The following is a 288,358-nucleotide window of genomic DNA, read 5'->3' as shown; positions in this document are numbered from 1 at the left end:
ATTTTGCCTGCTTCCCTCTCTCTCTGTCCTCCCATCCCCCCTCCAGACAAGAGCTGCCAACACAATCTCAAGTGTCCACCTGATATAATTAGCTCGCTCTTCATCAGCATCTCTCTCCCACCCGCTGACCAGTCCCTTTCATTTCTGATGCGTTGTCTTCGGGGATGGTTCCTGTCCTGTGTCAACAGAAGGTCTGGGGAGCATGGCCGCCGGGATTCCTCCAGTCTCAGTCAGACCATTAAGTTTGGTCTTTTTATGAGAATTTGGGGTCTGTATCCCACTGATCTCCTGCTCCCTCAGGGGTCCTCTGCTGTGCTCCCTGTCAGGGCAGTCATCGATTGTGGCCGGGCACCAACTAGTTCTTCTGGTCTCAGGATGATGTAGGTCTCTGGTTCATGTGGCCCTTTCTGTCTCTTGGGCTCTTAGTTGTCGTGTGGCCTTGGTGTTCTTCATTTTCCTTTGCTCCAGGTGGGTTGAGACCAATTGATGCATCTTAGATGGCCGCTTGTTAGCATTTAAGACCCCAGACGCCACATTTCAAAGTGGGATGCAGAATGATTTCATAATAGAATTATTTTGCCAATTGACTTAGAAGTCCCCGCAAACCATGTTCCCCAGACCCCCGCCCTTGCTCCGCTGACCTCTGAAGCATTCATTTTATCCCGGAAACTTCTTTGCTTTTGGTCCAGTCCAATTGAGCTGACCTTCCATGTATTGAGTGTTGTCTTTCCCTTCACCTAAAGCAGTTCTTATCTACTGATTAATCAATAAAAAAACCCTCTCCCACCCTCCCTCCCTCCCCTCCTCGTAACCACAAAAGTATGTGTTCTTCTCAGGTTTACTATTTCTCAAGATCTTATAATACTGGTCTTATACAATATTTGTCCTTTTGCCTCTGACTAATTTCGCTCAGCATAATGCCTTCCAGGTTCCTCCATGTTATGAAATGTTTCACAGATTCGTCACTGTTCTTTATCGATGCGTAGTATTCCATTGTGTGAATATACCACAATTTATTTACCCATTCATCTGTTGATGGACACCTTGGTTGCTTCCAACTTTTTGCTATTGTAAACAGAGCTGCAATAAACATGGGTGTGCATATATCTGTTTGTATGAAGGCTCTTGTATCTCTAGGGTATATTCCTAGGAGTGGGATTTCTGGGTTGTATGGTAGTTCTATTTCTAACTGTTTAAGATAACGCCAGATAGATTTCCAAAGTGGTTGTACCATTTTACATTCCCACCAGCAGTGTATGAGAATTCCAATCTCTCCGCAGCCTCTCCAACATTTATTATTTTGTGTTTTTTGGATTAATGCCAGCCTTGCTGGTGTGAGATGAAATCTCATCGTAGTTTTAATTTGCATTTCTCTAATGGCTAATGATCGAGAGCATTTTCTCATGTATCTGTTGGCTGCCTGAATATCTTCTTTAGTGAAGTGCGTGTTCATATCCTTTGCCCACTTCTTGATTGGGTTGTTTGTCTTTTTGTGGTTGAGTTTTGACAGAATCATGTAGATTTTAGAGATCAGGCGCTGGTCGGAGATGTCATAGCTGAAAATTCTTTCCCAGTCTGTAGGTGGTCTTTTTACTCTTTTGGAGAAGTCTTTAGATGAGCATAGGTGTTTGGTTTTTAGGAGCTCCCAGTTATCTGGTTTCTCTTCATCACTTTTGGTAATGTTTTGTATTCTGTTTATACCTTGTATTAGGGCTCCTAGGGTTGTCCCAATTTTTTCTTCCATGATCTTTATCGTTTTAGTCTTTATGTTTAGGTCTTTGATCCACTTGGAGTTAGTTTTTGTGCATGGTGTGAGGTATGGGTCCTGTTTCATTTTTTTGCAAATGGATATCCAGTTATGCCAGCACCATTTGTTAAAAAGGCTATCTTTTCCCCAGTTAATTGACACTGGTCCTTTGTCAAATATCAGCTGCTCATACGTGGATGGATCTGTGTCTGGGTTCTCAATTCAGTTCCATTGGTCTATGTGTCTGTTGTTGTACCAATACCAGGCTGTTTTGACTACTGTGGCTGTATAATAGGTTCTGAAGTCAGGTAAGGTGAGGCCTCCCACTTTCTTCTTCTTTTTCAGTAGTGCTTTGCTTATCCGGGGCTTCTTTCCCTTCCATATGAAATTGGTGATTTTGTTTCTCTATCCCCTTAAAATATGACATTGGAATTTGGATCGGAAGTGCGTTAAATGTATAAATGGCTTTTGGTAGAATAGACATTTTTACTATGTTAAGTCTTCCTATCCATGAGCAAGGTATGTTTTTCCACTTAAGTGTGTCCTTTTGAATTTCTTGTAGTAGAGCTTTGTAGTTTTCTTTGTATAGGTCTTTTACATCCTTGGTAAGATTTATTCCTAAGTATCTTATCTTCTTGGGGGCTACTGTGAATGGTATTGATTTGGTTATTTCCTCTTGGGTGTTCTTTTTGTTGATGTAGAGGAATCCAAGTGATTTTTGTATGTTTATTTTATAACCTGAGACTCTGCCAAACTCTTCTATTAGTTTCAGTAGTTTTCTAGAGGATTCCTTAGGGTTTTCTGTGTATATAATCATGTCATCTGCAAATAGTGATAACTTTACTTCTTCCTTGCCAATCCGGATACCTTTTATTTCTTTGTCTAGCCTAATTGCCCTGGCTAAGACTTCCAACACGATGTTGAATAAGAGCGGGGATAAAGGGCATCCTTGTCTGGTTCCCGTTCTCAAGGGAAATGCTTTCAGGTTCTCTCCATTTAGAGTGATATTGGCTGTTGGCTTTGCATAAAAAAAAAAAAAAAGAGGAATTTTCCTTCAATTCATATTTTGGTAAGAGTTTTTATCATGAATGGGTGTTGGACTTTGTCAAATGCCTTTTCTGCATCAATTGATAAGATCATGTGGTTTTTGTCTTTTGTTTTATTTATGTGATGGATTACATTAATGGTTTTTCTGATATTAAACCAGCCTTGCATACCTGGTATAAATCCCACTTGATCATGGTGAATTATTTTTTTGATGTGTTGTTGGATTCTATTGGCTAGAATTTTGTTGAGGATTTTTGCATCAATGTTCATGAGGGATATAGGTCTATAATTTTCTTTTTTTGTAATGTCTTTACCTGGTTTTGGTATCAGGGAGATGGTAGCTTCATAGAATGAGTTGGGTAGTATTCCGTCATTTTCTATGCTTTGGAATACCTTTAGTAGTAGTGGTGTTAACTCTTCTCTGAAAGTTTGGTAGAATTCTGCAGTGAAGCCGTCCGGGCCAGGGTTTTTTTTTTGTTGGGAGTTTTTTGATTACCGTTTCAATCTCTTTTTTTGTTATGGGTCTATTTAGTTGTTCTACTTCTGAATGTGTTAGTTTAGGTAGGTCGTGTTTTTCCGGGAATTCATCCATTTCTTCTAGGTTTTCAAATTTGTTAGAGTACAATTTTTCATAATAATCTGAAATGATTCTTTTAATTTCATTTGGTTCTGTTGTGATGTGGTCCTTCTCATTTCTTATTCAGGTTATTTGTTTCCTTTCGTGTATTTCTTTAGTCAGTCTAGCCAATGGTTTATCAATTTTGTTAATTTTTTCAAAGAACCAGCTTTTGGCTTTGTTAATTCTTTCAATTGTTTTTCTGTTCTCTAATTCATTCAGTTCAGCTCTAATTTTTATTATTTGTTTTCTTCTGGTGCCTGATGGATTCTTTTGTTGCTCACTTTCTATTTGTTCAAGTTGTAGGGACAGTTCTCTGATTTTGGCTCTTTCTTCTTTTTGTATGTGTGCATTTATTGATATAAATTGGCCTCTGAGCACTGCTTTTGCTGTGTCCCACAGGTTTTGATAGGAAGTATTTTCATTCTCGTTGCTTTCTATGAATTTCCTTATTCCCTCCTTGATGTCTTCTATAACCCAGTCTTTTTTCAGGAGGGTATTGTTCATTTTCCAAGTATTTGATTTCTTTTCCCTCGTTTTTCTGTTATTGATCTCTAGTTTTATTGCCTTGTGGTCTGAGAAGATGCTTTGTAATATTTCGATTGTTTGGACTCTGCAAAGGTTTGTTTTATGACCTAATATGTGGTCTATTCTAGAGAATGTTCCATGTGCGCTAGAAAAAAAAGTATATTTTGCAGCAGTTGGGTGGAGAGTTCTGTATAAGTCAATGAGGTCAAGTTGGTTGATTGTTGTAGTTAGATCTTCCGTATCTCTGTTGAGCTTCTTATTGGATGTCCTGTCCTTCTCCGAAAGTGGTGTGTTGAAGTCTCCTACTATAATTGTGGAGGTATCTATCTCGCTTTTCAATTCTGTTAAAATTTGATTTATGTATCTTGCAGCCCTGTCATTGGATGCGTAAATATTTAATATGGTTATGTCTTCCTGATCAATTGTCCCTTTTATCGTTATATAGTGTCCTTCTTTATCCTTTGTGGTGGATTTAAGTCTAAAGTCTATTTTGTCAGAAATTAATATTGCTACTCCTCTTCTTTTTTGCTTATTGTTTGCTTGATATACTTTTTTCCATCCTTTGAGTTTTAGTTTGTTTGAGTCTCTAAGTCTAAGGTGTGTCTCTTGTAGGCAGCATATAGATGGATCGTGTTTCTTTATCCAGTCTGTGACTCTCTGTCTCTTTATTGGTGCATTTAGTCCATTTACATTCAGGGTAATTATAGATAAATAAGTTTTTAGTGCTGTCATTTTGATGCCTTTTTATGTGTGTTGTTGACAATTTCATTTTTCCACATACTTTTTTGTGCTGAGGCGTTTTTCTTAGTAAATTGTGAGATCCTCATTTTCATAGTGCTTGACGTTATGTTTTTCTTGGTTTTTATCTTGAGTTATAGAGTTGTTATACCTTTTTGTGGTTACCTTATTATTTACCCCTATTTTTCTAAGTAAAAACCTAACTTGTATTGTTCTATATCGCCTTGTATCACTCTCCATATGGCAGTTCAATGCCTCCTGTATTTAGTCCCTCTTTTTGATTATTGTGATCTTTTACCTATTGACTTCCATGATTCCCTGTTATGTGTATTTTTTTTTTAATTAATCTTAATTTGTTTGTTTTTGTGATTTCCCTATTTGAGTTGATATCAGGACATTCTGTTTTGTGACCTTGTGTTGTGCTGATATCTGATATTATTGGTTCTCTGACCAAACAATATCCTTTAGTATTTCTTGTAGCTTTGGTTTGGTTTTTGCAAATTCTCTAAACTTGTGTTGTCTGTAAATATCTTAATTTCACCTTCATATTTTAGAGAGAGTTTTGCTGGATATATGATCCTTGGCTGGCAGTTTTTCTCCTTCAGTGTTCTGTATATGTCGTCCCATTCCCTTCTTGCCTGCATGGTTTCTGCTGAGTAGTCAGAACATATTTTTATTGGTTCTCCCTTGAAGGAAACCTTTCTTTTCTCCCTGGCTGCTTTTAAAATTTTCTGTTTATCTTTGGTTTTGGTGAGTTTGATGATAATATGTCTTGGTGTTTTTCTTTTTGGATCAATCTTAAGTGGGGTTCGATGAGCATCTTGGATAGATATCCTTTCGTCTTTCATGATGTCAGGGAAGTTTTGTGTCAGGAGTTCTTCAACTATTTTCTCTGTGTTTTCTGTCCCCCCTCCCTGTTCTGGGACTCCAATCACCCACAGGTTATCCTTCTTGATAGAGTCCCACATAATTCTTAGGGTTTCTTCATTTTTTTTAATTGTTTTATCTGATTTTTTTTCAGCTATGTTGGTGTTGATTCCCTGGTCCTCCAGATGTCCCAGTCTGCATTCTAATTGCTCGAGTCTGCTCCTCTGACTTCCCAGTGCGTTGTCTAATTCTGTTATTTTATTGTTAATCTTTTGGATTTCTACATGTTGTCTCTCTATGGATTCTTGCAACTTATTAATTTTTCCAATATGTTCTTGAATAATCTTTTTGAGTTCTTCAACAGTTTTATCAGTGTGTTCCTTGGCTTTTTCTGCAGTTATCCTAATTTCATTTGTGATATCATTAAGCATTCTGTAAATTAGTTTTTTATATTCTGTATCTGATAATTCCAAGATTGTATCTTCATTTGGGAAAGGTTTTGATTCTTTTGTTTGGGGGGTTGGAGAAGCTGTCATGGTCTGCTTCTTTAAGTGGTTTGATATGGATTGTTGTCTCCGAGCCATCACTGGGAAACTAGTTTTTCCAGAAAATCCGCTAAAAAAAAATGCAGTCAGATCCCTATCAGAGTTCTCCCTCTAGCTCAGGCTATTCAGATGTTAATGAAGCCGCCTGGGGGGGGGGGGAGGGAACAGAGAGATAGGAGAGTAGCACCTCAGAATATAGCCAGAGTTGCTTGTCTTGCTTGGAATGACTATTATATCTGAGATTCCCGTGGGCGCGTCACCTATGTGTGCTGGCTGTGTGGAGATTGCCCCCGGGGGGTCTGGCCCGCTGGATTCACGGTCAGATCCTCCGCTTCCAGCCCCACGCCCAGCTTCAAGGCTCCCCTACTGGGACGGTGCACTCTCGACTCCAAAATCAGTCGCTGCCTCCCGGGGACTTCTTGTCCCTCCAGCCGCATGGCCGTGCAGCCTCCGAAAACCAGTTGGGCCTCCTCCCGGGGTTAGTTCAGATGGGTGGAGGAGCTCCCCGTGCTTGTGCCGTGACTGAGTGTCCCGGCTGGGACGCTGTTCTCCCCGCTCCAATACCAGTCGCTGCCTCCCGGGGACTTCTCCTACCGGCTGCGTCCCACGCCGCCCGCGCGACCCGGCTGGTCCCCTTCCCGGGGTTAGTTCAGGGGGGTGGAGCAACTCTCCGTGTTTATGGCGTACCTGCGTCCAGTCCAAATCCCTGCGCGACGGTTCTCTTGCTCGGATGCTGCTCTTTCTGCTCCAAGACCAGTCACTGCCTCCCGGGGACTTCTCCTACCGGCTGCGTCCCACGCCGCCCGTGGAACCGGCTGGTTCCCCTCCCGGGGTTAGTTCAGGGGGGTGGAGCAGGTCTCTGTGTTTGTGCCGTACCTGACTGGTGCGCTGGCTCCAGGCTCTGGAAACAATCGCTGCTTCCCCGTATTAGTTCGTTCTCCGTCTCTAAATCTGTGTTTGTTGTTCAGGGTTCGTAGATTGTTATGTATGTGATCGATTCACTTGTTTTTCCGTGTCTTTGTTGTAAGAGAGATCCGAGGTAGCGTCTGCCTAGTCCGCCATCTTGGCTCCGCCCCTGATTACCTTTTAAGATGAAAACATCCAAAGTGATATTTTTAACTGTTAAAAAAAAACACTGAAAATATTAACCCAGCTCAAGAATAACTTGTATTTTGAATTAAAGTTAGACCCACTCCTAATGGCACCCTCGTATATATAGCTTGGCACAGTTGTTGGCTTATAATTCCATTTGCTCTGCAATCTAATGTATGTGGATTATTAGAACCAGACCTTGAGACAATAGTGATGTTGCACCAATAACAATGGATACCAGTGGTATGCTTATCATCCATTTTGTGTGGGATGTTTTTTCGTTGTGCCTCCAGATTCACACTCTATGCTATTCCAGTCTGTCCTCTGCCTTCTTGCCTCTAGTAGCGTTTAGCTAATGAGAAGCCTAGATTGGAGTGGAGTGCAGGAGGAGAGCGAGATCAGGAGGTTATTTCCCAGGCTCCCTCATTACACGCAGACTCAGATGGGTCGCATCTCTCAAAGACCATAGATTTTTATTAAGCACCACTCTCCTGTAGCTATTCTTTCTGCATCCCTGTTAACCTTCAGTCCTAAGGGTGGTAACAGTTCATCCCCTTCTTGCTAGCCCCTGAAAACTGCATCATCCTCCTTTTTTTAATTTTTATTTTTAACCCTACCCAATCTTTGGGAAGAGCCACTTTATTAAACTCTCCTCAGTTACCCTACTTGAATATGCCATATGTTTCCTGCCAAAACCTTGACTGATAAAATTATGTTTTAAAAATTAGATGTCTTAAAAATGAAATGCATTCATTACTTGGTCATACACTTATTAAATATTCATTGGCCATATGCTCATTAAATGTGCTTAGACTTCAAAAGGAAAGAAAAATCTGGGTGTTAGAGTAAGAAAAGAAAAAAAAAAACCATTGCCATTGAGTCGATTCCAACTCATTGTGACATTATAGGACAGGGCAGAACTGCCCCATAGGGTTTCTAAGGAGCAGCTGGTGGATTCAAACTACACACCTTTTTAGTTAGCAGCCGAACTCTTAACCACTATGCCAGAGTCTAAATGATAAAATGCAGATGGCAATAAAAGAAATTTTAAAGTAAACTTGAAAAACAGAAAACAGTAATTTAGTAATGATCACATGCAGTTATATAAAGCTTCCTCTATGCCAAACACTATTCTAAGCAATTTACATGTATTAACCCATTTGTTTTTCATAGCAACTCCATGAGGAGACACTATTCCTGATTTATAGAGGAGGAAACTGAGGCACAGAGCATTTAAGTAACCCAGTTAGTCTGGTTGTATAGTCTGTTCTTAGCTATGATGCCATGCTATTGTTTCAATGGTTTTGCTGATAAAACTGCTAAAATTTAATAAGGACTAGATATTATATTAATGAATAAGTTTATAATAGTAATGTAACAGAAGAATGTGAGTTTCAGAAGTAAAGTTGAGTTTGAATCCCAAGTCTGACAGTTTAAACTCTTCCTTAATAGTTCTTCAGGTCTTATATTTTTCTTTCTTGCTACTCTTCCCTTCATAAATCATGAATCTGCATGAAATTTGCTACTGTTAGTGCATTCACATTTTAACATAGTTTAATGTTTCTCTCTAGGTTTATGATCTGCAAATATGTCTTCTAACAAACAACCTGTTATTAATAAATTTGGAGTAATATCTTCTTCTTACTATGAAAAACTCTTCAAATGTAATGGTCAAAATTTATATAAATCAAGGAGTGGCAAATCAAAGTAAGTTTGAAAAAAAGTTCATATTGTTAAAGTAAGGGACCCATACATATTGTAGAGAATTTAGAAAGTACATAAACTTGTGTACAATAAAAAAAGCGTCCATAGCTCTATAATCAAGAATAAAAATGTTAAATTTTACTACTTTAAAAACATAATTTCTTCTTTTGTAATTATCATGTACTTTCCAAAATTTTGAACACTCTTTTTTATTTGAAATAAGTATTTTTCTATATTCATATATGTCTTTTAAAGTTCCGTAATAATCCATAAAATGTATAAAAAGTATTTGATAACAACTGTATTGTGAAGCATTTTAATTATTTATAAGTCACAATGGAATGTTTTTCTGTATTTCAAATTGTTTCCTTGGGATACAGTTTCTAAAATGAAATTACTGTATTAACATTTATAGGTAATTTTTAAATTTTGGATGATTTTTAAATTTTAAGAAAATTTTAAAAATGCAAAAAATTGTTGCTGCTGTTAGGTGACATTCAGTGGCTTCCCCACTCATAGTGACCTTATGTACAGAATAATCGAACACTGCCCAGTCCTGCACCATCCTCACAATTGTTGCCATGTTTGAATCCACTGTTGCAGTCAATGTGTCAATCCATCTCATCGAGGGCCTTGCTCTTTTTTGCTGACCCTCTACTTTACCAAGCCTTATGTCCTTCTTCAGGGACTGGTCCCTCTTGATAACATGTCCAGAGTACCTGAGATGAAGTCTCACCATCCTTGTTTCCAAGGAGCATTCCAGCTGTATTTCTTCCAAGACAGACCTGTTCATTCTTCTGTCAGTCCACAGTATGTTCAATATATTTCACCAACACCATAATTCAAAGACATCAGTTCTTTGGTCTTCTTATTCATTGACCAGCTTTTGCATGCATAAGAGACGATTGAAAATATCATGGCTTGAGTCAGGCACACCTTAGCCCTCAAAGTCACATCTTTGTTTTTAACACTTTAAAGAGCTCTTTTGTAGCAGGTTTGCCCAAATGCAATACATCTTTTGATTTCCTGACTGCTGCTTCCATGGATGTTGATTGTGGATCCAAGTAAAATCAAATCCTTGACAACTTCAATCTTTTCTCCATTTATCATGATGTTGCTTATTGGTGCAGTTGTGATAATTTTTGGTTTCTTTATGTTGACATGTAAATCATATTAAAATCTTTGATCTTCATCAGTAAGTGCTTCAAGTCCTCTTCATTTTCAGCAAGCAAAGCAGTGTCCTCTGCGTATCACAGGTTGTTAATGAGTCTTACACCTATCCTCATGCTACATTCTACTTGATATAATACAGTTTCTCAGATTCATTTGCTCAGCGTACAGATTGCATAAGTAGGTTGAAAGGATACAACCCTGACACACATTTTTCTTGACTTTAAACCACCAAGTATCTCCTTGTTCTGTTGGAACAACTGCCTCTTGATCTATGTACAGATTCCTCATAAGCACAATTAAGTGTTCTGGAATTCCCGTTCTTTGAAACGTTATCCATAATTTATGATCCACACAATCAAACGCCTTCGCATAGTCAGTAAAACGTAGGGAACCATCTTTCTGGTATTCTCTACTTTCAGTGAAAATCCATCTGATACATCAGCAATGATACCCCTCTTTCCATATGCTCTTCTAAACCCACCTTGAATTTCTGGCAGTTCCCTGTCGATATACTGCTGAAACCTCTTTTGAATGATCTTCAGCAAAATTTTACTTATGTGTGATATTAATGATATTGTTCAATATTTTCTACATTCTATTGGATCTCCTTTATTTGGAATGAGCACAAATAAGGATCTCTTTCAGTCAGCTGGCCAAGTAGCTGTTTTCTAAACTTCCTGGTATAGACAAGTAAGCACCTCCAGGGCTGCATCCCTTTGTTGAAACATCTCAGTTGTTATTCTGTCAATTTCTGGAGCCTTGTTGTTGTTTTTTTTTTAACCAGTGCTTTCAGCGCAGCTTTGACTTCTTCCTTGAATAGCATTGATTCTTGATCATATACCACCTCCTGAAATTGTTGAATGTCGACCTGTTCTTTTTGGTACAGTGATGCTACGTATTCTTCCATCTGGTTTTGATGCTTTCTGTGTCATTCAGTATTTTGCACATAGAATGCTTCAGTATTACAACTCGAGGCTTGAATTTTTTCTTCAGTTCTCTCAGCTTGAGAAATGCTGAACATATTTTTCCCTTTTGGTTTTCTTACTCCAGGTCTTTGCACATTTCATTATAATACTTTACTTTGTCTTCTTGGGTCACCCTTTGAAATCCTCTGTTCGGCTCTTTTACTTCATCATTTTTTCCATTCACTTTAGCTACTTGATGTTTAAGAGCATGTTCAGAGTCTCTTCTGATATCCATTTTGCTCTTTTCTTTCTGTAGACCTTTTGCTTTCTTCATGTATGATATCCTTGACATCATCCCACATCCTGTCTGGTCTTCAGTCATTAGTGTTCAGTGCATCAAATCTATTCTTGAGATGGTTTCTAAATTCAGGTAGAATATACTCAAGGTTGTATTTTGGTTGTATTTAAATTTTCTTCAGCTTCAACTTGAGCTTGCATGTGAGCAATTGATGGTCTGTTTCAAAGTCAGCCCCTGACCTTGTTATTACAGATGATATCGAACTTTTCCATCATCTCTTTCCACAGATGTTGATTTGATTCCTGTGTTTTCCATCTGGTGAGGTCCACATGTATAGTCGCTGTTTATATTGTTGAAAAAAGGTATTTGCAATGACGAAGTCATTGGTTTTGCAAAATTCTATCATGAAATCTCTGGCTTTGTTTCTATCACCGAGGCCATATTTTCCAAGTACTGATCCTTCGTTTCCAACTTTCACATTCCAATCACCAGTAATCATCAGCGCATCTTGATTGCATGTTTGATCAATTTCAGACTGCAGAAGTTGGTAAAAATATTAAATTTCTTCATCTTTGGCATTAGTGGTTGGTACATAAATTTGAATAATAGTCTTATTAAATGGTCTTCCTTGTAAGCACATGGATATTATCACTGACAGCGTCGTACTTCAGGGTAAACGCTGAAATGTTCTTTTTGACAATGAATGCGACGCCATTCCTCTTCAATTTCTCATTCCCAACATAGCATACCATATGATTATCTTTTTCAAAATGGCCAATACCAGTCCAATTTAGCTCACTAATACCTAGGATATCAACATTTATGCATTCCATTTCATTTTTGATGACTTCTAGTTTTTCTAGGTTCACACTTTGTATGTTCCATGTTCTGATTATTAATGAATGTTTGCAAATGTTTCTTCTCATTTTGAGTCATGTTGCATCAGTAAGTGAAGGTCCTGAAAGGTTGACTGCATCCCCAACCATTCAGGTTGATTCTTCTTTGAGAAGACATCTCTTCCCCAGTCATATGGTGAGTGTCTTCCAACCCGAGGGGCTCATCTTCTGGCACTCTATCAGACAACGGTCCACTGCTATTCATAAGGTTGTCACTGGCCAGTTTTTTCAGAAGTAGACTGCCGGGTCCTTCTCCTTAGCCTGCCTTGGTCTGGAAGCTCCACTGAAACCTTTCTGCTGAGGGTGACCCTGATGGTATTTGAAATACCGGTGGCAAAGCTTCCAGAATCACAGCAATACACAAGTCACCACAGTATGACAAAGTGACAGATACTTGGCAGATGTAAAAAATAGAGTATGATACACAATAGAACTTACATGTGGGCGTATTATATTTGTCTCAGATATGTTTGTTTAACAAAAAATACTTCAACCAATAAAGTTGAAGCTCTTTGACCACATGCCCTCCCAACTACAGTGATTGTGGCATATATCATTGCAGTTCATTTTTTACGTTAATATACATGAAGATAAAAATTATATTTTGCGTGTGTATATAAATGGCACAGTGACTTCAACGAGTTCAAACCTAGCAATCAATAATTGTGAGGATGGCACAGGACCAGGCAGTGTTTCGTTCTGTTGTACGTAGGGTCACTATGAGTCCCACCCAACTGGATGGCACGTAACAACAATATAAATGTAATTATACTTAACACATTTATCTGTTGCTTGCTTTTTAAAAAACCACCATTATGTTTTTAATTCAGTTAATATTGATGATTATGTATTTCTTTCATTTGTTGTAATGACTACATAATGTTCATTTCCCTCTACATCAACACCCGATACTGTCACACTTCTTAATTTTTGGCAATATGTCAAAGCTGGTAATTGCCTGATAAGTAATTAAATACATTTTCATGACACTTAATGAAACGGAGCATCTTTTTTATGTTTGTTTCCATTACAATAATTTCTCTGAATTATCTGTTTGTGTAACTGACCTCTTTCCTTTTGTGTTGCCTTTTTCCTATTGACATGTTGATATTCTTAAATATTATTACAGATTATCCCAGCTTGTGGTTTACCTTTTAACTTTGTTTTTATGGTGTCTTTCATCATGAAACAAACCAAACAAAGAAAACCAAACAAGCATGTTGCCTATGAGTTGATTGTGACTCATAGCCACCTTATAGGACAGAGTAGAACTGCCCCATTTTACCAACTTCTGCAGTCTGTAATTGATCAAACATGCAATCAAGATGAATTCATAATTACTGGTGATTGGAATGCAAAAGTTGGAAACAAAGGTTTCCAAGGTTGTAATCTTTACGGAAGCGACTGCCACAGCTTTCTCCCTTGGAGTGGTTGGTGGGTTTGACCCACCAACTTTTCGGTTAGCAGCCAAGCACTTAACTGTTGCAACACAAGGGTTCCTTATGTTTTATTGTATAGAAGTTTAAAAATTGGTATAGTCATTACATTTTTAAGATTCATCCAAGTTGTTGAGTGTAGCTATATTGTTTTTATTGCTGATTGGTTCATTTCCTTGGTCTGTTTCATTAATATACACAAATGATCCATTCATTCTACCGTTGTTGGGGTCTTCAATTATTTCCAATTCATGGATACTATGAATGATGTGAGAAACTCTGGTGGCGTTAAGAGCTATGGCTGCTAACCAAAAAGGTCGCAGTTTGAATCCACCAGGTGCTCCTTGGAAACCCTATGGGGCATCTCTGCTCTGTCCTATAGGGTCGCTATGAATCAGAATCGACTAGATGGCAGTGGGTTTGGATTTTTTTGTGAACAATGTTGTGATGAACATTCTTGTACAAGCATACTCATGCCCATTCTAAGATACATACCTAGGAGAGAAATTGCTGGGTCTTAGGATATATTCCATTTAGTGAATAGAATTTATTAACTTTCATGACTTCAAATATTATCTGAGAGGCCGGGCCAAGATGGCAGACTAGGTAGACGCTACCTCGGATCCCTCTTGCAACAAAGACTCGGAAAAACAAGTGAATCGATCACATACATAACAATCTATGAACCCTGAACAACAAACACAGATTTAGAGACGGAGAACGAACAAATACGGGGAAGAAGCGACTGTTTTCAGAGCCTGGAGCCAGCGTCCCAGTCAGGTAACCTTGGCGCCGGGCTCAGGACTGGGCCCAGGGGAGCTGAACACAAAATCTTGTGAGGGCACAAACAGGGGGCGCATCCCTACCCCCCTGAACTGACCCCGGGAGGGGGCCCAGCCGGTCCGCGCGGGAGGCGTGGCGACGCGGCTGGTGGGAAAAGTCCCCAGGAGGCAGTGACTGCTTTTGGAGCCGGGAGTGCAGCATCCCAGCTGGGGAACCTTGGCGCTGGGCTTTTGACTGGGCACTGTCATGACGCAAGCACGGGGTGCAGCCCTACTCCCCTGAACTAACCCCGGGAGGGGGCCCAGCCGGTCCGCGGGGCCGGCGCGGTGACGCAGCTGGCGGGACGAGAAGGCCCCGGGAGGCAGTGACTGATTTTGGAGCCGGGAGTGCAGCATCCCAACAGGGGAACCTTGATGATGGGCTTTGCACTGGCAGCGGAGGATCTGACTGCAGCTTCAGCGGGCCAGACCCTCGGGGGCAATCTCCACACAGCCAGCACACATAGGCGACACGCCCCTCGGGAATCTCAGATAAAATAGTCATTCCAAGCAAGATAAGCAACTTTGGCTATATTCTGGGGTGCCACTCTCCTGTTTCTCTGAACCCTCCCCCACCCTTCCCAGGCGGCTTCATTGACATTGGAATTTCCTGAGCCAGAGGGAGAATGGTTCTGGCTCTGCGGCGGCTTTGCTTTTCCCTTTTTTTTTTGGTCTTTTCCTAACCCATTCTTCCGGCCTGAGAGAAGGAACCACAAAAAACCCAGGGACCAAAAATCCATCCCTAATTGGACTAAAAACACAGAACCAGCTACAGCCAAGCATATATGATTCAAATCTCGGACTTTCATCCTTACAGGGAACAAGGTGGCGGTTATAATCCAAAGGCAGTTCTGATACGGATCTGACCGCATTTTTTTTAGCAGATTTTCTGGAAAAACAAGTTTCCCAGGCCTGATATCTCTGCTTATTCAACAGAGCCCTAAGTAACTCACAACAGGGAACTGAGGGCTGAAGCTCCCCCCAGACCACCTAGCCTCTTGCCTTAGGGGTCTAAGGAGGGTTCTTTATGTGGTTTGATATTGACTGCTGTCTCCAAGCCATCATGGCTTGGAGACAGCAGTCAATATCAAACCACATAAAGAAGCAGACCATGACAGCTTCTACAACCCCCCAAACAAAAGAATCAAAATCTTTCCCAAATGAAGATACAATCCTGGAATTATCAGATACAGAATATAAAAAACTAATTTACAGAATGCTTCAAGACATCAGGGATGACCTCAGAAACGAAATAAGGCAAACTGCAGAAAAAGCCAAGGAACACACTGATAAAACAGTTGAAGAACTCAAAAAGATTATTCAAGAACATAGTGGAAAAATTAATAAGTTGCAAGAATCCATAGAGAGACAGCATGCAGAAATCCAAAAGATTAACAATGAAATTACAGAATTAGACAATGCAATAAGAAGTCAGAGGAGCAGACTCGAGCAATTAGAATGCAGACTGGGGAATCTGGAGGACCAGGGAATTAACACCAACATAGCTGGAAAAAAATCAGATAAAAGAATTAAAAAAAATGAAGAAACCCTAAGAATCATGTGGGACTCTATCAAGAAGGATAACTTGCGTGTGATTGGAGTCCCAGAACAGGGAGGGAGGACAGAAAACACAGAGAAAATAGTTGAAGAACTCCTGACAGAAAACTTCCCTGACATCATGAAAGACGAAAGGATATCTATCCAAGATGCTCATCGAACCCCATTTAAGATTGATCCAAAAAGAAAAACACCAAGACATATTATCATCAAACTTGCCAAAACCAAAGATAAACAGAAAATTTGAAAAGCAGCCAGGGAGAAAAGAAAGGTCTCCTTCAAGGGAGAATCAATAAGAATAAGTTCAGACTACTCAGCAGAAACCATGCAGGCAAGAAGGGAATGGGACGACATATACAGAGCACTGAAGGAGAAAAACTGCCAGCCAAGGATCATATATCCAGCAAAACTCTCTCTGAAATATGAAGGTGAAATTAAGATCTTTACAGATAAACACAAGTTTAGAGAATTTGCAAAAACCAAACCAAAGCTACAAGAAATACTAAAGGATATTGTTTGGTCAGAAAACCAATAATATCAGATACCAGCACAACACAAGGTCACAAAACAGAACATCCTGATATCAACTCAAATAGGGAAATCACAAAAACAAATCAAGATTAATTAAAAAAAAAAAAAAGAAGCTCATAACAGGGAATCACTGAAGTCAGTATGTAAAAGATCACAATAATCAAAAAGAGGGACTAAATACAGGTGGCATAGAACTGCCATATGGAGAGTGATGCAAAGCGATATACAACAATACAAGTTAGGTTTTTACTTAGAAAATAGGGGTAAATATTAAGGTAACCACAAAGAGGTATAACAACTTCATAACCCAAGATAAAACCCAACAAAAACATAACGACTCAACAAACATAAAGTCAAACACTACGAAAATGAGGATCTCACAATTTACTAAGAAAAACGTCACAGCACAAAAAAATATGTGGAAAAATGAAATTGTCAACAACACACATAAAAAGGCATCAAAATGACAACACTAAACACTTATTTATCTATAATTACGCTGAACGTAAATGGACTAAATGCACCAATAAAGAGACAGAGAGTCTCGGACTGGACAAAGAAACACGATCCGTCTATACGCTGCCTACAAGAGACACGCCTTAGACTTAGAGACACAAACTAAAACTCAAAGGATGGAAAAAAAATATATCAAGCAAACAATAAGCAAAAAAGAAGAGGAGTAGCAATATTAATTTCTGACAAAATAGACTTTAGACTTATATCCACCACAAAGGATAAAGAAGGACACTACATAAGGATAAAAGGGACAATTGATCAGGAAGACATAACCATATTAAATATTTATGCACCCAATGACAGGGCTGCAAGATACATAAATCAAATCTTAACAGAATTGAAAAGTGAGATAGACACCTCCACAATTATAGTAGGAGACTTCAACACACCACTTTTGGAGAAGGACAGGACATCCAGTAAGAAGCTCAATAGAGAACGGAAGACCTAATTACAACGATCAACCAACTTGACCTCATTGACTTATACAGAACTCTCCATCCAACTGCTTCAAAGTATACATTTTTCTAGTGCACATGGAACATTCTCTAGAACAGACCACGTATTAGGTCATAAAACAAACCATTGCAGAATCTAAAACATCGAAATATTACAAAGCGTCTTCTCAGACCACAAGGCAATAAAACTGGAAATCAATAACAGAAAAACTAGGGAAAAGAAATCAAATACTTGGAAACTGAACAATACCCTCCTGAAAAAAGACTGGGTTATAGAAGACATCAAGGAGGGAATAAGGAAATTCATAGAATGCAACGAAAATGAAAACACTTCCTATCAAAACCTCTGGGACACAGCAAAAGCAGTGCTCAGAGGCCAATTTATATCGATAAATGCACGCATACAAAAAGAAGAAAGAGCCAAAATCAGAGAACTGTCCCTACAACTTGAACAAATAGAAACTGAGCAACAAAAGAATCCATCAGGCACCAGAAGAAAACAAATAATAAAAATTAGAGCTGAAGTAAATGAATTAGAGAACAGAAAAGCAATTGAAAGAATTAACAAAGCCAAAAGCTGGTTCTTTGAAAAAATTAACAAAATTGATAAAGCTTTGGCTAGACTGACTAAAGAAATACAGGAAAGGAAACAAATAACCCAATGAGAAATGAGAAGGACCACATCACAACAGACCCAACTGAAGTTAAAAGAATCATATTAGATTACTACGAAAAATTGTACTCTAACAAATTTGCAAACCTAGAAGAAATGGATGAATTCCTGGAAAAACACTACCTACCTAAACTAACACATTCAGAAGTAGAACAACTAAATAGACCCATAACAAAAAAAGAGATTGAAACAGTAATCAAAAAACTGCCAACAAAAAAAAGCCCTGGCCTGGATGGTGTCACAGCAGATTTCTACCAAACTTTCAGAGAAGAGTTAACACCACTACTACTAAAGGTATTTGAAAGCATAGAAAATGATGGAATACTACCCAGCTCATTCTATGAAGCCACCATCTCCCTGATACCAAAACCAGGTAAAGACATTACAAAAAAAGAAAATTACAGACCTACATCCCTCATGAACATAGATGCAAAAATCCTCAACAAAATTCTAGCCAATAGAATTCAACAACATATCAAAAAAATAATCCACCATGATCAAGTGGGATTTATACCAGGTATGCAAGGCTGGTTTAATATCAGAAAAACCATTAATGTAATCCACCACATAAATAAAACAAAAGACAAAAACCACATGATCTTATTAATTGATGCAGAAAAGGCATTCAACAAAGTCCAAAACGCTTTTATGATAAAAACTCTCACCAAAATAGGAATTGAAGGAAAATTCCTCAACACAATAAAGGGCATCTATGCAAAGCCAACAGCCAACATCACTCTAAATGGAGAGAACCTGAAAGCATTTCCCTTGAGAACGGGAACCAGACAAGGATGCCCTTTATCCCCGCTCTTATTCAACATCGTGCTAGAAGTCCTAGCCAGGGCAATTAGGCTAGACAAAGAAATAAAGGGCATCCGGATCGGCAAGGAGGAAGTAAAACTATCTCTATTTGCAGATGACATGATCTTATACACAGAAAACCCTAAGGAATCCTCCAGAAAACTACTGAAACTAATAGAAGAGTTTGGCAGAGTCTCAGATTGTAAGATAAACATACAAAAATCACTTGGATTCCTCTACATCAACAAAAAACATCGAAGAGGAAATAACCAAATCAATACCATTCACAGTAGCCCCCGAGAAGATAAAATACTTAGGAATAAATCTTACCAAGGATGTAAAAGACTTATACAAAGAAAACTACAAAGCTCTACTACAAGAAATTAAAAAGGACATACTTAAGTAGAAAAACATACCTTGCTCATGGATAGAAGACTTAACAGTAAGAATGTCTATTCTACCAAGAGCCATCTACACATACAATGCACTTCTGATCCAAATTCCAGTGTCATTTTTTCAGGTGATAGAGAAACAAATCACCAACTTCATATGGAAGGGAAAGAAGCCTCGGATAAGCAAAGTATTACTGAAAAAGAAGAAGAAAGTGGGAGGCCTCACTCTACCTGATTTCAGAACCTATTATACAGCCACAGTAGTCAAAACAGCCTGGTATTGGTACAACAACAGGCACATAGACCAGTGGAACAGAATTGAGAACCCAGATATAAATCCATCCACATATGAGCAGCTGATATTTGACAAAGGCCCAGTGTCAGTTAATTGGGGAAAAGATAGTCTTTTTAACAAATGGTGCTGGCATAACTGGATATCCATTTGCGAAAGAATGAAACAGGACCCATACCTCACACGAAGCACAAAAACTAACTCCAAGTGGATCAAAGACCTAAACATAAAGACTAAAACGATAAAGATCATGGAAGAAAAAATTGGGACAACCCTAGGAGCCCTAATACAAGGCATAAACAGAATACAAAACATTACCAAAAATGACGAAGAGAAACCCGATAACTGGGAGCTCCTAAAAATCAAACACCTATGCTCATCTAAAGACTTCACCAAAAGAGTAAAAAGACCACCTACAGACTGGGAAAGAATTTTCAGCTATGACATCTCCGACCAGCGCCTGATCTCTAAAATCTATATGATTCTGTCAAAAGTCAACCACAAAAAGACAAACAACCCAATGAAGAAGTGGGCAAAGGATATGAACACACACTTCACTAAAGAAGATATTCAGGCAGCCAACAGATACATGAGAAAATGCTCTCGATCATTAGCCATTAGAGAAATGTAAATTAAAACTACGATGAGATTCCACCTCACACCAACTAGGCTGGCATTAATCCAAAAAACACAAAATAATAAATGTTGGAGAGGCTGCGGAGAGATTGGAACTCTTATACAGTGCTGGTGGGAATGTAAAATGGTACAACCACTTTGGAAATCTATCTGGCTTATTTTAAACAGTTAGAAATAGAACTACCATACAGCCCAGAAATCCCACTCCTCGGAATATACCCTAGAGAAATAAGAGCCTTCACACAAACAGATATATGCACACCCATGTTTATTGCAGCTCTGTTTACAATAGCAAAAAGCTGGAAGCAACCAAGGTGTCCATCAACAGATGAATGGGTAAATAAATTGTGGTATATTCACACAATGGAATACTATGCATCGATAAAGAACAGTGACGAATCTGTGAAACATTTCATAGCATGGAAGAACCTGGAAGGCATTATGCTAAGCGAAGTTAGTCAGAGGCAAAAGGACAAATATTGTATAAGACCACTATTATAAGATGTTGAGAAATAGTATAAACTGAGAAGAACACATACTTTTGTTGTTACGAGGCGGGGAGGGAGGGAGGGTGGCAGAAGGTTTTTTACTGATTAATTAGTAGATAAGAACTGCTTTAGGTGAAGGGAAGGACAATACTCAAGACATGGAAGGTCAGCTCAACTGGACTGGACCAAAAGCAAAGAAGTTTCCGGGATAAAATTAATGCTTCTAAGTTCAGCGGAGCAAGGGCAGGGGTTTGTGGACCATGGTTTAAGGGGACTTCTAAGTCAATTGGCAAAATAATTCTATTATGAAAACATTCTGCATCCCACTTTGAAATGTGGCGTTTGGGGTCTTAAATGCTAACAAGCTGCCATCTAAGATGCATCAATTGGTCTCAACCCACCTGGAGCAAAGGAGAATGAAGAATACCAAGGTCACACGACAACTAAGAGCCCAAGAGAGAGAAAGGGCCACAGGAACCAGAGACCTACATCATCCTGAGACCAGAAGAACTAGTTGGTGCCCGGCCACAATCGATGACTGCCCTGACAGGGAGCACAACAGAGAACCCCTGAGGGAGCAGGAGATCAGTGGGATGCAGACCCCAAATTCTCATAAAAAGACCATAGTCTGACTGAGACTAGAGGAATCCCGGCGGTCATGGTCCCCAAACCTTCTGTTGGCACAGGACAGGAACCATCCCCGAAGACAACTCATCAGACATGAAAGGGACTGGACAGTGGGTAGGTGAGAGATGCTGATGAAGAGTGAGCTAATTATATCGAGTGATCACTTGAGACCGTGTTGGCATCTCCTGTGTGGAGGGGGGATGGGAGGATAGAGAGAGCTGGAAGCTGGCAAAATTGTCACGAAAGGAGAGACTGGAATGGCTGACTCATTAGGGGGAGAGCAAGTGGGAGTAGGGAGTAAGGTGTATATAAACTTAAATGTGACAGTCTGACTTGTAAACGTTCACTTGAAGCTCAATAAAAGTTAATAAAAAAATATTATATGAATCTTTATCATTACTGATTTTTGTATCTTTGTTAAGAAATCTTTCCCTACCACAAGATCATGAAGATATTATTATATGTTATTTTCTGAAAACCTTATCATTTTGTCTTTCATGTCTGTAATCCATCTGGAAATGACATTTGTGAATGGCGTTAGGTATAGATCCAATTTCCCTTTTTAAAATATATATATCAAATTGATCCAAGACCCTGTTTGAAAAGAACATCCTTTCCCCATTGTTTCTCTAATACATCTATTGCATAAATCAAGTGTTTACGTATAATGGGTATGTTTCTAGGCTCTCTGTTCTGTTTCATTCGTCTATTCGTCTATTTCTATACAAATATCACACTGCCTTAACTACTGTGATTTAGTAATAACATTTAATAATCAATATGACAGATTTTTCAAACTTGTTCTTCAGTTCCAACTTGACTATTAATTTTAGAATCAGCTTTTCATATTTTTTTTCAAAACTTGCAAAAACTTCTTTACTGGACTTTTTTACATTTAAATCAATTTGGGAAGAAATGACATCTTTATCATGCATATGCCAATCAATGAACACGTTCTATCTCTCTATTTAGTTTTTTAAAATTTTCTCAACAAAATTTTATTTTTTAATTGCAGTATTGTCCATTTTAGAGTTATTCCTAGGTATTTGATATTTTTGGTGTTGTTAAAGATTTTATGTATATATATATTTTTAATTGTATTTTCTAGCTGCTGCTAGTAGAGAGAAACACAATTGATTTTTCAAACAGAAATATTGCAAAACTCTCTTATTAATGCCAAACTTCTTGTCTTAGTTCAGATTTAAAAGGAAAACTTTAAAAGGTAACGATTAAGTATGATGTCTTCAGCAAGCCTAATCTGGTATTTTAATTCTCTTGTGTGTGTTTTGAAACTCTACCAGACATTATTACTGTTTTAAATAGCCAATATTCCTTTATATTTCAGTTTTTATTTACCATTGTTTTGCTTTTCATTGCTTCCTAAACCTGCCATTGGGCTTATTTTTCTTTAACCTAATGTACAACTTTTAGCATTTCCCTTAGTAAGATTTTGTTGTTGACGAGAATATCAATTTTTGTTTGTGTGAATATGTCTTTATTTTATACTTATCCTTGAATGATGTTTAAAACTGAATATAGAATTGTATTTGGACCTTTACCATTTTTTTTTTTTTTGTCCAGCACATTGGTGATACCATTCCACTGTTCTAAGCTTCCACTATTGCTGTTGAGAATTTGGCTGAAATTTTAATGCCACTTTTTAAAAAGATTAATCTGTTTTTTCCTCTGGCTGCTTTAAAAATTTATTATTGAATTCTGTGTTCTGCAGTTTTACTATGGTATGTCAGAATGTAAAATTGTTTTTTTAAATTATCTTACTTAAATTTGCTGGACCTTTTAAATCTGTGGACTCTGTCTTTCACCATTCCTGAACAACTTGTTGTTGTTATTGTGTGCTGTTGAGTTGAAACCGACTCATAGCGACCCTATAAGACAGAGGGTTTCCTAGGCTGTAATCTTTACAGGAGCAGATTGCCAGGTCTTTTTTTCCCCATGGAGCTGCTTTTGGTTACAAACCCCTGACCTTTCAGATAGCAACTGAGTGCTTATCCATGGTGCCACTAGGGCTCGCTACTGAAAAATGATTAAATATTATTTCTCCAAATATTGCTTTGGCCCATTTTCTCTTCTGGGACTCTTGATTAAGTGGATTTCTCACATACTTTATTCTTTCCTTTCTATTTTCCATATTTTTTTCTCATTCTACTGTATCTAGAATAATTTATTGTGATCTGTTGTTCAAGTGAGTAATTTTTTAAAAAATTGTGCTTTGAGTGAAAGTTTACAAATCAAGTCAGTTTCTTATACAAAAATTTATATACACTTTGCTACATACTCCTAGTTGCTCTCCTCCTAATGAGACAGCAAGCACATTCCTTCCCTCCACTCTCTATTTTCATGTCCATTAACCAGCTTCTGACCCGCTCTGCCCTCTCATCTCCCCTCCAGACAGGAGATGCCCACATAGTCTTGTGTGTGTCTACTTGATCCAAGAAGCTCACTCTACACCAGTATCATTTTCTATCCCATAGTCCAGTCCAATCCCTGTCTGAAGAGTTGCCTTTGTGAATGGTTCCTGTCTTGGGGTAACAGAAGGCCTGGGGACCATGCCCCCTGGGTCCTTCTAGTCTCTCAGTCAGATCATTAAGTCTGGTCTTTTTACGAGAATTTGAGGTCTACGTCCCACTGCTCTCCTGCTCCCTCAGGGGTTCTCTGTTGTGTTCCCTGTCACGGCAGTCATTGGTTGTAGCTGGGCATCATCTAGTTCTTCTGGTCTCAGGCTGATGTAGTCTGTGGTTTATGTGGTTCTAATTCTTTCTCTTATTGTCAAATTTGTCCATTGAGTTTTTTAAATCATATTTTATGTTTCTAGTAGTTCACCTTCTTTGTTTTGAACCTGCTATGTAGACTTCTAGTTTGTGGTTCCCTGTAGATAATTTTAAGGGTATTGTTGGATAAGCGTGATGGATTTGTAATTTCTGTCTGATTATCCCAATACTGGAGTCTTGGTAAGTTTTTTATTTCTGCTGTTCTTATGTCATCTTTTTCCTTGAATCTTATCATTGCTCAGTTGCCTGTAAAAAGAGATGTTTCTGTGTGTTCTTTGATGTCTAGGAGAAGTACGCTATCTTCCAAGAATCTTTGCATTTAATTCTCTAGCACTACCTGTAAATACTACCAGTCTGGGACAACTGAAACTAAATTCGCTGCCTAAGTTTTCTATGAGTCAAGGAAAATTGGAAGTTGTCAGAAATGAAATGGAACATTTGAAAATTGATATCATAGGCATTAGTGAGCTGAAGTGGACTGGTATTGGCCATTTTGAATCGAACAATCACATGGCCTACTATGCTGGGAATGACAATTGAAGAGAAACAGCACCACATTCATGATCAAAAAGAACATTTCAAGATCCATTCTGAAATACAATGCTGTCAGTGATAGGATAATATATGCCTCCAAGGAAGACCAGTTAATACGACTGTTACTCAGTTTTACATACCGACCACTAATGCTAATGATGTAGAAATTGAAGATTTTTACCAACTTCTGCAGTCTGTAATTGATCAAACATGCAATCAGGATGAATTGATAATTACTGGTGATTGGAATGTGAGAGTTGGAAACAAAGAAGAAGGATTGGTAGTCGGGAAATATGCCTTGGTGATAGAAACGACTCCAGAGATAACGTGATAGAATTTTGCAAGACCCACTTCTTCATCGCAAATACCTTTTTTCAGTAACATAAATGGAGACTGTACAGGTGGACATTGCCAGATGGAATACGTTAGAATCAAGTCAACTACATCTGTGGAAAGAGATGATGTAGAAGCTCGATATCATCAGTCAGAACAAGGCCAGAGACCGACTGTGGAACAGAACATTAAGTGCTCATATGCAAGTTCAAGTTGAAGCTGAAGAAAATGAAAACAAGTCTATGAGAGCCAAAGTACAACCTTGATGGTGTGATGAGAAGGAAGAGGAGGACAGGAGCTGGTGGAACGGACATGGCAAACACAGGGTGGAGAGGAGAAATGTGATGTTTCGTTAAGGAGAGAGCAGCTGGGAGTGCACAGCGGGGTGTGTATGGCTTTTTGTATGAGAGGCTGACTTGATTTGTAAACTTTCACCTAAAGCACAGTAAGTAAATTTAAAAAAAAGTACAACCTTGATTATATCCCACCTGAACTTAGAGACCATTTCAAGAATAGATTTGACACATTGAACACTAATGACCAAAGACCAGATGAGTTGTGGGATGACTTCAAGGACATCATACATGAAGAAAGCAAAACGTTATTCAAAAGACAAAAAAGAAAGAAAAGACCAAAATGGTTGTCAGCAGAGACTCTGAAACTTACCCTTGAACCTAGAGTAGCTAAAGCGAAAGGAAGAAATGATGAAATAAAAGAGCTAAACAGAAGATTTCAAAGGGTGGCTTGAGAAGACAAAGTATTATAATGAAATGTGCAAAGACCTGGATTTGGAAAACCAAAAGGGAAGAATACGCTGGGCATTTCTCAAGCTGAAGAAACTGAGGAAAAAATTCAAGCCTTGAGTTGCAATATTGAAGGATTCTATGGGCAAAATATCGAACGACCCAGGAAACATCAAAAGAAGATTAAAGGAATACACAGATAACTGTACCAAAAAGAATTGGTCGGCATTCAACTATTTCAGGAGGTACATATAATCAAGAACTGATGGTGCTAAAGGAAGAGGTCAAACAGCACTGAAGGCGTTGGTGAACAAGACTCCAGCATTAGAATACCATTTGAGATGTTTCAAAAACACAGATGCAACTCTGGAAATGCTCACTCATCTATGCCAAAAAATTTTCAAAGAGAGTTCCCTGGCCAACCAACTGGAAGAGATCCATATTGGTGTCCATTCCAAAGATAGGTAATCCAAAGGAATGCCCAAATCATCAAATAATATCATTACTATCACGTGCAAATAAGATTTTGCTGAAGATAATTAAAAAACTGTTGTAGCAGTACATCGACAGGAAACTGCCAGAGAGTCTGGGTGGATTCAGAAGAGAACATGTAACGAGAAATATCATTGGTGATGTCAGATGGATCTTGGCTAAAAGCAGAGAATACCAGAAAGATGTTTACCTCTGTTTTGTTGATTCTGCAAAGGAATTTGACTATGTGGATCATAACAAATTATGGATAACATTGTTAAGAATGGTAATTCCCAAACATTTAATGTGCTCATGTGGAACCTGTACATAGACCCAGAGGCAGTTGTTTAAACAGAACAAAGGGATATTTCATGGTTTAAAATCAAGAAATTTGGGTGTCAGGTTGTATCCTTTCCCCGTATATATTCAATCTGTGTGCTGAGCCAGTATTCCAAGAAGCTGGACTATATGAAGAAGCATGCAGCATCAGGATTGGAGGAAGATTCATTGACAACCTGTGATATGCACATGACATAAACTTGCTTGCTGAAAGCAACACGACTTGAAGTACTTACTGATGAAGATCAAAGACTATAAAAATCATAAAGGAATAAAAATCTTCACAATTGGACCAATAAGCAACATCATGATAAATGGAGAAAAGATTGAAGTTGTCAAGAATTTCATTTTACTTGGATCCACAATCAACGCCCATGGAAGTAAAAATGACGTATTGCATTGGGCAAATCTGCTGCAAAAGACTTCTTAAAAGTGTTAAAAAGCAAAGATGTCACTTTGAACACTAAGATGCACCTGACCCAAGCCATGGTATTTTCAGCCACCTTATATGCATGTGAAAGCTGAACAATGAATAAGGAAGACCGAAGAAGAATCGATGCCTGTAAATTATGGTGTTGGTAAAGAATATTGAATATACCAGAACGAACAATTCTGTCTTGGAAGAAGTACAGCCAGGATGCTCCTTAGAATCAAGGATAGTGAGACTTCATCTCACATACTTTGGACATATTATCAGGAGGAACCAGTCCCTGGAGAAGGACATCATGCTTGGTAAAGTAGATCGTCAGTGAAAAAGAGGAAGACCCTCAATGAAATTTGAGTGACACAGTGACTGCAGTAATGGACTCAAACATAGCAACAGTTATGAGGTTGGCACAGGACCGGACAGTGTTTCCTTCTGTTGTCCATAGGGTCTCTATGAGTTGGAACCTAATCAAAGGCACCTAACAACAACAGCAAGTTTTCTTGGCCAACCAAATCTACGTTTGCTGGGGCTGTAAATCTTAAGTTGAACTTATTTCAGCAACAGATTTTTTTTTCTTTTTCTTTCTTTGTTCATCACCAGTGCAGACTTTTCTATAGCTCCGTCATTTAATTTTGATTGCCTTTACCTCAGAAGTGTCTGGGAGGCACAAATTTTTAAGCCTTTGACTACTAACCTGAAAGGTATGTGGTTAGAACTCACCGGTAGGGCCCTTAGTGGTTTGCTTTTGAAAGGTCACAATGAATTTCTACTCTGAAGCACATGAACTCACTCCATGGGTTGGAATCCACTTAATTGCAACTAATTTTTTTGAACCTTACCTCAGACATTTAGTCTTTTGGGGTCAGGCAAGGTGGACAGAGTCTCCTATGAGTTTCCCACAATTGAAAATTCTGGCTTTTTTTAAGCTGTATGATTACTTGGAAAACATACTTGCTCTCGTCCCTGCAACTTTCTGTATCAAGGGAAACCAGACTCGGTCCCTGGCAGCAGACGTCTGAGTTGAAGCAGGGACCAACTTTGCACCAAGAAACACCGCCTTTGTTTCTTTGTTATGTGTTGCGTAGATATTTTCATAGACCTCATACTGTATTTTCATCATTTATTTTTCTTTAGACAGATGTGTTTTTGCAGGCTCAGTGTGGGCTATATGAGCCCTATAGGGGTCCATGTACATTCTTCAAATGAGGCACTAAAGCCCACACATTTCTAGGCTAAAGAGAAAAAATCTTGCAATGAATTACTGGTGTAGAGCATACTCTTTTGTCACTATTTTCTTTTATATGTAAGATTATTGTGTATAGTCTTTTTTGTTTGTTTTTGCTTTTGCTACTGCATCTCAGAGATGGAAAAGGCCAAATGATTTCAAAGTCTTAGATCAATTGCACACATTTATTTTACCTGACTGGAAAAAGTATTAAAGGGAATGTAAGTCTTGCATTAGGAAGATTTAGCCAAGCAATTATGTCATTTTTTAAGATCTTTTTCACAGTTGCTACTTGATATTTTTTATATCTGTGAGGCTGTAGTCTTCAAAGCTTCCTGAAATGTTCCTGACACTTTGTATTTAGTATAGTGTTCTTTGCAAATACATGCTCTAAATATTTGGATATATTATTTGTACATGTCTTATTATTGATTTTGATATGTATAATAATATAGTATAGCTTTTTGAATATAATATAGCTCTGTAAGGTAGTCTCTAAATATATGCTGTCAGCAGTGAGAAGAAATTTTCTAGACTCATTTATAGTGTGATCATTTGTTTGTTTGATTTATAGTCTTTGGCTTTCATTTGTCTGAATTACTGTAATCCTGTAAGTGAATTCTAGTGGTTAAGACCTTGCCATAGGTCTGTTAATTTTAGCCTGAGACATCTATACTTGTAACACTTGGGGTTAGTTAAAAATGATTTAGACAAAATTATGATGACAGAAGCTGAAAGGCAATAAAGAGCATGAGCATATTCAATATATTGCAGTGTAGCTTCCTTTAGGATACATTGCCCCAAATAGGAGATCAGCAACTATTGATAAAGTACAGTTTTGGGCCTTGATCTTGCTGGGTCAGCAGAGAAAGTTTGGATGTGATGGCCAACACTCTGGGAGCTTGCATCTTCAAAAGCATAGTTAAAGGATTATCACTTTCTGCTTGTATACATTATTAACGTTGTTAGGTGCCATTGAGTCGGTATAGTGATCCTATATACAACGAACGAAACAGAATGAAATATTATTATTATTCCTCCTTTGGTATTTACTTTGTTTACTCAGACTTGTTGACCCCACTCTCTAACACCTGTATCTCTCCTTGAACTGGTTGATTTTTGTGACTCTCTGACAGAAACTCGTATTATGAAGGGAAAACAAATGTTATCAGGGTTCTACTGCATTGTTTTAGGTCTTTTTCACAGATGCTACTTGATATTTTTTATATCTGTAAGGCTGTAGTCTTCAAAGCTTCCTGAAGTGTTAGTAAGCCTTTTTATTAATGTTTCGACACTTTTGTGTTTAGTAAAGTGTTCTTTGCAAATACATGCTCTATTTTTGGATATATTATTTGTACATATGTCTTGTTATTGAGTTTGATGTGTGTAACACAATATAACTTTTTGAATATAATATAGCTGTGTCAGGTAGGCTCTAAATATGTGCTGTCAGCAGTAAGAAGAAACTTTTCTAGCTTCTTCATGGCTTGGAGGTATTGTTACCCTTATATTTGATAAGACTTTTCCCAAGAATAATTGTTCTTGATTTTATCAAACCTTTCTTCGTAGCATCAGGGGAAGATTAGCCCACCGTCAAAAGAAATATATATGCACAGTTTTAAGGTGAAATCTATCAGAGTCATTGATTTTTACTTTTCTATTAGCTAAAGGGAAAAATGGCAGAGATAAAGTTCGAAGTTCTTTTCTTAAGCAAAAGAATACAGGTAGAGTTTATCAGTCTTTAGTAATCAAATACATCAATTTGAGTACTGTTATTCTTGCCAAACAATTAACTCTCCTTTTGGGTTTAATAATCACACTTCTTGAAAGATGAAGTTAAAAGTTTTAGAAGTCTAGATGTTTGTAAGTGGGCTTCTTACGGGCAGCCTTGAAAGGACCACTGACTGTTGCCATTTTAAGAATAGAAGTTCCTACAAATATGAGCATACGTTTAGAAAAGGAAGTAGGGGTTTAGTCTTGTAAATATTTTCAGCTTTAAATTTCATCTAAGTTTCTTCATGATTTTACTGATTTTAGTCTGTATCAATAGCATCTCCCTTATCTGTTTAGTTTCCTTTATTACTGACTACTGAGTGGGAGGCTTAAGAGAGTATTACATTTGCTAAAACTGCATCAGAAATTTATTATCTACAGAAATACAAAGACCTCATAAAAGAACATATTTAACTGTAGGTTAAAAAAATGAATATGAAGCCTGTATTTCTGATTTCATGCCATAAAGCCTGTTGGGTATCCACATGTGATGACGGTGTAATCAATAACGCAGGAATCAGAGATAGCAGATGATATTTCCAGTGCCTGACCTCAGAATCCCAGGCCCAAGATCAGTGAGTCAGGAATGATAAATGTAAGGGAGGAATTCATAAAGGAAAATATCTATGTCCATATCACTGATTATTTATGTCCTTTGGGTTAACAAATCAGTCCCTGGATTCCTCACACATTCAAAGATGTCATATACACACCCGACAAGGCCAAACCATTCTTTCATTCTGCTGGTACCTGTGATTTTTAGGAGAAGCTGTGTTATTTGTTATTTCAATTTTCGTTCTGTTTCAATTCCATTTTTTTACCTTCCTATCACACAAAACTCAGTAAGAGAGTAGTCAATATTCAGTGTCTTTGTTTCTTTTCTCATCATGTACTTATTGTCTCCCTGAAATCTGAGTTTTGTTTTTCTTCTCTAGTGAAACTGCTCTCTTAAAGATTTGCACCGACTGTATAAACATGAACATTAATGATTTTTTTCTCTGTCCTTAGTTTTGCTAAATATCTCTGTAGCATCTGCACTTTTTATCATCTTCAATCTATTTTTTTGTGTCTCAGTCTAGGATTGTTTGCATGGAAAAGTCACCATTCAAATTAACTCAAGCAAAGAAAAAAAAAAAACTTAATGAACAGACATAGGGCTAGCTCATGAAATCTATGAGCAGAAGGTATAGCCAGACCTCATTTGTTGATTGAGTACTCACTTTGTGTTCTCTACCAGATGCTAGAGATAAAATGGTCAACATGACAGACATTTCCACTAGACTACAGATTTAAAGAGTAGGGACTCTTACATTAGTAAATCACCCAACAAGCTTTAACTGGGGTCTACAATGGTGAATAAGACAGAAAGCAGTTTTCTGAGATTTGGAGTGCTTTGTTGTCTTGAACAAACTCTCACTAAAACTCACCTCTTGAGTCTTCATGACCTTTCAGCGCCAACATCAACTAATTAAAGTCTCAGGCAAGTATTTAAAATCCCTGGAGGGAGGATTGTATTGGTCCAGCCGGAGTCAGATGTCTACTATGACCCAATCAGCTATGGTGACTGGAGATGGAGTCATATGGAACTAACATAGAAGGCTGATCTACCTGAATTTATACTCAAAATTGTATGTATTTGAATTTCATGGTGTATGTCTTTCCTGAATCCCCTTAAATCATATTGACTGTTTCTTCTTTCCATCTTTTCTCCTAACTAGGATTTGTCCAAAGATCTCCCTTTGACTCTTTTTTCCCCCTCAATATTCTTCCTCTTATGATTTCATGGTTTTTACTATCACTGATATGTAGATGAAGCTGAAATCTCTATTTCCAGATCTTCTCCATTTCCTAATATCTGCCTCACAAACCCGTATGGATTATATACCTCTCCACTTGGATGTCTCACAGGTAAATCATACTCTGTATGTCCAGAATGGCACAGATTATCTGCCCAAATTCCTCACATCCAGCTCTCTTGATGGCATCCCCTACTTCTTACCACTTAGGCTCAAAATCTTGAAGACATCTGTATACCCACTCTCATGGTTTCTTTTCTCACATCCCATTGGTTGTCAAGCCCTTTTGGCCAATCCACCTAATCTCTCACATCCATTTACTTTTCCTCATTAAATTACCCAAACTGAAATTCATACATTTACTACTGCTTGCCTGAACTGTTGAAGCAATTGCCCTACTGTTTAACAATGGCCAACCCTTACTCCATTTAACATAAGGCTTTCAGTTTTGTTATTTTAAGGCTTCTGGGTGTTGTCCTCATCTGCCTAATCAAAGCTGAATCACGATTATATTTCTGTTCTAATCATATCACTCCTTTGCTCAGTAACTCCCTATTATTTATCAAATAACAACCATGTCTATGAATAAAATAGAAGTAGGGTCTACTACAACTAAGAAAATCTGAAATAGCAAGACATGCAAAATAGTTTATTTCTCTGGATATAATCAGTCCAGAGCTGGTATGATGATCCAGGACCTAGGTTCCTTTTCTTTATTTATGTGTGTGTGTGTGTGTGTGTGTGTGTGTGTTTAATTGTACTTTAGATAAGGTTTACAGAACAAATTAGTTTCTCATTAAACAGTACACACATTGTGTTATGACAGTGGTTAACAACCCCACGACATATCAACACTCCTTTCTCGACCTTGGGTTCCCTATTACCAGCTTTCCTGTCCCCTCCTGTCTTCTAGTCCTTGCTCCGAGGCTACTGTGCCTGTTTAGTCTCATTTTGTTTTATGGGCCTGTCTAATCTTTGGCTGAAGAGTGAGCCTCAGGAGTGACTTCATTACTGAGCCAAAAGGGTGTTCAAGGGCCATACTCACAGGGTTTCTCCAGTCTCTGTCAGGTCTGGTCTTTTTTTGTGAGTAGAATTTTGTTCTACATTTTTCTCCAGCTCTGTCTAGGACCCTCCATTGTGATTCCTGTCAGAGCAGTCAGTGGCAGTAGCTGGCCACCATCTAGCTGTACTGGACTCAGTCTGGTGGAGGCTGTGTGTAGATGTAGCCCATTAGTCCTTTGGACTAATCTTTCCCTTGTATGTTTAGTTTTCTTCATTCTTCCTTGCTCCCAAAGGGTGAAACCAGTTAAGTGTCTTAGATGGCTGCTCGCAGGCTTTTAAGACCCCAAATGCTACTTATCAAAGAAAAATGTAGAACGTTTTCTTTATAAAGTATGTTATGTCAATTGAGCTAGATGTTCCTGGGGACCATGGTCCCCACCGCCCTCAGCCCAGGAGCTCGGTCCCTCAGGGAGTTTAGATATGTCTATGGAGCTTCCATGACCTTGCTTTGTACAAGTTGTGCTGATTTCCTCAGTAGTGTGTACTGTTTTGCCCTTCATCAAAGTTACCACTTATCTATTGTCTATTTAGCGTTTTTCCAGCCTCACCCCGCTGCTCTGTTGTAACCTTCAAAGATTGTTTCTTTTTGTGTGTAAAACTTTTCAGGAGTTTTTACGATAGTGGTCTCATACAATATTTGTTCTTCTGTGATTGAATTATTTCACTCAGCATAATGCCTTCCAGATTTATCCATGTTATGAGGTGCCTTGCAGATTCATCATTGTTCTTTATCATTGCATAATACTCCATTGTGTATATGTACCATAGTTTATCCATTCATCTGTTGGGCATCTAGGTTGTTTCTTTTTGCTATTGTGAACAATGCTGCAGTGAACATGGGTGTTCATATATCTATTCATGTGACAACTCTTATTTCTCTAGACTATATTCCTGGGAGTGGGATTGGTAGATCATATGGTATTTCTATTTCTAGCTTCCTCAGGAAGTGCCCTATCGTTCCCCAAAATGGTTGTACCATTTTGCATTCCCACCAGCAGTGCATAAGAGTTCCAATCTCCCTGCAGCCTCTCTGACATTTGTTATTTCCTCTTTTTTTGATTCGTGCTAGTAATGCCAGGGTAAGATGGTATCTCACTGTAGTTTTGATTTGCATTTCTCTAATGTGATCGCAAGCATTTCCTCATGTGTCTGTTGGCTTCTTTAATGTCTTCTTTGGTTAAGTGTCTATTCATATCCTTTGCCCATTTTTTAATTGGATTATTTGTCTTTTTCTTGTAGAGGTGTTGGACTTCCCTGTAGATTTTAGAGATTAGACCTTTGTCTGATTTGTAATAGACAAAATTTTTTTCCCGGTCTGTAGGTTCTCTTTTCACTCTTTTGGTGAGATCCTTTGATGAACATAAGGGTTTAATTTTTAGAAGATCCCAGTTATCTAGCTTATTTTCTGGAGGTTGTGTGTTATTGGTTATGGTTTGTATCCTGTTAATGCTGTGTATTAGGGTCTCTAGCGTTGATTGCATTTTTTCTTCTATGAACTTTATACATTTTGGCTTTATATTTAGGTTTTTGATCCATTTGTATTAGCTTTTGCATGTGGTGTGAGGTATGGGTCCTGTTTCATTTTTTTGCAGATGGACATCCAGTTTCACCAGCAACATTTGTTAAAAAGGCTGTCTTTTCCCCATTTGATGGACTTTAGGCCCTTGTCGAAGATCGGGTGACTGTAGGTGGATAGTTTTGTATTTGGGTTCTCAATTCCGTTCCGTTGGTCAATGTATCTATTGTTGTACCAGTACCAGGCTGTGCTGGCTACCGTAGCTGTATAGTAGGTTCTGAAGTCAGGTAGTGTGAGTCTTCCTACTTTATTCTTCTTCTTCAGTAGCGCTTTACTTATCTGGGGCTTCTTCCCTTTCCATATAAAGTTAATGATAATTTTTCCCATCTCTTTAAAGAATGTTGTTGGTGCTTAGAGCAGGATTCCATTGTATTTGTAAATTGCTTTGGGTAGAATTGTCATTTTCACAGTGTTGAGTCTACCTATCTATGAATGTGGTTATGTTTTTCCATTTATGTAGCTCTCTTTTGGTTTCTTGCAGTAGTGTATTGTAGCTTTCCTTGTATATAGGTCTTTTACGTACCTGGTTAGATATATTCCTAAGTGGCTGTTATAAAGGATATTGTTATGAAGGATATTGTTTTTCTGATTTCCTTTTCATCACCCTCTTTATCGGTGTATAGGAATCCAACTGATTTTTGTACCTTTATCTTGTATCTTGCTACTCTGCTGAATCTTTCTATTAGTTCCAGTAGTTTTCTCATGGAGTCTTTTGGGTTTTCTATGTATAGTACCATCTTATCCACAAATAGGGAGAGTTTAGTTTCTTCGTTATCAATTTGGGTGCCTTTTATTTCTTTTTCTTGCCTTATTGATCTAGTTAGAACTTGCAGCACAATGTGAAATAGAAGTGGTGATAAAGGGCATTCCTTGGCTTGTTCTTCTCAGGGGGAATGCTTTCAGCCTCTCTCCATTAAGAACGATGTTGAGTGTTGGTTTCGTATAGATGCCCTTTATTATTATGTTGAGAAATTTCCCTCCAATACCTATTTTATTGAGAGCTTTTATCAGCAATGGGTGTTGAACTTTGTTGAATGCCTTTTCTGAGTCTACTGAGATGATCATGTGATTGTTTTCTTTCCTTTTATTTATGTGGTGGATTACATTGATTGATTTTCTAATGTTGCACCATCCTTGCATACCTAGTATAAATCCCACTTGGTCGTTATGTATTATTATTTTTTATATTGATGCTGAATTCTATTGGCTAGAATTTTGTTGAGAATTTTTGCATCTATATTCATGAGAGATATCGGTCTGTAATTTTCATTTTTTGTGGTGTGTTTACCTGGTTTTGGTATCAGGGTTATGCTGGCTTTATAGAATGAATTCGGAAGTTTCGCTTCCTTTTCTATGATCTGAAATAGTTTGAGTAGTACTAGTGTAAGTTGTTCTCTGAATGTTTGGCAGAATTCTCTGGTGAAACCATCTGGGAAAGGGATTTTTTTTGTTGTTGGGAGTTTTTTTTTTTTTAATTGTGGTAAATGTATTTTTTTTTTAAATGTATAGGTAACAAAACATTTGCCATTTCCACAGTATTCACATGTACAGGTCAGTGACATTAATCGTGTTCATCATGTTGTTCAGCCATCACCATTAACCGCTCCCAAATTTTTCCATCACCCTTAGTAACTTTTTTTTTAAAGTAGTTCTAGATTTTATTTACTTTTGGTAGCATATATTTAACAATATATTTATTTATTTCTAAATTTTTCTTGTGCTTTAGGTGAAAGTTTACAAATCAAGTCAGTATCTCATATAAAACCTTATCTATACCTTGCTATATACTCCTAGTTGCTCTCCCCCTAATGAAACAACACTTTCCTTCTCTCCAGCCTGTGTTTCCGTGTCCATTCAGTGGCCTTCTGTCCCCCTCGGCCTTCATATCTGCCCTCCAGACAGGAGCTATCCAGATAATCTCATGTGTCTACTTGATCCAAGAAGCCCACTCCTCACCAGTATCATTTTCTGTGTTGTCGTCCAGTCCAATCCCTGTCTGAAGAGTTGGCTTTGAGAATGGTTCCTGTCTTGGGCTAACAGAAAGTCTGGGGACCATGACCTCTGGGATCCCTCTGGTCTCAGTCAGACCATTAAGTCTGGTCTTTTTATTAGAATTTGGGGTCTGCATCCCACTGCTCTCCTGCTCCTTCAGGGATTCTCTGTTGTGCTTCTTGTCATGGCAGTCATCGGTTGTGGATGAGCACCATCTAGTTCTTCTGGTCTCAGGCTGATGTAGTCCTTGCTTTATGTGGCCCATCCTGACTCTTGGGCTTATACTTACCTTGTGTCTGTGGTGTTCCTCATTCTCCTTTGCTCCATGTGGGTTGAAACCAATTGTTGCGCCTTAGATGGCCACTGGCTAGTGTTTAAGACCCCAGATACCACTCTCCAAAATGGGATGCAGAATGTTTTCTTAATAGTTTTTATTATGCCACTTGACCTAGATGTCCCCTGAAACCATGGTCCCCAAACCTGTTGGGAGTTTTTTTTAATTACATTTCAGACTCTCCTCTTGTTATGAACCTGTTCAGATTGTCAACATCATTTTGTGTTAGTTTGGGTAGGTGTGTTTCTAGAAATTTGTCCATTTTCTCTAGGTTTTCAAATTTGTTGGAGTATATTTTTTCACAATACTCTGTTATGATCCTTTTTATTTCAGTTGGGTCTGTTGTGATGTCCCCCATTTCACCTCTTATTTGGGTTATATGCATCCTTTCCTGTTTTTCTTTTGTCAGTTTGGCTGGTGGTTTGTTGATTTTGTTGATCCTTTCCCAAAGAACTAACTTTTGGTTTTGTTGATTCTTTCTGTTTTTCTACTCTCTATTTCATTTATTTCTGCTCTGATCTTTATTATTTCCTTTCTTCTGGTGCCTGTGGGCCTTTTTTTTTTTTTTTTTTTTGGTGTTCTCTTTCTATTTGTTCGAGTTGTGTAGCTAAGGCTTTGATTTTGTCTCTTTCTTCTTTTTTTGATATGTGTAGCTATTGCTATAAATTGACCTCTGAGGACTGCCTTTGCTGTGTCCCAAAGGTTTTGGTATGATGTTTTTTCATTCTTGTTTGATTCTAGGAATTTTTTGATTCCATCTCTGATTTCTTCTATTACCCAGTGGTTTTTAAGCAGGCTGTTACTCGGTTTCCATGTAATTGATTTTTTTTTCCTTGCTGTTCCTTTTGTTAATTTCTACCTTGATGGCATTCTGGTCAGAGAAGATACTTTGTGTTATCTCAGTGTTTTGAATTTTGTTAGGGGTTGCTCTGTACCTAAAATGTGGTCTATTCTGGAGAACATCCCATGTGCTTTGGAAAAGAATATGTACTTTTTAGCTGTTGAGTGTTCTATGTATGTCTATGAGGTTAAGTTGACTGATTGTGCCCTTTAGCTCTTCTGTATCTTTGTTGAGTTTCTTTCTAGATGTTCTGTCCTTTACTGAGAGTGGTGTGTTGAAGTCTCCTATTATTATTGTGGAACTGTCAGTTTCTCTTTTCAGTGCTGTTAGAGTTTGTTGTATGTATTTCAGACCCTGTCATTGGGTGTGTAGATGTCTGTTATGGTTATGTCTTCATGCTGGATTGTCCCTTTAATTATTATATAGTGCCCTTCTTTGTCTTTTATGGTGGATTTTGTGATGCTGACGTTTTCTTTGTTCCTCTTACTTTCCTGTGCTGAATTCCTTTTGTTTGTGTGTGTGTGTATGTGTGTGTGTGTGTTTTGATGAGTAGGTTTGTTAACTTTCTTTGTGGTTACCTTGAAATTTACCCTTATCTTCCTAGGTTTGAACCAGTCTATTACTTGGTATCACCTTGCCTTCCTCTCCATTAGAAAGTTCTATACCTATACTGTTTATTCCCTCTTATATATTTTTGGGTTTGTTGTCATTTACAAATTAACCTCTCTGGTTCCCTTCTGTAATTCCTTTAGTTTTGGAGAGTCCTTGAGAGTTCATTTTCTAGGTTGGTATCTGGTTGGTGCAGTCTCGTGTCCTAGACTCAGGCTGTGGTTTGATGTTGTTTATTCCCAAACCAAAGGACCCCCTTTAATAATCCTTATAAGTTTGATTTGGATTTTACATATTCCCTTAATTTCTGTTTACCTGGGAGCATCCTAACTTCACCATCGTATTTGAATGAATGTTTTGTAGGATATATTATTCTTGGTTGGCAGTTTTTTTATTTCAAGATTTTATATATGTTATCCTGTTGCCTTCTTGCCTGCATGGTTTCTGTCAAATAATCAGAGCTTAGTCTTATTGTTTCCTCTCTGTATGGGACTTTTTGTTTTTCTCAAGTTGCTCTCGATGTTCAATCAGTTTTTCAGTGACCCTCTCTGTGTTTTCCGTTTTCTCCTCCTGTTCTGGAACTCTTTTCACTCACAAGTTATTGCTTTTGATTGTATCCCACATGATTCTTAGGGTTTATTCTTTTTTTTTTTTTTTTTGGATTTTTTCTTCAAACAAGGTTGTATCCAAGAATTTGTCTACGGTTACGCTGATCCTGTCTTCCATTGTTTCAAACCTGCTCCTCAGCCTTTCTGTGACACTGTCCATGGCTGAAATCTTGTTGTTTATCTTTTGGATTTCTAATTGTTGTTTTTGTATGAATTCTATTTGTGAATTTATTTTGGCATTTTGTTCCTGTATTATTTTCCTGAATTCTTTAATTTTTTGGTCTGTATTTTCCATGAATTTGTTTACCTTTTCCATGAATTTGCCTATTTTTTCCTCATTTTTGTTTGCTTCGACTCTTGTATAGCTCTGAATGTTGGAGATTTGAATTCTCTGTCAGGTAGTTGTAGTGCCTTTTCTTCTATTGGAAAGTCATCTGGTGTTTTATTTTGGACGGCTTCTGGAACCATCTTGCCCTCTTTATATGTTTTGATATTGTCTGCTGTCTTTGGGACATTCAGTAGTTATTTTCTTCATTTATTAATTGTAGATTGTTTGTTTCATCCCGATTTTTTGTTTTATTTGGCTATGTCTGAGCAGGCAGGGTCTATGTTCTTTTTTGTTTGCTCATCTGTGGGCACAGTACTTTTCACCTCCTTGTCCAATGGGCAGGGCCAGTCACTCAGCTATGGTGAAGCAGGGCAGGTCCAGCTGAAGGGAGGGGGCTGGTATGGGTTTTTTGTGGCACGTACTGGGGCTGACAGAGTGGATCGGGTATCAGTGCAGGGCAGGTTCTGGTAGGCCACGCCTGTGTTGCTCGGGGGTGTGATGTTCAGGACACGGTACAGGGAAGCAGGAAGGAGTGGGGAGGTTGTGATGTGTGGAACTAAGATGGATGTGGCAAATGAGAGTGAGGAGAGGGAAGCAGGAGTCAAAAAACAAACAAAGAAACCAAAAAATGAGGAAAAAAAAGAAAAAGTATGAAGGGAGCTTGCCTTTGAAGTGGAGAGATAAGAAACTTAGAAATGGAGAAAAACAAAAAGAAAAAAAAAAAGAAAAAAGTTTGGAAAAAAAGAAAAGAAAAGTGCCCAGGGATCCCACCAGTGCAACTGTGAAGAATGGGGAAGTGGCTCCCAGGCTGTGCAGTACAGCCTGGCTAGAAGGAGCTCCCAAGCCACGCAAAGAAAAAGAAGAGCAAACAAACAAAACAAAAAAAAGGAATACCCCCAGGGCTCCCACCAACACGGCTGCACAGACCAGGGAAGTGGCTCCCAATCTGGGCAGTACAGCCCGGTTAGAAGGGGCTCTCAAGTCTTGAAAATAGAAAGAAATCAAACAAAACAAGACAAAATAAAAAAGGCCCAGGGGATCCCACCAGTGTGGTGGCGTGGTCTGGGGAGCAGTTCCCCAGCTGAGTGGTGCTTCACAGCCTTTCAAGAAGAAGCAAAGCTGGCACACAGAGCCAGGTGTTCTAGAGGAAGGAGGGGGAGGTGGTGATAGGCAGAGAGGAAACCGAGAGAAGCCTAATAAAGCAACACCAGCAACAAACAATTGGCACTGATGGAGCTGGTCAGTATGGGTGAGGCAAATCCAAGCCCTGGCCAAGAGACTGCGGCTGGCAGGAAGTGGCGGAGACAGAGCAGGGGGAAGAAAGCTGCGGGGTGGGAAAGCGTATATTGCTGGTTTCCAGGTGCTCTGTCTCCTGCTGGGAGTTCCGTGAAGCTATTTTCCCTTACTCCCTGTCTGCTGATTTCTGACAGGAGTCCAAGATGGCAGATCCATGCTGTGTTAGCTGATAGGGGACCTTCCCACCTATCTCTCCTCACTCTCTGTTCTCTGTTAGTTTCTTCTTCCATTTGGTGCTTGGCTGAGCTCTTTATCGCTTCATTTGATGCTTAGGGTTCCAGGATTGACATTTGTCTGTGTTTTACTTAGTTTTTTGGATCTTTGCTGTGGAGGGACGTCGTGGTTCTTCTGTCTATAGTGCCTTGTTGGCTCCACCCCAGGTTCCTTCTATTTAACTGCTCTGCTGCACATGTCTTGCTCTTAAAGCCATCTCATGGTCCAAATGACTGCTGGATCTCCAGCTACGGCAGTTTTATTACATGCAGCAGGATAGAGGAAAGGAAGAAGAAGGGATTTTACCCTTTTCAGGGAACATCCTAAAAGTACTTCCTGAGTATTACTTACATCCTACTGGTTGGACCTTAGGCATATATGTCATAGGTAATTGCAAAGAGAAATCTTTTAGTAAGAAAAGGGGGAGAGTAGACACTGGTGTAGGCAGCTTCAAGTCTCTGCTGCAGCTTGCCTGGGGGATTTACAATTAACTTCATCCAAAGAATTTGGTCTTTGTCCTTGGTTCCTGAGAGATAAACTCTGAAACCTTAGAATTTCCCTAGTACTTGAAGCATCTTTGATGAGGGCTTCAGTCCACACCTACCTAACAGGTTATGCTAATAAATTGACTCTTGGGTGAGTGCTAACCAGGCCAGAAAGACCCACCATGTGATATCAGTTGACCTCAGCGTAGTGTTGAGTTCAGTTAATCATACCTACATAATGAGGTTCCAATAAAGGCTCTGGACATGCGCTTCCTAGTTCATGGTAGACACCTGTACACATATCAAACAATATCAAACAATATTCTGTTGTGAGTCACAGGGTTTTTATTGGCTAATTTTCAGAAGTCAATTGCCAGGCCTTTTGTCTGTCTTAGTCTGGAAATTCCACTGAAACCACCTGTCCACCCTGCTGTTATTTGAAAGACTGGTGACATAGCTTCTGACATCATAGCAACGTGCAAGCCACCATGGTATGACAAACTGACAGGTGGGTGGTGGTCTCGGGTATTTATCATTTATGTCCTGTCCTTCTAGTCCAGATATAATGTACCAATCAGAGGTCATTTTTACCATATGCAGTGGTTCCAGTAACACAGCTGACATTCCATTTTTATTAGGTTTTCAGGGGAACTAGAAAGTTAACCCAAATTTGCTCACTGAAAGCAGAGAATGTATTTTTCACTCTTTATTCACAGATGTTCCACACTTGTTGGTCCATGTAGATGGACATTTGGTTTGCTTCCAGATTTTTGCTCTTATGAAAAATGCTGCTTTAAACATTCTTGTACTTGTTCCCATAACACATAGGTGCACATATTTCTATTGGCTATGTATCAAGGGTATCATAGGGTCACTATGAGTCAGAATCGACTCGATGACAACAGGTTATATATCAAGGAATGCGATTGCTGAGTAAGTGGTTATGTCTCTCTTCAGCCTTGGTAGATGAAAGCCAACTGATGCCCAAGGCGGTTGTACCAATTTATACTACCAGAAGCAGTTTATAAATATTCTTGTTACTGCACATGGAAAAAAACAAAAAACAAAACCCTGTTGCCATCGAGTCAGTTCCAACACATAGCAACCCTACAGGGAGTAGAACTGCCCCACAGAGTTTCCAAGGAGCACCTGGTGGATTCAAACTGCCGACCTTTTGGTTAGCAGGTGTAGCACTTAACCACTATGCCACCAGGGTTTCCACATGGAAATAGAGGAATGGTATAATTAATTCACAAAAGGAGAAATCCAAGTGGCCAATAAACATGTGAAATGATGGTCAACCTCAAATAGGGAAATTCTAATCAAAACTGCAATTATAATTAAATTTATCAAAAGTAAATGGTTAACGGGACTACATTCTTGGGACTCCTGCAGCACTTTGTACAGATAGGGAGATTAGAGTTATTTTAGACTCTTTATCTGGAGCAGGCCCATGTAGATCAAAGAAATCTGATCCTAGATAGGTACTGTCAAGGAGGATTTTTTTCCAACCCTCTATCAGGCAATTATCTCCAAGAGTAAGAGTTGAATGGAGAACAGGAACCCAGGGACGGAGTTACTCATTTCAAAACACTCAATTCTAGCAAATTTTGTGAGTCTAATTTCTCAACTCTTCCGCTCTTCTGTTGTAAGCTCCCATAAGGGTAGAATTGTCTGTCTTTTTTTATTCACCATTTTCTCTCCAGTGCAAAGCTCAATGCCTAATGTATAGTAGACATTCAACAAATGTTTACTGAATGAATGTGTGGATAACTGCCCATTTTAGGATGGCAGTTAAATAATCGTTTATTTCATAAATTTTCCTTTTCTGGGATGGCTATATTTGGCTCCAGCTTACAGAACATTTCACCTTTGCTTCTGCTCAGCATTGTCATTACTTTTGGGTACATCTGTCTCCTCAGTAGGGCTGTGGGCTACTCAGAAGTAAAATCTGATTTTTATTCACATTTTCACTCTGTACCTCACAGAACAGCTGATTTAGTAAGTTATAAATATAGTTGTTGTTGTTGTTAGGTGCTGTCAAGTCAATTCTGACTCATAGCAACCCTATGAACAACAGAATGAAACACTGTCTGGTCCTGTGCCATCCTCACAATTGTTATGCTTCAGCCCATTGTTGCAGTCCATGTGGTTGAGGGTCTTCCTCTTCTTCGCTGACCATCTACTTAACCAAGCATCATGTCCTTCTCCAGAGGCTGATCCCTCCCGATAACATGTCCAAAGTATGTGAGATGTAGACTTGTCATTCTTACTTATAAGGAGCATTCTGGTTGTACTTCTTCAAGACAGATTTGTTTGTTCTTTTTGTAGTCCATGATATATTCAGTATTCTTTGCCAATATCACAATTCAAATGCGTCAATTCTTCTTCAGTTTTCCTTATTCATTGTCTAATTTTCATATGCTTATGAGGCAATTGAAAACACCTTGGCTTGGGTTGGGCACACATTAGTCCTCAAGGTGACATCTTTCCTTTTCAACACTTTAAAGAGGTCTTTTGCAACAGGTTTCCCCAATGCAATGCGGCTTTTGATTTCTTGGCTGCTGTTTCCATGGCTGTTGATTGTGGATCCAGGTAAAATAAAATCCTTGACAACGTCAATATTTTCTCCATTTATTATGATGTTGCTTATTGGTCCAGTTGTGAGGATTTTTGTTTTCTTTATGTTGAGGCGTAATCCATGCTAAAGACTGTGGTCTTTGATCTTCATCAGTAGGTGCTTCAAGTCCTCTTCACCTTCAGTAGGCAAGGTTGTGTCATCTATATAACGCAGGTTGTTAATGAGTCTTCCGCCAGTTCTGATCCCCCATTCTTCTTCATGTAGTCCAGCTTCTCCGATTATTTGCTCAGCATACGGATTGAATAAGTATGGTGAAAGGATACAACTCTGACACACACCTTTCCTGACTTTAAACCACACAGTATCCCCTTGTTTTGTTCAAATGACTGCCTCTTGATCGATGTACAGGTTCCTTGGGAGCACAATTAAGTGCTCTGGAATTTCCATTCTTTGAAATGTTATCCATAATTTGTTATGATTCACACGGCCAAATGCATTTGAGTAGTCAATAAAACAGGCAAATATCTTTCTGGTATTCTCTGCTTTCAGCCAAAATCCATCTTACATCAGCAATGATATACCTGGTGTCATGTCCTTTTCTAAATCTGGTTGAATTTCTGGCAGTTCCCTGTTGATGTACTGCTGCAGCCACTTTTGAATGATCTTCAGCAAAATTTTACTTGCTTGTGATATTAACTATATTGTTCAATAATTTCTGCATTCAGTTGGATCACCTTTTTATTTTATTTTCCATTGTATTTTAGGTGAAAGTTTATACTTCAAGTTAATTTCTCATACAAACATACATACACATATTGTTATATGACACTAGTTGCAATCCCTATAATGTGACAGCACCCTCACCCTTGCCACCCTGGGTTTCCTGTGTCCCTCCAACCAACTCCTGTCCCTTCCTGGCTTCTCATCATGCCTCCAGACAGGAGTTGGTCTCATGTATCTGCCTGAACTAGGATGCACACTCTTCATGAGTATTTTATGTTTTATAGTCTAGTCTAACCTTTGCCTGAAGAGTAGGGTTCAGGAATGGTTTTAGTTCTGGGTTATCAGAGCATCCAGGGGCCATGGTTTCAATGGAGGATCACCTTGCTTGGTAATAGGCATAAATATTGATCTCTTCCAGTCGGTTGGCCGAGTAGCTATCTTCCAAACTTCTTGGCATACACGAGTGAGCACTTCCAGCAGTGCAACCATTTGTTGAAACATCGCAGTTGGTGTTCCGTCAACTGGATCCTTGTTTTCACCAGTGCCTTCAGTGTGACTTGAACTTCTTCCTTCAGTACCATCAGTTCCTGATCATATGCTTTTGAAATGGCTGAACTTCGACCAATTCTTTTTGGTATAGTGACTCTGAATATTCCTTCCATCTTCTTTTGATGCTTCCTGTGTCGTTTAATATTTTCCCTGTAGAATCCTTCAGTATTGCAACTCGAGGCTTGAATTTTTTCTTCAGTTCTTTCAGCTTGAGAAATGCCAAGCGTGTTCTTCCCTTTTGGTTGTCTATCTCCAGGTCTTTGCTCATGTTGTTATAATACTTTGTCTTCTCGAGCTGCCCTTTGAAATCTTCCTTTCAGTTCTTTTACTTCATCAATTTTTCCTTTTGCTCTAGCTATTTGACATTCAAGAGCAAGTTTCAGAGTCTCTTCTGACATCCATTTAGGTCTTTTCTTTCTTTCCTGTCTTTTTAATGACCTTTTGCTTTCTTCATATATGATGTCTTTGATGTCATTCCACACCTCATCTGGTCTTTGGTCATTAGTGTTCAACGTGTCAAATCTATTTTTGAGTTGTTCTCTAAATTCAACTGGGATATACTCAAGGTCGTACTTTGGCTCTCGTGGGTTTGTTCTCATTTTCTTCAGTTTCAGCTTGAATGTGCGTATGAGCAATTGATGGTCTGTTCCACAGTCGGCCCCTGGCCTTGTTCTGACTGATGATATTTAGCTTTTCCATCGTCTCTTTCCACAGATTTGATTTCTGTGCATTTCATCTAGCGAGGTATGCAAGTATAGTCGCTGTTTATGTTGGTGAAAAAAGGTATTTGCAATGAAGAAGTTGTTGGCTTTGCAAAATTCTGTCATGCAATCTCCAGCATCATTTCTATCACCAAGGCCATATTTTCCAACCACCAATCCTTCTCTTTTTCCAACTTTCGGTTCCAATCACCAGTAATTATCAATGCGTCCTGATTGCATGTTCAACCAATTTCAGACTGGAAGGTTGGTATAACTTCAATTTCTTCATCTTTGGCCTTAGTGGTTGTTGCGTAAATTCAAATAATAGTCGTGTTAACTGGTCTTCCTTGTAGGCATATGGATATTATCCTGACAGTGTTGTACCTCAGGATAGGTCTTGAAATGTTCTTTTTGACAATAAATGCAGCACCATTTCTCTTCAAGCTGTCATTCTGGCATAGATTGTCTGATTCAGAATGGCCAATACCAGTCCATTTCAGCTCAGCTGCCTAGAATATCGATGTTTATGCATTCCATTTCATTTGTAATGCTTTCCAGTTTTTCTAGATTCATATTTTATATATTCTATGTTCCAATTATTAATGGTTGTTTGCAGCTGTTTCTTCTCATTTTGAGTCATGTCACATCAACAAATGAAGGTCCCAAAAACTTAACTTCACTCATGTCATTAAGGTCAACTCCATGAGTTGGGTCCTTCTTCCTAGTCTGTCTTAGTCTGGAAGATCAGCTGAAACCTGTCCACCTGGGTGCCCCTGCTGGTATTTGAATACTGGTGGCGTAGCTTCCAGTATCACGGCAACACGCAAGCCCCCACAGTACAACATAACTGACAGACGCGTGGGGGTCAATATAGTAGGTTCTTGAAAAAGTATTTTATGTTTACAGACCACAGCTTCTAATGGCATGACTCCAGTAATCATTTGATCACATAAAAAATACAATTAATTGATTCTACTACCTACTCACTATTCCTCTCACACCACTTTTGAACCTTTGCCAATCTTAAATTATGTGATCCATCACTGTGATCACTGTATACTTTCTCCTGCCTACACCCTCAACTTATTTTTCCCACCTCTCTTTGAAATCCTTGTTAACTCTGTCTACATTTACCTGGTAGAATCCTATATATTCACAAGGCTTTGAAGAAAATATGTGTGCTTTGTTGTTGTTAGGTGTTGTCGAGTTGGTTCCTACTCATAGCGATGCTATGTTCAACAGAACCAAACACTGCCCGCTCCTGCGGCATCCTTACAATCGTTGTTATGCTTAAGCTTATTGTTTCAGTCACTGTGTGAGTCCACCTCATTGAGGGTCTTCCTCTTTTCTGCTGACATTGCACTTTGCGAAGCATAATGTCCTTCTCCAGGGATTGATCCCTCCTGACAACATGTCCAAAGTATGTAAGACACAGTCTTGCCATTCTTGCTTCTAGGGAGCATTCTGGTTGTACTTCTACTAAAACAGATTTGTTTGTTCTTTTGGCAGTTCATGTTATATTCAATATTCTTGGCCAACACCACAATTCAAAGGCGTCAATTCATCTTCGGTCTTCCTTATTCATTGCTTAGCTTCCACATGCATATGATGCAATTGAAAATACCATGGCTTGGGCCAGGCACACCTTAGTCTTCAAGGTGACATCTTTACTCGTCAACACTTTAAAAAGGTGCTTTCCAGCAGATTTACCCAATGCAGTGTGTCTTTTGATTTCTTGACTGCTGCTTCCATGGCTGTTGATTGTGGAAATCCTTGAGAATTTCAATCGTTTCTCCGTTTATCGTCATGTTGCTCATTGGTCCAGTTGTGAGGATTTTTGTTTTCTTTATGTTGAAGTGCGATCCATACTGAAGGCTATAGTCTTTGATCTTCATTAGTAAGTGCTTCAAGTCCTTTTCACTTTCAGCAAGGAAGGTTGTGTCATTTGCATAACACAGATTGTTAATGAGTCTTCCTCCAATCCTGATGCCCCGTTCTTCTTCATGTAGTCCAGCTTCATGGATTATTTGCTCAGCATACAGATTGAATAGGTACGGTGAAAGAATACAACTGTGACTCACATCTTTCCTGACTTTAAACCAATCAGTATCCCCTTGTTCTGTCCAAACAACTGCCTCTTGATCTATGTAAAGGTTCCTCATGAGCACAATTAAGTGTTCCGGAATTCCCATTCTTCGCAACGTTATCCATAATTTGTTTTGATCCACACAGTCGAATGCCTTTGCATAGTCAGTAAAACACAGGTAAACATCCTTCTGGTATTCTCTGCTTTCAGCCAGGATCCATCTGACATCAGCAATGATATTCCTGGTCCCACGCCCTCTCCTGAAACCGACCTGAATTTCTGGCAGTTTTCTGTCGATATACTGCTACAGCTGTTTTTGAATGCTCTTCAGCAAAATTTTGCTTTCGTGTGATATTAATGATATTGTTCTATAATTTGCAGATTCTGTTGGATCACCTTTCTTGGGAATAGGCATAAATATAGATAACTTCCAGTCAGTTAGCCAGGAAGCTGTCTTCCATATTTCTTGGCATAGATGAGTGAGCACCCCCAGTGCTGCATCTGTTTGTTGAAACATCTTAATTGGTATTCCATCAGTTCCTGGAGGTTTATTTTTTGCCAATGCCTTCAGAGCACCTTGGACTTATTTCTTCAGTACCATTGGTTCCTGACTATATGGTATCTCTTGAAATGTTTGAACATCGACTAATTGTTTTTGATATAATGACTGTGTGTATTCCTTTCATCTTCTTTTGATGCTTCCTGCGTCGTTTAATATTTTCCCCATAAAATCCTTCACTATTGCAACTCGAGGCTTAAATTTTTTCTTCAGTTGTTTCAGCTTGAGAAATGCTGAGCGTGTTCTTCCCTTTTGGTTTTCCATCTCCAGCTCTTTGCACATGTCATTATAATACTTTACTTTGTCTTCTCGAGCTGCAATTTGAAATCTTCTGTTCCGTTATTTTACCTTCTTTCACCAACATAGACGGCGACTTTACACATGGACCTTGCCAGATGGAACACACGAAAATCAAATTGACTACATCTGTGGAAAGAGACTGTGGAAAAGCTCAATATCATTAGTCAGAACAAGGCCAGGGGCTGACTGTGGAACAGACCATCAATTGCTCATATGCAAGTTCAAGCTGAAACTGCAGAAAACGAGAGCAAGTCCATGAGAGCCAAAATATGACCTGGACTATATCCCACCTGAATTTAGAGACCATCTGAATAATAGATTTGACGCCTTGAACACTAGTGACCGAATACCAGATGAGCTGTGGACATCATACATGAAGAAAGCAAAAGGTCATTGAAAAGGCAGGAAAGAAAGAAAAGGCCAAGATAGAGGTCAGAGGAGATTCTGAAACTTGCTGTCGAACATCAAGCAGCTAAAGCAAAAGGAAGAATTGATAAAAGAATATGTGTGCTAGTGACTCCAAAATTGATAGATCTAGCCTGAAACTTTTCCCTGAAATTTAGACTCATATATCCAACTGCCTATTCTATGTCTCCTCTTGAATGGCAATGGTCATGTCAAATATAATGTGTCCAATACCGAACTTACACTCTGCCTTCACCCCAAACCTGCTCATCCAGCAGTCTTCCCCATCTAATTCCATCTTCCCAGTTACTCAGGTCAATCATGACTCCTTTCTTTCTGTCACACCTCATTTCTAATTCATTCATCTGGTTGATCAAAGCTAGTATCAAATTTCAAAATATATCCATTATCCAAATTCTTCTGCTTAGTTACATTGCCATCATCCAGATCGGAGACACCATTGCCTCTCACTGAACTGCTTGTGTGCTCCCTTTCTTGCCACATCCCATTCCCCACTCCCCACTTCCCAATATTCCCCATCCCCCTGTTCTCAACACAGCAACTGGGGTAATTCTGTTAAAACTTATGTCCAGTCATGCCACACCTCTTCTCACAGCTCTGCAATAGCTTCTTGTCTCACCCAGAGTCAATCTGGCTACTCGTTACCTCCTTTCTGATGTTCCCCCCCTTGCCCCACCTTGCTCGTTGACGACATCCACAGTTGGACTGATACTGCTTGCATGAAGGGAGTAAAAATTTTGCTGAACTTTAACCAACACTGATTTATGTGAGAGAACTTATCAGTCTTCAACATAATAGAAACTGTTCTGGATTTTGCCTATGAAGAAGGCATATACAAACAAGACTTCTGGCAACCATCACAGTTTCCCCCACCCACCCCCAGAGGCCAAAAATATCTTCGTCCTCTTAAAAACTATGTTCCTCAATCCAAGAGAATGACAAGATAAATCTAGGAGGCCTGCATATATGTATTTTTGTTTTTCTGATTTTTCTGTCTGAAATATTCTTTTTAAAAAGTCAGAGTACCTTTTCTAGAAAATAGTTATACTTAGCTGCTGTAAGTTGATAAATTAAATACTGGAACTGATAGCTATAATTACTTATTTATTTTTATTTAGACCATCATATTCAGTCACAAGAGAATGCATCTTGAAATTTAACCATACAGAGAACCTAAGAGAGAAGGAACGGTTAAAGGAACAACTTACAAAAAATATTCTTAGATGTAAGGTAATGGTATACTATTTGATTGCATTTGTATGTGAAATTTTTCTTCTAGCGGGTGGATGATTACACATTCTAAAATATTGGAAGAAAATATAAGTATGCATATTTTCTTTAGTTACAAATAGTCAGTTTAGAATATCAGTGCAAATTAAAGTTAAAGATTGTAACCAAATCAATGTCAGGTGGCTTTTTAGCTGAAGATTTCCCAGAAATTATTGGAGAATATAGCTATTGACCACAGTCCAAGAGTCCACAGCAAAATATCAAAGACTGGCAAATAAATCATCATGAAAAATTTTCCTGAAAAAATTTAACTACGATATGTTGTTGTTGTTAAGTGCTGTTGATTGGTTCTGGCTCATAGCGACCCTATGTATAACAGAATGAAATATTGCCTGGTCCTGTGCCATCCTCATGATCTTTGTTATGGTTGAGCCCACTGTTGCAGCCACTGGGTCAATCCATCTGGTTGAGGGTCTTCTTCTTTTCCACTCACGCTCTACTTTACCAAGCATGATGTCATTCTCCAGGGACTGATCCCTCCTGATAACATCCAGAGTATGTGAGACAAAGTCTCGCCATCCTTGCTTCCAAAGAGCATTCTGGCTAAGATATGATATGACCCAAAATGGAAACAAAGCCTTTCTAAACATTCACTAAACACACACAAAATACTCTTGTTCTTTGTGATGAACTGTTCTTCACCTACCTTACAAAAAATAATCTTTAAAGCATTAGTTCCCAAATTTTGAAATAAGTATCCAAAGAGAACAGGAAGTGAAATAAGTCCTTGCCTTTTCTTTCCTACATTAGACTCAGTTTAATTGGGCAGAGAAATAATATATATGTGATTTTACTTTTGATACCAAATACTTAATGAAGTAAAAGCTGCATAAAAGTAGTGCATAAATTAAATCACCTGTTTTCCTCCCAGTATTTTGATGCATAATTTCATGTATATTTAAACTTTTGAAAAACTTATTTTTAAAAATTTGATTAGAAAAAAGAATATACTTGGGAGCCCTGGTGGTGCAGTGGTTAAGAGTTACGGCTGCTAACCAAAGGTTGCTCGTTGGAATCCATCAGCCGCTTCTTGGAAACCCTATGGGGTGGTTCTACTCTGTTCTGTAGGGTCGCTATAAGTCAGAATTGACTTGGTTTGGTTTTTGGTTTTTCATGAGTATGCATGCAGTCAAGTGCCAGGAAGAACACTTACTAGTGAGCTTGTGGCTGATTGCCCCTGGGAAATGGGCAGAATAGGGAAGAGAGGCGGGTGTACCCTGGACAATCTTGATTATCTCTTTCACATTCATCACTGTTGGCTCATTGACACCAAAGTAGCCGGAGTTTTTCCAGAAATTGACATCAAACTAGTTTCTGTTTAATCACATTTCCTTGTTACTTTCCCTTATAAAGTCAGGGATGCACTCTCTTAGGGGGTAAATGAGATAAAAGTAATTACTAGAAAGTAAAGTGAGAGAATTATTTTCAGCAAATGATTAATGATACTACTCAGGATATTAGGAACTCTGGTGGCTCAGTGGTTAAGAGCTTACCTGCTAACCAAAAGGTTGGAAGTTCAAATCCACCAGCCGCTCCTTGAAAATCCTGTGGGACAGTTCTACTCTGTCCTATAGGGTCACTATGAATCGGCATTGACTTGATGGCAGCGAGTTTGGTTTTGACTCAGAATATTAAACATTTTCTACATTTTAACCCTAAGTCAACTTCAGTAAAATGTCAAAAATAAAAACTAAAAAATATAAAGTTTTATACAACTCTGGCCACAGAGCATCAGCATCATAGAATGACTTTTAGAATATAATTAAGGGATAATCAAATTTAAAAAAATCAAATAAATAAGTAAATAATAAAAAGCTGTATGCTTTGGTTTGCCTCTATCTTGCTTTCCCATAACAGAGAAGATTGGGTCTCAAAACCTTAGGCTCTGGAAAGCATGTGAATATCCCTGGTGGGTGGATTGAAGCAACGTATCTGGCTCAGTGCAAGGGAGACATCCAAGAAGGTATGTGCTCTAACTAAGCTCCTCTTAATTACTCTACTTTCTAGGTTAGCAGTGAAGGCATAATTTGAGAACTTTAACTTCTAGACATTGTACAGGGGCCAAGAAAAGTTTGCCTTTCTCTATTGGAACTTCTTATGTTTCATTATGAAAGTTCCTTTTATGATTTTGAATTTGTGAATTTGACTACTCAACTTTTTAATTACAAAATTGTTTTAAAAGCTTTTGCTCAACAAGTCTTTATTACTTTTTTCTAAAATTAGTAACTAATTAAAAAAGCAATATAAAATATCATTTAGTGATTTTGAAATAAAATAGGCATTATACTTTAAAGAAACCTGTTTAAGCATTTTATAATAATTCTTGCTCATAAAACATTAATCAATGGCCATTTATTTTTTACTTATGTTAAACAGCAAGCTTTATTCATTTCCTTTTCATTTATCACTTCCCATTCACATGTTTCCTTTCAAACCACGCTCCAACAAATCTAAAAAAGAAATTTAAAAACATTATTTTTAAGGGAATAAAATTCCTTCTATCATTATCCTAAATTTTATGAGTACACCTTTTTAAATGAGTTTTAGAGTGTTAACCACATGAAGTCAGAGAGTATTTGCTGTGTAAATTGTGTTTTTTAGTGCTGTCTGGGAGCTCTCAAGCAATAGGAAAAGAGCTATTTTGTGTTTAATTTGCATTTCTGGCACTTAATCACAGTGCCATCCACAGCCTGACCTCTATTAAATATTTAATGACATTGGGGTAAGCACTCTTGGTTGCCCAACCAGCAGGTGATTCCTCTTCTTTATCAATTAATCCTCAGTTATGTTCAGATCCCTAGTGGTAAAAATGGTTTGCACTCAATTGCTAACCTAAAGGTTAGCAGTTCAAACCCACTCAATGGTACCATGGAAGAAAAGGCTTCTGTTAATATGACAGCCAAGAAAACTTTATGGAGCAGTTCTAATCTGGGGGGTTGCCGTGAGTTGGAATTGACTCCAGGGCAGTGGGTTCTTTATGTTCAGATATCCTGCAGTGATGTGATTGAGAAAAAGACTGGCCATTGCCCAGCCCCAGGGGGTGAATTGTGGTTGATCTAAGCCAATCATGGCAGTTCCCTTTCACTTACCAGTGACAGGATTATGGATGGCAACATGAGGTTGTCTGGACCAAAGAAGTGTAAGCATAGATTTGTTTTGGCTACTTTTTGTTGACATGGTTTTGAGAAAGAAATGCCTGGGTAGAAAGCATCCCCTTCTCTCCCCACCCCCTTCTTTATTCCTACCTAAATTATTTCGTTTTTTAAGAACATGATGCCTGAGGCTTGTGTGGTTTCACAGTCCATCACAGTACCATCAAGGGGAGCTAGAAGATGAAAAAAATAAGCACGTAGAAAGTAGTTATATAAGCCAACCCTGGAACCTTTCTAACTCTGATCTCGTGAAGAGTAAACATCCTTATTTTGAAGATAGTTATGGTTGAGTTTTCTGTTGCACATAGCCAAAAGCATTTTAACTCATTCAGATGGTGAGCTCTAAATAGCACCTTAAATATGATTTCTTCTCACCAGCTCCAGCACTAAAATAATCTCCTAATTAGTCACCTGCCTGTACTTTTGCCCACTTCTTGTTCTGCAGTTCACCGCTACTCAAAGTGACCATTCTAAAGCTAAAATCAGTTCCATTGGCTTCTCGTTACAGTTAAAATGAGCCCAAACTGTATATTGTGGCCTGCAAGGCTCTGAATGGTCTGGTTCCTGGCTGCCTTGCCTACTTATTCGTTATGCTCCAGCCAGACTGGACTCCTTTCTGTTCCTTGAACATGCCAGGGTTTTTCATTCCTCAAATTCTTGCATTTGCTGTCCTTTCCCAGATTATTAATGGCAGCTCCTCAAATCCTTTGTAATGACCTGAGGTACTATTCTCTCTGGATTCTTAACTCCTTGTTCTTCCTCTTCCAGCTATGCCTGGTCCTCTTTCCTTTGCGTCAGTTTTCTAGTCTTCCACTCTTTTATACCATTTATCTTTAGCCCTGCCTTTCATCGTCCAGTTCTGTCATATTTCCCTACCATTATATGTGTGTGGTGTCCTGATCAATTTAGTGTTGACTGGGACAGCTGGGGATCCTCAGACCTTTCTCTTCTTCTCTATATAACCTCTTCAGCTTGGTGATTTCTGAGTAGTTGGACTTCCTACACTGCACCTTAGGCTTCCAAAGCTAGTATCTTGAGAGCAAAAGACCCAGGAAGAAGCTTGTCTTTTCTTATCTAGCCTCCGTGTATGTCATGCTGTGTCAGTTCTACCACATTCTATTGGTTGAAGCAGTCACAAGGCCTGCTCAGGCTCAAGGGGAGGGTCCACAGACTTCGCCTCTTAATGAAAATGAAAGGAGTGTCAGAAAACTTGTACATATGTTTTTAATTTACAACCTGGTCCTGGTGACTGAACACATAGTTGATTGCAAGAATTAATTGTACCATGTAGAAAAATTGCGGGATGTTTAAATGATAGAGTCTACTTTTTAATATTTCAGAAGCTTTAAATGTGCTTTATGACTCCCTGGACCATGCTTCCTTTGATTACTGTCAGCTGCCTGCCTTATTTTTTGTTGCGGAATCAGTTTTATATAGGCTCTGTTGTGATGCATTCCAAAAGACGTACTTATATTCGGTTGAAATGAAGCTGGCGAAGGTATGTTTAAAAATTTTTTTTATTTGCTGCGTCTACTATATGTAGCCACATGACATCAGTTTTAGAGTCTAGACAGGCTATTTGATTTTATTATGGCATATCCTCTTTTTTTGTAGTTTATTTTTTATAAACGTGAGTAATACATTAATATTTGGTAGGCAAATGGAGATAGTTTGAAGAAATACACTATCATGAACTATGTAAGAAAATAATATCTAATTAAAAACTAAGTTTATACTTACTGTTTGGATATGTTTGTGTGTGTGTGTGTGTGTGTATGTTTTAAGGCTTTTTCCTATGCCACTTTCTTTTCCATTTAAAAATGCTGACAGATAACTTTTAAGTGGTCATCCAATTTGGAAAGATGAGTTGTTCTCTCAATGATTTGTCACTTTAGAGCTATAAGGTAGGGAACTGCCTTTAGTAGCATTTACTGTCCTTGTTTTATAACGTTTTGGAAGTCATATGGTTCCACTACCGGTAATGATCATGGCTGATTGCTGCAAAATTTATTATTAGTCAAATAAATTTAGCTTAACTACTGATTTTAATGTAAAAAAAGAAAAGAAAAAACAGACGGTTTTCCTTAATATCAGATAGATATTAAGAGACAATTGGAATTAATTATGATGTTTCTTACAAAAATGTGTTTTTTAATTTCATTTTGACTATGAACTGTTAAAAGCCAAGCATGAGAGACTATTCATCAGTCAGTAGGGCCTTTTTGGGAGGTGGTGTATTTCAGTCCTTAGAAATCCAGCCTACACACCCTCTGACAGGTCTGGGGGCAAGACTTACAGGTACCAAGCAAGAGAAGATACAGAAAGCACAAAATAGAAATTGAACATGCAAAGAACTGAGGTTTGCATAGAGGAGGGATTGGAGAAAAAGAGACCAGATATTATTTGCCGATAGCCTTCTTGGGATAATGAGGTTGTGGTGATTTTTTTTTTTCCTTTCTTTTTTGTGTGTTTCTCAAACTTTCGGTTATGGATGTATATTGCTTTTATAATGGGGGAAAAAAAAGAATGGAAAAACTGAGAACAAGTCTGGCTTTGCTTCCTTTTTCTTATCTCCTTTAGTGACCTTTCTCCCTTTCCTGTCTTTTCTATTTCTGATATCAATAAAAATAGCATAAAATTAAGTTTAAACCATTGAACCCATTGCTTGTACTTTATACTCACCATGCCATTTGACTTGTAAGGGATTTCTGTATCTTCCCATTTGAAAGGTTAATCCACTCACACAGGTTCATACAGCAGCTGAAACACTTAAATAGCACTTCGCTATGCACCAGGCACAATTCCAGGTCCTTTAGATATATGAATTTATTTACTCCTCACAACAATCTTAGGTGGTAGGTGCTTTTGTTATACGCTGTTTTACAGAGGAGGAAACTGTGGCATAGAAAGTTTAAGTGACTTTCTCAAGGTTTCAGCCAATAGGTGGCAGAGATGTTTTTGAAAGCCAGGCATTGAGTTCCAGGATACAATAGGCTCTTTTGTTGTTGTTGTTAGGTGCTATCGAGTCTGTTCCGACCCACAGTGGCCCTGTGCACAATAGAATGAAACACTGCCTGTGTTGCGCCATCCTTACAATTGTTATACTTGGGCCCATTGCTGCAGCTGCTGTGTCAGTCCACCTCCTTGAGGGTCTTCTTCTTTTCCACTGACCCTGCACTTTGCCAAGCATGATGTCCTTCTCCAGGGACTGATCCCTCCTGACAACATATCCAAAGTATGTAAGATGCAGTCTCACCATCCTTGCTTCTAAGGAACATTCTGGTTGTACTTCTTCCAAAACAGATTTGTTTGTTCTTTTGGCAGTCCGTGGTATATTCAATATTCTTCACCAACACCACAATTCAAAGGCGTCAGTTCTTCTTGGGTCTTCCTTATTCACTGTCCAGCTTTCACATGTATATGATGTGATTGAAAATACCATGGCTTGGGTCAGGTGCACCTTAGTCTTCAAGGTGACATCTTTGGTTTTCAACATGTTAAAGAGGTCCTTTGTAGCAGATTTACCCGATGCAACGTGTGTTTTGATTTCTTGACTGCTGCTTTCATGGGTGTTGATTGTGGATCCAAGTAAAATGAAATCCTTGACAACCTCAATCTTTTCTCCATTTATCATGATGTTCCTTATTGTCCAGTTGTGAGCATTTTTGTTTTCTCTATGTTGAGGTGAAATCCATACTGAAGGTGGTGGTCTTTGATCTTCATCAGTAAGTGGTTCAAGTCCTTTTCACTTTCAGCAAGCAAAGTTGTGTCATCTGCATAACACAGGTTGTTAATGAGTCTTCCTCCAATCCTGACGCCCCATTCTTCTTCATATAGCCCAGCTTTTGTAGGCTCTTAGCCACGATGTAACAGAACTACCTTGGTTCTCTGATTTAGTAAATTTTGGAGCTAATTCTTTATTGTTCTAGGTAATGTAAACTCATTGGTGAAAATAAGCATGTTCTGTATCATAAGTACCTTTTATTTCAGGCAAAAAATCATTTCAGTTGTACTCTTTGCCCTTGTAGAGTTTTTATTATTTATCTAGAAGTCAGTTGGAAACTTCCCTTTTGCTCTTCTCTTTTTGACAGAATAGTATATTGAAAGATATTGTCATGGAGGTCACCTAACTCTATGCACACCATTTTGTTCCTGCTTTTTTGATAAAGTAGTAAAGCTTGGGGTTGGGTAGAGCTGGGAACATCTGGTTCATTATTATTTCCTTTCATATTTTGTGTGCATTCTTTCCCCCTTATCTACTGCATATAGTAGAATCTTCCCAACTATTGAAGTCTGCTCACTACAGTGTAGAGAATAGCATATAATTGGCCATAGTTGAATATATTTTAGATAGAGATATAGTCAGTATTCCTCAAGCTTCTATGGAAGGAAATGGAACATATAATCAACGTAAAATACAACACATAAAAAATATTACCCAGCGTTTTTGTTTCACAGTGAGCTAAAGGTGTCAGAAGAAATAAAGAGAAGAAGAGATGGAAATAGAAGTAGAGAAAGGAGAAGACACAACAGAAAGAAAAGATGAGAGAACAGAGAAAGAGAAGTTGACATGCAGGCAAAGCCTGAGTGATCAAGCTACAGAGAAATGTTGTTGTTAGTTGCTGTCCAGTTGATTCCTACCCATGGCAACCACACTTGTTACAGAGGAGAACTGCTCCATAGGGTTTTCTTGGCTACAGTCTTAGTGGAAGTAGATTGCCAGGCCTTTCCTTCTGTGGTACCACTGGCAGGTTTGAATTGCCAACCCTTTGGTTAGCAGTTGAGTGCAGCTGTTTGTGCCACCTAAGATCATTATAGAGAGAACATGTACATAAATGACAGAGGAAGAGAGATGCACAGAAAGTCCCAGAATTCCTTAGAGGTATGAAAAGGTGAACTCTTCAGTAGCAATCTCGCCTCTCAGAATATTACAGAGGGAAGCTTTTAAAACCATTTTTCTAATCGTAGTTGTAACTAGGGATAGCCTATGAGTTGTATGAAACTCATGACCATGTTGTTGTTGTTGTTAGATGCCATCAAGGCAGTTATGACTCTTTGTGACCCTATGTACAACAGAATGAAACACTGCCCCATCCTGTGTCATCCTCAGAATCATTGCTGTGTTTGAGCCCATTGTTGCAGCCACTGTATCAATCCATCTTGTTGAGGGTCTTCCTCTTTTGCACTGACCTTCTACTTTACCAAGCATGATGTCCTTCTCCAGGGACTGGTCCCTTCTGATAACATGTCCAAAGTATGTGAGGTGAAGGTTCATCCTCTTCGCTTCTAAGAAGCATTCTGGCTGTACTTCTTCTAAGACAGGTTTGTTCATTCTTTTGGCACTCCATGGTATATTCAATATTCTTCACCAGGACTGTAATTCAAAGGCATCAGTTCTTCTTCGGTTATCTTTAATATTTGTCCAGTTTTCATATGCATATGAGGCGATTGAAAATACCATGGCTTAGGTCAGGCACACCCAGTTGCTCAAGGTGCATCTTTGCTTTTCAACACTTTAAAGAGGTCTTTTGCAGCATGTTTTCCCAATGTAATACGTTGTTTGACTTCTTGACTGCTACTTCCATGGGCGTTGATTGTGGATCCAAGTAAAATGCAATCCTTGACAACTTCAATTTTTTCTCCATTTATCATGATGTTACTTCTTGGTCCAGTTGCGAGAATTTTATTTTCTTTATGTTGAGGTATAATCCATGCTGAAGGCTGTAGTCTTTGATCTTCATTAGTAAGTACTTAAGTCCTCTTCACTTTCAGCACTCAAGGTTGTGTCATGTCCATATTGCAGGTTGTTAATGAGTCTTCCTCCAATCCTGATGTGGCCTTCTTCTTCATTTAATCCAGTTTCTTGGATTATTTGCTCACACACAGATTGAATAAGTATGATAAATGGATACAACCTTGACACACATCTTTCCTGACTTTAAGCTACACAGCATCCCCTTGTTCTGTTCAAACAGCTGCCTTTGGTCTATGTACAGGTTCCTCATGAGCACAATTAGGTGTTTTGGAATTCCCATTTTTTTGCAGTGTTATCCATAATTTGTACATGTTTATAATTTATGGATACATTTACAAATATTAATGATGTATTGTCAAAATTTATTTTACTTTAACAGTGGTTTGTGATAAAAAATATTTGGAAATCACTGCTATAATAGGAAGTGAATGACTTTTGGAGCAATCTGCATGTCCTCGGTGCATAGTCCAGTAATGCTACTTACTAACTTAATAGAATCATCAGTGTTTTTTGTTTTTTATATGTAGGTCTAATAATACCCTGAACTGTTGTTAAGAGGATTGGTGAGTTTGGGATATATATGTGTGTGTGTGTGTGTATATATATACACACAAATACATACATACATACATACACACATGTAAAATCCAAAATAAATAAATATATATATAATATGTACATGTATATACACATACACACATATATATAGACAGAGAGATATTTATTTATTTATTTCCTGGTATGTTTTTGATAGTTATAACTATTGTTATTGTTTTGTTCTTCTCCATAATGTTATGGTATAGCAACTAGGCAATTAGTACTCCATTTATTTCTGTATTTTATGTGTTTTTTTCTCATTTTCTGTGTAATCTTGCATATCATATACTTTTGAAGATATGATTTTCTGTAGTCTATCTAAATAGAACTGTTTTAGCTGTGCATTTTTTCAAACTGCATAGAAGTAAAGCATTTTATAGTGCTTATTTAGTAATTACATTTTTTTCCATGCGGGGATGGGGAGCTTAGTACAGCATACTAGCACAAGCAGACTATTTCTCAACACCATTTGAAATGATGTTTTTCAAACTCCTTTGACTGATTGCCCGTAGGAAGGAGTATTTTACATTGCAGCCCTGACCACACAAAATGCACACTCACTTATATACTGAAACAAGGGACAGTACAATGTATTATGATCTTTTCTGCTTTATTTAATTAAAAAAAAAAAAAAAAACCCTCTCAGTTGATATCATGACCCATGTAAGGGGCATAACCTGTAGTTTGAAAAATACTGTTCTTAAGGGTCTAGAACAAAACAACATTCATCGTTGGGCATTTTATGTAATGTAGGGATGATATATGAAAGTCTTTTGGCTGAACCAGCATTTCAACTTTGATATAAATATTTTAAAGTTATTTTAAAAGCACGTAATTTCAAGTGAGTTTGAAATTGTTTTGTGAAAAGTAAATGTGATAATAAAATAGTTTATTTTTTCTCATGGTTTTTAAACATTTATTGATGCAACACAAAAATGCTTTCTTCTTTCTCTTTTGACAGATTGGCTATTTGGTTTTCTTACGACTTTTTGTGTTTTTCCTGCATGGTCACCTAGGAGGTTTTAAAGCACATTTACTTAGGCTTCAACAATATTTAAACGGTAGGCTATCTTTTATTTTCTAAACTTATAAATGTTTTATGTTATATTCTGGGAAGCTCAAGCTGTCACTATAAAGAGCGTGAGCTGTAGTTTATTTTTGATGAAAGATAATAGCTAAAGAGTTGAAGAGCACAGCTTCTAGGTCAAATGTATGTATTCACCTTTTGTGCTACTTAACTAGCTGTGTGACCTTGTCTGTGACTCAGTTTCTTCATCTGTAATAGTATCTACCTCACTGTTGCTACCCACCAAAACCCAGAAAGTTAAATTCATATTGCAATAAGATAATACTAGTGGCTATGAAGATGTGGGACTACAGTAAGGAGGAGCTGATGCAGAGGGCCAGTTAGCTATGGCAGTATATAGGCAAGAGATGTTAAAGGTGTGAGCTATCACAATGGAAATGGGATAGAGTAAAATACTTTTGAAAAATATTTAGGAGATAAAAGAGACTGGACTTAGTGAACAATTGGATCTAGAGTATATATAAGGGAAAGTGAGAGAGTAAGGAGGAGCATTAAGTCTTATATATATTGACTAATAGGATAGATACTATGATGCTCTAAGCTGGGAAATGTTGAAAAGACATTGGAAATTTTGAATCTGAAGGTTACTCAGGTATGTATAATTAGCGGGCAGTTGAAAATGTGAGTTTGGAGTTAGGGAAATAAGTGAAGCTTGGGATATAGATTTGAGAGTCATCTATGTTAATGTGGCTGAGATAATTAGGGAGTGAGAAGAAAGAAATTAATTTTAGGAATAGAATCTTGAGGAACACAAACCTTTAATGGATTATTGGAGGAACCAAACAAAACCAAAACCAAACTTGTTGCTGTCTAGTAGAGTTGCCCCATAGGGAGTCCAAGGCTATAAATCTTTATGGAAGCAGACTGCCACATCTTTCTCCCTTGAAGCATCTGGTAGTTTCAAACCATAGTCCTTTCTGTTAGCAGCTGAGCACTTAACCACTGCACTGCCTGGGCTCCTAGTGGCGGAACAGACACCCATAAAAGAGAATTAAGTTATGGCATAGAGATCCAAGGAGGGGAAGTTCAAGAAGATCAACATTATCAATAGCTGTGCAAGTGTTGAACAGTTGTGTTGTTAGCTGTTGTGGAGACAGGCCCTGACTCATGGTGACCCCATGCACAGAAGAAGGAAATCCTGCCTGGTCATGCACCATCCCTATGATCTGTTGTGAATTGGACCTTTGTGATCCATAGGGTTTTCATTGACTGATTCTCAGAAGTAGTTTGGTTGGTCTTTTTTCCTAGTTTCCTGGACTTGAAGCGCCACTGCAACCTGTTCAGCCTCATAGCAATACATAAGCATCCACTCACAGAAGGTGGTTGCTGTACATGAGGCACGTTGACTGGAAACCGAACCTGAGTATCTCACATGTAAGGCAGGGATTATACCACAGAACCACCAGTGCCTTACTGAAAAATCCAGTTGCTTTCAATTGGACTCTGAGTTGTGATGACCCCATGTGTATGAAAGTAGAACTGTGCTCCATAGTGTTTTTTTCAATGGTTGGTTTTTTAGAAGTGGATCGTTAGGACTTTCTTCTGTGGAATCTCTGGGTAGATTTGAACTTCTAACCTTTCAGTTAACAGCTGAGCACATTACCTGTTTGTATCACCCAGGAACTCCTTCATTAAATCGTAGGATATCTGAAAATTGGTAATGGGTCTCTGCAATGAGAAAGTCGTTATCTTAAGGGAGCATCCTCAGTCGAGTGGTGGAAGCAAAATTCAGACTGGAGTTCAATGAAAAGTGAAGGGAGAGTTTAGACATAAGATAGAGATTGTGAACTATTTCAAAAACATAGCTTCAAAGGGAAGGAGAAATATTGGTCAATCATTTAGATCAAAAAACAAGGTAAAACACGACCCATACCTCACACCATACGTAAAAACTAATTCAAAATGGTTAAAAGAACTAAATATAAAGCCCCAAACTATGAAAATCATAGGAGAAAAAATAGGATCAACACTAGAGGCCCTAATATATGGAATTAACAGGATACAAACTATAACGAACAACATACAAACACCAGAAGATAAGCTAGATAACTGGGGTCTTCTAAAAATTAGACACTTATGCTCATCAAACGACTGCACCAAAAGAGTAAAAAGAGAACCTACAGACTGGGAAAACATTTTTGGCTATGACAAATCCAGCAAAGGCCTAATCTCTAAAATCTACAGTAAAACCCAACACCTCTACAGCAAAAACACAAATAATCCAATTAAAAAAATGGGCAAAGAATATGAACAGACGCTTCACCAAAGAAGATATTCAGGTAGGTAACAGATACATGAGGAAATGCTCGTGATCACTAGCCATTAAAAAAAAAAGAGAAGTGCAAATCAAAACCACAATGAGATACCATCTCACCCCAACATTACTGGCACTAATCAAAAAAAAAAAAAAACAAAAAACTGAGAAAGTAACAATTGTTGGAGAGGCTGTGGGGAGATTGGAACTCTTATGCACTGCTGGTGGGAATGCAAAATGGTAACAACTTTGGAAAACAATATGCTTCCTTAAAAAGCTAGAAATAGAAAAACCATATGATCCATCAGTCCCACTCCTAGGAATGTATCCTAGGGAAATAAGAGCCATGACATGAATAGACATTTGCACACCCATGTTCACTGCAACATTATTCACAATAGCAAAAAGATGGAAGCAACCTAAGTGCCCATCAACAGATGAATGAATAAACAAACTATGGTACATACACACAATTTAATGCTATGAAATGATAAAGAACAATGATGAATCTGCAAAACAATTAACAACATGGACGAATCTGGAGAGTATTATGCTGAGTGAAATAAGTCAATCACAAAAGGACAAATGCCGTATGAGACCACTACTGTAAAAATTTGTGAAAAGGGTTTGCAGACAAAAAGAAATAATCTTTGATGAAATGAGGGAGGGGAAGGGTGGAGAGGGAAAATCACTAAATAGACAATAAATAAGTGGTAACTTTGGTGAAGGGTAAGACAATACAGGATACTGGGGAAGCCAGCGCTACTTGACCAAGGCAAGGTCACGGAAGCTCCATAGACACATCCAAAGTCCTTGAGAGAGCAAATTACTGGGCTGAGGGCTGGTTACCATGGTCATAGGGACCATCTACCTCAACTGGCATAACATAGTTTATAGGGAAAATGTTCTACATCCTACTTTGGTAAGTAGCATCTGGGGTCTTAAAAGCTTGTGAGCAGCCATCTAAGATACTGCAGTAGTCTCACCCTCTCTGGAGCAAGGGAGAATGAAGAAAACCAAAGACAGAAGGAAAAGATTAGCCAAGAGGACTAATGGACCACAAGTACCACAGCCTCCTCGAGACAGAGTTCAGCTCAACTAGGTGCTGCCTGGCTACCACCACTGACTGTTCTGACAGGGATTACAATAAAGGGCCCTGGACAGAAATGGAGAAAAATGTAGAACAAAATTCTAACTGACAAAAAAAGAAAGACCAGACTCACTGGTCTGACAGAGACTGGGGAAACCCTGAGAGTATGGCCCCCAAACTCCCTTTTAACTTGGTACTGAAGTCACTCCTGAGTTTCACCGTTCAGCCAAAGAAGTCAGGAGGGGACAGGAAAGCTGGTAATGGGGAACCCAGGGTTCAGAAGGGGAGACTGTTGACATGTTGTGGTGTTGGCAACCAGTATCACAAAACAATATATGTATTAATTGTTTTGAGAAACTAATTTGCTCTGTAAACCCTTATCTGAAGTACAATTAAAAAAGAGTATAAAGAAAAAAAAATAAGGTGAAGAGAAGATTAGTATGTCATAGGCTAAAGGAAGCAAAGACAATATATAAGAAAGGGAAGAATAGTTGATGGGAAGAGTTGTAGAGGAGGGAATAGGAGGTGATAGAAGCGTTTTGGAGAATGACCAGTCTTAACAAGGTATGAAACTGAGAGGAAACTGTAGACTGGCAGAATAAGAATCTGGGCCTATCATGTAACTCCTTGCAGTGTTAGATATATTGGCTTACTAAATATTCTGATGATGGTGGTAAATCGTTTTTCAAAAATTATTTGAATAAAGTCTCAAGTTCTCAGATTAGCTTGTTATTGTGGATTTGCTCTAAGAGTACCAATGTCTTTGTTTTAGGTAAGAATAAAATTCCTAGATTTGGCCCTCTCACCAAGTACTGTTAAGTAGAGCCTTAGGCTAAATCTCTTTCTTCAGCAACTGTCTATTCCTTACCTGAGGCCATTAGCAGCTGTTCTCTATCCACAGGGCCCCATCAGAAGAATGGTCATTATTAGTTTTTCCACTGTGTGGATAGACTGAAACTCAGACTGCCTGAATGTTTATAGAAAGAACAGCACAGAGACGGTTCTGCTAAATATCACGTAGTCTAATGTTAATGACATAATATTGCCCATATTTAAGTAAATGCTTTTAAAAATCAATATTAACACCTTGGAAAGATAAAACTAGAGAAGGGGGTTAAAAACAATGACATTGATTTGTTTGTGGAATTATAATTTCCAAGTATCCATTATGAATAAAGTATCTATTATAACTTGATTTATTTTCAGCTGGGAGCTTCCAAGCATCGTTGAGCAGTAACTATATTTAATTGGCCATTCAACCATTATGCAGTTGCTTCCTGAATTACATACACTTATGAATTATTTACCTTGCAGTTTTCTATTACACCACCAGGGGTCACACGTAACATTATAAATCTTATATATTGAGGGAAATGTACCGCAGTTTCAGCATCCAAGTACTGAATTTAATTATAGCTTTATAACTAAAAGACAAATGAAACACAGTACAAAATATCAGTGAAATCTTTCTCGGAAATTATTTTTTTCTTAAAACAGTGCTTTCTTTATCTGAAGAAACGTATTATAAGTATCCAAACATCTTTTCAAATGTGGCATTCATCCTGAAAACCTCGGAAATTATATATGAAAGAGTACTACTTTCTGAATCAACTTTTAGCCCTAATGGAAACACAGAAGGATATGAGAATGTGTATTCGGATATGGAGGTAATATATCCTGGTGCATGACGCTGTTATTGAATAATTGTGCTTGCCAATTCAGCAGGCATTGCTTAAGATGAGCTTAGCTGTGGGCTGAACAGCAAAGACACTAATTCACGCAACATGTGTACCGTTTTTGGGTTGTAATGTAATAGGGTTAGTAGTGGGGCACCAGTATGCACCACTACTGCTTTAAATGAAATAATGCCATAATACATTCTCTCTTTTAGATTCCCCCTCAGCCATTTAATTTAAAATTTCAACATAATTTGAATGGACTTAACATTTTAAGATACCGTGTTTCTATTCAAGGGAACTGAAACCAACCAAACCAAACCCACCGCTGTTGAGTCAAGTCCGACTCATAGTGACCATATAGGACAGAGTAGAGCTGCACCATAGGGTTTCCAAGGAGTGGTTGGTGAATTCGAACTGCCGACCTTTTGGTTAGCAGCCAAGCTCTTAACCACGGTGCCACCAGGGCTCCGTTAAAGTGATATGGAAAGTGCAGGTTGTTCTCAAGAGTAAGTTTAATGTTTTTTGTGCTTTTGCAATTCACATATAATATGCTGTTAAAATCAACAGGATTTTTTTTCATGGCTCAAAATTGAGGAATTAAAATAATCTTGTTCGCTGCCATCGAGCTGTACCCCAACTCATAGCAACCCTTGCATAACAGGGTTGGACATTGTGATCCATAGGGTTTTCATTGGCTGATTTCCAGAAGTAGGTCACCGGGTCTTTCTTCTTAGTCTTTAGTCTTAGTCTGGAAGCTCTGCTGAAACTTGTTCAGCATCACAGCGACACACAAGCTCCACTGACAGACGGGTGGCGGCTGCACTTGAGGTACACTGGCTGCAATCATACCCACGTGTCCTTCATGGAAGGCCAGAATTCTACCACCGAACCACCGCTGCCCTCACAAAATAACGCTGGCGTATGGAAAAACTTCTCTTATTTTCTGTCAGGTATTAATGACCAACTTTAGAGAAAACTACCTGTCCTAATTATATAATCCTTGATATGTATTGTATTGCATATTATAGAAACTCAACTAAAATGAGCCGTATAGTTGTGTGTACACCTTATGGGCTGATAAAATTCAAAAGAGATACTTTGAACTTTTAACAGCGTAAGAATTGAAACACCTCACAAAATTTAAGGAAGATTCTGTTTTTAAATAGCTTTGTATGTTTTTTTTTTTTTTTTTTTTATGAGTTGCCTCACAATTTTCCCATGTTTTGCTTGGCCCTTTAATAAAATTAGCTATAATTTAGACATATAAGGGGAAAAAAATTAACCACATCTGTTTTTATTCTTTCTAGGCCTCAGTGTTTTCTCTTTGGTTCATTAATTGGTGAGCCATTTATGTAGATAATAATATACACTAGTAACTTGAACCCTTGCTTTTAATTACAAATGAATAAAAATTATGAAAAACAGTGATCTTGTTCTTTAAGTTTCAAAAGATGTTTTAATGGTAAATATAATGTTTTCAGCAACAGAAAGAACACAAATCATGAACAGAGAAGACCTGGTCACCAACTGGCTGTGTGATCTTGAGGAAGTCCATTAAGCTCACCAAGCTTCCATTTGCTTATCTTTAAAAAAAAAGTCATCATCATTATCATATTTTCCCTGGAAGGAGCCCTGGTGGCACACTCCCAAATTATTTCAACCACATTTAAAATAGATGATTCTCAAATCTATATTCCAAGCTTCACTTATTTCCCTGGATCCCTGATGGCTTAGTGGTTAAAAGCTGGGTTGCTAACCAAAAGGTCGGTAGTTCGAATCCACCAGTGGCTCCTTGGAAACCCTCTGGGGCAGTTCTACTCTGTCCTGTAGGGTTGCTATGAGTCGAGTTTGACTCGATGGCAATGGGTTTGATTTTAGGTTGGTCACTTATTTCCCTAATTCCAAACGTACTTTTTCAACTGCCCACTGATTATACATACCTGAGTAACCGTCAAATTCAATATTTCCAATGTCTTCACAAAGTTTCTCAGTGTAGAGCATCATCTGCTAACTGAAAGGTTGATGGTTTGAACTCACTAGACAGCCTGCAGACCTTTTGGTTAGCAACCCAGCTTTTAACCACTAAGCCTTCAGGGCTCCAGGGAAATAAGTGAAGCTTGGAATATAGATTTGAGAGTCATCTATTTTAATGTGGTTGAAATAATTTGGGAGTGTGCCACCAGGGCTCCTTCCAGGAGAAAGATGTGACAGTGTGCTTCTGTAAAGATTTAGACTCTTGAAACCTTATGGGGCAGTTCTACTCTGTCCTATGGGGTTGCTATTGGGTCGGAATCAACTCAACAGCAATGGCTTTGGTTTGGTTTTTTTAATCTACAGGGTTGTTGTGAAGATTGCAAGAAATCATGTGCTTTATAAATTATAAAGTGCTATAAAAATATAAATAATGATTAATGAAAAATATGTTTAGCAACTCACTTTAACAAAGGCATATAATAATTTTCATCTAAGGACGTGGTTATGCTGACTTGGTGTAGTGATTTTAATGTTTTCTTTTGAACAGATAAGATACTGTAAAATTTTGGTGAAAAGAATGTTCTGGTTATTGAGTCAGGCACATACATAGCAATGAGATGGAAACGTATTGCTGTACAGCTTGGCCTGGATTATAAGGGGCAAAAAATTGTTAATATTTGTCACACTTTGCTTAGAATGGGACAAGTTGCTAAGTCTCTATGCACCTTTCTCCCCACCTTTTCTGAGTTCTAGTTCAGCCCTAAGCATGTAGTTCTGTAAGGGAATTATAACAAATTTTGACCTATCAGCTATATTACACTTGTTTTCTCTCCCTAAGTCTCCTGTTGGTGCAGAGGGTTAATGTGCATGGCTGCTAACTGAGATGTTGGGGGTCTGAATCCATGCAGAGACACCTTGGAAACAAAGTCTGGTGATCTACTTTGAAAAAATCAGCCGTTGAAAACCCTGTGGAGCACAGTTCACATGGGGTTGCCATGAGTAGGAATCGACTCGATGGCACTGGTACTAGTTTCTCCTCCTATAGCCTCATAATATAAAGAATATAAAAGTGTAGTCACAGTGTGGAAACCCTGGTGGCGTAGTGGTTAAGTGCTACGGCTGCTAACCAAGAGGTCAGCAGTTTGAATCTACCAGGTGCTCCTTGGAAACTCTATGGGGCATCTCTACTCTGTTCTGTAGGGTCACTATGAGTCGGAATGGACTCCTTGGGCAGTGGGTTTAGTCACAGTGGCGCTAAAATTGCTAATTAATTTAATTAGCACTTGAACGCATGTCTTAACTTTCCCCAGTTTCAGCCCAGTTTCTTCAGAAAGATTGCTATAAATTAGCCTCTCAAGTTCATTTGCCATTCATCTCTCTCTTCTTTTGGTAAAAGAAAGGGAAAAGATATGGACAAGAAAGGAAATATAAAAGATACATTTGCATTCATGTTTTCTTCCTTCTTTATCAATAGATGATATAGTAGATCATTTGTGAATTTCTTCCTAGAGTCTTTATGCCCTGAGAATGCTAAAGATCCATGGCATTGTATTTTGGCCACTCTAAAAAAAAAAACATTTTTTTTTTTTATTTGCCATATACTTACTTGTATGGGAGTAAAGCCTACTTATTTAATTTGCTGGCAAGGTTCTGAGAAAATGTCAAAAAAAAAAAAAAAAAGCAACACAAAACAGCAGCAACAACAACAAAAAACCCCACATCAATTCTGTAGGATATACACATTATAACATGGATGTTCATCCTATTTAAGAATGGGGAATTTCCTTTCATTTGCTGCTGGAACCCATTTCTCCTTTTAATGTTCTTTTAAGCGGATCTAGACACAGGATTGCCTTTGACTTTGACAAATTGTACACTTTAATTAGCTCTGTGGATTGCAGAGTCAGAATGCTGGATTGAGTTTTCCATTCTGTCTTTTCCTTAAGCTAAATTTGCTAAGCACAGTTGTCACATGGTAATAATAACTCAGCTCTTTGGAGAAGGTAGGTACAAAATGCAAAAGATCCTTTACTAAATAGTTTTTTTTCTTCTAAAGTCTAAATAGTTCTCAGAAAACTAGCAACCATACAACTGCACTTTCTAATGGGCCTACCAGTTTTGTCCTTTAACTCTTTAAGTACTTGGTAAGCCAAACAAAAAGGTTGGTGGTTCAAGTCCACCCAGAGATGCCTTGGAAGAAAGCCCTGGTTGTCTGCTTCCAAAAGGTCAGCCATGTGGTTGCCATGAGTTGGGATCAACTCAACGCACTTGGCTTAAGCCAGAGGCATTATCTATGTTTGGGACATATTGTGTTGTACTATAATCATAAATGGTTAGTAGGAATTGGATTAGTCTGAGACATAGGTTCTTTAAAATTAGGAGTATCATCCTATGATTCATGCCCTATTATCCTGGTAATATATTTGTACTGAGAGGGTCCTTACATGGCAATGTCAACCAGTTGCTCTGAAGTTGATTCTGGTGCATGACGACCCCCTGTGTGTCAGAGTAGAATTGTGCTCCATAGGGTTTTCCAAATGGCTGGAGACAGGATGTAACCTAAAAAGCTCTCTTTGAGCAAGCAAAATGGAGCCTAGCCTTCAAAGCTCATTTCTGCTATAAAAGAGAGCCTGCCTAGACACTCAGAGCCTGGGAACTTTAAGTCTGCTTAAAATTCAAGCTGATATGGTTATCTGAATTCTCAACCAAGAGCTGATTAGTTAGCACTTTTATAGGTGGGCTACTCAAAGTAGGCATTGTAAAAGCTGTAACAATTGACAGCCCAAAGTAAGGGGACGGAAGGGTAAGAGAACTGTAAGTGGTTGTAGAAGCCAGGAAACAAAAACAAAAACAACCCTTGGGAAGTCATTCAATGCAGTGCTCAGTGCTTCTCAAACTATCTATGATAAAGAAAACTGTGATTGTTAAGGTTGTGTGTCGGCTTGGCTGGGCCATGATTCTTAGTGGTTTGATAGTCGTATAATGTTGGGATCACTTCCATGATGAGATTTGATACGATGTGATACCTCCATGATGGAATCTACTGTGAGTGGCCAATCAAATAAAAGGGAGTTTCCTTGGGCGTGTGGCCTGCATTGAATATAAGTGGATATTCTGGCAATGCTTGTGGGCTTTTGCTCCTTCTGGATCCTGCAGCTGGCTCCTATTATCTGCCCTCCAGTTCTTGGGACTTGAGCTAGCAGCTTCCCTGTGATCTTACCTGCCGATCTTGGGATTTGTCAATCTTCACAGCCTGTGAGCAAGCCCTGCTCTCCAACCTTCCGATCTTGGGTTCACCAGCCCCTGTGGCTACGTATCTGGAGAAGCTTCTATCCTAACCCACAGACTTGGGACATTCCAGCTCCTGCAATTACATGAGTCATTTCCTTGACATAAATCTCTCTCTATATATATATTTATACACTTTACTTGTTTTGCTTCTCTGGAGAACCCAGCCTAAGACAGAACCCTCTCAACTTTTTTTTTTTTTTAATTTCCAGTTCATCACAGACTGATACTCTTGTAAAATACAATAATAATGAATTATTAGAAAAATAAAATTAAAAAGACATGCAAAATGTAAGCCCCAAATTCTATTATTAGTTTGAATTATTCTGTCAAATTGTCATAAAAGTTTCTAAATATTCTTAATTTCTGTACTCGTTAATAGTTTGCAAATGGCACTTAGCATCCATCCACACCTTTAGTAGGACTGATTTACTGTAAAGGCAAAGAACTGTCTACCACCTAATAGCTCTGGGAGCATTTTTCCTCTGGTCTTCAACACTGATAATGAATGTGATGGTTGTATTAAATCACATCATCACCATTATTGTATTATCAAAAATGGTATATTTATTCTTGGTTTTGAAGAATGTAAGGAAGAAAATTTAGCAAGATGTCCATGAACATTCTTGAAATACATAAAGTTCATGCAAATTTGTGATAAACTTCAATTATCTGGAAAATTTGCAAGTGTGGTGTAACTCATTTGGTCTGTGAGGATGCCAACACCCACCAGACCAGGAACATACCTGTAGTTAAACAAGTTGGGTTTCTTTCTTGTTGCAGAGAGAGAGAGAACACACATCACTGGGAAACCATGGAGTGTCTCCATAACAAGCTATTATAGGAGTGGAGCTTTGGTTGGGTGAATTAGGGAAGGGTGTAAAAAGTGAGTGTTCTTTCTAGGTTGATGGCTTAGTTATCTAGTGCTGCTGTAACAGAAATACCACAAGTGGATGGCTTTAACAAACAGATTTATTCTCTCACAGCCTAGGAGGCTAGAAGTCCAAATTCAGAGCCTCACCTCCAAGGGAATGTTTTCTCTCCCTCTTGACTCTGGGGAAAGGTCCTTGTTATCAGTCTTCCCTAGTCTAGGAGCTTCTCAGTGTAGGGACCCCTGGTCCAAAGGACACATTCCGATCCTGGCACTTTCTTGGTGGATTGACTCCCTATCCTCTTTGCTCCATTCTCTCTTTTATATCTCAGAAGAGATTGACTCAAGATACAACTTAATCATGTAGATTGAGTCCTACCTCATTAACATAACTGCCTCTAATCCTGCCTCATTAACATTATTATAGAGGTAGGATTTACATCGCATAGAATAATCACCTTGGATAACTGAATGGTGGACAATTGCACAATACTGGAAATCATCGCCTAGCCAAGTTGACCCACATTATGGGGGGACAAAATTCAAGCCATAATAGTTGGCTATCAGAAAGGAGGACTAATTCTATAATTGGGTAATGTATGGGTGGCACAGTGACTTTGTTTTTCTCTGTGCTTAGAAACAAATTTGAAGTAGGCTTGTTTTGTTTCATGGTTTCCTGGTGTCAGAACAGTATTGCCTAAGGCTGATATTCTGTGAGTCGGGTTATGTCCAACAGGAGAACAAAATAACCTGGCTGTGGGCATCAGACTGTGGTAGCTTGTAATAATACTGATGTCAAATCAGATACAGACATCAGGAACTGTTTTTCTTCTTTCTTAATGATGATTAAAAGTGGTATCATATAAAATTGAAAATAAAACTTAAATCTTGTTCAGTGTCTAAATCTTGATTTTTTTTTTTTTTTTAACTAGCTACTTTCAGGGAAATTTCTCTAGGGACAAAGCACAAGTGTATTAACACAGGAATTTTTGATCTAACTGAACGGTCTATGTAGTCATGTAATAGCCATGATTTAAAAAAAAAAAAGATTGATTAAACTGAATTTAACTAGTCAAGCCATTCAAAAGTTTCATAACATACCTACTTAATTATTTATTCAGAATAAATTTGTTATATGTGGACTGTCAGGCATTCAGGCTGTGACATCTAGAGCAATTTGAGAAAAGAACTTCATTTATATGAGTTCAATTTTTTTGGGTGGGCTCTACCCCAAAGCAGACAATTGAGTTATTTGGATAAAATGTGTGCATTTGCAGAAGTCAACATGTTTCAGTCTGATGTCTTACATTATTTTCGGATAGAGCTTTCTACGGAATATTCTAACATTTTAAACACCGACTTGATTTTCTGAATTATTGTTCCCAAGAGTCGGTAGCTTAGTATAGAGACTTTTGCTCCTGCCTTTATCTCCAGCTTCCAGCAGAGTTCCTGACATAAAGTAGGTGAATACACATTTGTGGGACTTAGCTAAATAGTTTATTAGAAACTGTTACTATGTCTTCATTTAGAATTTATAAGCGAACTTCTGGACTTCTATCTTAAGAGTAATCAACATTGAATTATCTTTAAATTGTGCTCCTGATGTTTTACATAATAAGCAAGAACTGGAAAGCCCTTTAGAGTTTGTTTAAGTTTCTTTAGAGCATAAAGGCATATAATATCAAGTTGGAGTTAGCAATTGAGTTAGTAGTTGTATACATATCACAGGATGTATATTTGCATTTTTACTGTGACAAAAATTTAGTGAGAGTGCTTTATCATCATTATCTAATAATAAAATCAGGTCCTTTTATACCAATTACTTCAATAGAGACCAATGAAATCAGTGAAACTATAGGAAGCACTATCGTGGGGGGGGGTACAGTAACAGTTCATTTGTGATCTGAATTTGTAGACTTTTAAAATAGACACTTAAAAGACATTGGCCACATCCAGGTAGGCATATATTTTGGTCCTCAAAGTGAAAATCCACATTTTTAAGCCTAATTTCTTGTTAGATCATTATTTAACCTTTCTCCTACCCTCTCTTCCTCAGATGTCAAGGAGAACTAAGAGTCTAGGAAGCACAATTGTGTCTTTCTAATATAATAGTTGTTCCTTAGAGCATGTAAATTTTTTGTCATGTTGTCCTTAGATGATGTAGATGTTGTGTCATGTTAACTATATATACTTACAGGAATATACTTGTGTAAATTGCTTCACTTCTTGGTACATGAAATGGAAGGAAGGATGCATTTTCATTTGCATATGTAAAACTTATTTTCCTGTTTATTGAAATCAAAGAACTATATCCCAGAAATGTTTTCCTGTTTTAGTTCCAGAGCCGTTTGCGATTTAATCAGGGAGGGTATGAAGTTAACCACCTGCTCTGGCACTGTGTTGCTGCTTGGTCTTGCGTTCAGAACAACAGTCCTAAGCTGAACAATGTGCTTGAACATCTCAACTTCCATAAAACACAGCTTCAAAATAAATGCTGGTAAGGGTAAGCCTATAAATCCACAGTAACTCATGGAGCAACCTTTGTGCTTAAATGTTAAATAACCTTTGTACTTAAATGTTAATCACACCTTAGTTGACTATGAAAAAAATTTATAATCTCAGTTCCAAAGGCAAGGGCAGTTTATATATTTTGTGTTAGTTCATTTCATCAATAAATTGTTCTTACCTTTTTTGTAAAAATGCATTTATGTATTGTACAGTTTGCCTTTATTAAATGAAATTTATTAATGGTATGAAGTTCTATTCCTACATTTAAAAATGTCCTCTATTTTCCAAGTTGTTGAACAATAACAATGAAATGCAGTTTACTATCCTTGAAAGAAATTTGCTAAGATTTTATTTTTCTATGCCTTACTTGTATAACAAAAATGAACCTTGACTGATAATCATTATTTCCTTCCTGTACGTATGTTAATTTGAGAAGGGAAAAGGAAGTCTAAGTTATGTATAAAAAAGGTCATGAGTTCAATGAAAGGAAGAATTTTAAAGGAACATTTCTAAGAAAATTGATTAGAGGGTATCCCTTTTCAATCTTTGAAAAGGAGCAGAGCTTCAAATTCCTTTTTTCAATGCAAACAGTAATAATCTATCATTCTGTGTTGTTTGGTGCTGTCAAGTCAGCTCCTGCTCATAACAACCCTATGAACAACAGAACAAAACACTGCTGGATCCTGCACCATCCTCACAATTGTTGCTATGTTTGAGCCTATTGTTGCAGTCACTGTGTCAGTCCAACTTGTTGAAGATCTTTCTCTTTTTCACTGACCCTCTACTTTACCAGGCGTAATGTTCTTCTCCAGGGCCTGGTTGCTCCTGATAAGATGTCCAAAGTGGGTGAGGCAAAGTCTCTCTGTTATCTTTTCTAAGGAGCATTCTGGCTGTACTTCCTCTGAGAGGGATTTGTTCATTCTTCTGTCAGTCCATGGTATATTCAGTATTCTTCACCAATACCGTAATGCATCAATTCTTCTTCAGTCTTCATTTTTCATTGTTCAGCTTTCACAGGCATGTGAGGTGCTTGAAAATACCAGGCGCATCTTCGTCATCAAAGTTGACACCTTTGCTTTTTAGCACTTTAAAGAGGTCTTTTGCATCAGATTTGCCCAATGAAATGCATCATTTGATTTCTGGACTGCTGCTTCCATGGCCTTTGATTGGTGATTCAAAAAGAATGAAATCCTTGACAACTTCAATTTCTTTGTCATTTATCATGATGATGTTTATTGGTCCATTTGTAAGGTTTTCTGTTTTCTTTATATTGAGGTATAATCCATACTGAAAGCTGTGGTCTTTGATCTTCATCAGTAATTATTTCATTGTCTTCACTTTCAACAAGCAAGTTTGTGCCATTTGCATATCACACAGAGGATTCTAGGGGATTCATATATATGACTTAGGTTCCAAAAAAACAAACGACTAGAACTACTTTATTAGAAGACTCTTACTTGATTAAAAAAATTACATAAATTACATGTTGTCATATAAAATGAATGTTACATGATTTTGTCAAATTTATTTTCAAAGTACTTTAATAAATACCAAATAAGTTTAACTAAATACTGAGATAGTAAAAGTGGCTGATTACAAATACTTAATTCTGTAATCAATTATTTTTTTAACCAATTTTCAGTTTTACTATATTGTCTCAACATTTAATTATGTGCTAATAATACATGCTTGAGATTGTCTATAAATATTTATGTACTAATTTTTTCATTCTTAGTATTTTATAGATTTGGGGAGATTGGAGATAATATAAAACTGTTCTTATGAGATGAGGCAAAAATGGCTTGTGCCCATTTAATGAGTGGGTCTCATTTTCCCATTTCTAATGCTGACAGTCAGTAGATGGTTCATCGTGTATATCCCTGTCTGACTTACTGTAACCTCCATTATCAAGATCCTACCATACAGCAAGAAACAAGTGGAAGAGATATTTTCCAATGAGCCTGCAAAAGGGAAGGCCCAGGATCCATGAACAGACTTAAGTCAGGCAACCACAGAATTTGAGCTGCCTTGCTGGGGAAGTCGGAATCGACTCGATGGCACTGGGTTTGCTGGGGAAGAAGCAAAAAGACAAGGAAAGGGCATGCACTAAAGACAATAAATTACAAAACAGGGAGAGAGAAGCAGAGAAAAAGAGAATGCGGGAGCCCACTCCTTGCAGTCATGCTACTGGCCTTTATCTGGGAAGTTTAGCTGCCTTGGGCTGCAGATGAGCAGCTTGCTCTAAGGCAGATTTCCATTTACTAGTGTTGAATTTTATATGACATATCATCATCTCTCAAAGCTCCACCCTGTGGTTTGGCATTTTATAAACTGCCCAATTTGCTCTGGGGAGACGGTTCAGCCCAGTGTAAAAGGCTTCCTAATCTAACATGAAAATAATGAATTGTGTTTATAATTGAATTATTAGTCAATAAAGACTGCTGAGAAATGCAGTATGGCATTTCAGTAGAGCAGTATAACATATAAAATTATATCTCCCAAAGCAAAATAGCTGATTTAATGTCCTCCATCAGTGTATTCCAAAAAAAGCTTGGCAATTTAAAACTATAACTACGTGGCAAATGTTTTGCAAACATACAGCATTTGTGTTTGGATCAACATGAATCAAACAAAGAATTCACTGTTTTGCATAGGCAACAAGACCTTTGCTTTTCACCTAGATTGTGTCCCTGAACCTTATTAGTTACAATGATCATGAGATAGTCTAAGAAAAGCCATTCAAATAAAGCTTGCCTCAATAATTTTCTTGCATGCCTCATGAGCTCCTTTGATTCATTTCCTAAGTTTCTTATTGATCCTTTGATTCTCTGAGCTAATTATAACCATTTAGTCTGTACCAGTAGTAAACTTAAAATTTGTGCTTTATTACTTTATCATGTAAAAAAATTCAACCTCAAATTAGAAGACCTGAATTTTAGTCCTATCTTTTGCTACCTGTCTGTTTTTGAACAAGTCACTTAACCTCTATGAAGCAAAGCTTGTTTAGCAGTTAGGTAATAATAGCCAGCTCAAAGAGTTGTTAAGAAGTTCATATAAGTAATTTGACAGCACTGTTTACACTCTGATTTCACACCCCCCCCCCCCGCCACCTCATTACAGCTGCTAACGAAGAGGTCGGCAGTTCGAATCCGCCAGGCGCTCCTTGGAAACTCTATGGGGCAGTTCTACTCTGTCCTATAAGGTCGCTATGAGTCGGAATCGACTTGACGGCAGTGGGTTTGGTTTTTGGTTTGGACACCTCGTGTCCTGCATTATTCAGATTTGAACTATTTTCCTCCCAAAACAGGCTCCTGCCTACTGAGTTTCTACTCCTTACATGATACATGTCCTGTCCTCAAGCTAACCCAGTTCAACACCTTCCTCTTCCACCTCACTTTCCCCATCCAATCAAGTTAAATACAGTAACTTCATTTCAGAACAGTTCTCCTGATCCCTATTCCCACTGCCACAATCTGGGTTCAGGCCCTTATTGTCCCCTGACTATTACGGTTTCTTGTTTCTTTGCCTTAAACCTCCAGCCCACCCGCCCCAGTAATCTATCCTACATCCTGCTGCCAGAGTTACAGTGCAGCTATGATTACATCACCCTCCAGCTTTAAATTATTCAATAAGAACTGTTATAAAACAGCGCAGGGGTTACAGCCCAGTGCAGCCTCTCATAATGTCAAACAGTGCAAAAACGAAGACTAAAGGATCCTGCCACTGGGATTAACTACAAAACAACCAACCGAACAGCCAGATGAAGTGCCTGATGAGGTTGGATGGAGGAAAACAATCAGGGACCTTCTTATACCTCCACCCTATGAAAAAGCAGTCATTGCTTCTCTGACGTACCATTCCTACCCCCAATCTTGCCTGGAGCTCCCAGACCCAGGATCTATTCCAATCTGCTGTTCTACACTGGCTGGAATGCTGCTTCCGAAGATGGGCAAGGAATCTACATTCATTTTTTGTCCAATTTCCATTTTTCTGCATACATTTTAATATTGTGTCTTAGTTATCTAGTGCTGCTGTGACAGAAATACCACAAACAGAAATTTGTTTTCTCACAGTTTAGGAGGCTAGAGGTCCAGATCCAAGGTGCTGGCTTCTAGCAGAGCTCTCTCTGCTGGCTCTGGAGGAAGGTCCTTGTTTCTCCTGAGTTTCTGCTCCTGTGCAGTCTTTACGTCGTTTGGCATCTCTCTTCCGCCATCTCTGCTTTTCTTGCTGCCTGTTTAATCTCTTTTATATCTCGAAAGAGATTTTACTTAACACACCCTGCATTAATCCTCCCTCATTAACATAACAAAGACAACCCATTCCCAAATAAGATTATAACCACAGGCATAGACATTAGGATTTATAACATGTATTTTAGGGGAATACAATTCAGTCTGCAACATATTGTAAATTCCAGAAAGTAAATGGTATGGGCAGTAGATACTGGAAATGCAAGGATTATGGAGAAGTAGTTGCCAAGATCAAAGCGTCATAAACAGGCGTAGAGAAAGAACCCTTGTAGCAGTCATACTAGAGACTAGATTTGCATGCTCTCCCATTTTTTTTCTACTGGTAACTACCCAAAAGAAGGAAGTAACAAACAAAAATTCTTTAATTTTCTTAAGTGGTGAAAATCAAGAACGAGATCCTGACCACCCTCTTCTTTATACAATGAAGATTGATACTATTTTCTTTCCTTTTTTTTTTTTTTTTTTTAATACTTTTCCTCTCCTGCAATGTCTATGACTATAATCTTGAGTTTCTGATCAGATTTTGGTTAAATTATTGTATAGTGCTGTGTTTTCTCCTTAAAGGATTATTACATATTTATATTTAATTTTGTGGTCATATTTATAAAATTATTTTGACATAATAAAATTTGCCTGTTTTCCCCACTCCCTGACAGCCATTTCATACTATGATCTGCCATTCATTAGCAGTATTTAATTACTATTCCTCCCTTGATTAACTTGAGTAAATTTCTAAGTGTGGACATGGGTGTTCTATTTTCTGAGTGCTTAACCATTACCTAAGAATAACTTATTGTTGCCTTTATTAGCTGGGAATGATGTTATGTCACAATTTTTTTTCTTTTCTTAACCTAATATGCATAGTGTGTATTTTTGTGTGGCAATGGACTTCTGTATTCACTTAAAAAAAAATGCCCTTTTCAAATCTCTAAATGTTGCTATAGTGTTTTCTAACTTACACAGTTATGATGAGATGCTCAAAGCCATTCCCCTTCTCTTTCAGCTTTTATTTTCAGTCCAGAACTTTTAAGATTATCTTTGTTACTTGGTAGCCAAAAATTAGCTGATGTCCTCTCTTATGTGCACTGATCGTAGAAGTATATTGAGGCTATTCTTCTGCTTTCCTTAGAAAGCTAACCTGTTACTGTTGATTCTAACAGTATAGGACAGAGAACTGCCCCACAGGGGTTCCAAGGCTGTAAATCTTAACGGAAGCAGACTGCCACATCTTTCTCCCATGGAGCAACGGGCGAGTTCAAACTGCTGACTTTTAAATTAGCAGCTGAACCCTTCACTACCGTACCACCAGGGCTTCTTCCTTAGTGAACAGCCCCCACTAAATGAGGCTTGTTTACAAATGCTGTGTCTACTGGTCCACATTTCCTGAAAACCTTATATTTGCCTGCCATTCACGTGTTGCCAACTCCTGCCTCTCTGTGCTTAGAGTTTTCTTACATTATGGTGGGAAAACCCATATATTTCTCATGGATACCTGAATTAAGTTTTGAGCTTCTTGTCACTGAAAACATTTTCTTCAGTTGAATCCCATTTTCTTCATAACTTTAAATACTTCAAAGTTTCTTCTTCTTCTTTCTTTGGTTGTTTCAAATGAAATTTGACGGTAAGATTAAGAAAACACTAGTTTCAGTTTGCCACCATTAGAGGCAGTTTTCCTGTACATTATGAAAGAATTTCTCAAGTCCCTTTCCAAGTACCACTTCTGCTGTTAACTTCCTCAACTATTTTAATTTTAAGTCTATTTCTGTAATTTTAATTTTCTTGCTGTATCTGCATATCTTGTTATCCTCCCGAGTCACGGCTTTTTATTTTAGTCTCTTCTTTCTGTTCTTTTCTAAGATGACAAGAGTATTATTGTAGAAATATCTTCTAGTTCCTGTAAGAAATCATTTTCAGAAGTGTGGTTCTCTCTGAGTTTTGATTGATATTCTGTTTAGCCCTTGCATGTCACATGCAGGACTTTTCCCCTTTTTTCCATTTTACTCATTGTAGAACTAAGAAAAATTTATTTAAAAAAAAAAAAACTTGGTATTTTTAAATAACAGATTTGTGTTCACAGCACATGTTAAAGAGTTGTTAGAAACTGCAACCCTCAGCATGCATTATTCTCGGGGAGCTTGCTGTAATCTTCTGTCCCTTCGATGTTGTATCTGTGAGGAGAAAGTACACTGTGGCCAGAACTCCAACGGCAACACTTGTCTTCCCCCAGTCCCTTACACACATATCCCCACAAGCACTGTTTCCAGCCCTCTTTGTCATCTGGAAATTGTCATCTCTGAATAAGTATGGAGAGATGAGAATGAAGCACAGAAATAGTACTCTGATTACTTCAAAAATCAGTACTACATACTAAAGAATTGGCTGCGTGTTCCCTGATTCTGTGAAAAACAAGGTGGATAGTAGAGGCTTGTGTTTGTTTTCCTTTTAACTCTTTGGGGAAAACAAGGCTACTGTGTTTCTGAAGTGCTACGTAGGTACTCCTTATTGCTTTTCTTCATCTAGCTTGCTCTTAGTGACCTCTTTTTCATTCTTAGTTTTCAGGGTCATAGTGGACATTATCAGTGTCTTTTGAAATATTTTTTGGAAGGTTGGCGTCTTAGTTATCTAGCACTGCTATAACAAATACCACAAGTGGATGACTTTAACAAAGAGAAATTTATTCTCTCACAGTCTAGTAGGCTAAAAGTCCAAATTCAGGGTGTCAGCTCCAGGGGAAGGCTTTCTGTCTCTGTCAGCTCTGGAGGAAGATTCCTTGTCATCAGTCTTCCCATGGTTGAAGAGCTCTCAGGTGCAGGGACCCCAGGTCCAAAGGACGCGCTCTGCTCCGGGTGGTGCTTTCTTGGTGGTAATAAGGTCCCCCTGTCTCTCTTGCTTCTATCTTTTATGTCTCAGGAGATTGCCTCAAGGCACAATCCAGTCTTGTAGACTGAGTCCTGCCTCACTAACACAACTGCGGCCCATCCTCCCTCCTTAACATCATAGAGTCAGGATTTACAACATATGGGAAAATCATACAATACTGTGAATCCTGGCCCAGGCCAATTGATACACACATTTTTGGGGGGACATAATTCAATCCATGACAGTTGTAATAAGCTGTGTAAGAATTTGCTACTTACAGACATTTTAATTCCATCTTTTAAAGTAACAATCTGGTCATTGAGGAAATAGTTGTAGAGGTTTAAGGAGAACCTAGGAAAACTGTCTTTCGTGGTTATTACCTTGAATACTGATGTTCTTAATCTGTTTATAAGCATTAATATGTCTAATGCTCTTTATGTAGTCCCTGGTTATAATAATTTAGTTAATTTGTGTTGGACTGCAAGTCAAACTAGCTTATGTCCAGTCCAGGATCTGGTACTCTTCAGTTATGTGCAGTGTTACAAAATTAATTTTGGAAGTTAAAAAAATTAACTATGTTATTTTAGACTAACTAAACCTCTGCCTTAGATTCTTATTTACAAAATCAGGGGATAATCTCTAATAGCTATAAATTACTTTGTATGTGTTTGATTTCTTGGCATTGTAAAATCAAATCAATATTCTGGCAATTGTGACTTTGTGTACTATAATGAGGTCACAGAGAAGCTAGTGCTGTGTTATAATTTGGCCTTCAATTTGCCTGTCATTGACTATCTAATTTGAATTCTTCATATTCAAATTCAGTTTGAATTTTTCTCTCAACATGCTTTGATTTTCAGTTTTGACTTCTAACAAATTCTAGCTGATAAGGATTAATGCTTCTATTCTGTTTTAGAAAAGCATTTTCACTTACAGAAAATTTTGCAGTCAGTAGCATTGATTAAAATTGTGTTTCTGGCAACAGCATTCTTCTACCATAGGTGGCTGACACTGATGGATCTTTTTCAATCCATATTTCAATGAGGGTGCCCTAGGTTAGATACAATTTTTCAGACTTATAAGAGAACAGGAGAACTAAAACATTATGACCATGAGCTATATTCAGGGGAAAAGAAGTTTTACAATCCATAAGATTGTCCTCTCCTGTACTTGACCTGATTGTGAAGTATGAATGATGAGTACTCTAGGAAATGCCTCATTGCTCATTTTGGAGGAATATCTGGACCTCTCCCTTCTGCCACTCTAGGACATTATAGAAAGAGAAAATTATCAAACTCATATCATTTAATTTTGAAGAAATAGGAAAAGGATGAGTAAAGGAGAGAAAGTACTAAATTTAATCTTTTCTTAATCAAAAATATAATATTACCTTTCATAATATACTTCCATTAATACGTCACTAACCAAAGCTACATTATGTGGCTACTCCCAGCTTCAAGGGAACCTGAGGAGGTATTTTTTAAAAATCAAATTTATTGAGGTATAATTTACATACAATAAACTTCACCCTTTTTATGTATACAGATCTATGACCTTTGACAACTGTATATACTCATGTAATCACTACCCCAATCAAGATAAAGAATGCCCATCTTGAGGAGCCAGCTTTAAGCATTTTACCATCTTGAACAAAACTGAGGTCCTGAAATGATGTCAAGTAGGCAGTAGGCAATGTCTGTCACACGAATGTTAAATATAGAAAATTACAAAAAGGAAATTCCCATAGGTGGGAGAAGACTTCGGGTACAGTTAACCTAGCTTAAAACATGACCTTATGTCAGTCTCCCAGATCTACTTATGTCTCAATTTCCCAATTAAAAAAAAAAAAAGTTTTAAGAAAGCTCTTGAATGTGTCAGAAATTGTTGTGAGGATCAAATGAATTAATTTATATGAATGCATATTGAGATTTTTAAGGCCCTACTCAGATATAAAGAATTATCCTTATTTTTCCTATGACCAAAGATGTTTCCTTTTGAAAATGATGATGAACTTGATTTATTAGCCAAAAGTACTGAAATTATGCAATTAAAATATACTTATAAAATATACCATCTATTTAATTTATTAATGGCCTGTAAATCATGGCAATAAGCAGCTCAAGGCAGGGGTAATTTTAAACTTGCATTCTTAGCAGTTCTCTTTCCAACCATATCTCTTTCAATTGAGTAAAAATAGCATTAAGTGCATAATTTATTGAAACATCAGAATATCATGTACATGTATGACTAATAAATTCTGCGTAATTTCTGGTTTATTGTATAATACTTTGAAAACAAATCTTGACAGTCTTTTATTCAATGTGAAATATTTTGAGAAACTGTACTTTTTGTAAAATCAAGTAACATTGACTTTTTGGAGTATTTTAGAAGAATACTATTGTTCTCTACTTTGCAATTTACCACTTGGAGTCAGTTATAAAAAGTTAAATCAAAACCTATTGTGAGATTTTCGGGGCATTTTTTCTTTTTTGTGTAGAACCAGAGCCCTTGATTGCTAGCCATACAGGATCTGTGGAGAAATGTGATTGTTTGTAGTATTTATTACTCTGAGAGGTTTGTCAGAGCACTACTCCAAAATCAAACATCTTGCCAAAATGTGGCCCTTTCCTGTAGACTTTTATTATAATCCGTGTCAACCAATACTGGTCTTAATTAGAAACAAATATATCTGGTAATCCAGAACACTCATTTCCTCTGGCCTATACTTTTTTTTTTTTAATTTAAAAATTAGTTATTATTATTTTCCATTAAAGCCTGTCATTTTGTTCATAAAATTTCCAGGTTGGATTCAGCACTGGCTTTGTTGGTCCTTGCGGAGGCTGCCAAATTAAACATGGTCTGCCTGAAAGCTTTAATGGATCTAGTAAGAGATTTTATTTTAAGCATTATGTCTGCTCAGAATCAGGTAAGAGAATTGCTAACACATAGCCATGAAAAGAGGCCTGGATAGAAATAAAATTTATTTCTGCCGTTATTTAAATTGCATATCATATTAGGGCATATGATGAGCAAAACTTTATAATAATATTTTAACTGAATATAAATTAAGTGCACATTATGAAAATTAAAAATAGATATTTTTAAAAGATAATTACCTTTCAGTCTTCGTTTGTATGTATATATAGATGGATTAAATTTTATTTACAAATTTGAGATCATATCGTCATATATAGCTTTTTTCTTCTTTTTAAAAATATATATTGCAAACATTTTTCATTGCCATTAAATATTATTAAAATATATTTTAATGGGGTTGAGATAACTTATTTCACCATTTCTATGTTGTTGAATATTGAGTTTGTTTCTAATTTTCATAGTTTAATTAGAAATAATGCTCAACTGGTATCTTCATATATAAAATTTTTAACTATATTTCTGATTATCCATTTAGAATAGATTCATGAAAACAAATTATTAAATGGAAGACTAAAGTTTCCTTTAAGGTCCTTAGGACAGATATCTAAATTACTCTTCAGAAGATTTTCATTTTCTTACATTCCTATGAAAAATGTGTGAAACTGCCATATTTTAGAATTCAGCTTTATCAAACAGATTCTTTTTCAATATAATATAGGAAATAGTATCTCATTGTATTAATTTACATTCCATTAATTACTAGGGAAGTAGAAAAGTTGTTATATACTTACTAGCTATTTATGTCTTTATTCTTTGAACTGAATTTTTATTCAAAATACTCATGGAAAACCTCTTTTTTAATAAGTACCTTTTAGGAATATTAGTTTATTACAATTGAGTAACTCCATAAAATTTAAATATATTTAGTACAAGTACACAATATAATTCTTAATTATGACAGAATATACTTCGATGTCTAAGAGCTATTTTCTCATTTCAGGAAGAAAGCTACAAGGTCAACGATTTTTCCTGGGCTTGGAATATAGTCTACACATACGTAACAATTCTTGCAGAAATCTGCTTATATGCAGCCACTTCTGATTTGCGAAAAACTGTTTTTATTGGTTTCTGTGGCTGTAAAAGTTCACAAAAAAACATTTCACTCAAAGACACCGTATCAGAAGATGAACCCGTATTAAGGGAAGCAAGCGTTTTAGGCCTTTTGAAATATTTTTCTTCAAAAATATCAGAAAATTGTAAGTGAGGTTTTTTTCTAACTTGATGAGTAATATTTTTTAAATGTCCCTATTTACCTATAGTAATAAGCCTTTTTTTAAAGTTAAATTTTCAGAGTGGGAACTAATTTTAAATTTAATAGGATTTCCTAAAAATTTAAAAACGAATATAACATAGATTTTCAAAAATAATTTTAAAACCTCTGAGATATATAAACTAGATTTGGTTGATGTATGATTCAAATTATCTTCCTCGAAAGGAAGAAATGACTTTAGGAAAACTTGTGAAAAATAAAATTTGTTTTTTCTTACTTTTTATTCTTTTCCCCATAAGGGCTTCTTCTATTCTCTCTTCCTTTTACTCTAATCATCTGCTGTTTCCCTCTTGTTTTCTTCCTGCCTAGAGGATATTTTGGAAATTGTTCGCTCAAATGTTGTGTTGCATTCTGTACACTTGCCATAATAGCGTGGAAAATAGATAGTTTGAAAATGAGTATCACCTGCAGACTTTCTCAACATTGACTACTAGGGCAGATGGGCCTGCATTTTAGGAAGATGATATAAAGAACCTGGAGGTGCTGCTTTGTTTAACTGAAAATTTTTTCTCATTATTTTGCTCTTCAAGTAAGTAATGACTTTGTACAGAGTGAAAGAACCAGCTCTGGAGTCACACAGACCTGTATTTTCATTTAAATTCACCAGTATCTCGGAATCTTAGGTGAAAGTTTTTAATCTTGCATGACTTGCTTTCTTTACCTAATAATTACGATGTGAATATTATCCACATCATAGAGCTTTATATATGGAAACATAAACACTTAGCATAGTACCCGGTGCATACTAAAGTTCCAATAAATAGGTGTTATGGCAGTTAAGGTAGTTGTTAATGTTATTATTTCAATAAGAAAGCATCAGTTAGTTGGTAAGGATACATTTACCTAATACTTATTTTTATGACTAGCTAACATGAAAATCCCTGGTTTTTAACATGGAAATCCGTGGTTTATTTATAAATAAAGATATAAAATAGTACTGAAAACATTTAAAAAATGGTTGAAGGATGAAGAAGCAATTTAAACCATAGTTTTGTGAAAGTATTGTTATGGGAAATTAATGACTTCTGTAAAGATAATTTCTTGGTGATCTTATCTAATATCGGAGCAGAACTTGCAGAATCTAGAAGAATGATTGGCTGCTTAGCATGTTCCTTTTTCACTCTGAGATTTTATGTTAGACAAGCTTTCCTTAGAATCAGATGTTTATTAAAGAGCGAGGTCTCTGACCAGTAAATGAAGTGTTCAGTTTTTATGGTTTTGATTGAATATAAATTTCTATGTATGCTTATAAAAACAAAATATCCATTCAATAGTTGGGTCAACTTAAAGAGCCTGACTTGTATTATTCCTTTTATGATGACCATCCTACACCCTTCCCAATGGAGTTGAACTGTAAGTGGGTTTGCATATTTTTTTAAATGTCTTTTCTCATTTTTCTTCAAGGATTTGATAATCTTTAACAGTTTAGGACCTGAAATAGAGTGAAATATATATATTTTTTAATTTATTTATTGTGCTTTAGGTGAAAGTTTACAAATCAAGTTAGGCTCTCAGACAAAAAGCCATACACATCCTGCTGTGCACTCACAGCTGCTCTCCCCTTAATGAGACAACTCATTCCTCCTCGCCACCCTGTATTCCCCATGTCCATTCAACCAGCTCCTGTCCCTGTCTTCCTTCTCATCTTGCCAGCAGCCAGGAGTCGCTCACATAGTCTCATGTGTCTACTTGAGCCACAAAGTTCACTCCTCACCAGCATCATTGTCTATCTTATAGTCCAGGCCAATCCCTTACTGTAGAGTTGGTTTTGGGAATGGTTCCAATCTTGGGCTATCAAAGGGTCTGGGGACCACGACTGTTGGGGTTCCTGCAGTCTCAGTCAGACCATTAAGCCTGGTGTTTTTTGAGAATTTAAGATCTGCATCACAGTGATCTCCTGCTCCATCTGGGATTCTCTGTTGTGTTCCCTGTCAGGGCAGTGATCAGTGGTAGCTGAACACCATCTAGTTCTTCCGGTCTCAGGTTGATGGAGCCTCTGGTTTATGTGGCCCTTTGAAATATATTTTTGAATTCTTTCAAAATTGAAAAGACTAACATTTTTCATTAAAGTGATTTTAATGAAAATCAATTTATGAATCCTATTTTGATATAACTAACAGTGGGAGTAGTTGTCCTGGACCCATAAAAATATCAGAATAGTAATGACATAGTTTAGGTTTGAATATTTTCATGTGCCTGAAACACAGAATTTTGCCCCTAGAAGAGTTGATTTTGAGCTATAAATACACAAGAAAAAGTGATAAAAAATAATTTTCTTAGACACACAGAATTTTTGCTTTGTTGCTGTTAGTTGCTGTAGAATTGATTCTGACTCATGGTAACCCTATGTGTTACAGAGTAGAATTCCATTTCTTGGCAGTAATCTTATTAGAAGCAGATAGCCAAGCCTTTTCTTCTATGATAGTACTGGGTGGGTTCAAACCACAAACCTTTAGGTTAACAGTCCATTGCAAACCAATCCCTGTTGAAATTCTGGTTTTGAGAAACACTTTGCCTTGGTGGTTTATAGAGGCTAATAATAGTCAATATTTTTTGTGTACATACTATGCACTTAACATATATTAACTAACTCATTAGGTATTATAACAAGACTACATCATAGATGTTCATATTACCCCCATTTTATATATCAGAAAACTGAGGGACTAAGAGTTTATTTGCCCAAGGAAATATAGTTAGATAAGGGTAGATCAGAGACTTAACCCAGGCAGCTTAGCTTCAGAATCCAAATTGGTAACCACCTTGCTATACTGAGCTTACTAGATTAGTTGACCCATTGGATGGAAGTTTTCTTGAATTATGCATCTACATATTGAAGAATGTGAAAAAGTTCACTTTTAAAAGTTCTTTCTGACGGTCATTAACCTATGGCAGTGTTTTTGAAACCCTGGTCACAGACTGGAACATCTGGGGTCCTTGTTTACAGTGTAAATTCCTGGGCCCTATTCTACAACTACTGAGCAGACTTTCTAAAAGTGGAATCCAGGAATCTGTATTATTGAACCACTTCCCACATTGTAGTTTTGAGAAAACCTAACCTGTAACTTTAGTTGTTAAACAAGTTAGTAAAATATTGTCCTCATCATGGAACAAAATACTTCTCTTACTTATTGTTATAGACCTATATAAAGCAAGCCAGTTTGTGTTTACATTAGATAATTTATATATAACTTTATATATATAACTTTGGAGCCCTAGTGGTGCAGTTGTTAATAACGGGGCTGCAAAACGAAAGGTCTGCAGTTTGAATCTACCAGCTGTTCCTTGGAAACCCTGTAGAGCAGTTCTACTCTGTCCTATAGGGTTGCTATGAGTCAGAATCGACTCCATTGCAACGGGTTTGGTTTTTGATTATATATAACTTTACAAAAAGGGAGACATAGCTTTAATTTTATAACCTTTAAATTTGAAATGCCATCTGCTGTGTTCTTTGGCTGGACCAAATTTGTTGGTTTTCACAATGGTAAAGTGATAGATTTTGAAGAAGTCTGATTATCTGGAATATGTGTTGTGATAATAAAACTCATGTGGAGTTGCCAGGAGTTGGAATAGACTCCATGGCAACTGGCTTGGATTTGGCTTATGGTGGGTCTTTGGAAAACCAACAGATTCTTATTTGGTGTTTCTTGCATAAGACAGTAGAATGTTTAAATATAGATAATGAATCACAAAACCAAGAATATCTTAAAGTAGTATGAAATCCTGTAGGTCATGTAGTTCTCATGTAATGTACGAATATCTTCCAGACCATTTCCAAATAGCGGCTAGTCAGGTTCTTCTTGAAATGCAGCAGAGATGTAGAACAGTCGTCTTCCAATCTTGCCATTCCATTATTGGACACTGTGAAAGATACTTCTTTATTAAGCTGAAATCTTTCTTTCCATATCTTACGAACAGTGACTGAAGTTTTCACCTGGAATCCAGGAAAAAAAAAGTATAATCCTTTTCCCACGTGCAAACCTTTCAAATATTTTGAGATAACTTTTTTTTTTTTTACATTGGCTTACCTTCTTCCATCTGTCTGCTTACTGCCAAATACCTATTATAATTTTTTGTTGTACATGAAAAGCACATTTTTAATATGGTTTAGAATTAAATTCTGAGGTTTACTGGAAGTTTGTTGTATTGGCTTTTTTGTTTGGGTTTATAATAATTTATTCTAGTGTTATAACATGGTGTGAAGATGCATGGGACCTAAGTACATTGTTGTCTATGGATGAGAAAAGTAAATATGACAGTTCCTTTTATTCTTTTGTTGAAAACGATTTTCCTAAACTCATTATACAATGATAGTAGTGAGTGAAATCTATGTCACAATTGTAAAATAACTCTCTGTGCTTCATTTACATTCGTTTTAACATAGGAAAAAACATTAGCACAGAGCAGTAATTCCCCTTTAGAAAATAAATGGAAGTGAATTGGAATCTTAGAACCAATTAAAACTTTTAATGATACTCTATTAAATCTTCAATATACCTCTCACCTTGGTGGAGGTTATTTGGAAAAGTATTCAGTAATATGATTGTGTTTTTATACATGGAAAATATTTAATTCCTTTAAAATCCACATACATGTTAGCAATTGAGGCTTTCCTCAAGGTTCATAAGGTTGTATACTGACAAATCTAAAAGTATAGTACTACTGATGATATTATATACATATAAGGAAATTAAGCTCAAGCATAACAATTGTAAGGATGGCTCAGGACCAGGCAGTGTTTTGTTCTGTTGTGCATAGGGTCGCTATGAGTTGGAACTGACTCGATGGCACCTAACAACAACAACAAGGAAATTAAACACATCTCTTCATCTTTTTTTTCTATTTTACATTTTTCAAACAGCTTTATTGAGGTATAAGTGACACACATAAAGTGTATAGTTTGATAAATTTTGACATATGTATACCCCTATGAAACTACTACCAAAATAAAGACAACAAAAATATAACATCACTCAAAAGTTTCTTCATGCCTTTTTGTATCCCTCTCTTCCAATCATCCCTCCCATCTTTCCCTACCACCCACCCTACTTTATCCCCAGGAACCACTGACCTGCTTTCTGTCCCTATAGTTTGTGTTCTCTAGAATTCTAAAGAAACTGAATCATTTATATAAATGATTTTTTGAACTGAGTCACTGAGCGTAACTATTTTGAAATTCACTCATGTTGTAGTGTGTATCAGTAGTTCATTCCTTTTATTGCTCAGTTATAGTGCATTGTATAGATATACCACAACTTGTCGATCAACTGACTTGTTGATGGGCATGCAGGTTATTTCCAGGATTCGGCTGTTACAGATAGAGCTATTACACATAAATATTCACGTGCAAGTCTTTGTATGGTATATGCTCTGTGTGTCATTTTGGATAGTTTCTATTGTTAAGCCTTTCATTTCACTATTCTTTTCTTTTCCAATCTCTAATCTGCTGTTAATCCCAGCCAGTGTATTTTTCATTTCACACATTTTAGTTTTTGTCCTTAGAGCAGTGATCTGCAAATTAGGGCCTCAGAGCCAAATTTGGTTCACCACTTGCTTTTTGTAAATAAATTATTGTTGGAGCACAGCTATGTCCATTTGTTTACATGTTGTCTATGGCTGCTCTTGTGCTAAAATGACAGAGTAGTTGCCACAGAAACTGTCTAGTCTGCAAAGTGGAAAATATTTACTGCCTGGCCCTTTGTTGTTGTTAGTTCCTCTTAAGTCAGTTCTGACTCATGGTGATTTCATGTGTGTGGAGTGGAACTGCTTCATAAGGTTTTCAGTGCTCACCAGGCTTGTCATCTGAGGCTTCTCTGGGTGGGTTTGAATTGCCAACCTTTTGGCTAGTAGTCAAGTGTGTAACCATTTGCACCACCTTACGGGAGATATTTACTAACCCCTAGTATAGATCCCGGAAAGCCTGGTGGTATAGTGGTTAAGAGCTGTGACTACTAACCAAAAGGGCCACCGTTCAAATCCTCCAGGTGCTCTTTGCAAACCCTGTGGGGCAGTTCTACTCTGTCCAGTAGGGTCACCATGAGTCTAATTCAACTCGATGGTAGTGGGTTTGTTTTTTGGGGGGGATATTAGTATAGATCCAGAATGCTTAATTGTGCTCATGAGGAACCTTTTCATAGATCAAGAGACAGTCATTTGAACAGAACAAGGAATACCGTGTGGCTTAAAGTCAGGAAAGGTGTGTGTCAGGGTTGTATCCTTTCATCATACTTATTCAATCTGTACGGTGTGTGAATAATCTGAGAAGCTGGACTATATGAAGAAAAACAAAGCATCAGGATTGGAGGAAGACTCGTTAATAACTTACAATAATCAGATGACACAACCTTGCTTGCTGAAAGTGAAGAGGATTTGAAGCACTTACTGATAAAGATCAAAGACTACAGCCTTCAGTATGGATCGCACCTCAACATAAAGAAAGCAAAAATCCTTACATCTGGACCAATAAGCAACATCATGATAAATGGAGAAAAGGTGGAAGTTGTCAAGGACTTCATTTACTTGGATCCACAATCAATGCCTATGGAAGCAACAGTCAAGAAATCGAATGACGCATTGCACTGGGCAAATCTGCTGCAAGAGATCTCTTTGAAGTATTTAAAGCAAAGATGTCCCTGTCTTAGTTACCTAGGGCTGCTAAAAGAAATACCACAAGTGGATGGCTTTAGCAGAAAAACTTTAGCAGAGAGAAGTTTATTTCCTCACATAAAGTAGGCTAATAGTCCAAATTCAGGGTATTAGCTTCAGGGGAAGCTAATACCCCTCTGTCAGCCTACTCATCAATCTTCCCCCAGACTAGGAGCTTCTCAGGTGCAGAGACCCTGGGTCCAAAAGAAGCGCTCTGCTCCCAGTGCTGCTTTCTTGGTGGTATGAGCTCGCCCTGTCTCTCTGCTCGCTTTTCTTTTATATCTCAAGATATTACCTGAAGACACAATCCAAACTTGTAGGTTGAGTCCTGCCTTATTAACACTATTGCCGCTGCCCATCCTCCCCCATTAACATCATAGAGGCAGGATTTACAACATATAGGAAAACCACACAATAGCAAGAATTGTGGCCCAGCCCAATTGATACACACGTTTTGGGGGGGACATAATTCAATCCATGATTGTCACCTTGAAGACGAAGGTGCAGCTGACCCAAGCCATAGTATTTTCAGTCACCTCATATGCATGTGAAAGCTGGGCAACGAATAAAGAAGACTGAAGAAGAACTGATGTCTTTGAATTATGGTGTTGGTGAAGAATATTGAATATACTGTGGACTGCCAAAAGAATGAACAAATCTGTTATGGGAGAAGTAGAAGTATAGCCAGAATGCTCCTTAGAAGCAAGGATGGTGAGACTTTGCCTCACATACTTTGGACATGTTATCCGGAGGTATCAGTCCCTAAAGAAGGACAGCATGCTTGGTGAAGTAGTGGGACAGCCAAAAAGAGGAAGACCCTCAATGAGATGGATTGACACAGTGGCCGCAATGATGTGCTCAAGCGTAACGATTGTGAGGGTGGTTTAGGACTGGCCAGTGTTTCATTCTGTTGTGCATAGGGTTGCTATGAGTTGGAACCGATTCGATGGTACCTAACAACAACAACAATCTAGGTGTTTGATGTGGGTTTTTTTGTTTTATATTGTCCCTACTCTACTTAACTTTATGAACATATGTACTACGATTATAATGACTGATTTATTGTTTGTTCACCAATTCCAACATCTCTATCAGTTCTGGGTTGATCGTAGTTGATTGACTTAACTCCTCATGGGTTGCATTTTCCTACATCTTTTTATGCCTGATAAGTTTTTATTGGATGCCAGATATTGTGAACTTATCTTATTGAATGATGATACTTTTGTTTACTTATAAGTACTCTTGAGTTTTGTTCTGGGATGTTGTTAAGTTATTTGGAAACAGTTTGAACCTTTCAGGTCTTGCTTTCATGATTCGTTAGGCATGACTAGAGCAATTTTCAATTCATGGTTCATCACCCCGACTACTCTACCAAATGTCCTGTAAGTCATGAAGTTTTTCAGACTGGCTGTTAGGAAGAGGCATTAAACTCAGCCCTGTATGAGCTGCAGGGAGACTGTTACCACCTTTAGGGAGGTTTTTTCCCTAAAATTTTTTAGCTTCCTCCTACAGATATGCTCATCAGTACTAAGCTAAATACTCAAAGGTGGAGCCTCTGTAGATCTCTGAAATTCTTTCTTTGTGAAGAACTCTTCTCTCAGTATTCCTCATGTGAGTTGTAGCTGCCTTTGCTCTTCACCTTAAACTCCATCTTTTTAACTCAGAGAGTCCATCAGGCTCCAAGTGGGTTCTTCCTCTCTGTAGCATTGCCTAGAATCTCTCTCAAGATGATGAGGCGGTACAGTTGTAGGACTCACCTTATTTGTTTCCAGTCTTTTAGGGATTCACATTTTCATTTTGTGATGTCAAGTGTCTTGAAAACTGTTGTTTCATATATTCTGTCCATATATTGGCTGCTTCAGGCAGGGGGGTAAATCTGCATCCAATATATATGAATGCTTTGGCAAAGTTCGCTGTCTTACTCTGGATCCTACATCCTGCTCATCGTCATCTGACCTCTAGTTCTTGGAACTTGACCAAGTAGCCTGCTGTCTGACCTGTGGATTCTGGGAGTCACATGACCAACGGAGGCTGGTTAATAAATCCAGGGCCCTGCCCAAATGGAGAAATTCTTGGGAATAACTTGGGCAGGTGTCTCCATGACATTCTGCAGGCAACCAAGAATAAGTTGCTGTCACTACCTACCCTGTAATCTAAGCAGTAGGCCCAATGTTTGGTCGGTCTATTTGGATTTTGGAGAATGCATATTCCACATCTAGGGGCATTTCTGGCTCCCAACCATAAAACTACTCGGAAGAAAACTGCATTCAAATAGGGGCCAGAGCAACAGCAGGCTATGTCTGAATTACAGAAAGCGGTCTCACTCTCCCTGCCTTTAGGCCCTTATGATCCACATTCAGACATGATTTTGGAGGTGTCTGTCATGCATACTTATGCAGATCGGAGCTTATGGCAAAAACCTGAGAAAGCCACTCTACAGCAACCACTGGGATCCTGGACTAGAAAGTTTCCAGATGCTGCAGCATGATACACATTAATTGAAAGGCAATTACTCAGCCATTATTGGGTGTTGGGAACCCTGGTTAAGTGCTACGGCTGCCAACCAAGAGGTCGGCAGTTTGAATCCGCCAGGCGCTCCTTGGAAACTCTATTGGGCAGTTCTCCTCTGTCCTATAGGGTTGCTATCAGGTGGAATCAACTGGACAGCACTGGGTTTTTGTTTTTTTGTTTTGTTTTATTGGGTGTTGATTGAGTTTGCCACAATGACAGAGAGACATAAAATCATCATGAGACCTGAAATACCCATAATGTCTTGGATGATGACAGAGAAATACTCTTATAAGGAAGGTGATGCCCAAAATATTTCCATAATAAAATGGAGATGGTTCATACAAGAGCAAGCTACTGGGGGAATGCAGGGAGGCACCCACCATATCCACGAGCAGGTAGCCTCTTTTCCCATAGGTCCTATGCTGTAACCCCCTGAGAAGCTGCCAGAGCTCATTGCTACATAGATAGTGCACTATGAACAACTTTCTGCTGACCAGGAGAAGGCTGCTTGGTTCACAGATGGCAGTTCTAGGGTACATGGACCACATTTGATGTGGAAAGCTGCTGCATTAAGACCAGCAGATGGTTCCAAAAAAAAAAGGAAAACCAAACTGGCTGCCTTTGAGTCAATTCTGATGCATAGCAACCCTATAGGACAGAGTAGAACTGCTCCATAGGGTTTGCAAGGAGCAGTGGGTAGTTTTGAACAGACGACCTTTTGGTTAACAGCCGAGCTCTTAACCACTGTGCAACCAGGGCTCCAGAAGATGGAAAGACTCTGATTAAAGAAGGTTAGAACAGGTCAGCTCAGTGGGCTGAACTGCATGCTGTCTTCATGGCCATGATGGAAGAATTGGGCAGTGGGGAGAACCCATATGTTTGAATTTTTATATTCACTGACAGCAGCCAACAGCCTGGCTATATGGTAAGGCAAATGGGTGATGGAAAATTGCACTGTTAAGGGGACACCAGTGTAGGGAATGGACCTATGGAAAGCACTGTGGGAATTAAAAGGGTACATTAGAGTAGGACATGTTGATGCCCATTAGAAGTACCCCCTTCCTGGATTGGAAGGCGCCTGGAATCAGCAAGTGGACCTGTTAGTGTGCTCACTTGAGGTGGCCAATTGGGTCCATGAAATGAGTGGGCATGGTGGTGCTGCATCAATGCAGAGATGGGCTAAATCTAGACACATACCTCTTGCACTCTCTGAGGCATAAAATGCCAATAAGGACTACTTTGCCAGCAAGAAAGATAGAGGTTACAGGTGGCTATGGGGTAGATTCCCTGGGGATAAGGCCCTACACATAGCTGGGAAGTTGTTTATATTGGATCAATGACACTGGTGGCACCAGGTGGCTACCAGTGGGTCTGCACAGGAATAGATACTTACTCTGGACCGGGCTTTACATACCTTGTGACAGATGCAAATGTCAAAAACAGCATTAAAGGATCGGAACAAAAGATATAGTACTAATTTGGGCCACCGAGCAATAGTTCACCAGACTAAGAAACACACTTTACGGCTCACAGGGTGCAGCGATGGGCCAAGAAACATCATATTAAATGGACATACCATATTGAATACCAACCTCAGATAATGGTTGGATAGAGAATTGGAATGGGCAGTTGAAACATTTGTCATCTAAAACAGGGAGATAAAGGTATGAAGGACTGGCTTACATGCCTTCATGAGTGTATACTCACACTCAGCATGAGGGGGAGAAAGGGAGGATCATCACTGGACAGATCCCTATGCTTCTCTGAGGGACTTGGAGAAGAGAGGATATGGAAGGATGCTGGTGCCACTGCACAGTTCTTCCCCATGTCACCTAAAATTACTTTTTTCTTGCCAGATGCTGCAGTCCCAAGACCAGGGATGTAGCTGCGGGTCCTGGAAGCAGGGGTAATCACTAAGCAAGCGACTGTAACAGTACCCCTGAACCTGTACACCAAAATTCCCAAAGGTCTAACAATACCCCTGAACCTGTACACCAAAATTCCCAAAGGTCTTATGGGATGGATTGTACTTTCCCACCATCTGGCAAAATTGGGATTAACAGTAAATACTGCTGTATTGCCTACTGGTCGAGATAGCCTGCTAGTGTTGCACCTCAGAAACCCCACCCAACATGAATGGGAATGGACTGAGGGGGAAGCACTTGCTAGGCTGGTCTTGCTACCAGCAATATGAACTGGCACAGCAGATGAACCTGATCTTCCTTCCCAAGGTGGAAAAGTTTGGGTAAAAGTAAATGACAAATGGAAGGAAGGAGAAATAACAGCTGAAGGTAAAGGAAGGAATAAATGGGTTATGTAGTGGGGGAAATCTAACATTTTGCTGATACCATGAGAGAGACTCAGAGCAAGGGAATAATCTCTCAGTTAAATTTTATCAGAGGCCAGAGAGAGTGAAGCTGAGATGACTTTTGGAGAACCTGACTAGATCAGATGGATACCTGCAGTAGACCTGAATAAGTGGTACCTGAGTAACCTCACCCTGAGGACTCTTTTGCCCTACTGAAGGACTAATTGTTAATGACTGTTTTGGACTGGTAAAATGATTGGGAGAGGGAAACTAATCCTTCGAGTATGAAAGTGCCAGTGGCTAGAAGAGCTGGAATGTGGCCTGTGGTGCAGTGAGTTACTTAATATGGCCCTTCTAGGTATAGACTTTGTGACTCCCTTGCAAAGATTGAATGGAACTGTGTAAAAGAAGGTGCTTGTGGCCTGCCAATGGGATTGAACAGCTTGTTGCTAATGCATGTAAGGCGTATGGAACCTGTGATGGTTAAGGTTATGTGTCGACTTGGCTGGGCCATGATTTTCAGTGGTTTGGCGGTTATGTAATGATGTAATTTGGCAATTATGTAATGATGTAGTCATTTGTCATTTTGTGATCTGTTGTAAATCCTAGCCTCTATGTGTGTGGTTATGGTCTCTTTTGGGAGTGAGTTGTCTGTTATGTTAATAAGAGGCAGGATTAGGGTGAAATTTATCTCTTGAGTCACTGCCTTATTAGAGAGTGTGACTCAAGTCACCACCCTTACCACCCTTATTCAAGGGGTACCCTTGCACCACATTGCTCAAGCAAGAGGATTTTCCTTGAGGGTATGGTCTGCATCCAATATATATGAATGCTCTGACAAAGTTCACTCTCTTGCTCTGGGTTCTGCATCCAGCTCATCATCTGGTTCTTGAAACTTGAGCCAGCAGGCTATTGTCTGACTTGCTGATTCTGGGATTTGACCAGCTTCTGCAGCCTTGTGAACCAGCAGCCTGTCATCTGACCTGCCAATTTAGGTTCATCAGTCCTTGCAACCATGGGAGTCAGGAAAATCCTCCAACCTGGTGGATGCCTGACCCATGGAATTAGGACTTGCCACCCTCCACAACTGTGTGATCCATTTCTGTGGTGGTTCGTGAGTTCCGTGAGATGTTGCAGCAAATTATGAAACCCAAAGATGGGAGGGAGAGTACTGAGGGGAGAAGGAGTAGTTGATGTTAGAGATGCTGGAGTGGTACAGCAGTTTGGAAAGGATGGAGATTTGGGATACTTTAGCCTCTGTCTCATATGAACCACCTTTGTGCTGAGCCTTCTAAAAGAAAATATTCATTCACTACGGTATACTCCCAATTCGTCTCTCATATTTTGTGCTATCTTTTCATATATAGGCAGTTCCCAGGTTATGAATGAGGTCCATTCCTAACTGTGTCTTTAAGTCGAATTTTTAGGTAAGTCAGAATGGGTGCATATGGTTCTTATTTAGCCTTACTAGTGGTGGCATGCCTGGTGGATTCGAACTGCTGACCTTTTGGTTAGTGTGAGTCAGAATTGACTCAATGGCAGCAGGTTTTTTTAGGTTTTGGTAGTGGTGGTGCAGTGGTTAAGAGCTCAGCTGCTAACCAAAAGGTTGGCAGTTTGAATCTACCAGCCGCTTCTTGGAAACCCTATGGGGGCAGTTCTACTCTGTCCTATAAGGTCGCTATGAGTCAAAATCAACTTGATGGCAACAGGTTTAGTGCAAGAAAATGCTCAAAGCCTTTTCAATTTTAAAAACTTCACGTGCACCAACTGAAGGTGATTGTGATGAAGAATTTGTTGCTGGTAGCGTTGGTTCAGTCACTTCAAGGTGAAGGCAAACTCACATACATTAAAGGGCAAGTACGAGTTGTCTATAAGTCGAACAATTGTAACCTAGGGACTTACTGTATTTCAATTTTCTGTGTGCTAAAAACCCATAATTCATTGTTACTACTTTTGCTTTATAAAGCCAGTTATATTTAGAGTAATTAGAAATATGAAATATATCCTTCATATTTTCCTTTATTTATATCTTTCCTAGAAATCTTCATTTTGTTTTATAGACCTCAATTTTGTCTGGTATCATACGCCTTCTACTTTTAACTTATCCTGTGAATAAAAAGGTCTAATTGTAATGAGGAGCCCTGGTGGCACAGTGGTTAAGAGCTCAGGCTGATAACCAAAAGGTCAGCTGTTCGAATCCACCAGCAGCTACTTGGAAACCCTGTGGGGCATTCTACTCTGTCCTGTAGAGTCAGTATTGAGTCAATGGCTCCAGGTTTGGTTTTTGAATGGTAATGAATTTTAACAGGTTTTTTTTTTCTTTTGTCTGAAAAGTTCTTCATTATTAAAGATATTTTCACCAAATACTGAATTCTGGGTTGTCAGTTTTCTTGTTTGTTTTACTTTCAGCATGACAAAGATGTCACTCTTTGTCTTATGGCTTCAGTTGTTTTTTGATGAGAAGTCTGATGTTGATACAATTCTTACTTTGTTCTACTGTATATAATGCATATATATTTTTTCTGGCCACCACTTTTCTGTTAGTTTGTCATACTTCGGTGGCTTGCGTGTTGCTTTGATGCTGGAAGTTATACTGCCAGTATTTCAAATGCCAGCAGGGTCACCCATGGTGGACAGGATTCAGTGGAGCTCCCAGAATAAGACAGACAGGGAAGAAGGACCTGCCAGTCTACTTCTGAAAAGAATTAGCCAGTACAAACCTTATGGATAGCAGCGGAACACTGTCTGACATAGTGCCAGAAAATGAGCCCCTCAGGTTGGAAGGCACTCAAAATATGACTGGTGAAGAGCTGCCTCCTCAAAGTAGAGTTGATTTTAATAATGTGGATGGAGTAAGGATTTCAGAACCTTCATCTGATGATGTGGCACAACCCAAAATGAGAAGAAACAGCTACAAACATCCGTTAATAATCAGAACGTGGAATGTACAAAGTATGAATATATGAAAATTGGAAGTTGTCAAAAATGAAATGCATAAACATCAATATCCTAGGCGTTAGTGAGCTGAAATGGACTGGTATTGGCCATTTTGAATCAGACACTTGTATGGTCTACTGTGTCGGTAATGACAACTTGAAGAGGAATGGCATTGCAGTCAGAAAAAGAACATTTCAAGACCAATCCTGAAGTACAGCCCTGTCAGCCATGGCATAATATACGTATGCCTACAAGAAAAGACCAGTTAATATGACTATTGCTCAAATTTACGTACCAACCACTAAGACCAAAGATGAAGAAATTGAAGATTTTTACCAACTTCTGCAGTCTGAAATTGATCAAACATGCAGTCAAGATGCGTTGATAATTACTGGTGATTGGAATGCAAAAGTTGGAAACAAAGAAGGATCAGTAGTTGAAAATATGACCTTGGTGATAGAAATGACTGGATATCGTGTGAGAGAATTTTGAAAGGCTAATGACTCATTCATTGCAAATACCTTTTTTTCAACAGCATAAACGATAACTAAACACATGGATCTTGCTGGATGGAATACACAGGAATCAAATACATCTGTTGGAAAAGACGATATAAAAGCTCAATATCATTAGTCAGAACAAGACCAGGGCTGACTGCAGAACAGACCATGAATTGCTCATATACAAGCTTAAGTTGAAACTGAAGAATATTAAAACAAGTCCATGAGATTTGTTTTAACCTTGAGTATAACCTGTTAACATATTGCTGTTGAGTCAATTCTGACTCATAGCAACCCTATAGGACAGAGTAGAACTGCTCCATGGGGTTTCCAAGGCATGCCTGGTGGATTTGAACTGCCGACCTTTGCGTTAGCAGCCGTAACTCTTAACCGCTACGCCACCAGGGTTTCCACCTTGAGTATATCCAACTTAAATTTAGAGACCATCTCAAGAATAGATCTCACACATTTAACAATAATGACTGAAGACCAGATAAGTTGTGGAATGACATCACGGCCATCATACATGAAGAAAGCAAAAGGTCATTAAAATGACAGGAAAGAAAGAAAACACCAAAAGATGTCAGAAGAGACTCTAAAACTTGCTGTTGAACGTAGAGCAGCTAAAGTGAATGGAAGAAATAATGAATAAGAGAGCTGAACAGAAGATTTCAAAGGGCAGCTTGAGAAGACAAAGTAAAGTATTATAATGAAATTTGCAATGACCTGGAGTTAGAAAGCCAAAAGGGAAGAACATGCTTGGTATTTCTGAAGCTGAAAGCACTGAAGTAAAACTTGAAGCCTCGAGTTGCAATTTTGAAGGATTCTATGGACAAAATATGGAATGACAAAGGGAGCATCAAAAAAAGATGGAAGGAATACACAGAGTCACTGTACCAAAAAGAATTGGTCAATATTCAACCATTTTAGGAGGTAGCATAGGATCAAGAACCAATGGTATTGAAGGAAGACGTCCAAGCTGCACTGAAGGCATTGGTGAAAACAAGGCTCCAAGAATTTACGGAATACCAATTGTGATGTTTCAACAAACGTACGCAACACTGGAGGTACTCAATCATCTATTCCAAGAAATCTGGAAGACAGCTACCTGACCAACCGACTGGAAGAGATCCATACTTGTGCCCACTCCAAAGAAAAGTGATCCAACAGAATGTGGAAATTATTGAACGGTATCATTAATATCACACACAAGTAAAATTTTGTGATAAAATTTTGCTGAAGATCATTCAAAAGTGGCTGCAGCAGTACATCCATGGGGAACTGCCAGAAATTCAAGCCAGATTCAGAAGAGGACGGGCAATAAGGGATATCATTGCTGATGTCAGATGGATCTTGGCTGAAAGCACAGAATACCAGAAAGATGTTTATCTGTGTTTTATTGACTATGTGAAAACATTTGACTATGTGGATTGTAACAAATTATGGATAACATCGCAAAGAATGGAAATTCCAGAACAGTTAATTGTGCTCAGGTAAAACCTGTACATAGACCAAGAGGCAGTCATTCAAACAGAACAGGGATACTGTGTGTTTTAGAATCAGGAAAAGTGTGCATCAGGGTTGTATCCTTTCGCCGTACTTAATCAATCTGTATGCTGAGTGAATAGTCCAAGAAGCTGGACTATATGAAGAACGTGGCATTAGGATTGGTGGTAGACTTATTTACAACCTGCTAGATGGTACAAGCTTGCTTGATGAAAGTGAAGGGGATTTGAAGCATTTACTGATGAAATCAAAGACCACAGGCTTCAGTATGGGTTACACTTCAACATAAAGAAAATAAAAATCCTCACTACTGGACCAATAAACAACATCATGATCAATGGAGAAAACATTGGAAATTGTCAAGAATTTCATTTTACTTGGACCCACAATCAATACCCATGGAAGGAGCAGTTAAGAAATCAAACAATGTACTGCATTGGTCAAATCTGCTGCAAAAGACCTCTTTAAAGTGTTCAAAAGCAAAGATACCACTTTCAGGACTAAGGTGTACCTGATCAAAGCTGTATTTTCAATTGCCTCCTATGCATGTGAAAGGTGGACAATGAATAATGAAGACCGAAGAAGAATTGATGCCTCTGAGTTACCGTGTTGGTGAAGAATATTGAATATTCCGTGGACTTCCAGAAGAACGAACAAGTCTGTCTTGGAAGAAATATAGCCAGAGTGCTCCTTAGAAGTGAGAATAGCAAGACTTTGTCTCATGTACTTTGTACATGTTATCAGGAGGGACCAGTTCCTGGAGAAGGACATCAAGCTTCGTAAGGTAGAGGGTCAGTGAAAAAAAAGAGGAAGACCCTCGACAAGACAGATTGACATAGTGGCTGAAACACTGGACTCAAACATAGGGTCGCTATGATTTGGAACTGACTCGGTGGCACCTAACAACAAAGTTAAATAAGTGCTTCATACCATAGCCAGACATCATAAATTAAAAAAAAAAAAAAAAGAATTAGAACCTTTAAAATAACTAGAATATAGCACAAAACCCTTATGGCCTTATGCAAGGAAAGGTGTTAAAAAAAAAAAAACAGAAAAAGCGCAAATCATAAAGACATAACTGGTAAATTTTTAGCTATGCAAAAAATTTTCAATATATATGCAGAAAAAATGATAATTAAAATGCCAGTGAAACTTGGGAAATATGTTCAGTCTATATAGTGGGCAAATAATTGATAGATTGATATAAAAGAACTCCTACAACTTCTAAGGAAAGAAAAAGAATAACCCAGCAAGGAAACGAGCCAAAGAGATAGGAATGGTCAATTCACATGAGAAGAAATACAAAGTAATGAAATACAAAGTAATAAACATATAAAAGATGTTCAATCCAATAGTAAAGTATATACATTAAAATAACACTGAGTTATATTTCGCCTATTACATTCAGATTCATTTTTGTTTTAATTATGTGTGTCCATTGTTAGTGGGGATGGGACTGGTTAGAAATCATCACTGTGAACATTCTTAGTCAGATTAAAACCTTCTTGGAGAGTCATTTGTCCATATTTATAAAAATTGACAACATGCCTATGCTTTGCCCTAGAAATTATACATTTTTGGGGGAATTCATTGTTGAAAACAGTCACGCAGGTATATTACGTATTTAAAGATATATCTATACATAGCTAAACAGTTCACTACAGTAGATGTGGTAGATTAATTCTTAGATAAAGATTTCTAAAATATGTATATTTTAAAGTAAAAAGTAGCAAATTGTAAAACAGTAGTATGACCACATTAAGGGGTATCTGTCTGTCTGTGTGCCTGTCTGTCTATCATCAGAAAAGCATCTGGAAAGACAGAGTTCAGACTTCAGATTTATAAAAACGGTCACATTAGGGGTGAGTTGTGGGCTTGGGGAGCTTTGGCTTTTTACCCTAATCACTTTTCATTTTAAACATTTTACGTGCAAGTATTTTTTCACTAACTGTATTGGCAAAGATGAAAGTAGATTTTCTTCAAAAGCGATGGTGGAGAAATCATCGCTCTTACCCACTATTTTTTTTTTTTTGTTGAAAATATATTAACAAATCATATTAAAAACCCAGTGCTGTTGAGTCAATTCCGACCCATAGCGACCCTACAAAACATATACCCATTCAAAAATTGTTACATGTACAGTTCATTGACAATGTTTACATAATTCACATTGTATCACCATCTCACTATCTACCCCTATTGTTTCACCGCCATTAATATATACTGTCTGCCTCTTAAAGTGTTAATCTGTGCATCTTGTACACTATTGATAGATATGTGTATACCCACACAAATGCCCCCCCCAAAATAATGAATGAACTTAGAAACCCTGTCTGAGTGTGGCACCAGCAATAAAATACCCTGTTTTTTTGCTAGATCTCTAATAGCATGTTACATCATGCCGTCAAGCTGCAGAATGAGCTTAGAAGAAGTTGAAAATATTAAAAGGAGACAGAGGACAGAGAGAGAAAGACAGAGATAATAATTGTAATAATGATAATAGTAAGAAATACCACTTGTCATTACTATTGCCATCTTGCCATAGTTGGACTGAAACTAAACCCTGGCTTGACCCGTATCTCTTCCTTTCTACTGCACCCTTCGTTTTTGATTAGTCTGTGTGCCACAAGTTGGCCTATAAGTCGATAATTTGGAACATCAGAAATATTTTCCTGAAGCTGCAAATTTTCACTGAAAAAATGTCTGTAGAGACCCAGTTTGAGATGACCAGATCACCTCTCTAGGTAGCAGCAGGATACTTTCCTCTTTCTTTTATACCTTAATACTTCACGGTGGGGATAAGGAGAAGGTGTTGGAACCGGTCATGTTGCTTAGGAAACTGGCACTGAAACTGAGACCTCATGGACATGGGGAACTGGGTGAGGAACCCCTGCAGGTACTCTTTCTTTCTTTCTTTTTTTTCACTCACTGGAGCCTTTGGGGCTGGAGAGGTGGCAGAGGAGACTAGCTGCACACTAGAATGGGTGAGAAGAAGACATTCTAAGTGTGAAGTGAAAGAAGAGGCTCTGTGGCCAAATGTTCTGAGACTGACTCCTTGTAGGACCATTTTGTAAAACTTGGTTAAGAGCCATATTTTGTGTTCTAAGATCACATTTTTATATTCAATAAAAATGAAAAGAGCTAACAGTTTTCTTCCCTGTCAGCATTGCCACATCAATTAAAGCATAATATGTGGAGTCCATAGAAAATATTAATTGTAGTGGTGAGACCTCACCCTCTGTACTTGAGGATCTTCATAAAGCCAAAATATCCAGGAAAAGAGACAGTAACTTACAGGTAAAAGGATTAATGGGATTTTTTAAAGTTCAAAAATATTACTATTCTTCTCATGAAATTTTGTTGTCATTGCTACAAAAAAATCCCAGTCTCTCTGGACATGTTTAAAGGGCTTTTACTCTCTTTTTGTTTGTTCTCTGGTGTGACTGCTACTGTTCCTTTTGATTGGAACAGGCTGCAATAACATGCTGCATTTTTCAGACAAAAACCCTTGACTAAGGGCCTTCACCTATTCAAGATGAAGGAGCTGAGAATCTCATAGGAATATTTTTCACATTTTTAAAGTATAAGTGATACAAAGTTGAATCTCCTTTGATCCCATGGTCTAAAATCCATCTGTAGCTGGAAATGACCCATGTACTAAAAAAAACATGTACTAGAAATCAGCAATTATTTCTAAAAGTATCATGGTGCTAAAGCATGTTGCAACATGCCATTTTAAAAATCAATTTTTGTAATAATATATCTTAGTGTAGGAGAAAACAGCAACATAGATGTAGGCTTGTTTTCCAAATTAAATAAGAAGCAAATGTGTATGCATTAATGAAAATACCTAACCTGGAACTTGTAACTTCCTTTGTTATATGAATCTGAATTATATTATGATCCTCTAGAGTGATTCAGATTGATTTTTTTTCTATCATTTATTTTGGACCAAAAATGAATACTAATATGCTAGAGTCACTTTCTTCTTCTCCCCTCCCATCCATCAAGAGTGACCTGATTGATTATATGTTCAAGGGCACAGAAAACTCTAATTTGATCTAACACAGTATTCTAGCATTTGCTCCAGACATTTCTTAAGACTTTGGTTGACTAAATAGTTATTTCAAATTTTAAAGATATTCTTAAGTTCCTGCTGATTGAAAGGAATACAGAAGGCCCCGAAATGGGAAGAATGGCAATGAATTTAGTTAAGAACGGGAGAGAAAATGGCACCAGAATGGTTCCAAGAGAGGCAGTTGTAGAATGAAGAAATGCCCTGGATTTGGTGTCAGAAATTTGGGATGAGTCTCAGCTCATCTGTTAAGTGCTGGATAACATCAGGCAACTCGTTTAATCTCTCAGCGTCTTAGTTCTTCGAGATTCTGGGTTTTAAAAGAGTTATTGCATGCAAAGTATTTAAAATAGGAAGTTATCCTTCCTTTATTTAAGTTTCAAAAACTTCTTTGTCATTTTCTTTTATTTTTGCCTTTTTGCCCCCAGGAGGCAAAAACCAGTGAGGGTTGCCTATCTCTTGGTAGTGTGAATTTATTTAGTGAAATTTAAACTAAGTCCAGGAGTCAGAAATACAATTTTTCTTTACTTTGTTTACAAGAATCATACTTGTTCTTGAAAATAAAATGAACTGCTCTATTCCCTGCCCTCAAGTTACAACTCCAGACAGGTACTGTATTTAATTAACAGACTTCCATAATTGACTCTGAGAAAAAAAAATTATGAAATTTTAAGCAACACAAGTTCTACCCAGTTCCTTAAATATTCATTGACATTTTGACATCCTACCTGTCATCACATTTCAATCACTCTAATAGTTTGAAAGTACAAAGTTTATGTGGGTGATCTTTCCATTATTAGTTTTTCCACTTGCTATTTAAAATAACTAGCATCTTCTTTAAGGGGGAAAAAAGAATTAGATAATCTTTTGTTTTTTTCTAAGATTATCTGCAAAAAAAGGTGACATTAGTAATACTTTGATTTTCTTCATTTTATTTTGTTGGATATTGGTTTAAAACATGTAAGAATGAAATATGATAATATATTCAAAATAACTCTTTGACTAATATTATATGTGCACGTATAGTGGTAGATATTATTATAGAAAATTAACATTCTGAACATAAAGGGTGCCCTAGAGTCCCCACTCATCCTACTATGTGTCTAAAATATATTACAATTTTTTCTACTCACCCACCCCCCCATGTGTATACCTCTTGCAAAGTTCAGCAGCCCCCAAGATCATTCACTTCTCATACCATTTGGAAGTTCAGGGGTCCCCAAGACTACCTTCAAATTCAATAATTCACTAGAAGGACTCACAGAACTTAACAAAACTGTTAAAATCATGGTTATGCTTCATTATAGTGAAAGGAAACATATAAAATAAGTCAAGGTAAGAGGCCCCTAGGGCAGGGTTCAGGAGAGTTCTAAGCATAGAGCTTCCAGTTGTCCTTTCCCAGAGTTGTGCAGACAGCATTTACTTCTCTCAGCAACAATGTGCGACAATATACATGGAATATTGCCAAGCTGGGACACTCACTTGAACTTTGGTGTCCAGAAACCTTACTGGGGCTCAGTCACATAGACATGGTTGATTGCTCGCTGCGTGACTGATCTTAGTCTCCAGCCCCTCCAAAGATATAGCTGATACTTTGTGGCCCAACGCTTCTCCACTGTTAATTGCATTGTTATCATAACGGACCTGGTTTAGCCCAAGGACTCCAGGTAAACAAAGACATTCTTATCAGGTAGGACATTCCATAGGATTAGATGTTACTTCCCAGGAGCTGAGGAAAAAGTCCGTCTTTCTCTTTGGGTGCAGTTAATTCTTTACTGCACACTCCCAAGTCCAAGCGATCACCACTTTGCTTCCAGATTACTGCAAAAAGCTAAAAATCTCCCTATTTCTTATATCCCCTACAGTCCATGTCCCATCTTTAGAGACTTTTTTTTTTTAAACGTAAAGCAGGTCAGATCACTTTTTTCATTTCAAATGTTTTGATAGCGTTTCGTTACACGGAGAATGAAATCCAAATATCTTTCTATGGCCTGCAAAATCAGCCATGATCATTGCAAATGTGTGCCTGCTAAATTTAGTCTTGTACTTATGACTTTCAGGTATCTCATACTCCATTCATTCTGTAATATCTTCTGTTTCTCTAAACTGTCAAGCAATTCTAGGTCCAAGGCCGTTGCATTTTCCATTCCTTCTGTTGGGAACACTTTTCTCTGGCTCCTTGAATGCTTAACTCTTTCATCTGTCAGATCTTACCTTAAATAGCACCTCCTCACAGAGGCTTTCTCTGTCTACAGTGGTTTTCTTTTCCTAGTCATTGCTCATCACATTGCCATCTTCTATTATTTTCATAACGTTCATTATGAACTTATACTGTTTTGTTTACTTGCTTACTATCTCTCTTTATTAGAATTAAGTGTCTTGAAAGCAGGAACATTGTCTTTTTCTGAGGTTAAAAACCCACTGCCGTTGAGTCAATCCGACTCACAGCGGCCCTGTAGGACAGAGTAGAGCTACCCCATAGGGTTTGCAAGGCTGTAAATTTTTACAGAAACAGGCGCCCATAGATGGAGCACCGGTGGGTTCAAATTGCTGACCTTTTGGGTAGCAGCCCAGAGTGTTACATGGTAAATATCACTGATTGATTCTCGTCCAACCTTTGGTTTCTTGGCATCTGATCTACTTCTTTCCACTCTACATGACATTTCATAAAGACAGTATTTTAAACTACATCTTACATTCCATTTGCCTTTCAGTGACGCATTTGTCAATTGAATTTGTCCAGATTGTAAAGGCTGTACTTACTCATATTCATTCATGTAAGTAGAAATATTCATATTTCACATTCACTGAATTTGTGAAATCTGAATATCTAGGGTGGCAATTAAGGCCACCAGGAAGTCCAAACACTAAAATAGAACATTGCTACAAAGAAAGAGTCATAATATTGGTTTTTCAAATGCAACGGCTTCTTAATAAATTTTCAAGGTTTATTGAGAAATTTGTTTTGGTTCAGCTTTTTTATTTACTAGAATACTCTTTTTCTCTCTGTATATTTAAAGTAACATCTTTTATAGCTGCCACAGGGTCACTAAAGGCAGAACAGAAGAGTGCCTGGTGCTATACCGTGGTCCCTGGACACAGAGTTTCATAGCAGTCATGCTTTTCAGCAAATGTCTAGATGTACAGATTAGAATACAGTCCACTTTTTATAACAGTTGGAACACATCCATCTGTACAATTTTTTTCCTTCATTAACTGTCAGTCAATTGGATGTGATAGTTTTCCCCAACAAATATTATTTTTAAGCAGCACTTAATTGGAGTTTAACTGAACAGGTGAATAGCTCACTTTTAAAATCATCAATGATGTTTTTAAAAAAAAATTGTGAGTTTTGGGAATGCAGTTACCAGAAGATATTTTATGGATTCATCATTGGTTTTGTTGATTCTTAAAATGTACCATATTCAGTTTGATGATTTGACTATTGTGGGCTTACAAAATATTGTTGTTCAATAAGCAATAATTAAAATTACATGAAGAAAAGTGGTTTGCATATATTTCTATATATCATTATTGAATTTAAAGAAGTTGAGAATCTGTGTAAGTAATCTATAAATAAGTTGAAATCCACAATATGTTATACTTATAGCTGTTTAAAAACTGCTTTTTAAAAAATTCCTGAGGCTCACAATTCTAGTATTACTAGTTCAAAAACTCTTGTTTCTTTTATCATATTGAACTCAAGCATTATCTTTCTGCTAATGAGTCACACACAAATTAATAACTTCACTCATACTGTTGTATTTGTATTCTAGTCATGTTTTTACAGCGAGCTATAGGACATTGAAAACTAGTTCCCTCATATACCACATATTCCAAATAAACTGATCTTCTTTCTCCAAAAACTGACCCCTTGACCTAATCTCATTTTTGTGTTTTCATTATTTTCCCAGGCTTAAAAATGCTCCTTCATTCCCTAACCTCCCCGTAGTTGCGAGATCTTTTTAGATCGTCTCCACATACCTTATGTTTGTCCCTACCTCTCTAGTCTCCTGCTGACCATCACAGTGAAGACCTAGATAATCTCATAAAACTTTTATATCACTTCCCAGCTTATTGCTTGAACAAATATAGACATAACATTACTCCAGTGTTCAAACACCCACCATGACTTTATTTTTTGAAGGCCCTTTTTAAATCTGACTCCATTTTATCTTTAGTTATTTTACTTTATCAGTTTCTTTATCTCAGCTCAATTTGGGATCCTTGCTATCATCCTCTCCCTTTCTCCTTGTAGCTGCCTCTCTGCTGGGTGTCCTACTTCTAAGCTAATCAACTGCCTGGTTTTCCCGGGAATGCCCTGTTTTATCACTGAAAGTCCTGCATCCCAGGAAACCTTTCAGTCTCAGGCAAACTGAAATGGCTGAGCACCCTGTCTATTCCTCTCATTTAATGAACAGATTTGTTCTACTATGTGAGAGGCATTGTACTAAGTGCTAGGGGTGTAACAATGAATGAAAAAAATCGAACCAAAACAGAACGAACAAAAAATCCCTATCCTCCAGTGCTTTAGGATCTATGGGTAAAATCTGCAATTACAATATTTTATAATTAATTATAATTTAGGTAAAGTAAGTGTAAGGCACCTGTCTAGCCGTGGAGAATTAGAGGAGGCTTCCTAACACGGAAGATGTAGGAGAATGGATAGGAGTCAGGTAAAATGTGGATTATTTTTGGAGAGAGTGATTTATGGTTGTTTTTGTTGCTAGGTGCCATTGAGTCCATTCCAACTCGCAGTGACCCTATATACAACAGAATGAAACACTGCTTGGCTCTGTACTGTACTCGTAATCATTATTATGTGTCAGCCCATTTTCGTAACCACTATGTAAACCCATCATGTCAAAAGTCTTCCTCTTTTTTGCTGACCCTCTACCTTACCAAGCATGGTGTCCTTCTCTAGGAACTGGTCCCTCCTGATAACATGTCCAAAGTATGAGACAAAATCTCTCCATCCTTGCTTCTAAAGACCATTCTGGCTGTACTTCCAAGACAGATTTGTTCCTTCTTCTGGCAGCCCGTGGTATATTCAGTATTCTTTGCCAACACCATAATTCAAAGGCATCAATTCTTCTTTGGTCTCTGCCTTATTCATTGTCCAGCTTTTGCATGCACATGAAGCTATTGAAAACACCATGGCTGGGGTCTGCCGCACCTTAGTCTTCAAGGAGACATCTTTGCTTTTTAACACTTTAAAGAGATCTTTTGCAGGATTTGCCCAATGCAGTACATTGTTTGATTTCTTGACTGCTGCTTCCATGGGCATTAATTGTGGATCTGAGTAAAATGAAATCCTTGACAACTTCAATCTTTTCTCCATTTATCATGATGTTGCTTATTAGTCCAATTGTGAAGATTTTTGTTTTCTTTATGCTGAGGTGTAATACATACTGAAGGCTGTAGTCTTTGATCTTCATCAGTAAGTGCTTCAGGTCCTCTTCACTTTCAGCAAGCCAGGTTGCGTCATCTGCATATCGCAGGTTGTGAATGAGTCTTCCTCCAATCCTGATGCCCTGTTATTCATATGGTCCAGTTTCTCAGATTATTTGGTCAGCATACAGATTGAATATGTATGGTGAAAGGATCAAATCCTGACACACACCTTTCCTGACTTTAAACCACGCAGTTTCCGCTTGTTCTGTTTGAACGAATGCCTCTTGATCTATGTACAGGCTCTGCATGAGCACAATTATGTGTTCTGGAGTTTCCATCCTTCACAATGTTGTCTATGTTTTGTTATGATCCACACAGTCGAATACCTTTGCATAGTCAGTAAAACAGATGTAAACATCTTTCTGGTATTCTCTGCTTTCAGCCAAGGTCCATCTGACATCAGGTGTGATATCCCTGTTTCCATGTCTTCTTCTTAATCTGACTTGAATTCCTGGCAGTTCCCTGTCGATGTACTGGTACACCTGCTTTTGAATGATCTTCAGCAAAATTTTACTTTCCTGTGATATTAATGGTATTCTTTGATGTGTTCTGTATTCTGTTAGATCACCTTTGTTTGGAATGGGCACAAATATGGATCTCTTTCAATCGATTAGCAGGTAGCTGTCTTCCAAATTTTTTGACATAGACAAGCGAGCACCTGCAGCACTGCATCTGTTTGTTGAAACGTCTCAGCTGGTGTTCCATCATTTCCTGGAGCCTTGCTTTTTACCAGCGTCTTCAGTGTAGGTTAGACTTCTTCAGTACCATTGGTTCTTGGTCATATGCTACCTCCTGAAATGATTGAATGTCAACCAGTTCTTTTTGGTAGAGTGACTCTGTGCATTTCTTTTGATGCTTTCTGCATCGTTCCATATTTTGCCCATAGAATCCTTCAATATTGCAACTCAAGGCTTGAATTTTTTCCTCAGTTCTTACAGCTTGAGAAATGCCGAGTGTATTCTTCCTTTTTGGTTTTCTAATTCTAGGTGTTTGCACATTTCGTTGTAATACTTTGTCTTCTTGAACCACCCTTTGAAATCTTCGGGTCAGCTTTTTTACGTCATCATTTTTTCTGTTTGCTTTAGCTACTTGACATTCAACAGCAAGTTTTAGAGTCTCCTTTGATATCTGTTTTTTTCTTTTCTTTCTTTACTTTTTAATGACCTCTTGCCTTGTTCATGTACAGTGTCCTTGCTGTCATTCCACACTCCTCTGGTCTTGGGTCATTAGTTCTCAATGTGTCAAATCTATTCTTGAGATGGTCTCTAAATTTATGTGGCATATCCTCAAGGTTGTACTTTGGCTGTCATGGACTTTTTCTAATTTTCTTCAACTTGAACTTGCAAGAGAGCAAGTTGGAAACTCTATGAGGCAGTTCTACTCTGTCCTATAGGGTCACTATGAGTCACAATAGACTCAGTGGAAACAGGTTATGAATAGAATGGGAAGTGGGGATTAGAAGAAAAAGTATGTGCCTGAATTGAAGAGGCTGTGCTGCATGAGACAAGATTAGACCAACTTTCACCTAGCTCTATCACTCATCAGCTATATGATGCCGGGGGTGTTTCTCACCAAGATGAAGCTCACAAGTTGATGTTCCCGTCTACTATTCTTAGTAGAATAATATCTACTCAGCAGGGTTGTACTGAGGACTAGAATTAAGGCGCACAGTACTTCCAGATATGCTCTTTATAATAGTAACTATTATTTTTAGCCTGGATTGTTAAAAAAAAAAAAGATTGGATTACAGGAGTTGAGGATCGTGACTTTTCAGCCTGTGCTGATATCTTTATTCAAGAAGGTGTTGGTGATATCCAACGTCACAGTGACTATCACCAAGATTTGGAGGAAAAATGCAATGCAGAATTTAATTGGCTTTAAAAGTTTTTCTTCTCAGTTTCTGAAGCTTCTCTTCCTATTGTTTTTCTTACCTGCTTCTCACCTACTTAGTACTCTCATGTTTCTCTTTGGCTAACTAATTCCATCTCCCCTTTGCAGTCTATTTTATTCTCCAAATTTATTTTTTCTAATCTCTTCCTAAATCAGAAACCCTGGTGGCATAGTGGTTATTTTTAAGGTTTTCTCCTTTGGCCAAATCCCATATTTCATAAAGTTTGATAATTTTTACAACAGCTAGTGATATTTTTCCTATTTCTCTGATTTATTATAAAAATTCACCATGGTGGTCTAAGTGTTCATATTGCCTCAAAAAATCCTCCTATACTTGAATTTCAAGGATTTGTTTCTAGTATAGTCTATAGTTTACCTGTTTAGCTTTTAAATTTATGAGGTATTACATTACTTAGTGCAGTTCATTTTTTCACGTGGTTAGAAATATTTAAATGATCTGTGATCTTCTAAAATTATAGAAGTAAAAGCAGTGTGACATCAGAAATTTCTAAAGCTCAGAATTTCCAAATTTTTGAATATTATTATAATTTTGGTAAAATCAGTTTTCTTCTTTTTCATACAAACATGCATTGACAAGGTGAATAAAATGATATCTTCACAAAGAATGCTTCTTTTTAAATAGGTAATCAACTGATCTGGACTGGATACTATGGATTAGTGTATAACCTGGTGAGAATGTCCTGGGAACTTCGAGGAGATGAGGAACAGGATGGGCTTAGGAACACAATATGGCAAACATTACAGAAAACAAAGGATCATGAGAAAGATGAACGAATTCGTATTGCAGTGAAGATAGCTCAGGTAAGTAAAACACTGGTAATAAATTGGCACTTCTGTCATCAAGAGGCATGTTTGTCATTTATCTCTATGGAAAAAGATTTTCCACCTCCAGTTGAGAAGGCTATTTTTATAATTTAACACTGAACTATTTTTCTTTAAAGATAAGAAGATTGAGCTCCAAAGCAGATGGTGCCATAAAATCAGGCCTCCAAAAACCTTTAAGAGAAAAACAAATAAGTTTAGCAAATCTAGGGAAACATAACTTAAGGCTTGACTCATCACCCTCTTTCTAGAATGTGACAAAGAAGTATGGAAAGTAATGGAAATCTAAATGAACATAACACATACTTCTAATTTGAAGACTATAGCTAGCATAGAGATGCGTAGAGGTACTTCTACCACCTCGTGCTGACAGTGCTTCGAAGAAACTGGACACAGTTAAGATCCAAGTTTGATGCAGGTGGGCCTAGGTAGTCACATTTATCTCCGCAGGTCCAACACTTGGCACTCTTATGACTAAGCAGCTCAAATAGAAAAATTCATTTGTGGGAAAAGTAATGGTTTCACTTTTGGGTTTGTGCGTTTTGGAGACATTTGTAAATATGTTGACCACACATCTCAATTTGCCCAGGTTCATGCCTATTATCCTACTTTTTATTAGCAGTGCATTAATAATTCACTCTCAAAACTGTCAGAGTTTGGATAATAAATTATTTAGTTTTCTTATTGATAAGTTTTCCATTTCAGCATTTGACACTAAGTTACAATGTTGGACTCACTAAAACTAAGGTTTTTGTTCTTAAAGTTAAAAATCTATATTACAATTCTTGTTTTTTGGGGGGTTTATTTTTAGTTCTGTTTTAATGACTATCTGTATACATATATTTTGGAAACTCTGGTAGCATAGTGGTTAAAAACTACAGTCTCTAACCAAAAGGTCAGCAGTTTGAATCCACCAGCTGCTCTTTGGAATCTCTATGGGGCAGCTCTACTCTGTCATGTAGTGTCTTCTATGAGTTGGAATTGACTCGACAATGAGTTTGGCTTTTTGGTTTTATATACTTTTATTCATATTCAGAGAAAACTCTTATGAAATTAGCTATCTCTTCTTCACTGAAAACAGATACAATTTTCTAGAGATGCTTTATCCATATGCTATCCTATACTATTTCAAAATGCCATCAAACTTTTTTTTTTTTCCATCTCTAAGTCTTATTTTGAGCTTGGTTAGTCTGTTATCCTGAAGCACAGTTTTTCTGTCACTGAAAGCTTCCGTTTTATTCTAGCTTTCACAGATATAATTCTACTAACATTCTTAATGTCCTGCTTTTCAGCAATATGAACACTTAGACCACTATGGTACATTTTGATAATAAATCAGAGAAAAAAAGAAAAAAATCACTTGTTGTTGTAAAAATGATCAAACTCTATGAAACAAGGGATTTGCCCAAAGGGGAAAACTTTGAAAATAATGTGAAAAGAAGACAAAAATTACTGATATAATTATAGGTTGGATGATTTTTTTTTTAAAAATCATAGACATAAATCAATTAGACTAAGACGTCATGAATCCAGAGGAGCTAAAGAAATCTAAGACAATTCCCCTTCTAAAACATAGGTGTGAATTGTAATTTATAGAACTATTATAAATATATAATGCAAATGTTAATACATAATATATTTATATATACTTAGTTATATATATATTTGTATAAAGTATATTTATAAATAAATATATAATATAAATTAACAAGTTCCACTTTCAATTAACGACTTTCCTCTGTCCAGCTGACTGTCAAACATATGGACTTGCCACTATTAACAACACAGGGTATCTACACTCTAGAATCTTAGAAAATTAAACCTTAAACTGTTTTGTTTTAATTGTTAATTCAATTTGAAGTAATAATCTTTATGGGTGACTATTAAGATACAAGCAGTCCATCCTTTCCCCTAGATATGCTTTTTATTTATTTATTTTTTCTTTATAGGAAGATAGCTCCTCCTTGAACTACATTGCTTTCGATGTCATGGAATTGCTTTTATGTAACTGTGCTTCCATTTAATCCTTGACTTTGAATTGAGGAACACAGAAAGAAAAAGGTGGGGGGGGGGATATAATTAGTGAATCTATTTTAAAGGTCACTCAGTATCTCCTTTATTGGGCCTTAGAAAGGAAATTCTCCTTGGTCTTATGGACTCAATGAATCTTGCAACTGGTTTTATTATAAAAATTCCTTACTGGAGCTGATGGAAAATTAAAGTCAAATCGTTGGCCAATTTCTAATGGAAGTGACAGGCGATATGGGTGAATACCTATCCTCTCATTTCATCCCTAGTGTTATTTTTTTCCTGTTTCCATGATTCTTAGAATTATTTATATTAGTGTTTCGTATCTATTTTTGTATGGATACAAAAATCTCAAAATTTACCTCCAATCTCAAATGGATTATAATGAGTAATACGTAACTAAACAAATAAATAAGCCACCTCAAGTTTGTCATTTCTATATTTGGAATCGTATTTATATGCCTGTTTTCAGACCCACTTATTTGGTATAAGATAGTCTTCTTTCTTCAAGATTTTAGTAAATATCTATAGATAATTACATTTGAATTTCATAAGTCAGGCAATCAGACATAGCAAATAGCTTTTAGGTATTAGATCCAAGCAAAGACCTTATTACTCCAGCAGTCTGCATTGAGAATAAGAGATTAAACAAAAGCATAACTGCTACATGTGCTAATTACTTTCAATGCTTAGTCAAAAGACTTCTAAAGTATGCTTTCATTCCTCTTAAGTAGTAAATTGACCAGTGGAAATCTTATGAATAGCAGTGGAAAATTGTCTGACATAGTGTCAGAAGATGAGCACCCCAGGATGGAAGGCACTCAAAATACGACCAGGGAAAAGCTGCCTCCTCAAAGCTGTGGGCAGTTTTCCTCAGCAAATAATCTAAATTACAAGTTTATAAATGCAGTTGTATGAATTTGAGACATAATACATTTTTAAAAAAGAAAAGTTTAATTTGTGTTAGATAGATTAACGAAAGGGTACAATTCCCCATGGACTTGTTAGTTACAAACATCTGGGTTGCTCAACAATAGAATATATGATTTCTACCCTAGACTATCAAACATCTAGGTGATGGCTTTGAAATATCACTTATGTTAGTTTGAATTTCCTTAATATTAAGAAGCTACAAATATATAAAGTAAAAAAAAATTATAAAATTTTTTACCAGAAAAGCAAAATATGAAATAAACATGTATTTAAGTACTTACTAAGTCTATTTTGCCATGCTAAATTCTATGGATGATGCAAAAATGTCTAAAAATGACCTGTACACACAATAAGTTTTATAGTTGAATCCAGAAGACATATTCACGAGAAATAATTAAAAAGAACAATACAAATGGCATATTATGCGTGTATATGTACCTAGCCTCACCAAAGTTCATTGCATACAGTAGTAGTTCAGATAAATGTTTGGTCCCTAACTATCTTATAATAGTGAGGACTAGATTATTGTCTTCTTCAGGTAGTATTTGAGCTGGAAACTAAATGAGTTAGATAAAATGATGAAAGGTAGCAGGATCAAAGAAAGCTATGCTAGAGGAAGAGCCATGGGTTGACTGGCCTTGTTGGGAAAATGGTTTGGATTCAAGAGGAGTAGGCATTAAAGAGGAGTGGGCATTAAATTTGAAAGGTATGTTTGAGTTACCAAGCTAAGGGCTTAGGGATGTAGAAAGGTTTCACGGAAATAGAAATGCTAAATGGAGGAAATAGTTTTTGGGGAAAACTGTTTATTCTCACTGAATTTGGTGGTAGAGTTATTCTCTTTAATATATATTTTAAATTTATTTAGTGTTTTGGCAGTTTATGTTAGGTAATACTCATGGTCCCCATGCATCTGTCAGTTTGTCATACTGTGGGGGAATATGTATGCTGAGCAAATAATCCGAGAAGCTTGACAATATGAAGAACGGGGCGTCACGATTGGAGGAAGACTCATTAACAACATGCGATATACAGATAGTACAACCTTGCTTGCTGAAAATGAAGAAGACTTGAAGCACTTACTGATGAAGATCAAAGACCACAGCCTATAATATAGATTACATATCTATATAAAGAAAACAAAGATCCTCACAACTGACCAATAAGCAACATCATGATAAACGGAGAAAAGATTAACGTTGTCAAGGATTTCATTTTACTTGAATCCACAATCAACACTCATGGAAGCAGCAGTCAAGAAATCAAAAAACACATTGCATTGAGAAAATTGGCTGCAAGAGATCTGTTTAAAGTGTTAAAAAGCAAAGATGTCACTGGGAGGACTAAGGTGCACCTGACCCGAATCATGGTATTTTCAATCACTTCATATGCATGTGACAGCTGGACAATAAATAAGGACGACCGAAGAAGAATTGACATCTTTGAACTGTGGTGTTGGTGAAGAATATTCAATATACCATGGACTGCCAGAAGAATGAACAAATCTGTCTTGGAAGAAGTATGCCAGAATGATCCTTAGAAGGAAGGATGGAGAGACTTTGTCTCACTAAACTTTGGACATGTTATTAGGAGGTACCAGTTCCTGGAGAAGGACACCATGCTTGGTAAAGTGGAAGGTCAGTGAAGGAGAGGAAAACCCTCAATAAGATGGATTTATACAGTGGGTGCATCAATGGGATCAAGCATAACAACAATCCTGAGGATGATGCAGGAACGGACAGTGTTTTGTTCTGTTGTACATAGGGTACTATGAGGCAGAACAGACTCCAGGGCACCTAACAACAACAACATATATTACTACACCAGCTTTTTTTGTTTAGTACTTGTATGGTACATATTTTTTAAATAAAGCTTTTATTTTAGAATAGCATCAGATTTACAGAAAAATCGTGAAGTATAGAAAGTTCTTATTTACCCCGCATCAACTTTTCCCTATTACTAATACTTAACATTAATACTGTATATCAGTCACAATTAATGAGCCAATATTGGTGAATTATTGTTAAGTTAAGCACAGGCTTTCTTCAGATTTCTTTTGATTTTACCTAATGCTCTTTCCTGTTCTACGATCCCATCCAGGATACCACATTACCTTTAGTTATCAAATACCTTAAACTTCTAATTGTAGCAGTTTCTCAGACTTTTTTAGGAGTACTGGTCAGGTATTTTGCAGAATGCCCCTCAGTTGGGATTTTTCTAATGTGTTTCTCATTAGACTGAAGTTATGTCACCATAAGTTAGAACCAACTCTATGGTAACTGGTTTTATGGGTTTGTGTGAGGAAGACTTCAGAGATAAAATGCCATTCTTATGACATCTTTTCAAGGGTATATACTGTCAACTTGATTTATCACTATCAATGTTAGTCTTGATTGCCTGGCTGAGGTACTGTTTGTCATATTTCTCCACTGCACTTTTTTCACCCTTTTCATACTGTACTCTGTAGAAGGAAGTCAGTGTGTGTAGCCCACATTTAAGGAGTGGGAAGTTATATTTCTCCCCTGTAAGGGCAGAATTTCTACATAAATTATTTGAAATTCTTCTCCACCGAAATACTTGTCATTTCCCTCCCATTTGATTGATTGATTAATTAATTGATTGATTTTTATTTATGTAATTGTGATCTTCTTATATATTAAGTTACAATCCAACATTATTTTATTTAATTTTTTGCTAAAATTGTTCCATCTTTGGCCATTACGAGTTCTTTGTTGGCTTTTGTTCTCTTTCACAAAGCACATCATTGTGTTTGTATTTGTTTTGAGCAATTTCTTACTTTTTGGGACTACAAACTGATGCATGGTATGTATATTTTCCACACAATTAGCTTTCTGACATTCTGTATCCTTACGTTTATTCTTAATTTTTTATCGAAACATAACACAAATAGGAGGAAAGCTCCACAAATTAAAAGTATACAGCTCTATGAGTTATTACAAAGTGAATACAATCTTGTAATCCAGGTAAAGTAATAAAGTGTTGTGAATGTTTTACAAAAATATTATGAAGACTCAGACATTCCCTTTATACCCCCTTCTAATCAGCATCTCCTCCTTCTCCTTAAAGCTAGCCACTTACCCTGACTTCTGACATTATTGATTATTGTTGCCTATGTAAATGAATGCATGCAGTATGTAGTATTTGTCTGGCTTATTTCAATCAACAGGAGTCCCTGGGTGGCACAAATGGTAAGGCCCTTGACTACTAGCCAGGAGGTTGGCAGTTCGAACTCACCCATGGTGCTTTGGAAGACAGGCCTAGAGGCTTCCAAAAGATCACAGCCTTAAAAACCCTATGAAGCAGCCTTTACTCTGCGCACATGGGGTCACCATGAGTTGGAATCAACTCAACGGCAACTGACAACAGCAACATTTCAATTAACATAATGTTTGTTAGATTCATCAATGTCGTTATAGCTGTACTTTTATTTTCATTGCTGTGTAGAATACTATTATATGAATATAGCACAATTTATGTATTGTATTGTTGATAGACATGCAAGATACTATTCTTCCTTAAAAATCTTGTAAAATTCACAAGCGAAGCTATTTGGCTGCAGATATTTCTTTGCGGAAACGTTTCTAATTAAGGATTTTTTTAAATAGCTATCTTTCTAGGCTTTTTTTTTTTTCTTGCATCAATTTTAATAAGGATGCTTTCCTCTAAGAATTTTTCCATTTAATCTATATTTTCAAAATTATTTTCTAAAGTTGCTCATAATATCCTATGATATATTTAATGTCTTTAAAATTTGCCGTGATTTCCTCTCCTTCATTCCTGACCTCTTATTTTTTGCCTTTGTTTTCTTTTTAGTCTATCATGCCAAAGATTTATGAACTTCTTAGTCTTTCAAAAACCAACTTTCAGATCTCTTAATAACCTATATTATGTTTTTGCTAGTGCCTTAATATCTGATATTAGTTTTATTATTTTTCTCTGCTAATTTTCTTGCATGTAATGTGTTACTCCTTTTCTAAAATTATTGAAATGTAGTTCTTGTCATTGATTTGTAACATTTTTCTTTTCTTATGTATGATTTTGAAAATGATTAATTTTCCTCTGCATATAATTTTAAGCATATCCTGAGAGTTTTTATAAATAGTATTTTAATTATCATTCAGTTCAAAATATTTTTAAATTGCTTCTACTAATTTATGAAGCTGTTTGGTGTTATGTTTATGCTTTTTATTTATGTTTTAATTCTATAATCAGTGGACATACTCTCATCATTGTGAAATGTTCTTCTTTCTAAAAAGTCTACCTTTTCTGTTATGAATATAACCACACTAGCTTTCTTTTGATTAGTGATTCTTTTGATTAGTGTTTGCATGGATGTCTATTTTCATTTTTATTTCAAGATGTCTGGATCCATATATATATATCTCTTAGAGAAGCAGTGTTCTTTTTTTAAAACCTGAAAAATATTGTCTTTAAATTAGATTCTTTTTTTCTATTACATTTAATATTTTTACAATTGTTTGTATTTATTTCTACATCATCTTATTTACCCTTCTGTTTGTACCACCTGGTCTTTGTTCTTTTAATTCTTATTATTTGCCTTATTTTAGAAAGTTTTTTTTTTTTTTATTTTATCAGTCCACCCCATCCTCTTCATTTGTTTGGTGGTTATACTTTCTTTTATTGTCTACCCCAGATACTGCAACATGAATCTTTGAATTATCAGATTCTAGTGGAGAGAAATTTTACTTTATCTTAGATCATAAAATAGTCTTAAAATATTTTAACTCTATTTATTTCTCCTTACTTAAACAATCTTTTTGTTAAGTATTTTAATTGGTGTGTGTATCTGAATGTGTTCGTGTGTATGTGTGTGTGTCTTTACAGATATCAGTATATTATATTCTTTTATACACTCTATATTCCTTTAGATTTATCCACATATTTACATTTGTCTGTGCTTATCTTTCTGTCTTGAATCCCTGACCTTTCATGTGGGATTATTTTTCTTCTACTTGAAGAAAACCCTTTTGTATTGTTTTTTGTAAATGTCTGTTGGTGGTAAATTCTTTCAGCTTTCATTTCTTTGAAAATGTTTTTTGTCAATTTAATTTTGAAGGATAGTTTATTGGCTAAGAAATCTGTGTTGTAATAAGTAAGATGTAAAGTGAAATGTCTAATCAATTACTCTGTTTGTTCTCCTGGGAAATGTTTCTTCTTACATCATTTTTATGCATCTGGCCTAGTCTTTCAGTTGAATATTAGTTGGTATATTCCTAATTTTAAATAGTATATTAACACATCTGTACAAGGTTCAGAAGTGAAAATGTCTAAGTAACTGCCTTAAGTTCTTCATACTTAATTATTCAGAAGACCAAAGGGATTAGAATCTATGCAGGTCTCAGTTATTCCCTCTGTGTCCTTTCTATACTCTTTGTTACTCTTTTCTTCGTTACTCTTATATGATCTTCTGACTTTCCTGAGTTCCACAGCTGAGACTCATTCCCTTCCAGGCCTAATTTCTCTTAGTAAAAGTACACTCATATTCATTTAAGATTTTAAAAGCTGCCTTCTTATAGGAGTTAATAATTATGAAGGAGAATAGGTTAAACAACTAAACACCACATACAAAAATAAGACAAACCAAAATGATTTCAATGAATGAGAACATTATTCTCTAGGTGTAATATTTTTGATCAAATATTTTTGAATTTGTTAAAATTATATTTTCTTATCTGGAATGCTCAGAATGCTTTCTACAGATAAGTCATCTTCCCAGATGTGTTTAATTTTATATTGAAACAAGAGCATGATAAACTTGGGTTTCTTTTCTTTTCTTTCATTCTTTGCTTTTTTGGCATTATCGTGACAAAATATATTTAGTGTTAAAGCTCCAAAATTTTTTTTTATACACATCCTTAGTTTTCCTTAATAAATTTTTTAATTCCAAAATTCCACTGTAGCAATTTATATTATTGGCCTGTGACACTTCTTTGGGCAATAAGTTCTGTGATATAATGTAGATAGAAGCTTTCTGTCATAAGTGGTAAAAACTCTGTGTTTAGGTGCTGCTTCCCTGCTCTGCGTGAATAGAGGACATCTAAAAACACCTATACGGTGAAGACTTGTGCCACAGATGCTTTCATCGAAAACAAAATATCTATTTCACTCTTATTTCAGTTAACACAAATGACTATGTTTATAGACTAACCTTTATTCTTTCTTATCTTTCCTAACATCTTACTCCCAGAACCTTTCCTCATATAAGAAAATAGTCATATTACCTACTCACAGTAGGACATAGTTTTCATCCTAAACTACTGTACAGATTTGAATATGCTTGAATGTTTATGGAATTAAATTAAGAAATTTTCTCTTTATGCTTTAAAAATAAATTGTACTTCATATGGTAAACTATTAAATAAAATTTTATATTCTGTACCTCAATTTAACTTCAGGACTGGTAAATCCATTACCAGCTACATTATGTACTCTCGTATCTTATATTTTTATTCATAATAATATTCTATCATCTACCACCCCTGTTATTTCTGTTCATAAAATTGGTTGCTTAGTGGAGTTTGGAGGAGAGGTGTGATACTTAACAAGCATATTTGAAATGAAAAACAATTCTGAATAGATCTCTAAATGTGAGCCCTTCATTTAACAAATTCAGTTTAAACCCAACTGTTGCCTGGTATTTGGGAAAGAAATCAAAAACTGTCATATACTCACAGTGGCATAATAAACAAATGTTAATTGATGTGCTTTGTTTGAAATACTTCCAGGGAGACTTGCAATGAGCAAGGATTTTCTATATAGGCAATTCAGCAGCATATGTTGGCACATCTAGGAAAAGTCATCATGTATAAGTGCTTTTTGCCATCTGGTATGTGACCTAAAATATCAGAAAGAAATATGTACAGCTGAAATGAATATGTGACTTTATTCAGAGTACCTTTGACTCATTAGGTAAAGCACTTTGTGGTTAACATTTCATGGTGAGATCTTTAAAATAATATTTGTTTTTATTCTTAAATGATATTTCCATACTCCTAAAGTACTCTGTAGAGCAGGAAAATAGAACAACACTATTAGTCTCTGTTCTCTCAGCGCCTATCTCTCTCCTCCTACACACATGGCTTTTTTGAAATAAACGCAGACTCTGCGTGTGGGAAGGGTGGTGTATTTTTGGAAGAGTACAATCCTTTAAATACTTATCAAGAACGTATTGATGTCACAGACACGCAGTTTTCAATGGAGAGAAATGTTATTTTTAGAGCCTTTACAATGTGCCAGCCATTGTGCTAAGTATCTTACATTGTCGCATCATCACCATCTATACTGATGGGGAATCTAAGTTGAAAAGGGATTAAAATAAGTCCCTGCTGGTAGATGTACCTATGAGTAAGCTTAACCCAAAGGCTATTTCCACTAGACCGTGCTCTCCCCAAAATTAAATATAAAAAAGAAATTGGCATTTGTTGAAGAACTTTTATGTGCCAGACACTCTGCTAGAATATACATTCAATTTTCTTTTTTAATCTTTACAATAACCGTGTGAATGGGGGTATTATTGTCACTTATTTTAGAGATACAGATGCATTCTCAGAGAGGTTATGTCACTTGGAGTAGATCACACAACTACCAGTATTCCTATTTAGTCCTTTACTTAATGTGCTATACCAGTGCTTCTTAAACTTTAATGTGCTTACAGGGGTAGGGCTGGAGATTGTGCATTTCAGACATGCTTCCAAGCAAAAGATGATCTGAGAATTACTATTTGGGGAGGAAGGAAGTACACGTGATGCCACATTTGTGAGACTTCATAACCCCTGCAGGAAATAATCTTTTGATTCACTAATGTTTAAACTTTAATAGGAAAATATTTTTTTCAAAGTAATCTCCAGTGATGAGGTTGCATGTGGACTGGTGGAGACATCTAAATGGAGAGAGAGAGAGAGAAAAAGAAAGAAGAAAAAAGAATTTGCTACAAACTATGCTGCAATGGCATAAAATCCATTTCTTTCCCCCATTTCTCTCATATCAAGAATAGCGTGAGCTAGTTCAAATGTTGGGATATTTGCTACGTTTCTGTAATTATTGAAGGAAAAATTCAGAACTCTGAAGACTTTTTTTTTTTTGTATTGTTACAACATTCTAATTCCTTGGGAAGTTTTCTTTTATGCTAATTTATCCATCTTTTTCCTGCCAACCTACACCCATGATTATTTTTCCTATCTTTAAGCCTAATGTAAAGACAAAAGGATGGGCATATGGCCCTGTATGTGGTCAGAATATGTGTGAGAGAGGAATATTCTTCAAGAATAACACTTTTCCAATATTAATACTAAATCAGTAAAATTAACACACATTAAAAAATTGTCATTTGGTTCTACTTTGGTGAATCGTGTCTGGGGTCTTGAAAGCCTGTGAGTGGCCATCTAGGACACTCCACTGATCTCACCCCTTTGGGAGCAAGGAAGAATGAAGAAAACTACAGATACAAGGAAAGATTAGTCCAAAGGACTAATGGACCACATCTACCACGAACTCCACCAGACTGAGTCCAGTACAACTAGATGGTGCCTGGCTACCACCATTGACTGCTCTGACAGGGATCACCATAGAGGATCCCGGACAGAACTGGAGAAAAATGTAGAACAAAATTCTAACTCAAAAAGAAAGACCAGACTTGCTGCCTGACAGAGACTGGAGAAACCCTGAGAGTGTGGCCCCCAGACACCCTTTCAGCTCAGTTATGAGGTCACTCCTGAGGTTCACTCTTTCAGCCAAAGATTGAACAGGCCCATGGATTAAAGGGGTGCACAAGTCCTGGGGCAGGAACTGGAAGGCAGGAGGGAATAGGAAAGCTGATAATAGGGAACCTAGGGTTGAGAAGGGAGAGTGTTGACATGTTGTGGGGTTGTTGATCAATATCATAGAATAATGTGTGTACTAATGTCATAGAATAATGTGTGTACTAATTATTTGATGAGACACTAGTTCGGTAAACCTTCATCTAAGGTTCAATAAAAGAAAAAGTTTAAAAAGATGTCATTTGGTTCTTGATAAAAAAATAAATATCAAGTTTCAATAACACCATTAACAAAGAAAATCCAGAATTTTATAGCCTATGCAGGCATTGCTAAGAAATAGGGACCCATCATTAAAATTTAAATATATAAATAACGGTTAAAGATGGAATTTAAGGTATGTCTGTTGGCAGACTAAATGGTAGTAAATTCAGTAATTTGGAATCTATTTTAAAGAGATGGTCGTTAATATTTTGTGTAGGTCTGCTTCCAAGAAGGATAGACATATATTTGTGTATTTTTGCCACTTAAGTCTCTGAATTCTGACATACTATAATAATGGCTCTAGAAACTCTGGTGGCATAGTGGTTAAGAGCTACGTCCGCTAACCAAAAGGTCGGCAGTTTGAATCCACCAGGTGCTCCTTAGCAACTCTGTGGGGCAGCTGTGCTCTGTCCTGTAGGGTTGCTATGAGTCGGAATCAAGTTGACGGCAATGAGTTTGATTTTTTTTTTTTTTTTTGGTATAATAATGGCTTTAAGAGAAAAGGAAAACTAGTTAAAAGGGGTGACTATAGAAGTATAGTCATGATCCCATTTGATAAATTTGCTAATATAAAAGGAGCAATTTAACAAAATTGTTCTCTTCATGGCAGAGGTTGAGTCAAGTTTTCTCTAGGTTGAAGAAGGAAGATGCTTCAGAGACTAAAACAGTTGTACTCTGTCTTAGGGAGGATCTGAAAGAAGCTTCTCACTCTCAGCTAGGCAGATCACCCTATGGGGTTTAAATTAGTGCTCACATAATATGAAAGGTGTTCATTTTTGTCCCCATATCACAAATGAAAAATAAGACAGAACAAAGCTAAACACAAAACATAGACTTGGAGAGGTTGACTAAATTCCCCAAATTTGCATTCTTAGCTAGCAAGTGGAAGAGCCAGATCTGATTTCAGAGCTTTCGAACTGCAAAGTTCCTTTCTTTCCTACCCACTTCTTTCAGGGAAACAAACAAGCAAACAGCAAACAAATAAACCCTTTTATAGGTAAGACAAGTCTACCTTTGAGGCATTTCCATAACTCAGATGCCCTGGACATCAGTAAGGGAGGGACAGTTTCAACAAGAGACAGATCTTGAAATGTGTAAGTGCCCTCATTGTCCTAATTGAGAGAGCTGGTACCTGGATCTATCAGTGTAGGAGGGACTCCTGCAAGGAGTATAGCCAAAGAAGGCGTGATGAAAAGAACATCAAGATTCTGTAATGCAAGGCATGCTACCTCTGGTAACAAGGCATTTAACCAAAAAGTATATCATGAGTACAGTTATTTGTCTTTGGCCATTCATTCACTCATTCATTTATTCACTTATCACTGTTTTACTAATTAAAAAGCTCATAGTAATAGCTTATATGTGAGCAATACTATATGTTGCTATGATTTTGAAGTATCTTTTCTTATGAATAAATAACCTAGGGGAGGTAAGCAGAATAAACAATAAAGGTAGTGTGATTACCATTTTACAGATGAAGCTGCAAATTTAAAATATTAAGTGATGTTTTCAAAGTCACAACAGCCAGCCAGAGACAAAATTTGTTTTTTTTGTTCCAAACTGAATCCTCTTTCCATGATTTCTACCTAGTTAATAAGTAAGATATGCAACTGGGAACAGTATAAACATTATACTGATGTCAACATCCAGAGGTAATTAAAAAATATTTTAAGAATGAATTAATGTATTTCAATGAAGGCTAGGTATAAAGTGCTTATTTTTCTGAAATAGAAAAAATATGTATATTAGAATCTCTTTTTCCTCAATTTCAGTGTTGATTTTTCTGTCATGAAAGCTATTTTGGGTCAACATTTTAGAGTATTTTTTGTGTGTGTGCTTACATGTTTGCATGATTTTTGCTTTATCCTTTTTATGGGTTTTTTTTTTTTTTTTTTGCACATTATTCTTTCCCACTCTCTGTGGCTTTCACAGTAATCTACATTTACCTACCTGCCTTCTGCTGTTTTCCTCATTGCTTCAATCCTTGATTTTTTTTCAATCTGTGCATAAGATTGTTCTAATTTTTCCACTGTAATTTTGTCTAGAAAATGCAATCATCAATTTTTAAGCAGTAATTTCATTAAGCCACGCCTGGTCTTGGAATCCTAAAGAGATTAAGCTTGACATTCATATGCAGAAAAACATTTTCCTTTCCTTTATTTTCTACCTTAGGATTGGTAGGCGTATAAAATGAATCCTGAGTGACTGGTAATGAGCAGCATGAAGATTGATAATATTCAATAAAAAATGTAAAAACTTAAATGAAAGGAAGCATCATCCAACTTATAAGAAGGAGAGTTCCTAATATGAACATATTATGACCAAAAAAATTAATAACATTACATTTTGAAACTTACAGCTTCATTTATTATTATGGGTTCCAGCCAAGGAAATATGCCTGTAGCCATTTCGAAGGAAGAAATAATTAAAAATCAGTCCTGGGCATTGTAACATAAATAGAAAAATTCAGAAAATAGCTCTTTCCAACAGACTGCTTAAAATTGTGGGTTTTTTTTTTTTTTTTTTTTTTGGTTAGTTTTTTTTTTCTTTTGGTCTTAGGACACACTCAATTTAATCTAAATCTAAATCCTAGAAAATCTTCAGGTTAAACTAAACACAAAGCCCTTGTTTGTTTTCCACTTAGCACAAATGTTCCATAGAAATGTTCTGTTGACTTCAAGGGAAATGTAGATGGTAGACAGAGAAATGAAAATCTGAGTCAATAAAACATGTATGTTATTTCAACTGATTGTCTCATTTCTTGTTAAATAAATTCTATAGATGCTTATTAAATTATGGCTTGGGAAAGATACCAAATTAAGAATAGAAATTGTAATCTTAAATTCTCAAAATTTTAAGGCAGGATTCATTAATGCTTAATTGTTTCTTCCATTATGGTTAGGATTTTTTAGATCTTTGTGAGACCTAATGTTTTCCTAAAAAAGCTATTTGTATTTAACTGGAAGAGTGAAAAGTTAGAGAAAATAACAACATACATTTTATCTTTTATTGAATTTTAGGTCATTTTTTTTCACACTGAATTCTATTTAAACTGGTTCCTTTTTCTTTTCTTTCCACAGGCTGAGTTAAATGACCCAACTGATCCTTTCACTAGTTATGGTACAAAAGTTCCACCAAATGTTGGGGATGAAACTTTGTCCAAGTATATAGGATGGAGAATTGCCAACACACTTTCCAAACTATTCTTTCCCTCCATTGATGCCTGTGCCGTTCCTTTGAAGAAACTATCGATAAAACAAGTTCAAAGGAAATATCCTAAGAAAAAGGAGGATCCTATGAAGAAGAGAGTTCTACATTTCACTGTAAGGTAAGCTGAAGCACTATTCAAAGTCGTTCTGCTATTCGAATACATTACATTTCAAAATCACAGAAACCATGTAGAATCATGTGCCACATTATTTAACTCAGCTTCTCTTCTTCAGTTGAAATCTTGACTCTACCACCTCCTAAATAGTCCATCATGAGTGAGTTACTTTCTTCTAAGAAACAGTTTCCTCATGTTTAAAATAGGTATTATTATATAATACAAGTCAGTGTTATGGAATTCTTTTGTGGGAAGTGCAATAGACTAAAAATAGAAGCTGTATCATTAAATTTTCAAAATTTCAGGTCTGTATTCATTTAAAAAAAATTTTTTTTATTCATTTTATATACATGTGTACACACACTATGTATATATATGCATATGTGTGTATGCATGTAATGTGTCTAACTCAATATCTTGAACATAGACGTTCAATAAGTGGTAATGATGGCAATGATTATTAAATTTTATGTTTCACCTCCCCCATAAATGTCTTTATATCTGCTTCTAAGGCCTTGGAAAACTCTTGCACTTAGGAAAGATTTATTTAAGTGAATCGTTTTCAAATTTATTTTGCCATTTCTTCAATAGTAGATTCATTTTAGACACTCCTAAGATTGCTATTACTATTTTAGCATAATTAGATATTTTCTATACTGTCAGCCTTTGACAGATTAAAAATTAGGTGAAGAATCACTCTGTTGACATATAACACAGGCCCTGTTCTATATGTTTAGATCCTTTGGTAAAGATTTGAGACAGAAACTTTTGATTTATTCTTTAATCCAAGTCATTTAAAAAGTCTATTGTGTTATGCTTTTTTCCTGTTTAATTCTGACAAATTCACAATGCAGTCAGCTTTCTCCTATATTTTTAACAATTTATTTCTTGATATGTGTTGATGCTCTGTTGATCAGTATATTCTCAGAAGACTGTAACTGATAGTTTAATTCTTTTTTTGATTTTGTCATTCCTGATTTCTTTTCACTGATTGTTGATACTCTTGATTTCTTTTTTGTTGATTGTACCTTCAACATCTTGTCCATCTCATAAGTTGCATCTGTCTAGCTTTGCCTTATTTTCTTTTAAAAATCTAATATAGTCTTTTAGCTCTATTTTCTAACTCATATATTTTTGTTTTTGTCTGTATGAACCTGTCACTTCTTTTTTTTGGTTTTCTAAGTTTTTGAAGCAGATGCCAAATCATTTAGGACATTTTCTTCCTCAGCCTATTTCTAAATTATTATTTAAGTTCCAAAATCATGGGGCTGCTGCTGCTCAAATGCAGACTTTCTTGGAGATGTGATAATTGGGTGAAACAAGGCCAAGTAAACAGGCTCTTCTTTTGCTCACACAGTCAATAGAAAACTAGACACATATTTGAGAAGAATGTTGACATAATTTTAAGCACTTTTCCCCAATTCTAAAACAGATGATGGAAATATGTAGATTTTAGTTTAATGATCACAGAGCCTAGACTTCAAGCAGTATCATGTGCACGAATACATATTTCAAAAATATTCTTCAACATATATTGTACATATTTGTAAAATTAAGCCATGATCAAGGTTTAGTGAAAATGATAGCTTTACATGTCATGGATATTGAGGTTTACTTAAGAAACTCCAAATGTATTCTGTGTATTCTCAAGAACCACACACATGGAAGAAAAATCAATCTGGGGCTACAGTAAAAATATTAAACAGGTCTACTTTGCTTTTCCATCATAAAAAGTTAAGGAAACAACAGAAAGAAACCAGGAAGGTAGGAGAAACTGATATGAACAAAAGGAGATTAAAGAAACAGGCCAGAGAAAGGGTGAATAGTTGGTAAAAAGGCAGAGGAGGTAGGTGGACAAAGAGGAGAAAAGAGAGAAAGAAGAGGAGACATATTGGGAATGGTTGGGACCCACCCCCAAGGAAAAAAAAAAAGAATAGCAAAAAGGAGAAAGAAAATTATAAGGAGGAAGAAAGATGAAAGAGACCAAAATGAAAGGGAGAAGATATAAGCAAGGAGAGAGACATACTGAAAATGAAAGATACAAATAGAGGGGTGTGCACAAGGTATGAGAGAAGTGGAAGAGAATATGCAAAGTCACAGAAGAATGAGACAAAAGAGGAAAGGAATAAGGTTAAGATGCAAAGAGTCCTCTGGGTTTTGAGGGACTAGTAAATTAAACTTCTTATCAGAGCCTACAGCTCACTAAGTAAATGACAATCATTCATCATTGGCCATTGGAAAAAATGTTATCTGCGTATCCATTTCTTCATAGTTCATTACAGGCTCCATCAATGAAATATGGAGCATCTCTGCCCCAAATGAGAGAGCCACAGCAGCACAGCAGCTGTGAGAACCACATTAGCAGGAGTACGTCAGTGTTGCACAGCTCCAGGGGCAGCATTCACTCTGTAGTGTATGTGAAGAGTGGCCACTGGAGTTGTGCATATTACCAGCTCCAGTCAGGGATAAACTAATCTGGGTAGAACAGAGGGGAGTAGAATAGGGCTGCAGCGCCATGATATCAAGACAAAGGCTAGATCAGGCCTGGTTGAACAGTTCCTGCTGCTTCTTAGTGGCATGGAATATACCTAATTTTTGTTTCCATTGTTGAAAAGCAAATTTACATCTAAGTTATGCATTGAAAGATGCATATGATCACTACACATTAACTTCAGGAAACTCTAATTCCATTTGCTTGATTCTCCAGCTAATCAACAGTCCCACAGCTTGCTCCTTTGGTTAATTCTTCACCTCCTCCCACTTCCAGGCCTACAGACAAGAATTAATAGAGCTACTGAAAACCTGGGTGTGCTGAAGCCCCACAGGTATAAGTACAAAGGCATAATTTAAAGCCCACAGTGTGCTCAGCTCATTTCGCCCCGAAAGGTGTTCATATATGGTGTCATATCCCAATTCCTCATCTGGTTCTTAGAAATCGGTATTTTATGTTTTCAACAAATAGCAAGTTAAAGACAGCTAGAAAGTCTCCTACAGAAGACAAGGCAGTTTTAAAAGGTAGCAGGACAGGAAACTTAAGATTATATGTTTCTTTATTGTCTTGGAGCACTAAAACATACTTCAGTGTGAAAATCTGAAAATTTACTAGTTAAGAAAAAAAGGGACTTCCTTATAGAGGAAACATCTGCCATATCTCATGACTTATAATTTCTTCCAAAAATATTTTTCATCCCTCTGTTTTTAGCTTATAAATTCTTTAAAAGTAGGGATTCTGTGTTTTGTATGTTCATAAACATATATTTTGCTCTGAATGACTTACAGATTTGACTTCTCTCCTTGATACAATTTTTCAACAAAAATTGATCATTTTGCTTCTGTCTATTGAATATTTTTTCCTTTGCTTTAAGTTATTTGGGCATGCTATTAGATGCGTGCTCTTTCTGCCCCTCAGTATTTCTTAAAAAAGAAAAAGAAAAAAAAGAATGATTCTTTACTATATCATAAAAGCAGCAGCCTAAAAACCAGGCCTATAATATTTCTACTTCAAAGCATAGTATTTCCCTCTTCTCTCTTTGTCAATAGAACTATCTTAAGCTTACCTTCAGGCTGAGAATTCAAAACTCTGAAGACCAAATTTTCAGAAGCCAGTTCCTACGGCTGCGCTTTTTTTGCATGTGAGGTTTTTTGTAAATGCATTTTCTAAGCTTATGTCTTGAATCCTTAAAACTCAGAAAAAATTAACTTTTATTTGCACATATGTCAAGGATAACGAGAACACTAACTTAAAACCTTATTTCTGATTATACTTACACAGCTCAAAATTTTATGCTAGAACACTTTATTCCTCAGACTAGCACTTGGAAGAGAACCCCACAAAAACAAGAATGGACAGAATGTCTGCTGTCATTTGGGCATGAAATTTTACATGGCTGACTTTATAAACTAGGTGGCTGCACCCAGGCTAAGCACCTCCTCTGCAGCTTCCTTTTCAAAGGGAGATACAGTAAAACCTGCAAAAGCCAGAAACTGTGCAGAGAAGGAAAACTCAAATACAGTGAAACCTATGAGAGCTGGAACTGGACTGTACTGCCTTGTTTTTCCAGGTCTCACAAGTTTTCTGACTCTCATAGGTTTCCTGTAGTCTAAAATAATAGGAGTCAGTGTAGCTAACATTCACTGAATGGTGGCAAGGTAAAAAAAAAAAAAAAATAGGGAAGGTAAATGACACAATGTCCCATGAGATGGGTTAAAGAACAGGCTTTACTGGAGAAACTTATAAGCCACTTGTCAGCAAAAAGAGGTGCATGGTCCCCATGTCTCATTATCTCATACAGAGGTGAGTTGGGGTTTGGGGAAGCATTTGGACAAGGACTGGGTTTGCTTTCCTGGGGAACGGACCCTGCCTGCTACTCTACTACTTTGCCTTCTTACAATGTTAAGTGTGAAATCTGCCTTTTAAGTGGGGATATAAACGTCTTGGGCTCAGTTGCCAAGCCTTCTGAGGAGAGTAAAGTGCTGGAAATGCCAGGGGCTCAGAACCAGGTAAGAGGAATTTGAAGATTTTTACCAACTCCTGCAATCTTAAATTGATCAAACATGCAATCAGGGTACATTAATAGTAGGTGGGACCAAGATGGTGGAGTAGTCAGATGCTTCTGGTGAACCTTCTTTCAACAAAGACCTGAAAAAACAAGTGAAACGATTATATTTATGACAAGCTAGGAGCCCTGAACATCAAAGGCAAAGTTAGAAAATGGACTGAGAGGTAGGGGGAGGGAGATGGTTTGGAAGTGGAGAGGAGCTGCCGGACCTGAATCGCTGGGAAATCCCAGGCACCATTCCCAGGAGCAACGGCAGTGGACTGGTGGTAGTGTTCGGCTGCAGTTTCCTCAGGGAGAAACAGCCAGCCACATAGCCTACTCACACCCCCAGAACCTGAGGAGAACAGTGGTCTCAGCAAAAGCCAAGTACTTGCATATATTTTACCGTGTCCCAAGCCCCCAAGCCGGCTTCAGTGGCTGTTGATTTCCCTGGGCCTGAGATAGCTCCTGCTGAGCATCCAGAGCCATTCTTCTGGCCTTGGAAAAGGAATAAATTCACAATTGGGGGAAGACATAATTTGCCAGCCCCACTAACCTGTGGAGCTCAGGCCAGAAGCGGCTTCTGTCCAGGCATAAATGGTCTGTGGACTTTGAGTAACTTCCCCCCTGTGTGGTCCTTTGTGGGTGTATTTCAGGAGGATAGGCACTTGTTGGCAGACTGCAACTGTTTCAGCTGTGCAGTGCAGAGGTGGGTGTTTGTTTGACACCGCTTTGCCTATTAAACAGGGTCCTCACCTACCCACATCAGGGGCATAAGGACTGGTGGCTCCACTCAGGTCACCCAGCCACCCACAACAGGGGTCCAAGAATAACTGGTACCTCCCAGTCCTTACAACCAAAATCTTTGGGTGCCCATGGTCTGTCTGCAGAATGCACCCACCCACATGCTGTAGGGAACAGGGATGCACTTTCCCCACAGACACTCGGAGGACAGTTTTCAGCCCTGTGCCTTATTCAGAGTGTGACCCCCTGCTGCAATGAGATACTGGTACCTACACCAATCACCCTGCCCCTCTAAGACTGTATGACAGAGCCTGTACCACAGACTTGATGACCAACTACCTGGACACCACAGCTGAATCCAAATAAGAAAAGTGAATGGACTCCTAGGCTCATAAACCTGATGACAGCTCTAACAGTTTGGTGACAGGACATTAGAGCTTCAAAGTTGAAAATAATCAAGCTGGCTCACTCAAGCAACCTATTTGGGCAGATCAAAACAAAACAAAGCAAGAAGCTAGGATACAGTAAGCAAACATAAAATAAACAAATAAGATAACTTATAGATGGCTTGGAGACAACTGTCAATATCAAATCACATAATGAAGCAGACCATGATGGCTTCAATGAGCTCTCAAAACAAAACTTCAAGGTATCTTCTGGGTGAAAGTGCCTTCTTGGAATTACCAGATGCAGAATACAAACGATTAATATACAGAGCTCTTCAAGACATCAGGAACAAGATCAGGAAGGAGATCAGGCAATATACAGAACAAGCCAAGAAACACACAGATAAAGCAGTTGAAGGAATTAAAACGGTTATTCAAGAACATAATGAAAAATTTAATAAGCTGCAAGAATCCATAGACAGACAGCAATCAGAAATTCAAAAGATTAAAAATAAAATTACAGAATTAGACAGCTCATAGAAAGTCAGAGGAGCACAATTGAACAAGTGGAAGGCAGAACTGGTGAGATTGAAGATAAAGCACTTGGAACCAATATATTTGAAGAAAAATCAGAAGAAAGAACAAAAAATAATGAAGAATCCCTAAGAATCATGTGGGACTCTATCAAGAGAAATAATGTACGAGTGATTGGAGTACCATAACAGGGAGGGATAACAGAAAATACAGACAGGATTGTTGAAGATTTGTTGGCAGAAAACTTCCCTGATATCATGAAAGATGAGACGATATCTATCCAAGATGTTGATCAAACTCCACATAAGGTAGATCTTAAAAGAAAGGCACCAAGACATAATCAAACTTGCCAAAACCAAAGACAAAGAGAGAATTTTAAGAGTGGCTAGGGATAAATGAAAAGTCACCTACAAAGGAGAGCCAATAAGAATAAGCTTGACTACTCAGCAGAAATCATGCAGGCAAGAAGGCAATGGGATGACTTATATAAAGCATTGAAGGAAAAAAATTGCCAACCAAGAATTATATATCCAGCAAAACTGTCTCTCAAACATGAAGGTGAAATTAGGACATTTCCAGATAAACAGAAGTTTAGGGAATTTGTAAAAACCAAACCAAAACTACAAGAAATACTAAAGGGAGTTCTCTGGTTACAAAATCAATAATATCAGGTCTCAACCCAAGGCCAGAACAAAGGACAGAGCAACCAGATGTCAACCCAGACAGGGAAATCACAAAAATAAATCAAGATTAAAAAAAATGCTCAAAACAGGGAAACAGCAATGTCATTATGTAAAAGAAGACAACAATAAAATAATAAAAAAGGACTAAGAAATGTAATCATAGATCAATCATATGGAGAGGAAGACAAGGCTATATAAAGAAATAAAAGTTAGGTTTAAACTTGGAGAAATAGGGGTAAATATTAAGGGAACCACAAAGGAGACTACAATCCTACTCTTCAAAATAAAATACAAGAAAAAAATAGAGACTCAGCAGAAACAAAATCAACAACAGCAAATAAGAGGAAAGACAATTTATAAAGATAAACTATTCACCAGAAGGAATTAACTGTGAAAAAGAAACTGTCAACAACACACAAAAAAAAAGACATCAAAATGACAGCACTAAATTCATACCTATCCATAATTATGCTGAATGGAAATGGACTAAATGCACCAAAAAAGAGACAGAGAGTGGCAGAATGGACAAAAAAACACAATCCATGTATTTGCTGCCTACAAGAGACCTTAGACTGAGAGACACAAACAAACAAAAATTCAAAGGATGGAAAAAAATATATCAAGCAAACAACAATCAAAAAAGAGCAGGAGTGGCAATATTAATTTCTGACAAAACAGACTTTAAAGTTAAATCTATCATAAAGGATAAGGAAGGACACTATATGATTAAAGGAACAATATACAAGGAGGATATAACCATATTAACTATTTATGCACCCAATGACAGGTTGCAAAATACATAAAACAAACTCTAACAGCATTGAAAAATGAAATAGTCGGCTCCACAATTACAGTAGGAGACTTCAACACACCACTTTTGGTGAAGGATAGAACATCTAGAAAGATGCTCAATAAAGACACTGAAGATCTAAGTGCCACAATCAACAACTTGAGCTCATAGACCTATTCAGAACACTCCACCCAACAGCAACCAAGTATACTTTCTTTTCTAGTGCACATGGAACGTTCTCTAGAATAGACCGCATATTCGGTCATAATGCAAGCCTTAGCAGAATCCAAAATGTCAAAATATTACAAAGCATCTTCTCTGATCATAAGGCCATAAAAGTAGAAATCAATAACAGAAAAAGCAGGGAAAAGAAATCAAACACTTGGAAACTGAACAATACCCTGCTCAAAAACAACTGGGTTATAGAAGGCACTAAGGATGAAATAAAGAAATTCATAGAATCTAGGGAGAATAAAAATGTTTCCCATCAGAACCTTTGGGACGCAGCTAAAGCAGTGCTCAAAGGTCAATTTATATCAATAAATGCACACATCCAAAAAGAAGAAAGGGTCAAAATCAAAGAGTTAGCCCTACAGCTAGAATAAATAGAACAAGAGCAACAAAAGAAACCCTCAGGCACCAGAAGAAAGCAAATAATAAAAATTAGGGCAGAAGTGAATGAAATAGAGAACAGAAAAACAATTGAAAGAATTAACAAGACCAAAAGCTTCTTCTTTGAAAAAATTAAGAAAATTGATAAATCATTGGCCAAACTGACAAAAGAAAAATAGGAGAGGAAGCAAATAACCTGAATAAGAAATAAGATGGGCGATATCACAACTGACCCAACTGAAATTAAAGGAGTCATATCAGATTACTGTGAAAAATTGTACTCTAACAAATTGGAAAACCTAGAAGAAATGGATGAATTTCTAGAAACACACTACCTACCTAAACTAACACAAATAGAGGTAGAACAAGTAAATAAACCCATAACAAAAGAAGAGATTGAAAAGGTAATTAAAAAACTCCCAAAAATAATAGCCCTGGCCCAGAGGGCTTTACTGCAGAGTTCTACCGAACTTTCAAAGAAGACTTAGCAACACTGCTACTAAAGGAATTTCACATCATACAAAAGGATGGAATACTCCCAAACTCATTCTATGAAGCCACCATATCCCTGATACCAAAACTAGGTAAAGACACCACAAAAAAAGAAAATTACAGACCTATATATACCTCATGAATTTAGATGAAAAAATCCTCAACAAAATTCTAGCCAATAGAAGTCAACAACATACCAAAAAAATAATCCACCATGACCAAGTGGGATTCACACCAGCTATGCAGGAATGGTTCAACATTAGAAAAACAATGTAATCCATCATATGAATAAAACAAAAGACAAGAACCACATGATTTTATCAATTGATGCAGAAAAGGCATTTGACAAAGTTCAACACCCATTCATGATAAAAACTCTCAGCAAAATAGGAATAGACGGAAAATTCCTCAATAAAATAAAGGGCATTTATACAAGGCCAACAGCCAACATCACCCTAAATGGAGAGAGCCTGAAAGCATTCAAATTGAGATCGGGAATGGGACAAGGATGCCCTTTATCACTGCTCTTATTCAACATTTTGTTGGAGGTCCTAACCAGAGCAATTAGGGTAGATAAGGAAATAAAGGGCATCCAGATTGGCAAGGAAGAAGTAAAAGTATCTCTATTTGCAGATGACATGACCTTATACACAGAATACCCTAAAAAATCCTCAAGAAAACTATTGAAACTAATAGAAGAGTTCAGTAGAGTTCAGGATACAAGATAAACATACAAAAACCAGTTGGATTCCTCTACACCAACAGAAAAGAGCATTGAAGAGGAAATCACCGAATCAATACCATTTATAGTAGCCCCCAAGACAATTAAATACTTAGGAATAAATCTTACCAGAGACGTAAAAGACCTATACAAAGAAAACTACAAGACACTACCGGAAGAAATGAAAAGAGACCTACATAAGTTGAAAAACATACCTTGCTCACGTATAGGAAGACTTAACATTGTAAAAATGTCTTTACTGCCAAAAGCCATCTATAGATTTAATGCAATTCCAATCCAAAGTCCAATGACATCTTTTAATGAGATGGAAAAACAAATCACCATGGAAGGGAAAGAGGCCCTGGGTAAGTAAACCATTACTGAAAAAGAAGAACAAAGTGGGAGGCCTCACTCTACCTGATTTTAGAACCTGCTATACCTCCACAGCGGAAACCCTGGTGGTGTAGTGGTTAAGTGCTATGGGTGCTAACCAAGAGGTTGGCAGTTCATATCCACCAGGCGCTCCTTGGAAACTCTATGGGGCAGTTCTACCCTGTCCTATAGGGTCACTATGAGTCAGAATCAACTCAATGGCAGTGGGTTTTTATGTACCTCCACAATAGTCAAAATAACCTGGTACTGGTACAACAACAGATACATACACCAATGGAACAGACTTGAGAATCCAGACATAAATCTATCTGCATATGAGCAGCTAATATATGACAAAGGCCTAAAATCAGTTTAATGGGGAAAAGACAGTCTTTTTAACAAATGGTGCTGGCATAACTGGATATCCATCTGAGAAAAAATGAAGCAAGACCCATACCTCACACCATGCACAAGAACAAACTCAAAATGTATCAAAGAACTACATATAAAATCTAAAACGATAAAGATCATGGAAGAAAAATAGGGACAATGTTAGGAGCCCTAATACATGGTATAAACAGTATACAAAATATTACTAACAATGCAGAAGAGAAACTAGATAACTGGGTAAAAAAAAAATCAAACACCTATGGTCATCCAAAGACTTCACCAAAAGAGTAAAAAGACTACCTATAGACTAGGAAAAAGTTTTTAGCTATGACGTTTCCGATCAGCATCTGATCTGTAAAATCTACATGATACTGCAAAAACTCAACTACAAAAAGTCAAATAACCCAATTAAAAAATGGGCAAAGCATATGAACAGACACTTCACTAAAGGACACATTCAGACAGCTAACAGATACATGAGGAAATGCTCACAATCATTAGGCATTACAGAAATGCAAATCAAAACTACAGTGAGATTCCATCTCACTCCAGTAAGGCTGGCATTAATCCAAAAAACACAAAATAATAAATGGTGGAGAGGTTGTGGAGAGACTGGAATACTTATACACTGCTTGTTGGCATGTCAAATGGTACAACCACTTTGGAAATCGATTTGGTGCTTCCTTGAAAAGCTAGAAATAGAACTACCATATGATGCAGGAATTCCACTCCTTGGAATATATCCTAGACAAATAAGCCTTTACGTGAACAGATATATGCACACCCATGTTCATTGCAGCACTGTTTACAATAGCTAAAAGATGGAAGCAACCAAGGTGCCCATGAACAGATGAATGGATAAATAAGTTATGGTATATTCACACAGTGAAATACTAGGCATCAACGAAGAACAATGACAAATCCATGAAACATTTCATAAGATGGAGTAATCTGGAAGTCATTTTGCCGAGTGAAATTAGTTGCACAAGGATAAATATTGAATGAGACCACTATTATAAGAATTCGAGAAGTAGTTAAAACAGAGAAGAAAATATTCTTTGATGGTTATGATAGTGGGAAGGATAGGAGGGAGAGGGTTTTTCACTAATTAGATAGTAGGTATGAACTATTTTAGGTGAAGGGAAAGACAACACACAATACAGGAGAGGTCAGCACAACTGGACTAAACCAAAAGCAAAGAAGTTTCCTGAATAAACTGAACACTTCAAAGGCCAGTTTAGCAGGGCAGGGGTTTAGGGACCGTGGTTTCAGGGGAGATCTAAGTCAATTGGCATAATAAAATCTATTAAGAAAACATTCTGCCTCCCACTTTGAAGAGTGGAGCCTGGGGTCTTAAACAATAGCAAGTGGCCATCTAAGGTGCATCAATTGGTCTCAGCCCACCCAGAGCAAAGGAGAATGAAGAACACCAAAGACACAAGGTAATTACGAGCCCAAGAGACAGAAAGGGCCGCATGAACCAGAGACTACATCATCCTGAGACCAGAAGAACTAGGTGGTGCCAGGCTACAACCAATTACTGCCCTGAGATAGAACACAACAGAGAACCTCCGAGGGAGCAGGAGAGCAGTGGGATGTAGACCTCAAATTCTCGTAAAAAGACCAGACTTAATGGTCTGACTGAGACTAGAAGGACCCCGGGGGTCAGGGTCCCCAGGCCTTCTGTCAGCCCAAGACAGAAACCATTCCCAAAGACAACTCTTCAGACAGAGATTGGACTGAACTATGGGATAGAAAAAATGATACCGGTGAGGAGTGAGCTTCTAGTATCAAGTAGACACGTGAGACTATGTGGGAAGCTCTTGTCTGGATGGGAGATGAGAGGGCAGAGGAGGTCAGAAGCTGGCTGAATGGACATGAAAATAGAGTGGAGGGAAGAAGTGGGCTGTCTCATTAGGGGGAGAGCAACTAGGAGTGTATAGTAAGGTGTATATAAATTTTTGTATGAGAGATTGTTTTGAATTATAAACTTTCTCTTAAAGCACAATAAAAATGGAAAAAAAAGGTATATTAATAATTACTGGTGTTTGGAATATCAAAGTTGTCCACAAAGAAGAAGGATCGGTAGTTGGAAAAAATGGCCTTGGTGATGAAAATGTTGCAGGAGATCACATGATAGAATTTTGCCAGACCGAGGACTTATTGCACATACCTTTTTCAACAACATAAACAGTGACTATCCACATGGGCTTTACTTTTTTTTTTTTTTATCCACATGGGCTTTACTAGATGGAATATGCAGGGATCAAGTCGACTACATCTGCCGAAGGAGACAATGGAGAAGCTCAATATCATCAGTCAGAACAAGGCTGGGGGCTGGCTTTGGAACAGACCATCATTTCTTATATGCAATTTCAATTTGAAGCTGAAGAAAATTAAAAGAAGCCCACAAGAGCCAAAGTAAGACCTGAATTTAGAAACCATCTCAAGAATAGTTTTGATGCATTGAACACTAATGACCTGAAGACCAGACGAGTTGTGGAATTACATGAAGGACATCATACACAAAGAAAGCAAGAGGTCATTAAAAAGACAGGAAAGAAACAAAAGACCAAAATGGATGTCAGCAGAGACTCTGAAACTTACTCTTAAACATCCAGTAACTAAAGCAAATGGAAGACATGGTGAAGTAAGAGCTCAACAGAAGATTTCAAAGGCTGGCTTGAGAAGACAAAGTATATTATTATAATGGAATGTTCAAAGACCTGGAGTTAGAAAACCAAAAGGAAAGAACACGCTCAGCATCTCTCAAGCTGAAAGAACTGAAGAAAAAAAATTCAAGCCTCACGTTTCAATATTGAAGGATTTTATGGGCAATGAACTTGACGGCAATAGGTTTTTTTTTTTTTTTTGGATGGGCAAAATAGCAAATGACATAGAATGCACCAAAAGAAGATGGAAGGAATACACAGAGTCACTGTACCAAAAAGAATTGGTCACTATTCAACTATTTTAAGAGGTAGCATATGATCAAGACCCAATGGTATTGGAGGAAGTCTAAGCTGCACTGAAGGCATTGGTGAAAACAAAGCTCGGGGAATTGAAATCTATTGACATATTTCAAGAAAAGGTGCAATGCTGGAAGGGCTCACTTGTCTATGCCAAGAAAATTGCAAGACAGCTACCATGTTTGTGAATTTCCAAAGAAAGGGGACCCAACAGAAGGTGGAAATTATCAAACAATATCATTAATATCACATATAAATAAAGTTTTCCCAAAGATAATTCAAAAACAGTTGCCTCAGTACATCAACAGGGAATTGCTAGAAATTCAGGATGGATTCAGAAGAAGACATGGAATGAAGGATATCATTGCTGATATTAGGTGGATCTTGGTTGAAAGCAGAGAATACCAGGAAGATACTTACTTGTGTTTTATTAACTGTGAAAAGGCATTTGACTGTGTGGATCATAACAAACTATGGATAACATTGCTAAGAATGGGAATTCCAGAACACTTAATTGTGCTCATGAGGAAACTGTACATAGACCAAGAGGCAGTCATTTGAACAGAACAAGGGGATACTGTGTGGTCTAAAATCAGAAAAGGTGTGCGTCAGGGTTGTATCATTTCACCATACTTTGTTGTTGTTGTTAGGTGCCGTCAAGACGGTTCCGACTCATAGCGACCCTATGTACAACAGAACGAAACACTGCCCGGTCCTGAGCCATCCTTACAATCGTTGTTATGCTTGAGCTCATTGTTGCAGCCACTGTGTCAATCCAGCTCTTTGAGGGTCGTCCTCTTTTCCGCTGACCCTGTACGATGAATAAGGAAGACCAAAGAAGAATTGATGCCTTTGAATTGTGTCATTAGCGAAGAATATTGAATATACCATGGACTGCCAAAAGAACGAACAAATCTGTCTTAGAAGAAGTACAACCAGAATGCTCTTCAGACGCAAGGATGGCGAGACTGTGTCTTACATATTTCGGACATGTTGTGAGGAGGAATCAGTCCCTGGAGAAGAACATCACGCTTGGCAGAGTACAGGGTCACCACACTTACTCAATCTATATACTGAGCAAAGTAATCTGATAAACTGGACTATATGAAGAAGAATGGGACATCAGAATTGGAGGAAGACTCTTTAACAACCTGCAATATGCAGATGACACAACTTTGCTTGCTGAAAATGACGAGGACTTGAAGCACTTAGGGATGAAGATCACAAAGGCAAAGTCATAGAAGCTTCCTAGACATATCCAAACACGTTGAGGGACGGAGTTACTGGGGCTGAGGGCTGGGGACCATGGTCTCTGGGGACATCTAGGTCAATTGGCATAACATAGTTCATAAAGAAAATTTTCTTCATCCTGCTTTGGTGAGTAGCATCTAGGGTCTTAAATGCTTGTGATTGGCCCTCTAAGATACATCTGTTTGTCTCATCACGTTTGGAGCAAAGGTGAATGAAGAAAACCAAAGATACAAGGAAAATATTAGTCCAAAGGACTAATGCACCATATAAACCACAACCTCCACCAGCCTGAGCCCAGAAAAACTAACTGGTGCCTCGCTAACACTACCAACTGCTCTGATAGGGATCACAAAAAAGGGTCCTGGACAGAGTAGGAGAAAAATTTAGAACAAAATACAAATTAAAAAAAAAACGACCAGACTTATTGGTCTGACAGGGGTTGGAGGAACCCCCGAGACTCTGGCCTCCGGATAGCTCGCTAACTCAGAAGGGAAGCCAGTCCCAAAGTCCACCTTTCAGTCAAAGATTAACCTGCCAGGCCTATAAAACAAATACTACACATGTGAGGTACGTGCTTCTTAGTTAATCAAGTATAAGAGACCAAATGGGCAACATTTGCCCAAAAGCAAAGACGAGAAGGCAGAAAGGAACAAGAAAACTGGATGAATGGATGCTGAGAAGCCAGGGTGGAAAGGGAAAAAGAGAGAGCTGACACATTGTGGAGATTGCAACCAATGTCACAAAACAATTTGTGTGTAAATTTTTGAGTGAAAAACGAATTTGTGCTGTAAACTTTCACCTAAATCTCAATACAGTTTTTTTTAAAAAAAAAAAAAAAAGACTGCAGCCTTCATCTTGCAGCCTACATCTTAAGATAGAGAAAACAAAAATCCTCTTAATTGGACCAATAAGCAACATCATCATAATCAGAGAAAAGATTGGAGTTGTCAAGGATGTCGTTTTAATATTTCATTTTGCAATACAATATTAAGACATTTATTTTATAGCTTCTTGCTGATTGACTTAGACTAAATTACTTAACTTCTCTGAGACTTAGGCTTCTAATCTTGAAACATGTAAAACTTGCACACTCCTCTCAGGTTTGCCTAAGGACAGGAGGAAAGAATGAAGTTGAAGAGCCTGGACGTGTTAGTTCCCTATTCTTTTGTTCTGTAATTAGTAGATTTTCTAAAATATTTGTTTTTTCAGAATATAATATTTAATACTTAACTCAGTAAGATTGTGATAAATAATAAGTGGAATATTTATATTTTTGTGCCCCAGTTTTATTTTTTTAGCTATGAATTGCTGCTAGCAACTTTCCAAAGAAAACATATGGTTTCATGATGATTTCCTTTTTGGGTATGTGTTGTTTCCCTCATTGTTCCCAGCTATTTAATTTAAAAAGCAATCCATTTCCAGTTTGGATTTTATCACACATACATTTTGAGGGTTTGATGAAAACACTCATAATGAAAGAGTCAAGCTTGGAATGTAGACAGTTAGCATTGCTGATCACAATTTACCAGCTAGAAAACTCAGCCAACACAAGTTAACCAGGTTCATGTGAAAAATGTTCACGCCAAGAACTACGGCAAAATCTTCTAAGACAGAAGTCTTAGAGTAGGTTCAAAACCCAAGGAACCATTGAAAGGTTCCTTATAAGCAACTCTTGTTTTTTTGAGTCTTTGTGAAGTGTTTGATATTTTAGAAATTGGTTAGATCATTAGCTCAAATTAATCACCTAAACTGTTTAAACCTCTGGAGACCAAAGTGCTACAAGAAGCTCGAAGTGAAATCCATTTGCCAGTGACTGAACCACGCTTCATATATCCATTTTCCATATATGACTCAGAGTTTACCTAGAGTCTTGTCTTGGAGATACGTCAATCCCCATCCATCTGTTATTGTCTCCTATCCTTTTTTGCCTCTCCATTGATGAGATGAGCCTTGATCTGAGCAGGAGTTCTAGGTGTCACCAATGGGACTTAGGTGCACTTTCACTGCAGTGGCTTTATTTATACTCGCAAGTCAGATGTCTGGTTTCAATACAGTCATCAACCCTAGGAATTCTCCATTCCTAGGGATGTGATGCTATACAGAATCTTAAAAATGACACAGGTATTAAAATGAGCTGGATGACATGTAAAAACATTCTGTTTCAAATACAGGTCTACTGGACTCAAAATGACAGCTCTACGGGAAGGCAAAAGTTGTGCAACAGGAAAAAAAAAACATGTTTTTGTTTTGTGTTGCTTTGTTTTCCATGTGCTCATTGCTCTTTCAAAGAAAAGGACACTCTTCAGCTCTTGATGAAATTATTTTCTTTCCAGTAGCTGATAAATGTGTATTACCTACTTAATTCAAATGTAAATTGGAAATGGCATTAATCAAATCAGTATAGCCTCTCCACTTTCTGGGCTCTATAAAAATATGAACTCAGTCAGTTAAAGGACTCTATGTTCCCTGAATCTCTAAATATCTCCCTGATAGGGTCAGGTACTTCTTCAGGTTTATGAACTCTGAAAATGTTAGTATCCAGGGCAGGGAATTTCAGATATCTGCCTACTGTTCAAGGGCAAATGTTGCTGCTCTCCTAATCCAGCCTTTCCCAGGAGGTCTCTGGCTTTTATTTAAATTCTAGGGAAAAACAGCACTCCTAGTAGAGGTGGTATACTCCTTTAGTAAGCATTAATTCAACACCTCTGCATGGCAGGTGCTGTGCTAGGTACTGGGAATACAAAGAAAATAAACCATGTTCTATAGTGGTATTGGTGGTTTCTTGTTAGCACTACTGCTTGTGTCCCTAGCTTATTGGTTTTCCCCCACAAAGTCATTTGGGGTATTGAACCCACATAGATTCCTATTTTTTCATGTATTCAGTAATTATTTATTGAATTCTTAATATAGGTCAGGTGCCATGAAAGAAAATGTCTCAGATAAAATAGTGGATAAAAATAGTTACAGATCCTGCCCAATGAAAGGTACAATCAAGTGTAGAAAATCAAGATTAATGAAATTGCTGTAATGATAAGTGCTATACAGGAGACCTACATGGTGCTATGAGTAATGATAGGTGTCATGAAGGAGAGTGATATATGGTGCTATGAAGGCTGGAATTAGGAGGGGTTTCTGGGAAGGGAGGCAGCATGCCAAGCAGAGGGACAGGGTGTGCAAAGTCCCCATGGTGAAAGGCATCATGGAGGATTTAAGGAATTAAAATAACAGGGTCGTGGCTGAGCCACCAAGAACACAGGCAGATGAGGGTAGAGAGTTGGTTAGGTTTGCAGCTTTATCTTAAAAGCAACAAGGAAGAACTGAATGTGTTTTATGTTATAGAAGTGAATGGTAGAAGGGTGGTTGTGTGTGTATGGGCATTTGAGGGAATGACATGACCACGTGCACAAAGTACTGTAGTTAAGTGACCTTGGGGAAGTCTCTTAACTTCTGTAAACCTAAATGTCTTTGTCTATAAGATGGGAGTAATGGTAGCACTTTTCTTTCCTTTTTTTTTTTTTTTTTACTGTGAGTCATGGCGAACACATGTGTGTCAGGATAGAACTGTACTCCGCGGGGTTTTCTTTTTATTTTACTTTAGAAGAAGGTTTACAGAGCAAATTAGTTTCTCATCAAACATTTAATACACGTATTATTTTGTGACATTGGTTGCCAATCTCACAACATGTCAATACGCTCTCTGTCTTGACCTCGGGTTCCTCGTTACCAGCTTTCCTGTCCCCTCCTGCCTTCTCGTCCCTGCTCCTGAGCTGATGTATCCATTTAGTCTCCTTTTGTTTTATGTGCCTATCTAATCTTTGGCTGAAGGGCGAACCTCAAGAGTGACTTCAGTACTGAGATAAAAGGATGTCTAGGATCATACGGTATTTCTATTTCTAGCTTTCTAGGGAAGCCCCATATTGTTTTCCAAAATGGTTGTATCACTTTCCATTCCCACCAGCAGTGCATAAGAGTTTCTACCTCCCTGCAGCCTCTCCAACATTGTTAGTTCCTGTTTTTTTTGATTCATGCCAGTAATGCCGAGGTGAGATGGTATCCCATTGTGGTTTTGATTTGCATTTTTCTAATCAAGTAATCACCAGCATTTCCCCTTGTGTCAGTTGGCCGCTTGAATGTCTTCTTTGGTGAAATGTCTGTTCATTTCCTTTGCCCATTTTTTAATTGGATTATTTTTCTTTTTGTTTTGGGGTGTTTGATTTTCTTATAGATTTTAGAGATTATATCTTTGTCTTATTTGTAATAGCCAAACATTTTTTCCAGTCTGTAGGTTCTCTTTTTACTCTTTTGGCGAAGTCTTTTGATGAGCATAAGTGTTTAATTTTTAGAAGATCCCAGTTATCTAGCTTATCATCTAGAATTTGTTTGTTGTTGGTTGTGGTTTGTATCCTGTTAATTCTGTGTATTAGGGCCTCTAGCGTTGATCCTATTTTTTCTTCTATGAACTTGATAGTTTTTGGCTTTATATTTAGGTCTTTGATCCATTATGAATTAGTTTTTGAATATGGTGTGAGGTATGGGTCCTGTTTCATTTTTTTGTGGAAGGACATCCAGTTTTGCCAGCACAGTTTGTTAAAAAGACTGTCTTTTCCCCATTCGATGGACTTTGGGCCCTTGTCAAAGATCAGGTGACCTTAGGTGGATGGATTTACATCTGGGTTCTCAATTCTGTTCCATTGGTCAATATATCTGGCATTGTACCAGTACCAGGCTGTTTTGACTACTGTGGCTGTACAGTAGATTCTGAGGTCAGGTAGTGCGAGTCCTGCTACTTTATTCTTCTTCAATAGTGCTTTAACTTATCTGGGGCACCTTTCCTCTCCATATAAAGCCAATGATCAGTTTTTCCATCCTGTTAAGGAATGCTGTTGGTATTTGGATCTGGATTGAATTGTATTTGTAGATTGCTTTGGGTAGAATTGTCATTTTCACAGTATTGAGTCTACCTATCTGTGAGCATGGGATGTTTTTCCATTTATGTAGGTCTCATTTGATTTCTTACAGTAGTCTTTTGTAGTTTTTTTTTTTTTTGTATAGTTTTTTTACATACCTGGTTAGATGTATTCCTAAGTATTTTATTTTTTTAGGGGCTATCATAAACAGTGTTGTTTTCCTGATTTCCTTTTCATAGTTGTCTTTATTGATGTATAGAAACCCAACTGATTTTTGTATATTTATCTTGTATTGTGCTACTCTGCTGAATCTTTCTATTAGTTCCAGTAGTTTTCTTGTGGAGTCCTTTTGGTTCTGTATGTATGGCATCATATCATCCACAAATAGGGATGGTTTTACTTCTTCCTTACCAATTTGGATGCCCTTTATTTCTTTTTCTTGCCTTGTTGCTCTAGCTAGGACTTCCAGCACAATATTAAACAGGAGTGGTGATAAAGGGCATTCTTGTCTTGTTCCCGTGCTCAGGGGGAATGTTTTCAGCATCTCTCCATTAAAAATGATTGTCTTAGTCATCTAGTGCTGCTATAACAGAAATACCGCAAGTGAATGGCTTTAACAAAGAGAATTTTATTCCCTCACAGGCCAGTAAGCTAGAAGTTTGAATTCAGGGCGCTGGCTCCAGGGGAAGGCTTTCTTTCTCTGTTGGCTCTGGAGGAAGGTCCTCATCATCAGTCTTCCCTTGGTCTGGGAGCATCTCAGCACAGGAATCTCAGGTCCAAAGGACACGCTCTGCTGCCAGCACTGGTTTCTTGGTGATATGAAGCCCCCTGTCTCTCTGCTGACTGCTGTCTTTTATATCTCAGAGAGTTTAGCTGAAGACACTATCTAATCTTGTATATCTCATCAATGTAACTGCCACTAATCCATCTCATTTCATCATAGTGATAAGATTTACAACACATAGGGAAATCACAAAAAAGGTGAACAATCACACAATACTGGGACTTATGGCTCAGCTAAGTTGACAGGTTTTTTGAGGGGGACACAGTTCAATCCATGACAATGATATTGGCTGTTGGTTTTGTACAGATGCCCTTTATCATGTTAAGAATTTCCCTTCTATATCTATCTTATTCAGAGTTTTTATCAAGAATGTGTGCTGAACTTTACTGAGTGCCTTTTCTGCGTCTATTGAGGTGATCATGTGATTCTTTTATTTAAGTGATGGATTATGCTGATTGATTTTCTAATGTTGAACCATCCTTGTATACCTGGTATGAATCCTACATGACCAAGTAGGATTCATACCAGGTATACAAGGATGGTATATTATTATTATTTTTTTTTGATATGATGCTGAGTTCTATTGGCTAGAATTTTGTTGAGAATTTTTGCATCTATATTCATGAGAGATATTGGTTTGTGGTTTTCCTTTTTTTGTGATGTCTTTGCCTGGTTTTGGTATCAGGGTTATGCTGGCTTAATAGAATGAATTCAGAAGTATCCTTTCTTTTTCTGTGCTCTGAAATAGTTTGTGTAGTACTGGCGTAAGCTCTTCTCTGAATGTTTGGTAGAATTCTCCAGTGAAGCCATCTGGCACAGGGCTTTTTTGTTGTTGTTGGGAGCTTTTTTTTTTTTACCTTTTCAATCTCTTGTTATGGGTTTGTTCAGATTTTTTACCTTAGTTTGTGTTAGTTTAGGTAGTTAGTTTGTTTCTAGAAATTTGACCATTTCCTCTAGGCTTTCTAATTTGTTGGAGTATAGTTTTTCATAGTATTCTGTTATGATCCTTTTTATTTCAGTTGGGCCTATTGTAATGGCCTCCATTTTGTTTCTTATTTGGGCTATTTGCATCCTCTCTTGTTTTTCTTTTGTCACTTTGGCCAATGGTTTGTTGATTGTTGATCCTTTCAAAGAACCACCTTTTGGTTTTGTTGACTCTTTTTATTCTTTCTATTCTCTAGATCATCTTTTTCTGCTCTGATCTTTATTATTTCCATTCTTCTGGTGACTGTGGGCTTCTGTGCTGTTCTCTTTGTGTTTGTTCAAGTTGTATAGTTAATGTTTTGATTTTGCCCCTTCTTTTTTGATGTGTGCAGCTATTGCTGTAAATTGTCCTCTGAGCACTGCCTTTGCCGTGTCTCAGACGTTTTGGTATGATGTGTTTTCATTCTCTTTTGAGCCTAGGAAATTTTTTATTCCATCTTTGATTTCTTCTATTATCAGTAATTTTTTTAAGCAAGGTGTTATTCAGTTTCCATATATTTGATTTTTTTTCCTTGCTCTTCCTCTTATTAATTTCTATTTTGATGACATTATGACCAGAGAGGATGCTTCGTATTATCTCTGTGTCTTGGATTTTGTTGGGGGTTGCTTGTGGCCTAAACCCATTGCTGTTGAGTTGATTCTGACTCATAGTGACCCTGTAGGACATAGTAGAACTGCTCCCTAGGGTTTCTAAGGAGTAACTGGTGGGTTCAAACTGCCAACCTTTTGGTTATCAGCCATAGCTCTTAACCACTGCACCACCAAGGTAGTAGTCTATTTTGGAGAATGTTCCATGTGCATTGGAAAAGAATGTGTACTTTGCTGCTTTTGGGTGGAGTGTTCTATATATGTCTGTGAGGTCTAGTTGATTGATTGTGGACTTTGAATCTTCTGTATCTTTGCTGAGTTTCTTTCTATATGTTCTGTCCTTTTCTAGAAGTGGTGTGTCGAAGTCTGCTATTATTGTGAAACTTTCAATTTCTCTTTTCAGTGGTCTTAGAGTTTGATTTATTTATTTTGGAGCCCTGCCACCGGGTGTGTAGATATTTATTATGATTATGTCCTCATGGTGGATTGTCCCTTTAATCATTCCATAATGTCCTTCCTTGTCTTTTGTGGTGGATTTTGTTTTAAAGTCTGTTTTATTAGTATTTATGAGATTAGTATTGCCACACCTGCTCTTTTTTGGTTCTGCTTGCTTGATATATTTTTTTCCATCCTTTGATTTTTAATAAATTTATGTCTTTGTTTCTAAGGTGTGTCTCTTGTAGAGAGCATATTGATGGGTCCTTTTTTTTTTTTTTTAAATCCATTCTGCTACTCTCTGTCTCTTTATGGGTGTATTTAAGCCATTTATGTTCAGTGTGATTACTGATAGGTGTAAGTTTATTGCTGTCATTTTGTGGGCAGGGTGGGTCCAGCAGGAGTGGAGGCATGGGGAAGGGTAGTTTGTAGCACAAACTAGGGGTAATGGGGTGATGCTGAGGAGCAGTACAGGCAGGGTCTTGTTGGGTGCTTATGACAAATTGATAAGATAGTTATAAAGGGCTTATTATAGTTCCTGGCACGAAGCTAGTGCAGATATAAATGTCTGTTATTAGGTGCCATCAAGTTGATTCCAACTTATAAAGACCCCATGTGACAGACTAGAACAGCCCCATAGAATTTTCTTGGCTATAATTTTTACAGAAGCAGATTGCTAGATATTTCTTCCATGGAGCCACTGGATGGGTTTGAACCACCATCCTTTCAATTGGCAGCTGAGGGCTTAACCATTTGTAGCACCAGGGCTCCCTATAAAAATATTTTCTATTATTATTATGTTTATTAATAAATAAATATAAGGTAATATCTAACATTACTATAATGTAATAAATACAGTATTATAGACATCACAATAATTATTTTAATTCTTCTTATTAATATTGTATCATCATAATTTTTGCTATTGCCATTATTGATTTTGGTATATGGGAATAACATTTAGAATGCTGTTGCTATTTAACACATGCTACTTATACTTAGTGGTAAAAGAAATTAAAAGGAAACAGATGGATTTGCATGATATTTGAAAGAAAAAAGGACAGGATTCAGTGAGGATTAGATATGAGAGGGTGACAGGAGGCCAGGAGAGAAAAATGTCAAAGGTGATTCCTTCTTTTCCAGGTTAAGCAACTAATCAGATAGTGCTGCTGTTCACTGAGACAAGCATACTATCTTTTCCACCATAAAAGTGGATAATGGAAGAGGACAGGTGTGGTTGGGGTCGGGGGAAGATTGTGAGTTTGGTTTTGGACATGTTAAATTTGAGGCAGTGCTTCTGAGTTTTCTAAATGGAGATGTCAAGTAGGAAATGAGTTTAACAGTTCTGTTGTTAAGAGAAAAGTCTGTACTGAGATACGTGTTTGAGAATCATTTGAATGAATGTGATGATGGAATCATTGACACAAACAATGTTGCCTGGGCAAAGAACATAGAGTCAGATAAGAAGAGCTTCAAGGAATGCCAGCATTTATTCTTCAGGTCGAAAAGGATAGTAAAACAAACAATAAACCAAGCCTTAGGAATAATTGAAGTGGTAGAAGAAAATCTTGGAGGACTCATAAAAATCTTCAAAAAAGTTTATGGAAGATAGTGATAACCTTAAAATATGATATAATAATGATTAAAAAAATTAAGTGTATGGAGATGTTGACAATGGAATGGATTTCAAGGATAGGTAAGGAAGACTTTTGCAAATGATCTACTTAGATAGTGATAAAATGGCCTTCTTTGAATGTCTTTGAGCGGCACTTTCTGTCCAGTGCACAGAAAACATGAATGTAAGTGATAAAAGAATTGCAAAGACTTGTTCATGTATAAACTATACTCTAAAAGAACTTAAACCATCAGCCTAATGAAAAATTTCTAAAAATGCATTGTATCAAACCAGTGCATGAAGCTTTCCAAGTTTATAGACAAGATCCATTGAGAGACAGTAATATAGTATAATTGCATAATACATTACGTAATATACATATTTCTAGGCATATCTATGTACACACAGTAGAAATAAATTTTATCCTCTAATGAAATATAAAGGAGTCATGATGGCTCAGTGCTTAAGCTCTCGGCAGCTAACCAAAGAGCTGACAGTTCGAACCCACGGGAAAAAGATGTGGCAGTCTGCTTCTATAAAGACTACAGCCTTGGAAACTCTATGGGGCAGTTCTGTTCTCGCCTGTAGAATCGAAATGTGTCGGAATTGACTCAGTGGCAATGAGTTTGGTTTCCGTAATGAAATATACATAAGCATTTTTTTTTTAATCAAAATACCAAGAAGTTATAAAGGCAGATGTCACTCAGAAGCAAAATGAAATGTCCTCTTAGGATCCTTCACAGGCCTACAAGCCATTTAAAAATTTTACTATCCGTTCTAAAGTTTTTTAAAAGATCACTTTTTTAAAGATAATTTTTTTGAAAAGATAAAATATATTTCAATTGTTAGCATTGGCTTAGTATGTTTCTTTTTATCAGTTTATCCAGCAAAAAAGGCACAGAGGTGTGGGAATTATACTTTCTTCCCACAGCATTTTTAGTTATAGTGCTCCATGTCCTCCATTTTTTGGGGGGTGGTGGTGGTTATGTCTATTATCTTTTTTTTTTTTTTATAATTTTTATTGTGCTTTAAGTGAAAGTTTACAAAGCAAGTCAGCCTCTCACATAAAAACATTATATACACCTTGCGACATACTCCCAATTACTCTTCCCCTAATGAGACAGCCTGCTTTCTCCCTCCACTCTCTCTTTTCATGTCCATTTCCCCAGCTTCTAACCCCCTCTACCCTCTCATCTACCCTCCAGGCAGGAGATGCCAACATAGTCTCAAGTATCCACCTCATCCAAGAAACTCGCTCCTCACCAGCATCACCCTCCAACCCATTGTCCAGTCCAATCCATGTCTGAAGAGTTGGCTTTGGGAATGGTTCCTGTCCTGGGCCAACAGAAGGTCTGGGGGCCATGACCACCGGGGTCCCTCTAGTCTCAGTCAGACCATTAAGTCTGCTCTTTTTACGAGAATTTGGGGTCTGCATTCCACTGCTCTCCTGCTCCCTCAGGGGCTCTCTGTTGTGTTCCCTGTCAGGGCAGTCATCGGTTGTAGCCAGGCACCATCTAGTTCTTCTGGTCTCAGGCTGATGTAGTCTCTGGTTCATGTGGCCCTTTCTGTCTCTTGGGCCCGAAATTACCTTGTGTCTTTGGTGTTCTTCATTCTCCTTTGATCCAGGTGGGTTGAGACCAATTGATGCATCTTAGATGGCTGCTTGCTAGCATTTAAGATCCTAGACACCACTCTTCAACGTGGGATGCAGAATGTTTTCTTGATAGATTTTATTATGCCAATTGACTTAGATGTCCCCTGAGATCATGGTCCCCAAACCCCTGCCCCTGCTACACCGGCCTTTGAAGCATTCAGTTTATTCAGGAAACTGCTTTTGGCTTAGTCCAGTTCTGCTGACCTCCCCTGTATTGTGTGTTGTCTTTCCCTTCACCTAAAGTAGTTCTTATCTACCATGTAATTAGTGAATACCCCTCTCACACCCTCCCTCCTCTCGTAACCACAAAAGAATGTTTTCTTCTCAGTTTAAACTATTTCTCAAGTTCTGATAATAGTGTTGTTATACAATATTTGTCCTTTTGCAACTGACTAATTTCACTCAGCATATAATGCCTTCCAGGTTCCTCCATGTTATGAAACGTTTCACAGATTCCTCACTGTTCTTTATCGATGCATAGTATTCCATTGTGTGAATATACCATAATTTATTTATCCATTCATCCATTGTTGGGCACCTTGGTTGCTTCCATGTTTTTGCTATTTTAAACAGTGCTGCAATAAACATGGGTGTGCGTATATCTGTTCGTGTAAAGGCTCTTATTCCTCTAGGATATATTCCGAGGAATGGGATTGCTGGATTGTATGGTAGTTCTATTTGTAGCTTTTTAAGGAAGCACCAAATCGATTTCCAAAGGGGTTGTACCATTTGACATTCCCACCAGCAGTGCATGAGTGTTCCAATCTCTCCACAGCCTCTCCAACATTTATTATTTTGTGTTTTTTTGGATTAATGCCAGCCTTGTTGGAGTGAGGTGAAATCTCGTGGTAGTTTTCATCTGTATTTCTCTAATGGCTAATGATTGTGAACGTTTCCTCATGTATCTGTTAGCTACCTGAATGTCTTCTTTAGTGAAGTGTCTATTTATATCTTTTGCCCATTTTTTAATAGGGTTATTTGTCTTTTTGTAGTTGAGTTTTTGCAGTATCATGTAGATTTTAGAGATCAGATGCTGATCGAAAATGTCATAGCTAAAAACTTTTTCCCAGTCTGTAGGTAGTCTTTTGACTCTTTGGTCTTTGCATGAGCACAGGTGTTTGATTTTTAGGAGCTCCCAGTTATCTAGTTTTTCTTCTCCATTCCGATGGCACTGGGTCTTAATAATGTTTTTTATACTGTTTATGCTGTGTATTATGGCTCCTAACATTGTCCCTATTTTTTCTTCCACGATCTTTATCATTTCAGATTTTATATTTAGGTCTTTGATCCATTTTGAGCTCATTTTTGTGCATGGAGTGAGGTATGGGTCTTGTTTCATTTTTTTGCAGATGGATATCCAGTTACGCCAGTACCATTTGTTAAAAAGACTGTCTTTTCCCCATTTAACTGTTTTGGGACCTTTGTCAAATATCAACTGCTCATATGTGGATGGATTTATGTCTGGATTCTCAAGTCTGTTCCATTGGTCTATGTGTCTGTTCTTGTACCAGTAACAGGCTGTTTTGACTACTGTGGCGGTATAATAGGTTCTAAAATCAGGTAAAGTAAGGCCTCCCACCCTATCCTTTTTCACTAAGGCCATATTTATCCGGGGCCTCTATCCCTTCCATATGAAGTTGGTGATTTGTTTCTCCATCTCATTAAAGAATGTTGTTAGGATTTGGATCGGAATTGCATTAAATGTATAGATCGCTTTTGGTAGAATAGACATTTTTATAATGTTAAGTCTTCCTATCCGTGAGCAAGGTATGTTTTTCTACTTATGTAAACCTCTTTTGGTTTCTTGCAGAAGTGTACTGTAGTTTTCTTTGTATAAGTCTTTTACATCTCTGGTAAGATTTATTCCTCAGTGTTTTATCTCCTTCGGGGCTACTGTAAATGGTATTGATTTGGTGATTTCCTCTTCGATGTTCTTTTTGTTGCTGTAGAGGAATCCAGGTGATTTTTGTATGTTTATCTTGTATCCCAGTACCCTGCTTAACTCTTCTATTAGATTCAGTAGTTTTCTGGAGGATTCCTTAGGGTTTTCTGTGTATAAGATCATGTCATCTGCAAATAGAGATAGTTTTACTTCTTCCTTGCCAATCTGGATACCCTTTATTTCGTTATCTACCCTAATTGCTCTGGCTAGGACCTCCAATACAATGTTGAATAAGATCAGTGATAAAGGGCATCTTTGTGGTGTTCCCGATCTCAATGGGAATGCTTTCAGGCTCTCTCCATTTAGGGTGATGTTGGCTGTTGGCTTTGTATAAATGCCCTTTTTTATGTTGAGGAATTTTCCTTCTATTTCTATTTTGCTGAGTTTTTATCATGAATGGGTGTTGAACTTGGTCAAATACCTTTCCTGCATCAATTGATAAAATCATGTGATTCTTATCTTTTATTTATGTGGTGGATTACATTAATTGTTTTTCTAATGTTGAACCATCCCTGCATACCTGGTATGAATCCCACTTGGTCATGGTGAATTATATTTTTTATATGTTGTTGAATTCTATTGGCTAGAATTTTGTTGAGGATTTTTGCATCTACGTTCATGAGGGATATAGGTCTATAATTTTCTTTTCTTGTGGTGTCTTTACCTGGTTTTGGTCTCAGGGATATGGTGGCTTTACAGAATGAGTTTGGTAGCATTCCATCCTTTTCTATGCTCTGAAATACCTTTAGTAGTAGTGGTGTTAACTCTTCTCTGAAAGTTTGGTAGAACTCTGCAGTGAAGTCATCCGGTCCAGGGCTTTTTTGGGGGGAAGTTTTTTGATTACCTTTCCAATCTCTTCTTTTGTTATGGGTCTATTTTAGTAGTTCTACCTCTGTTTGTGTTAGTTTAGGTAGGTAGTGCGCTTCTAGGAATTCATCCATTTCTTCTAGGTTTTCAAATTTGTTAGAGTACAGTTTTTCATAGTAATCTGATTCTTTTAATTTCAGTTGTGTCTGTTGTAATATCACCCATCTCATTTCTTATTCAGGTTATTTGCTTCCTCTCCTATTTTTCTTTTGTCAGTTTGGCCAGTGGTTCATCAATTTTGTTGATTTTTTCAAAAAACCAGCTTTTGGTCTTGTTAATTCTTTCAGTTGCTTTTCTGTTTTCTACTTCATTTCGTTCAGCTCTAATTTTTATTACTTGTTTTCTCCTGGTGCCTGTGGGTTTCTTTTGTTGCTCTCTTTCTATTTGTTCAAGTTGTAGGGATAATTCTTTGATTTTGGCCCTTTCTTCTTTTTCTTTGTGTGCATTTATTGATATAAACTGACCTCTGAGCACCACTTTTCCTGTGTCCCAAAGGTTCCGATAGGAAGTGTTTTCATTCTCATTGGATTTTCTGAATTTCTTTATTACATCCTTAATGTCTTGTATAATCCAGTCGTTTTCCAGCAGGGTATTGTTCAGTTTCCAAGTGTTTAATTTCTTTTCCCTGCTTTTCCTGTTATTGGTTTCCACTTTTGTGGCCTTATGGTCAGAGAAGATGCTTTGTAATATTTCAGTGTTTTGGATTCTGCTAAGGCTTGCTTTATTACCTAATATGTGGTGTATTCTAGAGAGTTTTCCATGTGCACTAGAAAAGAAAGTATACTTGATTGCTGTTGGGTGGAGTGTTCTGTATATGTCTGTGAGGTCAATTGGTTGATTGTGGCATTTAGATCTTCCGTGTCTTTACTGAGCTTCTTTCTGGATGTCCTGTCCTTTACTGAAAGTGGTGTGTTGAAGTCTCCTACTATTATTGTGGAGCTGTCTATCTCACTTTTCAATGCTGATAGAGTTTGTTTTATGTATCTTGCAGCCCTGTCATTGGGTGCATAAACATTTAATATGGTTATATCTTCTTGGTGTATTGTCCCTTTAATCATTATATAGTGTCCTTCCTTATCCTTTATGATGGGTTTAACTTTAAAGTCTATTTTGTCAGAAATTAATAATGCTACTCCTGCTCTTTTTTGATTGTTGTTTGCTTGATATATTTTTTTCCATCCTTTGAGTTCTAGTTTGTTTGTGTCTCTAAGTCTAAGGTGTGTCTCTTGTAGGCAGCATATAGATGGATCCTGTTTTTTAATCCATTCTGCCACTTCCTGTCTCTTAATTAGTGTATTTACATTCAGGGCAATTATTGATGTGTATGAATTTAGTACTATCATTTTGATGTCTTTTTTGTGTATTGTTGACAATATCTTTTTCCCACTTAATTTTCTGTGCTGAGTAGATTGCCTTTCTGTATTGTCCTTTCCTCATATTTGTTGTTGATTTTGTTTCTGCTGAGTATTTTTTTCTTGTATTTTATTTTGATGAGTAGGATAGTTTGTGTCCTTTGTGGTTACCTTATTATTTACCCCTATTTTTCTAAATTTAAACCTAACCTTTATTTCTTTGTAGCACCGTATCTTCCTCTCCATATGGAAGGTATATGACCACATTTCTTTGTCCTCTTTATTATTCTAAGATTGTCATCTTTTATATAATAACATCACTGTTACCCTGTTGAGAGCCTTTTTTTTATATACTCTTGCTTTGTTTTTTTGGATTTCCTGGTCTGGGTTGACTTCTGGTTGCTCTGCCCAGTGTTCTAGTCTTAGGTTGATACCTGATATTATTGATTTTCTAACCAAAGAACTCCCTTTAGTATTTCTTGTAGTTTTGGTTTGGTTTTTATGAATTCCCTCAACTTGTGTTAATTTGGAAATGTCTTAATTTCACCTGCATATTTAAGAGACAGTTTTGCTGGATATATGATTCTTGGCAGGCAATTTTTTTCCTTCAATTTTTTAATATGTCATCCCATTGCCTTCTTGCCTGCGTGGTTTCTGCCGAGTAGTCCGAGTTTATTCTTATTGGCTTTCCTTTGTAGGTGACTTTTTGTTTATCCCCTGCTGCTCTTATAATTCTCTCTTTATCTTTGGTTTTGGCAAGTTTGATTATAATATGTCTTGGTGACTTTCTTTTAACATCTACCTTATGTGGAGTTCGATGAGCATATTGGATAGATATCTTCTCGTCTTTCATGATATCCGGGAAGTTTTCTGTGAACAAAGCTTCAACAATTTTCTCTGTATTTTTTGTTATCCCGCCCTGTTCTAGTACTCCAATCACTTGTATGTTATTTCTCTTGATAGATTCTCACATGATTCTTAAGTTTTCTTCATTTTTTAAAATTCTTTTATCTGATTGTTCTTCAAATATATTAGTGCCAAGTGCTTTATCTTCGAGTTCAGAAATTCTAGCTTCTACTTGCTCAATTCTGCTCCTCTGACTTTCTGTGGAGTTGTTTAGTGCTGTAATTTTATTGTAAATCTTCTTAATTTCTGATAGCTGCCTGTCTTTAGATTTTTCCAGCTTACTGAACTTTTCATTATGTTCCTGAATAATCTTTCTAATTTCTTCATTTGCTTTGTCTGTGTGTTCCTTGGCTTGTTCTGCAATTTTCTCATTTCCTTCCTGATGTCTTGAAGGGTTTCTGTATTAAACTTTTGTATTCTGCATCTGCTAATTCCAGGAATGCTCTTTCATCTAGAAGATCCCTTGATTCTTTGTTTTGAGAGCCTGTTGAGGTGATCATGGTCTGTTTCTTTATGTGACTTGAGATTGACTGTTTTCTCCAAGCCATCAATAAGTTATTGTATTATGACTGTTGTCTCCGAGCCAGCAACAAGTTATTGGATTAGTTTATGCTTGCTTAGTGTTTCGTAGCTTCTTGCTTTGTTTTGTTTTGGTATACCCTTATGGGTTGCTTGAGCATGCTAGCTTAATTATTTTCGCCTTTGGAGCTCTGATGTCCTGTCCTCAGATGGGTAGAGCTGTTATCAGGTATATCAGTCTAGGAGTCCATTCAGTTTTCTTGTATGAATTCAGCTCAGGTTTCCAGGTAGCTGATTGTCAGGTGTGTGATACAGGTTCTGTCCTACAGTCTTAGAGGGGCAGGGGTGATTGGTGTATATACCGGTATCTGATTGTAGCAGGGGTCACGCTCTGAACAGGGCAGGGTGCTGAGAACTGACCCCAAAGTGTCCCTGAGGAATGTGTGTCCCTGTTCCCTAGAGCTTGCGGGTGGGTGGGTTCTGCAGAAGGACCATGGCCACCCAAAGTTTTTGGTTGTAAGGACTGGGAGGTACCAGTTATCTTTGGACCCCTGTCATGAGTGGCTAGATGACCTAGTGGAGCTACCAGACCTTAGGTCCCTGATGTGGATAGGTGAGGACCTTATTTAATAGGAAAGCAATGTCAAACATCAAACACCCACCTCTCCACCACACAGCTGAAATGGTTGGAGTCTGACAACAATGGCCTCTTTTCCCAAAATAGGTCCACACAGGTCCATGCAGAAGGGAAAGGTACTCAAAGTCCACAGATGGTTTATGCCTGGACAGGAGCCCCTTCTGTCCTGAGCTAGCCCGGTTAGTGGAGCTAGCAAATTATCTTTTCCCCAAATGCAAATTTTTTCCTCCCCCAAGGCTGGGAAGATTTGGCTCTAGGTGCTCAGCAGCCCTATCTCAGGCCCGGGGAATTCAGCCGCTGAAGCTGGTTTGTGGGTGGGGGGATGTGTTAAAATATACTCAAGTACTTAGCTTTTGCCAAGGGTGCCGTTATCCTCAGGTTCCAGAGGTGTGAGCAGGCTGTGTGGCTGGCTGTTTCTCCCTGAGGAAACTGCGGCCAAATGCTAGTACCAGCCCGCCGCTGCCGCTGCTCCAGGAATGGTGCCTGAAGGCTCCCCAAAATTCAGGTCCAGTAATGTCTCTCCACTTCTGAACGGTCTCTTCCTCCCCCTGCCCCTCTCAGTTCGTTTTCTAAGCTTGCCTTTGAAGCTCCGGGCTCCCAGCTTATTGCAAATATACTTGTTTCACTTGTTTTTTGGGTCTTTGTTGTAAAGAGTGCTCGCTGGAAGCATCTGTCTATTCCACTACCACAGCTCTGCCTCCCTCATGTCCTCCATTTTTATTTGAGAAAATAAAACTCAACCAACATGAGTTAACTACATTTCATGTGAAAAATGTTCATGCCAAGAACTGCAGCAAAGTCTTCTTCTAAGACAGAAGTCTTAGAATAGGTTCAAAGCCTTCTCCAAACAGGGTGCAGGGACTTTGCAATATGGCGCCCAGTGAGGGATAGCAATGACCAGAGGAGGGTATGATAGAAGACACCAATGAGGAGAACTGGAGATGGTGCCATGAATGAATGAAAATCATGGAGACTTCTGTTCATGTGTGTCTTCTTTAGCTCCAAACTACAGTGCTGCCACATTTCTGGAATTTCTGCATTTGTTGATAAAGTTGTTGTGTACTTCAAATATGTGTTTCTTCACACAACTTCGGTTTTCACATTCCAGATTCCTTTTTCATATTTTTTTTTGCCTTTCATCTCCCACCGCCTCCTTAAAGGGGTACATTTACATCCAATACTAATCATGCCTTCTATCTTTAATAAATTGTCATATCCATTTATCATTCTCAACAGCTTCTACTTTCAGCGCCAGCTCTGTCAGTGTAATATAAGATCAGTAATTGCTAAACATCCATCATATCTGAAGTGATATGTCACTAAATTCTTGGCTGTTCACAATAGTTCACTAACCTGAGTCTTGCTGAGCCAGAACTAATGTCAAGTGGTCTTTTTTCTTTCTTTTTTTATATAAAGCTATTTCAAGAAAAGCCTATATTAGGCATTGAAATTTTACTAAACCATTTATGCAGAAACCAGTATTTTTGCATAGAATTCTAAGTACAGCTAGATGAAAAATCAACTACTTATTAACATACTGATATCAGGCAAGGAGAGGTTATGATAAGTGAATCATGGCAAAAAATAAGTCGCGTAAAATAATTTCACTAGCTTTTTTTCTTGTTGATCTAGAAAAAGCATGTGTTGCAGCCAGCAGTGATTTCTGGGAGTTCTTGTTTAAAAGTTATGCATTTTTCATCTCCACCAATTCACAAATTCCTATGGGTCTTATTCTTGTAATATTCACCTTCTTTTCTTGGAGAAAACATAAGAAGAAGGACAATAAAAGGTAAAATCCATATGGTGCCTGGACGACTTCCACGACAGGATCATATCTGGTTGGTAGAGATAACCTGATAAGAGTCAGCAAAGTGACACATCTTATGGGCTTAGGCAGGGCATTAAGTCCCACTCTGATAGCCTAGGCCAGGCACCTCTCAGTGTTCTGTATATTGGCCTCTGCTGCTATTTTTAAGGTTTTCACTGGCCAATTCTTTCAGAAGTAGATCACCAGGTCTTTCTTCTAGTCTGGTATAGTCTGAGGCTCCACTGAAAGCCTGAGTGACCCTGCTGGTGTTTGAAATACCAGTGGCATAGCTTCCAGCATCACACCAACTCACAAGCCATCACAGTACAATAAACTGACAGATGAATGAAGAGGACTTGAAGCACTTACTGATGAAGATCAAAGTCTGCAGCCTTCATTATGGATTACACCTCAACATAAAGAAAACAAAAATGCTCACAACTGGACCAATAAGCAACATCATGATAAATGAAGAAAAGATTGAAGTTGACAAGGATCTTGTTTTACTTGGATCCACAATCAATGACCATAGAAGCACCAGTCAAGAAATGAAACGATGTACTACCCTGGGCATATCTGCTGCAAAAGACCTCTTTCAGGTGTTAAAAAGCAAAGATGTCACTTTGAGGACTAAGGTATGCCTGACCCAAGCCGTGGTCTTTTCAATAGTTTCATATGCAAGTGAAAGCTGGACAGTAGATAAATAAGAACTAAGGAGAACTGATGCCTTTGAATTATGGTGTTGGCGAAGACTACTGAATATACCATGGACTGCCGAAAGAACGAATAAATCTGTCTTGGAAGAAGTACAGCCAGAATTCTCCTTAAAAGGGAGGATGGTGAGATTGTCTTACATACTTTAGGTATGTTATCAGGAGGGATCAGTCCCTTGAGAAGCACATCATACTTTGTAAAGTAGACAGTGAAAAACAGGAAGATCCTCAATGAGATGGATTGATACAATGGCAGCAACAATGGGCTCAAACATAGCAGCTATTGTGAGGATAGTACAAGACTAGGCAGTGTTTCATTTTGTTGTACATAGGGTTGCTATGAGTCGGAATCGCCTCAAAGACACCTAACAGCAGCAACAATATTGGCCTCTGTGGCACTTAGAAAAGTAAAGTTGGATTAAGCCAGACTGAAGTCTTTACAGATTTATTCTCAATATATCAATATATTGCAGTAATAGTGGTTAAGGTGATGGAGTTTAGTAGTGGACGTTACAGCAGCAGTAGCAAAAACAACTGAACAAGGCCAGGCTCTCTAAATTCACCAGCAAGACCCTCTGCCTTGTTTTGGAAAAACTTCTCTATATTCATCCTAGTTGTTCTCCGTCATCACGTAGCACTTACTGTCACAAAGAATTCTAAACACAGCTGGCCAAGGAATCAACCTTACGTTAAGCATACTGATATCCAGCAAGACAAGGCTGTGACAAGGGCATGCATATCAAAAGAAAGCTTCACATAAGATAATTCACCAGCTCCCTTTTTCCCTCTCTTGTTCAATTTCATTTAGTACTCTATTAATAATCCCAACATTGTGAAAATCTCCGAATTCTGGAAGCCAGAAATCCATCCATATTACACATGAGTTAAGATAGGCCCGGTGAATAGTATTGTAAATTCGTTCACTCTTGGCTCAGCAAGCAGTAACTTTTAGCCCTGTATTTCAGAGTTTTATTACCACCAGGTCAGATGCGTTCAGGAGTATGATAAAGCGATGGACCCAAGGTAGTGATAATTTGGCTAGAAAATATGAAAGAGAAAAAATATAATCACTTTTGGGAGGGTACCAAGACTGAACGTTCTATACCGAGGAATGAATATACTTAAATAAATGGAAACAGTAAAAGAGTTCTCAAGAAGATATTTTTTCTGTTTTCTTCCCAAAGTCAGGGATGCATCTAATCCAGCCGTGACTCAGTGGGGTTTCCAGTCATCAGAAATGGAGATTATTCATTGTTCTCATGCTTTGTTGCTTAGCAAGACTCACTGTCAGAAAGCAGTTCTTTATCTTTCACTTTTAATTGCAGCTATATGTTACAGCATGAATGAGAACTGGACAAGGGGGCAGTTAATTTGATTGATGTGGACAGCCAAAGTGAGTAATTCAGATCCCTGAAATTCCCTTTAGGATCTGAATGATCCTATTTGGCTGTCTCAGTGAGTCACAGCAGTGGAATAATTGACATATTTTCACTTCAGTGTATGGACAAGCACCTCTAATACTGTTTCCTCAGCTTATTGCCATTTAGATTCTGTTGGTGAGCAAAATGAAGAGGGTTAAAATAGACACATAAAATATATTAGTATGTTCAAGTGCAGGTAGATATTTAAAATAATTAGACTTAATAATATGAGGAAAAAAGAGGCCCGTGCATGCACACAACCAAAAACAAAAGGTCAGAGGGAAAAAAACGGGTCAATTTAATGTAAAGGTTGGTAGTTCGAATCCACCAGTCACTCCTTGGAGACTATGGGACAGTTCTGCTGTATTCTGTAGTGTTGTTATGTGTTGAAATTGACTCAACAGCAATGGGTTTGGTTTTTGGTTTTTAGTGTCTATCTGTAAGAGTCCCGGGTAGCACAGTGGTTAAGAGCTCTGCTACTAATGAGAAGATCGGCTGTTTGAATCCACCAGCTGCTCCTTGAAAACATTGTGGGGCAGTTCTACTCTGTCCTATGGGATCACTATGAGTTGGAATCAACTCGATGGCAACTTTTTTTTCTTTTTACGTTTTAATAATAAATCGAAGAATTAGATATGCAAACCTAATTTGGACATGCAGGTAGGCAGCACTGGAAGGCCAGTTACCTCTCATCCTCTCTCCTTCATTACCATCCTTCTCCCCCTGCCCAAATTCTGGGTAGAAACTTGAGTGAAATAAAAAGAGAGAGAGGGAGATAAAGAGGGAATAACAATGGGGGATGTTCTAGTTTTGTGTAATTTAGTGAACCTAAGCATGCCTGTTTGAGGACATCTAGGATACTGCAGACCTAATTGTTTCTTCCAACTATGTGAATTCAGATTAGCAGATTATGTTGCTTTACCTCCTCTGTACTGCTAACCAGTAATCATGATCACTGCAAGGACTTGTTCTTAGGCTAGAAGCTGGAAAGTTTGCTTCCACCTATGAGAAGACCAACTAACCAGAGCTGGAATAGAGAATGGGAGAGTAGTCATTAATTTCAAGAGCCATTCTCTGGTGGAGTCACAGGAGCCATTTGGTCTAATGCCTTTCTTGTATTTCAGGAAACCAAGATTTAGCAAGCTTGTCCAAGATCACCCAGGAGATAAGGAGCAGAACAACAGTGTTAGGATCAGAACTCAAGAATTTCTCATTCACAATTAGCTTTTGGAAAACTTCCATAATTTTCATAGAGATGGAACAACACTATAATGGTTGAAATAGACTCTCTTGTGAGAGAGCATACAAAAACTCTAATCTTGTTAACTTTCTTTTGTTTGTTGTTGTGAAATTGAAATTCATGTGACATCCAATTGATTACCACCACGTGTCTGTCAGTTTGTTGTACTGTAGTGGCTTGCATGTTGCTGTGATACTAGAAGCTTTATCATTAGTGTTTCAAATACCAGCAGGGTCACCCTTGATGGACAGGTTTCAGCCGAGCTTCCAGACTAAGACAGACTAGGACAAAGGACCTACTTCTGAAAAAATTTGGCCAGTGAAAACCTCATGAATAGCAGTGGAATATTTTTTTATTGTCTGATATAGTGCTGGAAGGTGAGTCCCTCGGGTTGGAAGGCACCCAAAATATGACAGGGGAGGAGCTGCATCCTTGAGTATAGAATTCAGTGGCATTTAGTGCATTCACAATGTTGTGCAACCATCACCTCTTTCTAGTTTCAGAATGTTTTCATCACTCCAGAAGAGTAACCTGTGCCCGTTAAGTAGTCACTCCTTATACCCCTCGTCCTATTCCCTGGCAACTACTAATCTGCTTTTGTTGCTATGAATTTGCCTATTTTGGATACAGCCTCTAAAAGGGATCATACAATGTGTGACCTTTTGTGCCTGGCCTCTTTGACCGAACATAATGTTGTACCATGTATCAGTATTCCATTACTTTTTAGGGCTCAATATTATTCCATTGCCTGTACAGATCATAATGTGTTTATCCATTCATACATTGACTGACATTTGGGTTGTTCCCAATTTTTGGCTCTTATGAATAATGTTGCTATAAACATTTTTATACAAATTTCTTTATGGATATATGTTTTAATTTCCTTTGAAGTAGATTTCTTGGGTAAATACAGTAATGTTATGTTTAACTTTTTGAGGAACTGCCAAAGTGTTTTCCACAATGCCTGCATCATTTTACATTCCCACCAGAAATACACAAGGTTTCCTATTTTCCCACACCCTTGCCAACATTTGTTATTTTCTGTTTTTTTTTTTTGGTTTGTTTTTAATAGCCATCCTGCTATTTGTGAAGTGATATCTCATTGCGGTTTTGATGTGCGTTTCCTTAATGACAAATGCTGTTGAACATCTTCCCACATGCTTTTTGGTAGTTTGAGTTCTTTACATATCCTGAATATTAAACCCTTATTAGATATATCATTTGCAAATATATTCTCCCATTCTCTTGTCCTTTTGCTTTCTTGATACTGAAAGTTTTTAATTTTGATAAGGTCCAACTTATCCAATTTTTCTTTTATTGCTTATGCTTTTTGTGTCAAATCTAATAATCCATTCCAAAATCCAGGATCATGAGGATTTACCTCCATGTTTTCTGGTTTTAGCAGCTATATTTAGGTCATTGATCAATTTTGAGTTAATTTTGGTATGTGGTGTGAGGTATGGAACCAATTTCTCAGTCTTTTACTCCATTTACATGAAGTAAAGGATTTCTGTCACTTTGCTTTTTTTTTTCTGTATGTCATATATATATATATTCCTTAATTTCTCCAATAGTGCTTTCTTTTTTGTTTTATTGATTTCTTTTTTTCTCGTGCACCATTTTGACTCCCTCCTTATTTCTTTTTCCATATATTTTTAGTTATTTTCTTAGAAAATACTGTGGGGATTACAGTTAACATCCTAAATTTATAACAATCTAGTTTAAATTGATACCAGAATAGCTCCAATAACATACATTAATCCTGATACTATCTAGCTCCATTACCTTTTTCATGTTATTTTCACCAATTCCATCTTCATGTATTATTTTCCCATTAGCATACATTTATGAACTTTTTATGTCTTTGTCTTTTAAACCATATAGGAATCAAAAAGAGAAGTTACAAACCAAAAATAAAATAATACTAACTTTTAGGTTTACCTCTGTAGTTACTTTTCCAAGGTCTTTATTTCTTCCTGTGACTTTGAGTAGCTGTCCAGCGTCCTTTAATTTTAGCCTGAAAGATTGCCTGTAGCATCTCTTGTAGGGCATATCTACAAGCAATGAATTCTCTTAGATTTTCTTTATCTGAGAATGTCTTAATTTCTCCTTCACTTTTGCATACTAGTTTTCCTGGATATGGAATTCATGGCTTACAGTCTCTTCTCTGTTGCTTCTTTCAAAATTTTCTTTGTCTTTAGCTTTTGACAGCTTGATTACCGTATGTCTTAATGTGGATCTCTCTGATTTTATCATGCCTGAGTTTGTTGGGCTTCTTGGATATGTTGATTCATGTCTTTCATCAAATTTGGGAAATTTTCAGCCATTATTTCTCCAAATGTTTTTCTGCCCCTTTCTCTCTCTTGTTCCATAATTCAAATGTTGGTACACTTGGTGGTGTCCCTTTAGTACATTAGGGTTTGTTCGCTGTTTTTTTCTTTGTTTTTATTTGTTTCTGCTCCTGAGAGTTGGTAATAACAATTGTTCTATCTTTAAGTTTACCAATCCTTTCTTCTGCCTGCTCAAATTTGTTGTTGAACTTCTTTAGGGAAATTTTCATTTTAGCTATTGTACTTTTCATCTCCAGAACACTTGGCTCTTGTTAAATAGTTTCTTGTTGATATTCCCTGCTTATTCATAAATAGTTCTTATTTCCCTTCTTTTCCATGGTTTTCTTTAGCACTCTGAGCATATTTAAGTCAGTTAATTTAAAGTCTTTGTCTAGTAATTCTAGTGCCTGGACTTCTTCAAGAATGGTTTCTGGCAGTTTCTTTTCTTTCTTTCTTTCTTTTTTTCCTGTTAATGGGTCACACTTTCCTGTTTCTTTGTATTCTTTGTAAATTAGTGTTGGGAATTAGACATTTTGAGTCTCGTGGTAATTCTGAAAGTCAGAATCACAATAGCCCCAGACAGAGTAGAATTGCCTCATAGGGTTTCCAAAGCTGTAATATTTATGGTGCTGAGCAAATAATCCGAGAAGCTGTACTTATATGAAGAAGAACAGGGCATCAGGATTGGAGGAAGACTCATTAACAACCTGCGTTATACAGATGACACAACGTTGCTTGCTGAAAGTGAAAAGGACTTGAAGTACCTACTGATGAAGATCAAAGACCGCAGCCTTCAGTATGGATTACACCGCAACATAAAGAAAACAAAACTCCTCACAACTGGACCAATGAGCAACATCATGATAAATGGAGAAAAGATTGAAGTTGTCAAGGATTTCGTTTTACTTGGATCCACAATCAACAGCCATGGAAGCAGCAGTCAAGAAATCAAAAGACACATTGCATTAGGTAAATCTGCTGCAAAGGACCTCTTCAAAGTGTTCAAGAGCAAAGATGTCTCCTTGAAGGCTAAGGTGTGCCTGACCCAAGCCATGGTATTTTCAGTTGCATCATATGCATGTGAAAGCTGGACAATGAATAAGGAAGACTGAAGAAGAATTGACACCTTTGGATTGTGATGTTGGGGGAGAATATTGACTATACCATGGACTACCAAAAGAAGGAAGAAGTACAACCAGAATGCTCCTTACAAGTAAGGATGCCGAGACTGTGTCTTACATACTTTGGACATGTTGTCAGGAGGGATCAGTCCCTGGAGAAGGACATCATGCTTGGCTGAGTACAGGGTCAGCGGAAAAGAGGAAGACCCTCCACGAGGTGGATTGACACAGCTGCTGCAACAATGAGCTCAAGCATAACAACGATTTTAAGGATGGCTCGGAACCGGGCAGTGTTCCGTTCTGTTGTGCATAGGGTCAATATGAGTCAGAACCGACTTGACGGCACCTAACAACAACAACAACGTTTATGGAAACAGACTGCCACATCTTTCTTCCATGGAGTGGCTAGTGGATTTAAACTGCAGACCTTTTGGTTGGCAGCCAAGATTTTAACCACTGTGTCATCTGGGGTTCTCCAATAAGAAATTAAAAAAGAAAAAACATGTTCTGTCTCTTTAAATTTTTCAATAGGTGCTGCTCAGGAAGCTGCTTTTGTCTGAGGAGGCTGAAACAATGGCCAGCCTCTGTGCCAGTCCCACAATGAACCACCAGCCAGACCAAAACACAAAACCCTGATTTTCGAATGGCAGTGTCTTTATTCCTACCCTGGCACCAGTAAGCCACACCAGGAACATGGGCCACTGTTCTCAAAGTTGTCTTCTGTGGAGCTGGGACCTGGTGATTGATAGCTGCTACTCAAAATGCCAAAATGCCAAAATTCATCAGCCGCTTTCTTTATCAAGCACTCCTCTGTATTTTGTAAATGTTTGACTAGATTCCAGAGTTTGGAAATAGTTGAGTTGGACAGTTCTGGCTGGCTCAATGATTGTTTTGTTGGAGACTGATTCCTGGAACTTCCTACTCCACCATCTTTTGTGACATCACTCTTGCTAACTCTCTTGAGCTAAAATCTTCAGGATTTCTTACATGAAAATAAGTGCCTAGCCATAATTATGTGGTAATTTTTGTATTATCTTCAATGCTATAGTTCTGTTCTCTTTTACCCTAGTATCAGTGTCTCTTTGAAAGCCTTGCATTTTAAAATTACAAAGACCCCAGTTACCTCTGCTAAATCAACTGTTTTAAAATATATCCTCCATATTTTATTCTTTGGTGTTCCATAGCTCAGCATTTCAAAGGAGAGTTTTAATAGACAATTGTAAAATGCCCACATTATAAGATGAGAACTAGTACAAAAGCTTACGGTAATTAAAATGACACAGTCTGAAGGGACTACTACCATATTCTTATGCAAATAACTTGCACCTTCTATATTTATTTGCCAACTGCACCCTCTCCCCATGAGGTATTTTTGTAAGTGCACTATGCTAATTTTTTTTTACAGCAACAATAAAAAAAAAACTGGTATAGCAGCAGTTACAAAAATACCCTGCAGTTGGTAAACAAAAGTAGGAAATGTGTGTTATTTGCGTAAAAATATGGTATAGCTAGAAAATAGACATAGCTATTTTCATTTATAGCTATATATGTACATCCTGTGCCATGCTGGCAAATTGCATGATTGATTCAGGCTTATAAATTACCAAAATATTCAAAGGAATACATTGTTGTATGACTTGAAAACAACAAACACAGGGGAGAAAGAAGAAAGAGACACATACAAAGTATCATTATCCTATATCCTCAGAGTTTTAGGGGTCAGTTGCTTGGGTACAGAAAAATGAAGGGCATCATTTTCTTCTAAGAAAGTCACACAGCCCCATTTACTGCTGAGTCATTGACAACCGCTCAGATCGCTGTTTATAAGCAGTAGATAAGGTGAAGGAGAAAGCAGCACCATTGAAGTTCTGCTCTGCTCTGTATTTCTGAATTACAGAGTAGAATAACAGGCTAATAGAAGAGAACAAAGATCTAGGCAAAGTTCATCCCACAGAATTCAACCTAGGGAGATCTATATAAACTAGACTCCGGGTGCACATAGCTGACGTATCTGTATGAAAAGTGAAATAAAACATTCAATTATCGGAATTAGTGAGATTCACAATAATAATTGTTTTTATGTTGGTTTCAAGTGGTCTTTTAGCAGCATGAATTTCTCTCTTGAATTCTGTACTCATGTACACAATCACCTGTATTTTGCTTTTGTTTAGGTGATCTTATAAGCATCTCACATTGAACATATCAAAAATTGAACTCATTTTCCTGTGACCCAAACTTGTCTCTTCCATGTTTTTTCCTTTGTAAATGGAAAATTTGTTCTTTCATTAATTTGGGCCTTGAAAACATTCTTGAATCATCTCTTTTGCTCATATCCCATGTCTAGTATATCAGAAAATCCTATGGTCTTTACTTTCCAAATATTTCCAAAATCTGATTACATTTTACTGTGTCCACTGCTACCATTAGATTCACAAAGAAGAAAACAAACTGTCATTTGGGACAGGACAGGCTAACTGTTGAAGGGGCTTTGGTTAAACCTTGGAATAATGATAATAATAGGAAGTTAAATGTAGCTGAAGTTTCTACCATATTAGCATAGTACCGTAGGCACTATGCTAAGTACCAGAGATATAGTGGTGATCAAGTCAAATACGCTGCCAACCTTCGTCCAAACCCATTGCCATCGAATCATTTCTGACTCATAGCGACCCTATAAGACAGTGTAGACCTAGCCCGTAGAGTTTCCAAGGCTGTGATCTTTATGGAAGCAGACTGCTCATGATCGGGTGGCTGGTGGGTTCCAGCAACTGACCTTTCAGTTAGTAGCCAAGCATTTAACCACTGTGTCACCAGAGCTCCTTGAAAACTTTCATATAATTTATAATCTAAAACAGAAGACAGATAAATCAATATTAAATAAGGTAGTTACAAACCATTTTAAGTCCCACATGTGACATTGTTGTTGTTATTAGTTGCCCTAGAGTTAATTCCAACTCATAGCGACCCTATGTACAACAGAACGAAACACCACCCGATCCCACACCATCCTCAGTATTGTTGTTTGAGCCTGTTGTTGCATCTACTGTGTCAGTCCATCTCACTGAAGATCTTCCTCTTTTTCACTGACCCTCTACTTTATCAAGCATGATGTCCTTCTCCTGACACTGGAGCCTCCAGATAGCATGTCCAAAGTATGTAAGACGAATTCTTGCCATCCTCGCTTCTAAGGAGCATTCTAATTGTACTTCTCCCAAGACAGATTTGTTTGTTCTTCTGCAAGTCCATGGTATATTCAATATGTGAAATTAACCAGGAGATAAGATTGAAAGTAATTGGAGGATTCCACTTTACATACGCAAAAAAGATCTCTGTGAGGAAGTGATTTTAGGCTCAGACTTGATGGAGGAGGATGACTATGCCGTGTCAAAGAGGATGTAGGCAGAAAGGACAATGCAAGGCCCAGATGAAAGGAAAAAACAAAAAAACAAACCCATTGCCATCAAGTCAATTTCAACTCATAGCAACCATCTGAGTAGAACTGCCTCATGAGGTTTCCAAGGCTGTAATCTTTACACAAGCAGACTGCCACATCTTTCTGCCATGGAGCCGCTGAAATGGTGACCTTTTGGTTAGCAACTAAGTGGTTTAACCATCACAACACCAGGACTTCTTAGGGGAAGCAAAGGGCAACTAAAAACGTGGTCAGTGTGATTGGAGAGTGGTGAGTGAGGGAGAGTAGGATTGAGGGGAGTAGTAGGAGGTGAGGTTGCCTCTGAGCCAGAGCATTCAGGGCTCGTAGGTCTAGCTAGATAAGGAGATTTTATCCTAAGTACAAAGGGAATTCATTGGAAGGTTTTAACCAGAGGACTGACATGAGTCAATTTACCTTTTAAAGAATATAGATTGTGGTGTGAAGGTGGAAACTGAATTAAATTTGTTTCTCTTATTCCTTTTATCCTTTTTTCAAGATCTGGCAACTGGTCTTAAAAATGATTTTGGCTTATAATAAATGTCTCTTAAAAAATTTCTTTGCTGGAACTCATTCTTCTTAATCTCTGACTGGAATTTAGTTTGTATCTACAGCTGTAAGATTTCACCATAGTTTCAGCCTTTGCCAACTGAAGAAATTTGCTGGTAAACCATTTCTGGCCTGATGAGGGCAACATTTGACCAATTCATTGAACAGGTTTGGAATAATAATAATAGAGGAGTGTTTATGAAATGACACAGATATTTTTTAATTACAATAATTCTAAAAGGTCAGACTCTTGAAGTTGGTCTGTAATTTTAGATATTTTTCTTTAATGTAGGTATTTGCGTGTATTTAATTTGTTTAAAAATCACACACATACTCAGATTGAGGTTAAATTAAAAAAAAAAAAAAAAGGCAGAAAAAATTAGCTCCTTGTAGCTATTTGCGTTTTTCTACTTGTGATATTTGGCATCCCAACAGTGATATTAACAGCATGAGTTTCTAGGGTAATTATCTCTTTTCCTTATTCTCACAATTCCCGGAAATAAGCAAGGAAAATTCTCATTTTCATGGTGTTTTTAATTCTAAAATTTACATTGCATTCAATATTTACACTTTGGGCTCTCAAATTATTCTCTTAATTTGAGATAATTCAATGTGGCTCTATTAAAAATAAAACATTATTTCCCTACAAGATTCTTATTACAGAACAGACCTAAGCAAGTTAGTAGATATGTGAGAGCTCTTCCTTACTTCTGATGGTGCTTATTTTCCACAAACCACCTCTCTTACTCTTTGCTAGCTTTACCAGTGACTTTTGAGATGTTAGTTTACCATGTCTTAAGGGTTTTTTCTTTCAACAGTTACTGAAAATTTCATGGAGGTCTCTCGAAGGCCCAAAAGCTATTGACCCTAAAGAATGAATTTTTAATAGGGAAACTCCAGGCACATATCCAATTCATGTGGGGCTATTTGGGATCTGGAAGGTCTTTCTCTTGTTTTAAAATTTGCTCACTGCCTTGGTCATCTAGTGCTGCTATAACAGAAATGCCACAAGTAGATGGCTTTAACAAAGAGAAAATTTATTTACTCACAGTAAAGTAGGCTAAAAGTCCAAATTTAAGGCATCAGTTACAGGGGAAGGGTTTCTCTGTTTGTCAGCTCTGGAAGAAGGTCCTTGTCCTTAATCTTCCCAGGCACAGGGACCCGTGTCCAAAGGATGCGCTCTGTTCCTGGTGCTGCTTTCTTGGTAGTATGAGGTCTCCAACTCTCTGCTTGCTTCCCTTTCCTTTCATCTCTTGAGAGATAAAAGGTGGTGCAGGCCACACCCCAGGGAAATTCCCTTTACCTTGGATCAGGGAGGCGACTGACCTGAGTAAGCGTGGTGTTACAATCCCACCCTAATCCTCTTAACATAAAATTACAATCACAAAATGGAGGACAACCACCTAATACTGGGAATCATGGCCTAACCAAGTTGATACACATATTTTGGGGGAGACATATTCAACCCATGACACTTACCATGAGAAGTTTTGAAATGGTCAACTATGTTGTATTTATCTTAACGATAAATCTACCTGAAATAAGTTTGTCTCATGGAAAGTTATTCTATAAAGTAGGCACTTAAATGTTTTTTTTCATTGATTATACTGGAAATGTCACCATAATTCCTTCTTAAGAGTTGTATAACATCACAAGGATAGGGAAGAAACTATAATGATTAATTATAGTGAGACTAATTAGTATTTACATTCTACTTTTCTCTTGCAATTCCTTTATAAACAGAAGCTAATTAATAGATTAGATAACAATATTTTATGTTCAAAAAGTTTAATGCTTTAGATTATGAACTATTTTTAGCTCAAGTGCCTCTTCAGCACTTACCTGGTGCAGCTCAATACAACAGTACTTAGGGGTGATATTATTTATTTTATGAGGCACTCTGACTGGCTTTTAGCTGATAGGTGACCTCCAATAGTGGTTTGAGTTCCAACTTTAAAGGGTATCCTAGAGCTATAGTATCAGGGGTTCTTCTAAGTCCAATAAGTCTGACCTTTTTCAGGAATTTGAGTTTTGTTCTACATTTTTTTTCCCACTGTATCCAGGACCATTTATTGTGTCCTTGGTTGGAAGAGTTGGTGGTGGTAGCTGGGCACCATCTAGTTCTGGTCTCACAGTAGGTGAGGCTGTGGTTTGCATAGGCTATCAGTCCTGTAGACTAGTTTTTCTTTGAGTTTTTGGTTTCCTTCTTTCTCTTTTGATCCAGACGTGTAGACACCAGTAGTTGTATCTTAATGGCTGCCCACAAGCTTTTTTTTTTTTTTGATTATTCTTTAGATGAAGGTTTACAGAACAAACTAGTTTCTCATTAAACAATTAGTACACATATTTTTTTATGACATTGGCTAACAACCCCACGACATGTCAACACTCTCCCTTCTCAGCCTTAAAAAAAAAAGGCCATTGCCATTGAGTTGATTCTTACCCATAGCAAACCTGTAGGACAGAGGAGAACTGCCCTATAGAGTTTCCAAGGAGTGCCTGGTGGATTTGAACTGCCAACTTTTGGTTAGCAACTGTAGCACTTAACCACTATACCACGAAGGTTTCCATATGGGGCAGTTCTGCTCTGTCCTATAGGATCGCTATGAGTCGGAATCAACTCAACGGCAACTGGTTTCTCAACCTTAGGTTCTGCATTACCAGCTTTCCTGCCCCCTCCTGCCTTCCAGTCCCAGCCCCAGGGCTGGTGTGCCCCTTTAGCCTTGTTTTGTTTTATGGGCCTGTCCAATCTTTGGCTGAAGGGTGAACCTCAGTAGTGACTTCATTACTGAGCTGAAGGAAGGGTGTCTGGGGGCCTTACTCTCAGGATTTCTCCAGTCTATCAGGCCAGCAAGTCTGGTCTTTCTTTATGGGTTAGAATTTGTTCTACATTTTTCTCCAGCTCTGTCCAGGACCCTCTATTGTGATCCCGTCAAAGCAGTCAGTGGTGGTAGCTGGGCGCCATCTAGTTGTACGGAACTCAGTCTGGTGGTCCCTGTGACAGATGCGGTCCATTAGTCCTTTAGACTAATCTTTCTCTTTTATCTTTAGCTTTCTTCATTCTTCCTTGCTCCAGATGGATGAAACCAGTGGAGTATCCTAGATGGCTGCTCACGGGCTTTTAAGACCCCAGATGCTACTCACCAAAGTAGAATGTAGAACACTTTCTTTATAAACTATGTTATGCCAATTGAGCTAGATGTTCCCCGAGACCACTCAGCCCAGCAGTTTGCTCCCTCAGGGAGTATGGATGTGTCTATGGAACTTCCATGACCTTACCTTGTACAAGTTGTGCTGGCTTCCCCATCACAAGCTTTTAAGACCCCAGACATTGCTTACCAAACTTGGATGTGGAACATGATCTTTATGGGCTGTGTTATGCCAGTTGACCATGTTGCTCCCTGAGACTATGGTCCTAAACCCTCAAACCCAGTAACCCAACCCCTCAACGTGTTTGATTTTGTCTAGGAAGTATTCATAACTGCCCCCTATGTGCTATATTTTATATAAGAATATATATGGCAAACAAAACAAAAAAAACAATTTTGACTCAAGGTGACCCCATTGGATAGAGTAGAACTGCCCATAGAGTTTCCAGGGAGCACCTGGTGGATTCAAACTGCTGACCTTTTGGTTAGCTGCCATAGCACTTAATCACTGTTCCATATATATATATATATGCAGCACACACAAATATATATATATACATTTGTCTACAGAAACACCTATATATGCGCATCCATATACTCATATGTGCTTACCTACATATATATAAGCATGCATATCTACTAACGTAGCCACACACATACTCTTTGGTTGCTATTACTTTTGTTGCAAAATTGTATACATTGTGGCTTTTACCAAAAATTTCCCTTATTCTTGCATACTTCTTAGCGTCTTTTACCTTGATCAAGTTGTGCTGACTACCTTTATTTGATATTGCCTTACCCATCATAAAAAAACTAACAAGTGTCTACTATCTAGAAAGTGGTTCCCCTTCACTCTCCTTCCCATCTCTGGTAACCACCAAAGAATGTTGCTTCTTGTATGTATACCTATTCTTGTCTTTTTATAATAGTGAGATCATACATTAGTTGTCCTTTTGTGATTTACTTATTTCATTCAGCATCAAGTCCTCCAGATTCATCCATGTTATGTTATATTTTGAGAACTCATCATTATTCTTTATGGCTGCATAGTATTCCATTGTGTGTATGTGCCACAATTTGTTTATCCATTCATCTGTTGATGGGTAGTTTGTTTCCAACTTTTTTACTGTTGTGAATAATGCTGCAATGAACATAGGTGTGTATATAACTGTTTGTGTCAGTGGTTTTAGTTCTCTAGGGTATGTACCTCAGAGTGGGATTGTTGAATCATAGGGTATTTCTATTTCTAGTGTTTTGAGGAAGCGCCATACCATTTTCCATAGTGGCTGAACCAATTTACAATCCCACCAACAGTGGAACAGGGTTCCAATCTCACTGCAACCTTGCCAGCATTTGTCGTTTTCTGTTTCTTGATCAGTGCCATTTTTGTAGGAGTAAGATGGTATCTCATTGTAGTTTTAATTTGCATCTCTCTGTTGACTAATGATCGTGAGCATCTTCTCGTGTTTGTCAGCCAATTGAATACCCTCTTTCGTAAAGTGTTTGTTCATGTCCTTTGCCCATTGTTTGTCTTTTTGTTGTTGACTTGTTAAAGTTTTCTGTATATTTTAGAGTGCCTTTATTCTTCTTGTCTTTCTTTACTGTCTAAGATCTTAAGTGCGAAGTTAAATAGAAATGGTCGGAGGATTAAATTTGGGACTTCCAGAGTAGCTGGAAATTAACAGAAGGAAATTGTAGAAAACAGGGGGCTATAGAAGAGGAAGCTTGAAAATAGGTGTATAAACTCCCCTCACATCTTTGTCTGACATGAACTTCTGAGATGTGGAGGATAATCCAAATTGTAGAGCAAAAAAGCAACAGCTGGAAGACCGAAAAGCTGACCAGAAATTTAAGTTGGTGACCACTGCAGGAGAGACAGAGTTTGGAATTTATATACTATCAGTTATGAGCAGTTTGGCAAAAAAAATTGCTTGCTTTCCCTTAAACTCCCAAGACCACATCTTAAGAATAAAGTCTTATCCAGGAATAAAGGATTTTCGAGAAGACTAAGGGCTAAATGGAAACAGACCCTCCAAATAAAGTTAACACCAGCCTCCACATGTTCAAGGTAATCAGCTAATAATCAAAATGTTGGCCATAATGAAAATCAAAATCCTTTATCAGAAGTCTTCACGTTTTCTTACATATTATGTGAAGCAGTAAAGTACTAAGCAATACAGTTCTAGCATAACTTTGTTATGTTAATGATACATATTATAATCCCTTAAACAACCACTAACCAAAAGAAAAACCAAACCCACTGCTATTGAGTCAATTCTGATTCATAGCAACCCTATAGGACAGCACAGAGCTGCCTCATACGGTTTCCAAGGCATACCTCGGGGGTTCGAACTGCCAGCCTTTTGGTTAGCAGCCATAGGTGTTAACTACTAGGGCTTCCAAACAACCACTAAATAATACAAATTAAAATAGAAGTGTAACAAAACAAGTCAATAGATCATAGCAGTACACAAGCCGCCACAATATTACAGACTGACAGACAGGTGGTGGTTGATAAAGTAGATGCATTTAAACCATTACTGTCTTTAGGTGCTGTTGAATCAACTTTGACTCATGGCGATGCCATGCGACAGAGTGGAACTGCCTCATAGGGTTTTCTGATTTTTTTTTAATCTTTACGGGGGCTAGGCACTCAAATAACCCACTCTTTTCAGTTATTTTCTGGCTGTCCTTTGTTCTCATTTCCCCAACCTTGCCTTATAGGACTCTGTATAACCAGGGGCTGCATACTCAAATTAACTCCTGCGGGGCCTAAACAAGTAACATAAATGTGTAAAGTGGGCCAGCTTGTGGAAATATTAGAAAGTGGTGGAGAATAAGGTAGAGTGGAGAAAGCATGGTGGTCAACGTCACTAGTTGCTGCCACATAGGGAGCCATGTTCTAATGTTGCCATATCTTCCACTTTCAAAAGAAGCTGAAAATACAGATTTTTGTATGAAATTTCCTGATTATTAAATCCCTTTTAGGCCAAACAAAGCATATTTGATTAGTCTACAGCATTAAAAAAAAAAAAAAATACTGTCTCTTTAATTGCTTATTTGTTTCCATTGTTGATTTCTTCTTCCATTTACTCATTCTCCCCCATTCACCTGGAATGTTCCTTCATGCACGTCTTATCCAAATCCTATTCTTTTATGCTTAATTTAAGTTTCATATCGCCACAGAACTGCTGAGTCTTCCAGCCTTCATTGTTTATCATCCTCTTCTGTGAAATCTGTAATATTTATAACCTTAAAAACATTTTATCAAAATTTTCTACTGTTTTTGTACATTAGGAGTTGTGCTTCAGTTCTTGACATGTTTTGTTTATTTCTCCCATATATTTTCAATAAAAAAAAAAAATTTTTTTTTTTTATACTCTTTATTAATTTATTGTTGGTTCTGATACATAAAAGTTTTTTTGTTTTGTTTCTTAAAGTGTGAAGTAAAGTGAAAACATAGGATAATTATAGATTTTATAGATTACAGAGGAAATTTAAGGCCTAGATAAGTTAATTCACTTGCTTTGATCAATCAGTATGTTAATAGCCAGATCCCAAGAATCCAATCTCCCTGTCTTTTTCTCTTTCCGCCAATGACACAGCACTCAGTAGATTAAGGACAAGGTACTTTTCCATTGAATTTCAAAATATGGATTTATTTTGTTTCTTTCTTTCTCTATGCTCTGTTTTTCTTATGTGACCTGAGTGACACAGAGTTAGATTCTTCAGAGCCAAAAAGGTAAAGTAAAATATCTTTCTCATGAAACTGGGAGTGTCTGAAGGCCTTTTCCAATCACTTGAACTTAGTAATGGGAAAAGTTATGAGTCATTTTACCTCTGTCTTTACCAAGATTTTGTTTTTACAGTATCTGTTTCTCCTTATACGCCTTGCAGACAAGGAAGTATCCTGGTTGTGAACAGAGTGTGTTCTTTCATCTGAACTGTCTATTATAAATTCCTAAGCAAATTAACTTTTATTAAGGCAACTATGGCATTGCCATAATAGATATATATTTCACTCTAGTATGCACTTGCCTTTTGAACATAGTCATTATGCCACATGATGGCATCCTAAATCAATTTCTATAAGTGCAACATTCAAGTAAAAAGATAAGGCTTTATAAAAAAAAAAAAAGGCTTTATAGATATGAAAATTGTGTTTTTTTCTAGTCCGAAAATCTAGATGAATAACATTATTCATGAACTTCAATTCATTAAAATTATATGCAACTTCTTTGCTCAGAGCCTGATATGAAAAAGTAGCAATTGTTTTTATGAAATAAAAATGCATTTATTATCATTTTGAATTGTGAAAGAGCTTAGATATCATACATTACAAATAAATTTAATATGCTTGCCTAATTTTTAGCACATGAAAAATGAATATCTTGAATTACAAAATAAAACTATCAAAATAACTTTAAAAGTTTTTAACGAAACCTCTAAGTTTCCAATAATAATTTATAAGTGAATTTTTTGTTGTTATGATTTGAATGCAATTTTAGTAAGGCATCACAGGATTAAACTACAAATAACTGTATCTAATTTGAAAAAATATCCAGAAAGCCTAGTCCCCACTGTGTACGAAAGGCCTGTTTTAAGTTCCATGTTTCTTTGTCAATATTGTAATACAGTGGCTCTTTACTAACAGAGGGCGAGTGTGTTTGTTTTTTTTTTTTTTTTTTCCCAACAAGTGTTGCTTTCCTTCAGTTGAGATTGAACAATAGAGTAATCACTCTTCAAAAAGACCAGAAGATCCCTTTGATTTGGGTCTAGTAAATATAAAGGTTACAAATGTGTCATTAAATTAATGACATTAATCTTCTTAATCTCATAGTATTTCAATAATATATTTATTTCCTGTAGCCAAATATTTTATTCAATTTTACATTTTATTTGTTAGTCTAATGTACAATATATAATTTCTAACATAATGTATACTACTGTTATATATATGTGTGCATGTGTGTATATGTATATGTGTGTATTTTTTTTTTTTATATATATATACATATATATGTAGTCTTGCCTCATCCAGAATTTTGAATTAGGAAAGCTGATTTTGTATCTGTAAAGCCTTATGTTTTTACTTCAAATTCTCTTAATACAAAGTAGGAAATTTGGGCTAAATACATCTTTTTATTTAGTCAACATGTGCATTTGCAATTTGTTGTTTTAGTTAAGTGAAATAGTCTCTGGGACATTATTATTTGACCTCTTTCAGTCCAGTTAAATCAGATCCTCTAGAGGTAGGACCCAGACATCAGTATTTTTTTTTTTAAATCTCTCGAGGTGATTCCAGTATGCAGCCAAGTTTGAGACCACTGGAATAGATGATAAGAGAATGTTTACATTATCCAAGGATCATATAACCAAAAACAAAGTCACTGTCATCAATTCTGACCCATGGTGACCCCATGGGTTATGGAATAGAATGAGCCCCATAGGGTTTTCTTGGCTGTAATCTTCACAGAAACAGATCAAAAAACCCAAAACCAAACCCAGTGCCGTCGAGTCGATTCCTACTCCTAGCGACCCTATAGGACGGAGTAGAACTGTCCCACGGAGTTTCCAAGGAGCGCCTGGTGGATTCAAGGTGCCGGCCCTTTGGTCAGCAGCCGCAGCACTTAACCACTACTCCACCAGGGTTTCCAGAGACAGATCACCAGGCCTTTTTTTCCAAGGTGCCACTATGTGGGTTTAAACCGCTAATCTTTAGACCAGTAACCCGTTGTCTCCTCTCTCTCTCTCTTTTTTTTAGTCTGTCTAAAGTTTTGTCACTTTTGTGGGTGTTTTCAAAGAAACAACTTTCGATTTTGCTGATTTCCCTATTTTTCTACCCTTGATTTTCTTTATTTCCACTCTAATCTTATGATTTTCTTTACTCTGCTTGCTTCATGTTAGTTTGCTTTGTTCTCTCTAGTGTCTTATAAGGTGGAAGATTATGTTTTTGATTTGAAATCTTTCTATATTCTTTTATTTTAGTTTTTCTTTTTTTTTATTTTCATTCATTCATCGCAGAATATCTTCTAACTGCCCTTGTAATTTCTTCTTTGACCAATTGGTTATTTAGGAGTGTGTAGCTTAATTCTGTGTATTTGTGAATTTTCCATATTTCCCTTTGTTTGATTTCTAATTTCATTCCATTGTATATGGAGAAGATACTTTGTATGATTTCAATCCTAAATTTATTAAAACTTGTTTTAAGGCCTAGCATGGTTTATCCTGGGGAATGTTCCATGTACACATGAGAAGAATTTGTATTTTACTCTTTTTTTTTTAATTATTATTAACTTTTATTAAGCTTTAAGTGAACGTTTACAAATCCAATCAGTCTGTCACATATAAGTTTACATACATCTCACTCCCTACTCCCACTTGCTCTCCCCCTCTTGAGTCAGCCCTTTCAGTCTCTCCTTTCTTGACAATTTTGCCGGCTTCCCTCTCTCTCTATCCTCCCATCCCCCGTCCAGACAAGAGTTGCCAACACAATCTCAAGTGTCCACCTGATATAATTAGCTCACTCTTCATCAGCGTCACTCTCCCACCCGCTGACCAGTCCCTTTCATGTCTGATGAGTTGTCTTCGGGGATGGTTCCTGTCCTGTGCCAACAGAAGGTCTGGGGAGCATGGCCGCCGGGATTCCTCTAGTCTCAGTCAGACCATTAAGTTTGGTCTTTTTATGAGAATTTGGGGTCTGTATCCCACTGATCTCCTGCTCCCTCAGGGGTCCTCTGCTGTGCTCCCTGTCAGGGCAGTCATCGATTGTGGCCGGGCACCAACTAGTTCTTCTGGTCTCAGGATGATGTAGGTCTGGCTCTTTCTGTCTCTTGGGCTCTTAGTTGTCGTGTGGCCTTGGTGTTCTTCATTTTCCTTTGCTCCAGGTGGGTTGAGACCAATTGATGCATCTTAGATGGCCGCTTGTTAGCATTTAAGACCCCAGACGCCACATTTCAAAGTGGGATGCAGAACGGTTTCATAATAGAATTATTTTGCCAATTGACTTAGAAGTCCCCGCAAACCATGTTCCCCAGACCCCCGCCCTTGCTCCGCTGACCTTTGAAGCATTCATTTTATCCCGGAAACTTCTTTGCTTTTTGTCCAGTCCAATTGAGCTGACCTTCCATGTATTGAGTGTTGTCTTTCCCTTCACCTAAAGCAGTTCTTATCTACTGATTAATCAATAAAAAAAACCTCTCCCACCCTCCCTCCCTCCCCCCCTCGTAACCACAAAAGTATGTGTTCTTCTCAGGTTTACTATTTCTCAAGATCTTTTAATAGTGGTCTTATACAATATTTGTCCTTTTGCCTCTGACTAATTTCGCTCAGCATAATGCCTTCCAGGTTCCTCCATGTTATGAAATGTTTCAGAGATTCGTCACTGTTCTTTATCGATGCGTAGTATTCCATTGTATGAATATACCACAATTTATTTACCCATTCATCCATTGATGGACACCTTGGTTGCTTCCAACTTTTGGCTATTGTAAACAGAGCTGCAATAAACATGGGTGTGCATATATCTGTTTGTGTGAAGGCTCTTGTATCTCTAGGGTATATTCCGAGGAGTGAGATTTCTGGGTTGTATGGTAGTTCTATTTCTAACTGTTTAAGATAACGCCAGATAGATTTCCAAAGTGGTTGTACCATTTTACATTCCCACCAGCAGTGTATGAGAGTTCCAATCTCTCCGCAGCCTCTCCAACATTTATTATTTTGTGTTTTTTGGATTAATGCCAGCCTTGCTGGTGTGAGATGGAATCTCGTCGTAGTTTTAATTTGCATTTCTCTAATGGCTAATGATCGAGAGCATTTTCTCATGTATCTGTTGGCTGCCTGAATATCTTCTTTAGTGAAATGTGTGTTCATATCCTTTGCCCACTTCTTGATTGGGTTGTTTTTCTTTTTGTGGTTGAGTTTTGACAGAACCATGTAGATTTTAGAGATCAGGCGCTGGTCGGAGATGTCATAGCTGAAAATTCTTTCCCAATCTGTAGGTGGTCTTTTTAGTCTTTTGGTGAAGTCTTTAGATGAGCATAAGTGTTTGATTTTTAGGAGCTCCCAGTTATCGAGTTTCTCTTCATTTTTGGTAATGTTTTGTATTCTGTTTATACCTTGTATTAGGGCTCCTAGGGTTGTCCCAATTTTTTCTTCCATGATCTTTATTGTTTTAGTCTTTATGTTTAGGTCTTTGATCCACTTGGAGTTAGTTTTTGTGCATGGTGTAAGGTATGGGTCCTGTTTTATTTTTTTGCAAATGGATATCCAGTTATGCCAGCACCATTTGTTAAAAAGGCTTTCTTTTCCCCAATTAATTGACACTGGTCCCTTGTCAAATATCAGCTGCTCATACGTGAATGGATCTATGTCTGGGTTCTCAATTCTGTTCCATTGGTCTATGTGCCTGTTGTTGTACCAGTACCAGGCTGTTTTGACTACTGTGGCTGTATAATAGGTTCTGAAATCAGGTAGAGTGAGGCCTCCCACTTTCTTCTTCTTTTTCAGTAGTGCTTTGCTTATCCGGGGCTTCTTTCCCTTCTATATGAAATTGGTGATTTGTTTCTCTATCCCCTTAAAATATGACATTGGAATTTGGATCGGAAGTGCATTAAATGTATAGAAGGCTTTTGGTAGAATAGACATTTTTACTATGTTAAGTCTTCCTATCCATGAGCAAGGTATGTTTTTCCACTTAAGTATGTCCTTTTGAATTTCTTGTAGTAGAGCTTTGTAGTTTTCTTTGTATAGGTGTTTTACATCCTTTGTAAGATTTATTCCTAAGTATGTTATCTTCTTGGGGGCAACTGTGAATGGTATTGATTTGGTGATTTCCTCTTGGGTGTTCTTTTTGTTGATGTAGAGGAATCCAAGTGATTTTTGTATGTTTATTTTATAACCTGAGACTCTGCCAAACTCTTCTATTAGTTTCAGTAGTTTTCTGGAGGATTCCTTAGGGTTTTCTGTGTATATAATCATGTCATCTGCAAAGAGGGATAACTTTACCTCCTCCTTGCCAGTCCGGATACCTTTTATTTCTTTGTCTAGCCTAATTGCCCTGGCTAGGACTTCCGGCACGATGTTGAATAAGAGCGGTGATAAGGGGCATCCTTGTCTGGTTCCCGTTCTCAAGGGAAATGCTTTCAGGTTCTCTCCATTTAGAGTGATATTGGCTGTTGGCTTTGCATAGATGCCCTTTATTATGTTGAGGAATTTTCCTTCAATTCCTATTTTGGTAAGAGTTTTTATCATAAATGGGTGTTGGACTTTGTCAAATGCCTTTTCTGCATCTATTGATAAGATCATGTGGTTTTCGTCTTTTGTTTTATTTATGTGATGGATTACATTAATGGTTTTTCTGATATTAAACCAGCCTTGCATACCTGGTACAAATCCCACTTGATCATGGTGAATTATTTTTTTGATGTGTTGTTGGATTCTATTGGCTAGAATTTTGTTGAGGATTTTTGCATCAATGTTCATGAGGGATATAGGTCTATAATTTTCTTTTTTTGTAATGTCTTTACCTGGTTTTGGTATCAGGGAGATGGTGGCTTCATAGAATGAGTTGGGTAGTATTCCGTCATTTTCTATGCTTTGGAATACCTTCAGTAGTAGTGGTGTTAACTCTTCTCTGAAGGTTTGGTAGAACTCTGCAGTGAAGCCGTCCGGGCCAGGGCTTTTTTTGTTGGGAGTTTTTTGATTACCGTTTCAATCTCTTTTTTTGTTATGGGTCTATTTAGTTGTTCTACTTCTGAATGTGTTAGTTTAGGTAGGTCGTGTTTTTCCAGGAATTCATCCATTTCTTCTAGGTTTTCAAATTTGTTAGAGTACAATTTTTCATAATAATCTGAAATGATTCTTTTAATTTCATTTGGTTCTGTTGTGATGTGGTCCTTCTCGTTTCTTATTCGGGTTATTTGTTTCCTTTCCTGTATTTGTTTAGTCAGTCTGGCCAATGGTTTATCAATTTTGTTAATTTTTTCAAAGAACCAGCTTTTGGCTTTGTTAATTCTTTCAATTGTTTTTCTGTTCTCTAATTCATTTAGTTCAGCTCTAATTTTTATTATTTGTTTTCTTCTGGTGCCTGATGGATTCTTTTGTTGCTCACTTTCTATTTGTTCAAGTTGTAGGGACAGTTCTCTGATTTTGGCTCTTTCTTCTTTTTGTATGTGTGCATTTATCGATATAAATTGGCCTCTGAGCACTGCTTTTGCTGTGTCCCAGAGGTTTTGATAGGAAGTATTTTCATTCTCGTTGCTTTCTATGAATTTCCTTATTCCCTCCTTGATGTCTTCTATAACCCAGTCTTGTTCATTTTCCAAGTATTTGATTTCTTTTCCCTAGTTTTTCTGTTATTGATCTCTAGTTTTATTGCCTTGTGGTCTGAGAAGATGCTTTGTAATATTTCGATGTTTTGGACTCTGCAAAGGTTTGTTTTATGACCTAATATGTGGTCTATTCTAGAGAATGTTCCATGTGCGCTAGAAAAAAAAGTATATTTTGCAGCAGTTGGGTGGAGAGTTCTGTATAAGTCATTGAGGTCAAGTTGGTTGATTGTTGTGATTAGATCTTCCGTGTCTCTATTGAGCTTCTTACTAGATTTCCTGTCCTTCTCCGAAAGTGGTGTGTTGAAGTCTCCTACTATAATTGTGGAGGTATCTATCTCGCTGTTCAATTCTGTTAAAATTTGATTTATGTGTCTTGCAGCCCTGTCATTGGGTGCATAAATATTTAATATGGTTATGTCTTCCTGATCAATTGTCCCTTTTATCATTATATAGTGTCCTTCTTTATCCTTTGTGGTGGATTTAAGTCTAAAGTCTATTTTGTCAGAAATTACTATTGCTACTCCTCTTCTTTTTTGCTTATTGTTTGCTTGATATATTTTTTCCCATCCTTTGAGTTTTAGTTTGTTTGTGTCTCTAAGTCTAAGGTGTGTCTCTTGTAGGCAGCATATAGATGGATCGTGTTTCTTTATCCAGTCTGTGACTCTCTGTCTCTTTATTGGTGCATTTAGTCCATTTACATTCAGCGTAATTATAGATAAATAAGTTTTTAGTGCTGTCATTTTGATGCCTTTTTATGTGTGTTGTTGACAATTTCATTTTTCCACATACTTTTTTGTGCTGAGGCGTTTTTCTTTGTAAATTGTGAGATCCTCATTTTCATAGTGTTTGACTTTATGTTAGTTGAGTTGTTACGTTTTTCTTGGCTTTTATCTTGAGTTATAGAGTTGTTATACCTTTTTGTGGTTACCTTATTATTTACCCCTATTTTTCTAAGTAAAAACCTAACTTGTATTGTTCTATATCGCCTTGTATCACTCTCCATATGGCAGTTCAATGCCTCCTGTATTTAGTCCCTCTTTTTGATTATTGTGATCTTTTACCTATTGACTTCCATGATTCCCTGTTATGTGTATTTTTTTTTTTAATTAATCTTAATTTGTTTGTTTTTGTGATTTCCCTATTTGAGTTGATATGAGGACGTTCTGTTTTGTGACCTTGTGTTGTGCTGATATCTGATATTATTGGTTCTCTGACCAAACAATATCCTTTAGTATTTCTTGTAGCTTTGGTTTGGTTTTTGCAAATTCTCTAAACTTGTGTTTATCTGTAAAGATCTTAATTTCGCCTTCATATTTCAGAGAGAGTTTTGCTGGATATATGATCCTTGGCTGGCAGTTTTTCTCCTTCAGTGCTCTGTATATGTCGTCCCATTCCCTTCTTGCCTGCATGGTTTCTGCTGAGTAGTCTGAACTTATTGATTCTCCCTTGAAGGAAACCTTTCTTTTCTCTCTGGCTGCTTTTAAAATTTTCTGTTTATCTTTGGTTTTGGCAAGTTTGATGATAATATGTCTTGGTGTTTTTCTTTTTGGATCAATCTTAAATGGGGTTCGATGAGCATCTTGGATAGATATCCTTTCGTCTTTCATGATGTCAGGGAAGTTTTCTGTCAGGAGTTCTTCAGCTATTTTCTCTGTGTTTTCTGACCCCCCTCTCTGTTCTGGGACTCCAATCACCCGCAGGTTATCCTTCTTGATAGAGTCCCACATGATTCTTAGGGTTTCTTCATTTTTTTTTAATTCTTTTATCTGATTTTTTTTCAGCTATGTTGGTGTTGATTCCCTGGTCCTCCAAATGTCCCAGTCTGCATTCTAATTGCTCGAGTCTGCTCCTCTGACTTCCTATTGCGTTGTCTAATTCTCTAATTTTATTGTTAATCTTTTGGATTTCTACATGCTGTCTCTCTATGGATTCTTGCAACTTATTAATTTTTCCACTATGTTCTTGAATAATCTTTTTGAGTTTTTCAACAGTTTTATCAGTGTGTTCCTTGGCTTTTTCTGCAGTTTGCCTTATTTCATTTGTGATGTCTTGAAGCATTCTGTAAATTAGTTTTTTATATTCTGTATCTGATAATTCCAGGATTGTATCTTCATTTGGGAAAGATTTTGATTCTTTTGTTTGGGGGGTTGGAGAAGCTGTCTTGGTCTGCTTCTTTAAGTGGTTTGATATGGATTGTTGTCTCCGAGCCATCACTGGGAAACTAGTTTTTCCAGAAAATCTGCTAAAAAAAGTGCAGTCAGATCCGTATCAGAGTTCTCCCTCTGGCTCAGGCTATTCGGATGTTAATGAAGCCGCCTGGGGAGGGTGGGGGAGGGAACAGAGAGATAGGAGAGTAGCACCTCAGAATATAGCCAGAGTTGCTTGTCTTGCTTAGAATGACTATTATATCTGAGATTCCCGTGGGGCGCGTCACCTATGTGTGCTGGCTGTGTGGAGATTGCCCCCGGGGGGTCTGGCCCGCTGGAGTCACGGTCAGATCCTCCGCTTCCAGCCCCACGCCCAGCGTCAAGGCTCCCCTGCTGGGATGGTGCACTCTCGACTCCAAAATCAGTCGCCGCCTCCCGGGGACTTCTCCTACCGGCTGCGTCACATGCCGCCTGCGGAACCAGCTGGTCCCCCTCCCGGGGTTAGTTCAGGTGGGTGGAGCAGCTCTCTGTGCTTGTGCCGTACCTGACTGGTACGCTGGCTCCAGGCTCTGAAAACAATCGCTGCTTCCCCGTATTAGTTCGTTCTCCGTCTCTAAATCTGTGTTTGTTGTTCAGGGTTCGTAGATTGTTATGTATGTGATCAATTCACTTGTTTTTCTTGTCTTTGTTGTAAGAGGGATCCGAGGTAGCGTCTGCCTAGTCCGCCATCTTGGCTCCGCCCTATTTTACTCTTTTTGAGTAGAATCTTCTATGGATGTCTGTTAGGTCTAGTTGTTTAATAGTATTATTCAAACTTCTGTTTCCTTGTTGATCTACTGTCTGGTCATTTTAACCAGTTTTGAAAGTGGGGTATTTGAGTTTTTACAATTATTGTGAAATTGTCTATGTCTTCCTTTAGTTCTGTCAGTTTTTGTTTCATGTATTTTGAAAATCTGTTATTAGGTCCATACATGTTTATAATTATTCTTTCTGATGTATTGACCATTTTTTAAAATTATGAAATGTCACTTTTATGTCCTTAGCAGAAAATTTTCTTTTAAAATTTATTTTGTCTCACATCAGTATAGATACTCCTGTTCTATTTTGATTATTTTTGCATATCTCTTTTTCTGTGCTTTTACTTTCAATCCATTTGTGTCTTTAAATCTAAAATATTTGACTTGCTGGCAAAATATAGTTGGATCAAGTTATTTTTTTTCCCTCCATTCTTCTCCTCTCTGCCTTTAATTGGAGTGTTGAATCCAGTTACAGTTAATATGAATACTGATAAACTATGATTTACATCTGCCATTGCCACTTGTTTTCTGTGTCTTATGTCTTTTTGTTCCTCTATTTCTCTTTTACTGCCTTTTGTTAAATACTGTTTTCCAGTGTAACATTTTAATTCCCTCTTTGTTTAGTTTACCATATTTTTTAGTTATCTCCTTAATGGTTACTTGGGGAGTACAATTAACAATCATAGCTTATAAAAGTCTAGTTCAGATTGATGTCATCTTAATTTCAATAGTATACAAAACCTTTGCCCATATATAGCTCCTTGTGCTATTACTGCCATACGAATTGCATCTTTATACATTGTATGTTCATTGACACAGATTTACAATAACTGCTTTTTGCCATTGTCTTTTAAAATCAGATAACACAAAATAAATTACAAACAACAAATACATTTATGCTTTCTTCTTTATTTCTCTGTATGTTGTTGTCATTGTTAGGTACCAACTCATAGTGACCCTATGTGCAACAGAATGAAACACTGCCTGGTCCATTTACCTGTATAGTCACTTTTATTTGTGCTTTTTATTTCTTAATGTGAATTCAGGTTACTTCTGGTTTCCTTTTATTTCTTGTACAGCATGTGTGATCATGGTAGATTCTGTCAGTTTTTATCTGGGAATGTCTTAACTTCTCCGTCATTTTAAAGGATAGATTTACTAGATATAAAATTCTTGGCTAACAGTCTTTCTTTAAGCACTTTGAATATGTCATCTCACTGCCATCCATTTATTTTGTTGTTCCTCTTTTAATGTTTTTAGATAGATACTTCATTCATTTATTTTAATTCATTCTTTCAAACTGGATGTTAAATACCTTTAACCAAATACATTTAAATGTTAACTGAATGTTAAATAGAGTTGCTTCTGTCTTTTTCCATTAGCATCTTTGTATACAAAACCATCTTTAGTATGAACTATAACAGCAGTTTCCAAGGCAGTCTTCCTCTTTCCATTCCTATCATGTCTTCGTTGTTCATGCTGTACCCCAGTGATACTCAAAAAATAGAAATTGGCTCATGCTATAGCCATTCAGGAACCCAGTGAGTGGCACAGTGGTTAAGAGCTAGGACTGCTAACCCAAAGGTCAGCAGTTCAAATTCACCAGTCGCTCCTTGGAAATCCCATGGGGCAGTTCTACTCTGTCTTATAGGGTCACTATGAGTTGGAATAGACTTGACAGCAATGGGTTTTGGTTTTTATAGCTATTCATTTCATTGAATAGAAATCCCAACTCCCTATACTTCTGAATTCCTGTACTATTAATTTTGTATAAGCTGGAGGCCCAAATCTTTGTGAGGTTATGAGGTCAGGGCCATTTTTTTAATGAGTTATCAAGGAGAATTTTTCCAAAATAGAGTCCTCTCTGAAGCTGATAGATTTTTATCATATATTAGTGATGTTACGTGTACTCTTTATATTTCACCCTTTTATTGTGGTTTTGACTTTTAAAGTGTGGTTTATTGGAAGGGAGCTGGGTTGTCTCAATTTTAGCATCCAATCTCACTTATGTCTGAGATCTCTTCTTTGTCTCACGTGGCTATAAGTCAAGTCATTTGCTTTCTGAGACCAGCAAAACCAAATGTACACACACACATATACATACAAACAAATGAAAATAGAGTAAGCTATGCCTAGTACAGTAGTTTTCTGTCCCAGGAAATATTCCTTTCAATAATGTGAGCTCACCATTCATTAAAAGAATTTTTTAATAAATGCCCTTGCTGGATGATGTTAAGGTTACATAACATTTCTGGAAAATGATGTCTCTAATAGGAACTGTACTATAAATATCTGCCTTTTTTTTTTTTTTTTTTTTTAATGTATGTAACCACCTCTCCTAGTTGCTTATTCAATTTATTGTGCTTCCTAGGGTTTAGATCTAGTTTCCAGAGCTTGATTTCTCCATGCCATGGTTTTACTTTCACTCAATTGTTGACTGATTCTTGCTTTAATTCTTAGGTTTACATTTGAAACCCTCATTTAGCCTGTATATGAAGCTGGGTTTGTGCAGTAAATACTGCTAATTATTTTGGGAATCAAATAGGAAATATTGTTCACTGTAGTGTACCAACAGCTAGTTTTCTCACCTTGTTGAGTGTCTGCTCACCCTAGCTTTCACTAGAATCTCAAGGTATAGCCTTACTTTTCTATCCTATGTCCCCATATTTACTGGTTCGACTACTTGTCAACATTTGGTGGGATATGAAAGGATAAAAGCTCTTGGATGTTCTTGTTATAGAAAGTTAAGAGGTCATTCACGTGATGGCTTTAAAACCCAAGCTTCTCCTCATATATACACTAGCTCCAAGTACTGTTTCCACCTTGTAGAAATGCATGCTCCTATAATTTCGAACTGTGGTTTCCTGCTTCAGTCTGTTAATATATGTTTTCCGTGGTTCAGAAATTGGTCAAAATGTTGCACCAACATTTGATGGCACCCCCTCTTGTTTTTTTCAGCTCTGATATTACATATTTGTTGTATGTGTTAGGTGTGTGTGTGTGATATTTTCTGGGAGAAGGGGAGAGTGTTCCCAGTCTATAACCATAACCCAGTGAACAATGCCTTCATTTTAAATATAAAATCTGTAGCCCAAAGATGTTAAGCGTTTGTTGTCTAAAAGATATTCAACTCTTCAGGAGCAGATCTAAGAATGGATATTTGATTTTCCAGGTTCATGTTTCCTGTGTATCATATTCTCTTTTTCAATGAAATAACGATCAAAAAGGCATTTTACCAACTATATATACAACAGTATAATTTAACATTGCAAAGCATACATTTGAATGAAATTAGAAAGTCCTAATGAATTTCTAGAAACAGATACTAGAAACAGATAGCATTATTGTATTTTAAAGCTATAGTTGGAATCACATAAGGTTGGGTTATATAATTTTTTATAGAAATATAAGGTCAAAGATTGAATATTAACATCACCTCAGTTGATTCCAATGTGCCAAATTAGAACAGCTGTATTTATCAAATAATTATGAGTTTTGTATTAGTAATTAGAAGATAACAGATAGCAAATGCATATTAATTAGGTACCTAAGACAAAATGATATATGGTAATCTAATTTAAAGTATAAAACAAATATAGATCAAAGAAGAGGATTTTTGGATTCAAAATAAACTGTTCATTAACTTGCCAATACTGACCAGTCATCAGTGCTGGAGAAGATACATTTCTTAGTGTGTATGCTGTAGTGAAATAGGTTGGTATTAATTTTTCTTTTTGAGATACAAGTTGAAAATGAAATATTATATTCTGTGGATAATTTTTTTTTTTTGGTGTGCCAGGAATAGATGACCTTCTTTTCCTTCATTCTCCACATCCCATTCTTCTGGTATGCAATATGAGCTTCTCCTAAAGCTTTCTGTCATTGTTTTGTCTTAAATGGTACTCCACAGAACCAGTTCAGCATAGATTCCCCATTATTATCAAAAGAAATGAATGAGAAACAACTCCTCTTGACACATGGGTTCTGTAAGCCTTAGAATCCTTTTCCTTAGGGAAAAATAGGAACCTGGAAGAATATTTTCCCACACATTCTCTTGAAAAACAAATAACCAAAGCAAACAAAATTCAAATCTTCTACTTAGATGTAGTCGATAGCTTAATATGAACCCCCTAACTGTTCATCATTTTTCTTATCTCTGACTTCCTTGGAGGAGAAATTGCTCTAAATTCCTCTTCACACTAGTAGAGTGAGTTGCTCAGAAGGCTGGCACTTAAATATAAAATAAAGGATGAAGAAACATATACTGTTAAGCTATTCCAGTAAAAGTTGAGTAGAAAAAAGAAAGGTAATTATTTTCTTAATCTCTAGAAATCTTTTTTGTCTAGAAATATAGAATATAGGAGCTTTCTTCTTTTCCCACTGCTATTTATTTAAGGTACACTGAGGAAAGCTGCTCTTGCTTAACTAACTTCATGATCCCTGAAGTTTCCAGTTTTTTATTTCTATAAGATGTAAAGCACACTGTAAATGTTATTGAGAGCTAAAAGAATAATACGAAAATGAGTAGTCAGGTCAAGGACGAATTTTTAAAGTAATCTGTGAAGAGGAACTAATATTGATACCACTAAATTAACAGATCTCAGAGAAAAAAATTAAGATAATGTATTTTTTCTCTCAGCTGAAAAAAATCAGACGTTTTAAAAATTATGTTAAATTTGATAACTGTATAATACATGCCTAATACATGTGAATGTGAATTTAAATGAATTCTTAACAAAAAGGTTTTCAATTTTGTGAAAGAGCACTTGACAGCACTGAATGGGACTTGTATTCAATAGTGGCTAGCAGACCTGACACAAAAACATTTTAAAAATGATGTGTTTAATGAACAAATAAAATCTAGTGGACAGCAAGGGAAAAAAATTTCATTGGCAATAGAATAGATGAATAAGTTGTGGTATAGTCATTAAGTGTTATATAATGAGAATGAACAGGCTGTGATTACACACAAAATAATGTTGAGCTAAAGAATCAAGACACCAAAGACTATGTACTTTATAATGCCATATATATATATATACACATATGTACACATATATAGGAAACCCTGATGGTGTGGTGGTTAAGTGCTACAGCTGATAACTAAGAGGTCAGCAGTTCAAATCCTCCAGGTGCTCCTTGGAAACTCTATGGGGCAGTTCTATTCTATGAATTGGTTTGGTTTTTGGTATATATATATATATATATATAAACCCTCGTGTTTTAGTGGTTAAGTGCTACAGCTGCTAACCATAAAGGTCGGCAGTTCGAATCCACCAGACGCTCCTTGGAAACTCTACAGGGCAGTTCTACGCTGTCCTATAGGGTCGCTATGAGTCGGAATCGACTCGATGGCGGTGGGTGTATATATATTTGTTGTTGTTAGGCGCCATTGAGTCGATTCCGACTCATAGTGACCCTATGTACAAGAGAACGAAACACTGCCCAGTCCTGCACCATCCTTACAATCATTATGCTTAAGCCCATTGTTACAGCCACTGTGTCAGCCCGTTTTGTTGAAGGACTTCCTCTTTTTTGCTGACCCTCTACTTTACCAAGCATGATGTCCTTCTCCAGGGATTGATCCTTCCTGACAACATGTCCAAAGTACGTAAGATGTAGTCTCACCATCCTTGCTTCCAAGGAGCATTCTGGTTACACTTCTTCCAAAACAGATTTGTTTTTTCTTTTGGCAGTCCATGGTATATTCAATATTCTTTGCCAACACCACAATTCAAAGGCATCAAGTCTTCTTCAGTCTTCCTTTTTCATCGTCCAGCTTTCACATTCATATGAGATGGTTGAAAACACCATGACTTAGGTCACGTGCACTTTAGTCTTCAAGGTGGTATCTTTGCTTTTTAACACTTTAAAGAGACCTTTTGCAGCAAGTTTGCCCAATGCAATGCATCTTTTGATTTCCTGACTGCTGCTTCCGTGAATGTTGATTGTACATTCAAGTAAAATGAAATCCGTGACAGCTTCAATCTTTTCTGTGTTTATTGTAATGTTGCTTATTGGTCCAGTTATAAGGATTTTTGTTTTCTTTATGTTGAGGTATAATCCATACTGAAGGCTGTGATCTTGATCTTTAGCAGTAAGTGCTTCAAGTCCTCTTCACTTTCAGCAAGGAAGGTTGTGTCATCTGCTTATTAATTGTTAGTGAGTCTTCCTCTAATCCTGATGCCACATTCTTCTTCATGTAGTCCAGTTTCTATGTGTATATACATGCATATATGTGTGTGTGTGTGTATACAGAGAGAGAGAGAGAGAGTCTCAACTAATCTATGGTAGTATAAGGCAGGATAGAGGTTATCCTTAGGGAGAGACTAAAAAGAGGGCATGAGGGACCTGTGTTTTGTAATGCCTTATTTCTTGATCTAGGTTTTGTTTAATATAATGTACTCACTTTCACTTAGTATGTATTTACTTAGAATATATTCATCAGTCTGTATACTTATTATATGTGCTATTTTCTGTATGTTTATATTCTATTTCAACTGGGTCTACAGAGAAAATATCTAGGGTAAATAAAACAACATATTTTCCTTCTTATTTCTATTAAGTTATATCAAAAAGTATTTTGACAGGAGCCGGTAGGCTAAAAAAAAATTTTTGTGTGTGTGGATATTTTGTGATTAGGGGAGAGAAAATATAAAATAACTATATGGACTGGCTGTGGTATATTGGAGCTCATCAGCGACATTTTGAGACACTTCTAGTTTTGGCTTGGTTATGGAGACCTAATCATAGACTCACTGACACTTTTAAGCCCCAACTAAATATGCCAACCCATTGCCTTTCACAACCTTTTACTTAAAAGACAATGAAATAGCCAAAAAATTCAATGTCTCCATCTGCTCTGAATCAAAACACTTCTGCTTCTCCTATAACAGCACATGGACAAAACTGCTCAGCTTTTCATTAGCCAGCTGAAATGTAATTACAGCAGTGGTCTAGCACAAACAAGGCAACTTTGGTACCTTGAAAGCCCACATAAACTGAAAACATTGCCTTATGATATTAACGTCTTGACAATTGTGTTAACTCCATTGCTGTTCATACTGACTTTCAACATCCATGCCCCCAAATGAATTTTCATAGTTTCTTATTCTCTATTCCACCTCACGTTTAGCACTCTGAATCTTATTTGGTATAATTTACCCTGAATCTGTTTCTGTATATGTACATGCAAAATGTGGTGGTGAACTGAAGTCATTTTCTGGATAATCCAAGCCCCAAAATGGCCCCCATTGCCTAGATATTTCATATGAAGTTATGTTTCTCTTAGTTTGAGTTATAAGGATAATTATCTCAGTTCTCTATTTTACATGCATAGGCAAATCCTTAGTACTCAGAGTGTAGAAAAGTGCTGAGGGCAGTGAGTTCAAAATGAAAGGAAAGGATCTATTTTAAAGTAGAGTAAGAATTTGAATTTATAGCTATTATTCTGGTTTACAGTTAGAAAACATTTTTCTCTTTTTAATATTTCATTAGCATTTCAGTGATCATATTTATTTCCATAGTATGTAAAGTGGGCACCATATAGCAGTAAAAATGGGTTGATGTTGATGATTAACATGGAAAAATTCATAGTGTCGGATACAGTCAGCTTTGCCATGAATACATAGGAACAAAAGATGCAGTGCTTGCCAAAATGATTCTTATGGCTAAGATGCGTCACATGGTAATGCTAATAATGACTGTCTTTCCACTATAATAACACCTATTCTAATCCTCTCATTCTAAACTCAACATAAATATAAAGGATATTAAGAATATATTTGAGATGTCAATGAAATGAAATGTCACAGGATAATGGTCTCCCGCTGCTTCATAAAATACCATGCCAAAGGCAAGACTTGCATTTTCAGAGTAGAAGACATTAATCCCATGACAGTGTTTTATTGCAGTGATTGTATTTCTATTATACAAAATGAGCATGTAGATTTAATCAATTCATTTGATGGATGTTGATGTAGTAAATTGACAGTGGTTTATCATCATTACGAGACTGTTGTATTCTTGTAAGCAGTTTATCAAAGAAAATACAGATGTTTTAGGAAACTGAGTGGGGAGAGATATGGGTTCCAGATTAGCTGGAGGTTGGTTTTCCTTGAAAGTAATAATTAATATAATAATTGAGGGAGCCTTATTGACATACTCAAAAAGGTTTGTTTAATATTCTCATTAATATTACAGTTCTACATTTCAGCTTGTTGACAAGCAAAACATAATAATTATAATTATCTGAGCAAAAGAACACAGTGACACAAAGAAAGTGTGAAATCTTTCTCAGAGTGCTTTATTAAAAAAACAAAACCAAACTTGTTGCTGTCAAATTGATTCCAACTCATAGTGACAACTATAGGACAGAGTGGAACTGCCCCATAGAGTTTCCGAGGAACACCTGATGGATTTGAACTACTGACCTTTTGGTTAGCAGTCATAGCATTTAACCACTACACACCAGGGTTTCCTGCTTTACTAAAGCATTTACAAAACTAGCTTGTTGCGTTGAATAATAATTGCTGAATAACAGTTGATGCCTTGACCACAGCTTCCACCAGACTGAGAACCTTTTTTGCTTTGTTTGCCTTGAGAACCTTTCTAGTTTTTTAAATGGAGTCCAACTAGCACAGTCAATTTATTATCCAAAAGCAGATGTGATTTCACATACAGCCCACCCCATTTGTTCACTGTCTTAAAATAAGTGAGTTTCATATTTCTAAAGACCATCCGTGTTGTCATTCTCTATCTCTTGGTGCTGTAAGGTCAACATATCTTAAAATTAAAAACTTAATCTTCAAAATATAAAAAGTTAAGTATCTTTTCATAAAGATGCAAATCATCAAGCACGTATATCCCTTGGGACAGTAAAAAAAAAAAAAGAATGCCAAAAATGTAATAAGAATGACATATGGGAATGTTAGCAGATTTGAGAGACTGTTTTTCATCAGACAGTTCTTCACAGTGCTTACTCATAGGCTATCCACTGTCAAATTAATTCTTTGCATGAGAAGATCTAGAGTCATTACAGCAATTTTTTTTCTAGACTAATAACAAATCCATTTTATGACAATTTTATTATGAACTCTATTTTTCATAATCATAAACTAATGATAAAACCAGAAAACCAAACCCTGTTGCCATCAAGTCGGTTCTGACTCACAGCAACTCTGTAGGTCAGAGTAAAACTGCCCCTTAGGGTTTCCAAGACTGTAATCTTTGCAGAAGCAGGTCACCAAGTCTTTTCTCCCTGTGGCTAGTGGGTTTGAACCACTGACCTTTCAGTTAGCGGCCAAGCACTTAACCATTGGGCCACCAGGGCTTCTATACTAATGATATTTCATTTAAATTTTAGTATTATATATAAAGACTGAAGCACTTTGTGGTGAAATTAGTCACCCAATGCTAGCTATCAAGTTAGTGATAAAACCATAATAATATATGATCCTTAAAAAAAGCATGAAAAAATGATTGTGTTGAAAAGACTTCTTGTCACTTTTATTCTTCTAAACTTTTGACAATAACATAAAATATATCATTGTGGTGTAATCATACATTGATAAAGTATTTCTACATGTATCGAATTCTTTTTAAGTGCTATCTTTTCTACAAGGAATAAATTCCTTGGGAATAGAGACCATGTTTTCCATAAGCAAGTATTACACTTTACACCTACAACAGGGCCTTGATAGTCTCTGAATATTAGGGAAATAATGGACGGTCAGATGGTAAAATGTGTGCAGGGATGGATGGATGCCAACTTTTTGGTTCACGGCTGTAATTTGCAAGTCTTTTAACAGTTTGGACCGGTGATTTAGATATTTTTTACCTGAGCTTATTGCTAATGAGAAAAACTCTTAGGATAGAAGATACCTTATGAACATTGTTCTTAAGTGTACCTAAAACTAGCTTTTAAAATATAACCAGCCAAACAGCTTTAAGAAAGATTTCATTATATGGCTACCAGACAAAACCACTGAGCAGAAAATATAAAGAAAATGAATTATACTGTCTTTATATCAGAGACCTGGGTCTCAGTGGTTAAGCACTCGGTTGCTAACCAAAAGGTCAGCAGTTTGAATCCACCAGACGCTTCAGAAACCTTATGGGTCAGTTCTACTCTGTCCTAGAGGGTTGCTATGAGTTGGCATCAACTCGACAGCAACAGGTTTGTTTTTTGGGTCTTAATCTAGGTGGACTTTTGTTAGTATCTCCTCATTAAACATCTATCTAGTGGCCTGTCTGAGTTTCAGAGGCAAGAGAAAATCTGTGAACTTTTGACTTATACATAGTTGCAACTAGACTGTTAATACTTAGAAGCTCAGGTGGTCAAGCCAGAAAATTTGTTTATGCTGTTTACTTTCTGGACCACATTCTCTGAGTACAAATCTCTCCGAGTTCAAATTTGTACTAAATCTTTACTGATGGTTTCCCCATCACCAGAATACATATATTTTAAGCTTAACTAGAGAATTTTAAAAATATGGAAGTAATATATGTGTATTTTAGAACAAAAAGAAAATACAGATAAATAAAAAGACACAAGAAAAGAAAGCAAGTCATTTATAATTTCACCTCCTAGTAAAAGCTGTTGATAACATTCATTAAATAAGCATCTCAACTTTTATGCATAAATATATGGATGTTAAATCCATGTGAATGTGGAAATGAGTCAATTTCTTTCTCAGGTTCAGCTGAGGCTTCAAAAGGAAGTAACACTGATAGCAACTACTGGTACTCCCATATGGGAAAGTGAGTTTCTAGGTTGCCTGGGCAGAATTTTCCTAGGAATATGTATAAAGAAAAGTTCTGTTATCATTAGCCACCAACCATTACTTTAAGATGTTGAAAGGTTCATTTTTGAAGAGTTTCAGGGAAAGAATTATTTTGGACATAGTTGCTGGTGTGCTCTCTGTCTGCCTTCTGAGGAGAGAGTCCCCTTTACCTCCAACCATATGAGGGGCCTTTCACAGAACCTTGAGCTGCGTGCTGTGATATCAGGGTGAAGGGAAGTGCTCATTAGAAATTCTTGGCACTTTTCAAAATTTTTCAGGCCAAAAGAATACATGATTGTTTCTAACGGACAATGTTTGGGCTGTCCATGAGTGGGAGACATTGGAGCAAACAGTGGTGAATGGCAGGAAATCAGTAGCTGACAGGAGCCGTAAGTGGTCAGCTAGAGGAGACATAGCTAGAGGAGAGAGATATTAACGTAATGACGGCACTTTGGGGATCTCCAGAGAACAGAAATAAGACATGTAACAGGCCCAGAGAGTGACAATGCCATATCATGATAGTGCTGGGCAACAGAAATTGTTTCTGCCCTTCGCCTTTTCTCTCCACCTCACCTGCAACTTTTTTCTGCTCTTCCCCGGGGGAAATCAGAAGTCAGAGCTAGCAGGTGGAGGAGTTTATGGAATATAAAGAAGGCATTCATATCCTTTTGTCTATATCACGTTTTCAGACTAGAAGAAGGTAGAAACTTTAAAGTAAAATTTGCCCATTACACACCACTGGATTTTTAATTATTGAAGTTAACAGTTTTATAACAAAGTGAACGGAGAAATATTTATTGTCCAAAGTGATCCTAAATTAGATCTGACCTGACCTCGATTTCATCCAAGGTTTAGAAAAGTACTAGAGCCAACTAGAAACGAGGGGAAGAGTAAAATTGTGCCTTGCTCGTACACTATGCCGTTCTGCTCTTTCATTCAGTGTTACACATACACATACCCCCACCTAAGCTGTATGTATGAGGCACAGATTAAACACAGACAATGAAAAATACACATAATGAATCTATACACATATAATATAGGACTATATTTGACACACTTTCATGGTCTTAAAACTTGCTTTTCTTGCTATCAATTTATCACACTCAGATTTTTTTTTTGCAGTATCATTTTTAATTATTTCAAAGTAATCCATTGAGTAGTTACTCCTTACAACAATCACGAGAATGGTCAAAGACCGGGAAGTGTTTCGATCTGTTGTACACAGGGTCGCTATGAGTTGGAACCAACTCAACTGGACGTAACAACAACAATTTCCCTATTGTTGGGGGTTTATATTATTTCAAATTCAGGAATGTTTAAATCAGTGTTCACTGAAGTTGGTATCTTTATAATGAGTTATTAACGAGCATCCTTCCTTGTTGCTTAGCATAATCGTATAAAATCATATAAGCATGGATTTGTAGAATCAGAGGGCACACGTATTTTAATGGCTGTTGATAAGTAATTACAAATCACCATTCAGAAGGCTTTACCACTTTATACTGCTCACTGGTAGTGACTGGGTAGGTGGCATTATTAACTTTTTCGTGCTAGATATTTTCTAATTCTAAAGTGAAAAATGGGGCATCATTATTGCTTTTGAATATCTCTTGTTACTAGTAAGTTGTGAATGCAATGTTTTTGCTAATTTTATTGGCTACCACTTCCTGTCTTTTATCCATGTTTTTAAAGGTAGTCTATCTTTTTTTCTAATTGAATCTAAGTTATTTTGATACGTTAAGGATTTTAACACTTTGTCTAGTATGCTAGTAATTATATTCCCCTGATAATCTTTTATGCCAAATTTTCTTTTTTATTGTTTTAGCCATGTGAAATTTTGTTATTTATCTTCTTTTTATTTTTTATTGTGCTTTAGGTGAAAGTTTACAGAGCAAATTAAGATCTCATTAAACAATTAATACACATATTGTTTTGTGACATTGGTTGCCAACCCCTCGACGTGGCAGCACTCTTCCCTTCTTGATCTTGGGTTCCTCATTACTAGCTTTCCTGTCTTCCCTTGCCTTCTCATCCTTGCCCCTGAGCTGGTGTGCCCATTTAGTCTTTTTTTGTTTGTTTTTAATTTTTATTGTGCTTTTTAAGTGAAAGTTTACAAATCAAGTCAGTCTCTCACACAAAAACTTATATACACCTTGCTACATACTCCCAATTGCCCTCTGCTTAATGAAACAACCCGCTTCCTCCCTCCACTCTCTCTTTTCATGTCCATTTCACCAGCTTCTAACCCCCTCTACCCTCTCATCTCCCCTCCAAGGAGGAGATGCCAACATAGTCTCAAGTGTCCACCTGATCCAAGAAGCTTACTCCTCAGCAGCATCCCTCTCCAACCCATTATCCAGTCTAATCCCTGTCTGAAGAATTGGCTTTGGGAATGGTTCCTGTCCTGGGCCAACAGAAGGTCTGGGGGCCATGACCACTGGGGTCCTTCTAGGCTCAGCCATACCATTAAGCCTGTTCTTTTTATGAGAATTTGGGGTCTGCATCCCACTGCTCTCCTGCTCCCTCAGGGGTTCTCTGTTGTGCTCCCTGTCAGGGCTGTCACCGGCTGTAGCCGGGCACCATCTAGCTCTTCTGGTCTCAGGCTAATGTAGTTTCTGGTTTATGTGGCCCTTTCTGTTTCTTGGGCTCGTAATTACCTTGTGTCCTTGGTGTGCTTCATTCTTCTTTGGTCCAGGTGGGTTGAGACAAATTGATTTATCTATTGATGGGCACTTAGGTTGTTTCCATCTTTTTGCTATTGTGAATAATACTTCAGTGAACATGGGTATACATATGTCTATTCATGTGACAGCTCTTATTTCTTTAGGATATATTCCTAGGAGTGGGATTGCTGTATTATATGGTATTTATATTTCTAGCTTTTTAAGGAAGCGCCATGTTGTTTTCCAAAATGGTTAAACCGTTTTGCATTCCCTCCAGCAGTGCATAAGAGTTCCAGTCTCCCCACAGCCTCTCCAGCATTTATTTTCTGTTTTATTGATTCCTGCCAGTAATGTCAAGGTGAGATGGTATCTCATTGTAGTTTTGATTTGCATTTCTCTAATGGCTAGTGATCGTGAGCATTTCCTCATGTGTCTGTTAGCTGCCTGAATGTCTTCTTTGGTGAAGTGTCTGTTCATATCCTTTGCCCATTTTTTAATTGGATTATTTGTCTTTTTGTTGTAGAGGCGTTGGATTTTCCTATACATTTTAGAGATTAGACCCTTGTAGGATATGGCATAGCCAAATTTTTTTTTCCCAGTCTGTAGGTTCTCTTTTTACTCTTTTGGTGAAATCTTTTGATGAGCATAAGTGTTTTATGTTAATTTTTAGAAGATCCCAGTTATTTAGCTTATCTTCTGGTGTTTGTGTATTGTTAGTTATGGTTTGTATCCTATTTATGCCATATATTAGAGCCCCTAGCATTGATCCTATTTTTTTCTTCTATGATCTTTATAGTTTTTGGTTTTATATTTAGGCCTTTTATTCATTTTGAATTAGTTTTTGTGTATCATGTGAGGTATGGGTTCTGTTTCATTTTTTTATAGATGGACATCCAGTTTTTTCAGCACCATTTGTTAAAAAGACTGTCTTTTCCCCATTTAATGGGTTTTGGGTCTTTGTCGAAGATCGGGTGACCGTAGGTGGATTGATTTACATCTGGGTTCTCAGTTCTATTCCATTGGTCAATGTGTCTGTTGTTGTACTAGTACCAGGCTGTTTTGACTACTGTAGCTTTATAGTAGGTTCTGAGGTCAGGTAGTGCAAGGCCTCCTACTTGTTCTTCTTCTTCAATAATGCTTTACTTATCCTGGGCCTCTAACATTTTGTTATTTAATTTTTTGATAGTCAAATGAGTCAGTATTGTATTATGTCTCTGTCTTTATTGTGATGAGTAGAATGGCCTTTTCACCTTTATATGGTTTTATTATTTAAAATATTTAAGTCTCCCTCCATAATTAAGATAATGAAAAATTTCAGACTTGAACCAAAATACCAAAAATATGAGAACACATTTCAAATCATAGGTTATTATTGCTCTGACAAATAAATATTTACAACAGCTCTTGACAGATATCAAATGTTTAATAAATGATAGCTGTTTTTAGTGACTGCTGCTTATTTATTAGCCTCATATAAGATTTTTTAAATTAAATGTTTTTATACTTTCCCTCCGGACACACTCTCCTCCATATTTTGTTACATTATTACGTATCTTTAGATTCAAGGTTGCATTAGTAATTTTAAAATAATGTTTATCTTCTCTATATATGTTTATTTTTGAAAGTTCCATATTGATTTTTATAAGCACATTAAAATTATTTTTAAATTAACTCTCAGTTTTATAAGTTTTTTTTTTTTTTTTTAAGTAATAATTGCACCTGAAAATGAATGTTGATCCTGGCAGGATCTTTTCTCCTTTTTTAGTCACCATTTTTCAAGTGTATTCCAAATCCTGACTTTTCTGTTCTGTTATGGAAGATTTTTTTTATTGATCTCATCTTTTAAAAATTTTTTTTTATTGTGCTTTAAGTGAAAGTTTACAAATCAAGTGAGTCTTTCATACAAAAACTTATATACACCTTGCTATATACTGCCAGTTGCTCTCCTCCTAATGAAACAGCACACTCTTTCTCTCCACCCTGTATTTCTGTGTCCATTCAGCCAGCTTCTGTCCCTCTCAGCCTTCACCTCTACCCTCCAGACAGGAGCTGCCCACATAGTCTCATATGTCTCCTTGATCCAAGAGGCTCATTCCTCACAAGTATCATTTTCTATTTTATAGTCCTGTCCAATCCCTGTCTGAAGAGTTGGCTTTGGGAATGGTTCCTGTCTTGGGCTAACAGAAGGTCTGGGGACCAAGCCCTCCAGGGTCCTTCTAGTCTCAGTCAGACCATTAAGTCTGGTCTTTTTATGAGAATTTGAGGTCTGCATCCCACTGTTTTCTGGCTCCTTCAGGGATTCTCTGTTGTGTTCCCTGTCATGGCAGTCATCAGTTGTAGCAGGGCACCATCTAGTTCTTCTGGTCTTGGACTGTTGTAGTCTCTGATTTAGTGGTACTTTCTGTCTCTTGGGCTCAATATTACTTTGTGTCTTTGGTGTTCTTCATTCTCTTTTGCTCCAGGTGGGTTGAGACATCTTAGATGGCCACTTGCTAGTGTTTAAGACCCCAGCGCCACTCTCCAAAATGGGATACAGAATGTTTTCTTAATAGATTATGCCAGTTGACCTAGATGTCCCTTGAAACTACAGTCCCCAAACCCCTACCTCTGCTACACTGACCTTCAAAGTGTTCGGTTTATTCAAGAAACTTCTTTGCTTTTGGTTTAGTCCAGTTGTGCTGAGATGGAAGATTCTTTGACTTAATCATTTATGCTTCTATTAATCTAACTCTATTTTAATTATTTTAAATCATAGTTTTCATGTATAAGAATTGTTTATTTATTATTGATTGATTGATTGATTGATTGAATATCCTCTCAATTTGTCTGAGCTTAACTGATTCTGGTTATCTTGATCATTCACCTGTTATTGATTTGCCCAAATTGTCCATTCGTCCTGGTTGAACATTCAATCAGGTGGTTAGAATGATTTATCTATACTTCTATAGATCCATTTAGCCAAAAAAGCCCCCTCTCCTGCCTGGGCAGAGGATGTCCGTGTTGACAGGTGAACCTGCTTTTAATTTGTGTGGGTAAGAAAAGGATAGAAATGCTCAGGACTCCTAAAATTGCTATTCATATGAACTTCACTGAAGAAATAAAGTAAAGGAGAGCATTTTATTTTTGCATGGGACTATTATTTTCAGCTTTTAGAGGTCTACAGTTATGTCAAGTTCCCCCTACTTCTGTGTTCAGAACCAAGGAACTCCTAGGTAAATCTTTCTACTCAATGATGTAAAATATTAGTCCAATATTGGAATATATACCACGCTGAAAAGGGACAAAACTAGAAGTGGGGAAATAACATTGTAGGTGTCAGAGTTATCAAAACGAAAGATAAAAGTGGCTTGGATGAAGGTCCTAACAATGGTGATGGAGAGAAATGGATGTATTCAAGTATATTTTGTAGGCTGAGCTCACAAGAATGCTACTGAATTGAACAGGTGCTGAGAAGACTTAGAGAGAAAAGCCTATATATATATTATTAATTTCTATTGTTTATGAAAGAAATGGTAGTTTCTTTGTTTGAAACAGAAAAGACCTTTGTTTTTCTCTTCATTTTTCACCTTCTATCTGGTTTACAATTGAAGAAGAAAACTGTTGATTACTATTAGGAGGTAAGAACAGAGACAAAGTTTTCTGTCTTTTCTCACTAAGGAACTGAAGAGACTACTTTCAGGCATATAAAATGACCTTTGCCCTGCCCTAAACAACAAGTAGGAGACTGGGAATCCTCTGCCTGGAAAGGAAAATAATGTTTTTCACTACAATATAAATATATTGTACATAACATAGAATGCATTTCTCCTTTTCTATCATAAGGGAGAAAAATTTATTAGAACAAATAAAAATATGAAAAACAAAGAATCGAATCAGTTTCTTAGTAGCCTTGGAGAAGCATGATATAAATAGATCATTCTCAGCTTCCCTGCCTCTGCAGTCTGTCTTTGTCTGACATGACCATCATCATCTCTAACCTCCAGAGGGCGGAGGGTGGGAAAGAGTGTGGCTTAGCTTTAAACAGGCTGATTTCCCACAGTATAAAACCCTTTGCCATCAAGTCGATTCTGACTCCTAGTGACCCTATAGGACAGAGTAGAACTGCCCCATAGTATGAAACCCTTTTCCATCAGTCGATTTTGACTCCTAGTGATCCTATAAGGACAGAGTAGAACTGCCCCATAGGGTTTCCAAGGCTGTACATTTTTTCAGAAGCAGACTGCTACGTCTTTCTCCCATGGAGCAACTGGTGGGTTCGAACTGCTGACCTTTTGGTCAGCAGCCAAGCATTTAACCACTGTACCGCTAGGGCTCCTTCACAGTAGTATACATGATAAAAATTCTCACCATCTCTCTCCATGACCATCCAACCAGGAAAATATATTTTATTTATATGTTTTCAGGGCTGATCTGATAATAGATGGCCAACAAGCATGCTAATTAATTTATTGGTAGGGCAAAAATGGAACTCCTGGGTCAAATGATTTCTTTTAAGGACACAACTAAGTGTAATTTGAAATAACTTATAATATGCAGTTTTGAAAGAGTAAGGGACATATCACACTGAACATATTTAAAATAGTGAGCCATTGAATCATGATTTCAGTCTTCACAAGAATGAAAAATGTTTCCCCAGTGCTTTTGATTAAATTTAATGGATGGTGCTAGAGCAGCTCAATTAAATTAACATGTCTGAAAAATAAAATAGTCAATTTGATAGTGAAATAGAGACCCTGATTCTGACATTAAAGTCAATATCGCATAAGCCAACTTTTTCCCTCATTTATTCTCCTTCAAATTGAAAGAGATTATTGTTTTAAAAATAATTTTCACTTAAGCGTCAATTGTTCAAGTTAAATTCATTAACAACAAATGTCCTGAAGCTGTGGCAACATAGCATTAATGATACTTTGTTACTGGAGGACTTCAGTTTCAGTTTTAGTTCAATCACTTACACACTGTGATTTTAAGCAATGGGCTTGTTCACTCAAAGCCTTAGTTTCTTAATAATGACACTGGAGTAATCCTGCCTGCCTCATGGGCTCCCTGTAAGAATTAAATGAAATAGTGCCTATGAAAGCATTTTCTGCACTCAACAGCATTACACAAATATAAAGTACTCTTATTTCAGACATCTTGATTCTAGAGGAAAAAAAATTTTTTTATCTCAGAGCTAATTTTATTTTAATAATTTCATATTCTGATTTTAGGCTTTAGAATAAAAGAGCACTGTCCTGAAATGCATTTTGTAAATAAAAATGCTTTTGTTTTTCTCCTAGCTAAGATACTTCCTTTCATGCATCCTTTGATCTGCTAACTGGGCCATTCTGACAATCTACAAGATAAAGTAATTTAATTTCAACAAAAACTGTGCCAGTAGATGTAGCCTCTCTCCTTGTTCCAGGCAAGGTCCTGAAAGGCCTTGTTTTAGATTTTCTACATAGGTTACAATCTGAGAATAGGTTGGCATCCTCTTATATTTGGATGATTGTTTTGCAGAGAATGGATTAGCTGCAGTCAGACTAGATATGACTATGGAGACAATGGCCTGTTCACCTTCTTCTGTTCCCAACAATCTGCCTCGCCAGTGGTGAATATTCTTTATAAACAATAGCCCAATATAATGTTTGTTACGTAAAAGATAAAAACACAATTACTGTTTTTCAGCGATGTTTTTTCTTCTTGCTGCAATTCCAGCTGAGGGTATATGGTAATGAAAGGGAAGGAATGAGGCCCATGGGTTTATAGTCTGTTGCCCTGTCTCACACAAGCCTCTGTCTAGACTTTGGGGTCACTCACGATCCTTGTGCCAAGCCACAGCAGCCTTTCTGAGGCTTCTCCAAATTACAAAGCACCTCTTTATCCTCTGAAATCTGCTTCATCTGGTACTTATATAGTCAATCCAGCATTCTTTTGATTAGTGTGTGCATTATATATATATATATATATATATATATATATATATATATATATTAAAAAAACCAAACCCAGTGCTGTCAAGTCGATTCTGACTCATAGCGACCCTGTAGGACAGAGTAGAACTGCCCATTAGAGTTTCCAAGGGGTGCCTGGCGAATTTGAACTGCTGACCCTTTGGTTAGCAGCAGTAGCACTTAACCACTATGCCACCAGGGTTTCCATATTTTATATATATATAATTTTTTTTTTATATACATATATATATCCTTTTACTTTTAACCTATTTGTATCTTTATATTAAGAATGGATTTCTCGTAGGCAGTTTATAATAGGTCTTTCTTTTTTAACCAATCTGGTAATCTTTAACATTGAATTGATATGTTCAGAACATATACATTTAATGTGATTATTGATATGATTGGGCTTAATTCTACCATCTTGCTATTTGCTATCTATTTGTCCTATCTGTTGTTTGTTCCCTCCTTTTTTGTGTGTGCTTACTTTTGAATTAATTAAGCATTTCTGTGACCCATTCTAAGGAGCCCTGGTGGCACAATGGTTAAGTGCTTAGCTGCTAACAGAAAGGTTGGCTTTGGCAGTTTGAACTCACCCAGTGGCTCCTCAGGAGAAAGACCTAGAGAGAGTTGTGCTTCCTAAAAGATTATAGCAGTTCCACTCTGCGGCAGTTCTCTGTCACATGGGGTTGCTATGAATTGAAATCGACACTACAGCGCCTGTCACAGATTTAATTATATCCCCCCCAAAATGTGTGTATCAACTTGGTTAGGCCATGATTCCCAGTATTGTATGGTTGTCCTTGATTTTGTGATTGTAGTTTTATGTTAAGAGGATTAGGGTGGGATTGTAATACCACCCTTACTCAGGTCACCTTCCTGATCCAATCTAAAGGGAGTTTCCCTGGGGCTGGCCTGCACCACCTTTTATCTCTCAAGAGATAAAAGGAAAAGGAAGCAAGCAGAGAGTTGGGAACCTCATACCACCAAGAAAGTAGTGCCAGGAGCAGAGCATGTCCTTTGCACCTGAGGTTCCTGCGCTGAGATGCTCCCAGACCAAGGGGTGACTGATGAGAAGGACTTCTTTCAGAGCCAACAGAGAGAGAAAGCCTTCCCCTGGAGCTGACTCCCTGAATTTGGACCTGTAGCCTACTAGGCTGTGAGAGACTAAATTTCTCTTCATTTAAGATACCCACTTGTGGTATTTCCGTTATAGCAGCACTAGATGATTGAGACAGCACCTAACTCCAACATGACCAATTTTATCTCCTTTGTTGGCTTCTTAGCTATAGCTCTTTATTATGTTTTTTGTGGTTGCTATATTGTTTATAGTATATATCTTTAGCTTATCACAGGCTACCTTCAAGTGATATTATAACACTTCACATATTGTGTAAGAAACTTACAAAACCATACTTGCATTTCTCTGCTCCATTTTACTTCTACATACATAATGGATCACACAATAGATTGTCAATAGTTTTCCTTCAAAAGGCAAGTTAGCTTTTAAAAAGATTTAAATAATAAGCCAGAAAGATTTTGTATTTACCCTTGTAGCTACCATTTCTAGTACTCTTCATTCGTTTGTGTAATCCAGATTTCCATCTGGTGTCCTTTTCCGTTAACACTTCTTGTAATGTAAGAAACACACATCTACTGGAATTAATTTGTATGTTTGAAAAAAGTGTTTGTTTCACCTTAAATTTTGAATGGTACTTTCTGTGGGCAAAGAATTCTACGTTGGCAGATTTTTTTTTTTTTTTAATTGCTGTGCTTTAAAAATGTTGGTCCAAACAGAGGAAGAAGGAGATCCAGGAATTGAAAAAGGACATGGTGTGCAGGTCTAATTGCCTTCATGAACTATTGCTATCTCCCTTGCCATGAAACCAGAAAAAAAGAGTGGTGCCTGGCTACCATTACTGAATGTTTTGATCGGGACCCAAGAAATGGATCTTGATCAAAAGGAGGAAAATTGTGAAACAAAACTTCAAATTCTTATTGGAAACCAGCCTTACTGAACACATTGAGACTGGAAACACCCCTGAATCTATTGCCTAGAAACAACTTCTGAATCTTGAGCCAAAACTATCCCATGAAGTCATCTTTAAACTAACCACTAATTTAGCTCAATAAATTATGTCTGCCTTGAATATTGCTCTTATTGAAGAATTACCTATATGAGACTGAAATGGCAACAATAACTGTAAAGCACAGATGAGAACTTTAAGGAGCAGAGAGTATAAGTTAAAAGTGGTGAAACCATACAGGCAGAGACAGTGAGGATACTGACATGATGTGAAGTATGTAACTACTGTTAATAAATTACATGTAAAAATTGTTGGAGGGGTGTATGTTTTGTTGTGGATGTTTTTACCAAAAAAAAAAAAAAAAAAGTTGCTCCACTGTATTTTGTCATACATTTTTTTCTGGGAAAATAGGGTTTATTGAGCTTATTGGACCTATGGGCTTGTAATTTTCAACAAATTTGGAAAAACTTTGACCATTATTTTCTGAGAAAAAAATTTCTTGTCTCCCCTTCTTTGTCCTTTCCTTCATATGATAGGCATATTATATGTAATTTGGCCACTTGAAGTTGTCCCACAATCCACTGATGGTCTGCTCATTTTCTTTTCAGTTTATTTTTCTTGTGTTTCAGTTTACAGTTTGTATTGCTGTATCTTCAAGTTTACTTGTCTTTTCTTTTGAGATGTTTAATCTGCCGTTAATCCCAGAAAGTGTTTTTCTCATCTTAGAAATTTTAGTTTTTATCTCTAGAAATTTGATTTGGATGTTTATGCTTAATATACTTAATCTTTTCTCTAACGTCTTGAGCATATGGAATATATTTTTAATAACTTTTAACATCCTTATCTATTACCTCTATACTATGTCATTATTGAATCAGTTTTGATTGAATTTTCTCCTCATTGTGGGATATATTTTCCTGCTTCTTTGCATGCTTGTAATTTTTTAAAAAAGGAAGTCAGACTGTGAAGTTTACCTTGTTGTAGAGTTTTAATCTGGGACATAGTGAAGTTACTTGTTAAGACTGTTGTTTTTTGAGTTTCACTTTTAAGTTTTGTTAGGCGGGGCAAGAACAGTGTTAAACCTAAGGTTAATCTTGTCAACTCGACAGCAATGAGCTTCGCTTTTTTCTTTTTTTTCTGGAATGAAGTCCCTGCATGGTGCAAAGTGTTAAAATGCTTGGCCGTTAACTGAAAAGTTGGAGGTTCGAATTCACCCAGAGGCCTAGTGATCTACTTCCAAAAAACCAGTCATTGAAAACCCTGTGGAGCGCAATTGTACTCCAACACACATGGAGTTGCCATGAGTTGGAACTGACTTGACAGAAATTGGTTTAGAAAGATTTGTATTTTAAACTACATGTAATTTTATTTTAAACGATCTGACATTCTTAATATTTTATTTAATGTTTTACCTGGCATATTGAGTCAAATTACATTTAGTGTAGTTGTTATTTGTGCCTACCATCTATCTATGTATTCTCTATTTTACCAACCTGTTTTATGTGTCTTTTCCTTTATTTATTTATTAATTTTTTGTTGGAGGGGTTAACTTAAAATTCTTTTACTATTATTTAGTAGTTACCCTAGAGATTTCAACATATACCCTGGACTCACTACTAAAAAACCAAACCCATTGCCATCAAGTCAATTCCGACTCATAGTGACCCTGTAAGACAGAGTAGAACTGCCCCATAGGGTTTGCAGGGAGTGGCTGGTGGATTCCAACTGCCGACCTTTTGGTTAGCAACGAAACTCTTAACCACTATGCCACCAGGGTTTCCAGACTTAGTGCAATCTAAAGTAATTTATTGCCTTTACAACTTCTCCCACTCATCCAACAGTTGTCATACTGTGGGAGCGTGTGGGTTGCTGTAATTCTGGAAGATATGCCACCAGTGTTCAAATTCCAGCAGGGTCACCCATGGCAGACAGGTTTCAGCAGAGCTCCCAGAGTAAGACAGACTAGGAAAAAGCACGCAGCAGTCTACTTCTGAAAAGAATTAGCCAGTGAAAACCTTATGAATAGCAGCTGAACACTGTCTGAAACAGTGTAGTGCCGGAAGATGAGCCCCTCAGGTTGGAAGGCACTCAAAATACGACTGGGGAAGAGCTATCTCCCCAAAGGAGAGTCAACCTTAATGATGTGGATGGTCTCAAGCTTTCAGGACCTTCATTTGCTGATGTGGCATGACTCAAAATGAGAAGAAACAGCTGCAAACGTCCATTAATAATTGGAATGTGGAATGTATGAAGTATGAATCTAGGAAAATTGGAAATAGTCAGAAATGAAAGGGAACACATAAAAATCGATATCCTAGGCATTAGTGAGCTGAAATGGACTGGTATGGTCATTTTGAATCAGAAAATCAAATGGTTTACTGTGCTGGGAATGACAACTTGAAGAGGAATGGTGTTACATTCATCATCAAAAAGAGCATTTCAAGAGCTATCTTGAAGTAAAACACTGTCAATGATAGGATAATGTCCATACACCTACAAGGAAGACCAGTTAATACAACTAATATTCAAATATATGCACCAACCACTGGGGCCAAAGATGAAGAAATTGAACATTTTTACCAACTTTGCAGTCTGAAATTGATTGAAGACACAATTAGGATGCACTGATAATTACTGGTGATTGGAATGCAGAAGTTGGAAACAAAGAAAGATCAGTCATTGGAAAATATGGCCTTGGTGATAGAAATGATGCCAGAGGTAGCATGATTAAATTTTGCAAGATCGATGACTTTACTGCAAATACCTTTTTTCACCAGCATAAATGGTGGCTATACACATAGACCTCATCAGATGGAATATACAGGAATCAAACTGACTACCTCTGTGGGAAGAGGTGATGAAAAATCTCTATATCATTAGTCAGAATAAGGCCAGGGGCTGACTGTGGATCAGACCGTCAATTACTCATATGCAAGTTCAAGTTGAAGCTGAAGAAAATTAGAACAAGCCCATGAGAGCCAAAGTACGACCTTGAGTATATCCACCTGAATTTAGAGATCATCTGAAGAATAGATTTGACACATTGAAAACTAATGACCGAAGACCAGACGAGTTCTGGAATGACATCAAGGATATCATACATGAAGAAAACAAGAGGTCATTAAAAAGACAGGAGAAAAAGGAAAAACCTAAATGGATATCAGAAGAGACTCTGAAACTTGCTCTTGAACATTGAGTAGCTAAAGCAAAAGGAAAAAATAATGAAGTAAACGAGGTGAGCAGAAGATTTCAAGGGGTAGATCAAGAAGACAAAGTAAAGTATTATGATAACGTGGAAAGCGCTAGAGATAGAAAATCAAAAGGGAAGAACACGCTCAGCATTTCTCAAGCTGAAAGAAATGAAAAAATTCAAGCCTTGACCCTTGCAATACTGTAGGATTCTACAGGGAAAATATTAAATGATGCAGGAAGCATCAAAAGAAGATGGAAGGAATACATAGAGTCACTATACCAGAAGGAATTGGTCAATGTTCAACCATTTCAGGAGGTGACATATGATCAGGAACCGATGGTACTGAAGGAAGAAGTCCAAGATGCACTGAAGGCACTGGTGAAAAACGAGGCTCTGGAAATTGGTGGAATACCAATTGAGATGTTTCAACAAATGAATGCAGTGCTGAAAGTGCTCACATTTCTATGCCAAGAAATATGGAAGACAGCTACCTGGCCAACTGACTAGAAGAGATCCATATTTATGCCTGTTCCCAAGAAAGGTAATCTAACCGAGTGCGGAAATTATCGAACAATATCATTAATAGCACATGCAAGTAAAATTTTGCTGAAGATCATTCAAAGGCAGCTGTAGCAGTTTATCAACAGAGAACTGCCAGAAATTCAATCTGGATTTAGAAGAGGACGTATATCATTGCTGATATCAGATGAATCCTGGCTGAAAGCAGAGAATACCAGGAAGATGTTTACCTGTGTTTTATTGATATGCTAAGGCATTCCACTCTATGGATCATAACAAATTATGGAAAATATTGCTAAGAATGGGAATTCCGGAACACTTAATTGTGCTCATGAAGAATCTGTACATGGATCAAAAGGCAGTAGTTAGAACAGAACAAGGGGATACCGATTGGTTTAAAGTCAGGAAAGGTGTGCATCAGGCTTGTATCCTTTCACCATACCTATTCAGTCTGTATGCTGAGCAAATAATCCAAGAAGCTGAACTCTGTGAAGAAGAACAGAGCATCGGGATTGCAGGAAGACTCATCAACAATCTGCGTTATGCAGATGACACAACCTTGCTTGATGAAAGTGAAGAGGACTTGAAGCACTTACTGATGAAGATCAAAGACTACAGCCTTCAGTATGGATCGCACCTCAACATAAAGAAAACAAAAATCCTCACAACTGGACCAATAAGCAACACCAGGATAAACGAAGGAAAGATTGAGGTTGTCAAGGACTTCATTTTACTTGTATCCACAATCAACACCCATGGAAGCAGCAGTCAAGAAATCAAAAGATGCATTGCATTGGGCAGATGTGCTGCAAAAGACCTCTTAAAGTGCTGAAAAGCAAAGATGTCGCCTTCAAAACTAAGGTGCCTCTGACCCAATCCATGGTGTTTTCAATCACCTCATAGGCATGTGAAAGGTGGACAATGAATAAGGAAGACGGAAGAAGAATTGATGCCTTTGAATTGTGGTGTTGGTGAAGAATATTGAATATGCCATGGACTGCCAAAAGAATGAGCAAATCTGTCTTGGAAGAAGTACAACCAGAATGTTTCTTAGAAGCAAGGATGGCAAGACTACGTATCACATACTTTGGAAATGTTATCAGGTGGGATCAGTCCCTGGAGAAGGACATCATGCTTGGTAAAGTAGAGGGTCAGCCAAAAAGAGGAAGACACTCGGCGTGGTGGATTGATGCAGTGGCTGCAACAATGGGCTCAATCATAGCAATGATTGTGAGGATGGCACAGGACCAGGCAGTGTTTCATTCTGTTGTGCATAGGGTTGCTATAAGTTGGAACCGACTCAACTGCACCTAACAACAATGAGAAGAACGACTTCCTCAATAACAGTAAGGAACTTGACTTACCCATTTCTCACATTTTGCATTGTTACAGTATAATTTTATATGAATCTTAGCCTTCAAAATACATTTTACCATTTTTTCAGAGTCAGTATTTATTTAGATTTACTCAATTACACTTTCTCTTGAATTTCATTCATTCATGGATTTTTTATTTTCATTTGTAATTTTTTTCCTGCCTAAACAACATCTTTAGCAGCTAAAAACATTAGTTCAGGTGTACTAGTAGTAGGATTTCTCAGTTTTTGTTTGTATGAAAACAAGGTTATATTACATTCTTTTATGAAAGATATTTTAACTAGAATAAGAATTCTTAGCTGATGATTATTTTCTTAACGCTATGGGGAGTTCTACTCTGTCCTATAGGGTCACCATGAGTCGGAATCGACTAGATGGCAATGGGTTTGGTTTGGGTTTGTTATTTTCTTTCAACACTTAAAATATTATTCTATTGTCTTCTGAGTTCCATTATTCAGTCTTACTTTTTTTTCTCCTTTGAAAATAATGGGTTATTTTTCTTTTTTTGGGGGGTGGGGATCTTATTTGAATATTTTTACATTTTGTTTTCAGAAGTTGTAATATTATGTGCCTAGGTTTAATTTTCTTTGTATTCATCCTACTTGTTGTTTGCAGAGCTTCTCAGAATATTCCACGAGTTGCGGAACTCATGGTTTTCATAATTTTGAAAATATGCAAAAAAATTCCGCTCTGATTTTCACAGGCTTTCTGTTTTGTCTATTAGTTTCCCACATTGCAAAGCTTTAGAATTTAGGAATACCTTGAGAGAAAAATTGGCTGGATTTGAAGGTTATTAAATACCCGGTTTTATCTTTCTAACTGGAGAAAACCAAAGATTCTCCTGGCTTTTCTGTTCCCCAGTAGTGGACCTCTACCCAGGCAAAGCTCAGATTCTCAGTCAATTATCCTACACCCAGAATTGTCAAATTACCATGTCGAAAAAGTATCTAAAGAGGGTTGGCATACCTCTCTGTGATTCTCTTCCCTTGAAATCCCCTCTTATCTAGTCTTCACCTTTTTAGCAGCTCTATGATGCCTTTAACCAGATGAATTTTTTCAAAACTGTGTTTTCCAGTCTGCTTGGTATAAGTATTGGTCTTCTACCAGTCTTCTTTAAAAATATTTTCTGATTGTAAACATAATGAATCTTTTTTTTTTAATATAGATTTGGGAAATATAAAAAAAAAAAGAATATATCCTCAACTATCATTTTCCTATAAACTTTAAATAATCTTTATTAATATTTCGTTTGTTTCCTTGTAGATCTATTTTCTGAGGAGATGCTTTATCCAGTACACACACACACACACACACACACACATACACACAGACAATATACATTGGTCAACACTAAACTATGACTCTTGCCTTATGAACTTCAAAATCCAAAAATAAATATACCTTAATGATTAAGGGGGGAGATTATACAAACCAAAAGGCCCCCGTTCTTTAAAATTACCTGACTCTGCTCAGTAAATAAACATACTGGTGGCGTAGTGGTTAAGTGCTATGGCTGCTAACCAGAGGGTCAGCATTTCGAATCTGCCAGGTGCGCCTTGGAAACTCTGTGGGGCAGTTCTACTCTGTCCTGTAGGGTCGCTATGAGTCAGAATCGACTTGACGGCATTGGGTTTTTGGTTTTTTTAATGAAAAAACATGCAATTTTTTTTTAGTCAGCAGTGGAAGCATAGAACACTAAGAGTTGGAGAAACCAATCCTCATGTATTTATCTAATTGCCTTTGCTCTTACCTTTTGCTCAACATGAAAACTTATTATAATGGATTCTGTATATAGATTTGTCTATATGGAGTGATTATGCTACCAAATCCATTCTCTTTGTAAATTAGTATTTTGGTATTCTTTTTATTAAAAAAAAAATGGTTTATATGAATCTAGAGAGCAATCAACTTTGCTGTGCTGATATGACTTCTCTCTCAACAGGACTGAAGTAATACAGTTGTGGGAATCTGCCAGGCAAGCTATTGACCTTTCTCAGGCAACATCCAATCTCTTCAAAAATGCCTTTTTTTATTCAAACAGTCATTTTATCTTAGTAAGTAGGTAGATTTTTTGATTTACACAATTAAGATCATTTTTACATAAATTTTTGTAATATGTTATTTTTCTTATTCATATAAGGTGAAACTTTTTCCAGTCCATTAATTACCTATAGAATAAAAGGGTCATGAGAGCAGAGATTTTTTTTTTTCTCTCTTGCTCATTGCTGTATCTCATTACTAGAGTGCAAGCTGGTGAATGGTAGATGCCCAGTAAAAATTGGTGGAATAGATAAATAAAGGAAACCCTGGTGGCGTAGTGGTTAAGTACTACGGCTGCTGACCAAAGGGTCGGCAGTTCGAATCTGCCAGACGCTCCTTGGAAACTCTATGGGGCAGTTCTACTCTGTTCTATAGAGTCACTATGAGTCGGAATCAACTCAATGGCACTGGGTTTTCGATAAATAAATAAGTAAATAAATAACATACTATTTTTTCCTTCCCTGTTAGTAGGGTGGGTTCCATATTGCATGTGGGAGCCCTAACACATTTGTCCAATCTTCTATTATTGGCCATTTAATTAATTTCTAATTGATTTTTACTTTTATCAACAATGCAGTGATGAATGAATTTGTAGATACTTTGTTGGCTGATCCTATTATTTACTTAGTTTAAATTCCTAGATTAGTGGTTGTGTACATGTGTTGTATTTTTAGAATTATCAACTTGTTAAAATGGCCTTTAAAGTATTTATACACCAAAATAACAAGATGTAGTTTAAATAACTAATTAGAATGAAAGTCTCTTTAAATACACAATATTCTGGTCCATTCATATTCCGCTACTGAAACTGAACCCACCTATAATGCTAGGCAACCCAGCTCCAGGGCTGGTGAAGTGACTGGGCTGTAGGCTACCATGTCAGGGACTCTGCCTTGTCATATGATACTAGCCACCAATCACAGATGACACTGATGGAATGGCTTAAGAAGTTGAATGTGACAACTTGGTCAAATAAAGTTTCCAGTGACGAATAGAAAGCTAGATAACCACAGCTCTGAGGATCTTTCAGTTTGATGCCTTACTGATATAACATTTTATCAAGACAGCTTCCCCAAGCAAGATGATCTTCTTGACCTGGTTTTCCCTATCTTTGTCTATCAGTATACTCATTTGACAGTGTGCTAATGCAGTAGCAGAATGTAAAGACAGCTTTACACTATCTATGTGAAAATCTTTGGGTTTTGATAGTGCTTTCTTGGTATGATTTGTTGGATAACCTCAGTTTTCTTCAGTAAAACTATCCATTTATAAGAATGTACTGACTTAGGGAAGCCAGTCTCAGGCTTTAGCTGGCTTTCTGTGTGAGCATTACTGGGGCAGACGTTAGCATGCTACACTTCTGGTTTATCCTCTTAAGGTCTTTGGAAAGTGCTTGCAATTTAGTACAACTGGAAGTATGGAACTGCACCATAGGTCCATGGTAGATGAAGAATCAAAGTATATATACCTGTATAACTCGCATGTCATTCCAAATGCTACTGTAATTCATATTATTCCAGCTATCTCTTTTGTTCAATATGTAAAGTTTTTCATTTATTTTCCATATGGAATTTTTTTCTCATTAATTTATAGTCAAATTTATCTTGCTATATAAAGATGGCATTTTAACATGTGATAATGTCAGATCCTCTGACTGATGTTTTGAGGTACACCTGAATAGATTTGAGTACGAAGGTCACACCACCTGCTGGTAGGGCTGGGTTCCCAGAAATCTGACTGTCATGGATTTATGTTTATGGCATTCTTTTAGTTGCAACCACCTACCAATTAATGGCATTTAGGGCAAATTGGCAACACTCCTAAGTCTATATTCCAAACTTAGTCTGGGTCCCACAATGGCTTGTCCAGCGCAGCACAGTTTTTTTCTTGCTCCCAACTCCCCAGATCCTTTACTTTTCAGCAGCATCAAAGTCTCAAATTGCTGACCTGAAATAATGAAAAAAATATTATTGTCCAGTGACAACAAATGCTATAAGGCTCTATTTCTTGTATAGCTTTCATTCATTTGATGAATGTTTATTGAGCACCTACTATTTGTCTCACCTTCTGCTCTGCTGATAAACATTGAATATAACAGGGAAGTTCCCTCTTTTTTGGATCTTTTAATGGAGAATAAAAATAACTATTAAGTTAAATAAATTCAGTGTGTGATAAGTGCTATGAAGAAAATTCAAGTAACGTGATGAAGGATTAGGCAGAGGATGTCTACTTTAAATTGGGTGGTGAGGGAAGGCTTACCAGAGAAGATGACATTTGAACTAAGACCTGGGTGATGAAAACGAGACAGCCATTTGAGCATACGAAAGATGAGCATTTCAGACAGCAGACACAAAAACTATGAAGTGAGAAGTTTCGAGTGAAGGGAAAGAAGAAAGGCCTGTGAAAGGGAAGGAAGGAAGGTCAGTGTGACTGGAGAGCCCAGAGCAAGACGAAATACAGAGAGACTAGGCAGGAGGATATTACCTTGGGGCAAGTGAGATGCAATATATCTGGAGTGGGGCAGAAGTAGCGTAGTTAGGAAGCCCTTGGGTAGCACAAACCCTTAAGTGCTCAACTTCTAGCTGAAAGGTTGACAGTTTGAACACACCCAGAGGCATCTTAGAAGAGAGGCCTGGTAATCTGCCTCTGAAAGGTCACAACCTTGAAAATCCTGTGGAGCAGTTCTACTCTGCATACCTGGGGCTGCCATGCGTGGGAATTGACTCAAAGGCAACTAACAAATGTGGTTAGAGAAGAGTGTTTTGGAGGTAGAACTAACAATACTTACTAATGAGTTGGAAATGGGGAAAAGGTGGGCAGAAAAGGACACAGGATTAAGTTCTATGTTTTTACCTCAGGAGCAGGGAGAATTATGCCGTTTAACTAAAATGAAAAAGAGTGGTTTAGAATGAGAAATCAGGGGAAAGGGATAGAGTAATATGTTTAGGTCACAAAGTTTAAGATGTCTAATAAACATCCAAATAATATGTGCATAGGAGCATTTCAGTGTACTGTATATCTGCCTACCTACCTACCTACCTATCTATCTGAGGTAGTAAAGTATTCTAAAAGATATTTTTTTAAAGTTTCAAAAGTAATTTCAGCAAAAGTGATTATATGTTTGCAATAATTTAGCATCCTAATGAAAGTATGTTTTGGGGTATCATTGTTTTGGTAAAACTTCAAACATAAACTAAAGTTGCAAGAGTAGTACCAAGAACAGTTATAAGCCTCCTTTTACCAGATTCACCAATTGTTAACATTTTGCCCTATTTACTTAACCATTCATTTATTCATTCTCTCTGTCTGTCTCTCTTTCTATATACATGCGTAAACACATACACACATCTGCACACATACACATTTTTTACTGAACCCTTTGAGAGTAAATTTCAGATATCATGCCCCTTTACTCCTAAATATTTCAGTGTACTTTCCTAGAATCAGAACTTTCTGTAATATAACAACAAAACAATTATCAAAATCAGGGAATTAAAATTGACACAAAATTCTCTTATAATTCCCAGTCCATATTCAAATTTTGCAAATTGTTGCAAATCTTTTTATAGCTTTTTTTTTTCCCCGCTTAGGTTCAGGATCTAGTCCAGTATCACACTTTGCCTTTGATTGTCATATATCTTTTGTTTCATTTAGTCTGTAACTATTCGTGAGTTCTTCGTTGTTTCTTGATCTTAACGTTTTTGAAGACTACAGGATATTTCTTTGTAGAATGAAACACGAGTTGACTGTTTCCTTATGATTAGATTCAGGTTATACATCTCCAGCAAGAAAAGCACAGAAGTGATATGTCCTCAGAGTATCATATAAGGGATTATAATGATATTTTCTGTTATTGATCATTTTAATTTTCATCACTTGGTTAAGGTGGTGTCTAACATTTTTCTCAATCTTAAAGTTACTCTTTTTTCTTTTAGTAATTAGTAAATAATTTCTGGTAAAATATTTTAATACTATCTAAATATCTTTTATCCACTAGTTTTAGCATCCATTGATGTTTCTTGCCTGATACTATGATGATTGCAAAATGGTATTTTTCTACCTCTATCATTTCTACTGCATTACAAAAGTTAGCATTCTGTCATAAGAGCTTTCCATTCTTACTACTGTGTGTATTCAATTATTAATTAGTTACTCATTTACTTATTTTATACCAGTATAGTTTTATTGATTCTTACTTTATTCAGTGGGCTATAATCTGGTATTCTTCTTACTTATTTTGTCCTGTATTCTGCCAATGGGAGCCCCTTCAGTCAGACTGCTGGGTCATTTTGATATGTTCCTATCATTTTTGGAGCACTTATATACTTCTTGGAACAATAAGATGCTCTAATTTTATGCCTTTCCTGCCCTAATGCTGGTTTCTTTAGTGGGAAACAGTGTTTAGAAAACAAAGCCCTTGGTGGGCCAACCAATGCCAGTACTTTGGAAAAATATTTGGAAGTCTCATTTCATAGCTATTTGTTTTCTTTTTAATAGCCAATAGGTATATTCTGGTAATATTTTTGACTCACTAGCATAAGGCAGAACTTATTCCTAAGATTAAAAAAAAAAAACTTTTGATTTTATATTTTTGAGGTGAAACTCAGCACTATGTATCTTTGAAGTTTTGTGAGCCTTTTGACATGAAGAGACACCAACCTGCTAAGGAATCAAAGAATGAAAACTTCAGTGCAAATAAGAGTTGGCACATGAAGTTTAAAGATAGTTCTACCTTGCCTGGCATCAGGGGGCAAGAATAAAAAAAATAGCTACTGCTATATTTGAAAATAGCAGAAAGATGATGTTTCCAAGGAAATAGCATAAAATGTGATCCCTAATATGTATATACTTGCTACAGAGAAGTAAGTTTATTACTTGCTAAAGAGAGGTAGAAGTTTGTATGTGTACAGAAGAAATATACCTAGATCAATTTTTGCAAATACCATCAAGTTTTCTTGTCTCCTCAAAGATGAATGAAGATCACTCCAAATAATTAATTCTTGTTGTCCTCACAGAGGAATTTATTTTGATTTGATGTAACATAAGGCTAGAATAAAAAAAGAAATAAAAGAATATAACTGTAGTGTTTCACATTAGATGTGATTTTACACAAGTCAGTTTAGCAAACATTTAATCTTTATATACAAGAGTTTCTTATCAACAGAGCATAGGAAGTTCATGCTTTAAGCCCTAGAGCATTCCATCTCCCCTAACTGCTCCAAATATATAGAAGAGATATATAAAATATTTTTTTAACATAAAAAATCCACAGTCACATAAAGTTAAATACATCCATATATCAAAACTGTAAAAGAAATGGAAAGTGGTGAATGTGGTCCAACATGATGGCCAAAAGCATTTAGAGACATCCATTAGTTCAGTTGCTGTAAGAGTATCAAGGAATAAAAGCACCCACATAAGGTGGGAGCCATGGCCAAGCTCACTGCTGTAATTTCATCAAGCTCCCCATCTCTCCTGAAAAGAAGATGAAGATTGCTAATGTTAATGACTTATATGAGGCTGCGTTCTTGGGAAAGTAGGAGGACACAGTCATAACTTCTATACTAGGAACTGAGCTGAGCCTCCTGATGGTTCATTCATCTGCAATCACCCATGTCACTAAAGAGCAGGTGCTCCACAAAGCCAATGTATGACCTTGGTCTTTACTAGGACAGCAGAAGAACTTGGAGAAGACAGTTGCAAAACTAAGAGAGAAGGATGAGCAAAGAAAGAGAGAAAGAGGAGGATGTCAAATAAGTAGTTGAGAACAGAGAGAAAAACAAAAACATATACCTAAAATGAACCTGCAAACCAAAATTCCAGAACACTTGAATACAGCAAGAGAACTGAGTAGATAAAATCAACAATTGAAAGATGAGTTCATTCAAAATGAAATGAAAATAACAGGATTCTTTTTTTTAAACTTACAATAAGCATTTTTAGGATCTTCAAAGATATACTTGAAGAAAAAATGTATTTTATTTATAAGACATCATAATAAGCATTGGCAGAAAGACAATTTCCATCATCAAAGAGCTTATGATAAAGGTATATGTATATATCTACCACCCATCTTTCAGCTTGTCATACTGTGGTGACATGTGTGTTGCTGTGATCTTGGAAGCTATGCAACCACTATTTCAAGTACCAGTAGGGTCACCCATGGTGGACAGGTTTCAGCAGAGTTTCCAGAATAAGACAGACTAGGAAGAAAGGCATGACCTGTTGAAAAATAGCCAATGAAAACCCTATGGATCACAACAGAGTATTGTTTGATACAGTGCTAAAAAATGAGTCCCCAAGGTTGGAAGAAACTTAAAATACACAGTGGCAACAACAATGAATTTGATCATACGAATAACTGTAAAGATGGCACATGACAGGCAATGTTTCATTCTGTTGTACCTGGGGTTATCATGAGTTGGAGCACACTCGACCCTAACATACATATATATATATATATATGCACATAATGGCACTGGGTTTGGGTTTATATATCTATGTTAAGCCAGTAATAGAAACTGATTAAGGTTTATTGAATATACGATTTGCAAATTGGGGTAACATTTCGACTAACATGTAAAAAAATCCCATTGCCATCAAGTTGACTCTGACTCATAGTGACCCTATAGGGGAGAGTATAACTGCCCCATAGGGTTTCTAAGGAGCAGCTGGTGGATTAGAGCTGCCAGCCTTTTGGTTAGCAGCCTGAGCTCTTAACCACTATGCAATCCCAGGGTTTCCACAGTTCTACTTTAAAAAAAAAAAAAACTCCTTGCTGTCTAGTCGATTCCAACTCATAGTGACCCTATAGGACAGAGTAGAACTGCCCCATAGCATTTCCAAGAAGCACCTGATGGATTCGAACTGCCAACCTTTTGGTTAGTAGCCGTAGCACTTAACAACTATGCCACCAGTGTCCTCACATTTCTACCAAAGAGTCAAAAATGCTCTGAAAATGAGAGAGCCTCCAGAGATTCTTATACCACATCTTATGAACATTGCCGTGGAAGTGGGCTGGGAAACAGTATTTACATGACAACAATTTACCGTAAAAACAACTTCCAGTCGACCCTGGAGTTTCTGTTTTCTGAAACGGGCTGAATTCTTTAAAAGGGAACAATATCCAAGGCAAAACCATCTTACTAATTAGCAAGATTATTGTTTGACTTAAAGGTGACTTTAAGAAAACAATTTTCTCAAGGCTCAAGACTCAAAAGAAGAACTCAAGGCCAATGTGGGTCACTCCAACTCCAATGGATCCCAGGTATCTGGATTCCAGGAGAATTAAAACCATTTCTCAATATATGTATTAGCGATTACTCTGTTGCCTTGTCCAACATCTATATAAACTTTAGAATCTTCTTAACGTATATTATTTATCTTTAGTTAACCATGGTATTTGCAGTTATTTTTATAAAAAGTTCTAATAGTTCCTTCTAAAATATACCATTATTTCAATGAGAAAATCTTATTTGCATTTCATTTTAACTTAAAGCACCTAAGTTCTTTCTTAGGTGACTTCTTTCTCTTACCATAAACCATTTGACATTCATCCATGTTGTTGCCTGTGTTAGTATCCATTTCTTTACATTGCTGAACAATATTCCATTTTATGGATATACCAGTTTGTTTATGCATATTTTGATCAAGTACATTTGATTTCCAGTTTTGTTTTGTCAAAAACCTAAATTGCTTAGAGAAACACCAAAAATTAGTATAACAATATATTTATTGTGAGTAGATATGATTCAAATCAAGCGTTGTCACCTGAACATGTCCAAAGAAGGGACAGAGAAAGCGGGGTATATAGGTCATTGTTATATTAATTTCTCAGACCATGACATCAAAGCACCTGGAAGTTTACAGAAACAGTCACCAAGAGCATGCCATACGTCCCAAAACAGCCGCTAGTCAGACCCTGGAGTTCCTGCTTCTCGAATCTGGCTGCCCATACAAAATTTTCCAAAGGAACCCAATGCCTGTTGGAAAACACTCTCTGCGAAGCTGCTCACTAAGCTGTTGTTTGACCTGAAGGTGACTCCAGGGAACCAGTTTCCCCAAGGTCTCAAAAGGAAACCTAAGGGCAGGTGGCCTGTATGGATTCCAGGAGAATCAAAATGATTTTACCAGTTTTTGTTTTGATTTGGTTTTTGGTGGTTATGAATAAAGTCACTCTAAGCATTCACATAAAGGTTTTTGGATAAGTATATATTTTAATTTTTCCTAGGTAAATACATAGCGATGAGATTACTAGGTTGCATGATAAATGTAAGGATCCCTGGTGGCACAGCAGTTAAGTGCTCAGATGTTAACTAAAAGGTCAGCTGCTCATGGGGAGAAAGATATGGCAGTCCACTTCTGTAAAGATTACAGTCTTGGAAACCCTATGGGACAGCTCTACTCTGTCCTATAGGAGTCAGACTTGATTGATGCCAACAGATTTTTTATGGTAAATGTATGTTTAGTTTTATAAGAAACTGAGAAACTTGTTCCAAAGTGCCCATATCATTTTGACTGCTCACCAGCGATGTATTAGAGTTCCAGTTGCCGGTACTTGGTATTGTCAGTTTTATGAGCTTTTTTTTTTTCAGTTGTAGCCTTTCTTGTAGTTTAAAATATTTGCCTAATAACTGATGACATAGGATGAATTTTCAAATTTATTTATCATCCATATTGCTGTAAAAGACCTCTTTAAATTGTTAAAAGCAAAGATGTCACTTTAAGGATTAAGGTGTACCTGACCCAAGCCATGGTGTTTTTAACCACCTCCTATGCGTTCAAAAGCTGGATAATGAATAAGGAAGACTGAAGAAAAATTGATGCGTTCAAATTATGGTGTTGGTGAAGAATATTGAATATACCATGGACTGCCAGAAGAATGGATAAATCTGTCCGGGAAGAAGCACAGCCAGAGTGCTCCTTAGAAGCAAGGATGGCAAGACTTTGTCTCACATACTTTGGACATGTTATTAGGAGGGACCAGTCCCTGGAGAAGGATATTACGCTTGGTAAAGTGGAGGGTCAGCAAAAAAGAGGAACACCTCAACAAGATGTATTGACACAGTGACTGCTACAGTGGGCTCAAGTATAACAATGATTGTGAGAATGGCGCAAGCCCAGGCACTGTTTTGTTCTGTTGCTGCTATGAGTTGGAACTGACTTGATGGCACCCAACGACAACATAGCTTCTTTTGTTATGTTCAAATCTTTGTCCATTTTTTATTCAGTTGTTTTTTTTTTTTCTAATGAATGAGATCTAAGAGTTTTTAGTATACTGAATATAAATTAGTTGTTAGATTTTTGCTTTGCAAATATTTTCTCCCTATATGTGGTATGTCTTATATTCTCTTAGCAGTGTATTTCACAGAGGAAGTTTTTTAATTTCGATAAATCCAGTTTATAATTTTATTTTCATTAATGGGTCATGCTTTTGGTGTGATAACTAAGAAATTTTGCCTAACCCACAAAGGAATTTCTCCTGTTTTCTTCTAGAAATTTATAATTTTAGGTTTTGTATTTAAGTCTTTGACCTGGGTTAATTTTTATATTGTGTAAGGTATGTGTCAAAGTCTTTTTTTTTTTTTTTTTGCATATGGAGTCCAATTGTTCCAGCAGCATTTGTTGGAGAGACTATCCTTTATTCATTGTAATTGTGTTTGCACTTTTAAAAAAATACAATCAGTTGTGAGTCAGAATCGACTCGACGGTAATGGGTTTTTTAATATATAACTGGGTGTATTTCTAATTCTTTGTTCTGCTCCATTGATCTATTTGAATATCTTGATGTCAATACCACACTCTTCCATTTACTGTAGCTTTATGATAAGCCTTGAAACCAAGTAGTGTGAGTCCTCCAAATTTGTTCTCTTTCAAATTGTTTTGGTTATTCCAATTCTTTTGCTTTTCCATGCAAATTTTATAATCAATTTGTTTGTTTTGTTAGGGGCCACTGAATCAGCTCCAACTCATAGTGACTTTATGTGCGATAGAACAAAATGTTTCCCTGTTCTACCTTCACAATAGTTGCTATGTTTGACCCCACTGTTATAGCCACTATGTCAGTCCATCTCACTGAGTGTCTCCCTCTTCTTCACTGACCCTCTAATTTACCAAGCATGATGTCCTTCTTGATGACATGTCCAAATTAAGCAAGATGAAGTCTCACTATACTTGCTTCTAAGGAGCATCCTGGCTGTATTTCCTCTAGGACAGATTTGTTTGTTTTCTGGCAGTCTATGGTATAGTCAATATTCTTTCACCAGCACCATAACTCAAAGGCATCAATTCTTTTTTGGTCTTCCTTATTCCAGCTTTTGCATGCATATAAAGCAACTGACATTATCATGGTTTGGGTCAGGCGCACCTTAGTCATCAAAGTGACATATTTGCTTTTTAAGATTTTAAAGAGATCTTTTGCCTCAAACTTGCCCAGTGCAATATGTCATTTGATTTCTTGACTGCTGCTTCCACGGGCATTGATTGTTGATCCAAGTAGAATGAAATCCTTGACAACTTCAATTTCTTCATAATATATCAATCTGACATCAGTAATGATATCCCTTGTTTCACATCCTCTTCTGAATCCAGCTTGAACTTTTGACAGTTCCCTGTCTATGTATGACTGCAGCTGTTTTTAAATTATTTTCAGCAAAATTTTTTGTAACAGTTTATTTATGGCTGTATAATATGCTTCTGAGATTTCCATTGTGATTATGTTGCATCTCTAGAATAATTTGGAGAGTATTGACATATTCACAATATTGAGTCCTCAAATCCATGAACATTGTACATCTCTTCATTTGTTTAAATCTCTTTGATTTCTTTCATCAGTGTTTTGTAGTTTTGTGAAGATAGATCTGCACATATAGTGTTAGATTTATAGCTAATGATTTCATATTTTTGTTGCTATTTAAAAACTTTCCTATTTTGATTTCGAATTGTTCATTGCTTAGTATATTATAATTGGTATTTGTATATTGTCCTTTTGTTGTATAATCTTGCTAAACTCACTTATTAGTTTTAGTCAAATCATTAGAATCCACTCTTTTGTAGACTTGATAGGATAATATTTAACAAAAACAATTATGTCAGCTGCAAATAGAGACAGTTTAATTATTTCCCTTTTAATCTGATATGTGTTAATTTCCCTCTCTTGGTTTTTTGTCCTGGCTTGGAGCTCCAGTTCAACGTTGAATAGAAGTGCTGCGGGAAACATCAGCTTTCACCATTATGGTGACTGTGATCTGGAGGTTTTCATAGGTGCTCTTTAATGGGTTGAGTTAGTTCCTTTCTATTTCTAGTTTTCAAAGAGTTTTTTTTATCATGAGTGAATGTTGAATTTTGTTAATTTTTTTTTTCTGTCTATTGAAGTAATTGTATGAGTTTCCTTTGTTAGTGATATGGTGGATTACATTGATTGACTTTTGAATGTTGAAACAGCCTTGCATTTCTGGGATAAACTTAATTTGTTCATAATTTATTATTTTTACATATTGCTGGGTTTATTTGCTATTATTTTGTTGAAAAATGTTATGTCTGTGCTGAAGAGAAATATTAGTCACCAGTTTTCTTCTCATGCTACTCTCTAAAGTGGGATGCAGAATGTTTTCTTAATAGATTTTCTTATGCCAATTGACTTAGATGTCCCTGAAACCACGGTCCCCAAACCCCCGCCCCTGCTACACTGGGCTTCGAAGCATTCAGTTTATTCAGGAAACTTCATTGCTTTTGGTTTAATCCAAGTGTGCTGACCTCTCCTGTATTGTGTGTTGTCTTACCCTTCACCTAAAATAGTTCTTATCACTATCTACTTAGTGAAAACCCCCTCCCTCCCTCCCTCCCTCCTCTGTAACCATCAAAGAATATTTTCTTCTATGTTAAAACTAATTCTCGAAGTCTTATAATAGTGGTCTTATACAATATTTGTCCTTTTGTAACTGACTAATTTCACGCAGCATAATGCCTTCCAGATTCCTCCATGTTATGAAATGATTCATGGTTTCATCATTGTTCTAGTATTCCATTGGGTGAATATACCATAATTTATCCATTCATCCGTTGATGGAAACCTTGGTTGCTTCCATCTTTTTGCTATTGTAAACAGTGCTGCAATGAACATGGGTGTGCATATATCCATTCGTGTAAAGGCTCTTATTTCTTTAGGATATATTCCAAGGAGTGGGATTGCTGGATTATATGGTAGTTCTATTTCTAACTTTTAAAGGAAGTGCCAAATCGATTTCCAAAGTGGTTGTACCATTTTACATTCCCATCAGCGGTGTATAAGTTTTCCAAACTCTCCACAACCTCTCCAACATTTATTATTTTGTGTTTTTTTGATTAATGCCAGCCTTGTTGGAGTGAGATGGAATCTCATTGTAGTTTTGATTTGCATGTCTCTAATGGCTAATGATGGTGAGCATTTCCTCATGTATCTCTTAGCTACCTGAATGTCTTTTTTAGTGAAGTGCCTGTTCATACCCTTTGCCCATTTTTTAATTGGGCTATTTGCCTTTTTGTACTTGAATTTTTGCAGTATCATGTAGATTTTAGAGATCAGGTGCTGATCAGAAATGTCATAGCTAAAAGCTTTTTTGCAGTCTGTAGGTAATCTTTTTATTCTTTTGGTGAAGCCTTTGGATGAGCACAGGTGTTTGATTTTGAGGAGCTCCCAGTTATCTAGTTTCTCTTCTGCATTTTTGGTAACGTTTGGTATACTGTTTCTGCCATGTTTCAGGGCACCTAACGTTGTCCCTATTTTTTCTTCCATGATCTTTATTGTTTTAGATTTTATATTTAGGTCTTTGATCGATTTTGAGTTCATTTTTGTGAATGGTGTGACGTATAGGTCTTGTTTCATTTTTTTGCAGATGAATATCCAGTTATGCCAGTACCATTTGTTAAAGAGACTGTCTTTTCCCCATTTAACTGACTTTGGGCCTTTGTCAAATATCATCTGTTCTTATGTGGATATATGTATTTCTGGATTCTCAATTCTGTTCTCTTGGGTTATGTATCTGTTGCTGAACCAGTACCAGGCTATTTTGACTACTGTGGTGGTGTAATAGTTTCTAAAATCAGGTAGAATGAGGCCTCCCACTTTGTTCTTCTTTTTCAGTAATGCTTTACTTATCTGGGGCCTCTTTTCCTTCCATATGAATTTGGTGATTTGTTTCTCCATCTCATTAAAAAATGTCATTGGAATTTGGATCAGAATTGCATTAAAACTATAAATCACTTTGGGTAGAATAGACATTTTTTATACTGTTAAGTCTTTCTATCCATGAGCAAGGTATGTTTTTCAACTTATTTAGGTCTCTTTTGGTTTCTTGCAGTAGTGTCTTGTAGTTTTCTTTGCATAGGCGTTTTACATCTCTGGTAAGATTTGTTGGTAAGTATTTTATCTTCTTGGGGGCTACTGTAAAGAGTATTGATATCCTGATTTCCTCCTCGATGTTCTTTTTGTTGGTGTAGAGGGAATCCAACTGATTTTTGTATGTTTATCCTGTATCCTAATCCTCTGCTGAACTCTTCTATTAGTTCCAGTAGTTTTCTTGAGAATTCTTTAGGGTATTCTATGTATAAGATCATGTCATCTGCAAGTAGAGTTACTTTTACTCCTTCCTTGCCAATCTGGATGCCCTTTATTTCTTTATCTTCCCTAATTGCTCCTGCTAGGACCTCCAGCACAATGTTGAATAAGAGTGGTTACAGAGGGCATTCTTGTCTGGCTCCCAATCTCAAGGGGAATGCTTTCAGACTCCATTTAGGATGATGTTGGTATTGGCTTTGTATAAATGCCCTTTATTTTGTTGAGGAATTTCCCTTCTATTCCTATTTGGTTGAGAGTTTCTGTCATGAATGGGTGTTAAACTTTGTCAAATGCCTTTTCTGCATCAATTGATAAAATCATGTGATTCTTGTCTTCTGTTTTATTTATATGATGGATTACATTAATTGTTTTTCTAATGTTGAACCATTCCTGCATACCTGGTATGAATCCCTCTTGGTCATGGTGAATTATTATTTTTTTTTTTTTAATACGTTGTTGAATTCTATTGGCTATAATTTTGTTGAGAATTTTTCCATCTAAGTTTGTGAGGTATATAGGTCTATAATTTTCCTTTTTTTGTGGTGTCTTTACCTAGTTTTGGTATCAGGGATATGGTGGCTTCATAGAATTAGTTGGGGAGTATTCTGTTCCTTTCTGTGCTCTGAAATACCTTTAGTAGTAGTGGTGTTAATTCTTCTCTGAAAGTTTGGTAGAACTCTGCAGTGAAGCCTTCTGGGCCAGGTTTTTTTTGTTGTTGTTGGGAGTTTTTTTATTACCTTTTCGATCTCTTCTCTGTTATGGGTCTGTTTAGTTGTTCTACCTCTGTTTGTGTTAGTTTAGGTAGTCAGTGTATTTGTAGAAATTCATCCATTTCTTCTAGGTTTTTAAATTTGTTAGAGTACCGTTTTTTGTAGTAATCTGTTATAATTCTTTTAATTTCAATTGGGTGTCTTGTAATATCGCCCATCTCATTTCTTATTTGGATTATTTGCTTCCTCTCCTGTTTTTCTTTCATCAGTTTGGCCAATGGTTTATCAATTTTGTTAATTTTTTCAAAGAACCAGATTTTCTTCTTGTTAACTCTTTGAATTATTTTTCTGTTTTCTATTTCGTTTAATTCTGCTGTAATTTTTATTATTTGCTTTCTTCTGGTGCCTGAGGGTTTCTTTTGTTGCTCTCTTTTTTTTTGTTCGAGTTGTAGAAATAATTCTTTGATTTTGGCCTTTCTTCTCTTTGTATGTGCTCATTTATTGTTATAAATTGACTTCTGAGAACTGCTTTCATTGTGTCCCAAAGGTTCTGATAGGAAGTGTTTGCATTCTCATTGGATTCTATGAATTTCTTTATTCCATCCTTAATGTCTTCTGTAACCCAGTCTTTTTTGAGCAGGGTATTGTTCAGTTTCCAAGTGTTTCGTTTCTTTTCCCTGCTTTTTCTGTTATAGATTTCTACTTTTATGGCCTTATGGTGAGAGAAAATGTTTTGTAATATTTCAATGATTTGGATTCTGCTAAAGCTTGCTTTATGACCTAATATGTGGTTTATTCTCGAGAATAGTCCTTGTGCACTAGAAAAGAAAGTATAGTTGGTTGCTGTTGGGTGGAGTGTTCTGTATATGTCTATGACGTCAAGTTCGTTGGTCATGGCATTTAGATCTTCCATGTCTTTATTGAGCTTCTTCCTGGATGTCCTGTCTTTCACCGAAAGTGGTGTGTTGAAGTCTCCTACTATAATTGTGGAGCTGTCTATCTCACTTTTTAATTCTGATAGTTTGTTTTGTGTATTTTGCAGTCCTGTCATTGGGTGTATAAATATTTAATATGGTTATATCCTCCTAGTATATAAAAAAAAACCAAACCCAGTGCCATCAAGTCGATTCCGACTCATAGCGACCCTCCTATTATATTGTCCCTTTAATCATTATATAGTGTCCTTCCTTATCCTTTATGATGGATTTAACTTTAAAGTCTATTTTGTCAGAAATTAATATTGCCACTCCTGCCCTTTTTTGGTTGTTGTTTGCTTGATACATTTTTTTCCATCCTTTGAATTTTAGTTTGTTTGTGTCTCTAAGTCTAAGGTGTGTCTCTTATAGGCAGCATATAGACAGATCATTTTTTTAATCCATTCTGCCGCTCTGTCTTTTTATTTGTGCATTTAGTCCATTTACAGTCAGTGTAATTACGGATAGGTATGAATTTAGTGGTATCATTTTGATATCTTTTTTGTGTGTTGTTGACAGTTTCTTTTTTCCACTGAATTGTTTGTGGTAAGTAGTTTATCTTTATATATTGTCTTTTCCTTGTATTCGTTGTTATTGATTTTGTTTCTGCTGAGGCTCTATTTTTTTCTTGTATTTTATTTTGATGTGTAGGATAATTTATCTTCTTTGTGGTTACCTTAATATTTACCCCTAGTATTCTAAAAATTTAAAGCTAACTTATATTTCTTTGTATCTCCTTATCTTCCTCTCCATATGAAAGATCTATGACTACATTTTTTAGTCCCTCTTTATTGTTTTAATATTTTCTTCCTTTACATAATAATATTGCTGTTTCCCTGTTTTGAGTGTTTTTTAATATTGATTTATTTTTGTGATTTCCCTGTCTGAGTTGACATATGATTGCTCTGCCCAGTGTTCTAGTCTGGGCTGATACCTGATTTAATTGATTTTCTAACCAAAGAACTCCCTTTAGTATTTCTTGTAGTTTTGGTTTGGTTTTTACAAATTCCTTAAACTTCTGTTTATCTGGAAATGACCTAATTTCACCTTCATATTTGAGAGACAGTTTTGCTGGATATATGATTCTTGGTTAGCAATTTTTTTCCTTCAGTGCCTTCCTGTCTGCATGGTTTCTGCCTCGTAGTCTGAGTTTATTCTTATCGACTCTCCTTCATAGGTGACTTTTCATTTATCCCTGGCTGCTCTTCAAATACTCCCTTTATCTTTGGTTTTGGCAAGTTTGATTATAATATGTCTTGGTGACTTTCTTTTAACATCTACCTTATGTGGCGTTCGATGAGCATCTTGGATAGATATCTTCTCATCTTTCACGTTATCAGGGACGTTTTCTACCAACAAATCTTCAACAATTCTCTCTTTATTTTCTGTTATCTTTCTGTGCTCTGGTACTCCAATGACTCGTAGCTTATTTCTCTTGATAGGGTCCCACATGATTCTTAAGGTTTCTTCATTTTTTTAAATTCTTTTATCTGATTTTTCTTCAAATATATTGGTACGAAGTGATTTATCTTCAAGTTCACCAATTCTGCCTTCCACTTGCTCCATTCTGCTTCTTGGACTTTCTATTGAGTTTTCTAATTCTGTAATTTTATTGCAAATCCTCTGAATTTCTGATTGCTCTCTGTCTATGGGGAAACCCTGGTGGTGTAGTGGTTAAGTGTTACGGCTGCTAATGAGAGGGTCAGCAGTTCGAATCCATGAGGCACTCCTTGGAAACTCTATGGGGCAGTTCTACTCTGTCTTATAGGGTCACTATGAGTCAGAATTGACTCGACGGCCCTGGGTTTTTCTGGGTCTCTCTATGGATTCTTGCAGCTTATTAAATTTTTCATTATGTTCTTGAATAGCCTTTTTAATTTCTTCAACGGTTTTATCTTTGTTTTCCTTGGCTTGTTCTTTGTATTGCCTGATTTCCTTCCTGATGTGTTGAACAGTTCTGTGTATTAATCTTTTGTATTCTGCTTCTGGTATTTCCCAGAAGGCACTTTCATCTAGAAGATCTCCCTGATTCTTTGTTTTGAGGGCTTGTTGAAGCAATCATGTTCTCTTTCTTTATGTGATTTGATATTGATTGTTGTCTCCGAGCCAACTCTAAGTTATTAATTTTATGTTTGCTTACTGTATCCTAGCTTCTTGCTTTGTTTTGTTTTGATATGCACGAATGGGATGCTTGAGTCATCTATCTTGATTATTTTCACCTTTGAAGCTCTGACATCCTGTCACCAGATGGCTAGAGCTGTTATCAGGTATTATCAGTCTAAGAGTCCATTCACTTTTCTTGTATGGATTCAGCTCAGGTGTCCAGGTAGCTGATCATCAAGTGTGTGGTACAGGCCCTGTCCTACAGTCTTAGAGGGGTAGGGGTGATTGATGTAGGTTCAAGTATCTGGTTGCAGCAGGAGGTCACGCTCTGAGCAAGGCAGGGGGCTGACAACCATCCCTGAAGAGTCTGTGAGGAAAACACGCCCCTGTTCCCTAGAGTGTACATGTGGGTGGGTTCTTCAGACGGAACATAAATACCCAATACTTTTGGTTGTAAGGACTGGGAGGTACCAGTTATCCTTGGACCCCTGTCATGGGTGGTTGGGTGATTTGAGTGGAGCCACCAGTCCTTAGGCCTCTGATGTGGGTAGGTGAGGACCCTGTTTAATAGGCAAAGCGTTATGAAGTACCAAACACCCACCTCTGCACCATACAGCTGAAACAGTTGCAGTCTGCCAACAAGGGCCTGTTCTCCAGGAATAGGCCCACACAGGTTCATGCAGGGGGGAAATGTATTCAAAGTCCACAGACCGTTTATGCCTGAACAGGAACTGCTTCTGTCTGGAGCTACCCAGGTTAGTGGAGCTGGCAAATTATCTTTTCCCCTAATTGCAAGTTGATTCCTTCTCCAAGGCTGTGGGAATGGTTCTCAGAGCTCAACAGGGCCTATCTCAGGCCCAGGGAAATCAACAGCCTCTGAAGCTGGGGTGGGTGTGGGGGCACCGTAAAATATACACAACTACTTTTAGCTTTTGTCATGAGTGATGTTATTCTCTGGCTCTGGAGGCTTGAGTAGGCTGTGCAGCTGGCTGCTTCTCCCTGAGGAAACGGTGGCCAAACGTGCTACCAGCCCAGTGCAGCCACTCCCAGGTATGGTGCCCGAGGGATCCTGGTGTTTCAGGTCCAGCAACTCCTCTCCACTTCTGAACCATCTCTCCCTCCCCTGCCGCTCAGTCGGTTTTCTAACTTTGCCTTTGATGTTCAGGACTCCTAACTTGTCACTTGGTTTGTTGTGTCTTTGTTGTAAGAAGGATCACCAGAAGTGTCTGGCTATTCCACCATCTTGGCCCCGCCTCACCAGTTTTTAACATATCTACCTATCTCTATATATTTACTTTCAATAATCATACAGTTTAATGAACTTAAGAAGAAAAGTAGTCTTTTATATCTACTCATATATTTACCATTTTTGTGGTTTTTCTTTCTTTCCAGAAATTTCAAATTTGCCTCTGGTATCATTTCCCTTTTGTCTGATGATCTTCCTTTGCAGTTATTTTAGAGAAGTTCTGCTGTACATGAATTATCTAGGTTTTTATTCATCTAACAGTGTCATTGTTTTGCCTTCATTCCAGAAGATAGTTTTGTTAGGTACAAAATTCTGGATTGACAATACTTTTACTTCAGCCTTTTAAAGATAATATTTCACTGTATTCTACCTTCTATAATTGCTGAAGAGAAATCTGCCATAATTTGAATAGCTATTTTCGCGTATGTAATGTATAATTTACCTGTAACTGTTTTCAAGATATTTTTTTATTTCTTTACCATTGGTTGTCAGAAATTTACTTATGCTACATCTGGGTGTGGGTTTTTTTAGTTTGTTTTTGTTCTTTTTTGTTGTTGTTGTTAGTTTTTCCTGTCTATAGTTCTCTAAATGTCTTGTGTGATTTAATTCTATGACTTTTACCAAATCTGATAAGATTTTGGCCATGAGTTTTTCAGATATTTTTCTGCACTGTTTTCTTTCTTCTGTCCTTCTGGAATTCCAATGGCACAAATGTTAGACTTTTTGATATTGCCCCATATGTCCCATTTAAAAAAAAAAAAATTGCCTTCAAGTGGGTTCTGACTCATAATGTCCCAGGGAAACCAAAATTGAATTCAAATTCATCCTTTTTTTTTCCTTTGCTCTTCAGATTGGTTAATTTCTATTGTTCAAAAAATCTTCCAGGACACTGATTCCTTTATCACATCTATCCCACTGTTAGTCCAGCCAGTAAATTTACTATTTCAGATATTATATTTTTCAATTCTAAAGTTTCCTTTTTTTATAGTTTCTATTTCTGTGCTGAGTTAGGCTGCTAACCAATAGTGGGCAATTTGAATCCACCAGTCATTCCTTGGAAACCCTATGGGGCAGTTCTACTCTGTCTTATTGGGTCACTATGAGTCGGAATTGACTCAATGGCAATGGGATTTCTGTGCTGGGAACTTCTGTCTTTTCCTATATTTCAAGCATATTTAGCTTTATTATAGTTAATAGTAACCCATTGCTGTCAAGTCAATTCCAACTTACAGGAACCCTACAGGACAGAGTAGAGCTGTCCCATAGGGTTTCCAAGGAGCGGCCGGTGAATTTGAACTGCCGACCTTTTGATTAACAGCCATAGCTCTTCACCACTGTGCCACCAGGGCTCCTAAATAGTTAATAAGAGCTGCTTTAAAATCTTTGTATGATAATTCCAACATCTGGGTTGTCTTGGGATTGGCATCTATTGATCATTTTTTTCATTGAGAATCAATAACTTAATTTTTGGGTTTTTTATTTTTTGTTTCTTTACTGAGAAATTTTCATTGTACGTGAATATTTTGAATATTGAGTTGTGTAGGCTCTGGATCTTGTTAACAACCACTGAAGTATTTATTTTTTGTTTGTATGTCTTAGCAGGTTATCTACCCACTTAGGCTCATCCCACAAATTTTGTCTTGCATTTGGTGGGTGATGAGTTTAACCTCAGTTTAGTTTTCAAAGCCTTTGCTATCCTGCTTTGTACCTGTCCTGTGGATGCAACATTTAGAGGTTCGTGTGAGAAGTGGGTCATGTTTAAATGTTAGTTCCAGTCTCAAAGCCTTTGTTACGCTGCTTTGAGTCTGTTATGCACATATGCAGTAGAGAAATGAGTCCAGGAGTTTTCTGGACTAATACACAGAATTAAGGGACATCCTTCTCTACCTCTCTTCTCTCTGGGATTCAGCCAATCCTCTTTGGCCCAAAAGGTCTCCTTTTCCTAATCCTTACGGCCAGAAAAATATGATTTCTCTTGGTGTCTTATCTGTCCCCAACACTGCTGCACAGCATGGACAAGTGCCTGTCCTTACAGGTAACCTGGAAGAAATAAAAAATAAAATAAAATCAGGATTCTCTCATACTTCCTAGACTGCAGAGACCCCTTTTACTAGTTTTTCTAGCCAGAAAGACAAAGTTTCAGTTGGTGTTTTAGCCTTTTACACCACTACCGAGTAGTTCTGCAAATGGGGCCTGTTCTCAAGTCAATGCTGTGAAGGAAACAGGGAAAAAAGTGGAAACCACCTCATAAAAGCCTTTCTCCCAAGTTTTGGCTCCCCTCCACAATCCATCAGCTTTTGTTTACTTTTAAGAACCCTTAGGTTGTTGCTTGTTATATTTTGTCCAAAATTCTAATTGTAATCAGGAGGAGAGATAGGCTGTACTGGGCTTATTCCATCTGGACTGAAACCAAATGTCTTGTTCCTATTAATTTTATAATTTTTCTCATAAATTTTTGAACATAAATTCCCTTTGGAAAAAAATGGTTATGCATTCAAAATCATATCTAATATAAATTATTTTTTTAATGATTTTCTCTTTTGTATCATTTGCAATAGTAGTGTCCTCATGAGTAGAGATAATCAAGATGCCATTATAATTGTGGTTAAAGATGGGTGAGGCTCAGGAGAAGAATGAGGTGACTCACAGGCTGCATATTATTTAAAACAGATGAGAAATCTCAATAGAACTACTCAGTTCCATGTAGTCTGCTAACAATCTTCTTATGTGATTAGGGATTTTCTATCTTTATAAGCTCCTATGGGGGGAAAAATATGCTTTCTGTAAACACTAGCATGAGGTCTCAGAAGTAGTACACAATATTCTTTACTGATAATTCGAAAAAAATTACGTCAGTCTGCCTACAGGTGCCTATGTTTTATAACATTGGCCTTTATTTCTTGGTTTATGAAATTAAAACTAAGCCTTGATTGTTAGAAAGGGAAATAGTAAAAGAAGTGAGCAGACAGACTAAGATGAATTACTCAGATGAGAAAACCAAGGCTCAGAGCAGTTCAGATGAGAAAACAGAGGCTCAGATGAGAGACTCAGATAAGGAAATTGAAACTCTGAGAGGCTATGTAATACTTAGCTAATTAGTGGTAGAGCCAGCCATCGTAAAATCCTTGCACTGGGTCACTTCTAGTTCCACACAAACTGAAGACATATCTGCCCATGAATTTGCTCTGAATGAGCACCTTAATAGTTCTATGGGTGTACAGAAGATATTTAAAGTCAGGTATCTTATTTGTAGGAGTCCTGAAAGGTTGGCAATTTGAATCCACCAGAGGTGCCTTGGGAGAAAGGCCTGGTAGTCTACTGAGAGTCTTGGTGATCACAACCATCGAAAACCCTGTGAAACACAGTTCTACTGTGAAATACATGGAGTTGCCATGAATCGGAATTGACTTAACAGCAACTGGTTTGTTTGTTTTTTGCTGTTGTTTATCTTGTATCTGCGGTCCTCAAAATGAGTAATTTGCTGCTCTTGGTCACAGATTATGCGGGGAAGACTCACTGTGCTGCAGGAGAATGGACCAAATGAAGTTGTAAAGTCATTTTTTACATTATTTAAGATGAACTTATTTACAAGGCAGAACAATGATCTTCACAATATCAATGAAGCCATCTCTATGTGATAGCAATGTGACCCTCGAATACAGCCAGCTCCAGTGTTTGTTGCAGTTGCTTTATGGATTAGCTATTACTTTTTGATTTTCTAGGTGCAGCACTCAAAAGCTTTATGTTAAACAACTCACACTTTCAAAAGAGTGTATGTATAGCTTCATATAAGGAACTCTGGTGATGCAGTGGTTAAGTGCTTGGCTACTACCAGGAAGGTTAGCAGTTCAAAGCCACCAGCTGCTGTTCGGGAGAAAGATGTGACAGTCTGCTTCTGTAAAAGATTTACAGCCTTGGAAAGCCTATGGGGCAATTTTACTCTGTCCTGTAGGTTCGCTATGAGTTGAAATCAACTTGATGGCAACTGGTTGGTTTTTTTCATACATTCATATAAAGTGCTTTCACATTGTATTTGGCACTGAACACTGCCCCTTATCACTTAGGGAGATTTACATATGATGAAAATGCAGGAGGAATTATGAACGACAGATTCACTTGGTATAAAGTCTTTAGTACTTGGCACTTTAATTTGTTCTTCCAATGGCATCTTTTGTCCTAAACTGACTCACATAAAGAATAAAAAAACAAGGCTGTGTATCAGCAAGTTCTCTTGTTGAAATACCTTCCTATCCCTGCCTTTTTTTTTTATCTCCTCTTACTTATATTGCTAAAAGAATCTTGGAATTTTTACAGCTGTTCCTTTTGAGATACATTTTCAGAATCTGCTCAGAGAAGATTGGATGAAATCTATTTTTGGTCCCAGTAGGAGAATCCTAATTTGCATCTCTTCATGGGTCACCATGGCTTAAATTGATCCACACTGACCTGGTTCATTTTAAAACAATTTACGATTTTTCTGTGTGTACACAGAACAAACTACTACCTGAACTTCAGATGTTACAAAATCAATTCCAAGGAAATTTAAACAATCTAGAAGGGTTCTTCAAATAAAAAATATACTGTGTTGTACCGTTCAAAATTGAGAGGGGCGTTGAGATGAAACCAAGAAACTGGAAAAGTTTAACCAGCCAGCTAGAAAAAATTGTATCATTTGTCTTTTGTAAAAAATACATTTTGTCCCACCTAATATCTGATTATCACTTTATTTGCCATCTACAGCAATTGCTATAAAATTAATTCAAATGGCATTTTATTGTATTTCTTTTAAGTACATAGAATATTTTGGGGGTATGGTGAGTAATTGTTATTCTATCTCAATTGTAAATATCGTGCCAGGCTGTTTCTTAAAGTCAAGATTCCATAGTCAGCTTTACTTAATAAATGAAATGTAAAAGAGCTGTGTAAACTGAAAATGGGCTTATGGTGCTTCTCTCTGTTAGAATGTGCTGAGTTATTCAGCCAGAATCAACAAAAAATAATAGTTGGAACTTCTTTAGTACTTAGCACTTGCTTGTAAACAAATTTTTCTCTTAAACATAAACTATACGGAAATAATAATATTTCCTGTATTTAGAAAAAAGCTCCATACTTGGAAATATATTAGATTTCTGAGCTATAAAAAATGTGCAATAAATGCTTTTTCTAAATGCCTATAATAAATCCTGGATAAAAATGATTAATGCTATAAAGAAGGTAAAGGGCTATATGAGTCCCTAGAAAGGAAAGAAAACTTCCTGCTGGAAAAAATCAGGAAATGTTTCATTGATAGTAAGTCACTTAACCCAGACCTTAAAGAGGAAGTAGAATTTGAATGTGCAAAGATGGAAGACAGTCATTCTATGTGAAAGAAACAGTATAAAACAAAATAATTGAAACAGAAGATTAGGAGAATTCTTAAAACAGTGACTAGAAGATGAAGACACTGAATAAAGAAGACATAAAAAGGAGGTAATATATAAAGGCTGTGTCCAGATAATGGTGACACTCGAAAACCTGCCTATGACTTTGAACTTGACTTTTTAGACTCTGGGCAGCCATCAGAGGTTTAGAGTTGTTGAATATGTTGTAAAATAACAGATTTCATTTATTAAGGCAACATTAAAAATCATATTTTCAGGAGTACTTAACTTTAGTCAAATATGCCAGGTTTTGGAGATAAAAGAGAATATTACTACTCTTAAGTAGTTTTGAGTTTAAAGACAGAGACAGATGCACAAATAAAAAGTATATGAATTATATGCTAAATGCTTCTCCAACAGAGATAGATAAAAAGGGCTAAGGAAACAGGGGAGAATAATATAGAAGAGCAATGTCAGTAGAAACAGGTAAATCATGAATTATTCACTGGCAAATTACATGAGGTCCTCATGAGTCAAAATCAACTGAATGGCAACTTTTTTTTTTTGGCACAGTAAGTATTTGTTTCTTGTTCTATTACAGCCAAATATGGGTGTCTTTTTTCAGATGTCCTACTATGTAGCCATTCAGAAACACAGGCTCTTCCATTTTGTGAGTCTACCTCCCTAAAACTAAAAAAGTTTAGTAGGCCCTCCAAATTATTTTCATGGTTGAGGATAACCAAGAAGCATATATGCTTAACTATCTCAGCTCAGAAAGTTCATACTTATTCCATGGATAAGTACTAGTAGAGCTGGAAATGTGTTCTGTGTGCCCCAAGACACATCTGATTATAGGGTAGAGGTGAGTAGATCCAGGAATGCTGGAAAGCACCGATACAGTTGTATTCAGTTGCTTACAGAATCTGGCATTCACTCTGATTGTTGTTGTGGTTAGTTTCTGTCTGTTTAGCTCTGACTCATGTTGGCCTCGTGTACAACAGAAGGAAATGTTCTCTGGTCCTGTGTCATCTTCATAATTTTTGTTGTGGACGTTGTATATTTTAAGTGCCTTCCGACCTTCCAACACTATACCAGACAATATTCTGTTGTGATCCACAGGGTTTTCATTGGCTAATTTTCAAAAACAAATTGCCAGGCCTTTCTTCCTAGTCTGTCTTAGTCTGGAAGCGCCACTGAAACCTGTCCATTATAAGCGACCCTGCTAGTGTTTGAAATACTGATGGCATAGCTTCCAGCAACATCGCAACACACAAGCCACCACAGTATACCAAACTGACAGATGGGCGGTGGTCATTCTGATTAGTTAAAATGTATCTGACACTTTTTTTATTGATTGGGGCTCATCAGTCTGATTGATAGGGATGATCAACTGGGGCTTATATTTAGTTTGTAAGCATTTTGAATTATTTCCTCATTTTACGTGCACTTGTGCTAAGCCTGAAAGGGTGAGGGTGAATCCAGCGAGTTCTGCTTTAGCAAGATTATGTTGTCAATAGTGTATAAAATGACTCAAAATTGGTGAGATTTGAAGGCAGTAAGATAATTTAGGAGGTTATTTTAAAAGCACGGGTGAGAGATGGTGAAACCTGAATATAGAGATGATAGTAGAAATGAAGAAGACCAGGCAGAAAACTGAGAAGAAGAAGGAGAAGGACGGGGAGGGGGAGAGCAGAGGAAGGGGAAGGAGAAGAAAAAAAGCTTCAGGCAGCAATTTGAATGTGAAAAGCCAGAGAGTGAAAAGAATAACTAAATAAATAAAGTTAAGTCAGTAAGTAAATTAATCCAGAGATGCTGACCCCGGGGCAGTTCACAAGTTAGCAGTGCTTTTAACCAAAATAAGAAAAAGGAAAGCGAAACAAGTATTAGAAGGAGCCATTAGATTCTCTGACTTCTAAAGGCAAGTGTGTGCGTTGTTGTCCCGGAATCTGACATAGAGCTGAGCACACAGTAGATATTCCACAGATATTCATTTAATTAATGATGAATGAAATAAAATTACTTCAGTTTTAGATACACCGTTTCAGTGTCACTAAGATGTTCAAGTAGAGATGTCCAGCAAGTAGTACCAAAGGTAGAGCCTGGGCAAGGAGGTAATACAGTCCTCACAGGGAAAGGTTATAAATTAAATCCACATGAAGAAAGGAAAAACAAGAAGAGAAAACTAAAACAATGTCAGTAGTTACAGGGGAAGAAAATTCAGAGAAGGAACAACCGCATATGGAGGAGAACTAGAAAGAAAAAAAAAGTCTCAGGAAACAAAAAAGTAATCTCAAGAAGGGTGTGGTTAGACTTACTAAATGATACCCAAAATTAAACAAGAACCCCTGTGGGGACAATATGGTGATTCCATGTGTTACAGAGTAGAACTGCTCCGTTGGGTTTTCTTCGCTATAATGTTTACAGAAGTGGTGCCTCTGGGTGGGTTCAAACCACGATGCCTCTGACCTACAGCCAGTAAGGATGTGAGGCTTGCCAAAGGTCATATGAACAAGCTCAAAAATGGATCCTTCTGAAATTGAGCTTTGAGATGTCTGTAGCCCTTGGCAACACCTTGATTTCAGCATTGTGAAAGGCCCTGAGCCAGAGTCACCCAGCTAGAGAAACTCTGAGACAATAAATGTTTGTTGTTTTAAGCTGCAAAATTCTGGGATAATTCATTAAGCAGCAACACATAACTAATATAATCACTATCCAGTCATTTCAGGAAGGAGAATGTAATTCAAGAAGCCTCGACAATCCACTCAAAGCTTCTAATTGCCTTTTCTCTTAAACATTAGTAGGGAAAAGGGCATAAGGAAAACTTTGGGAGGGATGGATGTATTCATTTTCTTGAATGTGGTGACTGTTTAATTGGTACATACCTGTCAAAACTTATCAAATTGCACATTTTAAACACATGCAGTTTATTGTGTATCAATTATACCTCAAAAAGCTATTAAAACATGAGTAGACAGAGAAAATATTGTAACAAAGACTCAAACATAATAGAGACCGAAATATGGAAAATGTAAAAGACACTCAGAGAAAATTAAAACAGTGAAGTAGGACAGAAGAAAACTTAAAAAAAAAAAAAAAAAAACTGTAATTATTATCCCCAGATATATGAATGCAAATTTTTCATCCATGAAACAGGGAGGCTATAAAAAAAGATTGTCAAAGAATAAGAAAGAAAGTTGTTATTGTTAGGTGTTGTCGAGTCGGTTCCCACACATAGTGACCCTATACAACACAACAGAACACCGCTGGGTCCTGCACATTCCTCACAGTTGTTTTGCTTGAGCCCATTGTTGCAGCCACGACATCAATCCATCATGTTGAGGATCTTCCTCTTTTTCTCCGACCCTCACTTTACCAAGATGATGTCTTTCTCCAGGGACTGATCCCACCTGATAATATGTCCAAAGTATGTGAGATGTAGTCTACCCATCCATGTTTCCAAGGAGCCTTCTGGTTGTACTTCTTCCAAGACAGATTTATTCATTCTTTTGACAGTCCATGGTATATTCAATATTCTTTGCCAACACCACAATTCTAAGGCGTCAGTTCTTCTTCAGTCTTCTTTATTCATCATACAGCTTTTGCATGCATATGAGGTGATTGAAAACACCATGGTTTGTGTCAAGCACACCTTAGTCTTCAAGGTGACATCTTTGCTGTTCAGCAATTTAAAGAGGTCTTTTGCAGCAGATTTACCCAATGTAATGCATCATTTGGTTTCTTGACTGCCACTTCCACGGGTGTTGATTATGGATCCAAGTAAAACGAAATCCTTGACAACTTCAATCTTTTCTCTGTTTTTCATGATGTTGCTTATTGGACCAATTGTGAGGATTTTAGTTTTCTTTATGTTGAAGTGTAATCCATATTGAAGGCCGTAGTCTTTGTTCTTCCTCAATAAGTGCTTCAAGCTCTCCTCACTTGCAACAAGCAAGGTTGTGTCATCTGCATATCACAGGTTATTAATGTGTCGTCTTCCAATCCTGATGCCCCCATTCTTCTTCACAGAGTCAGATTATTTGTTCAGCATAGAAATTGAACAAGTATGATGAAAGGATACAAGCCTGACGCACACCTTTCCTGACTTTAAACCATGCATTATCCCTTGTTCTATTTGAACCACTGCCTCTTGATCTATGTACAGGTTCCTCATGAGCACAATTAAATATTCTAGAATTCCCATTCTTCACAGTGTTATCCGTAATTTGTTACAATCCACACAGTCGAATGCCTTTGCATAGTCAAATAAAACACAGCTAAACATCTTTTGGTATTCTCTGCTTTCAGCCAGGATCCATCTGACATCAGTAATGATATCCCTTTATCCAGGTCCTCTGCTGAATCGGACTTGAATGCCTGTCGATACACTGGTGCGGCCACTTTTGGATGATCTTCCCCAAAATTTTACTTGCACGTGATATTAATGATATTGTTCGATAATTTCCTCATTCTGTGGGATCACCTCTCTTGGGAATAGGCATAAATACAGATCTCTTCCAGTTGGTTGACCAGGTAGCTGTCTTCCAAATTCCTTGGTATAGACAAGTGAGCACTTTCAGTGTTGCATCCGTTTATTGAAACATCTCCGTTGGTATTCTGTCAATTCCTGGAACCTTCTTTTTTGCCAGTGCCTTCAGTGAAGCTTGAACTTCTTCCTTCAGTACCATTGGTTCCTGATCATATGCCACCTCCTGAAATGGTTGAATGTCGACCAATTCTTTTTGGTATAGTGACTCTGTGTATTCCTTCAGTCTCCTTTTAATGCTCCCTGTGTCGTTTAATATTTTCCCCCTAAAATCCTTCAGTTTTGCAACTTGAGGCTTGAATTTTCTTCTTCAGTTCTGTCAGCTTCAGAAATACCGAACATGTTCTTCCCTTCTGGTTTTCTACCTCCAGGTATTTGCACATGTTGTTATAATACTTTACTTTGTCTTCTCAAGCTGCCCTTTGAAATATTCTATTCAACTGTTCTACTTCATCATTTCTTCCTTTGGTTTTAGCTACTCAATGTTCAAGAGCAAGTTTCAGTCTCTTCTGACATCCATTTTGGGTCTTTTCTTTCTTTCTTGTCTTTAATGACTTGTTGCTTTCTTCATGTATGATGTCCTTGATGTCATTCCACAACTCATCCTATCTTTGGTCATTAGTGTTCAGTGCATCAAATCTATTCTTGGGATGGTCTCTAAATTCAGGTGGGATATGCTCAAGGTCATACTTTGGTTCTTGTGGACTAGTTCTAATTTTCTTCAGTTTCAACTTGAACTTGTATATGAGTAATTCATGGTCTGTTCCACAGTCGGCCCCTGGCCTTGTTCTGACTGATGATATTGAGCTTTTCCTTCATTTCTTTCCACAGATGTAGTTGATTTGATTCCTGTGTATTCCATTTGCCGAGGTTCACATGTATAGTCCCCATTTATGTTGGTGAAAAAGTATTTGCAATGAAGAAGTCACTGGTCTTGCAAAATTCTATCATGTGATCTCTGGCATTGTTTCTTATCTCCAAGGCCATATTTTCGAACTACCGATTCTTTTTCTTTGTGTCCAACGTTCACATTCCAGTCACCAATAATTATCAGTGCATCCTGACTGCATATTTGAACAATTTCAGACTGTAGAGTTGGTAAAAATCTTCAATTCCTTCATCTTTGACCTTAGTGGTTGGTGCATAAATTTGAATAATAATCATATTAACTTGTCTTCCTTGGAGGTATATGAATATTCTCTTATCACTGACAGTGTTGTACTTAGGGATAAATCTTGAAATGTTCTTTTTGATGATGAATGCAACACTGTTCCTCTTCAATTCGTCATTCTTGGCATAGTTGACCATATGATTGTCCAATTCAAAATGGCCAATACCAGTCTATTTCTGCTTGCTGAGAGTGAAAAGGACTTGAAGCACTTACTAATGAAGATCAAAGACCACAGCCTTCAGTATGGATTACACCTCAACACAAAGAAAACAAAAATCCTCACAACTGGACCAATGAGCAACATCATGATAAACGGAGAAAAGATTGGAGTTGTCAAGGATTTCATTTTACTTGGATCCACAGCCAACAGCCATGGAAGCAGCAGTCAAGAAATCAAGAGATGCATTGCATTGGGTAAATCTGCTGCAAAGGACCTCTTTAAAATGTTGAAGAGCAAAAATGTCACCTTGAAGACTAAGGTGTGCCTGACCCAAGCCATGGTATTTTCAATTGCATCATATGCATGTGAAAGCTGGACAATGAATAAGAAAGACCAAAGAACTGATACCTTTGAGTTGTGGTGTTGGTGAAGATTATTGAATATACCATGGACTGCCAAAAGAACAAACAAATCTGTCTTGGAAGAAGTACAACCAGAATGCTCCTTAGAAGCAAGGATGGTGAGTCTTATATACTTTGGACATGTTGTCAGGAGGGATCAGTCCCTGGAGAAGGACATCATGCTTGGCAAAGTACAGGGTCAGTGGAAAAGAGGAAGATCCTCAAGGAGGTGGATTGACACAGTGACTGCAACAATGAGCTCAAGCATAACAACGGTTATAAGGATGGTTCAGGACCAGGCAGTGTTTCGTTCTGTTGTGCATAGGGTCGCTATGAGTCAGAACCGACTCAATGGCACCTAACAACAACAACAGTACATTTCAGCTCACTAATACCTACGATATTGATGTTTATACATTCCATTTCATTTTGACTATTTCCAATGTTCTTAAATTCATATTTCATACATTCCACATTCCTATTATTAATGGATGTTTGCAGCTGTTTCTTCTCATTTTGAGTCATGCCACATCAGTAAATGAAGGCCCGGAAAGCTCGACTCTATCCACATCAATAAGGTAGACTCTACTTTAAGGAGGAAGCTCTTCCCCAGTTGTATTTTGAGTGCCTTCCAACCTGAGGGGCTAATGTTCTGGCACTATACCAGACTGTGTTCTGCTGCTATTCGTAATGTTTTCATTGGCTAATTCTTTTCAGAAGTAGACCGCTGGGCCCTTCTTCCTAGGCCATCTTACTCTGGAAGCTCAGCTGAAACCTATCTGCCATGGGTGACCCTGCTAGTATTTGAATACTGGTGACATAGCTTCCAGCATCACCGCAACAAAAAAGCCCCCACATTATGACAAACTGACAGACATGTGGGTGAAGAAAGAGTTCTTATAAATTAAAAACATAATAGTGGAAATTAAAAATTTAAGAGTTTTGGAAAATAAAGTTGATTAAATCTTCCAGTAAGTAGACTGAAAACAAAGAGAAAAAAAGGTGAATAAAAATATAAGAAAATTAGAGGTATACTTCCAGAGGTCTAACTTTAGAATAAAGAGAATTCCAGAGAAAGAATAAAGAAGACAAAGGGAAGTTATTTATCAATGCACTTTTTTTTTTTAATTTGAAGAACTAAGTACAAATTTAAAAATATGAAGGACCAAAATAGTGTCTAAAATATGAGTTAAAAAGACCAACTATAAGCCACTTTGTATTAGTTGTCTATTGCTGTGTGACAGATTACCCCAAAACATAGCAAATTAGAACAACATACGTTTATCATCTCACAATTTTGCTGTGTCAGGAATCCAGACATGGCTTAGCTGGGTTCACTGTTTCAGGTTCTCTCAAAAGGCTGAAATCAAGGTGTTGACCAGGACCACGGTCTCATCTGAAGGCTCAACTGGGGAAGAATCTGCTTCCAAGCCCATTCAGTAGTTTTTGACAGGACCTAGTTCCTTATGGGCTGTTAGACTGAGAACCTCAGCACCTTTCTGGCTCTTGGCCGTATAGCGCCCTCAGCTCCTTGCTTTGAGGGCCTTTCCACCTGCTTTATCAAATCATGCAAAATGAGAAGCTAATAGTGTTTACTAGGAAAACAGAAGTTGTACTCTTTTGTAACCTAATCACTGGAGTGCCATCCCATCACTTTTTTAGTATTCTACTGATTAGAAGCAAGTCATTAGGCGAGCCCACATGCAAGGAGAGGGAATTGCTCAAGGGTATAAGTACTAGAAACTGGGGATGACTGGGGGCCATCTTACAAATCTGTCTACCATATACTTCACTGTGAAAATGTGAAAATTAGAAAATTAAGGAAAAGGGAGCTTTAAAACTTCCTGTGACAGAAACCATAGGCAATCATAAAACTTCAAGTTTCCCTTACATTTTCCAGACTTCCTTATTAAATTAGAGTTGTGGTTTTTAATCAGGGTTGATTTTGTCTTGAAGGGACCTTTGGCAATGTTTAGAGACATTTTTGGTTTGACAGGATGTGAGGGCGCTAGTGGCACGTAATGTTCAGAGGTTAGAAATGCTGCCAAGTACCCTACACCGCACAAGACAGGTTCTAAACAAAGAATTATCTAGCCCAAAATGTTGAGAAACAGTCAGTTAGAATCATGTATTTTTTTTGCCAGTGTACTAAAAGTAGAAGTGAAATGACACATCTATGCAAAAGGAATTGAGAGCCAGTGTACCTTCTCCATGTCTTTTTTCCTCTGAGAGCAACACGATGAGCTGGCAGCATCATAAGATGGAAAGAGTCATCAGACGGAAGAAAGTTCCTGTTAACCTGTAGCAGACTTTATGTGACAAAGAAATAAACATTTATTTTTTTAACCCATTGAGATTTCATCATTTGCCTTTTGAGAAAATTGGCATTATGTACCTTGAATAATACAGCTCCAGGGAGAACAAGCAGATCACTACAAATGTCTGGGGATCAAAATGGCACTGGACTGCTCAAAAGCAGCACCAGAAGCCAGAAGACAGTGAAGCAATTGCCTCAATACCTCGGGGGACAATAGTATCCACTTCAGAATTATAAATATCCCTTGTTATTAAAATATATTCTGTGCAAAATTTGGGGAAGTAGATAGTGAGATTTCACATAAAAATTCATCTGAATCTATTCTGCTTTTTAACTTATCAAGATTTCAGACAATGAGTGATACTTGAATATATTCCCACCCCAATCTATCGAATATGAGGGTAAAATAAAGACATTTTCAACTATACTAAGTTTCAAAATATTTACCTTCTATTCGCTATGTCTTATGAAGCTTCTTAAGACTGTGCTTCCTCAAAATAGGGAATAAATGAAGGAAAAGGAACAGACAGAATACAGAAACACAGTGGGTCCAGTACAGAAAAGAGTATTCTAGGATGATAGGGATTCAGCAGGCCTAGACAGCTATCAGTTCCAATTGGTGTGGGAAGACACTTAAACTCAGCGTTTTCAAAGCTGAAATTATCACTTGTTCTGCACCCAAGCTGTGTCCCTCAAACGTGTTTTGATGGATCTACTCACTTATGTCATATGTACTATTATTCTCACTATTACTATGCCAACTCCCATTCCTGATTCAAGATTTGTTTCAGATGTTTTCCCTAGCCACACTTCCACTTGGGGGCACATTATGTTTTCCCCTGCTTTGGGAAACCATAAGTTTCTATAACTACAAGATACCCTAAAAAAAAAAATCCTTTTTTCATGCCCATTGGCATTTTTCAGTCAATCACATCACAGCCCTGTTGTGATAACCACATGGATTGGTGTCTGAAATGGGATTGATGAAAATATTCCAGACTCTAATAGCTAAATTGATTTAGGGGCTGGTGAATCAAATTGCCGGAGTCCTTGGGTGGTGTAAATGGTTAATGTGATCAGCTACTAAAAAAAAGGTTGGAGGTTTGAGTCTGTCAAGAGGTGCCTTGAAAGAAAGGCCTGGATATCTACTTCTGAGAAAGCAGCCATTGAAAGCCCCACAATGGAGGCACTTATACTCTGATACACATAGGGTTGCTATAAGTCAGAATCAACTTGACAGCAACTGGTTAGGGAAAAAAAAAAAGATAAACTGCAGAGGAAGATAAATTGTCAATGCTAGGATGGCCACAGGACAATTTTTGGCCCAACACTGCCAAAGTTTTGTGTCTGAGAATTTAGGAAGAATTGTTTCAGTGGAGCACGTCCGTTGGATATTTTGACTCAGTGATTGAAAAGTTAAACTTTAAAAACTCTCGATTTTGAGTTCCTTAGTTGATTCTGCAGGCTTTGGCCAACGTTAAAGTGACACCAGAAGCTTCCCGGCAGTAACCGTGTATGGAAGCCACGAAATCAATAGTCTGGCTGGCAGAGAAAAGCAAGACTGAAACTGTAGGTGCTGATGTCTGAGACAGGGCCCCCTGGGGTGGGATCACTGGGGGTGGCAGAAGCCCAAGGACCCTGGAGCCTCCCCTGGACTGGCAGTTCTTCATGCCAGACAGGCATGGGACCATATCCAGGCTGTAGGTGTGGGAGCAGTGAGAGTAGAGCAATCCTTTAACTCACTGAGGGTACTATCACCATAGATGTTTTAAAGTACCGAAAAAAAAAAAAAAAAATTGCCATTGAGCCAATTCTGACTCAAGGTGATTGGCTGCTAATTGACAGGTTCTTGATTGGAACCCACCAGTCCTCAGCGGGAGAAAGATGTGACAGTCTGCTAGTGTAAAGATGACAGCCTTGGAAACCCTATGGGGCAGTTCTACTCTGTCCTAGAGGGTCATTATGAGTTGGACCCTGTTTTAAAATACAGGAGCTACAAAATATGGGCAATTAAATAGGCACTAAATGTTTTTAATGTGGGAACAGGTAATGGTAATAACAATTGTGTTGAGAATAAACTCTTACTTTTAAAAAGTAGCTGTTTTTTTATCCTTGAATAACTTTCTTGTAAATATATGTGCTTTAAATGTTCTCGCTTTAGGCAGCTCTAATCTTGATGCTCTGTGACTTGGGCAAGCTAATTAGAGTCAAAAGAAAAAATGTGTTCAAAGGACACTCAGACATGACTTACTGTTTGTATGGTCATACCTCCCAAATGGAAAATCAAAAGTATTTAATTAATATAAGATTCTTCCATTCATGAAAGTGCTCGGAAAATAATTTACTTCCTAACCTCTGGCTTAAAGATGCCTGAAGAGTTATTATCTGACCAGATAGGATTGTGAGTGTGAATGCTATGGTTAAGCACATCTCTAAGGATTTGAAAACGTTAAGTTTGTAAGATGATCCATTGTTCCTAAGACTACTGAACTGAACCAGAATTGATAATGCTACTGAAATATTTATGGACATTTCTATTTAAGATATAATTTTGCTAAGGGTAAACTTACTTTCCTGGACTGAGTTGTAGGTAGAGGGAATAGTGACATGACTAGGAACTTTCAGAGATTTGGGATAGTTCTGATACGCTTTAATTCTGACTTCAGGTCTTGGTTTTTACAAGTAGTGTTTTGGGAAAACAAACATATGGTGGGTGAAGTGTTGCTTTCCTGTTCTCTTACAACCCTAGTAGTAAAACATAGAAAATACTGTAGAAAGTTAAAGATTGTTATAAAAGATATTGAGGCTTTAAATGGACATCAAGGGGAAAAAGCATTACAATTTGTTAGTGAAATATCAGATATTCTGCCCTGGATCCGTAAGAGTGGAGTGGCAATCCAGGTGGCCCCTCAGTAAGACTTCTGCAGATGGAGTAGAATGAGGCCTTACAGCCACAAGCAGGCTGTGCCTCTCTGTGTCTCTGGGTAAGCACAGCCCAAACCTGGTCAAACTGAAGAAGGCAATCACAGGAATGTGATGTAGTATCAGATAGATATTGAGAAACAGGGGTGACTCCCTCATAGTTTCTAAGGGAAGTAATATGCTACTCTACAACAGTATCAAATACAGATCCTTAATGACTTTTGAGAGGTTTAATTAATATAATACTGAGGTTTCTATTTATTCAAAGGTTTGGTTTTGTTTTTTTAATTACAGTCTAACACAAAATTTTTGATAGGAAGTCATGGTAATAGTGTTAACAAAGTGACCTTCTGAACGTTTACCCTGTTGGAACCAAAGGACAAAAACAGAAACTTCTAAATATTGCTGCTACTTGAACACATAATTTGGTTGATAATCATTAGTATTGTACCATAAAGCTAACAAAAAGAGGGAAAAATTTAAGTAATAAGCTCTTAGAGAAAGGTAAAAAGAAACACATTGATAAAAAATAGAATGAACCCATGATCGTTTGATTAATGGTGATTTTTCTTAATTTGGCAGAGTGATTTAAGTGGCCTTTGTGGTATCATTCTACGTAACTTCAGCAGTTTTGTGGAAAAATCTAATATATACCACCCTGTATCCTAGATTCAGACTTCAAATGACTTTCTCTTCTAAAAGGAATCAGGACAGTGTGTATGCTGTGTTTAGAGAAGGAAGAATAGGATATCTTAGTGCCATCACAAAATAAAGCTTTTATCAGAAGAAACTGCAGAGGAACTGAGGAACATAAGAGTGACCTCTAGTAGATAAATAATGAAAATTTGAGCTTCTAAGGAAGCAAAATTTATATAATTCATTGGAACCAGTTGAGTTTGAAAAAGGTCATAAACCCATGATCAACCTCAAAAAAGAAAATAAAGTATGCTAGAGAAAAACCACACCAACCAGTTAGTGCTCAGTTTCTCTCAAAAGAATGGGATAAGGGGTAAAGTCATTCAGTTTTAAACAATGATGAAGTAATGTGATTGTTTAATTGATACAGTATCTTCCCCTCATTGGATAATTCCAATGGTTATTATATTCGGCCTGAATTAAAATCAGTATTTCGCCTATTGAGTTAATGCTTCAACACTGAGTCTTAGGTCACAGTGTGAGATGCAGTATTAAAGAGGTCTGAAACCCAGTTGTGCCAGGTGCTCTTGGAAATATGTCATTCCTGATAGGATGGTCACTCTATAACTGTAAATCTTCAGGAGAACTTTGTGTCTTGAATAATCATACCTCTATATGAGGAACTGTGTTATCCCCTGTTTTTTGTAGATATCTCTATATGTTTCCCATCTTGATATATTAAACTGAACATGTCTAAGGTTCCCTTTTCATCAATTCTGTCATCATCCTATTGGGGCAACCATGCATAACCAATCCAGAAAGTTCTCTCTTACCCACCTTCAGACTAAATTAAATGGCCCCACCAATCAATCTACCTTTGACTACATAGCACCCACTATTACCTATTTTAGAGCAGTTTTTCCATTGTACTGTAGTTGTTTGTTTATGTCTCCTTCCCATGTGAACTTTGAATTCCTTGATGACAGTATCTAGGTCTTTGTTTTTCTTTTTTTCCCACTTCTTATAATAACATACCCTCTATCAACAAATGTTGGAATAAATGAGTGAACAAATGAGTTGCCTACTCCTCTCTTAAATGTATAATAGGGTCCAGCCATCTCAGTTTCTGTGCTTTTCCCCAAATGGATCCCCTGTTCCTTCTTCTGAATTTTTGCTTCTACCTTGCCATCTTTCTGGAAAAATCTGTATCCACTTCCCATTTTACTCCAAACATCAAAATTCTACACGTAATTTAAGTTTCATCTAAATTGTTTTCTCCTCCATTCCTTTTTCCCTTACTTGGGGGAGGGGGGAACATCGCCTTCCAGTCAATTCAACTCATAGTGATCCTCCTACAAGACAGAGTAGAACTACCCCATAGGGTTTCCGAGGAGCAACTGGTGGATTCGAACTGCTGACCATTTGGTTAGCAGCCAAACTCTTAACCACTGCATGGGGCTCCCTTACCTGATAGTACCAGCTAAAAGTCAGGCTTCTTCTTCTGAATGATTTTAATTATGATGATAAAGATAATGTAGCTAGAACTTGTTTAAAGTTTGCTCTATCAAGCATGCTGAATGTCTTTTCCCTTTTTAATCCCTGTAAAAACATTGCAAGATAGGGACTATTATTTTTTCTGTATTAAAAATGCAGAAACTGAGGAACAGAGGGATAAAATAATACTTAGTGCCAGAGCCAAAATTTGTTCCAAGATCTGCCTGACTACAGAGTTCATGTGCTTAATCATTTTACCATATTTTTCTGTTTATATGTCATGCTTCATGTTGTATTATAGTTATGTCTTTTTTATATAATACAAATTATTAAGCTGAAGCAACTAGAAGTCAACCATATCCATTTAATTTTTTCTGATTTTAAAGGTCTTTTAACATTATTAATGTTGGGAAGCATTTTTATACTTAAACTCTTATTATTCAAGAAGAAATTTAAGGTAATTTGCCTGAATTCTTTTAACCTTTAAATCATTTTAGAGATTTTTTTCTTATTTGTCTTTTCACAGCCTTTAGCACAATTCTTTGAATACCATAAGCTCCAACATTTTCTTGAGTGAATATGGTTAACCCAGATATCTGCCCTTGGATGTCCCCAAATCTCCCAGAATTCTAAGGTCATATTTTCCTTTAACATTTTAACAGAATAGCAGAATAGAGCCACTATTCTACATGCCGTGGGAAGCCCAGTGTTCTTCTTCCCTACAATATTTCTGAATATTATGGATTGCAGGAGGGCTTCATATATTTTTCACTTGAGTTGTTTTCCTTCAAACTCCTGCTGTCAACTCCACTGTGCAACTTGCCTCCTGGGACTGCCATCCTCTTGATATACTGGATGCTGCTCTACCAGCACAGGAGTGGTTTACTGTAGACCTTTGTTGACTGAGATTATAAAAAGAATTAAAGCAAACCATAGCTTTCATTTATTCACTCAGTCGTTCACCAAATACACATTCATTGAGTGTTATGGACCTGTGTTGGGCACTTAGGAGACAATCATAAACAAATAAAATCTCCACACTCAGGTAGCTCATACTCTAGTAAGGAAGACATAAAACACATGCAGGGGTAAACGTAAGTGTAAAATTAGAACTGAGGTAAATGTCATAAAGTAAAGCCCATGGTGAATGAAGAGCTATGATGGTGGGCTTGAACAAAGAGCTGAAGGATTAATGAGTCCTGCAGCAGGGACAGAGGGATAGGGGAGGGCATTAGAGCAAGTGAGGACAATACATGCAAAACAAGCCATAGTGGAACAGACAAGGTACATTACATTTCAAGAAGTGTAAGAAAGCCTGTGTGTTAGTAATGCAGATACCTAGGCAAAGAATGGAAAGAAATAATAACACATATTAACAAATGTGATCTTTATTCTAAAGTAATGAGAAGTAATTGAAATACCAGCAAGGTCACCCATGGTGACAGGTTTTACCTGAGCTTCCAGACTAAGACAGACTAGGAAGAAGGACCTAGTCTGCTTCCAAAAGGAATTAGTTAGTGAAAACCTTAAGAATTGCAGCTGAATAGTCATTTGCTGACGCGGCACAACTCAAAATGAGAAGAAACAGCTGCAAACATCCATTAAAAATCAGAATGTTGATTGCACAAAGTATGAATCTAGACAAACTGGAAATTATCAAAAATGAAATGGAAGGCAGAAGCATCAATATCCTAGGCATTAGAGAGCTGAAATGGACTGATATTGGCCATTTTGAATGGGAAAATCATATGGTCTACTATGCCGGGAATGACCACTTGAAGAGGAATGGTGTTACATTCATCATCAAAAAGAACATTTCAAGATCTATTCTGAAATACAATGCTCTCGGTGATAGAATAATATGATACGCCTACAAGGAAGACCAGTTAATACGATTATTATTCAAATTTATGCACCAATCACTAAGGCAAAAGATGAAGAAATTCAAGATTTTTACCAACTTCTGCAGTCTAAAATTGATCAAACGTGCAACCAGGATGCATTGATAATTACTGGTGATTGGAATGTGAAAGTAGTAAAGAAAAAAGAAAGATCAGTAGTTGGAAAATATGGCCTTGGTGATAGAAATGATGCCAGAGACCGCATGATAGAATTTTGGAAGACCAATGACTTCTTCATTGCAAATACCTTTTTTACCAACATAAACGATGTCTATACACTTGGACCTCACCAGGTGTATTACACAGGAATAAAATCAACTACATCTGTGGCAAGAGACACTGGAAAAGCTCGATATCATCAGTCAGAAAAAGGCCAGCACCCAACTGCAGAACAGACCATCAACTGCTCATGTGCAAGTTCAAGTTGAAGATAAAGAAAATTAGAACAAGTTCATGAGAACCAAAGTATGAATTTGAGTATATCCCACCTGAATTTAGAAACCATCTCAAGAATAGATTTGACCCGTTGAACACTAATAACCCGAGACCAGATGAGTTGTGGAATGACATCGAGGACATCATACCTGAAGAAAGCAAGAGATTGTTAAGGAGACAGGAAAGAAAGAAAAGACCAAAATGGATGTCAGAAGAGACTCTGACACTTGTTCTTGAACACTGAGTAGCTAAAGTAAATGGAAGAAATGATGAATAAAAGATTTCAAAGGGCAGCTTGAGAAGACAAAGTAAAGTATTATAATGACATGTACAAAGACCTGGAGTTAGAAAACCAAAAGGGAAGGGCACCCTTGGTATTTCTCAAGCTGAAAGAACTGAAGAAAAAATTCAAGGCTTGAGTTGCAATATTGAAGCATTCCACAGGGAAATATTAAATGACACAGGAAGCATGAAAAGAAGATGGGATACACAGATTCACTGTACCAAAAAGAATTGGTTGACATTCATCCATTTCAAGAGGTAGCATATGATCAGGAACTGATAGTACTGAAGGAAGAGATCCAAGGTGCACTGAAGACATTGGCAAAAAACAAGGTTCCAGGAATTGACAGAATACCAATTGAGGTGTTTCAACAAACAGATGCAGAGCTAGAAGTGCTTACTCACCTATGCCAAGAAATTTGGAAGGCATCTACCTGGCCCACTGAGTGGAAGAGATACATATTTATGCCTATTCCAAAGAAAGGTGATCCAACAGAACGCAGAAATTATCCAACAATATCATTAATATCACTAAAAAAAAAACTATTAATATCACAGGCAAGTAAAATTTTGCTGAAGATCATTAGAAGCCACTGCAACAGTATATCGATAGGGCACTGCCAGAAATTCAACCCAAATTCAGAAGAGGACGTGGAACCAGGGATATCATTGTTGATGCCAGATGGATCCTGGCTGAAAGCAGAGAATACCAGAAAGATGTTTACCTGTGTTTTATTGACTATGCAGAGGCATTCAACTGTGAGGATTATAACAAATTATGGATAACATTGTGAAGAATGGGAATTCTAGAATGCTTAATTGTGCTCATGAGGAACCTGTACATAGATCAAGAGGCAGTAGCTCGAACAAACAAGGGAATACTGCATGGTTTAAAAACAGGAAAGGTGTGCGTCAAGGTTGTATCCTTTCACCATACCTATTCAATCTGTATGCTGAGCAAATAATCTGAGAAACTGGACTCTAAGAAGAAAAATGAGGCATCAGGACTGGAGGAAGACTCATTAACGACCTGCTTTATGCAGATAACAAAACCTTGCTTACTGAAAGTGAAGACAGCTTGAAGCACTTACTGATGCAGATCAAAGACTACAGCCTTCAGCGTGGATTACACCTCAACAGAGAGAAAAAAAAAATCCTCACAACTGGACCAATAAGTAACATCATGATTAACAGATAAAAGATTGAATTTGTCAAGGATTTCATTTTACTTGGATCCACAATCAACATCCAGGGGAGCAGCAGTCAAGAAATCAAAAGATGCATTGCACTGGGCAAATCTGCTACAAAACATCTCTTTAAAGTGTTAAAAAGCAAAGATGTCACCTTGAAGACTAAGGTGTGCCTGACCCATGGTGTTTTCAATCACCTTATATGCACCCAAAAGCTGGATAATGAATAAGGAAGATAAAAGAAGAACTGATGCCTTTAATTGTGGTATTGGCGAAGAATACTGAATATAACATGGACTAGCGAAAGAATGAACAAATCTGTCTTGGAAGAAGTACCACCAGAATGCTCGTTCGAAGAAATGATGTTGAGACTACATCTCACATACTTTGGACATGTTGTCAGGAGGGACCAGTTCCTGGCTAAGAACATCATGCTTGGTAAAGTAGAGGGTCAGAGAAAAAGAGGAGGACTCTTGTGGAGATGAATTGACAGAGTGGCTGCAACAATGGTCTGAAGCATAACAACGATTGTAAGGATGCTGCAGGACCAGGCAGTGTCTTGTTCTATTGTACGTGGGGTCGCTCTGAGTTGGAACAGACTCGATAGCACCTGACAACAACAACAACAAATATATATATATTTTCTGGGTAATTGTAGAGATGAGAATACAAAAAGTAGAGCATGAGAGCATGGTGGATGCAGGGAATCTAAAAAGGAGACCTTAGTCCATGTGAAAGATCATGATGATTTGGATGGGGGCGGTGATGGGATGAAGATAGTTTTAAGATTTGAGAAGTATTTTGGGCACCATAGGGCAATAGGACATGGCGTCACGAGGAGGACCGTGGGGTGTCAAGAATGTAAAGCTTACTGGAATAGGATAGGCATCAACTTGAAAAAATGCATATTAGACATCATAGTCTTAAAAATTCATCAGAGAATTTTGAATATAAAATTTTCTCACCAACTACGTCTCTCCTTAGACTTTCACCTAAGACCTTCTCCTTTGAACTCATTTTCTCACCCTCAAAATCATTCCCTGCCAACATTCCAGTGTGTTATATATTCCTGGCCTTACAACCATTTCTCCACAGCAACTTTAATAATATTGTATTATGTGGGTGATTTAACACTCAATCTCTGCTTGTTTGGATCCCAGCTTTGCATGGCCAACAATTTCATTAAGCTGCTGCTAAATTGTCTACCACAGTTCCACTCTTGGTAATACAAGTATATTGCAGAAGCTTTTAAGTCACAGCAATTTTAAGCATAGCTTAGATTACATTTTTGGCTTCCACCAGGATTTTGTGTGAGGATGGACACTTTCATCTCCCCATTGGACGTTGCCTACTTCAGGCTTCCTTAAGCCCTTCACATCCTAGCATCTCATTTGCTACTGTAACCAGCTCCTTGGACAAGATTGCCTTTTATTATTTTCTAGATATCATCCTATATGACCTGCCCTATTCTTAAAAACGTCAGTTTTGTAACTGAAACTAGAAACTAATATAGAGTAGTCTGCACAGCGTAAGTACTTTATGTTAACAACTGAGAATCAAAATGCTTAAGAATGAATTATGACTTACAAATCTTTTCTCTCTCTGGGGAGGAAGAATGCCTGTACTTAATGTTGAATCTGTTCTTGTGCTTTTTTTGAAGGGAGCATCCTTCTAAGTCAGAACTCTCCACGTTTCCATATCCAGATTTGTTCACCAGGGTGGATGAACAGTTGGCAAGAATTGTTGATCATCACGTAAGATTAACATTCTTAAACTAGCAGTAAAAGCTTTATTCTTTAAAGGTGGCTTGAGTTAGAAAGTATAGTTCTGAGATGGAAACGTTAACTTGTGTAATTTAAAAGTCTCGCCAGGATTGAGGATTGCCACACTGCAGTGTAGTCTAATAATAATACAAAAATATTTCGACTCAACTTTTGGTGACCATTCTTTACCCTTGACAGATCAGAAAGACTTTGTTCTTGGTATGCACTAAACTGGCAGTGGCAACACAACGCCATTCTTGTAATTCAGCACTGGAAGCAATTGTGCTATATTTAGTCAATAATTTCTTATCAAATATACATCACTTTACCTCTACTTCTTTTTAGAAGTAGAGTTCCAGTGGGAGACAAAGTACTTGTTTTCTTTTTATTTCTTTTTATTTTTTTAATACAATGTGGACCCAATAGCATGTAGAATGTGTTTAAATTAACGTTACCACTGGCAATGCAGAATTATCTATCAGATTGTGATTATATTCCCATGATTAATTTTTCCCATTCCATTTAATCGGTGATTTTTTGAACAAAAGATGAAAGATATTTCTTCTACTGAACACATAGCTAATATTTAAGCCACTCTAACAATAACTACAATATTGAGATTTGGAGACTGACTGATACCCTGGAATCACAAAATGGGAGCTATAGTATTTGTTCCACTTCTCACTAATAGGATTCTTGCTAAACCAATATATTACATATACAGAGCATTAGCAGAAATTTCAAATGGTTCATACATTGCAGCATCTAAATTTTGCTATTCACTTCAACTGAATGTTCTAGAATGGATTACATAAAAACTTGCTAGAATTTATTAATATCTATATATCTGTATCTATATCTATCTACAAATGACTTTGGTCTGCCTAGGACTAGTTTAAGAGGAGAAGACAATGGTTTGAAAGACAGGGAAGAGCCCTATTAGGAAATAGTTCCTAATAATCTCACTTTTTCCTCTTTCCAAGGGTATTAGAATTGCTAAGTAATTGCCATAATTCAGCAGAGGCTGGATACATGTTTACATTATAGCTAAAGAAGGGTAAAGCAATTCTTTATGAAAATATGTTTGAGAATAGATAAGGTCCAAGCTGTTTGATGTGTAGCTAGCCTAATCCAGTAGTTACTAGTATTGATTTGGGAAGGTTTATAGACGGTTTTCTAAATATTATCTTTTAAAAAGTATTAATGGTATATACAGCCATCCCTCAGTATTTGTGGGGGATTGGTTCCAGGTCCCCCAGCTGATGCCAAAATTTAAGGATGCTCAAGTCCCTTATATAAAAGGACATAATATTTGCAAATAACCTATGCACATCTTCCCATATACTTTAAATCATCTCTAGATTACTTATAATACTTAATACAATGTAAATGATATGTAAATAGTTGTTATACTGTATTGTTTAAGGAATAATGACAAGAAAAAAAATCTGCACATGTTCATTACAGATAAAACCATAATAGCCCTAACTACATAGTGCATGTCAGCAACAATGTAACTTTTTTGGAGGAGGGAATATTTTCAATCCGTGGTTGGTTGAATCCACAGATGTGGAACCTGCGGATACAGAGGGCTGACTGTATATCTACATCTGTCTATCTAGCTATAGGTTGATCAATTGATTGATTGATTATAGAAGAGACAGATTGGATATATAGTTACAGGTACAGATATAGAAATAGATATACATGTGTATCTATCTATCTAACTATACCCACCCCAACCCAGTGCCGTCGAGTCGATTCTGACTCATAGCGACCCTATAGGACCAAATATGTATATGTATATCTATCTATCTATATACAGTCGGCTGTCTGTATCTGTGGGTTCTGGATAATAAATAATAAAAGTCCAAAGCACTATTGCATATTTTACAAAATGCTTTTTCATTAGTTAATTAAATCCTCACAATAATCCTGTAAGACATTTACTGATAAGAAGAATAGATTAGTGGTTGAAAATTCAGTTACTTGCCTAAGGTTTTAAAATTAGTAAATGACTGAGTGTACATTCAAAACTAGACCACTGGACTCCAAATCTACTTTTCCATAGCTGCTTAAGTGCCTGGTTTATAATCCCTAATCAGAATTGGGGGTGGGAGGGTGAAATATGTAATATTGACAAGAAGCAAAAACACCTCTGCACAGGCATAGTTCTTCTAAGCCAAGTGACATGTATTACCTATATGTAATATACAAGGAATAAGGCAGATACCTCGTTATTCAGCAGGTCTCAAGATATGTTGTACATCGTATGTTTTAGATAGGATTATAATTGAATCACTGAGTGAATAGGATGAATAAGGGAGTAAATGATGCTTCCATTTCCTATCAACTTCAAGCATATCTGCACGTCCTAGCTACCACAATCAGTCGTAAATAGTGGCAGATAAAAGTCAAGATAAGATAAGAGTTTATCTAAATAGAACTTGTGGTCAGCAGAGACAAAAAATGGGGGTGGGGGTGGGGGGGAGGTAGTTTACTTTTTCCTGAGGCTAACAGAAAGACCAACGATGACTTCACTGCAAATACCTTCTTTCACCAACGTAAACAGCAACTATACACAAGGATGTCACCATATGGAACACACCAAAATCAAATTGACTACATCTGTGGAAAGAGACGATGGAAAAGCTCAATATCATCAGTCAGAACAAGGCCAGGGGCCGACTGTTGAACAGACCATCAATTGTTCATATGCAAGTTCAAGCTGAAACTGAAGAAAATCAGAGCAAGTCCATGAGAGCCAAAATATGACCTTGAGTATATCCCACCTGAATTTAGAGACCATCTGAAGAATAGATTTGATGCACTGAACCCTAGTGACTGAAGATGAGACAAGGTGTGGAATGACATCAAGGACATCATCCATGAAGAAAGCAAGACGTCATTGAAAAGATATTAAAGAAAGAAAAGACCAAGATGGATGTCAGAGGAGATTCTGAAACTTGCTCTCTAATGTTGAGCAGCTAAAGCAAAAGGAAGAATTGGTGGACTAAAAGAACTGAACAGAAGATTTCAAAGGGAATCTCGAGAAGACAAAGTATTATACTGACATGTGCAAAGAGTTGGAGATGCAAAACAAAAAGGGAAGAACATGCTCAGCGTTTCTCAAGCTGAAAGAACTGAAGAAAAAATTCAAGCCTCGAGTTGCAGCAGTGAAGGATTCTATGGGGAAAATATTAAATGACACAGGAAGCATCAAAAGAAGATGAAAGGAATACACAGAGTCATTATACCAAAAAGAATTAGTTGATGTTTAACAATTTCAAGAGGTGCCATATGATCAGGAACTGATGTTACTGAAGGAAGAAGTCCAAGCTGCTCTGAAGGCATTGGCGAAAAACAAGGCACCAGGAATTGATGGACTATCAATTGAGATGTTTCAACAAACAGGTACAGCGCTAGAGGTGCTCACTCGTCTATGCCAAGAAATATGGAAGACAGCTTCCTGGCCAACTAACTGGGAGAGATCCATATTTATGCCTATTCCCAAGAAAGTTGATCCACCCAAATGTGGAAATTATACAACAATATCATTAATATCACACACAAGCAAAATTTTGCTGAAGATCTTTCAAAAATGGCTGCAGCAGTATATTGACAGGGAGCTGCCAGAAATTCAGGCCAGTTTCAGAAGAGGGCATGGAACCAGGGATATCATTGCTGATGTCAAATGGATCCTGGCTGAAAGCAGAGAATACCAGAAGGATGTTTACCTGTGTTTTATTGACTATGCAAAGACATTCAACTGTGTGGATCATAACAAATTATGGATAGCATTGTGAAGAATGGGAATTCCAGAACATTTAATTGTGCTCATGAGGAACCTTTACATAGATCAAGAGGCAGTTGTTCGGACAGAACAAGGGGATACTGATTGGTTTAAAGTCAGGAAAGGTGTGCGTCAGGGTTGTATTCTTTCACCGTACCTATTCAATCTGTGTTCTGAGCAAATAATCTGAGAAGCTGGATTATATGAAGAAGAACGGGGCATAGGATTGGAGGAAGACTCATTAACAACCTGGGTTATGCAGATGACACAACCTTGCTTGCTGAAAGTCAAGAGTACTTGAAGCACTTACTAATGAAGATCTAAGACCTCAGTCTTCAGTATGGATTGCACCTCAACATAAAGAAAACAAAACTCCTCACAACTGGACCAATGAGCAACATCATGATAAATGGAGAAAAGATTGAAGTCGTCAAGGATTTCATTTTACTTGGATCCACAATCAACAGCCATGGAAGCAGCAGTCAAGAAATGAAAAGATGCATTCCATTGGATAAATCTGCTGCAAGGGACCTCTTTAAAGTGTTGGAGAGCCAAGATGTCACCTTGAAGATTAAGGTGTGCCTGACCCAAGCCCTGGTATTTTCAATTGCATCATATGCATGTGAAAGCTGGACAATGAATAAAGAAGACCGAAGAATTGATGCCTTTGAATTGTGGTGTTGGCGAAGAATACTGAATATACCATGGACTGCCAAAAGAACGAACAAATCTGTCTTGAAGAAGTACAACCAGAATGCTCCTTAGAAGCAAGGGTGGTGAGACTGCATCTTACACACTTTGGACATGTTCTCAGGAGGGATCAGTCCCTGGAGAAGGACATTATGCTTGGCAGAGTACAGCATTGGCGGAAAAGAGAAAGACCCTCAACGAGGTGGATTGACACAGTGGCTGCAACAATGAGCTCAAGCATAACAAGGATTTTAAGGATGGCTCAGGACCGGGCAGTATTTCATTCTGTTGTGCATAGGGTCACTATGAGTCGGAAGTGACTCAATGGCACCTAACAACAACAACAACAGAAAGAAAGATTATGGTGTTACGTTGAATTCTAGCCATGCCGATTCTAAAGAGGACAAAAGAAAGAGCTGCCTTCTGGATGATAGTGATATGATACCTCTTCTTGACTGCTTTCATATATATTGCAGCTTTTAGACATACTGTTTAGGAAATCAGTTCTATTTTATTGACAGTTTTTAAGCATTAATTCTCTATTAATTCTTCACAGAGTAAAAAACAAAGCCTTGGGGTGCATCAAAATCTTTCATTTAAGTTCATTTAAAATTAGTCTTTTTTATTTACAGATAGTGTCGTTATTATGCTAACTGCTACTTTTATGTTATAGGTAACAGTGGTAACTTTAAATAATTAATATTATTAAGTTCATTATATGAGAAAAATGTATATAAGTCACAGTTGGGTATGAGAACTTGTAAGTAAAGCCAAAGCATGAATTTCAGCCAGCATCTGAATGTTTTTGATGTTTTGCCTCAGTTTTCTGAGTATTTCATGTAACAATTATTTCTGAGAAATCTAAGTTTTATGAGTAATAACTGGGTACACAAAGTCTCAGAACCAAGTGCAGAAAATATATGATTTCTTGGGTCTTTAAAACTTAAAAAAAAAAAAAAAAATCATTGCCATCGATTCTATTGTTACTCATAGCGACCCTACAGGACAGAGTAGAACTGCCCCACAGAGTTTACAAGGAGCACCTGGTGGATTTGAACTGCTGACTTTTTGGTTAGCAGCAGTAGCTCTTAACCACTATGCTGCCAAAAACTTACCTAGAATAAATTAAGTGGATATTATTTTATTATGCTGTAATTTTTAATTCTGATATATTATTTAAAACATCTTATTGCCTTTGGCAGGCTATGTGATGTGGACTCTGAAGCTTAGTTATATACATTAATATCTATACAGCCAGATGACAAATAAGAGTTACGATTTACAGAACTGCTATATAGTATTTTGTAAGTTAACTGATAGAATATTAAGCTCAGCCTGGTCATTTGAACATATATATGGGCTAAAGAGTGCCAAAAAGAGCAGTGTCTTTAGGAATTTCCAAAATTTTATGCTAGAATGTCATTCCACTCTGAAACTTTTGCTCAGCCTGTAAAAGGTTTACCATCCTTTTTTGCCATTTTGCTCATCAAAAAATTTAAGAGGGAAGAAAAGGCACTCATGATGATGCTTGGTTGATCTGGCATCATTACTTCCATCTTTGACTACCTCACTCATGCCCAGGGCTCTTGCCTACAGGTATGCTGCTATTGTCATGAATTAACATGGTCAGTTGAGGTGAATTCTTTAGGTCTGCTGCAAAGTAAGCATTTGGCCATTAAATTCATTTTCAGCATCACATAGAATAGTATAGCAGTGTTTATCTTTCACTTAAATTTGTCTTTTCTGTGGCTTTTTCTTAAATCTTGATTAGATTGTTTATTTTATGATCCCATACTTTCATGTAACTACTGATATTGATAAAGAATGGGCAATCCTTTGGGGTATAGAAATATAAACCCTATTATATCTTATATTAAATGCTTTGCTATTTAGGAATTCTGCCTTGGGGAGGGAAGGGGCTTATATTGCTCTCCAAAAACTCCCTGGTGGCTCAAACAGCTTGCTCTCAGCTACTACCTGAAAGATTAGCTGTTTGAACCCATCCAGCGGTGCTCCAGGAGAAAGATCTGGTGATATGCTTCTGTAAAGATTACAGCCAAGAAAACACTACGGAGCTCAGTTTTACTGAACTCGTGGGGTCACCATGAGTTGGAATCGACTTAACAGCAATGGGTTTTATATCTTTTTCTAATACGGGGCACCGTATACTTTACCCATATGGTAGAATAAGAAATTCCTGATGAATGTCTGAAAAAAACTATGATAATAATTGGATATAAGTATATGCATTTTGAGAACCTGAATTGATGTATATATACATGTATATGTATCTATATGTCTATTTCTATACAGGGATAGAGACAGACAGACAGATAGATAGATAGATAGGGATAGAAGTAGAGACAGAGATAGCAAGAAAATCATGGAAAACCATGAACTTTCTTCCTTTTAAAATCATTCTCAAAAATGTGAATTTCTAGTAGAACCCCATTTTTAAGTCTGTTTTTTGGTCACTTGTTGTTATAAGGTTTAATAAATCTTTAGAAGTTATCAGTTAATTGAAAGAATTGTTAATAGCTAGCTCCTACCTCTACATATATCTGAATGATGCTTTGTCTCTGTAATAGTGGCAGGAAGAGCTAAAGATCCGACAGAAGGAAGATGCCATATGTGAGGCTGAAGAACGTAAAGATAAAGAGTTAAAGGAGAAAAATCACTTCAAAGAAATTATGAAGAAAAGAGAAGAGAAACTTCACAAGCAAACCAAACCCTATGAGCTTCCTCCAAGAACTGAAGTAATTTCATTAGAGAGCAAAGTAAGACCCAAAGAAATTGAGCCCCACGTGCCAGAAGCTCATTGCAAAAAAGATACTGAGATAATTACACATTAGGAAAACTTTCCTGTGATTAATTTAAGGACATTTTTTAGAAAGGAGTTGTTATCCTGGTGCAAGTACTTTAATAGTACTTTAATAGTCATATCTTAGTCCTCAATTATAAGTTCTTCGTCACAGTTGAGTGATTTCATCAGTTAAATTTTTCCAAGAATATGGCTAATGCTTTTCCTAGTTGACTCTTATCATGTGATCATAGAGCATACTTTATCAATGATCCTCAGACCATTGATATTAACTGGATGCTTAGATGGAAATCAACTACAAAATATTAATGAGGCACATATGAGAATTATTTCTTGAAAACAAAAAGAATAAGCATCAGCTGATAACTCCTATAATAACAGTAACTATTAGTCAAATAAAAGAAGTTATGGCAACTACTTTGATTTGTGATTTATAAATAATCTATGCCAAACCAAAACCTATGTCAGAAGTTTGAATTTAATAAATTACTGTCTATAAACAAATCTGGAAGAACCAGTCATCTCAGATTGGCTTTGCCTTTGATGGATGCTAGGGGAAACGCCTGAGTGACAGTGGTTTTACTATGGCAGGTGAGCTTAAGAGAATGGGTTTTGATGGTTCCAGAAGGTCCAGTAGTGGTTATTGGAGGGACACATCCAATCATGGAGTCATTTTAAAAATGATGCTCTACTTCATCTGAAGCTCTCAATTTATGGATAAGAGGCATTCCTTTTTCTGAAAAATACAAGTAATAACCACACCTCAATTTTGCACAGTTGGTTTTGTAATACTCAAGAGACAGGTAATTTATCATGGGTGTCAAACTCAAATGACTACTACAGGTCAAGAAGGTAACAAATTATTGAAGGGGATTAGGGAATACCTACAACATTTAAACGAAGTTCCCAACATTCAGCTACATTTTAAAATGTGTTTCAGTGTTGTAGGATCATTCAGTATTTCAAGAAATTACTTTTCAAATAAAATTTGCTGTGTTCTAATGATTGGCAACTAATTAAAACAAAACACATATTTGCAGGTTAAATTGGACTCAACGACTAAAACTTTGTGACTTGCATTATGTGAATTTAAGGAACCATTCTTTGTTTAAGATAACAACATATGGTAGAAAAATGGTGGTGGGAGAGTACCATTTCTGTTTTGATTCATTATATATATATATATATATATATATATATATATATACACACATACACACACTGATTCAAACTTATGTTGCTCTTCCCAAACCTTTTAAATCATCTTTGTCTCTTTATACAGAGGATATGCAAGGTCTCAGAAATAATATCTCTAAATGCCCTTTTTTAAGTACCTTCAGCCATCTTTACTTTTGAAAAGTTATCTGCTACAAAGGACCAGCTAGTCCCTTTGTTTTGAGTCCCATTCCTTCCAAAACCTTGTTCTGTCAGCTATTCCCTGTCCCCCTCTAAGTCCTTCACTTTCACTCACTTCTAAACCCATGGAAGTCTCGATTTTCTATCTTTCCATCCAAACTACTCTCATTTAGGCCAACAGTAACATCAGCATTACCAAACCTTGCCTGCACTTTTTTTTTTTTATTTTTTTTTTTAAATAATTTTTATTGTGCTTTAAGTGAAAGTTTACAAATCAAGTCAGTCTCTCACATATAAACTTATATACACCTTACTACATACTCCCACTTACTCTCCCCCTAATGAGCCAGCCCGCTCCCTCCTTCCAGTCTCCCCTTTCGTGACCGTTTTGCCAGTTTCTAGCCCTCTCTACCCTCCCATCTCTCCTCTAGACAGGAGATGCCAACACAGTCTCAAGTGTCCACCTGATACAAGTAGCTCACTCCTCATCAGCATCTCTCTCCAACCCATTGCCAGTCCAATCCATGTCTGAGGAGTTGGTTCCTGTCCTGGGCCAACAGAAGGTTTGGGGACCCCAACTGCCGGGATTCTTCTAGTCTCAGTCAGACCATTAAGCCTGGTCTTTTTATGAGAATTTGGGGTCTGCATCCCACTGCTCTCCTGCTCCCTCAGGGGTTCTCTGTTGTGCTCCCTGTCAGGGCAGTCATCAGTTGTGGCCGGGCACCATCTAGTTAATAATATTTTTTTTTTTTTTTAAATTTTTATTAAGCTTCAAGTGAACATTTACCATTCCAATCAGTCTGTCACATGTAGGTTTACATACATCTTACTCCCTTCTCCCACTTGCTCTCCCCCTATTGAGTCAGCCCTTACAGTCTCTCGTTTCGTGCCAATTTTACCTTCTTCCCTCTCTCTCTATCTTCCCATCCCCCCTCCAGTCAAGAGTTGCCAACACACTCTCCCGTGTCCACCTGATTTAATTAGCTCACTCTTCATCAGTATCTCTCTCCCCCCCACTCTTGCCTGCACTTTTAAGTCATAATCTTTCTGTTGGTTTGGAGAGAGATGCAACCACTGGGGTGTAGCTTGTGGGGAAGGGACTCTGAGGATCTAACTACTCTTTTAAGAATCTTAACAAACCTTGCTGTTTTTAGTACTACCTATACAGAAACCTGATGTCTTCAACTTCTGAACCTTTCTGATGTTCTGAGACATGGATTAGTCTGCCCCATGACTTTCCCATTGCAAACTTACATTTATTTTTAATCTGGTCTTCTTATTCTGTTCCCATTTGTTCACCTGCTTTTTAACTTCCACAATTTTCTTAGTATTTTCAATTTACTATTATCTTTTCTCCTTATGGGCTCCTTCTCCTTTTGTAATCCCTTTTCTATCATCTTCATGGGGATTTTGAAGGGGGAGAAATAGGTATAAATGTGTGTGTATGTGGATTTAACATCCATTAATAATTGGAAAATGCACAATACTAAGTATGAATCTAGGAAAATCGGAAGTCATTAGAAATGAAATGGAACACATAAAGATCAATATCCTAGGCATTAGTGAGTTGAAATAGACTGGTATTGGCCATTTTGAATCAGACAATCATATGGCCTACTGTACTGAGATGACAAATTGAAGGGGAACAGCCTTGAATTCACAGTCTAAAAGAGCATTTCGAGATCTTCCTGAAGTACAACACTGTCAGTGATAGGATGATATCCATACGCCTACAAGGAAGACCAGTTAATACGACTATTTTTCAAATTTACCCACCAACTAGTAAGGCCAAAGATGAAGAAACTGAAGGTTTTTAGCAACTTCCACAGTCTGAAATTGATCAAAAATGCAATCAGTTTGCATTGATAATTACTGGTGACTAGAATGTGAAAGTTGGAAACAAAGAAGGATGGTTAGCTGGAAAACATGGCCTTGGTGAAAGAGACGATACCAGAGATCACATAATAGAATTTTGAAAGACCAACGACTTCTTCATTGCAAATACCTTTCTCACCAACATAAGCAACAACTTTACATGTGGACCTCACCAGATGGAATACGCAGGATTCAAATCGACAACATCTGTGGAAAGAGATGATGGAAAAGCTCAATATCATCAGTCAGAACAAGGCCAGGGGCCAAATGTAGAACAGATCATCAATTGCTCATATACAAGTTCAACTTGAAGCTGAAGAAAATTACACAAGTCCAAGAGAATCAAAGGATGACCTTGAGTATGTCCCACTTAACTTAGAGACCATGTCAAGAATAGATTTGACACATTGAACACTGATGACCTTAGACCAGATGAGTTGTGGGATGACACCAAGGACATCATGCATGAAGAAAGCAAAAGGTTATTAAAAAGATGGGAAAGAAGGAAAAGACCAAAATGGATGTCAGAAGAGACTCTAACATCCATTGTGTGCTTGAACATAGAATAGCTAAAGTGAATGGAAGAAATGATGAAGTAAAATAACTGAACAGAAGATTTCAAAAGGTGGCTTGAGAAGATAAAGTATTACAATGAAATGTGCAAAGACCTGAAGATAGAAAACCAAAAGGGAAGAAAGTGCTTGGCATTTCTTAAGCTGAAAGAACTAAAGAAAACATTCAAACCTGGAGTTGCAATTTTGAAGGTTTCTATAGGCAAAATGTTGAAAACACAGGAAGCATCAAAAAAGATGGAAGGAATTTACAAAGTCACTCTACCAAAAAGATTTGGTCGCTGTTCAATCATTTCAGGAGGTAGCATATGATAAAGAACCGATAGTACTACAGGAAGTCACCCAAGCTGCACTGAAGACACTGGCGAGAAACAAGGCTCCAGAAATTGATAGACTACCAATTGAGATGTTTCAGCAAATGGTTGCAGCACTGGAGGTGCTCACTCATCTATGACAAAAAATTTGGAAACAGCTACCTGGCCAACCAACTGGAAGAGATCCATATATTTGCCTATTCCAAAGAAAGGTGATCCAACAGAATGCAGAAATTATTGAACAATATCATTAATATCACACACAAGTAAAATTTTGCTGAAGATAATTCAAAAATGGTTGCAGCAGTACATCGACAGGGAATAGCCAGAAATTCAAGCCAGATTTAGAAGAAGATGTGGAATGAGGGATATCATTGCTGATGACAGATGGCTCTTGGCTCAAAGCAGAGAATACCAGAAAATTGTTTATCTGTATTTTATTAACCATGCAACAAAATTCATCTGTGTGGATCATAGGAAATTATGGATAACATTTCGAAGAAAAGGAATTCCAGAACCCTTAATTGTGCTCCTGAGGCAACTGTACATAGACCAAGAGGCAGTTATCTGAACAGAACAAGGGGATACTGTGTGGTTTCAAATCCGGAACGGTGTGTGTCAGGGTTGTATTCTTTCACCATACTTATTCAGACTGTATGCTGAGCAAATAATCTGAGAAGCTGGGCTATACGCGACATCAGGATTGGAGGAAAACTCATTAACAACCTGCAATATGCAGATGACACAACCTTGTTTGCTGAAAGTGAAGAGGACTTGAAGCACTTACTGATGAAGATCAAAGACTACGCCTTAAGTATGGATTATACCTCAACATAAAGAAAACAAAAATCCTCACAACTGGACCTATAAGCAACATCATGATAAATGGATAAAAGATTGAAGTTTTCAAGGATTTTTTTTTTTTTTTTACTTGAATCCACAATTAATGCCCATGGAAACAGCAGTCAAGAAATCAAATGACATATTACATCTGGCAAAAGTGCTGCAAAATACCTCTTTAAAGTATTGAAAAGCAAAGAATTCACTTTGAGGACTAAGGTGAGCCTGACCCAAGCCATGATATTTTCAGTTGCTTCATATGCATGCAAAAGCTGGATAATGAGTAAGGAAGACTGAAGAAGAATTGATGTGTTCAAACATGGTGTTTGCAAAGAATATTGAATACGGCATGGACTGCCAGAAGAATCAACAAGTCTGTCTTGGAAGAAGTATAGCCAGAATGCTCCTTGGAAGCAAGGATAGAGAGACTTTGTCTTGTGTACTTTGGAGTTATCAGGAGAGATCAGTCCCTTGAGAAGGACATCATGCTTGGTGAGGATCAGTAAAAAAGAAGACCCTTCTCAAGATGGATTGGCACTGTGGCAGCATCAATGGGCTCAAATATAGCAACAATTGTGAGGATGATACAGGACCTGGCACTGTTTTGTTCTGTTGTATATAGGATCACTATGATTCGGAATGAAATGGATGGCACCTAACAACAATATATGTGTGTGAGTACATATATATAAAGAGAATTGATTAACCAAAATTCCTATGCCTTTATTCTTAAAATATTATTTAAAATTCTTTATTATTAAATTACTCTTTAAAATTCTTAAACTTTATCAACAAATACCTCTCATGGTTTTCCTATTATGCCTCTGATTCTTCCTGGAATATTAGCAAAAATTGGGGCTTTTAGATCTGTAATCTGGTAACTATGCTCCTGCTAGGTATGAAACATTGGGCAATTACTTAACCTTTTTGAGCTTCAGTTTAAGCATTTATGAAATGGATACAGTTTATATAGAGTGGTATCAGTCAGAGGCTCAATCAGGAAGACATAAAGACGTTAGTCATTTTAACAGAGAATGCAAAGAATTGTTTAAAAAGATGTTAGAGAACTGAGAAAGTAAAAAAGGGATCACAGAGAATCAGGAGGTGGAGCCAAGATGGCAGAATAGACAGATGCTTCTGTCGAGCCCTCTTTACAACAAAGACCCAAAAAAACAAGTGAAACGAGTATATTTATGACAAGCTAGGAGCCCTGAACATCAAAGGCAAGCTTAGAAAACGAACTGAGGGGAAGCGGGAGGAAGAGATGATTCAGAAACAAAGAGGAGTTACTGGACCTGAATCGTGGGGGCCCCTCAGGTACCATTCCTGGAGTGGTGGTGGTGGGCTGGTACTAGCATTCGGCTGCAGTTTCCTGAGGGAGAAGCAGCCAGCCACACAGCCTACTCACAACTCCAGAACCAGAGAAGAACAGCACACTTGGTAAAAGCTAAGCACTTGGGTACATTTTCCCATGCCCTACGTCCCAACCCCCCCACCCCCCACTCCGCTCCCAAGTCTGCTACAGTGGCTGACTTCCTTGGGGCTGAGATAGGCCCTGATGAGCACCTAGAACCATCCTCCCTGCCTTGCAGAAGGAAAAAATTTGCAATTGGGGGAAAAGATAATTTGGAGGCTCCACTGACCGGCGTAGCGCAGGACAGAAGCAGCTCCTGTCCAGGCATACATGGTCCATGGACTTTGAGCATGTTTCCCCTCTGCATGGACCTGTGTGGACCTATTTCAGGAGAGTAAGCCCTTGTTGGCAGACTCCAAACATTTCAGCTGTGCGGCGGAGAGGTGGGTGTTCGATGTTTGACATTGCTTTACCTATTAAACAGGGTCCTCACCTACCCACGTTCAGGGGCCTAAGAACTGGTAGCTCCCCTCAGGTCACCCAGCCACCCACGACAGGGGTCCAAGGATAACTGGTACCTCCCAGTCATTACAACCAAAAACATTGGGTGCCCATGGTCCGTCTGTAGAACCCACCCACCTGCATGCTCTAGGGGACAGGGACATGCTTTCCTCAGAGACATGTGGGGGACGGTTCTCAGCCCCCTGCCTTGTTTAGAGTGTGACCCCCTGCTGCAACCAGATACTGGTACCTACACCAATCACACCTGTCCCTCTAAGACTATAGGACAGAGCCTGTACCACACACTTGATGATTAGCTACCTGGACACCTGAGCTGAATTCATACAAAAAAATTGAATAGATTCCTAGACTGATATACCTGATAATAGCTGTAGTCATCTGGGGACAGGACGTCAGAGTTCCAAAGGCGAAAATAATCAAGCTAGCTCACTCGAGCAACCCATTTGGGCATATCAAAACAAAACAAAGCAAGAAGCTATGACAAGTAAGCAGACATAAAATAAACTAATACAATAACATAGATGGCTCGGATACAACAGTCGATATCAAGTCACATAAAGAAAAAGACCATGATCACCTCAACAAGCTCTCAAAAAATACAGGGATCTTCTAGATGAAAATGTCTTCCTGGAATTACCAGAGGCAGAATACAAAAGACTAATATACAGAATCCTTCACAACATCAGGAAGAAATTGAGGCAATATGCAGAACAAGCCAAGGAACACACAGATAAGCAATTGAAGAAATTAGAAAGATTATTCGGGAACATAATAAAAAATTTAAGAAGCTGGAAAAATCCATAGACAGACAGCAATCAGAAATTCAGAAGATTAATACTAAAATGACAGAAGTAGACAATAGGAAGTCAGAGAAGCAGATTTGAGCAAGTGGAAGGCAGAATTTCTCAACGTGAAGATTAAGTACTTGGCACTAATACATTTGAGGAAAAATCAGACAAAAGAGTCAGAAAAAATGAAGAAAATTTAAGAATCACGGTGGACTCTATCAAAAGAAATAACTGGCGAGTGAGTGGAGTACCAGAACAGGGAGGGATAACAAAAAATGCAGAGATAATTGTTGAAGATCCATTGGTAGAAAACTTCCCTGATGTCATGAAAGATGAGAAGATATCTATCCAAGATGCTCACTGAACTCTAAATAAGGTAGATGTTAAAAGAAAGTCAACAAGACGTATTGTAATCAAACTTGCCAAAACCAAAGATAAAGACAGAATTTTAAGAGCGCTAGGGATAAACGAAAAGTCACCTGCAAAGGAAAGCCAATAAGAATAAGCTTGGACTACTTGGCAGGAACCATGCAGGCAAGAAGGTAATGGGATGATTTATATAAAAAATTGAAGGAAAATAATTGCCAGCCAATAATCATATATCCAGCAAAACTGTCTCTTAAACATGAAGGTAAAATTAGGACATTTCCAGATAAACAGAAGTTTAGGAAATTTGTAAAAATGAAAGGAAAACTACAAGAAATACTAAAGGGAGTTTTTTGATGAGAAAATCAATAATATCAGGTATCAACCCAAGACTAGAACACTGGGAAGAGCAACCAGAAGTCAGCCCAGACAGGGAAATCAAAAAAATAAATCAAGATTTAAAAAACTCTCAAAAGAGGGTAATAGCGATGTTATTATGTAAAAGAAAGCAACATTAAAACAATAAAGAGGGACTAAGAAATTTTTTTTAAGAAATGTAGTCATAGACCTTCCATATGGAGAGGAAAATAAGGCTATTCAAAGAAATAAAAGTTAGGTTTAAATTTAGAAAAGTAGGGGTAAATAATAAGGTAACCACAAAGGAGACAAACTATCCTACATGTTAAAATAAAATACAAGAAAAAAAAAAAAAAACAGAGACTGAGCTGAAACAAAATCAACAACAATGAATATGAGGAAAAGACAATATATAAAGAAAATCTACTCAGCACATAAAATTAAGTGGGAAAAATAAAGTGTCAACAACACACAAAAAAAGACAAAAAATGATAGCACTAAGATCATACCTACCCATAATTATGCTGAATGTAAATGGACTAAATGCAGCAATAAAGAGACAGAGAATGGCAGAATGGATTAAAAAACATGATTGGTCTATGTGCTGCCTACGAGAGACACACCTGAGACTTAGAGACACAAACAAACTAAAACTCAAAAGATGGAAAAAAATATATCAAGCAAACAACAATCAAAACAGAGAAGGATAGGCATTATTAATTTCTGACAAAATACACTTTAAAGTTAAATCCATCAGAAAGGATAAGGAAGGACACTATATAATGATTAAAGACACAATATACCGAGAAGATATAACCATATCAAATATTTATGCACCCAATGACAGGGCTGCAAGATACATAAAACAAACTCTATCACCATTGAAAAGTAAGATAGACAGCTCCACAATAATAGTAGGAGACTTCAACACACCACTTTTGGTGAAGGACAGGATATCCAGAAAGAAGTTCAAAAAAGACACGGAAGATCTAAATGCCGGAATAAACCAACTTGACCCCATAGACATATACAGAACACTCCAACCAACAGCAACCAAGTATACTTTGTTTTCTAGTGCACATGGAACATTCTCTAGAATAGACCACATATTAGGTCATAAAGCAAGCCTTAGCAGAATCCAAAACATTGAAATATTACAAAGCATCTTCTCTGACCATAAAAGTGGAAATCAATAACAGGAAAAGCAGGGAAAAGAAATGAAACACTTGGAAACTGAACAATACCCTGCTCAAAAAAGACTGGATTGTAGAAGACATTAAGGATGGAATAAAGAAATTCATAGAATCCAATGAGAATGGAAACACTTCCTATCAGAATCATTGGGGCACAGTGAAAACAGTTCTCAGAGGTCAATTTATAGCAATAAATGCACACATCCAAAAGAAGAAAGGGCCAAAATCAAAGAATTATCCCTACAATTTGAACAAATAGAAAGTGGACAACAAACAAAACCCTCAGGCACCAGAAGAAAACAAATAATAAAAACCAGAGCAGAATTAAATGAAATAGAAAACAGAAAAACTATTGAAAGAATTAACAAGACTGAAAGCTGGTTCTTTGAAAAAATCAACAAAATTGATAAACCTTGGCCAAAATGACAAAAGAAAAACAGGAGACGAAGCAAATAACCTGAATAAGAAATGAGATGGGCGATGTTACAACAGACCCAACTGAAATTAAAAGAATCATATCAGATTACTATGAAAAATTGTGCTCTAACAAGTTTGAAAACCTAGAAGAAATGGATGAAGTCCTAGGAACACACTACCTACCTAAACTAACACAAACAGAGGTAGAACAAGTAAATAGACCCATAACAAAAGAAGAGATTGAAAAGGTAATCAAAAAACTTCCCCCCCAAAAAAGCCCTGGCCCAGATGGCTTCACTACCGTGTTCTACCAAACTTTCAGAGAAAAGTTAACACCACTACTACTAAAGGTATTTCAGAGCACTACTACTAAAGGTATTTCAGAGCACAGAAAAGGACGGAATACTCCCAAACTCATTCTATGAAGCCAGCATATCCCTGATACCAAAACCAGGTAAAGACAACACAAAAAAAGAAAATTATAGACTTATATCCCTCATGAATGTAGATGCAAAAATCCTCAACAAAATTCTAGTCAATAGAATTCAATAACATATCAAAAAAAAAAAATTCACCATGATCAGGTAGGATTCATACCAGGTATGCAGGGATGGTTCAACATTAGAAAAACAATTAATGTAATCCATCATATATGCTAAACAAAAGAAAGGAATCACATGATTTTATCAACTGATGCAGAAAAGGCATTTGACAAAGTTCAACACCGATTCATGATAAAAACTCTCAGCAAAATAGGAATAGAAGGAAAATTCCTCAACATAATAAAGGGCATTCATACAAAGCCAATAGCTAACATCATCCTAAATGGACAGAGCCTGAAAGCATTCCACTTGAGATCGAGAACCAGACAAGGATGCCCTTTACCACTGCTCTTGTTCAACATTGTGCTGGAGGTCTTAACCCGAGCAATTAGGTAAGATAAAGAAACAAAGGTCATCCAGACTGGCAATCAAATTGACTACATTTGTGGAAAGAGACGATGGAAAATCTCAATATCGTCAGTCAGAACAAGGCCAGGGGCCGACTGTGTATCAGACCATTAATTGCTCATATGCAAGTTCAAGCTGAAACTGAAGAAAATCAGAGCAAGTCCATGAGAGCCAAAATATGACCTTGAGTATATCCCACCTGAATTTAGAGACCATCTGAAGAATAGATTTGATGCACTGAACACTGGTGACCAAAGACCAGATGAGCTGTGAAATGACATAAAGGACATCATCCATGAAGAAAGCAAGAGGCCATTAAAAGGACAAGAAAGAAAGAAAAGACCAAGATGGATGTCGGAGGAGACTCTAAAACTTGCTCTCGAATATCACGCAGCTAAAGCAAAAGAAAGAATTGACGACGTAAAAGAACTGAAAAGAAGATTTCAAAGGGCATATCAAGAAGACAAAGTAAAGTATTATAATGACATGTGCAAAGAGCTAGAGATGGAAAACCAAAAGGGAAGAACACGCTCAGCGTTTCTCAAGCTGAAACAACTGAAGAAAAAATTCAAGTCTTGAGTTGCAATAGTGAAGGATTTTATGGGGAAAATATTAAATGACGCAGGAACCATCAAAAGAAGATGGAAGGAATACACAGAGTCATTATACCAAAAAGAATTAGTCGATATTCAACCGTTTCAAGAGGTGGCATATGACCAGGAACCGGTGGTACTGAAGGAAGAAGTCCAAGCTGCTCTGAAGGCATTGGCGAAAAACAAGGCTCCAGGAATTGATGGAATGTCAATTGAGATGTTTCAACAAACAGATGCAGCGCTGGACGTGCTCACTTGTCTATGCCAAGAAATATGGAAGACAGCTTCCTGGCCAACTGACTGGAAGAGATCGATATTTTTGCCCATTCCAAAGAAAGGTGATCCAACTGAATGTGGAAATTATAGAACAATATCATCAATATCACACACAAGCAAAATTTTGCTGAAGATCATTCAAAAATGGCTGCAGCAGTATATCAACAGAAAACTGCCAGAAATCCAGGTTGGTTTCAGAAGAGTACATGGAACCAGGGATATCATTGCTGATGTCAGATGGATCCTGGCTGAAAGCAGAGAATACCAGAAGGATGTTTACTTGTGTTTTATTGACTATGCAAAGACATTCGACTTTGTGGATCATAATAAATTATGGATAACATTGCAAAGAATGGGAATTCCAGAACGCTTAATTGTGCTCACGAGGAACCTGTACATAGATCAAGAGGCAGTTCTTCGGACAGAACAAGGGGATTCCTCATGGTTTAAAGTCAGGAAAGGTGTGCATCAGGGTTGTATTCTTTCACCATACCTATTCAATCTGTAAGCTGAGCAAATAATCTGAGAAGCTGGACTATATGAAGAAGAACGGGGCATCAGGATTGGAGGAAGACTTGTTAACAACCTGTGTTATGCAGATGACACAATCTTGCTTGCTGAAAGTTAAGAGGACTTGAAGCACTTACTAATGAAGATCGAAGACCACAGCCTTCCGTATGGATTGTACCTCACCGTAAAGAAAACAAAAATCCTCACAACTGGGCCAATGAGCAACATCATGATAAATGGAGAAAGATCGAAGTTTTCAAGGATTCCATTTTACTTGGATCCACAATCAACACCTATGGAAGCAGCAGTCAAGAAATCAAAAGACGCATTGCATTGGGTAAATCTGCTGCAAAGGACGTCTTTAAAGTGTTGAGAAGCAAAGATGTCACCTTGAAGACTAAGGTGCGTCTGACCCAAGCCCTGGTATTTTCAATTGCATCATATGCATGTGAAAGCTGAACAATGAATAAGGGAGATGGAAGAAAAATTGATGCCTTTGAATTGTGGTGATAGAGAAGAATATTGAATATACCATGGACTGCCAGAAGAATGAACAAGTCTGTCTTGGAAGAAGTGCAATCAGAAGGCTCCTTATAAGCAAGGACGGTAAGACGCAGTCTTTGGACACATACTTTGGACATATTGTCAGGAGGGATCAGTCTCTGGAGAAGGACATCATGCTTGGCAAAGTACAGGGTCAGCGGAAAAGGGGAAGCCCCTCGACAAGGTAGACTGACACAGTGGCTGCAACAATACCTTAAGCATAACAACGATTGTGAAGATGGCTCAGGACCAGGCAGTGTTTTATTCTGTTGTGCATAGGGTCGCTATGAGTCAGAACCGACTTGACGGCACCTAACAACAAGAACAACAGACTGGCAAGGAAGAAGTAAAAGTATCTCTATTTGCAGATGACGTGATCTTATACACAGAAAACCCTAAGGAATCCTCAAGGAATCTACTGAAACTAATAGAAGAGTTCAGCAGAGTATCGGGATACAAGATAAACACACAATAATCAGTAGAATTCCTCTACACCAACAAAAAAGAACATCAAAGAGGAAATCATCAAATCAATACCATTTACAGTAGCCCCCAAGACAATAAAATACTTAGGAATAAATCTTACCAGAGATGTAAAAGACTTATACAAAGAAAACTACAAAGCACTTCTGCAAGAAACCAAAAGAGACCTACATAAGTGGAAAAACATACCTTGCTCATGGATAGGAAGACTTAACATTATAAAAATGTCTATCCTACCGAAAGAGATCTATAGATTTATTGCAATTCTGATCCAAATTCCAACGACATTCTTTAATAAGATGGAGAAACAAATCATCAACTTCATATGGAAGGGAAAGAGGCCCCAGATAAGTAAAGCATTACTGAAAAAGAAGAACAAAGTGGAAGGCCTTACTCTACCTGATTTTAGAACTTACTATACAGCCACAGTAGTCAAAACAGCCTGGTACTGGTACAACAACAGATACATAGACCAATGGAACAGACTTGAGAATCCAGACATAAATCCATCCACATATGAGCAGTTGATATTTGACAAAGGCCCCAAAACAGTTAAATGGGGAAAACGGTCTTTTTAACAAATGGTGCTGGCATAACTGGATATCCATCTGCAAAAAAATGAAACAAGGTCCATACCTCACTCCATGCACAAAAACGAGCTCAAAATGGATCAAAGACATAAATATAAAATCTAAAACAATGAAGATCATGGAAGAAAAAATAGGGACAACGTTAGGAGCCCTAATACATGGCATAAACAGTATACAAAACATTACGAACAATGCAGAAGAAAAAGACTTCGGCAAAAGAGTAAAAAGATTACCTACAGACTGGGAAAAAGTTTTTAGCTATGACGTTTTCTATCAGTGCCTGATCTCTAAAATCTACATGATACTGCAAAAACTCAACTACAAAAAGACAAATAACCAAATTAAAAAATGGGCAAAAGATATGAACAGATACTTCACTGAAGAAGACATTCAGGTAACTAACAGATACATGAGGAAATGCTCATGGTCATTAGCCATTAGAGAAATGCAAATCAAAACTACAATGAGATTTCTTCTCACTCCAACAAGGCTGGCATTAATCTGAAAAACACAAAATAATAAATATTGGAGAGGCTGTGGAGACATTGGAACAGTTATACACTGCTGGTGGGAATGTCAAATGGTACAACCACTTTGGAAATCGATTTGGTGCTTCCTTGAAAAGCTAGAAATAGAACTACCATAAACTCTATAGTTGCCGTCGAGTCAATTGAACTACCGTAGGATCCAGCAATCCCACTCCTTGGAATATATTCTAGAGAAATAAGAGCCTTTGCATGAACAGATATATGCACACCCATGTTTATTGCAGCACTGTTTACAATAGCTAAGAGATGGAAGCATCCAAGGTGCCCATCAACAGAGGAATGGATAAATAAATTATGGTATATTCACACAATGGAATACTCTGCATCGATAAAGAACAGTGACGAATCTGTGAAACATTTCATAAGATGGAGGAAGCTGGGAGGCATTATGCTGAGTGAAATTAGTCAGTTGCAAAAGGACAAATATTGTATAAGACCCCTATCATAAGAATTCGAGAAATAGTTTAAACAGAGAAGAAAATATTCTTTGATGGCTAAGGGGGGGGAGGGAGGGAGGGTGAGAAAGGGGTATTCACTAATTAGGTAGTAGATAAGAACTACTTTAGGTGACAGGAAAGACAACACAATGCAGGTGAGGTCAGAACAACTGGACTAAACCAAAAGCAAAGCAGTTTCCTGAATAAACTGAATGCTTCGAAGGCCAGCGTAGTGGGGACCGAGGTTTGGGGACCATGGTTTCAGGGAACATCTAAGTCAATTGGCATAATAAAATCTGTTAAGAAAACATTGTGCATCCCACTTTGGAGAGCGGTACCTGGGGTCTTAAATGCTAGCAAACGGACATCTAAGATGCATCAATTGTTCTCAACCCACCTGGGCCAAAGGAGAATGAAGAACACCAAGGACACAAGGTAATTACGAGCCCAAGAGACAGAAAGGGCCACATAAACCAGAGACTACATCAGCCTGAGACCAGAAGAACTAGATGGTGCCTGGCTACAAGCGATAACTGCCCTGACAGGGAATGCAACAGAGATCCTCTGAGGGAGAAGGAGAGCCTTGGGATGCAGACCCCAAATTCTCATAAAAAGACCAGACTTAATGGTCTGACTGAGGCTAGAAGGACCCTGGTGGTCATGTCCCCCAGACCTGCTGTAGCCCGCGGCAGGAACCATTTCCAAAGCCAACTCTTCAGACATGGATTGGACTGGACAGAAGGTTGGAGAGGGATACTGGTGAGGAGTGAGCTTCTTGGATCAGGTGGGCACTTGAGACTATGTTGGCATCTCCTGCCTGAAGGGGAGATGGGAGGGTAGAGGGGGTTAGAAGCTGGTGAAATGGACACAAAAAGAGAGAGTGGAAGGAGGGAGTGGGCTGTCTCATTAGGGGGAGAGCAACTGGGAGTAAGTAGCAAGGTGTATATAAGTTTTTGTATGAGAGACTGGATTTGTAAACTTTCACTTAAAGCACAATAAAAAAATTTTTAAAAAAGATCAGAAACAGCACAGAAAGAATAACTTTAAGAACTGTTACTGCCCTTCGGGTCGGGGGTCAAAGAGAAGAGGTTTGGACTATTAGAACCTAGCAGCCTGGCCCAAGACATCACTGCATCACTGCATCACTGCATCACTGCATCACTGGCGCTTGACCCTCTGAAGGGCATGTTGGGACTCATCTGGGAGTACAGGAAAAAAAAAAAAAAAAAAACCGGAAACTGGAACAGATTTTCCTGAACTCATACAGCTAGGAAGAGCAAGGAAAAAAGAAGAATCAGGTTTCTTCTTCCTCCTTCACCCATGAACTCTCTCTCTAGCCCTCCCTGTTCCCTCGCATCACAAAGCGGAATAAAGATGGGTGTGTTTGGAGCTGGAAGGTACTAAATAACTAAAGACATAATACTTTTTTTTTTTTTTAATAATACTAAATAACCAGCAAAAATATACAGCCAGATGCCTAAAACATACTAGGCCATACAATGAAAGTTCATTCCACCTTCTTTTCTTCTGCATCTTGGGCTCTCTTTTCTGCAGGCTTTTCCTGGACCAAAAAAAAAAAATTTTGGAAGAAACTCTTACCATAATTTATCTTCATAATTAATCCTTCTTTCAATAAGTACTAAACACAATTTCAACTGTAATTCTTTGTAATTTATCCTTAATATTAACTTTGCCTCAAAATTTACAAATGATTTTATGAATTTATGGCTGGATTTGCCACCAGGTGGATTCCTTTAGCTATTTTTGTGTTGTTCAGTTTAGGATTTCTCAGCCTTACTTGCTTATTTTCCCTGTAGGTTGGTAGGGGGAAGAAAGAGACTCCATGTCTATCAACCCTCTACAGCTCTGTTTTCTTATTCATCTTTAATGCCTCCATTTTTAGGAAGTGTTAACGTACCTCTAAATTTCTTTTCATCTAAACCTTGCTTCTATACTACTTTAACCTCTAGGTTTACTTTTAGTTTAAAAGAATTAACCCAGGTCCTCTTAAGTTCATTTATTAGGAATTCTGTGTAGGTTTCACTTAACAGGCACCAAAGAAATTATTTTTTCACACAAACTACCTAATAGACCTTTTACCTTATTAAGAATGAAATATTTGTGATAAAATCTATTAAGAATACATTCTGCATCCCACTTTGGAGAGCAGCATCTGGGGTCTTGGCCACCTAAGATGCATCAACTGGTCTCAACCCACCTGGACCAAAGGAGGATGAAGAACACCAAGGACACAAGGTAGTTACGAGCCCAAGAGACAGAAGGGGCGACATAAACCAGAGACTACATCAGCTTGAGACCAGAAGAACTAGATGGTGCCTGGCCACAACCAATGACTGCCCTGACAGGGAATGCAACAGAGATCCTCTGAGGGAGGAGAGCCTTGGGATGCAGACCCCAAATTCTCATAAAAAGACCAGACTTAATGGTCTGACTGAGGCTAGAAGGACCCCAGTGGTCATGGCCCCCAGACCTGCTGTTAGCCCAGGACAGGAACCATTCCCAAAGCCAACTCTTCAGACATGGATTGGACTGGACAATGGGATAGAAAAAGATGCTGGTGAAGAATGAGCTTCTTGGATCAAGTAGACACTTGAGACTATGTTGGTATCACCTATCTGGAGGGGAGATGAGAGGGCAGAGGGGATTAGAAGCTCGCGGAATGGACACAAAAAGAGACAGCAGAGGGAAGGAATGGGCTGTCTCATTATGGGGAGAGCAATTAGGAGTATATAGCAAAGTATATATAAATTTTTGTATGACAGACTGACTTGATTTGTAAACTTCCACTTAAAGCACAATAAAGATTAAGAAAAAAATAATTAAAAAATGAAATATTCATAGGAATTTTAACTATTTTCACTAGGGGGCTGGACATTAAAAAACATGTTGAGGAAAAAAAAGGACAAGAGGAAAGAAAAATAGTAAATTCTACATATCATAAACATAGAAGTAACTACTTCTCCTAGTACAATAAGAAAAGGCAAATCAAAAGAATCACAGAAGTTTATGGAGCATACCAAAGAGAAGTTTAAGGAAGAAAATACCCAAAGAAATATCTTTATTCTGATAGTAGTGGGCAGATGTTTGGGGACAAGGGACAGACAGAGGTGATAGACAATTAAAAATAACTCACATCAACAATTTTAGAAACTATGTAATGATGCTTAAAAATTATAATTCAAATAAATGATAAGTCTGCTTCTACCAGAAAATCCCTCCTTGGGACAAAAGATCGTAACTGTGCACTAGTTGATTTTTGATTGTTGTTTCTCATTTTTTTGTTTTTCGGGTTTATCATATCAACAAATCCAAAGAAAGTTACAACTTTTCAACAGTACATTCTTATATTGTTTAATACCTATCACGTATCAAATACAGTCCCTTCATCTTATATACCGCTCAAACCATACCACTATGTCCATACCACGTGATTCTATATACCAGGGTTTCACAACAATGGCACTAGTGATATTTTGGGCAGGATAATTCTTTGATGTGGGAGGCTGTCCCATGCATTTCAAGCTGTTTAGCATCCCTAGTCTCCCTATTAGATGCCAGTAGCAACAACCACTCCCCCACCCCTCTGTCCCCCACCATTAGGCCAATTCTGGCAACCAAAAATGCCTCCAGACATTGACAGATGTACTTTGCGGGGGAAATCACCCCTGTTTAAGAACTGCTGTTCTATAGTTGCATTGACTTTGACTTTCAAATTTCAAAGTTATTTCCTTGGGAATCACTTTCTGGTTG

At 37.4% G+C, this 288,358-nt stretch overlaps 1 protein-coding gene across 1 annotated transcript; it reads left to right on the top strand.

The window, feature by feature from the left end:
* Window positions 1-49,262: 49,262 nt before the first annotated feature.
* TMEM232 (transmembrane protein 232) lies at window positions 49,263-269,905 on the top strand. Its single transcript, XM_023547505.1, has 13 exons — window positions 49,263-49,336; window positions 50,199-50,310; window positions 52,228-52,333; window positions 54,863-55,020; window positions 60,836-60,935; window positions 65,803-65,972; window positions 74,481-74,614; window positions 84,537-84,660; window positions 85,612-85,867; window positions 114,411-114,589; window positions 129,708-129,955; window positions 262,297-262,390; window positions 269,471-269,905. The coding sequence occupies exons 1-13, from the start codon at window positions 49,263-49,265 to the stop codon at window positions 269,732-269,734; spliced, it is 2,019 nt and encodes a 672-aa protein (XP_023403273.1). The 3' UTR covers window positions 269,735-269,905.
* Window positions 269,906-288,358: the final 18,453 nt, after the last annotated feature.

The sequence above is a fragment of the Loxodonta africana genome, chromosome 2, assembly GCF_030014295.1.
Source record: "Loxodonta africana isolate mLoxAfr1 chromosome 2, mLoxAfr1.hap2, whole genome shotgun sequence".
Lineage (NCBI taxonomy): Eukaryota > Metazoa > Chordata > Mammalia > Proboscidea > Elephantidae > Loxodonta > Loxodonta africana.
The sequence above is the reverse complement of the archived record's forward strand: the minus strand, read 5'-3'. Positions and strand labels throughout refer to the sequence as shown.

Bases quoted from the DNA above. Each gene is read 5' to 3' on its own strand.
- TMEM232 (XM_023547505.1), top strand. From the start codon at position 49,263: ATGGTCATGTCAAATATAATGTGTCCAATACCGAACTTACACTCTGCC. The intron at 50,311-52,227 runs GTAATGGTATAC...TTCCCATAACAG, and splicing joins AAAATATTCTTAGATGTAAG to AGAAGATTGGGTCTCAAAAC. The intron at 52,334-54,862 runs GTATGTGCTCTA...TTAATATTTCAG, and splicing joins CAAGGGAGACATCCAAGAAG to AAGCTTTAAATGTGCTTTAT.